Source organism: Ranitomeya variabilis, chromosome 5 (assembly GCF_051348905.1).
Source record: "Ranitomeya variabilis isolate aRanVar5 chromosome 5, aRanVar5.hap1, whole genome shotgun sequence".
Classification (NCBI taxonomy): Eukaryota; Metazoa; Chordata; class Amphibia; order Anura; family Dendrobatidae; genus Ranitomeya; species Ranitomeya variabilis.
The window spans coordinates 530,947,687-531,236,044 of record NC_135236.1 but is presented as its reverse complement, the minus strand read 5'-3'; the positions used below and the strand labels follow the sequence as shown (position 1 = coordinate 531,236,044).

The window sequence follows — 288,358 nt, the reverse complement described above, 5'->3', positions numbered from 1 at the left end:
ACCGGCAATTGCCATGAGCACAGTTGAAAAGTATTTTTTATAATTGTAGAAAAGGGATCCACTTTTTGCAGGCTTGGTAATCCGAATGTGCTTTCCATCCACTGCGCCAATACAGTTTGGAAAAGAACACACTTGCTCAAATTTCTGTGCGTTGGCCTCCCAGATTTCACTTGTAGGGACGGGTAAAAATTCCTCCCGGAGATTATCCCACAAAGCGCGGCATGTCTCAGCAATAATTCCGGAAAGAGTGGAGACTCCAATCCTGAATTGAAAATGAAGTGATCTCAAGGTCTCTCCGGTAGCCAGGAAACTGCCAAGAAGATAAAGAAATTACATTAAAGTACATTGCAATTTATAAAAGTACATTGACCATACCAAACCCAAAAAAAATTTAAAAAAATAAAAAAAAAAGGGAAGAACATATCACAGTCATTCAAACAGCTACGTACCGTAGAGTCACCAGCAGCCGTTCCTCTGCGGAAATAGCTCTCCGGAGCTGCGTGTCCTGCCTGCTAATGGATCCTTCCACCCGACGCAGAAGATAGCGGAAGCTGTCTTGAGACATCCTGGTATATTCGAAATATTTCTCCAGGTTGTCATTGAGTTCGCCAAACAAGCAATGGTAGGCTCAACGGCTCTCCCGGACTTCCACGATAGGGTGTATCCAAAAGCGGTGACGACTCCATCTCCGTTTTTCCCTTTCCCTTTGATGAAAACAGGCGACAGCATAGGCATTAGCCAAGGCAATTCCATCTCCATATCCATGTAGATACTGTCCATGGGACGCTCCATCATGAATACCAGCAAAATGGGAGGAATTCATCTCTGCCAGGGTATATATACACAATTACATTACACCAACCCTCTTCTAGCCATTGGTGGTCCTTATCTAGTGTGTAGACACTTTTTTTTGGGGGGGGGGGATGAAGAATGACTCACTGTAGGAAAACGCATGCGTCGAAAAACGCAGCGTTTTTTGGTCAAAACGCAACTGCGTTTCCAAAAAACGCAGTGTTTTTCGACGCATGCGTTGAACGCATGCGTCGAAAAACCATGCGTTTCTATTGCATTTTTGTTGCGTTGTGCGTTGCGGCGACGACGCTGCGGCGCACACCGCAAATGTGAACGTAGACTTAGCAGTGTGAGACATGTAACGAACACAGGACAGCAGAACTGAACTTTGTCTTATAACAAATACATTAGCTGCTGTTGCTCTCATAGCTCTGCGGTATTGTAACAACATTGCAACGCTGGCTACAGTTATACTCAATCACACACAGCTCTGCAGTAAGATCAGGAGCGTAGAAATCAGTCATTACAGATCACAGTTGTAATGCCACATTTATTTAAAATGACTCTGGAGGCAGATTCTCAGATAGATCTGTGTTCAGCCCAAAGATCATAACAGCTAATTTACATGTAAGGAAAACATGGATTTCTATGAAATAAGATCTCGAATAGCCGATATCAAGGTATCATTTTATTGAGCTTCCTGTGACCTGTGTACCATATAGATGGCTTAGGAGGGTTGATCCTACTGACAGATTCCCTTTGAACACCGTTGATTCAAAAATAAAGTTAAAATATTGACCTGTTATTGTGATGTGTTTTCAATTAATGTCAAAGGCAAACTCGAGATTCATTTTCAGTGCTGAAATGGTTACAACATAAGTGATTGGGGTTGGAGAAGTTGCACTGTCAGTAAATGGAAACAATACTGACACACCACAGCAATTTGAGAAGTGCTAATTACACTGATGTGGATTGTGTACTGCAGAGTACTTGGCTCAGAGGAAGGATGTGATGCAGGCATAAGGAACAGCACTACAGAGAGATCCAGGGAGCTGAATCACCTAGACACATCAATAATTCATATAATGCCAGCAGCAACAAAGGGAAAGAGGGACCAGAACTATAAGAACAGAATATCATAAAGCTTTTTAAAGGTCTTTTTCTATTAGTGTCAGACGTGTGACCGTTTTTTTTTTTCAGGGAAAAAGAGGGAACAGCAGAGTGGGGGAGCGATGGAACTTTTATAGAACTCTTGTAGAATTAAGCCACCATGACAGCCCCTGATGTTCACTTCTGAGAGGAAACCAAACAAATAAAACATATAACTCTTCTTTGTGGATCTTTGCGGGATGCAATAAAGTTTTGCTCTTGAATTTAGAGGAAACTTTTCTGAAATCTTGGTGTCTTCGTCAAACATTTATGTAATCAGAAGGAAGATTTTATAATTTTATGAAAATTGGTAACTAGATATGGTGGCCACAATCCAAACTGATGGCATCATTCTCAGTTAAGGTGGATGAATGGTAAGGTAATTCAGATGGATTCCAAATCATCAAAGGCAGCAAGGTATTACACTGCCTAAACTGACTGCCCACAGTTGCTGTTCCTGGGTAAACATTGAAGAGAATGTAAAGCTCACTAGAAAAGCAGCTCATCCGTCTACGTACCTATCCCTACTACTTCAGATTTTCCCATTCACATAAATGGGATGATCTACAATTTCTGGTACATCTGCTCAGGCAGTTCAGGCATAAACATTGAAAGAATTGCAGCAGTCACAGAAACAACATCTTGGCCTTATGAGTAAAGGTTTGTGTACACTGTGTGATGAGTAGCATTACTGTCAACTGGCAACATGTTTGACGGTCGGCAGTGGTTTATTGTCATGTTCTCACAAGGCTTCTCATGTGCACTGAATCTCTAATACATATAATTATTCTCGGCAGCGTGAGTTCTGTTAATAGTGGAGGATGTGCTGTCGAGAATGATGATCTTTTGTGCAGTTCAAAAGATTGCTCCTCCATTTTGCTACATTGTTGGGTGATCGGTAGTTTATACTACAAGATTATTGTGAAACTAGCATTCCTAGAAACATCTTGTTCACGCGCAGTGTAAATGCATCTCAACTCTGTCTAGTTTTGTATCTCTTGCCAATTACTTAAGGTACCTTCACACTAAGCGACGCTGCAGCGATACAGACAACGATGCCGATCGCTGCAGCGTCGCTGTTTAGTCGTTGTGTGGTCGCTGGAGAGCTGTCACACAGACGGCTCTCCAGCGATCAACGATGCCGAAGTCCCCTGGTAACCAGGGTAAACATCGGGTTACTAAGCGCAGGGCCACGCTTAGTAATCCGATGTTTACCCTGGTTACCATTGTAAAAGTAAAAAAAAAACCCAGATACTCACATTCCGGTGCCCGGCGTCCGCTTCCCTGCACTCCTCCTGCATCCTGTGTCAGCGCCGAACATCTCCGGCATCTCCCACAGAGCAGAGCGGTGACATCACCGCTCTGCTTTACGGCCGGCCCTGCGCTTAGTAACCCATGTTTACCCTGGTTACCAGTGAAGACATCGCTGGATCGGTGTCACACACACCGATTCAGCGATGTCAGCGGGAGATCCAGCGACTAAATAAAGTCCTGGACTTTCAGCAACGACCAGCGATCTCACAGCGGGATCCTGATTGCTGCTGCGTGTCAAACACAACGATATCGCTATCCAGGACGCTGCAACGTCACGGATCGCTATCGTTATCGTTGTAAAGTCGCTTAGTGTGAAGGTACCTTAAAACAGGTTGTCCGGGACGTTTACATTGGTGGCCTATTCTTATTCAAATCAATAGGGATAGATGTGCAATATCCAGGTACGGTCACTAAGAAGTTGACAAAGCTGTCTTGTTCCACTCTGGAACTGATCACATCTAGTCACCTCCAGCACTGAGAATAGCAGATTGCTGACTGCTGAGCTGAGTATCGTCCATCACTGATCAGATATTGATTACCTATCCTAAGGATAGGCCATCAATATTAAAGTCCCACACAAGCCCTGGGAGAGATATTTTGAAGACATAATATCAATTTCTCCCAAGATAGCCACCTTAAGGTGCTTTGTTCAGGACTCAAAGTTGTGCTTTTATTGTGTTTTTATGGAGGGAATGCTGTATCTCTCCCAGATACAAGTTGTTGCTTTCAATATGTGGGTAGTCCCTCTGTGAGAGGGATGCCGGAGACTCCTAAAGGCTGTGTTACTCTTGGTTAGGCTTTGTTCTGGATGTATAAAATCAACACATTTCAATGTCAAAGAGACTCCCTCCTCAGCATACTACATCCTACTCTGGAGTGAGTCAGTTTGACTCTGAAATGCATTGATTTCATAGATCCCAATTTGGAATATTTTTGTTTTCGGGAGTAGACTATACTGGAGAGTAAAAAACCATTAGGAGTATCCAGCATCTCTGTCCGTGAGGAACTCACATCCACAAGCTGTAGTACCATGCACAGCGGCTCATACAAATTAGGCAACGTGCCAGTATGAACAGTGAGGCACAGTGCCATGGACCCTGAAGTGTGCTGATCACTGGAGGCTCTCTGACATTTTTTGGAGCTCCATATGATCTATTGTGTCCTAAAGTCTTTTGATTTTGAAATGCAAATCTGAGTCCCTGAGTCTGTATAAATCAAAGGGATTTGGTTTGGGGTTTGCAAAACTTACCATGATAATACCATTGCTGTGGAAGATCAATTGATATTCAGTTACGCAGTCTATTATAGATTTTCATGAGACTGCCCAAAAAAGAAATTAACTCCAGAATTTTTTCAATTCAGTTTGCAGTAAAAAATGATTATATGGAGAAATTTTTTTTTTTTTTATATGAAATAAAGTTTAAAATAGAAATACCATAAACCTTTTTAACATCTGTAAAATCATAGCAAATCTCCTAATTTCACACTACAGGGCTGAAGATTACCAATTGTGAGGCCTGTGGTTGTGTGGTCTCCTAATAGACCTTATATGCTTAAATGAGCGACAAAAAAACTCGTAAATGTTATGGGCCCTAACATATGCCAATCTACAAAAAAAAGAAAGAATACAAAGCCCCAAAAATTGCAAAATGCGTAATCGTAATTTTATTTTTTATTTCATAAATCAATAGTGCAGATAAGAATAATCAACTTTGCAACATTTTAGAGGAATCTGCTTCTTTCTCTACCAGAATTGATCAGTCATTTCCAAAATTCTCAATTCTGAGGTAAAATCTGTATTCAGTGAAGACAGAGTTTCCCATTACTAAGATAGGAGACGGCAAAGCCATCTGGTTTGTTTAGCCAGACCACAAATAAAACTGAATAAATCCTTAACAATAATGATGACAAAATCTATAGATATGCGCAAGAAATAACTTAGAATAATCTAGAGCACTCATGGTCATTCATGTAGAAGCCCTGGATGTTACCTCACACAGTCTATCAGTATGTGCAGCTACTAGTTTTCATTCCACATACATTATACACTTTGACATAGTAGGATATCATATTGTATAGCCAATGTAGTATACATTTCTATAGATTTATAGCAGTGTAATATCTCTCTCTTTTACGGTTTATTCGAATTTACAGTATGTAATATGGATTAGGGTCAAGATAAAGATCTGAATCAATCATGGCACTGAATACACAGCTCTCGCCAGGAGCCATATTATGTGTATGTAAATAAGGTTGTCTTATAGTCTGGGATACTCACATTCACCCTAATCATTAACACTGAGTTTACAAGCCAGAAATAGGAACATGCAACGCTAGTAACCACAAATCCTGATCTATCATGCAAAGGCAGACGGTAGACATGTGGATTTAACTGGAACTGGATTAATTACATCACTGAAACAGCAAATGAGAAAAACCACAAACAAGTCTGTTCCCGCTCCATTACCACCATAATGACAACTGTTTTCTCATGAATACTGTCAACATGTTATTAGCTAAATTAGGTCTTTCCGTGTAACTGGGTATAATTATCATCAAAACTACAGACACTGGAAAATGGAAAAATATAGTATTCTCATTGGTTTCTCGGTACGTAGCTGCAAAAAAAAATGGTATACTCAATGTATGCAGATCGACTGCCGATGTGTCAGTATTGAAGACAGATAAGGATACTCAGATGGAAGCCATAGGTTAGAACCAGGTGCTTGGGGATGGATAGCAAATCCAGGCACAGAAGAAGACAGAACAAGACAAGTCCAAGCCAGAGGTAGACTTGACCAGAAAATTAGAAAGTGCCAAATCCAAGGGGCAAGGAAAAAGGAAAGCCTACTGATCCTTAGTTAAGGGTCAGGGATCCATTGCCTGTTAAATTGCTTTCCACCATGGCCAGTTGTTTTTCTTGCTTTTGATCTACTGTATGGCTCCCAATAGATATAACTTTTTACTTTTCCATGAGGTCATTTTTTTGGACCCAGTTATAGTTTTGGCAGTTTTTTTTTTTTTGGAAGCACAATGGCTCAGTAGCACTGTTGTTTTGCAGCACTGCAGTCCTGGGTTCAAATCCCACCAAGGACAACATCTGTAAGAAGTTTGTCTGTTCTCCCCGTGTTTGCGTGGGTTTCCTCCAGTTCCTCCGTTTTCCTCCCACATTCGAAAGACATACTGATAAGGAATGTAGATTGTGAGCGCCATCGAGGACAGCGATGATTATGCCTGTAAAGTGCTGCAGAATATGATATTGCTACATAAGCAATGCATACAAATAAAAGGTTTTAATGGCACAATGGCAGAAAAAAATATTTATAGAGAGGTAAAGTAAAACCAAACCAGCAATTTCACCAATGTTTCAGTTTTGATGGTATTTATAGGGTGATAATGACATGTTCACTTCTATTCTATAATATATTAATTATTCTGCAGGCCAGTACAGTCATGGCAATTCCAACTTTACAGTTGCAATAATACTGAATGAGGAGTCATATAAGTACTACATGACTTGCTTATGGCAAAACACACAGCTGAACTACTGAAATGCCGCACACATAGACCTGACAGACAAATTAATTAACTCCTAGAAACCAATATTGAATATGAAGCCTCATCATACAGTATAAAATTATCACAATGAGTTGAGAGTATCCATCAAGAAACAACTATGACCTATTTAGACTACTTGCAATAACCTACGCTAACCAAAGTCATTTGCATATACATACATTACTGAAAAACACTTTTAAATATATAACTTACAAAAAAATATTTAAAAAAATGCCACTTATAGTGTGGCATTCATGACAAGTACAATAGCAATAATGCATCAACTAAATATATAAAAAGTCATGAGGGTGAGCAGGTAGGACCACCAAAATGAATGTATCACAAACAGAGGAAAATCAAAAGTGACAGTGTAGAACCACATGAGTAAGAGAAAAATTATTAATGAAAGCCAAATAAAAAATCTAACCTTTATATAAGTCATATTAAAAAGAAGCTATAATTATTTCAGTGTAGAAGGTATAAAACCACAACAAAAGTACAGGAGGAATACAGGGACCCCTAGAGTGCAGATTCTTACCATTTCAGGGCCCTAATCTGTTTCCTCCCACTTGAACACGGCCTTTGGCACCCTGTCCGAATATACTATGTAATGACACCTCGTCATCTGGCCCTGCTCTAGTCCCTAGTTGGTCCTATGTAATAACAGACACCGCTGTTAGAAGTTGACAGTAAAATTCAGAAGCCAAAATTATCGATGTCTCGTAGGCTACAGATAGTGTATAATGATTTTCAGAAAGTATGCACTTATCACAATTCCTGCTGATCAAGGAGAAAGTGCAAAATAGGTACCGTATATAAGGGAAAAAGGTTCATACATGCCCCATGCAAAACCGTATATAAGAACCCAGCCCCTCAGTACCCTTGTATATTCATCCCAGTCTCCCAGGGGTATTTTTGGGTTCCTGCCCTGATGCATTTCCCCTCGCTCTGATTTGACGGTTTATTAGGGGAGAAAACAAAGACCTTTTTCCGATACATTGAATAGAGAGAAATAGGGGCCCTACCACCCTGCTCCTTAGAGGAACCTCACCTGGTCCTGGCATAGGCTGTGCCCCAACCAGGACTTTGTCTGCTTGCACACCCGCTCTGCACATCGCATCTGGGTTTCATTGGTTACCTTGCCTTGGTATGCTCAGTTTGTTTGGTCTATGTGCAGGTGTGTCATCTTTTTTCAGTGCCATGAAGGCTTTGGGATTGTGATTACTTCACACTATTTACAGCCTTCCAGCCTATATACATCAGTTTTTACTGATTGTGAGGTGTGCCCACCCCTCAGGACTTAGTGTACTTCGCTACTTTTCTGCTTGGGTGTGTCTATGCGGACACTTTGTGTACTAATAGGGCTCTGTTACCTGTTGTGAATTCCGTTCTCGGGCTCCCTCCTGTGGTCGTGAATGGTACTTTGGTGAGTTCTGTCCTTGGACACCCTCTGGTGGCTTTGAGTGGAACTGCTGATCTTTGAGGTTGGCTTTCTCAGCTGCCCTCGCTTATTGCTTCTGCTTGCTTCCCTATTTAACTCTGCCCAGGTCGTTAGCTCATGCCAGCTGTCAATGTCTCAGTACTGGTTCAGATCTCTCTTGGATTTCTCAGATGACCTGTCTACTCCAGCAGAAGCTAAGTCCCTGCTAGTTCATTTGATGTTTATTGGTTTTTGAATATATTTCTCAGTACCTGCTATGTTTCTAGTCCAGCTTGCTATTATGATATTTCCTTGCTAGCTGGAAGCTCTGGGGGTGCAGAGCTGCACCTCCACACCGTGAGTCGGTGTGGAGGTCTTTTTGCACACTCTGCGTGGTTTTTGTAGTTTTTTAATACTGACCGCATAGTTCCCTTTCCTATCCTCTGTCTATCTAGAGAAGATTCGGCCTCCTTTGCTAAAATCTGTTTCATTCCTGTGTTTGTTACTTCCCTCTTAACTCACAGTTAATATTTGTGGGGGGCTACCTATACTTTGGGAAACTTCTCTGAGGCAAGGTAGGCTGCTATTTCTATCTTTAGGGGTAGTTAGCTCTTAGGCTGTGAAGAGGCGTCTAGGGAGAGTTAGGCACGCTCCACGGCTATTTCTAGTGTTTGTGATAGGATTAGGGATTGCGGTCAGTAGAGTTTCCACCACCTCAGAGCTTGTCCCAGGTTTTCGGTTTTAACCACCAGGTCATTTCGGGTGCTCCTAACCACCAGGTCCATAACAGTACAGCTGGCCCGTAAAGTGTTAATGCATCTCAAAAGAGGGATAAGAGAAGTTCTGAGTCAATTTTTTTTTCTTTGCAGCTTGTTTTGTCTTTCTTTTCCCCTTAACCTTTGGGTGGTTCAGGACTCAGGTGTAGATATGGATATTCAAGGTTTGTCCTCTTGTGTGGATCAACTCACTGCAAGGGTACAATGTATTCAAGATTATGTAGTTCAGAATCCGATTTTGGAGCCTAGAATTCCAATTCCTGATTTGTTTTCTGGGGATAGATCTAAATTTTTGAATTTCAAAAATAATTGCAGACTGTTTCTTGCTCTGAAACCCCGCTCCTCTGGCGACCCCATTCAGCAAGTAAAGATTATTATTTCTTTGTTGCGTGGCGACCCGCAAGACTGGGCATTCTCCCTTCAGCCAGGAAATCCTGCATTGCTTAATGTAGATGCATTTTTTCTAGCGCTTGGATTGCTTTATGATGAACCAAATTCTGTGGATCAGGCAGAAAAGATCTTGCTGACTCTATGTCAGGGTCAGGATGAAGCTGAAGTATATTGCCAGAAGTTTAGAAAGTGGTCTGTGCTTACACAATGGAATGAGTGTGCCCTGGCAGCAATTTTCAGAAAGGGTCTTTCTGAAGCCCTTAAAGATGTTATGGTGGGGTTCCCCACACCTGCTGGTCTGAATGAATCAATGTCTTTGGCCATTCAGATAGATCGGCGTTTGCGCGAGTGCAAAGTTGTGCACCATTTGGCGGTGTCCTCTGAGCAGCGGCCTGAGCCTATGCAATGTGATAGGACTTTGACCAGAGCTGAACGGCAAGAACATGGACGTCAGAAGGGGCTGTGTTTTTACTGTGGTGACTCCTCTCATGCTATCTCTGATTGTCCTAAGCGCACTAAGAGGTGCGCTAGATCTGTCACCATTAGTACTGGGCAGCCTAAATTTCTTTTTTTGTGGTTTTTCCTTGGAGCCTTTGCAGAGTCCTATTCCCTTAAGGGGGATTGATGCTACGCCATTGGCCAAGAATAAACCTCAGTACTGGACTCAGCTGACCATGTACATGGCTCCCACACATCAGGAAAATATTCGCTTTTTGGTGTTGCATAATTTGCATGATGTTGTCGTGTTGGGTTTGCCATTGTTACAGGTTCATAATCCAGTACTGGATTGGAAATCAATGTCTGTGTCTAGTTGGTGTTGTCAAGGGATACATAGTGATGTTCCTTTGATGTCAATTTCTTCTTCCACTCCTTCTGAAGTCCCTGAGTTTTTGTCGGATTACCAGGATGTATTTGATGAGCCCAAGTCCAGTGCCCTACCTCCTCATAGGGACTGTGATTGCGCTATTAATTTGATTCCTGGTAGTAAGTTCCCTAAGGGTCGACTGTTCAATTTATCTGTGCCAGAACATGCCGCTATGCGGAGTTATGTAAAGGAGTCCTTGGAGAAAGGGCATATTCGCCCGTCTTCGTCACCGTTGGGAGCAGGGTTCTTTTTTGTGGCCAAGAAGGATGGCTCTCTGAGACCCTGTATAGATTACCGCCTTCTCAATAAAATCACGGTCAAATTTCAGTACCCTTTGCCTCTGTTGTCTGATTTGTTTGCTCGGATTAAGGGGGCTAGTTGGTTTACCAAGATTGACCTTCGAGGGGCGTATAATCTTGTGCGTATTAAACAGGGCGATGAATGGAAAACAGCATTTAATACGCCCGAGGGCCATTTTGAGTACCTGGTGATGCCATTCGGGCTTTCTAATGCTCCATCTGTGTTTCAGTCCTTTATGCACGACATCTTCCGGAAGTATCTGGATAGGTTCATGATTGTATATTAGGATGATATTTTGTTTTTTTCGGATGATTGGGAGTCTCATGTGAGGCAGGTCAGGATGGTATTCCAGGTCCTTCGTGCTAATGCGTTGTTTGTGTAGGGGTAATAATCGGGCTAGTTCTGCTACTTTGGTTTCGCCTTTTTTTTGTAATTCTGGTTTTCATCCTCATTTTTCTTCAGGGCAGGTTGAGCCTTCTGACTGTCCTGGTGTGGCTTCTGTGGTGGACAGGTTGCAGCAAATTTGGACTCACGTGGTGACAATTTGACGTTGTCTCAGGAGAAGGCGCAACGTTTTGCTAACCGCCGTCGCTGTGTTGGTCCCCGACTTCGTGTTGGGGATTTGGTTTGGTTGTCTTCTCGTTATGTTCCTATGAAGGTTTCTTCTCCTAAGTTCAAGCCTCGTTTCATTGGTCCTTATAAGATTTCTGAAATTATCAATCCTGTGTCGTTTCGTTTGGCCCTTCCAGCTTCTTTTGCCATCCATAATGTGTTCCATAGGTCGTTGTTGCGGAGATATGTGGCGCCTATGGTTCCTTCCGTTGATCCTCCTGCTCCGGTGTTGGTTGAGGGGGAGTTGGAGTATGTGGTGGAGAAAATTTTGGATTCTCGTATTTCGAGACGGAAGCTTCAGTACCTGGTTAAATGGAAGGGCTATGGTCAGGAGGATAATTCCTGGGTTGTTGCCTCCGATGTCCATGCTGCCGATTTGGTTCGTGCCTTTCATTTGGCTCGTCCTGATCGGCCTGGGGGCCCTGGTGAGGGTTCGGTGACCCCTCCTCAAGGGGGGGGTACTGTTGTGAATTCCGTTCTCGGGCTCCCTCCTGTGGTCGTGAATGGTACTTTGGTGAGTTCTGTCCTTGGACACCCTCTGGTGGCTTTGAGTGGAACTGCTGATGTTTGAGGTTGGCTTTCTCAGCTGCCCTCGCTTATTGCTTCTGCTTGCTTTCCTATTTAACTCTGCCCAGGTCGTTAGTTCATGCCAGCTGTCAATGTCTCAGTACTGGTTCAGATCTCTCTTGGATTTCTCAGATGACCTGTCTACTCCAGCAGAAGCTAAGTCCCTGCTAGTTCATTTGATGTTTATTGGTTTTTGAATATATTTCTCAGTACCTGCTATGTTTCTAGTCCAGCTTGCTATTATGATATTTCCTTGCTAGCTGGAAGCTCTGGGGGTGCAGAGCTGCACCTCCACACCGTGAGTCGGTGTGGAGGTCTTTTTGCACACTCTGCGTGGTTTTTGTAGTTTTTTAATACTGACCGCATAGTTCCCTTTCCTATCCTCTGTCTATCTAGAGAAGATTCGGCCTCCTTTGCTAAAATCTGTTTCATTCCTGTGTTTGTTACTTCCCTCTTAACTCACAGTTAATATTTGTGGGGGGCTACCTTTACTTTGGGAAATTTCTCTGAGGCAAGGTAGGCTGCTATTTCTATCTTTAGGGGTAGTTAGCTCTTAGGCTGTGAAGAGGCATCTAGGGAGAGTTAGGCACGCTCCACGGCTATTTCTAGTGTTTGTGATAGGATTAGGGATTGCGGTCAGTAGAGTTTCCACCACCTCAGAGCTTGTCCCAGGTTTTCGGTTTTAAACACCAGGTCATTTCGGGTGCTCCTAACCACCAGGTCCATAACAGTTACCTCAAGTTTGTTATAGTACATTTTGACATCATTATTATACACTTGTGTGAGGGGCAGAGCTGTCTATGTAGGCATGGGGGTATTAACCACCTTTGTCCATGAGAGTATTTAGCATTTATTGTTCAGTCCTGTGTGTGGGTTGTAGCCTTATTATGGGCCTTTTGTATAAAGTATATGTTTTTAAATGTTTTTAACTGTCTGTATTTTTGCTACTTGTATATGGTGTCTTAATAAAGTTGTGTCTTTACTAGTGCCTTATCCATTTGTGTGGTGATCCCCTTCTATGAGACCGTTTCTGTTTTTTTGCTTTATATTATTGGTTCGTATGTAGGTCTCGGTGTGATCCCACTGACCGTGGTGCCCCCTCATAGCTTTTTTAATATTGCACTTTATTTGCAATTTTAACGAACTTGGAATTTTTTTCCCGTTTTCTAGTACACGACATGGTAAAACCAATGGTATCATTCAAAAGTACAACTCGTCCCACAAAAAATAAGCCTTCACATGGCCATATTGATGGAAAACTAAAAAAGTTATGGCTCTGGGAAGGAGGGGAATGAAAAATGAAAATGCAAAACCGAAAAAAGCTCCCGAGGTTAAGGGGTTAAAAACAATAGAACAATCTATTTTCCTGGTTATAATTCTTTCCCCCAAAAAAGACCGAAGAGATAGAAGTAGTGTAGAAGTAATGGCTGAAAACAGTAACAGGTCTTTTATAAAAGGGAACCATAGCGTTATTTCTATAGACACTAGGCTTGCTATCGTTTAGTTAACCCCTTTATTGCATCTGATATTATTGCAATATTATGATATTCATGCTACTTCTTTACTTTAATAAGTATTGCATATATTATGAGCAAAGTGCAAGAGTGTTTGCTGTGAGCAGCAACAGTCTTTTTAAAATGGAATCATTGCATTTGTCTTATAGACACTGAGTCTGTTATAATTTAAGTGCCCCTATTCTTGACTCAACTCTATACTATGTATTTTACTTTATCCTGTTTATTATGCTTTGGTCAGATATACTTTATGTCCCTTTTTTAGAGGCATTCACTAAACACTTATCCTTTTAAATGTACTTTGTTTATGGCAAAACCCCTTTAAGAAATATTCTCTACGGTTGTTACTTTTATATATACTGTATATACACTGACAAGCAAAAAAGGTAAAAAAAAGTTTTGAACTTTTGACTTTTAGGGTATGTTCACACGTTCCTGATTTCCCTCCTTTTTTTTCAGGACTAAAAACCGCAGCTCTTGGCAGAAAACGCAGGTGCGGTTTTTGGTGCGTTTTGGTGCGGTTTTTGGTGCGTTTTTTGATGCGGTTTTTAGTGCGGTTTTTTATGCAGTTTTCTTTGCAGATTGTCTGTGTTTGACACAAATAAAGCTTTAACTGCAGTGGGGGGAAAAAAAAAATGATGTCATTTCCTTGTCCAACCCTTTTCTTCTTCCATCCTCCATTTTGGGACTAAACACCAAAATGAGTGGACGTGTTTTGAATGACAGCGCTCCGCAGAGTGCTGAGCGTAGGCCAGATCACAGCCCGCGGATCCAGCTCTATCCAGCTATTTAAGTCTACGTTCACATTTGCGGTCTGCGCCGCAGCGTCGGGCGCCGCAGCGTCGCCGCATGCGTCATGCGCCCCTATATTTAACATGGGGGCGCATGGACATGCGTCGCACTTGCGTTTTGCGCCGCATGCGTCACTGCAGCGCACGCATCCGGGCACAGAGGACGCAGCAAGTTGCATTTTTGCTGCGTCCAAAATCAATCAAAAAAAGGACGCATGCGGTGCAAAACGCAGCGTTGTGCATGCGTTTTGCTGCGTTTTTGTTTGCGTTGTGTGTTGCGGCGCCGACGCTGCGGCGCACAATGCAAATGTGAACATAGCCTAAGTGCCACGTATTTCAGTGCCACGTATTTCAGTGCCACGTATCACGTATTTCAGTGCCACGTATCACGTATTTCAGTGCCACGTATTTCAGTGCCACGTATTTCAGTGCCACGTATCACGTATTTCAGTGCCACGTATTTCAGTGCCACGTATTTAATTGCCACGTATTTCAGTGCCACGTATTTCAGTGCCACGTATTTCAGTGCCACGTATTTCAGTGCCACGTATCACGTATTTCAGTGCCACGTATTTAATTGCCACGTATTTCAGTGCCACGTATTTCAGTGCCACGTATCACGTATTTCAGTGCCACGTATTTCATTGCCACGTATTTCATTGCCACGTATTTCAGTGCCACGTATTTCAGTGCCACGTATTTCAGTGCCACGTATTTCAGTGCCACATATCACGTATTTCAGTGCCACGTATTTAATTGCCACGTATTTCAGTGGCACGTATTTCAGTGCCACGTATTTCAGTGCCACGTATCACGTATTTCAGTGCCACGTATTTAATTGCCACGTATTTCAGTGCCACGTATCACGTATTTAAGTGCCACATATTTAAGTGCCACGTATCACGTATTTTTGCTATTGTAAGGTGGCATTAATCCCGGTCAATAATGGAGAGGCGTCAATAAGACGCCTATCCATTATTAATCCTATTAAACGGTTACTATAATATATGTGGACCCCCTAAAAAAAAATACATAGGGTCCCCCTATATTTTTAGGCCAGAAAGGCTAGGCAGACAGCCGTGGGCCAATATTTGAGGCCCACAGCTGTCTGCGCAGCCTTTCTGGCACTAAAATATAGGGGGCCCAGAAAAAAAAAGTGTTGGGGTCCCCCTATATTTTTAGTCCAGAAAGGCTAGGCAGACAGCCGTGGGCCAATATTTGAGGCCCGGGAAGGGGTTAAAATACCCATGGCTGTTCCCAGGCTCTGAATATTAACCCACAGCTGTCTGTGCAGCCTTTCTGGCACTAAAATATAGGGGGCCCAGAAAAAAAAAAGTGTTGGGGTCCCCCTATATTTTTTTAGGCCAGAAAGGCTAGGCAGACAGCCGTGGGCTTATATTCATAGCCTAGGAAAGGGGCCATGGATATTTGCCCCCCCCTGGCTACAAATATAAGCCCGCAGCCGCCCCGGAAAAGGCGCATCAAAAAGATGCGCCAATTCCGGCACTTAGCCCCTCTCTTCCCACTCCCGTGTAGCGGTGGGATATGGGGTAATGAGGGGTTAATGCCACCTTGCTATTGTAAGGTGGCATTAAGCCCGGTTAATAATGGAGAGGCGTCAATAAGACGCCTATCCATTATTAAGCCAATGAAAGGGTTAAAAAAAAACCCACAAAGACTAGAAAAAAATATTTTAATGAAATAAAGACACCCACTTTTTGACCAAATTTTATTAAACGCTCAATCCGTCCAGAAGACCCTCGACCTGAAAAAGAGGCAAAATAAAAAAACAAATTCATACTCCCTGGCCCTGTCCGCAGAAATCCATCGAGGGTCCCACGAAGATCTTCCATGGAGAACAGACACATCCAGAGATATGTCTGCTCTCCACGGCTGCAGCAACACACTGACAGGAGCCATAGTTCCTGTCGGTGTGTCACTGCGCATGCGCGAGCGAGTTTACCGGCGGTCATTGACCTCGGCACTCTCGCTTAACGGCAGTGCTGCGTGGGAAAGTTCAACGCAGCTGTACTGCCGTTAACCGAGACGCCGGAGCCATTGAACTCCGGAACAGTACGCGATACACTGCCAGGAGCTTTGCTCCTGGCAGTGTATCGCCGGAGAGCAGCCGATCGGCGTGGGACACTCGTTTTATGGATTCTGCGGACAGGGAGTATGGATTTGATTTTTTATTTTGGGATTTTTCCCTGGAGGATCGAGGGCTTCGCGTACAAGTGTGCTGTTGGTGAGTATATACTCTATGTTATGTGTTGTATGTACTGTACTGTGTGTCATGTATGTGTATTGTGTGTAGGTGTTTTGTGTAACTTTACAATTGTGCTAAGTCGCCGGACACAGGGACAACTCTCCCATCCTATACCGGATGGGAGTAGTAGTCCCATACGGCGACTTAGCACAATGGAGACACTATCGTCGCATGGGGACACACACGCATACACACACACGCATACACACACACATACACACACACACACACACACACATACACACACACACATACATACCAAATCAATCAGATGCCCGACATCGATCCCCATGCGACGGTATGCCTCCATGACAGTCTCTTCGGGAAAGACACTCCGCCCACGCACTTCCACCCACGCACTTCCTCCCGCTTCCCCGCACTTCCTGCTGCAGCGGTTCTGCACCACAAACCGCAATAAAACCCGCAGATATATTTTTGATCTGCGGGTTTTACTGCGGGTTTGACCTCACAATGGAGGTCTATGGGTGCAGAACCGCTGCTGTGTCGGACAAAGAAGTGACATGCTCCTTCTTTTTTCCCGCAGCTATTCAGCGCGGCTTTTTTTTTTAAATTCAGGATCATGTGCACAGCGGTTCCTGTTTTCCATAGGGTACATTGTACTGTACCCTGCATGGAAAAAAGCTGCGGAACCACCGCTGCGGTTCCGCAGTAAAAAACACACTGTGTGAACATGGCCTTAGGCTCCATATCTCACCATCCACTACTGCATCGAATGTGAGACTACCATCATTTTATAGTCAATCATCTTGGCTATCTCACAAATACATTTGTCTTCCAACTATTTTGCAAGTCTTTTGAGAAACGAGCTGACGACTTATATACCCGATTTACCTCATCAGACATCGCCACGCTCGGCTCACTGACGCCATTGCACAACTCAGGGACAGTTCTGATTGGAGGGAGAGAGCAGTTATTTAGGCCTGTGAGTGCACAGTTTAAATAATCAAAGTCCTCTAGTGTTGCTACTGATGCTGAAGCATCATACTAACAGTCCTTCAAAGGGTTAATCCTGTGCTTTGATGTTTGCATCAGATACATTCTACATTTGGCCTATGGACAGTTGCAGGAGCAGGGAGAGTGTTAGAATACAGCCTCTAGCCAGGGCTTAGAGCTTTGCAGTCCATTGCTAAATATACAGCTGCCGCACCTGACCACATTCTTTTTTTGAGGGGTGAAAAAATTGACTATTTTGTCATCCATACAGTTTAAAATGCTTAGTGTTACATTATAGTGGTACATAAAGCTAAAAAGAAATTCAAAAAGTTTTTCTGCATTCAATTAGTCATCCATAGAGTTTAACATTGTTAGTGTTACTTTACAATGGTATATAAAACTACCAAAAAACGTTCAAAATTGTTTTCAGGATCGAATTAGTCATCCATAGAGTTTAACGTGGTTAGAGTTACATTTCGGTAGCATATAACATTTTTAAAAAAAGGTTAACTTTTTTTGTGTATTCAATTAGTCATCCGTAGACTTTAACCCCTTAGTGACAGAGCCAATTTGGTACTTAATGACCGAGCCAATTTTTACAATTCTGACCAGTGTCACTTTATGAGGTTATAACTCTGGAACGCTTTATCGGATCCTGCTGATTCTGAGATTGTTTTTTCGTGACATGTTGTACTTCAAGTTAGTGGTAACATTTCTTCGATATTACTTGCGATTATTTATGAAAAAAATGGAAATATGGCGAAAATTTTTAAAATTTTGCAATTTTCAAACTTTGTATTTTTATGCCCTTAAATCAGAGAGATATGTCACAAAAAATAGTTAATAAATAACATTTCTCACATGTCTACTTTACATCAGCACAATTTTGGAAACAATTTTTTTTTTTGTTAGGGAGTTATAAGGGTTAAAAGTTGACCAGCAATTTCTCATTTTTACAACACCATGTTTTTTTTAGGGACCACATCACCTTTGAAGTGATTTTGAGGGGTCTATATGATAGAAAATAACCAAGTGTGACACCATTCTAAAAACTGCACCCCTCAAGCTGCTCAAAACCACATTCAAGAAGTTTATTAACCCTTTACGTACTTCACAGGAACTAAAACAATGTGGAAGAAAAAAATTAACATTTTACTTTTTTTTGCAAACATTTTACTTCAGAACCATTTTTTTTAATTTTCACAAGTGTAAAAACAGAAATTTAACCACAAATTTTGTTGTGCAATTTTTCCTGAGTACGCCGATACCCCATATGTGGAGGTAAACCACTGTTTGGGCGCACCGCAGAGCTTGGAAGTGAAGGAGCACCGTTTGACTGTTTCAATGCAGAATTGGCTGGAATTGAGATCGGACGCCATGTCGCGTTTGGAGAGCCCCTAATGTGCCTAAACAGTGGAAACCCCCCACAAGTGACACCATTTTGGAAACTAGACCCCCCAAGGAACTTATCTAGATGTGTGGTGAGCACTTTGAACCCCCAAGTGCTTCACAGAAGTTTATAACGTAGAGCCGTGAAAATAAAAAATCGCATTTGTTTTCACAAAAATGATTTTTTCGCCCACAAATTCTTATTTTCACAAGGGTAACAGGAGAAATTAGACCACAAAAGTTGTTGTGCAATTTCTCCTGAGTACGTCGATACCCCATATGTGGAGGTAAACCACTGTTTGGGCGCACCGCAGAGCTTGGAAGTGAAGGAGCACCGTTTGACTTTTTCAATGCAGAATTGGCTGGAATTGAGATCGGATGCCATGTCGCGTTTGGAGAGTCCCTGATGTGCCTAAACAGTGGAAACCCCCCACAAGTGATACCATTTTGGAAACTAGACCCCCCAAGGAACTTATCTAGATGTGTGGTGAGCACTTTGAACCCTCAAGTGCTTCACAGAAGTTTATAACGTAGAGCCGTGAAAATAAAAAATCTCATTTTTTCTACAAAAATGATCTTTTTGCCCCCAAATTTTTATTTTCACAAGGGTAACAGGAGAAATTAGACCACAAAAGTTGTTGTGCAATTTCTCCTGAGTACGTCGATACCCCATATATGGGGGTAAACCACTGTTTGGGCGCACCGCAGAGCTTGGAAGAGAAGGAGTGTCGTTTTACTTTTTCAAAGTAGAATTGGCTGGAATTGAGATCGGACGCCATGTCACGTTTGGAGAGCCGCTGATGTGCCTAAACAGTAGAGACCCCCCACATATGACACCATTTTGGAAACTAGACCCCTTAAGGAACTTATCTAGATGTGTGGTGAGCACTTTAAACCCCCAGGTGCTTCACAGAAGTTTATAACGTAGAGCCGTGAAAATAAAAAAATCGCATTTTTTCTACAAAAATGATCTTTTTGCCTCCAAATTTTTATTTTACCAAGGGTAACAGGAGAAAATGGACCTCAGAAGCTGTTGTACAATTTGTCTTGAGTACGCCGACACCCCATATGTGGGGGTAAACCACTGTTTGGGCGCATGGCTGAGCTCGGAAGCAAAGGAGCGCCATTTGACTTTTCAATGCAAAATTGACTGGAATTGAGATCGGACGCCATGTCGCGTTTGGAGAGCCCCTGATGTGCCTAAACAGCAGAAACCCCCCAAAAGTGACCCCATTTTGGAAACTAGACCCCCCATGGAACTTATCTAGATGTGTAGTGAGAACTTTGAATGCCCAAGTGCATCACAGAAGTTTATAATGCAGAGTCGTGAAAATAAAAAATATATATTTTTTAACAATAAAGATTTTTTAGCCCCCAAGTTTTTATTTTCACAAGGGTAACAAGAGAAATTGGACCCCAAAAGTTGTTGTCCAATTTGTCCTGAGTATGCTGGTACCCCATATGTGGGGGTAAACCACTGTTTGGGCGCATGGCAGAGCTCGGAAGGGAAGGAGTGCCATTTTGGAATGCAGACTTTGATAGAATTGTCTGCGGGCGTTATGTTGCCTTTGCAGACCCCTAATGTACCTAAACAGTAGAAACCCCCAACAAGTGACCCCATTTTGGAAAATAGACCCCCCAAGGAACTTATCTAGATATGTGGTGAGAACTTTGAATGCCCAAGTGCTTCACAGAAGTTTATAATGCAGAGTAGTGAAAATAAAAAATATTTTTTTTCCCACAAAAAAGATTTTTTTAGCCCCCAAATTTTTATTTTCACAAGGGTAACAAGAGAAATTGGACCCCAAAAGTTGTTGTCCAATTTGTCCTGAGTATGCTGGTACCCCATATGTGGGGGTAAACCACTGTTTGGGCGCACGGCAGAGCTCGGAAGGGAAGGAGCGCCATTTTGCAATGCAGACTTTGATAGAATTGTCTGCGGGCGTTATGTTGCGTTTGCAGACCCCTAATGTACCTAAACAGTAGAAACCCCCACAAGTGACCAAATTTTGGAAACTAGACCCCCTAAGGAACTTATCTAGATATGTGGTGAGAACTTTGAAAGCTCAAGTGCTTCACAGAAATTTATAATGCAGAGTAGTGAAAATAAAAAAATATATTTTTTTACAACAAAAAAGATTTTTAGCCCCCAAGTTTTTATTTTCACAAGGGTAACAGGAGAAATTGGACCCCAAAAGTTGTTGTCCAATTTATCCCGAGTACGCTGATGCCCCATATGTGGGGGTAAACCACTGTTTGGGCGCACGGCAGAGCTCAGAAGGGAGGGAGTACCATTTGACTTTTTTAGCGCAAAATTGGCTGTCGTGTTTGGAGACCCCCTGATGTACCTAAACAGTGGAAACCCCCCAATTCTAACTCCAACCCTAACCCCAACACAGCCCTAACCCTAATCTCAACCCGATCCATAATCCTAATCACAACCCTAACGATAATCACAACCCTAACCCCAAAACAGCCCTAATCTCAACCCTAACCATAACCCTAATCAAAACCCTAAATCCAACACACCCCTAACCCTAATCCCAACCCTAACCCTAATCCCAACCCTAATCCCAAACGTAACACTAATCCCAACCCTAATCCAAACCCTAACCCTAATCCCAACTCTAACCCTAACTTTAGCCCCAACCCTAACTTTAGCCCCAACCCTAACCATAACTTTAGCCCCCGTCGTCACAAAAAAAGTTCAATGTAACCTTTTTTTTGTACGTCGCGTCCGCCATTTCCGCGGATGCGTGGCCGTAACTCTGCCCCCTCCTCCCCAGGACATAGACTGGGCAGCGGATGCGTTGAAAAACTGCATCCGCTGCCCACGTTGTGCACAATTTTCACAACGTGCGTCGGTACATCGGGCCGACGCATTGCGACCGCCCCGTACCGATGCAAGTGTGAAAGAAGCCTTAGGCTACTTTCAGACATAGCGCATTTTTGAGCGCTATTTTGCGGGCGCTTTTCAAAAATGCGCAATGTCATTTTCGTCTGCCGGCAAAGTGAATGAGAAATTCACTTTGCCGTTCAGACACACCGCAAAAAAACGCTGCGCTTTTGTCTGCAAACACGCCGGCGTAAAAAGAATTGACATGTCAATTCTTTACGCAGCGGCGTGTCTGCGTATCCCCCTAGGGCCCCATATTACCTTCCACACACAGCGCCTTTGTCCTGGGTGTCGGCGTCTTTGTACGGAGGGGTTGACACCCAGGACCGGACGTGACGTCGGACAGGAAGAGGGAAGCCCCCGCCCCCCAGTGAAGCAGCATGGAGTCCTTCTGTGTGTGTGTGTGTGCGTGTGTGTGCGTGTGTGTGCGTGTGTGTGTCCCCATGCGACGCTAGTGCCACCATTGTGCTAAGTCGACGTATGGGACTACTACTCCCATCCGGTATTAGGATGGGAGAGTTGTCCCTGTGTCCGGCGACTTAGCACAATTGTAAAGTTACACAAAACACTTACACACAATACACATACATGACACACAGTACATACAACATATAACACAGAGTATATACTCACCAACAGCACACTTGTAGGCGAAGCCCTCGATCCTCCAGGAAAAAATCCAAAAATAATAAACCAAATTCATACTCCCTGTCCGCAGAATCCATAAAACGAGTGTCCCACGCCGATCGGCTGCTCTCCGGCGATACACTGCCAGGAGCGAAGCTCCTAGCAGTGTATCGCGTACTGTTCCGGAGTTCAATGACTCCGGCGTCTCGGTTAACAGCAGTACAGCTGCGTTGAACTTTCCCATGCAGCACTGCCGTTAAGCGAGAGTGCCGGGGTCAATGACCGCCGGTAAACTCGCTCGCGCATGCGCAGTGACACACCGACAGGAACTATGGCTCCTGTCAGTGTGTTGCTGCAGCCGTGGAGAGCAGACATATCTCTGGATGTGTCTGTTCTCCATGGAAAATCTTGATACGTGGCACTTAAATATGTGGCAATTAAATACGTGACACGTGGCACTTATACGTGATACGTGTCACTTAAATACGTGGCACTGAAATACGTGATACGTGGCACTTTGATACGTGGCACGTGTCACTTAAATACGTGGCACGTGGCACTGAAATATGTGGCACGTGGCACTTTGATACGTGGCACGTGTCTCTTAAATACGTGGCACTGAAAGATGTGGCACGTGGCACTTTGATACGTGGCACGTGGCACTTTGATACGTGGCACGTGGCACTTTGATACGTGGCACGTGGCACTTTGATACGTGGCACGTGGCACTTTGATACGTGGCACTGAAATATGTGGCACGTGGCACTTTGATACGTGGCACGTGTCACTTAATTACGTGGCACGTGGCACTGAAATATGTGGGACACGTCGCACAAAAAAGTTACATGTAGTTTTTTTTGTGTCGACGGTCTGCCGAAGCACGACGCATCCGTCGCACGACGGATGCGACATGTGGCAATCCGTCGCAATGCGTCGCTAATGCAAGCCAATGGAGAAAAAACGCATCCTGCAAGCACTTTTGCAGGATGCGTTTTTTCTCCAACGACGCATTGCGACGGAAGCCAAAAAACGCTAGTGTGAAAGTAGCCTAACCCTAACCCTAGCCCTAACCCTATCCCTAAATTTAGCCCCAACCCTAACCCTAACTCTAACCCTAACCCTAACCCTAACTCTAACCCTAACCCTAACCCTAACCCTAATTTTAGCCCCAACTTGTCTTCTCCTGCCGGCCGGCAGATGGCAGCAGATGGCGGGCGCACTGCGCATGCACCCGCCATGATGAAAAAGCCGGCTGGCAGGAGAAGACAGAAGAGGACCCAGGGACCCCGGGTGAGTATGATAGGGTCCCCGAATCCCCCTATTTCTCTGTCCTCTGATGTGCGATCACATCAGAGGACAGAGAAATAACTGATCGCTTTTTTTTTTTTTTTTTTTTTTTTTTTTGCGGTCGCCGGTAAACTGTTAATTACCGGCGATCGCAAAGCAGGGGTCGGTGCAAATCGACCCCGATCATGTTCTTTGGGGTCTCGGCTACCCCCGGCAGCCGAGACCCCAAAGAACATCCGGGTGCCGGGCGGCGGGCGCACTGCGCGTGCGCCCGCCATTTTTTCCCGGAAAAAAGATGGCGGCGCCCATGGGGAGACACGAGGAGCACCGGGGGAGGTAGGTAAGTATTGGGGGGCTATTGGGGGCCATCGGGGACCACATTTCTCTGTCCTCCGATGTACGATCACATCGGAGGACAGAGAAATTAAACGGCAAATCGCGTTTTTTTTTTTTTGTTGCGACCGCCGGTAAACGGTTAATTACCGGCGATCGCAACTCGGGGGTCGGTAAAAACCCCCCGAATCATGTTCTCTGGGGTCTCGGCTACCCTCGGCAACCGAGACCCCAGAGAAAATCCGACTCTGGGGGGCGCTATTCACTTTTTCCACAGCGCCGTTAATTAACGGCGCTGTGGTTTAAGTACCCTTAGCGGCCGCCGTTAAAAGGCGTATCGGCGGTCGTTAAGGGGTTAACGCACTGCTTAGTGTTACATTAGGGTAGTATATAAAACTCTAAAAGCGTTCAACATTTTTTTCTGGATTAAATTAGTCATCCATAGAGTTTATCGTGGTTAGTGATACATTATAGTGGTATAAAAAACTCCAAAAAGCATTCACATTTTTTTTCTGGATTAAATTAGTCTTCTATAGAGTTTAAAAGGAACCTGTCAGCAGGATTGTGCATGGTAACCTACAAACAGTGTCATGTCAGCGCTGTTATACTGATTAAAATGATACCTTGGTTGATGAAATCCGTCTTGTGGTTGCTTAATCTTTATTTTCACTTTTTGAGGTAATGATATGCTTGTGCTCCGGGGCAGGCCTGTGGGAGGTCTTCATGTGGTGCTCTGATTAGGTATTCATCAGTGTGGCTTCTGACAGGTCACTGATCCCTCAGTGACCTGCACCTAGTTTATATAATTAATATTTTATATACCGTATATACTCGAGTATAAGCCGACCCGAGTATAAGCTGAATTTTGCCACAAAAAACTGGGAAAACTTAATGACTCGAGTATAAGCCTAGGGTGGAAAATGCAGCAGCTACTGGTAAATTTCAAAAATAAAAATAGATACCAATAAAAGTAAAATTAATTGAGACATCAGTAGGTTAAGTGTTTTTGAATATCCATATTGAATCTGGAGCCCCATATAATGCTCAATACAGTTCATGATGGGCCCCATAAGATGCTCCATACAAAATACGCTCCATATAATGCTCCATACAGTTTATGATGGGCCCCATCAGATGCTCCATATTAAAATATGCCCCATATAATGCTGCAGAAATGCTGATTATGGCCCCATAAGATGCTCCATAGACACATTTGCCCCATATAATGCTGCACAAATGCTGATTATGGCCCCATAAGATGCTCCATACAGATATTTCCCCTATATAATGCTGCACATGGCCCCATAAGATGCTCCATAGAGATATTTGCCCCATATAATGCTGCACATGGCCCCATACAGATATTTGCCCCATATAACGCTGCACATGGCCCCATAAGATGCCTCAGACAGACATTTGCCCCACATGCTGTTGCTGCGATTACAAAAATAAAAAATTACATACTCACCTCTCAGGCCCCCGGCACTTGCTATATTCACCTGCTCCCCATTCCATCACTAACCGCCGCTGTGTCTTCACCGTCCTCTGCACTGACGTTCAGGCAGAGGGCGGCACGCACTAGTCGCGTCACCGCGCCCTCTGACCTGAGCGTCACTGCAGAGGACGCGGAAGACGCAGCGGCGCAGGTGAAACGGGGTGCAGGTGAATATCGCGCACTGAGTTATACTCACCTGCTCCTGGCGCGGTCCCTGCACGTCTGTTCCCTGGCGCCGGCAGCTTCTTCCTGTATTGAGCGGTCACATGGTACCGCTCATTACAGTAATGAATATGGACTTGACTCCACCCAGCGGTCACATGATACCGCTAATTACAGTAATGAATATGCGGCTCCACCCCTATGGGAGTGGAGTCGGGTCCATATTCATTACTGTAATGAGCGGTACCATGTGACTGCTCACTACAGGAAGAAGCTGCCGGTGCCGGGAAACCAGGGACATGCAGGGACCGCGCCAGGAGCAGGTGAGTATTATTAGACAGCTCCGCTCCCTGCCGACCCCTGGGTATGACTCGAGTATAAACCGAGAGGGTTACTTTCAGCCCAAAAAAGTGGGCTGAAAATCTCGTCTTATACTCGAGTATATATGGTATATATATATATATATATATATATATATATATTGAAAAAACAAAATCACCTGCAGCAGGCAGACGCAGGCACCAGCGCCTGCACTGCAGCCTGAACACATGTGTAATGTGCAGTTAATTTTTTTATGGTATATATTAATTCATTAAAAAAAATTAGTCTGAAAATGGCGCCGGCCGTGCCTGCGCAGTAGTCTCTATTGGCGATCGAATATCGCTACTGCACGGCACCATCTTGGAGGCCGGCCGTAAAGCAGAGCACAGCGGTGACGTCACCGCTGTTACTGCCGGCGCCGCTGACACATTCAGTGCAGGGAAGCCGCCGGCGGGGGACGTGACAGACATCAGAAGGTGAGTATGTAGTGTTTTTTTTTTTACTTTTACAATGGTAACCAGGGTAAATATCGGGTTACTAAGCGCGGCCCTGCACTTAGTAACCCGATGTTTACCCTGGTTACCCGGGCGTTGCAGGGGGACTTCGGCATCGTTGAAGACAGTTTCAACGATGCCGAAGTCGTTCCCCTGATCGTTGGTCGCTGGAGAGAGCTGTCTGTGTGACAGCTCCCCAGTGACCTAAACAGCGACGCTGCAGCGATCGGCTCGTTGTCTATATCGCTGCAGCGTCGCTGAGTGTGACGGTACCCTAAGAATAACACAGATAAATTAGTGAATAATTGTTGTGTATCCATATAAACCTAGAAACATGACACACAACTGATTTCTCAAAAAAAAGAAAAAAGTTTTATTTATCACATAATATTAAGATCAAATAAAATGCATCAAGGGAAAAAAAGTTCATTAAAATAGTGCAGTCTTGTGGGGGCTATTATAATATAGTGTATATATACAGTGGGGAAAAAAGTATTTAGTCAGCCACCAATTGTGCAAGTTCTCCCACTTAAAAAGATGAGAGAGGCCTGTAATTGACATCATAGGTAAACCACAACTATGAGAGTCAAAATGAGAAAACAAATCCAGAAAATCACCTTGTCTGATTTGGCAAAATTTATTTTGCAAATTATGGTGGAAAATAAGTACCGTATATACTCGAGTATAAGCCGAGATTTTCAGCCCATTTTTTTAGGCTGAAAGTGCCCCTCTTGGCTTATACTCGAGTCATTATCCCAGGGGGTCGGCGGGGGAGGGGGGGCATTAGCGGCTGTCACATCATACTCACTTGCTCCCAACCACAACAGCTAGAAACATGACCAGCCAAAAGAGTGTATCCACACAAGAGATATATATAAATAGCCTTTATTAAGGTGAAAGTGGCACAAAAAAAGTATATAAATATTTAATATCAATTAAAAAGATGTAGTACGCAAATTTATGACAGGAACATTTATAAAAGAATCTTAATATAAAAATATCATAATTGGTATTGGTGACCCCAATATAGAAAATGCCAACTAGGTGCCAAACATAGTGAAAGCAAAAGATAAAAATAGGAATTAATAAGATGCCTGGAGTAAAAAATATAATTAATATATGTGAGACTAGTGCTAGAATAATCAATAAAAAACTCGTCAATAGTGTTGAGCGATACCGTCCGATACTTGAAAGTATCGGTATCGGAAAGTATCGGCCGATACCGGCAAAGTATCGGATCCAATCCAATACCGATACCCGATACCAATACAAGTCAATGGGACTCAAGTATCGGACGGTATCCCTGATGGTTCCCAGGGTCTGAAGGAGAGGAAACTCTCCTTCAGGCCCTGGGATCCATATTAATGTGTAAAAGAAAGAATTAAAATAAAAAATATTGCTATACTCACCTCTCCGACGCAGCCTGGACCTCACCGAGGGAACCGGCAGCGTTCTTTGCTTTTTAAAATGCGCGCGTGTCCAGCCTCCCGTGACGTCACGGCTTGTGATTGGTCGCGTCGCCCATGTGACCGCGACGCGACCAATCAGAAGCCAGAACGTAATTTTAAAATCCTGAAGGACCTGAAATTACGTCACGGCTTGCTGTGATTGGTCGCGTCGCGGCCACATGGGCGGCACGCGACCAATCACAAGCCGGGACTTCACGTAAGGAAGTAAACGCGCGAATTTTAAGCAAAGAACGCTGCCGGTTCCCTCGGTGAGGTCCAGGCTGCGTCGGAGAGGTGAGTATAGCAATATTTTTTTATTTTAATTCTCTCTTTTACACATTATTACATTAATGTTGTTTCGATACCGATACCCGATACCACAAAAGTATCGGATCTCGGTATCGGAATTCCGATACCCGCAAGTATCGGCCGATACCCGATACTTGCGGTATCGGAATGCTCAACACTACTCCTCAACCAATGCAAGGATTAGTGCAGGAAGAAATTAATTAATCTAGGTGTGGAGCCGCAATATACAAATCAGACCTGTGGGCCCAGTGAGAAATAACTATAAAGTGCAGAGTGCAAAGTGGCAGAAACCCATAAAGGGAGGCACTTCTGTCTGCAGTATACCTTTTAGGGGTCACCAAGTCCCGTCAGCCACGCACCCTGACGCGCGCTTCGGAATACCTTCCTTTGTCAGGAAGGCGCCAGAGACCATCGCATCGGAGAAGCAGGGACTAAGTAAGCAGGGGGTGAGTATGATGGGGGAGGGTGAGCATAGCGATTTTCCCTGTTCCACCACTGGGCTCTGTCTTCCGCGTCCTCTGGCTGTGACGTTGAGGTCAGAGGGAGTGACGACTTGGTTAGTGTGCGCCCTCTGCCTGAACAGTCACTGCAGAAAGAAGGAAGACACAGTGGCGCGCGGAGGTGGAACGGGGACAGGTGAATATCGCAAGTGCCGTGGGCCTGAGCGATGAGAGATGAGTAAGTAATTTTTTTTTAACGCCGCAGCAACAGCATATGAGGCATAATATGCTATGGAGCATCTTATGGGGCCATCAACCTTTGTGCAGCATTATATGGGGCATAATCTATGGAGCATCTTATGGGGCCATCAACCTTTGTGCAGCATTATATGGGGCATAATATTCTATGGAGCATCTTATGGGGCCATCAACCTTTGTGCAGCATTATATGGGGCATAATATTCTATGGAGCATCTTATGGGGCCATCAACCTTTGTGCAGCATTATATGAGCCATAATATTCTATGGAGCACCTTATGGGGCCATCATGAACTTTATGGAGCATTATATGGGGCGTATTTTGTATGGAGCATCGTATGGGGCCCATCATGAATTTATGGAGCATTATATGGGGTGTATTTTGTATGGAGCATCTTATGGGGCCCATCATGAACTGTACTGAGCATTATATGGGGCTCCTGATTCAATATGGATCTTCAAAAACACTTAACCTACTGATGTCTCAATCAATTTTACTTTTATTGGTATCTATTTTTATTTTTGAAAATTACCAGTAGCTGCTGCATTTCCCACCCTAGGCTTATACTCGAGTCAATAAGTTTTCCTAGTTTTTTTGTGGCAAAATAAGGGGTCACGGCTTATACTCGGGTCAGCTTATACTCGAGTATATACGGTATTTGGTCACCTAAAAACATGCAAGATTTTTTGGCTCTCGCAGACCTGTAACTTCTTTAAGAGACTCCTCTGTCCTCCACTCATTACCTGTAGTAATGGCACCTGTTTGAACTTATCTGTATAAAAGGCACCTGTCCACAACCTCAAACAGTCACACTCCAAACTCCACTATGGTGAAGACCAAAGAGATGTGGAAGGACACCAGAAACAAAATTGTAGCCCTGCACCAGGCTGACAAGACTGAATCTGCAATACTCAAGCAGCTTGGTATGATGAAATCAACTGTGGGAGCAATAATAAGAAAATGGAAGACATACAATACCATTGATAATCTCCCTCGATCTGGGGCTCCACGAAAGATCTCACCTCATGGAGTCAAAATGATCACAAGAACGGTGTAAGGACTGAGACTGCATATCTGTTTTTGTCTGTTCTTGCCCTTAGTTCTGTTGGATTCTGCCCTTACCCAAGATGGAGTGGCTGGCTTCATGGGGGCCATTTTGTTTCCTGTCTGATACTCCTTGTTTCCTGTCTGCTGCATATATAAAGGAACTCTGCACACTATGCCTTGCTTGTGTATCTTGTATCTCACTTGCTGCCAAGCTCAAGGACTTGCAACCTGCTTGTTTCTTCTACTCCTCGGGATACCCTGCTTGCTTCTGGATCTACGTACCTCCGGAAAGACTCTGTTACTCTTCACCTGCTCTGCACCCACCTCTGCTATGGTCTGCCCCTCTGCTAGGAGCCAGCCCAGGCTCTGACCTCTGGATACTGCATTGCTGGACTGGTACTTGCACCCTCGGTCTGTACTTCTAATATCTGCATATTCTTGAGACTGTTTACTTGCTTATCTGTAAAGCTGCAGTTTGCATCAGTAATCTGAAGTTTATCTTCCTACAATATATATATATCTTGAACTGTGATATACCGTGTTTGTCATCATTCTGACTCACGTCATCGGTCTCCATAGAACATTAGCATAATCTTATTACAAACGGTGAGCAAAAATCCCAGAACCACACAGGGGGACCTGGTGAATGACCTGCATAGTGCTGGGACCACTGTAACAAAGGCTACCATCAGTAACACACTACGCCGCAAGGGACTCAGATCCTGCAGTGCCAGACGTGTCCCCCTGCTTAAGCCAGTACATGTCTGGGCCCGTCTGAAGTTTGTTAGAGAGCATTTGGATTATCCAGAAGAGTATTGGGAGAATGTCATATGGTCTGATGAAACCAAAGTAGAACTGTTTGGTAAAAACAAAACTCATCATGTTTGGAGGAGACAGAATGCTGAGTTGCATCCAAAGAACATCCCATACCTACTGTGAAGCATGGGGGTGGTAACATCATGCTTTGGGGCTGTTTCACTGCAAAGAGACCAGGACGACTGATCCGGGTACATGAAAGAATGAATGGTGCCATGTATCATGAGATTTAGAGTGCAAACCTCCTTCCATCAGCAAGGGCATTGAAGATGAAACGTGGATGGGTCTTTCAGCATGATAATGATCCCAAGCACACCACCATGGCAACGAAGGAGTGGCTTCATAAGATGCATATAAAGGTCCTGGAATGGCCTAGCCAGTTTCCAGATCTCAACTCCATAGAAAACCTTTGAAGGGAGATGAAAGTCCGTGTTGCCCAGTGAAAGGCCCAAAACTTCACTGCTCTAGAGGAGATCTGCATGGAGGAATCGGCCAACATACCACCAACCGTGTGTGCCAACCTTGTGAAGACCTACAGAAAACATTTGACCTCAGTCATTGTCAACAAAAGATATATAACAAAATATTGAGATGAACTTTTGTTAATGACCAAATACTTATTTTCCACCATAATTTGCAAAATAAATCTTGCCAAATCAGACTAGGTGATTTTCTGGATTTGTTTTCTCATTTTGACTCTCATAGTTGTGAGATTTACAGGGTCCTCTCATCTTTTTAAGTGGGAGAACTTGCACAGTTAGTGGCTGACTAAATACTTATTCCCCACTGTATAGTCATAAAGAGCAATCACGTAAATAGACTGTATGCAACATCAGATGAAAAAGGTGTTAAAATAGACTATATACTGACATGGAACAAAAAGAGATCCTATGTCATGTAGGCAATGCAATTATTACATCCAGGTAGTGATTTCAGCCAATACAGTCTGTTAAAAAGTGTTTGCCCCTTTCCTGACTTCCTGTTTGTCACACTTAAATTTTTCAGTTCACAAAACAAATGTAAATATTAAACAAAAATAACACAAGTAACAAATTGCAGATTTTAAATGAAGGTGTTTATTATTAAGAGAAAAAGAAATCCAAACCTACAGAGATCTGTATGAAAAAGTGACCCAACCCCCCTTAAAACATAAATTAACTGTGTTTACTACATCTTTGGGAAGCTGAGTTCAAATGCCTTAGCCACACCCAGGCTTGATTACTGCTATGCCTGTTCTCAATCAAGAAATCACTTAAATAGGACCTTCCTGACAAAGTGAAGTAGACTTAAAGAACCTCTAAAGCTATACATCATGCGGCGATTGAAAGACATTCTGGAGCAAATGAGAAACAAACTAATTGATTTTGAAATACATTGATCATTTTTATGTTTTATTGCTGATGTGGCGCCCCTAGGGGTATTTGCCACAAAAATAGTTATTGACACCAAATACAAATACTAGAATAGCAAGACTGCACTACCATCTCCGGCCAGAAGGGGGAGCTCCAGAGACTCCCCTTGATCTATTCTGGTCTGAGAAAAAGACTGACAGTTGGGTTAAGGAGCTGAAAGTGAGAGGTCGTATAACTGAACTCCTAACAGCCCTATGATGGATTATAGGCCCGTAATACCCATAGTAGGAAAAGAGGAATAGAGAAAAAGGACATTGCGAGAACCGGGTAGCAATAACCTCTACCCAGAATAGGCGTAGAGACGGATACCGGATCCGTGGCTATATTCATTACATATAATACAGCAACCGGAAGGAAGTGAGGTGATATCAGCTTCACCAGGGCAAGACGCAGCAACAGACACAGAGTTCAGCAGCAGGTCCTCTCAGCTGTGATGACCCCGATCCTGGATTGATGGCTATTGTCCAAATGAAAGACTGAGGCGCTGAAACATTTAACCAGTTTACTTCAACAAAAAGGGATTTGTGACCAACACTGTTGCACTGTGGCACACACGGTTGGTGGTATGTTGGCCGATTCCTCCATGCAGATCTCCTCTAGAGCAGTGAAGTTTTGGGCCTTTCACTGGGCAACACGGACTTTCATCTCCCTTCAAAGGTTTTCTATGGAGTTGAGATCTGGAGACTGGCTAGGCCATTCCAGGACCTTTATATGCATCTTATGAAGCCACTCCTTCATTGCCATGGTGGTGTGCTTGGGATCATTATCATGCTGAAAGACCCATCCACGTTTCATCTTCAATGCCCTTGCTGATGGAAGGAGGTTTGCACTCTAAATCTCATGATACATGGCACCATTCATTCTTTCATGTACCCGGATCAGTCGTCCTGGTCTCTTTGCAGTGAAACAGCCCCAAAGCATGATGTTACCACCCCCATGCTTCACAGTAGGTATGGGATGTTCTTTGGATGCAACTCAGCATTCTGTCTCCTCCAAACATGACGAGTTTTGTTTTTACCAAACAGTTCTACTTTGGTTTCATCAGACCATATGACATTCTCCCAATACTCTTCTGGATAATCCAAATGCTCTCTAACAAACTTCAGACGGGCCCGGACATGTACTGGCTTAAGCAGGGGGACACGTCAGGCACTGCAGGATCTGAGTCCCTTGCGGCGTAGTGTGTTACTGATGGTAGCCTTTGTTACAGTGGTCCCAGCACTATGCAGGTCATTCACCAGGTCCCCCTGTGTGGTTCTGGGATTTTTGCTCACCGTTTGTAATAAGATTATGCTAATGTTCTATGGAGACCGATGACGTGAGTCAGAATGATGACAAACACGGTATATCACAGTTCAAGATATATATATATTGTAGGAAGATGAACTTCAGATGACTGATGCAAACTGCAGCTTTACAGATAAGCAAGTAAACAGTCTCAAGAATATGCAGATATTAGAAGTACAGACCGAGGGTGCAAGTACCAGTCCAGCAATGCAGTATCCAGAGGTCAGAGCCTGGGCTGGCTCCTAGCAGAGGGGCAGACCATAGCAGAGGTGGGTGCAGAGCAGGTGAAGAGTAACAGAGTCTTTCCGGAGGTACGTAGATCCAGAAGCAAGCAGGGTATCCCGAGGAGTAGAAGAAACAAGCAGGTTGCAAGTCCTTGAGCTTGGCAGCAAGTGAGATACAAGATACACAAGCAAGGCATAGTGTGCAGAGTTCCTTTATATATGCAGCAGACAGGAAACAAGGAGTATCAGACAGGAAACAAGATGGCCCCCATGAAGCCAGCCACTCCATCTTGGGTAAGGGCAGAATCCAACAGAACTAAGGGCAAGAACAGACAAAAACAGATATGCAGTCTCAGTCCTTACACTGTTCTTGTGATCATTTTGACTCCACGAGGTGAGATCTTTCGTGGAGCCCCAGATCGAGGGAGATTATCAATGGTATTGTATGTCTTCCATTTTCTTATTATTGCTCCCACAGTTGATTTCATCATACCAAGCTGCTTGAGTATTGCAGATTCAGTCTTGTCAGCCTGGTGCAGGGCTACAATTTTGTTTCTGGTGTCCTTCCACATCTCTTTGGTCTTCACCATAGTGGAGTTTGGAGTATGACTGTTTGAGGTTGTGGACAGGTGCCTTTTATACAGATAAGTTCAAACAGGTGCCATTACTACAGGTAATGAGTGGAGGACAGAGGAGTCTCTTAAAGAAGTTACAGGTCTGCGAGAGCCAAAAAATCTTAGATGTTTTTAGGTGACCAAATACCGTATATACTCGAGTATAAGCTGACCCGAGTATAAGCCGTGACCCCTTATTTTGCCACAAAAAAACTAGGAAAACTTATTGACTCGAGTATAAGCCTAGGGTGGGAAATGCAGCAGCTACTGGTAATTTTCAAAAATAAAAATAGATACCAATAAAAGTAAAATTGATTGAGACATCAGTAGGTTAAGTGTTTTTGAAGATCCATATTGAATCAGGAGCCCCATATAATGCTCAGTACAGTTCATGATGGGCCCCATAAGATGCTCCATACAAAATACACCCCATATAATGCTCCATAAATTCATGATGGGCCCCATACGATGCTCCATACAAAATACGCCCCATATAATGCTCCATAAAGTTCATGATGGCCCCATAAGATGCTCCATAGATTATGCCCCATATAATGCTGCACAAAGGTTGATGGCCCCATAAGATGCTCCATAGCATATTATGCCTCATATGCTGTTGCTGCGGCGTTAAAAAAAAATTACTTACTCACCTCTCATCGCTCAGGCCCACGGCACTTGCGATATTCACCTGTCCCCGTTCCACCTCCGCGCGCCACTGTGTCTTCCTTCTTTCTGCAGTGACTGTTCAGGCAGAGGGCGCACACTAACCAAGTCGTCACTCCCTCTGACCTCAACGTCACAGCCAGAGGACGCGGAAGACAGAGCCCAGTGGTGGAACAGGGACAGCAGCTGGTTGGTATTCTCAGGCTGATAAGGGGCCATAGATATTGCCCCCAGCACAAAAATAGCAGCCCGCAGCTGCTCAGAAAAGGCACATCTATTAGGTGCGCCAATTTTTGCACTTTGCCCATCTCTTCCCACCTGCCCTGTAGCAGTGGCAAGTGGTGTTCATATTTGGGGGGGTTGATGTCACCTTTGTATTGTCTGGTGACATCAAGCCTATGGGTTAGTAATGGAGACTTTTTCTCACTGTGCTAACGGTGATCTCACCAAGGTCACCGTAGTTTAGGTACCTAGCTGGGAATGCAGCCTCAGTGACCGACGGTAATCTCAATGATGTCACTGCTAGTCACTAAGGCTGCGTTCGCAGTAGCTCTTTCCCCAGTGGTTCTCAGCCTGGACGGTCGCATCTTGACACCGTCCAGGTTGAAAACTGTTTATTCCGAGACATAGAATAACGGAGTGGGACAGAACGATGGACAGGTGAGTGATATGGTTGTTTTTATTTTTGTTTTTTTATTACAAGAGACCATTGGCTTCAGTGGAATTGATTGTTAGGAGAGTATAGCTGTGTTTGTTATTTTTAAATAAAAAAGGAAAAATGTGGAGGTTTTTTTCAAATAAAAGACTTTATTCTTGCTATATGTTTCATTACAATCTGACTTTAGGATTAGCAATGGAGAGGTGTCTTTTAGACGCCTCTCCATTTCTAACCAGTGGGCTTGATGTCACCAGACAATACAAACGTGACATCAACCCCACAAATATGAATCCCACTTGCCACCACCACAGGCAAAGTTGGAAGTTCAGGTTGGTGTACTGGAGGTCTTGCTACCCGTCAAGCTTTTTGTGCAGTCCTCACTTCGCACTGATCTTCTTAACGAAGTGCATGACTTTGTGTTGGACGAACATCCTGGTTCCTCTGCCACTTGGAGAGCTACTTACTGGTCCTTTTGGTTGCAGAGTGCTCAAAAGGATGTTGATGAGTAGACCTGGCATAAACTTTGTACTTACGGACATAAAGCCTTTCACCAGACCCCGGCAGGGTTTCTTTTACCTAATGAGGTTCTGTCCCAACCTTGGACTCATTTGACCATGGATCTCATCATGGATTTGCCTAATTCTGATGGCAATACTGTAGTATAGGTGGGGGTGGACCATGACAGTAAGATGGTTCACCTGGATTCTCTACTAAAATTGACTACGTCTAAGAGATTAGCTATATTGTTTATCTCTGAAGTTGTTAAGTTGCATTGTGTTTCTAAAAACACTATTTCTGATAGAGGTGTTCAGTTTATGGCTAGCGTTAGGCATAGCTTTTGCTTCAGATTAGGAATTAAGCGTTAGTTCTCCTCAGGTAATCATCATGAGACTTATGGTCAGACAGAGAGAATGAACCAAAAATTAGAACAATATTTAAGATATTTTGACTCATCTAATCAAGCAGATTGGGTGGATTTTCTTCCTCTGGCCAAGTTTGCTCTCAAATAGCTCACCTCTGCTGCTACCAGAACCTTGCCTTTTTTGTTGTCGGGGTTTTCATCCAGTTTTTGGAAATTTTTCTGATTTGCAGTCTGCAGTTCCAGAGGGAAAAAGATATTCTTCTTGTTTGATTAAAGTCTTGAAAGAAGTTGAAAAAGGTCTTTTGATAACATGCAATCGGACAAAGAAAACTGCGACTAGGGTCCCTGTCTTTAAAGGTGAGAGATTTTGTTTGGCTACCTTAAAAAATGTTCATCTTAAAGTTCCATTAAGGAAGTTTGCTCCTAAATTTGTTGGTCTGTGTAAGGTAATTAAGATTATTTATCCTGTGACGGTCAAGCTCCAACTCCCTGTGGTGTGGAGGATTAATAATTCCTTCCATTTCTCTCTTCTTAAAAAGTTTGAGGTGACGCCAAGTCCTCACTAACATCATTGAAGTTAACTTGGAGGAGGACAAGGCATATGAGGTGAATGAGTTTTGGGCTTCTGACATGTCAGGTGTCGACTGTAATATCTTGTTAAATGGAAGAGTTTTAGTCCAGAGAATAATTCCTGGGTGGATGCAGAAGATTTGCATGCAGATCATCTAGTGAGGGATTTCTGTCAGCGGTATCATTGGTTGGGAATTTCATTGGGTTCAGTGGCCCCTCGTAGAAAAGTACAGTCATGTGTCTAGGTTTTAACCCTTGAGCCTGTGCTTTGTGGTCAGCTTTTCTGTGCACCGAACCAAAGCAGATACACCTTTTTTCCTATTGTTTAGTTTCTGTTATCCTTGCTTCAGTCTTTTTAGGATAACAGGTGTTTTAATTTACTAATTTGTCTACTCTATCACCTTTCGCGTGCGACTTTATATACTTTCCCTGGTGGGGTCAGGATCTCTATTCTGTACAGCAGGGGTATGGAACATCCATCCCGTGGTCCGTATACGGCCCGCGATATCATCTGGTGCAGCCTGCAGCCACTTTGCCCATTTTTTGTCCGCAGGCCCTTTAATTCTTCAGAGGTGCACACGGACGGCCGCTATGTGGCCCAGCACCGCCCCCATCACTCATTCAACTTATCGGCAACATAGATGCAGATACAGTTAAAAGCAGTGATGGAGGGGAGAGCATCAGATGCTCCCTCCCCATCACTCCACCTCTGCTTGTGACTCAGCTGGCGAACGATGATGTCACTTCATCATACTCCATGCTGTACCAGCAGTGGAGCAGATGAGACTGGAGCAAAGCCTAGAGCAGTGCGGGGAACAAGGAGGAGGAGTGAGTATTGTGTGAGTGTGTGTATGCATTATTGTGTGTCTGCACTATACTGTGTGTTGGGGATCTGCACTATACTGTGTGTTGGGGGAGCTGCACTGTACTGTGTGTTGGGGACCTGCACTATACTGTGTGTGGGGGGAGCTGCACTATACTGCGTATTGGGGGAACTGCGCCTGCACTATACTGTGTGTTGGGGGGAGCTGCACTGTACTGTGTGTTGGGGGAGCTGCACTATACTGTGTGTTGGGGAGCTGCACTATACTGTGTGTTGGGGGAGCTGCACTATATTGTGTGATGGTGGAGCTGCACTATACTGTGCATTCGGGAGCTGCACCTGCACTATACTGTGTGTTGGGAGGAGCTACACTATACTGTGTTGGGGAGAGCTGAACTATACTGTGTGTTGGGGGAGCTGCACTATACTGTGTGAGGGAAGCTGCACTATACTGTGTATTGGGGGATCTGCGCCTGCACTATACTGTGTGTGTGTGGGGAGCTGCACTAAAGAGTGTGTGAGGGGGAGGTGCACTATACTGTGTGTGGGGGAGCTGCACTATACTGTGTGTGGGAGAGCTGCACTATACTGTGTGTGGGGGGAGCTGCACTGTACTACTGTGTGTGAGGGGAGCTGCACTGTACTTAAACTGTAAAGCACTGCGGAATATGTTGGCGCTATATAAATAAAGATTATTATTATTATTATTATTATTATTATTACTACTGTGTATTGGGGAGCTGCGCCTGCTTTATACTGTGTGTGGTGAGCTGCACTATACTCTGTGGTGGGAGCTGCACTATACTGAGTGTTGGGGGAGCTGCAATTTATTTAAATCAATATAGTTTGTTAATTTTTAAGTTAAGATTTTTATACAGCCCCTGAACATTGTTATAAAATTCCAAATGGCCCTTGGCAAAAAAAAAAAGGTTCCCCACCCCTGCTGTACAGGAACCGACAGAGTCAGTAGCAGTTTTTAGTGTGTTACCTATTTCCCAAGTTGCTACACTTTCATAGAATAGGCTAATTATATATTGATGGTGGGTCCACATCTGTATTCAGTGTGGGAGGATTTCTTATTCAGGAAACATATGTGCACATATACGTTACCATTTTTATTTTCAGAGGCGCGGTGCTTAGTGTAGCAAACTGCAATGACCGAGACCCGGTGTTAGGACGTTGACATGAAGGTTTGACAAGATAAAGAAGAAAAATGCTTGAAATCAGAGGAGTCATCGGTGGTGTTACTGGATGCAAATATTTGTTCTGTATAGCAGTATGCTTACATGGAGCGATCAGCCGCACTAAATGACCACCAATCAGTAAACCTATACCAATCGGCAGTCATTTACTGTGGTGTGTCTGTTTAAGTAGGCAATTAAAGGGGTGGTCCAAAACAAAATTTTATTTAATATCATAATGTAATCATTTTTCTAATATAATTTAATTTAAAAGTCCCTCTCCTTCCCTATCTACACTATCTAACGGCTTTATTTTTTTTCTACTACTTTCTCTTTGATGCTCCATTTGAGAATCCCAGTGCATGCTGGGATACTCAAATGACATGTCAGTGACCACTGCACCCTTTTCTGCTCTCTCTAAAATGGGGCATCATCAGTGATGTCCATTTCAGAGGCTGGGCTAGGGCTGAGTTTGTCCCTGCTCTACTTAGGCTGTGTCCATAGTCAATTCCGATGTATGCTATTGCTCAGTAGATTCCTTGCACTTTGCAGTATTCCACCCAGTGCACAGTGAACATGCGCTCTCTCACTGGCTCTAGTTAGAAGTGACGTCAATTTTGTGGTGGTCTCTGCTTGATCATTCTCTCCTTACAATGTGCACTGACTGTGCGCTCTGTTGCCAGCTCATCAATTCTGATCATAGCAAGTGAGAGAGCGCATTATCATCTGAGAAGAAGAGTGCACAGTAACAGGAATATACTGACCATTTGTTGGAAGTGACAACCGACGCATGCTTAGTACAACAAGGACTAGTCCAGCCCCTGAAATGAAGGTCACCAATGACATATCTTTTTAGACAGAGGGAAGAGCTGTGGCAGTCACTGCAATCTCTGCCCCTGATGACTCTTCGTTTCAGTATCCCAGCATGCACTGGGGATTCTCAAACAAAACGTCATCAAAGAGAAAGTAGTAAAAAAAAAAAGTATATTAAAGTATATTAGGAAAAAGATTAGATAATGACTTTATATAGTGTTTAGGATGAAAATATAATTTAGTTTTGGACCTTCCCTTTAAACAATATGCATTAATTGATCCGTCCCATATTATATAGGACCTTCTGTTATAGCGCTGTCCCTTATTATGCAGCATTACCTCCTGTCATATATAGCACCATCCACATGATATGGCATCCTCTTATTACATTGTATCCTCTATTATGTATAATGCTATGTTATTTATAGTCCTGTACATAAGGGGAAAAATTTGTCTGGCATGAGTTGCACGCTGCTGTCTTGTTGTCTTACATCTGCAGATGTGCACATGTGTGTTAATCACATGACCTATCACATGATTTCTTAAAGTGGATCATGTGACATGTTACTTGAAATATCGGGTCCTGGGGGGCCTTACTCTTTCTAAACTGCCCAGGGCTCTGACTACTCTTAATCCGTCGCTGTGAACTGCTCATATGTACAAAAATATTTGTCAGTATTATTGTTGGAGAAATATCATTGGATTTTTCCTTCTTGGTATTAACAGATTTATAAAATTAGTTTGGATTTACAGCTCTGGCAAACATTAAGAGACCACCACATCAAAACCCTGTCATGGGCAGCCCAATCTCCAGACCTGAACCCCATTGAAAACCTCTGGAATGTAATCAAGAGCAGGGGTGTCAAACTGCATTCCTCGAGGGCCTCAAACCATGCGTGTTTTCAAGATTTCCTTCTCATTGCACAAGGTGCTGGAATCATTCTGTGCAGGTGATTAAATGATCAACTGTGCAATACAAGGAAATCCTGAAAACATGACCTGTTTGCAGCCCTTGAGGAATGCAGTTTGACACCCCTGATCAAGAGGATGATGGATAGTCACAAGCCATCAAACAAAGAAGAACTGATTACATTTTTGCTCCAGAAGCAGTGTGAAGGACTGGTGGAAAGCATGCAAAAAAGGCATGAAAGCTGTGATTAAAATCATGGTTATTCCACAAAATATTGATTTCTGAACTCTTCCTGAGTTAAAACATTAGTATTGTTGTTTCTAAATGATTATGAACTTGTTTTCTTTGCATTATTTGAGGTTTGAAAGCCCTGTTTCTTTTATTTTGGACCATTTCTCCTTTTCAGAAAAAAAGCTAAATATATTGCTTGAAAATTCGGAGACATGTTGTCAGTAGTTTATAGAATAAAAGAACAGTTTACATTTTACTCAAAAATATACCTATAAAGGGAAAAATGAGACACACTGAACATTTTGCAGTGGTCTCTTAATTTGTGCAGAGCTGTATTTGAATGCTGTTGGCAATTTGTTTCTCTGCAGATAACTTTACTAGCTTGATTTCTTTTTTAGATTTCCTACTAGATTTCCTGGTGGTTAGAGAACTACAAATTGCAGGGACTCTAAGCGAGGCTTCTGAGGGGAGCAGGGGCTGCACTTTAAGTGCAGGGCTGCAGATAAGTGCATAGTTAAAAACAATATCATAGTTTAACATAAGAGCATATTTTGGTGTTTTCCTACTAGTTTTTCAATTGTCTTTCTGCTTTTATCTGTACTGTTTATCCCCATTTGGTATGTGCTCTATGGACGATGCTACCAGGTGTGCATTTTGTGAGATGTATGTGTAAGGAGGAAGACCGGGCTGCGAGTACTTTTGCGATGCCGGGTCCGGAACTGTCGAGGCTGCGTCCAATGTTTCAGGGGGGAAGGAATGAGGAACCGGACAGGACCCATGACCTGTGAGAGGGGGAGTGGTAAGACGAGGCAGAGAACAGGAAGTGCGTGAAAAAGGCAGAGTGTCATGATCTCTGCAGGCAGAGATCATAGCAAGCCTATAGAGGGACAAGCTCTCGGAAGATGGAACTATACTGACCATGAACTAAGCCTGCCGCGCAACTAGAAATAGCCAGGTAGCATTTCCTATTTATAGCTAGATGCCCAGCTCTGGCCTAAGACCTAAATAGCTAGCAGAGGGAAATATAAGACCTGGCTCACCTCTAGAGAAATATTCCAAAGAAGACAGTAGCCCCCCACATATAATGACGGTGAGTTCAGATGAAACAACAAACGCAGCAGGAAAATAGTCTTAGCAAATTTGAGGTCCGCTTACTAGATAGCAGAAGACAGATAGTATACTTTCATGGTCAGCAGAAAAACACTAACAAAACACCATCCAGAGATTACCTTAAACTCTGGCATTAACTCATAACGCCAGAGTAGCAATCCCTGATCAACGAGAGCTTTCCAGACACAGTAACAAAACTTCAGCTGTGAACTGGAACAAATAGGCAAAACAAAACATGGACCAAAGTCCAACTTATCTAGCAGTTGTCTAGAAGCAGGAACAAGCACTGAGAGGCATCAGATAACATTGTTGACCGGCAAGAAACCACCAGAGAAATGAGCTTAAATAGCGACACCCACTACTGATGGAACCAGGTGAAACAGGAAAGAGGATGACAAGTCCAATTCCACAAGCGGCCACCGGGGGAGCCCAGAATCCAAATTCACAACAGTACCCCCCCCTCAAGGAGGGGGCACCGAACCCTCACCAGATCCACCAGGGCGACCAGGATGAGCCCTATGGAAGGCACGAACAAGATCAGAAGCATGAACATCAGATGCATTGACCCAAGAATTATCCTCCTGGCCGTAACCCTTCCAGTTGACCAGATACTGGAGTCTCCGTCTGGAAACACGAGAGTCCAAAATCTTCTCCACAACGTACTCCAACTCACCCTCAACCAACACCGGAGCAGGAGGCTCAACTGAAGGTACAACAGGTACCTCATACCTGCGCAATAACGACCGATGAAAAACGTTATGAATGGAAAAGGACGCAGGGAGGTCCAAACGGAAAGAAACAGGATTAAGAATCTCCAATATTCTATAAGGGCCGATGAACCGAGGTTTAAACTTAGGAGAAGAGACCCTCATAGGGACAAAACGAGAAGACAACCACACCAAATCTCCAACACAAAGCCGAGAACCAACACGACGATGACGGTTGGCAAAACGCTGAGTCTTCTCCTGGGACAACTTCAAATTGTCCATAACCTGCCCCCAGATGTGATGCAATCTCTCCACCACCGCATCCACTCCAGGACAATCCGAGGATTCCACCTGACCGGAGGAAAATCGAGGGTGAAACCCCGAATTACAGAAAAACGGGGACACCAAGGTGGAAGAGCTGGCCCGATTATTGAGGGCGAACTCTGCCAATGGCAAAAAAGCAACCCAATCATCCTGGTCAGCAGAGACAAAACACCTCAGATATGTCTCCAGGGTCTGATTAGTCCGCTCGGTCTGGCCATTAGTCTGAGGGTGAAAAGCAGATGAAAAAGACAAATCTATGCCCATCCTAGCACAGAATGCCCGCCAAAATCTAGACACAAATTGGGTACCTCTGTCAGAAACAATATTCTCAGGAATACCGTGCAATCGGACAACATTCTGAAAAAACAGAGGAACCAACTCAGAAGAAGAAGGCAACTTGGGCAGAGGAACCAAATGGACCATTTTAGAGAAACGGTCACAGACCACCCAGATGACAGACATCTTCTGGGAAACAGGCAGATCTGAAATAAAATCCATCGAGATGTGTGTCCAAGGCCTCTTAGGAATAGGCAAGGGCAACAGCAGTCCGCTAGCCCGAGAACTACAAGACTTGGCCCGAGCACAAACGTCACATGACTGCACAAAGACTCGCACATCTCGTGACAGGGAAGGCCACCAGAAGGATCTTGCCACCAAATCCCTGGTACCAAAAATTCCGGGATGACCTGCCAATGCAGAAGAATGTACCTCAGAGATGACTCTGCTGGTCCAATCATCCGGAACAAACAGTCTATCAGGCGGACAACGATCCGGTCTATCCGCCTGAAACTCTTGCAAGGACCGCCGCAGATCAGGAGAAACGGCCGACAAAATTACTCCCTCCCTAAGGATACCTGTGGGTTCAGAATTACCAGGAGAGTCCGGGTCAAAACTCCTAGAAAGGGCATCTGCCTTAACATTCTTAGAACCCGGTAGGTATGACACCACAAAATTAAAGCGAGAAAAAAATAAAGACCAGCGCGCCTGTCTAGGATTCAGGCGTCTGGCAGTCTCAAGATAAATTAAATTTTTGTGGTCAGTCAATACCACCACCTGATGCCTAGCCCCCTCGAGCCAATGGCGCCACTCCTCAAACGCCCACTTCATGGCCAAAAGCTCCCGATTCCCAACATCATAATTCCGCTCTGCGGGCGAAAATTTGCGAGAAAAGAAGGCACAAGGCCTAATGACGGAGCAGTCGGAACCTTTCTGCGACAACACTGCCCCAGCTCCGATCTCCGAAGCGTCAACCTCAACCTGAAAAGGCAGATTCACATCAGGCTGACGCAACACAGGGGCAGAGGCAAAACGGCGCTTAAGCTCCTGAAAGGCCTCTACAGCATGAGGGGACCAATTAGCAACATCAGCGCCTTGTCTGGTCAAATCAGTCAGTGGTTTAACGACATCCGAAAAACCAGCAATAAATCGGCGGTAAAAGTTGGCAAAGCCCAAAAATCTCTGAAGACCCTTAAGAGAGGAGGGCTGAGTCCAGTCACAAATAGCTTGCACCTTGACGGGATCCATCTCAATGGAAGAGGGAGAAAAAATATACCCCAAAAAGGAAATTTTCTGGACCCCAAAAACGCACTTAGACCCCTTCACACATAAAGAATTAGACCGCAGAACCTGAAAAACTCTCCTGACCTGCTGGACATGAGAGTCCCAGTCATCAGAAAAAATCAGAATATCATCCAGATATATTATCATAAATTTATCCAGAAAATCGCGGAAAATATCATGCATAAAAGACTGGAAAACTGAAGGGGCATTAGAAAGACCAAAAGGCATGACCAAATACTCAAAGTGGCCCTCGGGCGTATTAAATGCGGTCTTCCACTCATCCCCCTGTCTGATCCGCACCAAATTATACGCCCCACGAAGATCAATTTTAGAGAACCACTTAGCACCCTCTATACGAGCAAACAAATCAGTAAGCAATGGCAATGGGTATTGATACTTAACAGTGATCTTATTCAGAAGCCGATAATCAATACATGGTCTCAAAGAGCCGTCTTTTTTTGAGACAAAGAAAAACCCAGCTCCCAAGGGAGAAGAAGATGGACGAATATGTCCCTTTTCCAAAGACTCCTTTATATATTCCCGCATAGCAGCATGTTCCGGCACAGACAGATTAAACAAACGACCCTTTGGATATTTACAACCCGGTATCAAATCTATGGCACAATCGCACTCACGGTGCGGAGGTAACGACCCAAGCTTGGGTTCGTCAAAGACGTCTTGATAATCAGAGAGGAACTCCGGGACTTCAGAGGGAATGGACGACGAAATAGAAACCAAAGGTAAGTCCCCATGAATACCCTTACATCCCCAGCTCAACACAGACATTGCTCTCCAGTCCAAGACTGGGTTGTGAGACTGCAACCATGGCAATCCCAGTACCAAATCGTCATGTAAATTATACAGCACCAGGAAACGAATAATCTCCTGGTGATCCGGATTGATACACATGGTTACTTGTGTCCAGTATTGTGGTTTATTATTAGCCAATGGGGTGGAGTCAATCCCCTTCAGAGGAATAAGAGTCTCCAAAGGCTCTAAATCAAAACCACAACGATTGGCAAAGGACCAATCCATAAGACTCAGAGCGGCGCCAGAGTCAACATAGGCGTCCGTGGCAATGGATGACAAAGAGCAAATCAGGGTTACAGACAAAATAAACTTAGACTGAATGGTGCCAATGGAAACAGACTTATCAAGCTTCTTTGTACGCCTAGAGCATGCTGATATAACATGAGTAGAATCCCCACAATAGAAACACAATCCATTCTTCCGTCTAAAATTCTGTCGCTCGCTCCTGGACAGAATTCTATCACACTGCATACTTTCTGGCGTCTTTTCCATAGACACCGCCAGATGGTGCACCGGTTTGCGCTCCCGCAGACGCCTATCAATCTGAATAGCCATTGTCATGGACTCATTCAGACCTGCAGGCACAGGGAACCCCACCATAACATCCTTAACGGCATCAGAGAGACCTTCTCTGAAAGTTGCCGCCAAGGCGCACTCATTCCACTGAGTAAGCACAGACCATTTACGGAATTTTTGGCAGAAAACTTCAGCTTCGTCTTGCCCCTGAGATAGTGCCATCAAAGTTTTTTCTGCCTGAAGTTCCAAATGAGGTTCCTCATAAAGCAAGCCCAAGGCCAGAAAAAACGCATCCACATCGCGTAACGCAGGATCCCCTGCTGGCAATGAGAAGGCCCAATCTTGAGGGTCACCCCTGAGCAAGGAAATCACAATCCTAACCTGCTGAGCAGGGTCTCCAGCTGAACGAGACTTCAGGGACAAATAAAGCTTACAATTATTTCGGAAATTCTGGAAGCTAGCTCTATTCCCTGTGAAGAACTCCGGCAAAGGAATTCTCGGCTCAGATACCGGAGCATGTACCACAAAATCTTGTAAATTTTGTACTTTCGTGATGAGATTATTCAAACCCGCAGTTACACTCTGGAGATCCATTATTGTCAGGTGCACACAGAGCCATACAGAGATTAGGAGGAGAGAGAGAAAAAAGACTGCAGCAAGGCAGACTGGAGGAGAAAAAAAAAAAAAAAAAATTCCAGCAGACTTCTTATAACTCTCCTTTCTCAACCTGGGTCTTTAACACTTTATGGGCCGGTCAAACTGTCATGATCTCTGCAGGCAGAGATCATAGCAAGCCTATAGAGGGACAAGCTCTCGGAAGATGGAACTATACTGACCATGAACTAAGCCTGCCGCGCAACTAGAAATAGCCAGGTAGCATTTCCTATTTATAGCTAGATGCCCAGCTCTGGCCTAAGACCTAAATAGCTAGCAGAGGGAAATATAAGACCTGGCTCACCTCTAGAGAAATATTCCAAAGAAGACAGTAGCCCCCCACATATAATGACGGTGAGTTCAGATGAAACAACAAACGCAGCAGGAAAATAGTCTTAGCAAATTTGAGGTCCGCTTACTAGATAGCAGAAGACAGATAGTATACTTTCATGGTCAGCAGAAAAACACTAACAAAACACCATCCAGAGATTACCTTAAACTCTGGCATTAACTCATAACGCCAGAGTAGCAATCCCTGATCAACGAGAGCTTTCCAGACACAGTAACAAAACTTCAGCTGTGAACTGGAACAAATAGGCAAAACAAAACATGGACCAAAGTCCAACTTATCTAGCAGTTGTCTAGAAGCAGGAACAAGCACTGAGAGGCATCAGATAACATTGTTGACCGGCAAGAAACCACCAGAGAAATGAGCTTAAATAGCGACACCCACTACTGATGGAACCAGGTGAAACAGGAAAGAGGATGACAAGTCCAATTCCACAAGCGGCCACCGGGGGAGCCCAGAATCCAAATTCACAACAGCAGAGTTTTCCCACCGACAGAGAGAGAAGCAGCAGGGGTGGACTGCGCTCCGCAGCGTGAGAGACAGAGCAGAGTCATGCCTCAGCAGAGCTTGCATGAGGGCTCCCGAGAGTTAGTGACCGGGCAGAGTGTCGGGCGCTCCGCTTAGCAGTGCGCGGTGCTCGCATTGACAAGTGGGTGTCAGGTTAATGGATTAGGGGCTCAGTGGGCAAAACCAGAAACTGCCTATTGCCGCCAGAAGCTTGTTCGTGCGTAGGCAGGTGACGCCTGAAGACACTGTGCCAGCCATTACTGGGACTACCACCCCCACAGGACTACATGTGTCTGAGCAGGTACGGACTTTGGCTGAAATTCAGTCCTGGCATTTCAAATCACACAGGGCCATTTTGTCCCCATCCCCAAGCACCAGATGGGATATATTACTAATATTACCCTGGATGGAGGAAAGAAAGATTTTCTACAAGACCAATATTTCTAATGATACCCGTAGCCTGCTGGGGTAAGTGACAAAGTCAGCAACTTTGCGCTCCATCACAACTCTTAACAGTATGGGTATCTGTTAACAACATAGCAGACAAGGCTGCCCATGATCAGACAGGCCCTTTTGGCATTTGCCAGAATTGCCAAATGGCCAGTCCGGCCCTGTGTCTGAGGAACATAGGAGTCACAATAAGCTTCATACTAAGACTATTGTGTTATATTACATTATATTACAGTATATTTCCTTTGTTAACTACCTGTTGTCTTCCTGCGAGGAGTTTTCCCTATTGTTATAATTAAATTGCATTATTGTTAACCCTTGCTCTGCCTTCCCTGTGTTACTGCATCCTGGGACCTGCTTACATATGCATGCCTTGAACAGCCATTTGAGGGTGAATATATCTGCACTGAATGTCAGTGAGTTATATGTTTGGAAGCCAAGGAAATGGAACTAAATATGCAGCTTGCAACATTAAGGAGCATTGCAAACCTGGAGAGGAGTTTAGAGCTCACTGAGCATAAGCTGGTTGGGGCCAGTGATATGGAGGAGGGTGGAGGTGGGGAAGATCAGATCCCAGAAGTAGGCAGCTGGGTAACAGTTAGAAGAAGTGGTAGGGGGAAAGTGTCATGGAACCTAGTGCTGATCTGGCACAACCTAGTAAATATGACTGTTTGGCTGATATTAATAATGCAAGCCCAGGACTAGGATCAATACAGCAGGACTGCAGCAGGACATTGCACCGAGCAACCAGGAAAGCGACTGATGTAAGAAGGAGGGAAATAAGAGTGCAGCAAAGGCCAGACAGATGTTGGTGGTAGGGGACTCTATAATTAGGCGGACAGACAGGGTCATCTGTTGTCGATACTGTGAATGCCGAACAGTGTGTTGTCTGACAAGTGCTTGGGGTCTGCATATTGTAGATCAGATAGACAGATTGCTGAGTGGGGCTGGGGAAAACCCAGTGGTAATGGTACACATTGGTACCAATGACAAAGTTAGAGGGAGGTGGAAGGTCCTTAAAAATTATCACAGGGAACTAGGCAAGAAGATAAAGTCCAGGCCCTCCAAGGAAGAGTTTTCAGAAATACTGCCGGTGCCACAAGCAATACTAGAAAGACAGCGGGAGCTAAGGGAGATAAATAAGTGGCTTAGAAATTGGTGCAGGAAAAAAGGGTTTGGGTTAATGGAGAACTGGGCATAATTCTCTGTCGGCTACAGGCTCTAAGGTAGGAATGGGCTGCACCTGAATTGGGAGGGTGCAGCTGTGCAGGGGGAAAAATGGTCAAATGTATGGAGGAGCTTTTATACTAGGATCTGAGGGGATAGAGGGTAGTTGTGCTAATAATGGGATAGAGTAGATAGAGAGTGAGACAGTAGGGGTTAATGAGGATTTAGGGGAGCTGGGATATGCAAGGAAAGTACAGAGGTGAGTAGGAGTAACAAATATGCTAATAGTATTAAATGTCTGCTGGCAAATGCAAGAAGTCTTGCAATCAAAATGAATGAATTGGAGACTGTTATGTCGGCCACAGAATACGATGTGGTGGGCATTACGGAATCCTGACTTGACGAAAAGCCATCACTGGGTGACAAACGTAGAGGGTTACACTATATTCAGAAAGGAAAGACAAAAAAAGTGGACGGGTGTGTATTTTCATTAAATCCAACTTAAGACCTGTGCTTAACCCCTTCATGACCTTGGGATTTTTCGTTTTTCACTCCCCTCCTTCCCAGAACCATAACTTTTTTATTTTTCCATCAATTTGGCCATGTGAGGGCTTATTTTTTGCGGGACTAGTTGTACTTTTGAACGACATCATTGGTTTTACCATGTTGTGTACTAGAAAACGGGAAAAAAATTCCAAGTGCGGTGAAATTGCAAAAAAAGGGCAAACCCACACTTGTTTTTTGCTTGGCTTTTTTGCTAGGTTCACTAAATTCTAAAACTGACCTGCCATTATGATTATCCAGGTCACTACGAGTTCATAGACTCCTAACATGACTAGGTTATTTTTTACCTAAGTGGTGGAAAAAAATTCCAAACTTTGCTTAAAAAAAAAAAAAAAATTGCGCCATTTTCCGATACTCGTAGCGTCTCCATTTTTCATAATCTGGGGTCGGTTGAGGGCTTATTTTTTGCCCCGAGCTGGCATTTTTAATGATTCCAATTCGGTGCAGATATGTTCTTTTGATCGCCCGTTATTGCATTTTAATGCAATGTCGCGGCGACCAAAAAAACGTAATTCTGGCGTTTCGATTTTTTTTCTCGTTACGCCCTTTAGCGATCAGGTTAATGCTTTTTTTTATTGATAGATCGGGCGATTCTGAACGTGGCAATACCAAATATGTGTAGGTTTGATTTTTTTTTTTATTGATTTATTTTGATTGGGGCGAAAGGGGGGTGATTTAAACTTTTATATTTTTTTTATTTTTTTCACATTTTTTTTTACTTTTTTTTTTAAACTTTTGCCATGCTTCAATAGCCTCCATGGGAGGCTAGAAGCAGGCACAGCACGATCGCCTCTGCTACATAGCAGCGATCTGCTGTTCGCTGCTATGTAGTAGAAAATCAGGTGTGCTGTGAGCGCCGACCACAGGGTGGCGCTCACAGCTACCGGCGATCAGTAACCATAGAGGTCTCAAGGACCTCTATGGTTACAATGGAGAAGCATCGCCGACCTCCGATCATGTGACGGGGGTCGGCGATGCGCTCATATCCGGCCGCCCGGCCGGATGCGGTAGTTAAATGCCGCTGTCTGCGTTTGACAGCGGCATTTAACTAGTTAATAGCGGCGGGTGAAACGCGATTTCACCCGCCGCTATTGCGGGCACATGTCAGCTGTTCAAAACAGCTGACATGTCCTGGCTTTGATGCGGGCTCACCACGGAGCCCTGCATCAAAGCAGGGGAGCTGACCTCGGATGTACTATCCCGTCTGAGGTCAGTAAGGGGTTAATGATGACATTGAAGGGAGCTGTGACAACATAGAGTCAGTGAGGATAAAAGTACATGGGGATGGCAATAATGGAAAGCTGCTAATTGGAGCTTGCTACAAGCCTACTAATATAGCTGAACAGATAGAGGATGAAATGTTGCAACAAATTAAAAAGGCAGCACATAATAATAGGATCCTTAGTATTTTAACTATCTAGACATTTAATGGAACATAGAATTTTCTGGTTTCGTTGAAAGCTGCAAGTTCTTATCTGCAGTTCAAGCCAATTACCTCTCTCAGTTGGTAGATGAACCAACAAGGGGCGATAATCTGCTGGATCTGGTTTTGTCCAATAGACCAGATATAATTTCAGATCTACAGGACAGGGAGCATTTGGGATGCAGTGACCATAATATGGTAAATTTCAATGTAATATTCAATAAAACATTCAAACGCAAAAAAGCATGTAACTATAGGAAAGCTGATTTCTACAAATTAAGGGAAGAGCTTAATCTTGTAGACTGGGACCATGTCATGGTAACTGGGCATACCGAACATAAATGGGGCATGTTTAAGAATATACTACTAGAATCCTGTAGAAAACTTGCACCCTAAGGTAATAAAATGTCCAGGAATAAAAAGAAACAATTATGGATAAATAAGACAGCACAAAGCTTAATAAGACAAAAACAAAGGGAATTTAAAATCTTGAAGGCCGAGAATACAGGAATAAAATTTCAGGAGTATAAAGATCTAAGTAAGAAATTTTAAAAAGAAATCAAGCTAACAAAGTTATCAAACACAAATCATCAGGGACATTAAAATAAATCCTTAAAAAATGTAGAAATACATCAATGGCAAAAAAAACGCATGGTGTCGACCTCTTAAAAGATTAAGATAATTATAGAGGACAAAGATAGGGCTGAGATATTAAGCAGGCACTTTACATCCGTGTAATTAACTGACTGTTCCATGGATCATTCAACAAGGCAAAAATCAAAATTCAAAACCTGAAATACAGTGGCGGAAATAAGTTTTTTGATCCCTTGCTGATTTTCTAAGTTTGCCCACTGACAAAGACATGAACAGTCTATAATTTTAAGGCTAAGTTAATTCTAACATTGAGAGATAGAATATCAAAAATAAAATCCATAAAATCACATTGTATAAATTATATAAAATTATTTGCATTTTGCAGTGAGAAATAAGTATTTGATCCCTCTGGCAAACAAGACTTAATACTTGGTGGCAAAACCCTTGTTGGCATACACAGCAGTCAGATGTTTTTTGTAGTTGATGATGAGGTTTGCGCAAGAATTTTGGTCCACTACTCTTTGCAGATCATCTCTAAATCATTAAGATTTTGAGGCTGTCGCTTGGCAACGCAGAGCTTCAACTCACTCCATAAGTTTTCTATTGGATTAAGGTCTGGAGACTGGTTAGGCTACTCTATAACCTTAATGTGCTTCTTTTTGAGCCACTCCTTTGTTGCCTTGGCTGTATGTTTTGGTTCTTTGTCTTGCTGGAAAACCCAGCCATGACCCATTTTTAATTTCTTGGCAGAGTGAAGGAGGTTGTCACTCATGATTTTACAGGACATGGCTCCATCCATTCTCGCATTGATGCGGTGACGTAGTCCTGTGTCCTTAGCAGAGAAACATTCCCAAAACAATGTTCCCATCTCCATGCTTGACAGTGAGGATGGTGTTTTTTGGGTCATAGGCAGCAGCTCTCTTCCTCCAAACACGGCGAGTTGATTTAATGCCAAAGACCTCAATTTTTGTCTCATCTGACCAAGTCCGACCAAGATGGCTCTGTAAACTGTTGGCCTCTGTTTGCACAGCATGCATTTTGTAGCACTGGGCAGCCCGCCTGTATGTGTGTTAGTAATAGGCTGTAAACCAGATGCTCTGCATTGCCTGTGTGAACAACACCACATACAAACTATTATCACTTATCTTTTTGTGCACTAATGCCAAACAGCCAACACTGGATTGAAAGTGGTTGTTTCATCGGTATTTTTTGCACCTGTGTGTTTGCCATCATTAATCGGGTCCGCTGCACCCTGCTGGTGCATTTGGTTGGAGGCTTCAGCAGGTAAACATCTCTGCATTTTTCTCTGTGACTTTTAACAAGTTGATTAGGAGCATCTAACTGGTCTGTAGGAGCCAGAACTCTTAAAGGTTGGTAGGGGTTCAAATACTTATTTCTCTCTGCAAAATGCAAATAAATGTATATAATTTATGCAGTATTATTTTCTGGATTTTATTTTTGATATTCTATCTCAATGTTAAAATTAACCTGCCCTTAAAATTATAGACTGTTCATGTCTTTGCCAGTGGGCGAACTTACAAAATCAGCAAAGGATCAAATACTTATTTCCCCTACTGTAACTAGTTTAACAGAAGGAGAAGTGTTATGACCCCAGTGGACAGGGTCTCAGAGGAACGTGTAAGTCTGCAAGATACAAAAATCCAGCTCATAGGGCTGTGGTAACTGGGTTGACCAAATAGCTACTCCTAACGCCAACACTAGAAGTAGCCGGGGATCATGCCTACGGTGATCGCTAGATGACTCGCGCCAGCCGGAGAATCTAACTACCCCTAGGAGAAGAAAACAAAGACCTCTCTTGCCTCCAGAGAAAGGGACCCCAAAGCAAGATACAAGCCCCCCACAAATAATAACGGTGAGGTAAGAGGAAATGACAAACACAGAAATGAACCAGGTTCAGCAAAGAGAGGCCAGCTTACTAATAGCAGAATATAGCAAGATAACTTATCTGGTCAACAAAAACCCTATAAAAATCCACGCTGGAGATTCAAGAACCCCCGAACCGTCTAACGGTCCGGGGGGAGAACACCAGCCCCCTAGAGCTTCCAGCAAAGGTCAGGATACAGATAGGAACAAGCTGGACAAAAATACCAAACAAAACAAAAGCAAAAAGCAAAGAAGCAGACTTAGCTTGAAAAACAGGAACCAGGATCAGAGGACAAGAGCACAACAGATTAGCTCTGATTTCAACGATGCCAGGCATTGAACTGAAGGTCCAGGGAGCTTATATAGCAACGCCCCTGAACTAACGGCCCAGGTGAGGATATAGGAAAAGACAGACGCTCCAGAGTCAAATCACTAATGACCACTAGAGGGAGCAAAAAGCAAAATCACAACAGTACCCCCCCCTTAGTGAGGGGTCACCGAACCCTCACCACGACCACCAGGGCGATCAGGATGAGCGGCATGAAAGGCACAAACTAAATCGGCCGCATGAACATCAGAGGCGACCACCCAGGAATTATCTTCCTGACCATAGCCCTTCCACTTGACCAGGTACTGAAGCCTCCGCCTGGAGAGACGAGAATCCAAGATCTTCTCCACCATGTACTCCAACTCGCCCTCAACCAACACCGGAGCAGGAGGCTCAGCAGAAGGAACCACAGGCACAACGTACCGCCGCAACAAGGACCTATGAAACACGTTGTGGATAGCTAACGACACAGGTAGATCCAGGCGAAAGGATACAGGATTAAGAATTTCCAATATCTTGTAAGGACCAATAAAACGAGGTTTAAATTTGGGAGAGGAAACCTTCATAGGAACAAAGCGGGAAGAAAGCCACACCAAATCCCCAACACGTAGTCGGGGACCCACACCGCGGCGGCGGTTGGCAAAGCGCTGAGCCCTCTCCTGTGACAACTTCAAGTTGTCCACCACAAGATTCCAGATCCGCTGCAACCTATCCACCACAGAATCCACCCCAGGGCAGTCAGAAGGTTCCACATGACCCGAAGAAAAACGAGGGTGGAAACCAGAGTTGCAGAAAAACGGCGAAACCAAGGTGGCGGAACTAGCCCGATTATTAAGGGCAAACTCAGCTAACGGCAAGAAGGTCACCCAATCGTCCTGATCAGCAGAGACAAAACACCTCAAATAAGCCTCCAAAGTCTGATTAGTTCGCTCCGTCTGTCCATTAGTCTGAGGATGGAAAGCAGACGAAAACGACAAGTCAATGCCCATCCTACTACAAAAGGATCGCCAGAATCTGGAAACGAACTGGGATCCTCTGTCTGACACAATATTCTCAGGGATGCCGTGCAAACGAACCACGTTCTGGAAAAATACAGGAACCAGATCGGAAGAGGAAGGCAGTTTAGGCAAAGGAACCAAATGGACCATCTTGGAGAAGCGATCACATATCACCCAGATAACAGACATGCCCTGAGACACCGGAAGATCAGAAATGAAATCCATGGAGATATGTGTCCAAGGTCTCTTAGGGACAGGCAAGGGCAAGAGCAACCCGCTGGCACGAGAACAGCAAGGCTTAGCTCGAGCACAAGTCCCACAGGACTGTACAAATGACCGCACATCCCTAGACAAGGAAGGCCACCAAAAGGATCTGGCCACCAGATCTCTGGTGCCAAAAATTCCTGGGTGACCTGCCAACACCGAGGAATGAACCTCAGAAATGCTGGTCCACTTATCAGGCACAAACAGTCTGTCAGGTGGACAAGAATCAGGCCTATCAGCCTGAAATCTCTGCAACACACGTCGCAGATCAGGAGAAATAGCTGACAAGATAATACCATCCTTAAGAATACCAACAGGTTCAGCGACTCCAGGAGCATCAGGCACAAAGCTCCTGGAAAGAGCATCGGCCTTCACATTCTTTGAACCTGGTAAATACGAGACAACAAAGTCAAAACGGGAGAAAAACAATGACCAGCGGGCCTGTCTAAGATTCAGGCGTTTAGCAGACTCGAGATACATCAGATTTTTGTGATCAGTCAAGACCACCACACGATGCTTAGCACCCTCGAGCCAATGACGCCACTCCTCAAATGCCCATTTCATGGCCAACAACTCCCGATTGCCCACATCATAATTTCGCTCCGCAGGCGAAAACTTCCTAGAGAAAAAGGCGCAAGGTCTCATAACAGAGCAACCAGGGCCTCTCTGCGACAAAACGGCCCCTGCTCCAATCTCTGAAGCATCCACCTCAACTTGAAAGGGAAGCGAGACATCAGGCTGGCACAAAACAGGCGCCGAAGTAAACCGACGTTTCAACTCCTGGAAAGCCTCCACGGCAGCAGGAGCCCAATTAACCACATCGGAGCCCTTCTTGGTCATATCCGTCAAAGGTTTCACAATGCTAGAAAAGTTAGCGATAAAACGACGGTAGAAGTTAGCGAAACCCAAGAACTTCTGAAGACTCTTAACTGACGAGGGCTGAGTCCAATCAAGAATAGCTCGGACCTTGACTGGGTCCATCTCCACAGCAGAAGGGGAAAAAATGAACCCCAAAAAGGGAACCTTCTGTACACCAAAAAGACACTTTGAGCCCTTGACAAACAAAGAATTTTCACGCAAAATTTTAAAGACCATCCTGACCTGCTCCACATGCGAGTCCCAATTATCAGAAAAAAACAGAATATCATCCAGATAAACGATCAGAAATTTATCCAGATAGTTCCGGAAAATGTCATGCATAAAGGACTGAAAAACTGAAGGGGCATTAGAGAGCCCAAAAGGCATCACCAAGTACTCAAAATGACCTTCGGGCGTATTGAATGCGGTTTTCCATTCATCCCCTTGCTTAATGCGCACAAGGTTGTACGCACCACGAAGGTCTATCTTGGTAAACCACTTGGCACCTTTAATCCGGGCAAACAAGTCAGACAACAGCGGCAAAGGATACTGAAATTTGACAGTGATCTTATTTAAAAGCCGATAGTCAATACAAGGCCTCAAAGATCCGTCCTTTTTAGCCACAAAAAAGAATCCCGCACCAAGAGGGGAAGAAGACGGACGGATGTGTCCTTTCTCCAGAGACTCCTTGATATATGAACGCATAGCGGTATGTTCAGGTATCGACAGATTAAACAGTCTTCCCTTAGGAAATTTACTGCCTGGAATCAAATCTATTGCACAGTCACATTCCCTATGAGGAGGCAATGCACTGGACCTGGACTCGCTAAAGACATCCTGATAATCAGACAAGTACTCCGGAACTTCCGAAGGCGTAGAAGAAGCAATAGACACAGGCAGGGAATCCTCATGAATACCACGACAGCCCCAACTAGACACTGACATAGCCTTCCAGTCAAGGACTGGATTATGGGTCTGTAACCATGGCAGCCCCAAAACAACCAAATCATGCATTTTATGTAGAACGAGAAAACGTATCACCTCGCGGTGTTCAGGAGTCATGCACATGGTAACCTGTGTCCAATACTGCGGCTTATTTTCTGCCAATGGCGTAGCATCAATACCCCTAAGAGGGATAGGATTTTCTAATGGTTCAAGAATAAAACCACAGCGCTTAGCAAATGAGAGATCCATAAGACTCAGGGCAGCACCTGAATCTACAAACGCCATGACAGGATAAGATGACAGTGAGCAAATCAAAGTTACAGACAGAATAAACTTAGGATGCAAATTACCAACGGTGACAGGACTAACAACCTTAGATATACGTTTAGAGCATGCTGAGATAACATGTGTAGAATCACCACAGTAGTAGCACAAGCCATTCCGGCGTCTATGAATTTTCCTCTCATTTCTAGTCAGGATTCTATCACATTGCATCAAATCAGGTGTCCGTTCAGACAACACCATGAGGGAATTTGCGGTTTTTCTATCACATTGCATCACATCAGGTGTCTGTTCAGACAACAACATGAGGGAATTTGCGGTTTTGCGCTCCCGCAACCGCCGGTCAATTTGAATAGCCAGGGACATGGTATCATTCAGACCTGTGGGAATGGGAAAACCCACCATAACATTCTTAATGGCCTCAGAAAGGCCATTTCTAAAATTAGCGGCCAGTGCACACTCGTTCCAATGTGTCAGCACGGACCATTTCCGAAATTTTTGGCAATACACCTCAGCCTCGTCCTGGCCCTGAGACATAGCCAGCAAGGCTTTCTCTGCCTGAATCTCAAGATTGGGTTCCTCATAAAGTAAACCGAGCGCCAGAAAAAACGCATCAATATCAGCCAATGCTGGATCTCCTGGCGCCAACGAAAAAGCCCAATCCTGAGGGTCACCCCGTAAGAATGAAATAACAATTTTTACTTGTTGAGCAGAGTCTCCAGACGAACAAGGTTTCAGGGACAAAAATAATTTACAATTATTCCTGAAATTCCTAAACTTAAATCGGTCTCCTGAAAACAGTTCAGGAATCGGAATCTTGGGTTCAGACCTAGGATTTCTGGTAACATAATCTTGTATACCCTGCACACGAGCGGCAAGCTGGTCCACACTTGTAATCAAGGTCTGGACATTCATGTCTGCAGCAAGCTTAAGCCACTCTGAGGTAAAGGGGAAAAGAAAAAAAAAAATGAGAGAGGGAAAAAAAAAACTCAAAATTTTCTTTCTTATAACCCCACTTCTGCAATGCATTAAACATTTAATACTGGCCTGGCATACTGTTATGACCCCAGTGGACAGGGTCTCAGAGGAACGTGTAAGTCTGCAAGATACAAAAATCCAGCTCATAGGGCTGTGGTAACTGGGTTGACCAAATAGCTACTCCTAACGCCAACACTAGAAGTAGCCGGGGATCATGCCTACGGTGATCGCTAGATGACTCGCGCCAGCCGGAGAATCTAACTACCCCTAGGAGAAGAAAACAAAGACCTCTCTTGCCTCCTGAGAAAGGGACCCCAAAGCAAGATACAAGCCCCCCACAAATAATAACGGTGAGGTAAGAGGAAATGACAAACACAGAAATGAACCAGGTTCAGCAAAGAGAGGCCAGCTTACTAATAGCAGAATATAGCAAGATAACTTATCTGGTCAACAAAAACCCTATAAAAATCCACGCTGGAGATTCAAGAACCCCCGAACCGTCTAACGGTCCGGGGGGAGAACACCAGCCCCCTAGAGCTTCCAGCAAAGGTCAGGATACAGATAGGAACAAGCTGGACAAAAATACCAAACAAAACAAAAGCAAAAAGCAAAGAAGCAGACTTAGCTTGAAAAACAGGAACCAGGATCAGAGGACAAGAGCACAACAGATTAGCTCTGATTTCAACGATGCCAGGCATTGAACTGAAGGTCCAGGGAGCTTATATAGCAACGCCCCTGAACTAACGGCCCAGGTGAGGATATAGGAAAAGACAGACGCTCCAGAGTCAAATCACTAATGACCACTAGAGGGAGCAAAAAGCAAAATCACAACAGAGAAGTACACCTGCATCTGAGAAAATTAAACACTGACATATCACTCAGCATAGATAGCATTCATCCACGGATATTGGGGGAATTGAGCTCAGTAACTGACAGACTGATGTATCTGATATTCTTAGACTCTCTTGTAACAGGTAAAAAAAAAAGTGTTTCTAGCTTACCACTGTGCAATATATCCCTCTGGCAGTGCAAGGAAAAATAGCTGTGTCGGCAGTATGGAGGAGCAAATAGGAGAAGGTATCTAGCAGTGGGAAATATTTTAAATCAATCAACAAATTCAGTAAAAAATGCATCTATAGCGCTGCACTCTGCCAGAGGCTGTTGGGTGGCGTGCTCAGTAAGGCTACTTTCACATTAGCGTTTGAATCTGCAGCGTTTAATCCGCAAACGGAAGGACACGAAAAACGCATGAAAACGCGTGTAAACGCAGCGTTTTTAAAACGCTTACGGTTACCGCATGCGTCATTAAAACGCAGCGTTTACATGCTTTTGCTTGCGTTTTCTATGCGTTTGCGTTTTTTGTGCGCATGGCGCAAAATTTCACCAGAGAAAAATTCTAGATGCAAGAACCAGCCAATGGGACTACAGAGGGCGTGTATTATGTGAAATCTATATATAGACCCTAGGACAGCTGAAATCTTCAGATTTTGCTCCTGTGTCCTGTGAGAAGATGGATCTTCACATGGATAGCTATTACTTTAAACTGGATCTGAGCATCAAGATTTTTCTGGCATGTGCGTTTGCTTGGGAGCAACACCGAAACCGGGAAAGACAGAGAAGGACAAGGCGTAGGCGGTTTTGGCAACACCCCATTGTAGAACTGCGGGAGAGCCGTGGTACATATCACACCCTGTATGGCGAGCTCAATGAGAACCCAGAAAAATTCCCAGAATATACCAGGATGTCACAAGACTCTTTCCGGGATTTGCTTGATCGTGTCCAAGGAGCCATCCGGAGACAGGACACACAGCTCCGTAGAGCCATTCCACCAGCGGAACGTCTCCTGGTTACCTTAAGGTACGTAATAATTCTAAACAAAAGCTAACCAAAATTTTTTGCAGGTCTGATGTTTTTTTGCCTATTTTGTAAATTATTTATTCTTACTACAGATTTCTTGCAACTGGAGAGAGCTTGTCATCCCTTCATTTCCAGTACCGCCTTGGGATTTCCACGCTCTCCGGAATTGTTTTTGAAACCTGCCGGGCTTTATGGACCATTCTCCGTGAGGAATTTATACCCATACCCACGGAGGACATGTGGAAAGAAATTGCTGACAAATTTTGGACTGTTTGTGATTTTCCCAACTGTTTGGGTGCGGTGGATGGGAAGCACATCCGGATTACCAAACCAGCCAGAACGGGATCACAGTTCTTCAACTACAAAAAATATTTTTCTGTAGTTCTTATGGCAATAGCCGATGCGGACTGTCGCTTCATTGCTGTGGACATTGGTGCTTTTGGCCGTGGCAACGATTCACAGACTTTTAAAACCTCTGATATGGGCCGACGTGTTTATGGCAAAAATTTTAATTTCCCACAGCCACGACCACTCCCCTACACTCAAGGCCCACCGCTGCCATTTGTAATGGTTGGGGATGAGGCCTTTCAGATGAGTGAAAATCTCCTGAAGCCCTATTCAAGTCGGGACTTGAACCGCACAAAACGGATCTACAACTACAGACTAACCAGGGCACGCAGAACAGTAGAGTGTGCCTTTGGGATTATGGTGTCCAAATGGCGCATTCTAGCAACTGCAATAAATCTAAAAATGGAGACAGTGGATGAGGTAGTTAAAGCCTGTGTGGTTCTCCACAATTTCATTCTGGCTAAGGAGCGACACACCATAGAACTTGATGAACCTGTTGCCAACCCTTTGCCTGATTACCGTCATCATCCGCTGCGGTCAACAGTTGAAGTAGGCCACATGCGGGACCAATTTGCAGCGTTTTTTGATTCTGACATTGGACGTGTGCCATGGCAGGACAATATGGTGTAAAATGTACTGCTGGTTTCGGGTCTGCAAATTTATGTTTGGAATGTTAATGTTTTTTCAAATAAAATAATTGTGTTTTACTTTCTTCACCATGTCTCCTATCTATTTCCTTAACAAACCACTTTGGGTTTTTGGGCTTAGGTTGTTGACGTGAGTCCTGTCTTGGTTCACCATTAGCTTTTTGCCGCAGACTGTATAGACGATGTCCGTTATTGTCGCAGTATTTGTCCAGTACTTAACATCAGTATTTGTAAGCCTAAACCAGGAGCGGTAGTTAAATGCTTTTAGTGGTGCATATCTGTTTAATGTACTTTTCCTCACATAGTTCCACTCCAGGTTTAGGCTTACAAATAGTGCTGTAAAATACAGAGCGAATACTGACAGTGTGATGGCAGCCTACACCAGAGATCTATAGTCATCAAGTCACGTGTCTGAACTAATGAATTCATGATGCTATTTGCTCTTGAATTCATTTTTCCTGACACTTGTCCGGGTGAGTATAGATATGCCATGTACATTGTTCCTTCACTTTGTGTGAAATATATGTATATGTACCAATAAGATAAAATGGAGGTAATACAATGCATTTCGAAAATCAGCAGGTCAGGGGTCATAAATAATGTTTCGGATAAGAAAGGACCTGTTGAGTATAGTTGTGCTGTGTATTACCACCATTTTGTCTTCTGTGTGCGACCAAAAGTCACGGAGTAAACAGAAAGAACTGTTTTTGGAGAAAATACAAGTGTTATTTTTGGGGGCAACCTCATATCTCTCAACCAAACACACCAAGCTTCAGTGTTCTGCTAAGTAGGTACTGGAGGTTGGAGGTGGCCCCCAAAAATGTGTTTGACGCATAATTTGTTATTGGCGCAGGCTGTGTGGTGACGGTGGCGAAATACACAATTAACCAAACCTTATTGGGGCAAAAAACACAGGTTTATTAAACACACACAAACCAAAAAATTAACTGCGCCTGCTTGGGGTTGAGTGCCGATATTGTGGGGTGTTGAGTAGTGAGGTCTGGCTTATTACTGTAGCCGACATAGGGGTGGCAGGAGAAGGCGCTATGAAACTACTGGGGTCAGGATATTCAGGGATAGGGCTAGACACATGAGAGGGTTGAGACACACTGGAAGGGTGAGACAAACCAGACATTACAGACACATTGGGAGGTGAGGGGGGAGGGATAGCTATGGTTTTTTGTTTTTTTTTGCCTTTCCCCTTTCTTGTTTTGCGCGGGCACGTTGTCGTGGTGGCAGGGAACGCCAGGGCAGGGTCCGTCAACGGCAGTCTGGTGGTGGTGGTGCCAGGAAACGCCAGGGCAGGGTCCGGCAATGGCAGTCTGGTAGTGGTGGTGCCAGAGAACGCCAGGGCAGTGTCCGGCAATGGCAGTCTTGTAGTGGTGGTGCCAGAGAACGCCAGGGCAGGGTCCGGCAACGGCAGTCTGGTAGTGGTGGTGCCAGAGAACGCCAGGGCAGGGTCCGGCAACGGCAGTCTGGTAGTGGTGGTGCCAGAGAACGCCAGGGCAGGGTCCGGCAACGGCAGTCTGGTAGTGGTGGTGCCAGAGAACGCCAGGGCAGTGTCCGGCAATGGCAGTCTGGTAGTGGTGGTGCCAGGAAACACCAGGGCAGGGTCCGGCGGCGGCAGTCTGGTAGTGGTGGTGCCAGGAAACACCAGGGCAGGGTCCGGCGGCGGCAGCATGCTGGTGGCAGTGGAGGAGGGCCAAGCAGGAGCAGCAGTTGTCATGGTGGTGGCGGTGGGCTGACCCACTGCACTGGGCATGGTGGTGGTGCTATAATACGGTCCGGAAGTGTTTGGAATGGAGGTGGCCGTGCAGTGGTATGCAGCAGATGTCGGCATTGATGTAAAGCGTGACAGTGTGGGCACTGTTGGAAATGCCCCCACTGTCTGCTGAAAATACCGACTCTGCTGCATAGCCTGCACGTAAGCAGCATTGCAGGCCTGCATAATAGTAATCTGGAGCTCAGGACTAAGGTGTTCCGACATGCCCTGTTCTATCTGATTAAAAAAATGATGTGCTGGCCTCTGGAGGTCGGCTTTCACTTGGGCAAGGGCTGTGGTTACCTCCTGGATACATGTGCTCATATGACGAATGGCAGTATCCAGTCGGTCACCCATCGCCTTGAGTCCCTCATGGAAGACCGAGCTCAAGTGCAAAAACTCGGGCATGAGTGACCTGTCCGCGGCCCTCTGCCGCTGCCGGGAGGAGCCCATAAAAAATTGGCTAGAGGCAGAGGACTGGGGAAGGGGAACATCTGATGGACCAGCTTCCTGGTCTCCAGGTTGTGTGGCAGGCCCACTTGCTGCAGCGCTGGAGGATGGCTGGGACGGGTCCGTGGCTGACTGATGAAGGACCGCTCCAGAACCTGGGCCAACAGTGGAGCTCCAAGTGCTGCGGAAAAAAAAAAAAAAAATATTACAAAACATTTACAAAAAGATAACTGAACAGTTAGATACACATTCAGATAGGGAAAGGTCACACTACTATTTGTAGTGAATTTTACATCAGAATTTTCAAGCCAGGAGTTCAACAGTAGGAATAAAAGTTTCATAAAACAACATGCTATACTTCTGCATGCATCGACCAGTCCTTGGGGATTACAAAAACTGATGTAAACTATGAAGAGACGATGGAGGCAATACAAGCCATATCTCTATACAAGGTATTGGTAAGCCAAAACCTGGAGAGGAACTATGTGAGGGAAAGTATTCAAAGAACACGTACCCCACTGCTGCATCTATCAATCAATCAAGGTTTCGGATTACAAATACTGATGGGAAATACGAATTGACGACAGAGGACATACAAGCCACCTGTATACTCACCAGGACAAGTGTCAGGAAAAATGAATTGATGAGCCATTGGCATCCTGAATTCATTATTTCTGACACCTAACTTGCTGAGTATAGATCTGTTGTGCAGGCTGCCATCACACTCTCAGTATTTGATCAGTATTTCAAATCAGTATTGGTATGCCAAAACCTGGAGAGGAACTATGTGAGGGAAAGTATTCAAAGAACACGTACCCCACTGCTGCATCTATCAATCAATCAAGGTTTCGGATTACAAATACTGATGGGAAATAATGACCAACAACAAATTGCATTATACACCATTTTTTTTTCTTTTTTAACCAATATACTTACGTTCTTCGTGCAAGGACTGGTCTCAAAAACGCAAGGATGCGGTGGTACTTGTATTTGCGTATCCTTGCTGCAGAACCACTTGGAAGCCGGCTCTCTTGGCGCAGGTCCTTGTTGAAGCGGTCCTTCATCGATCTCCAACGTGTTTTCACTTTTGACACTGTTGGCAAAACAAAACATAATAGTTAGGACAATGGTCTTTTGACCATGGTCACACAACTGTATGTGCTGTGAAAAAGTAATGACTTTCTGACATCATACACAGTTGTGTGAGCATGGCCAAGGTATTGACTACATCACACTGCATTGCGATACTTACCAAATGCAGAACGGACCCGAGCCGGGGCATTGGCCCAGCCATCCCACAACGCTGCGGCCACCTCATTCCAAAGCCTCCGGATCGTCACATTGTTGGCGTGCAGTGGATCCCTGGTGTCCCACAATGCGACTCGCTCGTGAACCAGGGAGATGAGGTGTTCATTCTCAATTAGGTCCTCATCCTCCTCTGGAACCTAACAACAAAAAGGACATTAATATTGGAGGCATTCACATACGGAAGACAGAAAACAGAATCAGAGGAATGGCATGAATATTGAAATAAAAAAAAACACTGGTGCTGAAGCCAAAGGGAAAGAAAGAGAGAAGTAGAAAGAAATGAAGATTCCAGAATTATAAAGTGAGGATACAATACACATTCAGCCAGCTATACTTACACGATGCCGCCGTGTTGCCCGGCCGTGACTACGCTGCTCCTGCCCAGTCTCCTGCTCAGTGTCTTCCGCTGTAGAAGAAGTGGTCTGAAAAAGGGAAAATATACATTGTCATATGTGTAGATGTGACAGTGAATACTTACCAATCTGAGGAGGTGAATACTCACTTCGCTGACATGTTCCCCTTGTGCAGGCCCAGGCGTTTCCTCATCAGAAGCAGAAGACATTCTGATGTGTGCAGAAAGAAAGGAATGACAGAAATTAGGGCACATAGACACAGATTATAGAAAAGAAATGCTTTGGATAGGATATACTCACATAGTTCTGAGGCTTGTTTGCTGATCCAAGGGGCTGTGGGGCGTCTCGTCTGCAAGGCAGTCTGCTGACTAGTGACCTGCAAATGTCCACTTCCTCCCTTTATCACCTTCTATGTGGGGGGTGGCTTATCAGTGTCTAGACATGTTTTTCTCAATTGAGACGCATGCGTCGGCAAACGCAAGCAAACGCATGTACTGGAAAACGCATGCGTTTACATAGACTACAATGCGTTTTTTGGGCGCAAACCTTGCGCAATCAGCCGCATGCGTTTCCAGGCGGCAAATTGACGCCTCTAAAAATTACTACATGTTGCATTTCCGCGCCAAGACGCAGACGGCTAGACGACGCATGCGTCGTCAAACGCGGCAAAACGCGAACATAGAAAAACGCATGCGTCGATAATGTTAAAGATAGGAATACACAACGCATGCAGATATTTGCGGAAGAAACGCTGCGGACACAACCGCAAATGTGAAAGCGGCCTAAGAGAGCCTATGTATGCAAGTAACAAAAGACTAACCGTCACTTACAAACAGAAAACAGGTGTGTACAGGTGCTTACTAAGAGTAGCTCTCATGGGTATATCAGGTGTGACAGACAGTCATCCTGGATCAGGCTGTAGGTCATTGCGATGAGCTCTGCAAGCACCTTCTTGATTTTTGTATCTCTGTTATGGAGTGATATCCTTCTCCCTCTAGGACCTAACAGTTACCTCCACCTTCTGCTGCTAATTATCACACCCTTGCTGACGGTTTAAATATCTTCTGTATCTTCAACAAGGTACTGATGTGAGCTCAATTTGCATCTGTCCGGTTGAATGTACAAGCAGTCGGCTAGTGCCTTCCTGGCGTATAGCAAATGTGCTAATATTCAAAAAGGGGGCAATAATTGAATGTGGAAATTATAGGCCAGTAAGCTTAACCTCTATTGTGGGTAAAATCCTGGAGGGTATTCTAAGGGATGCTATGCTGGAGTATCTGAAGAGGAATAACCTCATGACCCAATATCAGCATGGGTTTACTAGGGACTGTTCCTGTCAGACTAATCTGATCAATTTCTTTGAAGAGGTAAGTTCCGGACTGGACCAAGGGAACCCAGTGGACGTAGTGTATATGGACTTTTCAAAAGCTTTTGATACGGTGCCACACAAAAGGTTGATACATAAAATGAGAATAATGGGGATAGGGGAAAATATGTGTAAGTGGGTTAAGAGCTGGCTCAGGGATAGGAAACAAAGGGTGGTTATTAACCCCTTACTGACCTCGGACGGGATAGTACGTCCGAGGTCAGCTCCCCTGCTTTGATGCAGGGCTCCGCGGTGAGCCCGCATCAAAGCCGGGACATGTCAGCTGTTTTGAACAGCTGACATGTGCCCGCAATAGCGGCGGGTGAAATCGCGATTCACCCGCTGCTATTAACTAGTTAAATGCCGCTGTCAAATGCAGACAGCGGCATTTAACTACCGCATCCGGCCGGGCGGCCGGATATGAGCGCATCGCCGACCCCCGTCACATGATCAGAGGTCGGCGATGCTTCTCTATTGTAACCATAGAGGTCCTTGAGACCTCTATGGTTACTGATCGCCGGTAGCTGTGAGCGCCACCCTGTGGTCGGCGCTCACAGCACACCTGATTTTCTACTACATAGCAGCGAACAGCAGATCGCTGCTATGTAGCAGAGGTGATCGTGCTGTGCCTGCTTCTAGCCTCCCATGGAGGCTATTGAAGCATGGCAAAAGTAAAAAAAAAAGTAAAAAAAAAATGTGAAAAAAATAAAAAAAATATAAAAGTTTAAATCACCCCCCTTTCGCCCCAATCAAAATAAATCAATAAAAAAAAATCAAACCTACACATATTTGGTATCGCCACGTTCAGAATCGCCCGATCTATCAATAAAAAAAAGCATTAACCTGATCACTAAACGGCGTAACGAGAAAAAAATCGAAACGCCAGAATTACGTTTTTTTTGGACCCCGTGACATTGCATTAAAATGCAATAACGAGCGATCAAAAGAACGTATCTGCACCCAATTGGAATCATTAAAAATGCCAGCTCAGCACGCAAAAAATAAGCCCTCAACCGACCCCAGATCATGAAAAATGGAGACGCTACGAGTATCGGAAAATGGTGCAATTTTTTTTTTCTTTAGCAAAGTTTGGAATTTTTTTTCACCACTTAGGTAAAAAATAACCTAGTTATGTTAGGTGTCTATGAACTCGTAGTGACCTGGAGAAGTGTGGGTTTGCACTTGGAATTTTTTTCCCGTTTTCTAGTACACGACATGATAAAACTTATGATGTCGTTCAAAAGTACAACTCGTCCCACAAAAAATAAGCCCTCACATGGCCAAATTGACGGAAAAATAAAAAAGTTATGGCTCTGGGAAGGAGGGGAGTGAAAAACGAACACAGAAAAACGAAAAATCCCAAGGTCATGAAGGGGTTAATGGAGCACACTCGGACTGGGTCGTGGTTAGCAGTTGGGTACCACAGGGGTCAGTATTGGGCCCTCTTCTTTTTAACATTTATTAATTACCTTGTAGGGGGCATACAAAGTAGAATTTAAATATTTGCAGATGACACTAAACTCTGCAGGGTAATCAATACAGAGGAGGACAATTTTATATTACAGGATGATTTATGTAAACTAGAAGCTTGGGCTGGTAAATGGCAAATGAGCTTTAATGGGGATAAATGTAAGGTCATGCACTTGGGTAGAAGTAAAAAATGTATAACTATGTGCTTAATTCTAAAACTCTGGGCGAAGCCGTTAATGGAAAAGACCTGTGTGTATGGGTGGATTACAAACTCAAATTTAGTGGCCAGTGTCAGGCAGCTACTACAAAGGCAAATAAAATAATGGGATGCATTAAAAGAGGCATAGATGCTCATGAGGATAACATAATTTTACCTCTATACAAGTCACTAGTTCGACCACACTTAGAATACTGTGCTCAGTTCTGGTCTCCGGTATATAAGAAAGACAGCTGAACTACAGCGGGTGCAGAGAAGAGCGACCAAGGTTATTAGATGACTGGGGGTCTGCAATACCAAGATAGATTATTACACTTGGGGCTATTTAGTTTGGAAAAATGAAGGCTAAGGGGTGATCTTATTGTAATGTATAAACTTATGAGGGGACAGTACAAAGACCTTTCTGATGATCTTTTTAATCATAGACCTGAGACAGGGACAAGGGGGCATCCTCTACGTCTGGAGGAAAAAAGGTTTAAGCATAATAACAGGTGCAGATTCTTTACTGTAAGAGCAGTAAGACTATGAAACTCTCTGCCGTATGATGTTGTAATGAGTGATTCATTACTTAAATTTAAGAGGGGACTGGATGCCTTTCTTGAAAAGTATAATTTAACAGGTTATATATACTAGATTCCTTGATAGGGTGTTGATCCAGGGAACTAGTCTGATTGCCGTATGTGGAGTCGGGAAGAAATTTTTTTCCCCATTGTGGAGCTTATTCTTTGCCACATGGGTTTTTTTGCCTTCCTCTGGATCAACATGTTAGGGCATGTTAGGCTATGGGTTGAACTAGATGGACTCATAGTCTTCCTTCAACCTTAATAAGTATGTTACTATGTTACTGGTGTACTCTTGGAGGATTGCTGGCGTGATATCTCGGTGATTTTCTCAAGCTAAATGTATACCCTCATTTGTTCACCTTCCCTGTCTTTAGTTGCAGTGGAAGCTGACTAGGTTCACCTCGTCCCCTCCCAATCCTACAGCTAGGGTCAGGTAGGGATTAGGTTCCTGCTCAGCGATAGGTGCAGAACCTATTTAGGGACATCAGGCGAGACAGGGTATTGTTATATCTGCCTAGGGGTCTCAACTCCCCTCTTCTCTAGTGTTTGGGCTTCCTCTCCCTCTTCCCATTGTTGTGCACCTTGCTTCTCCCTAACCCAGCATAACAGTAGCTACCTCCATATATAACTAACAAAAAAAGTAGCACGGTGTAGCGCTATAGCATGTAAACATGAAATGTATAAAATTTGAATTCCTTTACTGTTCTAGAAAATAGGAAAAACTGAGAATACTTAGGGCATAGATTGACAAATTCATGTGTACCAGCAGCCACGATAAGGCGATTCTCTCTAATCTGATCAACAAGCAGACACAGAGACAACTTGAAACAATTTTATGTAAGGAAGATACCCATACTATGTCCTCTAATACTCTATGCACAGTCGTCACATCCATGGCCTTTAATTAACAACATTCCAACTGAACAGTTTTTGAGACTCTGCAGAAACTGTTCTGAGGATTCCACTTTTTTAACAGGCATGTGAACTCACCCTCAGACTTCGTCAAAGAGGATATAGCGTAAGAACTGTCACGAAACCACTCACTCACGAGTGTGCCAGGGGATATGGATATCACCCCGCCGTCACCAATCCGTGACAGAGCTTGCACAGTTGCAGCTCTCTGATGCCCCCTTTACCCTCAGGTAAGTCAGGGAACTGCACCTAGGATAAGTAGTTGCCAGAGAGGCTGCCCTGTCACATGCTGGTTATCGGGGCACTCTGCAGTGAGGACGGTATATAACACCAGCCTCAGGCCAGAAATACATATATAAACCTCAGGTTCGTCACTGCCAGGATCCCCCAATAACACCAGAACACTATGCTGCCACCTGTTCCTCGTTAGATATAAGCCCAGTCCGTTAACAAGCCTATATCGGGTCAGAAACCAACCCCAGGTAGCGTGAATTTACATGGAGTATGTGTCAGATCACTCAGAGCAAGAAGAACGAAGCTAGCAGATTTATAAGTTTACTCCAGAAAAAATCGGCAGTGTTTACAAAAGATACAAAAGATATTACAAAAAAGACAAAATACAAAAGATAGTACAAAAAAGACAAAATACAAATATGGACAAACAGTTATGAAATAAAAGGGATAAAAAGATGAAACTTACTAAATCTCAGTCACAGGTATGACGTGTCGATAAAGGGGAGGAGAGTTCCCAAGGACATGATTCAGTACCTCAGCATGGTGTCTAGCTGTCTCTCCAGCTCTCAATAATGGCCAAAAAAGGACATTCCTGTTTTAAGCTTTGGCCATAAATTTAGGAACTCCCACTTTGCTGACCTCACAGATGGGCTATTTTCCGGGAGGCACACATCTCTTTGAAAGTTATGAAAAACTCCTTTTCTTCATATCTTTGGCCTGGAAGCTCACAGGCCAACGACATTGGCATTATTTTTTCTCTGAAGTTTTACGGTTCTTTAGAGTCCAAACACGGTATGTCTGTGATTTGCTGGTGGGGAGCCCCAAGTTCTCCGATCCCAGAAATCTAATTTTCATGTTTCTAGGATTAATGTGTGTTATTGAATTTGACTTTGAGTGTTATGCCTAGCAGACAAAGGGATTTTTGGCGGGAAAACACATTCAGCTCTTGCTAGCTTGCAGGCCATAAAACTGACCATTTGCTGGAAAGGCAGGGGGAGTGGAAATTCATAGGGGGAGAAAGAAGGTGCTGCAGCAGCAAGAGTCATATCTTCCTGACAAGAATCATTAGGAAAGCATTTAAAAGGTTTTTTTTTAACCAAGGCAGCGAATTTCCAAAAACCAAGAGGCGAGAGTCATATCACAGTATAATGAGAATTGGTTTTGTTAAATGAAGTCCTTAGAACGTATTGGCCCATTTTGTCCACCGACTCTGTTCAGAGAGAATATATATCGGAAAGGCCCTCTATTATGTATAGGAGCACCAGGGCAACAAAATTCAAAACACCTTATCCCTAGAGCTAACCATAGCCCCAACCTAGCTCTAACCCCAACCCTAACCCTAATGGAAAAAATACATTTTTTATTTTATTATTTTTACCTAACTAAGGGGGGGGTGATAAAGGGGGGGATTGATTTACTTTTTTTTTTTTATTTTGATCACTGTGATAGGTCTATCACAGTGACCAAAATGAACCAATAAGAAAAATATCATATTGTTGCTGGGTGCCGGTCGGCAGATCTCGGCAGGCGCACTGTGCATGCACCCACCATTTTCTTCCCGGAAGAAGACGCCAACGGCTGGGGGACAGGCCAGGGGGATGCAGGAGGTGCCGGAGAGGGGGCTCAGGGGACCCCATTTTCCTCTCCTCTGATGTGCTAGATCATATCAGAGCAGAGATAAATAAAGGGGCAAACAGACTTTTTTTTCTGCGGTTGCATCACCCTGAATCATGTTCTCCATGGTCTCAGCTGCCCAGAGATTTTCCGATCCTGGGGGGCGTTATAACCTTATTTCTCAGCGCCTTTAAAAAGCAGCGCTGAGGAATAAGTACCCTTAACTGCCGCCGTTAAAAGGCGCATCAGCGGTCGTTAAGGGGTTAATTGTTTTTATGTCAATTTGCAGGTTCTCAAGACGGTTTCCAATATTTGATTCTTTCACATTAGCCACATCCAGACCTGTGAAGGAGAAGTTATCTATCACCTGGGTTATATAAAAAAAAATGTTTAGTCTATTTATTACATTTGAATTGCTGATTTGGCCCACATGAAGTAATGTTTTAGATTTTTATGTTAACACATTTTTTGCAGCTGTTTTGTCTGTTTTTATTTTAGGAGGATGTTGTCTTTTCCCATTTGCGGGACTTAGATATTACTACAAACACTTGGAAACGGTGCGGAGGTATTGTGCACGTAAGCATGGATGGTATTTGTGCTTGTATACATGCTCTGTTCTCACTCTCACATCTGCTTTTGTCTTCTCTGTCTATTTACCTTCTGAACACTGTAGACTGTATTACTGTGGTTTAAGTCTTGTAATCACTCACCTGGTTGCTTTTTCTATTCCCTTGCTGGTGGATTGTAAATAGTTTGGCACCTAGTAGAAAAGGATTTTTCATGCATATACTGGAATGTGGTATTTATTTGATACACTTTCACCTTATCCCATCACTGGTTTATAGGAGTATAACCTCCCCCCTTCTTCTGTTTTTATTGTTTTCACTCTGGAGTAACATTTATTATCTTCTTCACTTTTTGGGGTCCTCTCACACTTGGTTTTTGTTCACCTACACTTTTTAACATAAATTGACACATTTTTTTCAGTTTTTTATAACCTGAATAACTTACACTTACATTTATCACAAGACAGATTAATAAGCAACATATAATACAGAAAAATAAAAAATTCTTAATCAAGAAATATATTACGTACACACATCGTATATACATGTATATCTTCTGTGTTTACTCCTCTTTTCTATTACTTGCTTTCATCACTTTCCGTCATACACCCCCTTGTCATATATATATATATATAAATATATATATATATATATATATATATATATATATATATATATATATATATATATACACCGTATTTTTCGCTTTGTAAGACGCTCCGGATTATAAGACGCACCCCAAATTTTGAGGAGAAAAATAGGAAAAAACTTTTTTTAATAAATTGAGGGGGCTTCTTATAATCCATGCGTCTTATTGCTTACCAGGGGTTGTGGCTGCGGTGGATCAGGGTCCCAGGGTCGTTGCTGGAGGCAGGAGTGGAGCATTGCTGCAGGCTGGGATGATGGGGTCTGCAGGGGGGCTTCGGTGCTGCATGGGGGCTGCTGTGCTGCAGGCTGGGATGAGGGGTGCTGCAGGGGGCTCTGGTGCTGCAGGGGGCTCTGGTGCTGCAGGGGGCTCTGGTGCTGCAGGGGGCTGTGGTGCTGCAGGGGGCTGTGGTGCTGCAGGGGGCTGTGGTGCTGCAGGGGGCTCTGGTGCTGCAGGGGGCTCTGGTGCTGCAGGGCTGTCTCCAGGGCTGTCTCCGGTGCTGCGGGGGGCTCTGGCAACATTTTGTGAAAGACCAGAGCCCCCAGCAGTTCGTCCATGCGTTCCTGTATGACTGACTCCGGGAAAATGGCCGCCGGAATCTCGAGAGATGAGATCTCAGTGCTGAAATCTCATCTCCCGAGATTCCGGCGGCCATTTTCCAGGAGTTAGTCATACTAGAACGCATGGACGAACTGCTGGGGGCTCTGGTCTTTCACAAAATGTCGCCAGAGCCCCCCGCAGCACCGGAGCCTCCAGCATCACCCGGGGCAGCAGCGGACAACCCCGGCAGTGGCGGCGGGTGACAGCGGCGGCGGGCGACAGCGGCGGCGGGCGGTAGCAGCGGCGGACACCCCCTCATCCCAGCCTGTAATGGTAAGCGGTATATCCGCTTTGTTAGACGCACCCACATTTCCCCCCCAAATTTGGGGGAAATAAAGTGCGTCTTACAAAGCGTAAAATACGGTATATATATATATATATATATATATATATATATATATATATATATACACAGTACAGACCAAAAGTTTGGACACACCTTCTCATTTGAAGATTTTTCTGTATTTTCATGACTATGAAAATTGTACATTCACACTGAAGGCATCAAAACTATGATTTAACACATGTGGAATTATATACTTAACAAAAAAGTGTGAAACAACTGAAATTATGTCTTTTATTCTAGGTTCTTCAAAGTAGCCACCTTTTGCTTTGATGACTGCTTTGAACACTCTTGGCATTCTCTTGATGAGCTTCAAGAGGTAGTCACCGGGAATGGTTTTCTCTTCACAGGTGTGCCCTGTCAGGTTTAATAAGTGGGATTTCTTGCCTTATAAATGGGGTTGGGACCATCAGTTGTGTTGTGCAGAAGTCTGGTGGATACACAGCTGATAGTCCTACTGAATAGACTGTTAGAATTTGCAAGTAAATAGAGTTTCTCACTGACAACTTTCTTCCATGGTATAAAAAGCAGAAACGTGCCTTCAGGAGTAAATCATCTTCATGCATGACAATGAACCATCTCATGCTGCAAAGAATACCTCTGAGTCATTGGCTGCAATGGGCATAAAAGGAGATAAACTCATCGTGTGGCCACCATCTTCCCCTGACCTTGCCCCTATAGAGAACCTTTGGAGTACCATCAAGCAAAAGATCTATGAGGGTGGGAGGCAGTTCACATCAAAACAGCAGCTCTGGGAGGCTATTCTGACTTCATGCAAAGAAATACAAGCAGAAACTCTCCAAAAACTCACAACTAGTGTTGAGCATTCCGATACCGCAAGTATCGGGTATCAGCCGATACTTGCAGTATCGGAATTCCGATACCGAGATCCGATACTTTTGTGGTATCGGGAATCGGAATCGGAAGTTCTCAGTGTATGGTTCCCATTGTCTGAAGGAGAGGAAACACTCCTTCAGGCCCTGGGATCCATATCCATGTACAAAATAAAGAATTAAAATAAAAAATAGGGATATACTCACCCTCTGACGCGCCCTGGTAGTAACCGGCAGCCTGCTTTGCTTAAAATGAGCGCGTTCAGCACCTTCCATGACGCCACGGCTTGTGATTGGTCGCGTGGCGGTCACATGAGCGGCACGCGACCAATCAGAAGCCGTGACGTCATGGAAGGCCCTAAACGTGCTCATTTTAAGCAAAGAAGGCTGCCGGTTAACAGCGGTGAGGTGCAGGGGCCTCCGGAGAGGTGAGTATATCAATATTTTTAATTTTAATTCTTTATTTTACACATTAATATGGATCCCAGGGCCTGAAGGAGAGTTTCCTCTCCTTCAGACCCTGGGAACCATCAGGATACCTTCCGATACTTGGTGTCCCATTGACTTGTATTGGTATCGGGTATCGGTATCGGCGATATCCGATACTTTTCGGGTATCGGCCGATACTATCCGATACCGATACTTTCAAGTATCGGACGGTATCGCTCAACACTACTCACAACAGTTCAATGGATGCAAGAATTGTGAAGGTGATATCAAAGAAGGGGTCCTATGTTAACATGTAATTTGGCCTGTTAGGATGTTTTGGAGTTAAATAGCTTTTTTGTTCAGTGAATGTGACCTCCTATGGCTGCAAATTCCACAAATGAGCATTTTAAGTTCTTTAAAACATGTCAAATGTTTAGAAATTCTACTGTGCCTAATAATTTGGAACAGTGCATTTTACGTTTTTATTCATTTTGGAGATTATACTGTTATCATTGGGAGGTTTCTTCAATAAAATTCAATGTATACTCTAACGGGTGATGACTTTTATTAGACTGACTGTCATTTGCATCAACCATTAACCCCTTAAGCCCCGAGGGTGGTTTGCACGTTTATGACCGGGCCAATTTTTACAATTCTGACCACTGTCCCTTTATGAGGTTATAACTCTGGAACGCTTCAACAGATATTAGCGATTCTGACACTGTTTTCTCGTGACATATTGTATTTCATGATATTGGTAAAATTTCTTCGATATAACTTGCGTTTATTTGTGAAAAAAACAAATTTGGCAAAAATTTTGAAAATTTCGCAATTTTCCAACTTTGAATTTTTATGCCCTTAAATCACAGAGATATGTCATGCAAAATACTTAATAAGTAACATTTCCTACATATCTACTTTACATCAGCACAATTTTGGAACCAAAATTTTTTTTTGTTAGGGAGTTATAAGGGTTAAAAGTTGACCAGAAATTTCTCATTTTTACAACACCATTTTTTTAAGGGACCACATCTCATTTGAAGTCATTTTGAGGGGTCTATATGATAGAAAATATCCAAGTGTGACACCATTCTAAAAACTGCACCCCTCAAGGTGCTCAAAACCACATTCAAGAAGTTTATTAACCCTTCAGGTGTTTCACAAGAATTTTTGGAATGTTTAAATAAAAATGAACATTTAACTTTTTTTCACACAAAATTTATTTCAGCTCCAATTTGTTTTATTTTACCAAGGGTAACAGGAGAAAATGGACCCCAAAAGTTGTTGTACAATTTGTTCTGAGTACGCTGATACCCCATATGTGGGGGTAAACCACTGTTTGGGCGCATGGCAGAGCTCGGAAAGAAAGGAGCGCCATTTTACTTTACAATGCAAAATTGACTGGAATTGAGATGGGACGCCATGTTGCGTTTGGAGAGCCCCTGATGTGCGTAAACATTGAAACCCCCCACAAGTGACACCATTTTGGAAAGTAGACCCCCTAAGGAACTTATCTAGATGTGTGGTGAGCACTTTGACCCACCAAGTGCTTCACAGAAGTTTATAACGCAGAGCTGTGAAAATAAAAATTCTTTTTTTTTCACAAAAATGATTTTTTAGCCCCCAGTTTTGTATTTTCACAAGAGTAACAGGATAAATTGGACCCCAATAGTTGTCCAATTTGTCCTGAGTACGCTGATACCCCATATGTGGGGGGAACTACTGTTTGGGCACATGGCAGAACTCGGAAGGGAAGGAGCGCCATTTGGAATGCAGACTTAGATGGATTGGTCTGCAGGCGTCACGCTGCATTTGCAGAGCCCCTGATGTACTCAAACAGTAGAAACCCCCAACAAGTGACCCCATATTGCAAACTAGACCTCCCAAGGAACTTATCTAGATGTGTTGTGAGAACTTTGAACCCCCAAGTGTTTCACTACAGTTTATAACGCAGAGCCGTAAAAATAAAAATAAAAATTTTTTTCACAAAAATTATTTTTTAGCCCCCAGTTTTGTATTTTCCCAAAGGTAACAGGAGAAATTGGACTCCAAAAGTTGTTGTCCAATTTGTCCTGAGTATGTTGATACCCCGTATGTGGGGGGAACCACTGTTTGGGTGCATAGCAGAGCTCAGAAGGGAAGGAGCACCATTTGGAATGCAGACTTAGATGGATTGGTCTGCAGGTGTCACGTTGCATTTGCAGAGCCCCTGATGTACCCAAACAGTACAAACCCCCCACAAGTGACCCCATATTGGAAACTAGACCTCCCAAGGAACTTATCTAGATGTGTTGTGAGAACTTTGAACCCCCAAGTGTTTCACTACAGTTTATAACGCAGAGCCGTGAAAATAAAAATTATTTTTTTTCACAAAAATAATTTTTTAGCCCCCAGTTTTGTATTTTCACAAGGGTAACAGGATAAATTGGACCCTAAAAGTTGTTGTCCAATTTGTCCTGAGTACGCTGATACCCCGTATGTGGGGGGGAACCACTGTTTGGGTGCATGGCAGAGCTCGGAAGGGAAGGAGCGCCATTTGGAATACAGACTTAGATGGATTGGTCTGCAGGCGTCACGTTGCATTTGCAGAGCCCTTGATGTACCCAAACAGTAGAAACCCCCACAAGTGACCCCATATTGGAAACTAGACCTCCCAAGGAACTTATCTAGATGTGTTGTGAGAACTTTGAACCCCCAAGTGTTTCACTACAGTTTACAACGCAGAGCTGTGAAAATAAAAAAATCCTTTTTTTTCCCACAAAAATGATATTTAGCCCAAATTTTTATTTTCACAAGGATAACAAGAGAACTTGGACCCTAAAAGTTGTTGTCCCTTTTGTCCCGAGTACACTGATACCCCATATGTTGGGGTAAACCCCTGTTTGGGCGCACGGGAGAGCTCGGAAGGGAAGGAGAACTGTTTTACTTTTTGGCTGGAATTGAGATCGGACGCCATGTCGCGTTTGGAGAGCCCCTGATGTGCCTGAACTTTTTTACTTTGTCCCAGGGGGGGACATCACAGATCGCTGATCTGACAGTTTGCACAGCACTCTGTCAGATCAGCGATCTGACTTACAGCGCTGCAGGCTTACCAGCGACTGCTCTGGACCCGGAAGTAGTCCCTGCAGGACCCGGATGCAGCCCCGCGGCCGTTTTGGATCTGGGGCCTGCAGGGATAGGAGGTAAGAGACGCTCGGAGAAACACGATCACATCCCTGCGCGATGCTTCCCTATACCGCCGGAACACTGCGATCATGTTTGATCGCAGTGTGCCGGGGGTTAATGTGCCAGGGGCGGTCCGTGACCGCTCCTGGCACATAGTGCCGGATGTCAGCTGCGATAGTCAGCTGACACCCGGCCGCGATCGGCCGCGCTCCCCCCTTGAGCGCGGCCGATCGCATATGACGTACTATCCCGTCGGTGGGAATTAAGGCCCACCCCACCTCGACGGGATAGTACATCATATGGGATTAAGGGGTTAAGGAAAATCCGAGAAAAATGTCATTTGCATAATAATTTGGAACATAGTGTAGTTAAGACGGAAGTAACACAGGTGCAAGAATACCGATGAGGCAACCGCTCACAACCTACCAATTCATGGAGGGGGCAGTTGCTTGGTATATTAATGCGCAATAAAGACTTGTATGCGGAGCTGTTCACACTATGGCAATGCACAGCATCCAGGTTAACAGCCTAGTAGTTACACCCTTCTATTAGATTAGTCCGGATGCCCAGCGCTATCAAAATGCATCCCATGTGAACAAGGTTTTCTGTTGGTTTCATGTCTGGGGAATGGCCACTCCAGGACCTTGAAATGCTTCTTATGGAGCTGCTCCTTAGTTGCCTTGGCTGTGGGTTTAGGGTCACTGTCATACTGGAAGTCCCAGCCATGACCCATTTTCAATGCTCTTATTGAGGGAAGGAGCTTGTTGGCCACAATCTTGTGATACATGACCCCTTCTATCTTCCCTTCAATACGATGTAGTCATCCTGTCCTCTTTAGAGAATAGCACCCCCAAAGTATGATGTTTCACCCACGATGCTTCGTGGTTGGGACGATGTTCTTGGGGTTGTATTAATCCTTCATTCTCCAAATACGGCGAGTGGGGTTGATACCAAAAACTTCTATTTTGGCCTCTTGGTCATTGGCGAAATTTAAATAGGTCTGGATATATGCTGGTGTGAGCAGGAGGACCTTGCCCAGCAGGATTTTAATCCATGCCGGCGTAGTGTGTTACGAATGGTAATGTTTGAGACTATGGTCCCAGCTCTCTTCAGGTCATTGACCAGATCCTCCCGATAAGTTCTGGTCTACTTACTGACCTTTCTCAGAATCATACTTACCCCAAGAGGCGAGATCTTGCATGGAGCACCATACCAAGGAAGATTAACAGTCATCTTGTGTTTCTTCCACTTTCTAATAATTGTGCTAACAGTTGTTGCCTTCTCACCAAGCTGCTTGCCCATGGTCCTATAGCTCATCCCAGCTTTATGCAGGTGTACAATTTTGTCCCTGGTGTCCTTAGACACCTCTTTGGTCCTGACCATGGTGGAGAGGTTGGAGTTTGATTGATTGAGTGTATGGACAGATGTCTTTTATACAGGTAACGAGTTAAAGCAGGAGCAATTAATACAGGTAAGGAGTGCAGAGTAGGAGGGCTTCAAAAACTAACAGGTCTGTGAGAGCCTGAATTCTTCCTGGTTGGTAGGTGACCAAATACTTATTTCATGCAATAAAAATGCAACAAAATGCAATTTAATTATTTAAAATCGTAAAATGTAATTTTCTGGATTTTACTTTTAGATTCTGTCTCTCACAGTTGAAGTGTACCTATGATAAAACTACATCCCTCTCCATTCTTTGTAGGTGGGAAAAGTGGCAAAATCGGCAGTGTATCAAATACTTATTTTTTCCCACTGTATGGGATGAGCATGTCAACTGCTCTCCCTTTGGTTCTTCTTGGCTTCCTACAAAACCTTCCCTCAGGAGCCACCCATCCACTGGTTGCGCCCTCATTGCTGGATTGCAAGGGCATTGATCCATGAGCATGTCACATGTAATGAAGTTGTTTTAACGGTCGGTTATGCAGCGCCCCAGAGTCCTGGCCGTTGCAGTAACGTCGCTCTGCCGCTAAGGGGAGTGATGTTGCGTCTGATTGCACTAAGGGAGTTCACCTGACCAGGTATCACACACTACACTTCACACTCTGGCCACCAGGGGGGGTGGTTCTATCTAGTAGGCCACTCCTCACACTCTGGTAAAACTGGGGGTTGGACAGGAAGACAGAGAGAGAAGTAACTGGGAAGAGCTAGAGAGAGGACCTGTCAGGGATGGGATCCTGGCAGACTCCTAAGAGAACAACGCAACAAGTGAGCAACGGGAATACAGCAAAGAGGCAATAGGACCAGAAGTAGTCGTGCTGAAAGATCGAGGCAACATCCTTCTGAGGCGCAAACAGTAAAGTAAGAGACTTTAAGCATTACTTCAAACCACGGCAGGACAGCCAATTATAGGTTGGCTGTCTCACTTAAACACCTAAGCAGACAACGGAGGCAGCTGTGGGAGAGGGGCGACTCTAGAGTCCCGGAAGAACTCCAGGCCTACCCCGTCATACGGGTGCGTCCTGCCATATCATCTGGGGGACGGAGAGAGAACGAACATCAGAGGCAGACAGAATCAGTTGTGAGGACTATCCCGGGGTGCTCAGCAGGGAAGGACTACAACACATAGGCGTTAGCAGGTAGATGCTGATTCTCACCTGTCAAGGGAACTCCTAATGTGCCTTTGGACCGGCCAGTCTCAGACAACACGGTTAACAGTGCTCTGGATTGGCTAACTCGAAGCCTTCAGTAAAGAGGTAAAGAGACTGCAACCTTATTTACTGCGACCTGCACCGCACCACCACAACATCATCACCACCCATACCTCTCATTGGGCGCCCCTCAGCAGGGTCACGGACCGGGTCTAGCCACCGTGACAACCCCAGGACAGAGACTCAGAGGCCCGGTACCGGGTACCCCTCGGCCCTGCGGCGGTGGGGGCGCTACAACTTGGCGTCACGAACAGGATCTACTTAAGCCTGAGGAATCAGGTCATGTGTGCCTTGGAACTGTGATTTATTGTGCTTGGACTGTGACATATTGCAAAGACTGTGCATTGTTATTGCGCCAAGAGTTCCCGCCATAATTCGCCATTGCCGCGCACGGAGGGAGGAGCCTTAGCTTCGTGGGCGGAACCGGTCAAAAAGAAGCGCGGAACGAGAAAGCGCGGTAAAGTGCCAACCCCGGAAGAGGAACTCCGACCTCCAGCAGGTTAGTGGGAGGAAGGGACAGCCATGTGTCATGATTCTCAATGGCGAGAGAACATAGCCCAGCATATATGAGAACTAGCTCTTGGAAGATGGAAACTATACTGACCATGAACTAAACCTGCCGCACAACTAGAAGTGGCCGGGTAGCATGCCTACGTTTTTTTATCCCTAGATGCCCAGCGCCAGCCGGAGAACTACCTAATCCTAGCAGAGGAAAAGACAGTCCTGGCTCACCTCTAGAGAAATTTTCCCAAAAGGCAGACAGAGGCCCCCACATATATTGGCGGTGATTTTAGATGAAATGACAAACGTAGTATGAAAATAGGTTTAGCAAAAATCGAGGTCCGCTTACTAGATAGCAAGAAGACAGAAAGGGCACTTTCATGGTCAGCAGAAAACCCTATCAAAACACCATCCAGAAATTACTTTAAGACTCTAGCATTAACTCATAACACCAGATTGCCAATTTCCGCTCACAAGAGCTTTCCAGACACAGTAACGAAACAGCAGCTGTGAACAGGAACAAAATGCAAAAACACACAAGGACAAAAGTCCAACTTAGCTGGGAGTTGTCTAGTAGCAGGAACATGCACAGAAAGGCTTCTGATTACATTGTTGACCGGCATGAAACTGACAGAGGAGCAAGGTTATATAGCGACTCCCACATCCTGATAGGAGCAGGTGAACAGAGGGGATGATGCACACAAGTACAATTCCACAAGTGGCCACCGGGGGAGCCCAGAATCCAATTTCACAACAGTACCCCCCCCTCAAGGAGGGGGCACCGAACCCTCACCAGAACCACCAGGGCGATCAGGATGAGCCCTATGAAAGGCACGGACAAGATCGGAGGCATGAACATCAGAGGCAGTGACCCAAGAATTATCCTCCTGACCGTATCCCTTCCATTTGACCAGATACTGGAGTTTCCGTCTGGAAACACGAGAGTCCAAGATCTTTTCCACAATGTACTCCAACTCACCCTCAACCAACACCGGAGCAGGAGGCTCAACGGAAGGCACAGCCGGTACCTCATACCTGCGCAACAATGACCGATGAAAAACATTATGAATCGAAAAGGATGCATGGAGGTCCAAACGGAAGGACACAGGGTTAAGAATCTCCAATATCTTGTACGGGCCGATGAACCGAGGCTTAAACTTAGGAGAAGAAACCCTCATAGGGACAAAACGAGAAGACAACCACACCAAGTCCCCAACACAAAGCCGAGGACCAACACGACGACGGCGGTTGGCAAAAAGCTGAGTCTTCTCCTGGGACAACTTCAAATTGTCCACCACCTGCCCCCAAATCTGATGCAACCTCTCCACCACAGCATCCACTCCAGGACAATCCGAAGATTCCACTTGACCGGAGGAAAATCGAGGATGAAACCCCGAATTACAGAAAAACGGGGACACCAAGGTGGCAGAGCTGGCCCGATTATTGAGGGCGAACTCCGCCAAAGGCAAAAAAGCAACCCAATCATCCTGATCCGCAGACACAAAACACCTCAAATATGTCTCCAAGGTCTGATTAGTCCGCTCGGTCTGGCCATTAGTCTGAGGATGGAAAGCAGACGAAAAAGACAAATCTATGCCCATCCTAGCACAGAATGCCCGCCAAAATCTAGACACGAATTGGGTCCCTCTGTCAGAAACGATATTCTCCGGAATACCATGCAAACGAACAACATTTTGAAAAAACAGAGGAACCAACTCGGAAGAAGAAGGCAACTTAGGCAAGGGAACCAGATGGACCATCTTAGAGAAACGGTCACACACCACCCAGATGACAGACATCTTATGAGAAACAGGCAGATCCGAAATAAAATCCATCGAGATGTGCGTCCAAGGCCTCTTCGGGATAGGCAAGGGTAACAACAATCCACTAGCCCGAGAACAACAAGGCTTGGCCCGAGCACAAACGTCACAAGACTGCACAAAGCCTCGCACATCTCGTGACAGGGAAGGCCACCAGAAGGACCTTGCCACCAAATCCCTGGTACCAAAGATTCCAGGATGACCTGCCAACGCAGAAGAATGAACCTCAGAGATGACTCTACTGGTCCAATCATCAGGAACAAACAGTCTACCAGGTGGGCAACGATCAGGTCTATCCGCCTGAAACTCCTGCAAGGCCCGCCGCAGGTCTGGAGAAACGGCAGACAATATCACTCCATCTTTAAGGATACCTGTGGGCTCAGAATTACCAGGGGAGTCAGGCTCAAAACTCCTAGAAAGGGCATCCGCCTTAACATTCTTAGAACCCGGTAGGTAAGACACCACAAAATTAAACCGAGAGAAAAACAACGACCAGCGCGCCTGTCTAGGATTCAGGCGCCTGGCAGACTCAAGGTAAATTAAATTTTTGTGGTCAGTCAATACCACCACCTGATGTCTGGCCCCCTCAAGCCAGTGACGCCACTCCTCAAAAGCCCACTTCATGGCCAAAAGCTCCCGATTCCCAATATCATAATTCCGCTCGGCGGGCGAAAATTTACGGGAAAAAAAAGCACAAGGTCTCATCACGGAGCAGTCGGAACTTCTCTGCGACAACACCGCCCCAGCTCCGATTTCAGAAGCGTCGACCTCAACCTGAAAAGGAAGAGCAACATCAGGCTGACGCAACACTGGGGCGGAAGAAAAGCGGCGCTTGAGCTCCCGAAAGGCCTCCACAGCATCAGGGGACCAATCAGCAACATCAGCACCCTTCTTAGTCAAATCAGTCAATGGTTTTACAACATCAGAAAAACCAGCAATAAATCGACGATAAAAGTTAGCAAAGCCCAAAAATTTCTGAAGACTCTTAAGAGAAGAGGGTTGCGTCCAATCACCAATAGCCTGAACCTTGACAGGATCCATCTCGATGGAAGAGGGGGAAAAAATGTATCCCAAGAAGGAAATCTTTTGAACCCCAAAAACACACTTAGAACCCTTCACACACAAGGAATTAGACCGCAAAACCTGAAAAACCCTCCTGACCTGCTGGACATGAGAGTCCCAGTCATCCGAAAAAATCAGAATATCATCCAGATACACAATCATAAATTTGTCCAAATAATCGCGGAAAATGTCATGCATAAAGGACTGGAAGACTGAAGGGGCATTTGAAAGACCAAAAGGCATCACCAAATACTCAAAATGGCCCTCGGGCGTATTAAATGCGGTTTTCCACTCATCCCCCTGCTTGATTCGCACCAAATTATACGCCCCACGGAGATCAATCTTAGAGAACCACTTGGCCCCCTTTATACGAGCAAACAAATCAGTAAGCAGTGGTAACGGATATTGATATTTAACCGTGATTTTATTCAAAAGTCGATAATCAATACACGGCCTCAAAGAGCCGTCTTTCTTAGACACAAAGAAAAAACCGGCTCCTAAGGGAGATGACGAAGGACGAATATGTCCCTTTTCCAAGGACTCCTTTATATATTCTCGCATAGCCGCGTGTTCAGGCACAGACAGATTAAATAAACGACCCTTAGGGTATTTACTACCCGGGATCAAGTCTATGGCACAATCGCACTCCCGGTGCGGAGGTAGTGAACCAACCTTGGGTTCTTCAAAAACGTCACGAAAGTCAGACAAGAATTCAGGAATCTCAGAGGGAATAGATGATGAAATGGAAACCAAAGGTACGTCCCCATGAGTTCCTTTACATCCCCAGCTTAACACAGACATAGCTCTCCAGTCGAGGACTGGGTTATGAGATTGCAGCCATGGCAATCCCAGCACCAAAACATCATGTAGATTATACAGCACCAGAAAGCGAATAACCTCCTGGTGATCCGGATTAACACGCATAGTCACTTGTGTCCAGTATTGTGGTTTATTACTACCCAATGGGGTGGAGTCAATCCCTTTCAGAGGTATCGGAGCCTCCAATGGCTCCAAATCATACCCACAGCGTTTGGCAAAGGACCAATCCATAAGACTCAAAGCAGTGCCAGAGTCGACATAGGCGTCCGCGGTAATAGATGACAAAGAACAAATCAGGGTCACAGATAGAATAAACTTAGACTGTAAAGTGCTAATTGAAACAGACTTGTCAGGCTTCTTAGTACGCTTAAAGCATGCTGATATAACATGAGTTGAATCACCACAATAGAAGCACAACCCATTTTTTCGTCTAAAATTCTGCCGCTCGCTTCTGGACAGAATTCTATCACATTGCATATTTTCTGGCGTTTTCTCAGTAGACACCGCCAAATGGTGCACAGGTTTGCGCTCCCGCAGACGCCTATCGATCTGAATAGCCATCGTCATGGACTCATTCAGACTCGCAGGCACAGGGAACCCCACCATAACATCCTTAATGGCATCAGAGAGACCTTCTCTGAAAATCGCCGCCAGGGCGCACTCATTCCACTGAGTAAGCACAGACCATTTGCGGAATTTTTGGCAGTATATTTCAGCTTCATCTTGCCCCTGAGACAAGGACATCAAGGCCTTTTCCGCCTGAAGCTCTAAATGAGGTTCCTCATAAAGCAACCCCAAGGCCAGAAAAAACGCATCCACATTGAGCAACGCAGGATCCCCTGGTGCCAATGCAAAAGCCCAGTCTTGAGGGTCGCCCCGGAGCAAGGAAATTACAATCCTGACCTGCTGTGCAGGGTCTCCGGCAGAGCGAGACTTCAGGGACAAAAACAATTTGCAATTATTTTTAAAATTTTGAAAGTGAGATCTATTCCCCGAGAAGAATTCAGGCAAAGGAATTCTAGGCTCAGACATAGGTGCATGAACAACAAAATCTTGCAAATTTTGTACCTTTGTGGCGAGATTATTCAAACCTGTAGCTACACTCTGAAGATCCATTTGAAACAGGTGAACACAGAGCCATTCAAGGATAAGAAGGAGAGAAAGAGAGGAAGGCTGCAGTATAGGCAGACTAGCAAGTGATTCAATTAAGAGCACACTCAGAACTAGAGGAAAAAAAAAAAAATGTAGCAGACTTCTTTTTTCTCTCCTTTCTCAGCCAGTAATTTAACCCTTTTTTTTTTTTGGCCGGTCAAACTGTCATGATTCTCAATGGCGAGAGAACATAGCCCAGCATATATGAGAACTAGCTCTTGGAAGATGGAAACTATACTGACCATGAACTAAACCTGCCGCACAACTAGAAGTGGCCGGGTAGCATGCCTACGTTTTTTTATCCCTAGATGCCCAGCGCCAGCCGGAGAACTACCTAATCCTAGCAGAGGAAAAGACAGTCCTGGCTCACCTCTAGAGAAATTTTCCCAAAAGGCAGACAGAGGCCCCCACATATATTGGCGGTGATTTTAGATGAAATGACAAACGTAGTATGAAAATAGGTTTAGCAAAAATCGAGGTCCGCTTACTAGATAGCAAGAAGACAGAAAGGGCACTTTCATGGTCAGCAGAAAACCCTATCAAAACACCATCCAGAAATTACTTTAAGACTCTAGCATTAACTCATAACACCAGAGTGGCAATTTCCGCTCACAAGAGCTTTCCAGACACAGTAACGAAACAGCAGCTGTGAACAGGAACAAAATGCAAAAACACACAAGGACAAAAGTCCAACTTAGCTGGGAGTTGTCTAGTAGCAGGAACATGCACAGAAAGGCTTCTGATTACATTGTTGACCGGCATGAAACTGACAGAGGAGCAAGGTTATATAGCGACTCCCACATCCTGATAGGAGCAGGTGAACAGAGGGGATGATGCACACAAGTACAATTCCACAAGTGGCCACCGGGGGAGCCCAGAATCCAATTTCACAACAGCCATGTCTGAGTCAGGGGAAGCGGAGGCGGCGGTCACAGCCGTGAACGCAGAGGCAGCTCCGGTCCCCGTAGCGGACGTAGCCGCGGCCCTAATACCACCACCGGTGGCCGCGGAGCCGGCTGCCCCCATCAGCCAGTCGGACACTGCCGCTACCACAAAGGCCATAATGCCCTTCTCTATGCCATACCTGCCCGGAGCGGCCTGGCTCCCGCGATACTCCGGGGAGTCGCACACATTAACTGATTTTAAAGAGGGAATCTGCAGCCTGCTTGAGTTCTATCCCCTGACGGAGCCTCAGAAGGTTCATATGATAATCGGCCAACTCTTCGGGGCGGCTCTAAGAGAAGTGAAGTCCTGGCCCGCCGCGGATAAGGGAACTGCACAGCAGGTTTTTGCAAAGCTTAAAGCCACCTTCGATACCCGCACTGCTACAGAAATTAAACTGACTTTCTATGGATGCAAACAGAGACCGCAGGATAGCTTACGGGACTATGCCCTTAATCTCCAGGAGGCGCTGCGGGCCATTAAGCAGAGTGACCCCGACAGCATGCAGGATGAAGATAAACTCCTGAAGGAGCGGTTCATTGAGGGGCTCCTGTGTAGTCACCAATGGGGCCAATTGCACTTCCTGGCCATGCAAAATCCAGACTTGACTTTTGCGCAATTCAAGGATAAAGCTATCCAGGCGTTGCAGGAGTGACAGCCCAGCAGTGCAGCGCCTCCCAGGCGTCCCGCTCTCACATACCACCAGGAGGTGGCGTCGGATGCCCCAGTCGCAGCCGAGGCCGATGCCCAGAGCCTAGAGGACGACTCCCCTGCAGGACTCCACCTCCAGATGCAAGAGCTGACCAAGAGCGTTGCTGCCCTGGCCCGGACGGTGCAGTCCCTACAGGAGGCCCCCAAGGAGAAGATCCAGCTGGCCTCCAGACCAGAGGATGTCCCTTGGATGCGACAGAGGAGGACTCCGCCGACCAGAGGCCGGGACGACGATCGCTTCCATCGGGACGGACGACCCATCTGCCGCCGCTGTCATCAGGTGGGCCACCTTGCAAGGTACGGTCCTTTAAACGAGCAACCCCTGGGGCAAAGGGCCAACCCCCAGGAGTAGGACGGTCAGGCCCGCAGCATTGGAGAGCCAAATACATTGGAGGGCGACCAGTTCTTCCTGTAGTGGTTGACGGTATCCCCATGAACGCTTTGCTGGACACCGGTTCTCAGGTGACGACTATGCCTTACTTGCTTTATAAACGGTATTGGGAGGACACCGATATTACTCATGGCCCCGATGACGATTTCACCATAATAGCCAGTAATGGTCAGCCGTTGCCACAAGTGGGGTATAAAGAGGTCACCATCAAGGTGGGGCGGGTGGAATTGAAAGCCCAAGGGATTATGATTGTTGATATTGATCGCCGAGAATGTAATCCCATGATGACTATCGGTACTAATGTTATAGAAAATTGTCTTGCAGAAGTTATTGTTTTGTTGCAACAGGTAGCAGAAACCGCTGGCCACAGTGAACAACGCGCCCTGCAAAAAGAAATCAGAGCTCTGATGCAGAGACAGCAGGTAGAGCTGACTGGTGGTGAGATTGGTCGTGTCACTGTGAGTGATTCAAACCCCATCGCGATACCCCCCAGGAGTGAGATGTTAATATGGTGTCGGGCAGTCATAGGCCTCAGGGGTAAGGACTAGCAGTCCTTGGTAGAACCCGTATATTCAGACAATAGACCTACTATCCTGACAGCCCGGGGGGTGGTCGACGTCCGCCAGGGGAGGGTGCCCGTATGTGTCCTCAATTGTGGGGAGGAAGAGGTTCACCTCACCAAGTATGCCACGCTCGCCAAACTGTTCGCTGTCAATAATAGTGTGATACAGACACCTGAACCCTTGGTCCCGTCAAATGTGGCGGAGGACAACGGTTCTGCAGGGCACTCGAAAGATTGGTGTCGGGAATTGCATGTGGGCACTGACTCTACCCCATCCCATCAGAAACAGGGGGCCTACAGGGTGGTTCACGAGTACGAGCAGATACCCCCAGCTCATTACCAGTGTGCCAAGGACATGTTGCGAGAAATTAAGGAGGCTGGGGTGGTGAGAGACAGTTGTAGCCCCTGGGCAGCTCCATTAGTCCTTGTTAAAAAGAAGGATGGTACAATGAGGATGTGTGTTGATTACAGGCAGTTGAATCGCATTACACATAAGGACGCATACCCACTGCCCAGGATAGAGGAGTCTCTGGCTGCCTTAAAATCTGCTAACTACTTCTCTACCTTAGATCTCACCAGTGGGTACTGGCAGGTTCCCGTGGCCTTCATGACACCGATGGGTCTCTGCGAATTTAACTACATGCCCTTCGGATTGTGCAATGCCCCGGGGACGTTCCAGAGGATGATGGAGTGCTGCCTGGGGCACAAGAACTTTGAAACCGTCCTGCTGTATTTGGATGATGTCATTGTCTTCTCTAAGACCTACGAAGACCATCTGAAGCACCTGGCTGAGGTGTTTGAAGCCCTGTCCAACTTTGGCTTAAAGGTGAAACCGTCCAAATGTCATCTGCTGAAACCAAAAGTGCAGTACCTGGGCCATGTGGTGAGCGCTGAAGGAGTGGCCCCAGACCCCGACAAGATCACGGTGATCCAGGACTGGCCAAAGCCAGCAACCTCCACGAAGTCCGGCAGTTCCTCGGGCTGGTAGGCTATTACCGGAGGTTCATTAAGGACTTCACCAAGAAGGCCGCGCCCTTGCAAAACCTGTTGGTGGGCCAATCAAAGAAGACCAAGGGGAGGAACACCCCATTTGATTGGAATGAGGGGCTGGAGGGATCCTTCACTTGCTTAAAGTCAGCACTGACGGGAGAAGAGGTACTGGCCTACCCCGAATACGACCAGCCGTTTGTGCTGTACACGGATGCCAGCAATGTAGGATTGGGAGCCGTGCTGTCCCAGGTCCAGAAAGGCAAGGAGAGGGTAATCGCTTACGCCAGCAGGAAACTTTGTCCCACGGAAAGGAACCCTGACAACTACAGTTCCTTTAAGCTGGAATTCCTTGCCATCGTCTGGGCCGTGACAGAGAGGTTCAAACACTACCTGGCCTCAGCGAAATTCACCGTCTTCACGGATAACAATCCGCTAACGCATCTGGATACCGCCAAACTCGGGGCCTTGGAACAGCGGTGGATGGCCCGGCTGTCCAACTACGACTTCCCCATCAAGTACCGGGCAGGACGCAAGAATGCAAATGCCGATGCCTTGTCTCGAATGCCCAATTTGCCAGAAATGGGGGAAGACCCGGAGGCACTTGAAGAGGTGGAGCTGCCTGCATTCCATCGCCCCAAAGCCACTCAGAACTCCCATCATGTGAAGAACAGGCACAAGAACCAACCGGATGCCACGCTGAATCCCCTGCCCCATCACGGATGGGCAGAAACCCAGGATGGTGACCCCGCGGTCCGTCGGGTGAAAGAGCTCTTGACGCAGGCAGGGTTGCATCCCGGCCCAGATGATCCACAGGAGACCCAACAGCTGTGGAAGGGGAGAAGCAAACTGTTTATCCATGATGGCAAGCTGTGCCGGAGAAGCATCGACCCACGTACTCACGAATTGGTATGGCAGATGGTAGTGCCAAGGCGAGATGCGCCCATGGTTCTGGGAGCTTACCACGATGGAGCCGGACACTTCGGATGGAAGAAGCTGGAGAGGCTACTCCGAGGGAGGTTCTATTGGATTGGCATGAAGAGAGCCATTGAGAAGTGGTGTTGAGAGTGCGGTCCATGTAGCCTACGCAGGAGGGACCGTGGCAGCCAACGGGCTCCCTTGCAGCCTATCATCACCAGGCGGCCGCTCGAACTGGTCGCGCTGGACCATGTGAAGCTGACACCTAGCCGGTCAGGCTATGTCTACGCTCTTACCATCGTGGATCACTACTCCAGATTTTTGGTGGTTGTGCCTGTCAAGGATCTAACGGCCAGGATGGCCGCCAAGGCTTTCCAGCTGTACTTTTGTAGGCCCCATGGTTACCCGGAGAAGGTACTGACCGATCAGGGACCAGCATTCGAAGCTGAAGTGTTCCAAGAGTTCTGCCAACAGTACGGGTGTAAGAATATCAGAACCACACCGTACCATCCCCAAACCAATGGGATGTGCGAAAAGATGAACCAGGTGGTGATCGACTTACTAAAGACCTTGCCCGTAGAGGAACGGAGCCTGTGGCCAACGAAGTTGCCTGACTTGGTGGACATATATAATCACATCCCAGTAAATTCCACCAACTGCACTCCAGCGTACCTGATGCGAGGAAGGTCTAGCAAGTTACCCGTTGATCTGGACATGGGGGTCCTAACCCCCGAAGATACCTCGCCGGATGCCGATTGGGATACCGAGAGGCGGCAAAGGTACCACAAGGTACAGGAGTGCGTGGAAAGAAGCCTTGCTCAGGCCAGGCAAAGACAGGAAAGGGACTACAACCAGCATGCCCCTGCAATTCCCTTGCCACCTGGTGAGCACGTACTCAAACGAAAGAGGAGGCTACACAAACTTGACGACCAATGGGAAGCGGAACCGTATACTGTCCTGCCATCCGATTTCGACAACACGAAGGTTTGCCTCATCAGCAAGGATGGAGGGGAGACCTCGACGGTGATATCCAGGGACCACCTTAAAGCCTGCCCTGATAAGCTGAAAGCGAGGGAAATGGATCCAGGAACCTCCCCACCTGTAGAAAAGGAGAAGATGATCCACACTGTCCTTGGTGATTTTCCCCAGTCCTGGACTCAGATAAATCAGGCCATCGTGGTACCTGTTCTAACGTTCCACCAGCCGAACCCACCAGAACCAATGGTGGTACCGGATCATCCGGCCCCGCAACCTCAACAAGCCCTACCTGAAGATGCCGTGCCGACCGTTGAACTGGCAAATCCTCCCTCTGCTATCGGCGAACCTGCCGTACCCACTGTTGGTAGCAGCAGCCCTGAGAGCTCCAGCCTGCCAGTGCTACCCAGACTCACTAGAAGTGTAGCTAGAAGGCAGTGCACTACACCAGCGGTAGCAAGCATAGTGGGCCCTGTTAGGCCAGTAGCAACCCCTACGCTGCGAAGGTCGACACGCAGCACCAAGAATCAAACTCCCCTCCGCTACAAAACTTGGAGGTATTAGTGAGGGCTGCTATTTAGTTGAAAATGTTTGTGTGCATATCTTTTGTTACAGGTTTTAAAATGGACAAACGGAGTAATGGACAGTGAATTGCTCCAAAAACTTCTAAAGGGGACCCCTTTGTTTACCCGGGGTTCCCGCTGTTTCCACGACTGAACTGAGAGTCATAAACTGTGCATGACCTAACTTTCGCAAAGTTCAAGAGTCCTCACCTCCCATGAAGGGAAGCACTGTTATGTTTAATTGTTTATGATATTTCAAAATTTTGTGTGTTTTCTGTTAACATGTATTGTTGTTCTTATTTTCCCAGTCCGGGAGTACTGGATTTAACCGGGGGGAGTGCAGCGCCCCAGAGTCCTGGTCGTTGCAGTAACTTCGCTCTGCCACTAAGGGGAGTGATGTTGCGTCTGATTGCACTAAGGGAGTTCACCTGACCAGGTATCACACACTACACTTCACACTCCGGCCACCAGGGGGGGTGGTTCTATCTAGTAGGTCACTCCTCACACTCTGGTAAAACTGGGGGTTGGACAGGAAGACAGAGAGAGAAGTAACTGGGAAGAGCTAGAGAGAGGACCTGTCAGGGATGGGATCCTGGCAGACTCCTAAGAGAACAACGCAACAAGTGAGCAACGGGAATACAGCAAAGAGGCAATAGGACCAGAAGGAGTCGTGCTGAAAGATCGAGGCAACATCCTTCTGAGGCGCAAACAGGCGGTGGCCGGAACGCCGAGAAAGTAAGAGACTTTAAGCATTACTTCAAACCACGGCAGGACAGCCAATTATAGGTTGGCTGTCTCACTTAAACACCTAAGCAGACAACGGAGGCAGCTGTGGGAGAGGGGCGACTCTAGAGTCCCGGAAGAACTCCAGGCCTACCCCGTCATACGGGTGCGTCCTGCCATATCATCTGGGGGACGGAGAAAGAACGAACATCAGAGGCAGACAGAATCAGTTGTGAGGACTATCCCGGGGTGCTCAGCAGGGAAGGACTACAACACATAGGCGCTAGCAGGTAGACGCTGATTCTCACCTGTCAAGGGAACTCCTAATGTGCCTTTGGACCGGCCGGTCTCAAGACAGACCGGTTAACAGTGCTCTGGATTGGCTAACTCAAAGCCTTCAGTAAAAAGGTAAAGAGACTGCAACCTGGTGTCCTCGTTATTTACTGCGACCTGCACCGCACCACCACAACATCATCACCACCCACACCTCTCATTGGGCGCCCCTCAGCAGGGTCACGGACCGGGTCTAGCCACCGTGACAACCCCAGGACAGAGACTCAGAGGCCCGGTACCGGGTACCCCTCGGCCCTGCGGCGGTGGGGGCGCTACAGGTAACACAGCAAGACTTGAGGCATTTGCAACTAAAACTCACATCAAATATATATTTGTAACCCTATTTTTTTGTTTTCTAATGATGTTCATTGATCAGTGTAGTGTGCTCCCGGATGTAGATTGAATATTTTATTCCTGCTTTCATCTTTGCATTCACAGCTTGCAAGTAATTTAATAATACAATATAAATAGGGCGGCGTAATCTCTTCCATGAATTTTAGATTGGAACAGAGCAGTAGGTAAACATCCGTTCAGTACATCTTCTGCTTATATATAAGAAGAATGAAAAGGGCAGAAAGGTGAAAGCAATGAAGAAAATGACGCCAGTGTTTCCTGTCTTTTGCATTTACCATCTCTTGGTCTTTCCAAACACCAGCTGAAAGCTGCCACCGTCCACAATAGTTGTGGGTCTCTGCTAGCAGATGCTGCCACTGTTTCAGCCTGCAGGCCCTGCAGATAGCCCCAGGCACATATTTTAATTTGACATCAAACTTCAGCCTGTAGAAAAAAGATGACAAGATTTCATTGTCCCTGGAACTACAAGCAGTCACTAAAGCTTCAATATACAGTTCCCCTAGGTCAAATAATCTCACTAAAATGTGTTGTCTTTATCACAGTCTTTGGGACAAAGCTCTAAATCTTTTGTAATGATAATTTGTGTAGCAAGGGAAGGACTTTGGAATAATAATAAGATCTGATGGTGGAATGTTCTTGTCACTGCAGTTTAGCACAAGATTTCAGCAGACAGAGAATACATTTTAATGAACACATGCATTCAGGAAACAGCTCCAGTAGGCCTGAAATCTCAATTCCCTGAACTGAGATAATGATTATTATCTGCCCGTCTATCCATCCATAGAAGAAATAAAAGAGTCATGCACTATCCAAATATCAATGCTTATCTTTAAAAAAAAAAACAAAAAAATTCAAAGCCTGTTATTGCAAAACATTAGGAATTAAAAAAGGGGGGGGGGACACACAAAAAGTTAATGATAGAATTATTACAAAAATCACATCATTTAAGAAGAGGAAAAAGATTTGAAAAAAGGGGAATATCAAACTATTGTACATTAGTGATGAGCGAATATGCTCATTACTCGAGATTTCCCGAGCACGCTCGGGTGTCCTCCGAGTATTTTTTAGTGCTCGGAGATTTCGTTTTCATCGCCTCAGCTGAATGATTTACATCTGTTAGCCAGCATGAGTACATGTGGGGGTTGCCTGGTTTCTAGGGAATCCCCACATGTAATCAAGCTGGCTAAGAGATGTAAATCATTCAGCTGAGGTGAGGAAAACTAAATCTCCGAGCACTAAAAAATACTCGGAGGTCACCCGCGCGTGCTCGGGAAATCTCAAGTAACGAGTATATTCGCTCATCACTATTGTACATCAAACCCTTTAAAAAAATAGATTTACTTTTTGCTGGTATAAAATGCACCTAATAAACCCTGGTTACAGTGAAAAATGGGGGTTGTGACTGATTCAATATCATTCTGAAGATGAATATTTCAATCATTATAGCAGTATTAGGCCGGTTTCACACGTCAGTGATTCCGGTACGTGAGGTGACAGTTTCCTCACGTACCGGAGACACTGACACACGTAGACCCATAAAAATCAATGCATCTGTGCAGATGTCATTGATTTTTTGCGGACCGTGTCTCCGTGTGCCAAACACGGAGACATGTCAGTGTTCGTGGGAGCGCACGTTTTACACGGACCCAATAGAGTCAATGGGTCCGCGTAAAACTCGGACCTCACACGGACATTCTCCGTCTGGGGTCCGTGTGCGTGCAGGAGACAGCGCTACAGTAAGCGCTGTCCCCCCCACATGGTGCTGAAGCCGGTATTCATATCTTCCCTGTAGCAGCGTTTGCTATAGAGAAAATATGAAGAATAGTGTTAAAAATAAAGATCCATGTGTCCGCCGCCCCCCCACCCCCTGTGCGCCCCCCCCGCTGGTCAGAAAATACTTACCCGCTCCCTCGCTCCTTCCTGGTCTGGCCGCGCCTCCTACTGTATGCGGTCACGTGGGGCCGATCATTTACAATCATGAATAGTCGGCTCCGCCCCTATGGGAGGTGGAGCCACATATTCATGACTGTAAATGATCGGGCCCATGTGACCGCATGCAGGAGAAGCCGCGGCCAGACCAGGAAGCAGCGAGGGAGCGGGTAAGTATTTTCTGACCAGCGGGGGGGGCGCACAGGGGGTGGGGGGGCGGCGGACACATAGATCTTTATTTTAAACACTATTCTTCATATTTTCTCTACAGCAAACGTTGCTGCAGGGAAGATATGAATCGCAGCTTCAGCACCATGCAGAGTGGGTACCACACGCTCCGTGTGGTACCCACTCGCCATACGGGCGGCACACGTGTGCCGCACGTATGGCCTCCGTGAGTTCCCAGGCACACGGACACGGATAACTCCGGTACCGATTTATTCCGGTACCGGAATTATCTGGACGTGTGGGACAGCCCTTAAAGTTCCCGACATATAAAACGTAGTGCTGATCCCACAGCGATATAAATCTTCTATATATGCAAATTTACCAAATAGATAAATAGATTGATAACTTTTACATAGCATCTCAGCCAGTGACAGACACTGGGATCAGAAATGAAAATTCATCGGTGTACCTGGGCGCAATGAGTATGGTGCAGTTTTTGGTTTGTTTCTAATGTACTAAACTGCGCTGAATGTGGAAGATTTCTTGAAGGGAGACAAACCTGGTAATCTGGCAAAGAAACAGCCATTTTATTTTATTAATATATACAGTATATATATATATATATATATATATATATATATATATATATATATATATATTTTTATCAAAATAAAATGAAAAGTCATGTTGAGCAAAAATATATGTTTCACATCATGTTTCAATAAGCTTAAACCCATTACTAACATAGGACCTAGTGGTGCGTCCTATGCTGGCTCCCTGACTTCAGCCATCATCTTTCCCAGCTGACGATGGCTGAAATATTCAGCCATCATCAGACTCTATTAACTGCAGGTGGAGCGGGGCTGTTAACATATTAAATACTGCTGTCAATCTCTGACAGTAGATTTAACATAACCTGATTGCGGGGCACCGATGGGTTGCCATGACAGCCAGGGGTCTGCTGAAGACCCCTGTGTCTGTCATGATGGTACTACTGTGAAATCCAGCCCATGGCTGTGTTCCCAGGAGACCGGGATTTTTGCTATATACAGCAATACCACAGCACAGAACAAGCGATCAGAGAATGGCAGCTTCAAATCCCCTACGGGAACTATCAGCGAAAAGTAAGGAAAAAATGTTTAAAAAAACATAAATAAAACATATATAAAAGTTAAAATCACTGCCCTTTTACTCCATTAATAATTAACAAATAAAACACATTTAGTATCACTGCATTCGTAAACGACTGATCTATCTATAAATTAATCTGACTGGTAAACAAAATAACAAGAAAATAAATCAAAACGCCAGAAATGCAATCATCACAAAAAAAATGTAATTAGGCCAGTCTCACACGTCCAGATAATTCCGGTACCGGAAAAATCGGTACCGGAGTTATCCGTGTCCGTGTGTCCGTGAGCTCACATGACACATCAGTGTGGCACACGTGCGGCAGCCGTGTGCCGACTGAGTACCACACGGACCGTGCAGGAGACAGCGCTACAGTAAGCGCTGTCCCCCCTGCGTGTGGTGCTGAAGCCGCCATTCATTCCTTCTCCCTAGCAGCGTTCGCTGGAGAGATGGAATGAAAAATCATGTTTTTTTATTTTTTTTGTTTTTAAAATAAAGTTCCCGGTCACCTCCCACTTCCCACCCCCTGTGCGCCCGCCCGCTGGCATTAAAATACTCACCCAGCTCCCGCGATGCTTCCTCTCAGCGCCGCAGCTTGTCCTGTATGAGCGGTCACGTGGTACCTCTCATTACAGTGATGAATATGCGGCTCCACCCCTATGGGAGGAAGCATCGCGGGAGCTGGGTGAGAATATTAATGCCAGCGGGCGGGCGCACAGGGGGTGGGAGGCGGGAGGTGACCGGGAAATTTATTTTAAAAACAAAAAAAATAAAAAAAAAACATGATTTTTCATTCCTTCTCTTCTGCTGGGGAGAAGGAATGAATGGCGGCTTCAGCACCACACGCTGGGGACAGCGCTTAACTCTAGCGCTGTCTGCTGCACTGTCCGTGTGGTCCTCAGTCGGCACACAGGCGGCACACGGACAGCATCCGTGTGCGGTACGTGTTTACAATGGACCCATTGACTTTAATGGGTCCGTGTGATCCGTGCGCTCTCACGAACACTGACATGTCTCCGTGTTTTTCAAACGGACACACGGTCCGTGAAAACACGCTGACATGGGCAGAGACACATTTATTTTAATGTGTCTATGTGAGTCAGTGTCCCCGGTACGTGAGAAAACTGTCACCAAACACGTACCGGAGCCACTGACGTGTGAAACAGGCCTAAGAGGGAGTAAAAACATTGCATCTGCCCCAAAGTGATATCAAGTGAAGCATCTACTGGGGAAGTAAAAAACAAGCCCTCACAAATGTTACGGCTCTCGGAAAATGGTGACACAACAAGCATTTTTTTTTTTACATAGTTACATAGTTACATAGTTATTAAGGTTGAAGGAAGACTTTAAGTCCATCTAGTTCAACCCATAGCTTAACATGCCCTAACATGTTGATCCAGGGGAAGGCAAAAAAAAAACCCATGTGGCAAACAGTAAGCTCCACCATGGGGAAAAAAATTCCTTCCCGACCCCACATACGGCAATCAGACTAGTTCCCTGGATCAACGCCTTATCAAGGAATCTAATATATATAGCCTGTAACATTATACTTTTCCAGAAACGTATCCAGTCCCCTCTTAAATTTAAGTAATGAATCACTCATTACAACATCATACGGCAGAGAGTTCCATAGTCTCACTGCTCTTGCAGTAAAGAATCCGCGTCTGTTATTATGCTTAAACCTTCTTACCTCCAGACGTAGAGGATGCCCCCTTGTCCCTGTCACCGGTCTATGATTAAAAAGATCATCAGAAAGGTCTTCGTACTGTCCCCTCATATATTTATACATTAACATAAGATCACCCCTTAGCCTTCGTTTTTCCAAACTAAATAGCCCCAAGTGTAATAACCTATCTTGGTATTGCAGACCCCCCAGTCCTCTAATAACCTTGGTTTACAAATTTCTGAATTGCTTTTCACGACTTAAATAACAACTATACATGTTTGGTATCTGCATAATTGTACTGATCTGGAGAATAATACTTCCAGGTCATTTTTACTGTTTTATGAACACTGTAAATGAAAAACCTAAAAAAAAATTCTGAATTACGCTTTTTTGCTATTTTGCCACACTTGGAATTCTTTTTTGGAATGGATGGTGGTCATTCAAAAGTACTATTTGTCCCACAAAAAAGTCCTCACATTGCTATGTTCAATGGTAACATAAAAAAGTCATGGCTCTTGGAATAAATGAAAACGTAAAAAGCGGAAAATTGTCTAGTCGGGAAGGGGTTAAGCTGTCTATATGGGCATGTAGGTCATAGAAAGATGAATAAAATGATACTTTGATATCTCGATCCGATGTCTTATTCCACAGAAATGAAAGTTTTTCGTATATGTAAATTAGGCCGGTTTCACATTAGCGTTTGGAGGAGCTGCGGAGGGCTGCGGACTTCCTCCGTGAAACCCCGCCCTCGGCCGCACCTCCGCCGCTAGCTCCACTTACTTCTGCATATGGCCGGCATACGGCCTGCTTACCTACCTTTAACATTAGGTACGCAGGTCGTGCTTCTGTATGCGGATGCTTCCACATGCGTCGTTCTGACGATGCGGCGACCAGCGTAGGACACAGCTTGTAGCAATTTCTTTTTTTTCCGCATCGTCAAAACGACGCATGCGGAAGCATCCGCATACAGCCGCACGACCTGCGTACCTAATGTTAAAGATAGGTAAGCAGGCCGCATGCCGGCCGCATGCAGAAGTAGGCGGAGCTAGCGGCGGAGGTGCTGCCCAGGGCGGGGATTCACGGAGGAAGTCCGCAGCCCTCCGCAGCTCCTCAAAACGCGAGTGTGAAACTAGCCTTAGCTGTTCAGGGCTATGGGCCAGACACTAATCTGCATGAAATATCATGGTAACATTTTAGCAAATAGATCAATGGCTGCACTCAACTGTACTAAAGGAAGGAAATGTGCGATATATGAAATGTGAATAGCATAATGGCTTGTGAAATCTATGAAAAAACACATGAGATGCTTAGCACAAGATTTGGCCAAAAAATGTGAGCCCATCCACCAAACGTCAAGGTAATCTCAGATCGGATGGGTCCCTGACCCGACTGCCTAGTGTGAACACTTACCTATGGCTAATAACATGGTAAACCCTGCATTTAAAGGAAGGTCGGAACCAATTGTGTTTGGATGTAATTAAAATCATAGCATGGTGAAGGGCGGGGCGTTCAAGTCAGAAAAAATAGTACATAGTAAATATAGGTAAACTGACTGAACAGCAATCTAGTCTGAACAGGTGCATAACCAAAAAAGACTTACATAGCAAATAGATCGATGGCTGCACTCAACTGTACTAAAGCAAGGAAATGTGCGATATATGAAATGTGAATAGCATAATGGCTTGTGAAATCTATGAAAAAACACATGAGATGCTTAGCACAAGATTTGGCCAAAAAATGTGAGCCCATCCACCAAACGTCAAGGTAATCTCAGATCAGATGGGTAACTGACCTGTCTGCCTAGTGTGAACACTTACCTATGGCTAATAACATGGTAAAGCCTGCATTTATAGGAAGGTCGTAACCAACTGTGTTTGGATGTAATTAAAGAAATTCAAGGGAAAAGAAAGCGGTCACTGGGGAGCGCTGTGAGGGTCACAGTTAAAATTGAAAGCAAAGGGTCCACCGCAGCTCCAGCCGTTAACCTTCTAGGAGGATACAAAATGCAGTAAAAAAGAGTAATAACGGTCCTAGGAGCGCTGGAAATGAGACCAAAACAAGGATTTTAGTGTTGAACCACTAGCAATGCACTAATGTGGGATCGGCCATGAGGTCGGCCATTTTTCAGCCAATGAAGGAGGACGCAGAGTGTGGGCAGCGTGATGACATAGGTCTCGGTCCCCACCATCTTAGAGAAGGGCATGACAGTGATTGGCTTGCTTTCTGCGGCATCACAGGGGGTATAAAGGGGCGTGCACGCCGACCGCCATCTTACTTCTGCCGATCTTAGCATAGGGAGAGGTTGCTGCAGCTTCATCAGAAGAAGGGATATAGTTAGGGAGGGAAGATTAACCCCCAAACCGCTTGTGCTGTAGCGATTTCCACTGTCCAACACCACACCTTTTTTTTGCAGGGACAGTGGAGGGTATATTTTTGTGCATCAGCTCTGTAGCTTATTAGGCTGCCTTATAAGGCTCCCTGATAGCTGCATTGCTGTTTGCACGCTGCTGTGCAAACCAACTGCTTTTTTAAAAGCAAAAATCCTGTTGCTTCTTTCTGCAGTTATCTTGTTTATTTGTCTACACTTTTGTGTGCAGCAGTCCTTTGTGTTGCTGCCATACTTGTCCTGAGATCATTGTAGGGAGATTGAAATTGTACTACAGTCCTTGTATTTTTTCATATATCTTCCAGCCACTTTCTGCCACTTACGTTGTGTTGTGTTATACACTGGGCCTGAGTTTTGGTGCAGTCTCCCCCCCAAAAAAGGGAGATTCAAATTGTCACAAAGTGGTTATACGTCAGTTCTGTTAGTTTGTCGTATATCAGCCAGCCACGTTCTGCCACTTACATTGTGTTGTGTTATACACTGGGCACGAGTTTTGGTGCAGTCTCCCTCCCAAAAAAGGAGATTCAAATTGTCACAAAGTGGATATACGTCAGTTCTGTTAGTTTGTCGTATATCAGCCAGCCACTTTCTGCCACTTACATTGTGTTGTGTTATACACTGGGCCTGAGTTTTGGTGCAGTCTCCCCCCCAAAAAAAGGAGATTCAAATTGTCACAAAGTGGATATACGTCAGTTCTGTTAGTTTGTCGTATATCGGCCAGCCACGTTCTGCCACTTACATTGTGTTGTGTTATACACTGGGCCCGAGATTTGGCGCAGTCTCCCCCCAAAAAAGGGAGATTCAAATTTTCACAAAGTGGATATACGTCAGTTCTGTTAGTTTGTCGTATATCAGCCAGCCACTTTCTGCCACTTACATTGTGTTGTGTTATACACTGGGCCTGAGTTTTGGTGCAGTCTCCCCCCCAAAAAAAGGAGATTCAAATTGTCACAAAGTGGATATACGTCAGTTCTGTTAGTTTGTCGTATATCAGCCAGCCACATTCTGCCACTTACATTGTGTTGTGTTATACACTGGGCACGAGTTTTGGTGCAGTCTCCCTCCCAAAAAAGGAGATTCAAATTGTCACAAAGTGGATATACGTCAGTTCTGTTAGTTTGTCGTATATCAGCCAGCCACGTTCTGCCACTTACATTGTGTTGTGTTATACACTGGGCCTGAGTTTTGGTGCAGTCTCCCCCCAAAAAAGGGAGATTCAAATTGTCACAAAGTGGATATACGTTAGTTCTGTTAGTTTGTCGTATAGCAGCCAGCCACGTTCTGCCACTTACATTGTGTTGTGTTATACACTGGGCCTGAGTTTTGGTGCAGTCTCCCCCCAAAAAAAGGAGATTCAAATTGTCACAAAGTGGATATACGTCAGTTCTGTTAGTTTGTCGTATATCGGCCAGCCACGTTCTGCCACTTACATTGTGTTGTGTTATACACTGGGCCCGAGATTTGGCGCAGTCTCCCCCCAAAAAAGGGAGATTCAAATTTTCACAAAGTGGATATACGTCAGTTCTGTTAGTTTGTCGTATATCAGCCAGCCACTTTCTGCCACTTACATTGTGTTGTGTTATACACTGGGCCTGAGTTTTGGTGCAGTCTCCCCCCCAAAAAAAGGAGATTCAAATTGTCACAAAGTGGATATACGTCAGTTCTGTTAGTTTGTCGTATATCAGCCAGCCACATTCTGCCACTTACATTGTGTTGTGTTATACACTGGGCCTGAGTTTTGGTGCAGTCTCCCCCCCAAAAAAGGGAGATTCAAATTGTTACAAAGTGGATATACGTCAGTTCTGTTAGTTTGTTGTATATCAGCCAGCCACGTTCTGCCACTTACATTGTGTTGTGTTATACACTGGGCCTGAGTTTTGGTGCAGTCTCCCCCCCAAAAAAGGGAGATTCAAATTGTTACAAAGTGGATATACGTCAGTTCTGTTAGTTTGTTGTATATCAGCCAGCCATGTTCTGCCACTTACATTGTGTTGTGTTATACACTGGGCCTGAGTTTTGGTGCAGTCTCCCCCCAAAAAAGGGAGATTCAAATTGTCACAAAGTGGATATACGTCAGTTCTGGTAGTTTGCCGTATATCAGCCAGCCACTTTCTGCCACTTACATTGTCTTGTTTTATGCACAGGGCCTGAGTTTTGGTTCAGTCTGCCAAAAAAAATGGGAGATTTAAATTCTCAACAAGTTTATATACACTTTCTACCTTGTTTTACAGTACCATATAACGGTTGTAATTTTGATTAGATTTTCCAAAAAATGAGGAAGTCTGGTGGAAGAGCCCGTGGGCGGTGGTTGCCAGCTGGTACTGATGGTGGTGGTGGTGCATCTGGTGGTAGTGGCAAAAGCACAATAGCACCTAAGGCTGGAGGTGTTGAGCCAGCGTCATCATCTGGCTACACAAAATGTTGATGATCTAACCTTCATTAAAATGAACCAATCATGGATTTCAAATTATTTTGCCCCACCTTCCCCTGCTGACACGTAGCTTGCCTGAAAAATGTCTTGCTTTTGGCCTCCTCTTACTGACTCCTCCAATTCCTCTATTTGCAGCTGCTGAATGTCCACCATAGGCCATTTTTATACCTCCCTAAATGGGCTGACTCCCCCCACAGGGCCGTGGTCACCACCTGGCGCAAGCACCCGTGCGAGTGCCGTTTGCCTGGACAGGTGGGTGGGCCCACTCTTGGGCGACGGCACTGGCACAGGGTCCCTCATAGTACAATGAGGTGTCTCTGACGGTGGTGGTGCACAACCAACGTCAAACACACCATCGTAATATGAGGGGCCCTGTCCGAGTACCCCCGCCCACGAGAAAGTGTTCCCCCCAGCTCGAACAGTGCTCTACTACTTGCAATACTTACCTCTCCCTGCTCCGCCACTGTGTATTCTGTGCTGTTAAATCCTTCAAGGGCACTGCGAATACAAATTTGTTGAAATGATAGATGATAGTTAAAATATACAGGGGCCCTGACCAGTTAATACTTTGCGCCTACTACCACTGTCTGCTACTCAGCAGAGGAGCCCACCCCTGTACCTAGCTATGCCACCTGTTTATTTATGAACAATTTTTTGGCAGACATTTAGCCAACTTTATTATTATGGCCTACTAACTGTGTCTGCTGCTCATTACAGTTGTCCTCCGCTGAACAAAGCAATGCCGCCAGTTTAGTCCTGTTACCAATTTTGAACTGCATTTAGCCTACTTACTTATTTGGGCCTACTCACTGTGTCAGCCTCTCCTTACAGTTGTCCTCCGCTGAACAAAGCAATGCCGCCTGTTTAGTCCTGTTACCAATTTTGAACTGCATTTAGCCCACTTTATTATTTGGGCCTACTAACTGTGTCTGCCACTCCTTACAGTTGTCCTCCGCTGAATAAAGCAATGCCACCTGTTTAGTCCTGTTACCAATTTTGAACTGCATTTAGCCTACTTAATTATTTGGGCCTACTATCTGTGTCTGCCACTCCTTACAGTTGTCCTCCGCTGAACAAAGCAATGCCGCCTGTTTAGTCCTGTTACCAATTTTGAACTGCATTTAGCCCACTTTATTATTTGGGCCTACTAACTGTGTCTGCCACTCCTTACAGTTGTCCTCCGCTGAACAAAGCAATGCCGCCAGTTTAGTCCTGTTACCAATTTTGAACTGCATTTAGCCTACTTAATTATTTGGGCCTACAAACTGTGTCTGCCGCTCATTACAGTTGTCCTCCGCTGAATACAGCAATGCCGCCTGGTTAGTCCTGTTACCCAATTTGAACTGCATTTAGCCCACTTTATTATTTGGGCCTACTAACTGTGTCTGCCCCTCATTACAGTTGTCCTCCACTGAACAAAGCAATGCCGCCTGTTTAGTCCTGTTACCAATTTTGAACTGTATTTAGCCTACTTAATTATTTGGGCCTACTAACTGTGTCTGCCACTCCTTACAGTTGTCCTCCACTGAACAAAGCAATGCCGCCTGTTTAGTCCTGTTACCAATTTTGAACTGCATTTAGCCCACTTTATTATTTGGTCCTACTAACTGTCTGCCACTCCTTACAGTTGTCCTCCGCTGAACAAAGCAATGCCGCCTGTTTAGTCCTGTTACCAATTTTGAACTGAATTTAGCCTACTTAATTATTTGGGCCTACTAACTGTGTCTGCCGCTCATTACAGTTGTCCTCCACTGAACAAAGCAATGCCGCCTGTTTAGTCCTGTTACCAATTTTGAACTGCATTTAGCCTACTTAATTATTTGGGCCTACTAACTGTGTCTGCCCCTCATTACAGTTGTCCTCCACTGAACAAAGCAATGCCGCCAGTTTAGTCCTGTTACCAATTTTTAACTGCCTTTAGCCTACTTACTTATTTGGGCCTACTCACTGTGTCAGCCTCTCCTTACAGTTGTCCTCCGCTGAACAAAGCAATGCCACCAGTTTAGTCCTGTTACCAATTTTGAACTGTATTTAGCCTACTTAATTATTTGGGCCTACTGTGTCTGCCACTCCTTACAGTTGTCCTCCGCTGAACAAAGCAATGCCGCCTGTTTAGTCCTGTTACTAATTTTGAACTGCATTTAGCCCACTTTATTATTTGGGCCTACTAACTGTCTGCCACTCCTTACAGTTGTCCTCCGCTGAACAACGCAATGCCGCCTGTTTAGTCCTGTTACCAATTTTGAACTGCATTTAGCCTATTTTATTGTTTGGACCTATATCTGTGTTTCCTCCTCATCCTGCCCATTGCCCGGCCACTGCTAGATGAGTCTGCTGGTACATTGACCCAGACCTCTACATTCCCCTTGCACTCTACACAGCCAGAATCTGACCCTGCTGAAAGTCAGGTTCCCCTTCCTGCATACTATACCACCTTACACGGGGACAAAGAGGAAGGTGCAGATGAAAGTGCAGATTCCTTTATCAGGTGGGGGGGCATACTCATTGGTGACGTCAATGGCACAGGGCCCTTCATATTACGCAAAAGTGTCTCTGCCGGTGGGACGCGCCACCCGCCGTCAAACACACCGCCGTACTATGAGGGGCCCTGTGCCAGTGCCAATGCCAAAGAGTGCCCCCCCTGCTTGCTCCAGATCACAGCACTTGCAAAGTTGAAATACTTACCTCTCCCTGCTCCACCGCCGTGACGTATTCCGCGTTTCCTGGGCCCACGAAAATCTTGAGCCAGCCCTACCCCCCCACAACTTTAGCCAAATGACCCCCAGTTTTCAATGCCTAACTATTATTATAAAGTAAATTAAGATTGACAAGCTTCAGAAATAAGAATTTATGTTTTTGGCATTAAAATGGGCACTGTAGGTGTTTTCCTGTCCTCCACTCACTGCCGACTTTGATTCCCCATTGACTTGCATTGGGTTTCGTGTTTCAGTTGGCCCCCGACTTTACGCAATAATCGGCCGATTTCACCCGACCCGACTTTTGACAAAGTCGGGTTTCGCGAAACCCGACTCGATCCGAAAAAAGTAAAAGTCGCTCAACTCTAGTCATTAGGCCGAGGTCAGATGAGCATATGGCGTCCAATGCGAGAGCATCAGATAAGATATGCTAATGACCCCCAGCTCCTGCTCTGCTGCGAGCGGGAGCCGAGTGTCATGCGTCTGTGCTCCGAGCCTCTCACAGAGAGTGGATCAGAGCACACCTGCGGAGGAGGCAGAGAAATTAATTTCTCCATCTCCTCCATTGCCGGGATCAGCGTATAACGCACATCACTCGGATGTCTGTTTTCTGATTTGGGGTCTAAATGAATTTAGAGGTCTGATCTAGGTTTTGAATGAGTTAAAGGGAATCTGTTTTGCTATCTCATCTGAGAGCAGCATGATGTAGGAAAAGAGACTCTGGTTTACTGAGTGCAGCTGTTCTGACAGGAATGCAGTAGAGCTGAGAAGGCTAACCCTGTCCCCCAACAGGCTATGTGTGTACATAGTCTGTAGACAGTAAGCTGCTTATCAAAAGAGGGAGTGGAGTCTGACTGCTGTAGCTCAGACAATGATAACCACCAGGTGATAAAACCTTTAGTGCAAGTAAACAACTGCACACAACCTGACATGTAACACATTGTTGAAATATGTGTTTTAACCCCTACCTCATGCTGTTCTCAGATTGCATAGCAAAAACCTCCTGATAGATTCCCTTTAAGAATCTGATCTAGGGTTTGTATGAGTTTATGGTCTCAATTAAGAGAGTTGTTCATGCTTTTCTTTATTTTCTATAAAAAAGGTTGCATGGAGTAAAAAAAAATTAAATACTTCCCTAACACTCCCCATACCACTGCTCAGGTTCTCCTCCTTTCTCCTTGCCTCTTGTTGCTCAATGAGACAGGACAAGGGCACGTGGGTGCAGCAGTGGATGGAATTGGATGGCCAGTGAATGGCTGCAGTAGTCACACAACGGTTGTCTTTCTCTTTGTCAACATGCTACAAGGTCAGTGGTCCCATGACCCATATCAGTACAAAATGTATAGTTTAGAAAAAAAACTGAAAGCATCTGCTGCTTCTGGCTGCTGCCAATAGCTACCCTCTATACTATTTTTAACATATACTATCTTTATATCAGGAAGACAAAAGAAAGACACTGCGGCCACAGCAATGACGCTCCTCGTTGCTATAAAGCTGACATTTCCTTTAACCCCTTAACGACCGCCGATACGCCTTTTAACGGCGGCAGTTAAGGGTACTTAAACCACAGCGCCGTTAATTAATGGCGAAGTGGAAAAAGTGAATAGCGCCCCCCCAGAGTCGGATTTTCTCTGGGGTCTCGGTTACCGGGGGTAGCCGAGACCCCAGAGAACATGATTCGGGGTTTTTTTACCGACCCCCGGGTTGCGATCGCCGGTAATTAACCGTTTACCGGCAGTCGCAAAAAAAACCCAAAACACGATTTTCCATTAATTTCTCTGTCCTCCAATGTGATCGCACATCAGAGGACAGAGAAATGACGTCCCCGATCGCCCCCGATGCTCACCTGTCTTCCCCGGTGCTCATCGTGGCTCCCGATGGGCGCAGCCATCTTTTTCCGGCCAAAAAATGGCGGGCACATGCGCAGTACGCCCGCCGGCCAGCACCCGGAAGATCTTTGGGGTCTCGGCTGCCGGGGGTAGCCGAGACCCCAAAGAACATGATCGGGATTGGTTTTTACCGACCCCTGTTTTGCGATCGCCGGTAATTAACTGTTTACCGGCGACCGCAAAAAAAAAAAAAGAAAAAAAAAAGCGATGTGTAATTCTCTGTCCTCTGATGTGATCGCACATCAGAGGACAGAGAAATAGGGGGAATCGGGGACCCTGTTATACTTATCGGTATCCCTGGGTCCTCCTGTGTCCCCTCCTGGCCGCAAGAAAATGGTAAGAAAATGGTAAGAAAATGGCGGGCGCATGCGCAGTGCGCCCGCCATGATCTGCCGGCCAGCAGCTAGAGGAGTTGGGGCTAAATTTAGGGTTAGGGTTAGGGTTGAGGCTAAAGTTAGGGTTAGGGTTGGGGCTAAATTTAGGGTTAGGGTTAGGGTTGGGGCTATAGTTAGAGTTAGGGTTGGGGCTAAATTTAGGGTTAGGGTTGGGGCTAAATTTAAGGTTAGGGTTGGGGCTAAAGTTAGGGCTAGGGTTGGGGCTAAATTTAGGGTTAGGGTTAGAGTTGGGGCTAAAGTTAGGGTTAGGGTTGGGGCTAAAGTTAGGGCTAGGGTTGGGGCTAAAGTTAGGACTAGGGTTCCGGCTAAAGTTAGGGTTAGAGATGGGATTAGGGTTAGGGTTTGGATTAGGTTTGGCATTAGGGTTACGTTTGAGATTAGGGTTAGGTTTGGGATTAGGGTTAAGGTTAGGGTTGGGATTAGGGTTAGGGGTGTATTGGGATTAGGGACAGGTTTGAGGATAGAGTTGAGATTAGGATTAGGGGTGTGTTGGATTTAGGGATTAGATTAGGGTTATGGTTGTTTTGGGGTTAGGGTTGTGATTATCATTAGGGTTGTGATTAGGATTATGGATTGGGTTGGGATTAGGGTTAGGGGTGTGTTGGGTTTAGGGTTGGAGTTAGAATTGGGGGGTTTCCACTGTTTAAGTACATCAGGGGGTCTCCAAACACGACAGCCAATTTTGCGCTCAAAAAGTCAAATGGTTACCCCCCACATATGGGGCATCAGCGTACTCAGGATAAATTGGACAATAACTTTTGGGGTCCAATTTCTCCTGTTACCTTTGTGAAAATAAAAACTTGGGGGCTAAAAAATCTTTTTTGTGGAAAAAAAAATATTTTTTATTTTCATGACTCTGCATTATAAACTTCTGTGAAGCACTTGGGAATTCAAAGTTCTCACCACACATCTAGATAAGTTCCTTGGGGGGTCTAGTTTCCAAAACGGTGTCACTTGTGGGGGTTTCTAATGTTTAGGTACATCGGGGCTCTGCAAACGCAACATTACGCCCGCAGACCATTCTATCAAAGTCTGCATTCCAAAATGGCGCCCCTTCCCTTCCGAGCTCTGCCATGCACCCAAACAGTGGTCCCCCCACACATGGGGTATCAGTGTACTCAGGACAAATTGGACAACTTTTGGGGTCCAATTTCTCTTGTTACCCTTGTGAAAATAAAAACTTGGGGGCTAAAAAATCTTTTTTTGTGGAAAAAAAAATATTTTTTATTTTCAAGACTCTGCATTATAAACTTCTGTGAAGCACTTGGGCATTCAAAGTTCTCACCACACATCTAGATAAGTTCCTTGGGGGTCTAGTTTCCAAAATGGGGTCACTTGTGGGGGTTTCTACTGTTTAGGTACATCAGGGGCTCTGCAAACGCAACATAACGCACGCAGACCATTCTATCAAAGTCTGCATTCCAAAATGGCGCTACTTCCCTTCCGAGCTCTGCTATGCGCTCAAACAGTGGTTTACCCCCACATATGGAGTATCAGCCTACTCAGCATAAATTGCACAATAAATTTTGGGGTCCAATTTCTCCTGTTACCCTTGTGAAAGTAAAAATTTGGGGGTGAAAAATCATTTTTGTGGAAAAAATATGATTTTTTTTATTTTCATGGCTCTACATTATAAACTTCTGTGAAGCAGTTGGGGGTTCATAGTGCTCACCACACATCTAGATAAGCTCTTTGAGGGGTCTAGTTTCCAAAATGGGGTCACTTGTGTGGGGTTTCTACTGTTTAGGTACATCAGGAGCTCTGCAAATGCAACATGACGCCCGCAGAATATCCCATCAAAGTCTGCATTCCAAGCGGCACTCCTTCCCTTCCGAGCCCCGATGGGTGCCCAAACAGTGCCCCCCCACATATAGGGGAATCAGCGTACTCAGGACAAACTGGTCAACAAATTTTGGGGTCCAATGTCTCCTGTTACCCTTGAGAAAATAAAAAATTGCAGGCTAAAAAATCATTTTTGAGGAAAAAAAAAAAGGATTTTTTATTTTCACGGCTCTATGTTATAAATTTCTGTGAAGCACTTGGGGGTTTAAAGTGCTCACCACACATCTAGATAAGTTCCTTATGGGGTCTAGTTTCCAAAATGGTGTTACTTGTGGGGGGTTTCCACTGTTTAGGCACATCAGGGGCTCTCCAAACGCGACATGGCGTCCGATCTCAATTCCAGCCAATTCTACATTAAAAACGTAAAACGGCACTCCTTCTCTTGCAAGCTCTGCAGTGCACCCAAACAGTGGTTTACCCCCACATATGGGGTATCAACGGGCATACTCAGGACAAATTGGACAACTATTTGGGTCCAATTTATCCTGTTACCCTTGTGAAAATAAAAATTTGGGGGCAAAAAGATCATTTTTGTAGAAAAAATGCAATTTTTTATTTTCGCGGCTCTACGTTATAAACTTCTGTGAAACACCTGGGGGTTTAAAGTGCTCACCACACATCTAGTTAAGTTCCTTAGGGAATCTAGTTTCCAAAATGGTGTCACTTGTGGGGGGTTTCCACTGATTAGGCACATCAGGGGCTCTCTAAATGCGACATGGCGTCCGATCTCAATTCCAGCCAATTCTACATTGAAAAAGTAAAACGGCACTCCTCTTCCAAGCTCTGCGGTGCGCCCACACAGTGGTTTACCCCCATATGTGGGGTATCGACGTACTCAAGAGAAATTGCACAACTTTTTTTTCTCCTGTTACCCTTGTGAAAATAAGAATTTGTGGGTGAAAATATCATTTTTGTGTAAACAAATGCGTTTTTTTATTTTCACGGCTCTACTGTATAAACTTCTGTGAAGCACTTGGGGTCTCAAAGTGCTCACCACACATTTAGTTAAGTTCCTTAAGGGGTCTAGTTTCCAAAATGGTGTCACTCGTGGAGCGTTTCCACTGTTTAGGCACGTCAGGGGCTCTCTAAACGTGACATGGCATCCGATCTCAATTTCAGCCAATTCTGCATTGAAAAAGTCAAACGGCGCTCCTTCTCTTCCAAGCTCTGCGGTGCGCCCAAACAGTAGTTTATTCCCACATATGGGGTATCGGCGTATTCAGGAGAAATTGCACAACAAAATTTTTGGTTAAATTTCTGTTTTTACACTTGTGAAAATAAAAAACAATGGTTCTGAAGTAAAATGTTTGCAAAAAACGTTAAATGTTCATTTTTTCCTTCCACATTGTTTCAGTTCCTATGAAGCACGTAAAGGGTTAATAAACTTCTTGAATGTGGTTTTGAGCACCTTGAGGGGTGCAGTTTTTAGAATGATGTCACACTTGGTTATTTTCTATCATATAGACCCCTCAAAATGACTTCAAATGTGATGTGGTCCCTAAAAAAAATGGTGAAATGAGAAATTGCTGGTCAACTTTTAACCCTTATAACCCCCTAACAAAAAAAAAAATTGTTTCCAAAATTGTGCTGATGTAAAGTAGTTATGTGGGAAATGTTATTTATTAACTATTTTTTGTGACATATCTCTCTGATTTAAGGGCATAAAAATACAAAGTTTGAAAATTGCAAAATTTTAAATTTTTTTGCCATATTTCCGTTTTTTTCATAAATAATCGCAAGTAATATCGAAGAAATGTTACCACTATCATGAAGTACAATATGTCACGAAAAAACAATCTCAGAATCAGCAGGATCTGTTAAAGCGTTCCAGAGTTATAACCTCATAAAGTGACAGTGGTCAGAATTGTAAAAATTGGCTCGGTCATTAAGTACCAAATTGGTTCTGTCACTAAGGGGTTAATGGGACAGTGAAATAAATTTATTTTGAAGCATGCATGGTTTTAAAACAATACACCAACAAGCAAAAGGGTAACAATGTTTTGAACTTTTGACTTTGAGGCTCCATATCTCATCATCTACTACAGCTTCGGATGTGAGACTACCATCATTTTCTAGATAATCATTTCAGCTATCTCATACATAAATTTGACTTGCAACAATTTAGCACATAATTAGTTTTGCAGATTTTTATCATGTCACTGCATTGTTGTTGTTTTGCTCCTAAACATCTGAATTTTTATTATCTTAATATTTGTAAATCCACCTTTGGCTTTCCGCACTGCCTGAATCCTTCTCGGCATTCATTCGATCTGATTCAGGCATGTCTGGTCCGCAATTCGATCCCAGGTCTCTTCTGGGGGCCAATCCAGCATATTTACTTCTTTGTAATTGAAGCATTTCTTCTCCAATCTTGACCAATGCTTCGTGTGTTGTCCTGTTGGAACACTATGTCATCCTTTTCATACCCATAGTCCTAGAGTGTATGAAGTAACTCGTCTTGTAGGATACTCAGACATAGCTCAGCACTCAGACCACTATCCATCCTGGTCAAGTATCTGGAACGGGTACCGGGTCCGGTACTTAAAGGAGATGTGTCACAGCGGCGGCGACCCGGTGCGTGGCCCTGGGCGCCCAAGTAAAAGGGACGGTCTTTAAAGGGGTTTGTAAAGTAATAAAAGTTTGTGATGCCACCTGTGGTGCTCTGTCAGGGGTGACCGACGCTGCTTAAAGGGAAAGGGGTCCTCTGGGGGCAATAGTACTGCAGCAAAGATGGTATCGCTTCCCACAGGTGAAGCTAGGTACCCAGGGCTCCCGCTGTGTTTGGCAAGGATGGTGTGGTGCCGAAAATAAATGGAGGACACGGGGTTGCAGTCTCTTTACCTGGTTTACTGATGTAGACAGTCACAGTCCAGGGTACCAGCAACAGGTGTTGGTGTGGTCCGATTGGCCTGGAGGCAATGATGGATCCCTCTCCCATGTGAGATTTGTAAGCCTTCCTTCTCACGCTCTTATGCGAGGTCCTTGTTGCCTGTGGCTCCCTTACAAGGTCCTCTCTCTCCTGTCCTGGGACAGTACCCGTATGGTGGGAAATGCGAGCCTTTTTACAGGGTCTCTATCACGACCCAAGCTCTGTGTACTGCTGCACCTTCAGGTGTGGGTGCGGACAGACTACATAAAGTCTTCTGCCCTCCGGTTCTGTGGGGGGCGTTAAGTACTACACAGCCTCGGGCTCCCAGTGCCCTGTTCCTGCGCTCAGAGGCGGACCAATCACAGTTCCCCTCCGAACTCCTTTATTCTCCTTTGCTTCTCCCCTCTGACACTTGCTATCAATGCAACCAGTCTGCTTCTCTTCTCCCTCTCTCCTGGAGCTGCAATATGATATGTGGCTGCACGGCCCCAGATCAGCTCTCACTCCCCTGGTCTCCGTGGACCAACTGCCTGACTCCTCCTCCAGACCAGATTATATCTATATCTGGGGGAAGCTAACCTGAAACTGGGTTCAGAGCTCCCCCTTCTGGCCTGGAATCAGAATGTGTTGCATGTAGGTGTACTACCTGTTAAAGGGATCTTTCTAGCTTCCAGGCATGACATCACCCTCCCCGAAAGGAAGGCAACATCACTGTAACAACCGGTCACCTGGGGTGTTACACTCCCCTGTTAAATCGAGTACTCCCGGACTGGGCAAAGAAAACAAACAATACAGGTTAGATTGTGCAAAACATTTTGGATATGCATATCAACAGGTTTAACAGGTAAAAACTTTTGTTTACCTTTATGGGAGGTTCTTGGCTTGAAACGTTACATAATATATAATTTTACAAGAAGTGCAAACAAGTGAAAAGTGCAAACATTTTAATATCAGGGTGTCCTTGTGCACCAACAACAGCAATGAAGCGGGGGACCCTTCATAAACTCCCAACGTAGGCTTTGGGCGGGCTACAAGGCATATCATCCAGACCTGGTCTTCGGCTATGCCAGACGGTTTCTCTTCGGTCTTAGAAAGCAATCAGGGTTCCACACACGTGACCGGTGCGTGGTAAAACCAATAAGGGGCACCTAAAGAGGTGCCAACTAAGTACAGGGGAAAGTTCTAATTACCCTACTGTCGTTTTAACTTCAATAAACGATAATAAATGCAATCAAAAAATTTTAAGCCAGGTAACTCTGTATCTCCATTTACTTCTTTCTTTTTCCAAGGTAGATCCTGGTATCCACTGCTTCCTGACTGGGGAAGTTCTTTTGCAAATGTCACAACTGGTGACTCAACTGAAAACAGTCCAGCAACTGGGGTTTGTGTAGCCTGGGTATGCACCCTACTCTCAATGGCTACACCGGTATTGGCACACTCTTCTGTGCACCTTTTTACATGTAGGGCATAGTATCCCCTTTCACCATTGTGCTGGGTAAAGGTTGCTTTATCTCCTGGGTATACGCCACAGTCAAAGGTGTCCCTTTAAGAGGTGTGACTCCACATCTCTGCGGTTGACAAACAGTTCTGTAGTTTCTCCATGTTCTCTAATAAACCCCCATCCTCTATCCAGGTTAAAGGTGACCACAGTTCCTTCTCTTATTGCTGCTCTATCTGCGGTTTTAGTTTTGCGGGACCGGGCTTTAGCTAACATATTACGTTCCTCCATAGCTTCCCATTTAGCTCTTTATCCTCTGCGAGAAGTTTTAAGATCTGCTGCCGGCAGTACTCCTCATTTTCCACTATCTCTACATGATTAGCTTCTGCTTGGGCCTCTTCTAGGAACTCCATAAGGTCTGACTTAGGGTGCCTCCAGGATATGGCTTCCTCTTGCCTGCATGCTCTCAGTGGCAAGGGTTCAGGTACCAGCGGGTCTGAGAGTATATACCCCAGGTTTGTCATGCGGTCCAGGTGAGGTTTGTAACTACCTGGCCAAGCGTTAGGGTTGGCGGGGGTTCTAAGGGTCCCACCAGGGTTTCCTCAGCTAGCGGGGCAGTTTGTATACCTGTCTCTCCATTGCCGGTGTCCTTCTCCACCTCCGCTGGGGTCAGTGCCTGTTGCTGCTATGTCATCATCTCCTCAAGTAGCGTCTCTTTTTCCAGCACCGCTGGGGCTTTGTGCACTGGTGGTGAGGCCTGGTGCTGTGCTGTCATCATCCTTGTCAGCAGGGACTCCTTCCATGCGGTCACCGCTGCCATCTGGGTCCGCAGGAGTTGTCGGGCCAGCTCCTCCATTTCTGCGCTGAGGAGCTCCGGATCCAACGCTGTCATCTGGTCTGGGGTTTCTTGTGGCTGCCCGGGGACATTCTCTCTGTCGGTAGGTCCCAGCGGCTCTCCACTGCCGTCCGCCATCGCTTTCACCGGTGTGATGCAGCGATGTCCTTGCTGTGCAGTGAGTAGGCAGTGACCCATAGAAGGTTCAAATAAAGTCTTGTTTATTTTATAGCATACTCACAAACCGAAAAATAAGCAAAAAAGTCATTCGGTATGCAGCCGGGAAAAGTAACGACAGTCCACAATCCGTTGCAGTGAACGTATTACACCACCGAGTACGCTGGGGTGTCAGGCTTTTCAGGCACTGCCTGGCCCGTGTTGCTCCACACGGAAAGAGCTCCTCATAAGACTCCTGCTAGGTTTGTCTCCCAGACCAATACTGACACACCCAAACTCTCTTGCAGGGTTTTTTTTTCTTTCCTCCAGATTCTATGGCCATGGGCCACTATAAGATCTGGGCTGGAGGAAACGGACCGGCCCCACTACCTTCCTGCAGTCCGTTTCAAAAACAAAAGTCCATACCGGGTTTTCTTGAATAATTTCTGGGTCAAATAACTTGATCCAGTTCACACTCACTTTTATTCTTCCCTGTGTCTCACAGGCAAACCTGCTGTGAGCACAGGGCACTCCAGCGGATCTAATATGCTTCTAAGCACATCCTGGGGGATACATAGCGACCCTCGCATATGACACCGGTCACTGCCTTACATACCCCCCCTCTGTTCAGAGTTGTGGGGTTGAACATTTGTCAGCATACATGGTGCCCGTGATAGGGCATCCGCATTTCCCTGTGATTTCCCAGCCCGATGTTCCACAGAGAAGCTAAAGTTTTGTAGGGACAAGAACCATCTGGTGACTCGGGCATTCCTCTCTTTTGCATTTCTCATCCAGACAAGGGGTGATTGGTCCGTTACCAACCGAAACTGTCGCCCGAGCAAATAGTAGCGTAGGGACTCCAAGGCCCATTTAATCGCCAAGCACTCCTTCTCCACTACGCTATAATTTTTCTCTGCCAGGGTCAGTTTCCTGCTTAAATAGGTGACTGGATACTCACCCCCGTTCACCTCTTGCGACAGCACCGCTCCTAAGCCTACCTCTGAGGCATCGGTTTGCACAATAAAGGTTTTCTTGAAGTCGGGGCTGATGAGGACCAGCTGTCCACACAACGCCGACTTCAGAGACTGGAAAGCTTCCTCTGCTTGAGGATTCCACTTGACCATCACCGTTTTCTTCCCTTTTAACAGGTCCGTTAGGGAAGCCGATTTACCAGCAAAATTGGGTATAAATCAACAGTAATACCCAATGATGCCAAGGAATGCCCTCACTTGTTTGGTACTTAAGGGCTTGGGCCAGTTTTGAATGGCCTCAATTTTGTTCACTTGAGGTTTGATAACCCCTCGGCCGATCACGTACCCTAAGTACCGGGCTTCCGTGAGACCTATCGCGCATTTCTTTGGGTTTGCTGTTAACCCTGCGACTCTAAGAGACTCCAGCACTGCTTGTACCTGGGACAGGTGGGTATCCCAGTCGGTACTAAAGATGACTATGTCATCCAAATAGGCCGACGCGTAATCTCTATGTGGCGCTAACACAATGTCCATCAGCCTTTGGAATGTGGCCGTAGCCCCATGTAAGCCAAAAGGTAAGACAACGTATTGATAGAGACCCTCTGGGGTTATAAAAGCAGTCTTTTCTTTCGCTGACTCTGTTAAGGGAACCTGCCAGTAACCTTTCGTGAGATCCAGCGTGGTGAAGTACTGGGCCTTCCCCAGTCTCTCAATTAGCTCGTCCACCTGTGGCATGGGATACAGGTCAAATTTTGACACTTCATTTAACTTCCTAAAGTCATTACAGAAGCGTAATGACCCATCAGGTTTTGGTATTAGTACAATGGGGCTAGCCCACTCACTTCGGGACTCCTCAATGACTCCCAACTGAAGCATTTGCTTTACCTCGGCCGCGATGGCTTGCTTTCGGGCTTCTGGCACTCGGTACGGTTTCATCCGCACCTTTACCCGGGGCTCAGTGACAATGTCATGCTGAATCACTGAGGTTCGCCCCGGCAGCTCTGAGAATATATCCATATTCTGCGGTACCAAAGCTCGAGCCTCCGGCCGCTGCTGTTTTGTGAGGGCATCATTGACTCTTAGCTCACACCCGGCTGTGTCCTTGGCCAGTGCCAGAGGGACCTCTGATTGTATGACGGTAGTTGCTTCTGTGACCAAACATTCTCGGTCCTTCCAGGCCTTTAGCAGGTTTACATGGTAAAGCTGCTCGGGTTTTCTTTTCCCGGGTTGGTACACTTTGTAATTCACTTCCCCCACCTTTCCCCGTATCTCATAAGGCCCTTGCCACTTGGCCATGAGTTTACTCTCTGGGGTGGCTACTAGTACCAACACCCGGTCTCCTTCTTTAAAGGTCCTGACGTAGCCCTTTTATTATATGTACGGCTCTGAGTGGCCTGGGCATCCAACAGATGCTCCTTTACTATGGGTTGCACGACCGCAATCCGATCCTGCATACTTGCCACATACTCGATAACACTTTTATGTGGAGTGGGCTCCTGTTCCCACGTCTCTTTGGCTACATCCAGCAGTCCCCTCGGGTGTCTGCCATACAATAGCTCAAATGGGGAGAACCCCGTGGACGCCTGCGGTACCTCGCGTATGGCGAACATTAAATATGGCAATAACATATCCCAATCCTTCCCATCCTTGGCGACCACCTTTTTGAGCATGGCCTTGAGGGTCTTATTAAACCTCTCGACCAACCCATCGGTTTGTGGATGGTACACTGACGTACGTAACTGTTTAATTTGGAGCAATTTACATAGCTCCCTAGTCACTTTAGACATAAAAGGGGTTCCCTGATCTGTAAGGATCTCCTTGGGAAGCCACAGGTGACAAAACATGGCAAACAGTTCATGGGCTATTAGTTTAGCCGAAGTGTGCCGGAGCGGTATCGCCTCTGGATACCGGGTGGCGTAGTCTACAACTACTAATATGTGCTGGTGGCCCTGGGTGGATTTTACTATTGGTCCTACCAGATCCATCGCTATCCGCTCAAAAGGTACCTCTATGATGGGCAGATGCACTAATGGGCTCCAGTAGTTCGTGGTGGGTGAGGTTAGTTGACACTCAGGACATGTGTCACAGTACTTTGTAACCTCAGCATAGACACCAGGCCAAAAAAACCTCTGTAATATGCGCTCTAACGTCTTTTTGGCCCCCAAGTGCCCCCCCAACATGTGAGTGTGAGCCATGTCGAGCACCGCCCGACGATAGGGTTGGGGCACTACCAGTTGTTCCACCACCTCATCCTGGATTTTATCAACCCTGTACAGTAACTCCTGGTTGATCATCATCCGGGGAAACTCCTTTTCTGCACCAGGTTGTTGGGCCACCCCATTCACCTCGATTACTCTTTCCCTTGCCCGGGTCAGAGTGGGATCCTGGAGCTGGGCAGTCCCGAACTTACCAGGAGACACCTCCAGCTCAGGAATTGGTGGATTCTCCTCCACCTCTCCTGCCAATACCTCTAGGGGAAACCTATCGGGATTACACACTGTCCCTATGGTGGCGACCCCTACGGCAGGTATCCCTGACTCGGGATCTTCAGGTTCTGCACCTGGAATGCTTTTTACCCTGAGAGGGTTAACTCTGTTCTCCCAGAGGGATCAGAACAGGGGCAAGTCTCTACCGATCACAGTCCCATACGGAAGAGTCTTTACCACGCCCACCACATGTTTTATCTCTCCATATGGGGTGGAGAAAGTGACCTCCGCAGTCGGGTACTCTCGGAGGTCCCCATGTATGCACACTACCCCCACCTTTCATCCATTAGGACTGTCCCCAGCAACCAGGGACCCGTGTACCAGGGTCACCAAGCTCCCTGAGTCCAAGAGAGCATCCGTCTGGTACCCGTTAACGAGTACTCTACACAGCTGAGGTTCGGTACCGGCAGGGTCTGTAGTGGCAATGCAGACTGGCTGGGCATACATAGACACCCGACGGGTATACCCGCAGTCCATGGGTTCTGTTGTTAGGGGGCAATTAGCAACCACATGTCCAGGTTCTTGGCATCGCCAGCACGTAATGACTGTGGCCCAAGGTAACCTTGGGGCCAGTTTAGGGGACACAGGTCTGTGGTCACTTTCCTTCCGAGACAACCCCTCAGCACGGACTCGGTCCGGTTTTGTCCCAGTGGAGGGTCGTGGACTTTTCTCAGACTCCTGAGCTGGTGGAGCCTTACGTGACAGCCGAAGCGGAGCAGTGTCCCGTATAAAGTTCTGGGTGGCCTTATATTGCTCTATCAGACCTACAACTTGGTCTAGGGTACCCGGGTCCCCTTGACCCACACAATGCTGTATGGCTGCTGGCAGAGCCCTCACCAGTCGGTCGACCACCACCCTCTCCACTATCTGACTTGTGGTTAAAGTCTCAGGTTGGAGCCACCGTTTCACAAGCTGCAGTAAGTCAAAAATCTGAGACCGGGCAGGCTGGGCTTCCACAAAAGTCCAAGAAAACACCCGTTGAGCTCTCACATAAGTAATAACCCCCAGTCGGGCAAGGATCTCACCTTTTAGCTTGGAATAGTCCTGGGCATCCTCCCGACTGAGGTCAAAGTAGGCCTTTAGCGCATCACCCCTCAGGAACGGAGCCACAACTTCAGCCCACTGTGCTGCTGGCAGATTCTCCCGCTCTGCCGTGCACTCATAGACGGTGAGGAAAGCTTCCACGTCATCTTCCTGACTCAATTTCCTCAAAGCGGAGCGGACCTTGTCTCAGGCATCGCGACGTTCCGGGGTCGGTGCTGGAGGTGCCTAACGCAGGGCTGTAATTTGCTGCAGCAACAGGTTATTAGTTTGTTGCTGTTGTTGCTGTGTGAGGACCAGCTGCCTCAGGATCTCCTCCATTTTGTCTGTAGGCCTGAATTGTAATGTAGCAGGCTTAATAACAGACATGCAAATGGTGTTGGGGTATGCCTTAATTCACACTGCCCGCATTCTCCACCAAATGTGATGCAGCGATGTCCTTGCTGTGCAGTGAGTAGGCAGTGACCCATAGAAAGTTCAAATAAAGTCTTGTTTATTTTATAGCATACTCACAAACCGAAAAATAAGCAAACAAGTCATTCGGTATGCAGCCGGGAAAAGTAACGACAGTCCACAATCCGTTGCAGTGAACGTATTACACCACCAAGTACGCTGGGGTGTCAGGTTTTTCAGGCACTGCCTGGCCCGTGTTGCTCCACACGGAAAGAGCTCCTCATAAGACTCCTGCTAGGTCTGTCTCCCAGACCAATACTGACACACCCAAACTCTCTTGCAGGGTTTTTTTTTTCTTTCCTCCAGATTCTATGGCCATGGGCCACTATAAGATCTGGGCTGGAGGAAACGGACCGGCCCCACTACCTTCCTGCAGTCCGTTTCAAAAACAAAAGCCCATACCGGGTTTTCCTGAATAATTTCTGGGTCAAATAACTTGATCCAGTTCACACTCACCTTTATTCTTCTCTGTGTCTCACAGGCAAACCTGCTGTGAGCACAGGGCACTCCAGCGGATCTAGTATGCTTCTAAGCACATCCTGGGGGATACATAGCGACCCTCGCATATGACACCGGTCACTGCCTTACACCGGGTAGTGTGCAGCCATGCTGCAGCCACCCTTTCCCGCGTCTTCTTCCTTCTCTTCCTTTTGTGGGTGCTCTCTGCTCTACTTTCCCACCAGCTATCTCCGGGGGCAGATCTGTCCTCTTGACAGACATGTTTTGATTGCATCAAAGTCCCTGTAGTGGGCGGGTCCAGCTTTCACGCCCATCCACGGGCTCCACCCGTGACAGCTAGTGTTGAGCGATACCGTCCGATACTTGAAAGTATCGGTATCGGAAAGTATCGGCCGATACCGGCAAAGTATCGGATCTAATCCGATACCGATACCCGATACCAATACAAGTCAATGGGACTCAAGTATCGGACGGTATCCCTGATGGTTCCCAGGGTCTGAAGGAGAGGAAACTCTCCTTCAGGCCCTGGGATCCATATTAATGTGTAAAATAATTAAAATAAAAAATATTGCTATACTCACCTCTCCGACGCAGCCTGGACCTCACCGAGGGAACCGGCAGCGTTCTTTGCTTAAAATGCGCGCGTTTACTGCCTTCCGTGACGTCACGGCTTGTGATTAGTCGCGTGCCGCCCATGTGGCCGCGACCAATCACAGCAAGCCGTGACATAATTTTCAGGTCCTGAATGCCTAATTCTAGGCATTCAGGATTTTAAAATTACGTTACGGCTTGTGATTGGTCGCGTCGCGGTCACATGGGCGACGCGACCAATCACAAGCCGTGACGTCACGGGAGGCAGGAAACGTGCGCATTTTAAAATTACGTCACGGCTTGTGATTGGTTGCGTGCCGCCCATGTGACCGCGACGCGACCAATCACAGCAAGCCGTGACGTAATTTCAGGTCCTGAATGCCTAATTCTGCATTCAGGACCTGAAAATTACGTCACGGCTTGCTGTGATTGGTCGCGTCGCGGCCACATGGGCAGCACGCGACCAATCACAAGCCGTGCCGTCACGGAAGGCAGTAAACGCGCGCATTTTAAGCAAAGAAGGCTGCCGGTTCCCTCGGTAAGGTGCAGGCTGCGTCGGAGAGGTGAATATATCCCTATTTTTTATTTTAATTCTTTATTTTACACATTAATGTTGTTTCAATACCGATACCCGATACCACAAAAGTATCGGATCTCGGTATCGGAATTCCGATACCCGCAAGTATCGGCCGATACCCGATACTTGCGGTATCGGAATGCTCAACACTAGTGACAGCTCTGTTGTGAATTAGACTTTTTTGGCTCCCTCTAGTGGTTACTAGTGATATGACTCTGGGATTTCCTTCCCTCTGTTTGCACCCAGCTGGGTCGTTACTTCAGGGGTGTTGCTATATAAACCTCCTGGAACCTTAGTCCAGTGCCTGGCATCGGTGTTATCAGACACATTCTGTTTGCTCCTGTTTGCTGGTCCTGGTTCGTGCTAAATTAAGCTAAGTCTTGCTTCTTTGTTTTTTGGGTTATTTGTTTGCTATCATTTTTGTCCAGCTTGTACTAAATGTGATTCTGACTTCGCTGGAAGCTCTAGGGGGCTGATGTTCTCCCCCCGGGCCGTTAGACGGTTCGGGGGTTCTTGAATTTCCAGTGTGGATATTTTTGATAGGATTTTTTGCTGACCATATAAGTTATCTTTCTATATTCTGCTATTAGCTAGTGGGCCTCTCTTTGCTAAATTCCTAGCTCATTCTTATGTTTGTCTTTTCCTCTTACCTCACCGTTATTATTTGTGGGGGGCTTCTATCCAACTTTTTGGGGTATTTCCTCTGGAGGCAAGAAAGGTCTTTCTTTTCCCTTCTAGGGGTAGTTAGCTCTCCGGCTGGCGCGAGACGTCTAGGATCAACGTAGGAACGTTCCCCGGCTGCTGGTATTTGTGGTGCTAGGATTAGTTATATGGTCAGCCCAGTTACCACTGCCCTATGAGCTGGTTTTCTGTATTTACTGACTTAGCATTATTCCTGAGACCCTCTGCCATTGGGGTCATAACAGTATGCCAGGCCAATATTGAATGTTTAAAGCATTACAGAAGTGGGATAATAAGAAAGGAAATTCTGAGGTTTTTTTTTCCTTCCTTCTCTTCCTCCCCTTTACCTTTGAGTGGCGTGTGCTTGCTGCAGACATGAATGTGCAGACCTTGATTACAAGTGTTGACCAGCTGGCAGCTCGTGTGCAGGGTATACAAGATTTTGTTACCAGTAGTCCTATGTCTGAACCTAAAATACCTATTCCGGAATTGTTTTCTGGAGATCGATTTAGGTATTTCAAGAATAATTGTAAATTGTTTCTTTCTCTGAGACCCCGTTCATCTGGAGATTCTGCTCAGCAAGTTAAAATTGTTATTTCTTTTTTACGGGGCGACCCTCAGGATTGGGCTTTCTCGCTAGCGCCAGGAGATCCGGCATTGGCGAATATTGATGCGTTTTTTCTGGCGCTCGGATTGCTTTACGAGGAACCCAATCTTGAAATTCAGGCAGAAAAAGCCTTGCTGGCTATTTCTCAGGGTCAGGATGAAGCTGAAGTGTATTGCCAAAAATTTCGGAAATGGTCCGTGCTTACTCAGTGGAATGAGTGTGCTCTGGCCGCAAATTTCAGAAATGGCCTTTCTGAAGCCATTAAGAATGTGATGGTGGGTTTCCCCATTCCTACAAGTCTGAATGATTCTATGGCGCTTGCTATTCAAATTGACCGGCGTTTGCGGGAGCGCAAAACCGCTAATCCTCTGGTGGTGTTGTCTGAACAAACACCTGATTTAATGCAATGTGATAGAATTCAGACTAGAAATGAACGGAAAAATCATAGACGTCAGAATGGGTTGTGTTTTTACTGTGGTGATTCTACACATGTTATATCAGCATGCTCTAAACGCCTAACAAGGGTTGTTAGTCCTGTCGCCATTGGTAATTTGCAACCTAAATTTATTTTGTCTGTGACTTTAATTTGCTCTTTGTCTTCTTACCCTGTTATGGCGTTTGTGGATTCAGGTGCCGCCCTGAGTCTTATGGATCTGTCATTTGCCAAGCGCTGTGGTTTTGTTCTTGAACCGTTAGTAAATCCTATTCCTCTTAGAGGTATTGATGCTACGCCATTGGCGGAAAATAAACCGCAGTTTTGGACGCAGGTGACCATGTGCATGACTCCTGAACATCGGGAGGTGATTCGTTTTCTTGTTCTGCATAAAATGCATGATTTGGTCGTTTTGGGTCTGCCATGGTTACAGACCCACAATCCAGTCCTGGATTGGAAGGCAATGTCTGTGTCAAGTTGGGGCTGTCGGGGAATTCATGCTGATTCCCCGCCGGTGTCTATTGCTTCCTCTACTCCTTCGGAAGTTCCTGAGTATTTGTCTGATTATCAGGATGTATTCAGTGAGTCCAGATCCAGTGCTCTGCCTCCTCATAGGGACTGTGACTGCGCCATAGATTTGATTCCAGGTAGTAAATTTCCTAAGGGAAGATTATTTAATCTGTCAGTACCTGAGCATGCCGCAATGCGTTCATATATCAAGGAGTCTCTGGAGAAGGGGCATATCCGTCCATCCTCTTCCCCTCTTGGTGCGGGATTCTTTTTTGTGGCTAAGAAGGACGGATCTTTGAGACCTTGTATTGACTATCGGCTACTGAATAAAATCACTGTAAAATTTCAGTATCCTTTGCCTCTCTTGTCGGACTTGTTTGCCCGGATTAAGGGTGCCAAGTGGTTCACCAAGATAGATCTTCGTGGTGCATACAACCTTGTGCGCATTAAGCAAGGTGATGAATGGAAGACTGCATTTAATACGCCCGAAGGTCATTTTGAGTACTTGTTGATGCCTTTTGGGCTTTCTAATGCTCCCTCAGTATTTCAGTCCTTTATGCATGATATTTTCCGGAAGTATCTGGATAAATTTATGATTGTTTATCTGGACGATATTCTGGTTTTCTCTGAAGATTGGGACTCACATGTGGAGCAGGTCAGGATGATGTTTCAGGTTTTGCGTGAGAATGCCTTGTTTGTTAAAGGCTCAAAGTGTCTCTTTGGAGTACAGAAAGTTCCCTTTTTGGGGTTTATTTTTTCCCCTTCTGCTGTGGAGATGGACCCAGTCAAGATCCGAGCTATTCATGAGTGGACTCAGCCCACGTCAGTTAAGAGTATTCAGAAGTTCTTGGGTTTTGCTAACTTCTACCGTCGTTTTATCGCTAATTTTTCTAGCGTTGTTAAACCTTTGACGGATATGACCAAGAAAGGTTCTGATGTTGCTAACTGGGCTCCTGCAGCCGTGGAGGCGTTCCAGGAGTTGAAGCGCCGGTTTACTTCGGCGCCTGTTTTGTGCCAGCCTGATGTCTCACTTCCCTTTCAGGTCGAGGTGGATGCTTCTGACATTGGGGCAGGGGCCGTTTTGTCACAGAGAGGCCCTGGTTGCTTGGTAATGAGACCATGTGCTTTCTTCTCTAGGAAGTTTTCACCTGCTGAGCGGAATTATGATGTGGGCAATGGGGAATTACTGGCCATGAAGTGGGCATTTGAGGAGTGGCGTCATTGGCTCGAGGGTGCTAAGCATCGTGTGGTGGTCTTGACTGATCACAAAAATTTGATGTATCTCGAGTCTGCTAAACGCTTGAATCCTAGACAGGCCCACTGGTCATTGTTTTTCTCCCGTTTTGACTTTGTGGTCTCGTATTTACCAGGTTCAAAGAATGTGAAAGCTGATGCTCTTTCAAGGAGCTTTGTGCCTGACTCTCCTGGAGTCACAGAACCTGTTGGTATTCTTAAAGAAGGAGTTATTTTGTCAGCCATTTCTCCTGATTTGCGACGTGTGTTGCAGAGATTTCAAGCTGGTAGACCTGACTCTTGTCCACCTGACAGACTGTTTGTTCCTGATAAGTGGACCAGCAGAGTCATTTCCGAGGTTCATTCCTCGGTGTTGGCAGGTCATCCGGGAATTTTTGGCACCAGAGATCTGGTGGCTAGGTCATTTTGGTGGCCTTCCTTGTCACGGGATGTACGGTCATTTGTGCAGTCCTGTGGGACTTGTGCTCGAGCTAAGCCTTGCTGTTCCCGTGCCAGCGGGTTGCTCTTGCCCTTGCCTGTCCCGAAGAGGCCTTGGACACATATTTCCATGGATTTCATCTCTGATCTCCCGGTGTCTCGGGGTATGTCTGTCATCTGGGTGGTATGTGATCGCTTTTCAAAAATGGTCCATTTGGTGCCTTTGCCTAAGCTGCCTTCCTCTTCCGATCTGGTTCCTGTGTTCCTTCAGAATGTGGTTCGTTTACACGGCATTCCTGAGAATATTGTGTCTGACAGAGGATCCCAGTTTGTTTCCAGGTTCTGGCGATCCTTTTGTGCTAGGATGGGCATTGATTTATCGTTCTCGTCTGCCTTTCATCCTCAGACTAATGGACAAACTGAGCGAACTAATCAGACTCTGGAAGCTTACTTGAGGTGTTTTGTTTTGGCAGATCAGGATGATTGGGTGACCTTCTTGCCGTTGGCTGAGTTTGCCCTAAATAATCGGGCTAGTTCCGCTACTTTGGTTTCGCCATTTTTCTGCAACTCTGGTTTCCATCCTCGTTTTTCCTCGGGACATGTGGAGCCTTCTGACTGTCCTGGAGTAGATTCTGTGGTGGATAGGTTGCAGCAGATCTGGAATCATGTGGTGGACAACTTGAAGTTGTCACAGGAGAAGGCTCAGCGTTTTGCCAACCGCCGCCGCGGTGTGGGTCACCGACTTCGTGTTGGGGATTTGGTGTGGCTGTCTTCTCGATTTGTTCCTATGAAGGTCTCCTCTCCTAAATTTAAGCCTCGCTTCATCGGTCCTTACAAGATATTGGAAATCCTTAATCCTGTGTCCTTTCGCTTGGATCTTCCGGTTTTGTTTGCCATTCACAACGTGTTCCATAGGTCTTTGTTACGACGCTACGTTGTGCCTGTGGTTCCTTCTGCTGAGCCTCCTGCTCCGGTGTTGGTTGAGGGCGAGTTGGAGTACGTGGTGGAGAAGATCTTGGATTCTCGTCTCCCCAGGCAGAGGCTTCAGTATTTGGTCAAGTGGAAGGGTTATAGTCAGGAGGATAATTCCTGGGTGGTTGCCTCTGATGTGCATGCGGCCGATTTGGTTCGTGCCTTTCACGCTGCTCATCCTGATCGCCCTGGTGGTCTTGGTGAGGGTTCGGTGACCCCTCCTTAAGGGGGGGCACTGTTGTGAATTAGACTTTTTTGGCTCCCTCTAGTGGTTACTAGTGATATGACTCTGGGATTTCCTTCCCTCTGTTTGCACCCAGCTGGGTCGTTACTTCAGGGGTGTTGCTATATAAACCTCCTGGAACCTTAGTCCAGTGCCTGGCATCAGTGTTATCAGACACATTCTGTTTGCTCCTGTTTGCTGGTCCTGGTTCGTGCTAAATTAAGCTAAGTCTTGCTTCTTTGTTTTTTGGGTTATTTGTTTGCTATCATTTTTGTCCAGCTTGTACTAAATGTGATTCTGACCTCGCTGGAAGCTCTAGGGGGCTGGTGTTCTCCCCCCGGGCCGTTAGACGGTTCGGGGGTTCTTGAATTTCCAGTGTGGATATTTTTGATAGGATTTTTTGCTGACCATATAAGTTATCTTTCTATATTCTGCTATTAGCTAGTGGGCCTCTCTTTGCTAAATTCCTAGCTCATTCTTATGTTTGTCTTTTCCTCTTACCTCACCGTTATTATTTGTGGGGGGCTTCTATCCAACTTTTTGGGGTATTTCCTCTGGAGGCAAGAAAGGTCTTTCTTTTCCCTTCTAGGGGTAGTTAGCTCTCCGGCTGGCGCGAGACGTCTAGGATCAACGTAGGAACGTTCCCCGGCTGCTGGTATTTGTGGTGCTAGGATTAGTTATATGGTCAGCCCAGTTACCACTGCCCTATGAGCTGGTTTTCTGTATTTACTGACTTAGCATTATTCCTGAGACCCTCTGCCATTGGGGTCATAACACAGCTCATCCTCTCCATCCTTTATCCGCCTCATGGTGTAACAATGGCGGCCATTAATCAATTCAATACAGTCCATGGCGCAAAGGATCCGATTTCTCGAGTCGGTTCATCCTGTTTATGACGCCAAGTTGTAACGCCCGCCAGGGCCGTGTGGTACTCGGTACCGGTCCGGTACTTGAAAGGGATGTGTCACGGCGGCAGTGACCTGGTCCATGGCCCTGGGCGCCTAAGTGAAAGGGATAGTCTTTAAAGGGGTTTGTAAAGTAATAAAAGTTTGTGATGTCACCTTGGGTACTCAGTCAGGGGTGACCGATGCTGTTTACAGGAGTCCTCTGGGGGTGGTAGTACTGCAGCAAAGATGGTATCGCTTCCCACAGGTGAAGCTAGGTCCCCAAGCCTCCCGGTGTGTTTGGCAAGGATGGTGTGGTGCCCAAAATAAATGGAGGACACGGGGTTGCAGTCTCTTTACCTGGTCTAGACCGCAATTCGATCCTAGGTCTCTTCTGGGGGCCAATCCAGCATATTTACTTCTTTGTAATTGAAGCATTTCTTCTCCAATCTTGACCAATGCTTCGTGTGTTGTCCTGTTGGAACACTATGTCATCCTTTTCATACCCATAGTCCTAGAGTGTATGAAGTAACTCGTCTTGTAGGATACTCAGATATAGCTCAGCACTGAGACCGCAATCCATCCTGGTCAATTATCTGGAGCGCCCGCCATTGCCATGGGGTACTCGGTACCGGGTCCGGTACTTAAAGGAGATGTGTCACAGTGGCGGTGACCCGGTCCGTGGCCCTGGGCGCCCAAGTAAAAGGGACGGTCTTTAAAGGGGTTTGTAAAGTAATAAAAGTTTGTGATGCCACCTGTGGTGCTCTGTCAGGGGTGACCAACGCTGCTTAAAGGGAAAGGGGTCCTCTGGGGGTAATAGTACTGCAGCAAAGATGGTATCGCTTCCCACAGGTGAAGCTAGGTACCCAGGGCTCCCGCTGTGGTTGGCAAGGATGGTGTGGTGCCGAATAAATGGAGGACACGGGGTTGCAGTCTCTTTACCTGGTTTACTGATGTAGACAGTCACAGTCCAGGGTACCAGCAAAGGGTGTTGGTGTGGTCCGATCGGCCTGGAGGCAATGATGGATCCCTCTCCCTGGTGAGGTTTGTAAGCCTTCCCTCTCACGCTCTTATGCAAGGTCCTTGTTGCCTGTGGCCCCCTTACAAGGTCCTCTCTCTCCTGTCCTGGGACAGTACCCGTATGGTGGGAAATGCGAGCCTTTTTACAGGGTCTCTATCACGACCCGGGTTCTGTGTACTGCTGCACCTTCAGGTGTGGGTGCGGACAGAGTACATAAAGTCTTCTGCCCTCCGGTTCTGTGGGGGGGCGTGAAGTACTACACAGCCTCGGGCTCCCAGTGCCCTGTTCCTGCGCTCAGAGGGGGACCAATCACAGTTCCCCTCCGAATTCCTTTATTCTCCTTTACTTCTCCCCTCTGACACTTGCTATCAATGCAACCAGTCTGCTTCTCTTCTCCCTCTCTCCTGGAGCTGCAATATGATATGTGGCTGCACGGCCCCAAATCAGCTCTCACTCCCCTGGTCTCCCTGGACCAACTGCCTGACTCCTCCTCCAGACCAGATTATATCTATATCTGGGGGAAGCTAACCTGAAACTGGGTTCAGAGCTCCCCCTTCTGGCCTGGAATCAGAATGTGTTGCATGTAGTTGTACTACCTCTTAAAGGGATCTTTCTAGCTTCCAGGCATGACATCACCCTCCCCGAAAGGAAGGCAACATCACTGTAACAACCGGTTTCTTGGGGTGTTACATATCAAATGCCTTTGGTTGTGAAACAACCCCATATCATCAGGCTTTCTCCATCAAACTTAACAGTACCTTCAATTTCTCAATGAATTAGCCCCTTTTTCCCTTGTTTCTTCCAGACCCATATGCACCCATCAGAACCTAGTCTACTGACTTTCGTCTCATCGCTCCAAATCAGCTGTTTTATATCACCTACTGTCCACTTTTCATACTTTTTTGCAAACTCGAGTCGACACTTCTTATGACATTATTGAGGCTTTGTCACCTTTTTTCAGGCCACCATTCCAGACTTGTGTAACATACACCACATGGTGCGTCCATGGATGTTTGTGATCTCACTATACGAAACAAAAGAGCCACCTCCTCTGGTGCATTTGTCACGCCGGACCCTGTGATGAGCCAACTTTTTTACTTCTTTATTTTGCCTGGATGGACGGACTTCATTTCATACTCTTACAACTAACATGACACTCACATGATGCAGTTTGGTAATTTTCGTGACCGAGAGACTGCTATCGATGAGCTGGACAATGTTTCTCTTTTTTGGCAAATCTTAATGGCTGCTTCACTTGGGATTCAAATTAATAATACAGCGAGCTATTAGGGAATGTGAGAACAGGTTGTAATTTGTAGTTTAAAGGAATTAAAAGATTTTTCTACCACAGTGAGCAAAACAGTAACAATGCAGTGGCAGGACAAGAATCTGCAGAACTAATCATATGCTAAATAATTACAAGTAAAATTTATGTATGAGATAGCCAAGACGATTGTCTATAAAAGGATGATAGTCTCACGTTCGGACCAATAGTGGATGGTGAGATATGGAGCCTCAAAAAGTCAAATGTTCAAAACATGGTTACACTTTTGCTCGTCAATGTAAATGGTAGCATACTCAACTTCCAGCTTAACATTCAATGACACATTCTAATAGTCACCTGACCGCTGCAGCCAATCACATGCCTGTGACTTCTAAATGGAGCAGACACTTTATAATGGTGCTGACACCATGTTCTCTGATGCTAGTGACCAGAATAGAGTAAGGTAGCTACAAAATACTGGGAACAGACAACAGGAGGAGGTCTAAGAGGGAGAACCAACATAAACAGCAGACACAGGGACAGCAAAAAAAAAAGACAGATGGAAACTTGTAGCTATGGGACCCTTTGAAGACCCTCTATCATTGCTTAAACCCTTAATGACTAGAGGTATTTTTGTTTTTGCTCCCCTTCTTCCCAGAGTCATAACTTTTTTATTTTTTAGTCAAAATGGCCATTTGAGGGCTTGTTTTTTGTGGCATGAGTTGTACTTTTGAACAAAGCCATTGGTTTTAACATATCATGCATTGGAAAATGGGGAAAAAGTTCCAAGTGCTGTGAAACTGAAAAAAAGTGCAATCCCACAGTTGTTTGTTTTACCATGTTCACTAAAGGATAAAACTGACCTGCCATTATGATTCTCATTATGAGTTCATAGACACCAAACATGCCTAAGTTCTTTTTTAAGTGGTGAAAAAAAAATTCCAAACTTTTTCCGTAGCGTCTCCATTTTTCGTGATCTCGGGTTGGGTGAGGGCACATTTTGCAGAGCTGACGTTTTTAATATACCATTTTGGTGCAGATATGATCTTTTGATCGCCCGTTATTGCATTTTAATGCAACAAACAAAAACTAAAGAAAAAGGGAGTGTGTATAGGAAATGGCTAGGATCACAATGAATATATAATAAATAAATGAAGCAAAACGTATTATTATAATTATACAAGCAGAGTACAAACATATTGCTTGTATAATTATAACAAAACATTTTGCTTCTTTATATTATATACCGTATTTTACGCTTTGTAAGACGCACTTTATTTCCCCCAAATTTGGGGGGGAAATGTGGGTGCGTCTAACAAAGCGGATATACCGCTTACCATTACAGGCTGGGATGAGGGGGTGTCCGCCGCTGCTACCGCCCGCCGCTGCTGTCGCCCGCCGCCGCTGTCACCCGCCGCCACTGCCGGGGTTGTCCGCTGCTGCCCCGGGTGATGCTGGAGGCTCCGGTGCTGCGGGGGGCTCTGGCGACATTTTGTGAAAGACCAGAGCCGGGCCCCCCGGCAGTTCGTCCATGCGTTCTAGTATGACTAACTTCTGGAAAATGGCCGCCGGAATCTCGGGAGATGAGATTTCAGCACTGAGATCTCATCTCTCGAGATTCCGGCGGCCATTTTCCCGGAGTCAGTCATACAGGAACGCATGGACGAAGTGCTGGGGGCTCTGGTCTTTCACAAAATGTTGCCAGAGCCCCCCGCAGCACCGGAGACAGCCCTGGAGACAGCCCTGCAGCACCACAGCCCCCTGCAGCACCAGAGCCCCCTGCAGCACCAGAGCCCCCTGCAGCACCAGAGCCCCCTGCAGCACCAGAGCCCCCTGCAGCACCCCTCATCCCAGCCTGCAGCACAGCAGCCCCCATGCAGCACCGAAGCCCCCCTGCAGACCCCATCATCCCAGCCTGCAGCAATGCTCCACTCCTGCCTCCAGCAACGACCCTGGGACCCTGATCCACCGCAGCCACAACCCCTGGTAAGCAATAAGACGCATGGATTATAAGAAGCCCCCTCAATTTATTAAAAAAAGTTTTTTCCTATTTTTCTCCTCAAAATTTGGGGTGCGTCTTATAATCCGGAGCGTCTTACAAAGCGAAAAATACGGTATTCATGGTGATCCTAGCCATTTCCTATACACACTCCCATTTTCTTTTGTTTTTTTGAGTTCTTATTCTAGTGTGGGGCTAGTGATCCCGAGTAAAAAATTGTTGTGCCCTCAGTATTTTTTCATTTTGCATTTTAGTGCAATGTTGCGGTGACCAAAAAAATGTAGTTCTGGCGTTTTGACTTTTTTCTTGTTACGCCGTTTAACAGTCGGGTTAATTCTTTTTTTAGGTTGATAAATCGGGCGACACCAAATATGTGTATGCTTGATTTTTTTTATTATTTTATTTTGAATGGGGTGAAAGAGTGGTGATTTGAACTTTTATATATTTTTTTAATATTTTTAAAACCATTTTTTTAACTTTTTGCATGCTTCAATAGTCTCCATGGGAGACTAGAGCTGCACTTGCCCGATCAGCTCTGCTACAAATAGGCGATGATCAGATCACTGGGCGGCGCTCATAGCAATCTGGCTATGACAACCATAGAGGTCTGCTGGAGACCTTTGGTTATCATGCCAACCGATCGGTGACTTGCGATCACGTGATGGGGTCACCGATGGGCGGAGTTAAATGCCGCTGTCAGAGATTGGCAGCGTCATCTATCTAGTTGACAGCCGGGGGTGGATCATGATTCCACCTGCAGCTGTTGCGGGCACGTCAGCTGTATAGATCAGCTGATATGTGCTCGGAAAGGTGCAGGCTCAGCGCCGGAGCCTGCACCATACAGGGGGAGTCCGACATCGGCGTACTATTACGCCCATTGTCGGAAAGGGGTTAATGACCTATGACATACTATTGTTTCATGTGAACTATTCAGTTTTGACAGGTCAAATAGTTGTAACAGTACAGGTATTGCCTGGGTCAGAGATAACCCCTTACATGCTTTGATCAAACCTGTCCACAGCTTGGAAATAGTTGATAGACAGAAGCAAAAAGAGGCACAATTTGCTGGTTAACCCCTTAAAAACCGCCGATACGCCTTTTAACGGCGGCCGCTAAGGGTACTTAAACCACAGCGCCGTTAATTAACGGCGCTGTGGAAAAAGTGAATAGCGCCCCCCAGAGTCGGATTTTCTCTGGGGTCTCGGTTGCCGAGGGTAGCCGAGACCCCAGAGAACATGATTCGGGGGTTTTTTACCGACCCCCGAGTTGCGATCGCCGGTAATTAACCGTTTACCGGCGGTCGCAACAAAAAAAAACAAAACGCGATGTGCCGTTTAATTTCTCTGTCCTCCGATGTGATCGCACATCGGAGGACAGAGAAATAGGGTCCCCGATGGCCCCCAATAGCCCCCCGATACTTACCTACCTCCCCCGGTGCTCCTCGTGGGTCCCCCTGGGCGCCGCCATCTTTTTTCCGGGAAGAAATGGCGGGCGCACGCGCAGTACGCCCGCCGCCCGGCACCCGGAAGATCTTTGGGGTCTCGGCTGCCGGGGGTAGCCGAGACCCCAAAGAACATGATCGGGGTCGGTTTGCACCGACCCCTGTTTTGCGATCGCCGGTAATTAACAGTTTACCGGCGACCGCAAAAAAAAAAAAAAAGCGATCTGTATTTCTCTGTCCTCTGATGTGATCACACATCAGAGGACAGAGAAATAGGGGGATTCGGGGACCCTATGATACTCACCCGGTGTCCCTGGGTCCTCTTCTGTCTTCTCCTGCCAGCCGGCTTTTTCCTTATGGCGGGCGCATGCGCAGTGCGCCCGCCATCTGCTGCCATCTGCTGGCCGGCAGAAGAAGACGAGTTGGGGCTAAAATTAGGGTTAGGGTTAGGGTTAGAGTTAGGGTTAGAGTTAGGGTTAGGGCTAGGGTTAGGGCTAGAGTTAGGGTTAGGGCTAGGGTTGGGGCTAAATTTAGGGTTAGGGTTAGGGCTAGGGTTAGGGTTAGGCTACTTTCTTTCACACTAGCGTTTTTTGGCTTCCGTCGCAATGCGTCGGAGAAAAAACGCATCCTGCAAAAGTGCTTGCAGGATGCGTTTTTTCTCCATTGGCTTGCATTAGCGACGCATTGCGACGGATTGCCACATGTCGCATCCGTCGTGCGATGGATGCGTCGTGCTTTGGCGGACCGTCGGCACAAAAAAAGCTACATGTAACTTTTTTGTGCGACGTGTCCGCCATTTCCGACCGCGCATGCGCGGCCGGAACTCCGCCCCCGCCTCCCCTCACAATGGGGCAGCGGATGCGTTGAAAAAACAGCATCCGCTGCACCCGTTGTGCGGCGCTTACAACGCTAGCGTCGGTACGTCGGCCCGGCACACTGCGATGGGCCGAGTACGACGCTAGTGTGAAAGTAGCCTTAGGCTTCTATCACACTTGCGTCGGTACGGGGCGGTCGCAATGCGTCGGCCCGACGTACCGACGCACGTTGTGAAAATTGTGCACAACGTGGGCAGCGTATGCAGTTTTTCAACGCATCCGCTGCCCAGTCTATGTCCTGGGGAGGAGGGGGCAGAGTTACGGCCACGCATGCGCGGAAATGGCGGACGCGACGTACAAAAAAAAGGTTACATTGAACTTTTTTTGTGACGACGGGGCTAAAGTTATGGTTAGGGTTGGGGCTAAAGTTAGGGTTAGGGTTGGGGCTAAGGTTAGGGTTAGAGTTGGGATTAGGGTTTGGATTAGGGTTACGTTTGGGATTAGGGTTAGGGGTGTGTTGGATTTAGGGTTTTGATTAGGGTTATGGTTAGGGTTGAGATTAGGGCTGTTTTGGGGTTAGGGTTGTGATTATCGTTAGGGTTGTGATTAGGATTATGGATCGGGTTAAGATTAGGGTTAGGGGTGTGTTGGAGTTAGGGTTGGAGTTATAATTTGGGGGTTTCCACTGTTTAGGTACATCAGGGGGGTCTCCAAACACGACAGCCAATTTTGCGCTAAAAAAGTCAAATGGTGCTCCCTCCCTTCTGAGCTCTGCCATGCGCCCAAACAGTGGTTTACCCCCACATATGGGGCATCAGCGTACTCGGGATAAATTGGACAACAACTTTTGGGGTCCAATTTCTCCTGTTACCCTTGTGAAAATAAAAACTTGGGGGCTAAAAATCTTTTTTGTGGGAAAAAAAAATATTTTTTTATTTTCACTACTATGCATTATAAACTTCTGTGAAGCACTTGAGCATTCAAAGTTCTCACCACATATCTAGATAAGTTCCTTAGGGGGTCTAGTTTCCAAAATTTGGTCACTTGTGGGGGGTTTCTACTGTTTAGGTACATCAGGGGCTCTGCAAACGCAACATAACACCCACAGACAATTCTATCAAAGTCTGAATTCCAAAATGGCGCTCCTCTTCCGAGCTCTGCCGTGCGCCCAAATAGTGGTTTACCCCCACATATTGGGTACCAGCATACTCAGGACAAATTGGACAACAACTTTTGGGGTCCAATTTCTCCTGTTACCCTTGTGAAAATAAAAACTTGGGGGCTAAAAATCTTTTTTGTGGGAAAAAAAAATATTTTTTTATTTTCACTACTATGCATTATAAACTTCTGTGAAGCACTTGAGCATTCAAAGTTCTCACCACATATCTAGATAAGTTCCTTAGGGGGTCTAGTTTCCAAAATTTGGTCACTTGTGGGGGGTTTCTACTGTTTAGGTACATCAGGGGCTCTGCAAACGCAACATAACACCCACAGACAATTCTATCAAAGTCTGAATTCCAAAATGGCGCTCCTTCTCTTCCGAGCTCTGCCGTGCGCCCAAACAGTGGTTTACCCCCACATATTGGGTACCAGCATACTCAGGACAAATTGGACAACAACTTTTGGAGTCCAGTTTCTCTTGTTAGCCTTGTGAAAATAAAAATTTGGGGGCTAAAAAAATCTTTTTTGTGGGAAAAAAAATATTTTTTATTTTCACGACTCTGCATTATAAACTTCTGTGATGCACTTGGGCATTCAAAGTTCTCACTACACATCTAGATAAGTTCCATGGGGGGTCTAGTTTCCAAAATGGGGTCACTTTTGGGGGGTTTCTACTGTTTAGGCACATCAGGGGCTCTCCAAACGCGACATGGCGTCCGATCTCAATTCCAGTCAATTTTGCATTGAAAAGTCAAATGGCGCTCCTTTGCTTCCGAGCTCAGCCATGCACCCAAACAGTGGTTTACCCCCACATACGGGGTGTCGGCGTACTCAAGACAAATTGTACAACAACTTCTGGTGTCCATTTTCTCCTGTTACCCTTGGTAAAATAAAAATTTGGAGGCAAAAAGATCATTTTTGTAGAAAAAATGCGATTTTTTTATTTTCACGGCTCTACGTTATAAACTTCTGTGAAGCACCTGGGGGTTTAAAGTGCTCACCACACATCTAGATAAGTTCCTTAAGGGGTCTAGTTTCCAAAATGGTGTCATTTGTGGGGGGTCTCCACTGTTTAGGCACATCAGCGGCTCTCCAAACGTGACATGGCGTCCGATCTCAATTCCAGCCAATTCTACATTGAAAAAGTAAAACGACACTCCTTCTCTTCCAAGCTCTGCGGTGCGCCCAAACAGTGGTTTACCCCCACATATGGGGTATTGACGTACTCAGGAGAAATTGCACAACAACTTTTGTGGTCTAATTTCTCCTGTTACCCTTGTGAAAATAAAAATTTGGGGGCAAAAAGATCATTTTTGTAGAAAAAATGCGATTTTTTATTTTCACGGCTTTACGTTATAAACTTCTGTGAAGCACTTGGGGGTTCAAAGTGCTCACCGAATATCTAGATAAGTTCCTTAAGGGGTCTAGTTTCCAAAATGGTATCACTTGTTGGGGGTTTCCACTGTTTAGGCACATCAGGGGCTCTCCAAACGCGACATGGCATCCGATCTCAATTCCAGCCAATTCTGCATTGAAAAAGTCAAACGGTGCTCCTTCACTTCCAAGCTCTGCGGTGCGCCCAAACAGTGGTTTACCCCCACATATGGGGTATTGACGTACTCAGGAGAAATTGCACAACAACTTTTGTGGTCTAATTTCTCCTGTTACCCTTGTGAAAATAAGAATTTGTGGGCAAAAAAATCATTTTTGTGAAAACAAATGCGATTTTTTATTTTCACGGCTCTACGTTATAAACTTCTGTGAAGCACTTGGGGGTTCAAAGTGCTCACCACACATCTAGATAAGTTCCTTAAGGGGTCTAGTTTCCAAAATGGTATCACTTGTGGGGGGTTTCCACTGTTTAGGCACATTAGGGGCTCCCGAAACGCGACATGGCGTCTGATCTCAATTCCAGCCAATTCTGCATTGAAACAGTCAAACGGTGCTCCTTCACTTCCAAGCTCTGCGGTGCGCCCAAACAGTGGTTTACCTCCACATATGGGGTATCGGCGTACTCAGGAAAAATTGCACAACAAAATTTGTGGTTAAATTTCTGTTTTTACACTTGTGAAAATTAAAAAAAATGGTTCTGAAGTAAAATGTTTGCAAAAAAAAGTTAAATGTTCATTTTTTTCTTCCACATTGTTTCAGTTCCTGTGAAGTACGTAAAGGGTTAATAAACTTCTTGAATGTGGTTTTGAGCAGCTTGAGGGGTGCAGTTTTTAGAATGGTGTCACACTTGGTTATTTTCTATCATATAGACCCCTCAAAATGACTTCAAATGAGATGTGGTCCCTAAAAAAAATGGTGTTGTAAAAATGAGAAATTGCTGGTCAACTTTTAACCCTTATAACTCCCTAACAAAAAAAAAAATTGTTTCCAAAATTGTGCTAATGTAAAGTAGACATGTGGGAAATGTTATTTATTAACTATTTTTTGTGACATATCTCTCTGATTTAAGGGCATAAAAATACAAAGTTTGAAAATTGCAAAATTTTAAATTTTTTTGCCATATTTCCATTTTTTTCATAAATAATCGCAAGTAATATCGAAGAAATGTTACCACTAACTTGAAGTACAATATGTCACGAAAAAACAATCTCAGAATCAGTGGGATCCGATAAAGCGTTCCAGAGTTATAACCTCTTAAAGTGACACTGGTCAGAATTGTAAAAATTGGCTCGGTCATTAAGTACCAAATTGGCTCTGTCACTAAGGGGTTAAACCTAATGTTTACATTTCAAATGCTATCACTCGGATTTATGATTGTGGCTCCAGAATTATTCCATGGTGAATACAAGTATTTACCGTACTAAAAAAAAAAATTGAGAGTGCCAACAAGTACTCTTCACAAGTGTAACGTATATAATTTAATGGTGGAACAACCTCTGTATGAGGAACCAAAATAAGGCAGGTAACCTCTCGGTAATCCTTACCTACTTTGAAAAGTATTCAGTTCTCAGTAGTTCTCCCAAACAAGGAATACTGTCCCTCTACTATCATCTAGGATTAGCTACTCTGTAGATTATTGATTAATTATAGAAAGTTTTAAACCAACCAAAATCACCTATCTGTGAACAGCAACGGACCTCATCAGCACTATGTTCTGGTTGGTTCTGCATAGCTCATGTAAGACTCAGAATGTAGAATTTTTCTGCTCCATGCAATTACACTACCATCTAGTGGCTAAAATTATTATACATGTGCAATTCCCAATAACTGTTGTGTGCAATATGCAAAATAATTTTTTACATTTTCTTATAGCTGTTCACAATTATTGGAGGTGATAGTATATAATCCATTCCAACTAAACCACTGTAAATTATCCTTTACACTTTAAAAATGCAATGAATTTTAAGCTACTGGACGATTATCAAATATACAATATCTATGTGAAAAGTACTCAAGTAAAAAAGACAAAGTAAATGCCCACTTATTTGAACCCTCCAACAAATAATTAAAGCCCTTTATGCATTTATGCTATCAAGAAAGAGAAATGAGGAGTTGTTTGCTGCCCGCTCTATTACCTTTATGTAAGGATATGGACAATAAAGTAGAGAATTTTCCTCATCTTCTCTCTCAGTAGTAGTGGCATTTATGAAGGTGGGCTGGTGACCTTCACCTGAGATAAACATTCTCTATAGCAGTACAGCTCATGTGAGGAACTCTCTAAAGCCCTTTGTGTAGCATTCTTTTAATAACAAGTGCAACTCCTCCTCACTTGCTAGCTAGCTATGGTGCAAGTTTTCCCTGCTGCTGCACTGCTCTTCTCTGTCCCATTTGGAGAGCCTCTGATGGGTCAAAACAGTTGAAACCCCCCACAAGTGACCCCATTTTGTAAACTAGACCCCTCAAGAAATGTATTTAGATGTGTGGTGAGCACCTTGAACCCCCAGGTGCTTCTGAGTAGCCTTACAGGGCCTGTGGTACACGGTGCCGGGTCTGGTCACAATTAAAGGGGTGGTCACGGTGGCAGCGATGGTGGAGGACACAGGATTGCAGTCTTTACCTGGTTTACTGAAGTTGTAGTCAGCCTCAGTCCAGGGTACCGGCAACAGGTGTCGATGGAGTTCAGGCAGCCCAAAAACAAGTGGGAATCCCTTTGACAGGTCAGTTTGGGAGCCTTCCACTTTGCACTGGTTTCTGGTCCCGTGCTACCTGTGGTTGTCTGACAAGGTGCCCTTTCTCTCCTGTCCTGGGACAGTACCTGCACGGTAGGCAACTTGAGACGTTCTCTTGGGGACTCTGTACACGATGACTCCGGGCTCTAACTGCTGCTGTACCTCAGGTGTTAAGTGGGCAAGTCACTGTTAGCTTCTTGCCCTCCAGTTCTGCCTGTAGTTCCCCACGACCTCGGGCTCCCGGTGCCCGGTTTCTGCTCTCTAGCTTTGAGGAGGCCCAATCGCAGCCCTCCTCTAGCTCCTGATCCATCTCTTGTCTGCACCAGACTGTCAACTGTCTGCACCAGAATAACTCCTCCTTCAGACCAGGATGTATATCAAGGGAAGCTCCTCTTAAACTGGGTTTAGAGCTCCCCTTCTGGCCTTGAGTTAGAAAGTGTGGCAAGTAAAATTACTTGCTAAAGGGATCCCTCCAGGCATGGCATTACCCTCCCCGAGAGGAAGATAATACCACTGTGGTACCTGAACTCCTGGGGTGCCACACTTCACAGAAGTTTATAACATTGAGCTGTGCAAAATAAAACAAATCACATTTGCCAACAAAAATGTTATTTTGGCCCCAAATTTAGCATTTTCATAAGGGTAACAGGAGAAATTGCACAATACAATTTGTTTTGCAATTTCTTCTGAGTACACTGATACCCTACATGTGGGAGAATATTACTTTTGAGGCGCAGTGCAAAGCTCAGAAGTGAAGAGGTACCATACTGGAGTTCAGATTTGGCTGGAATGAGGGTGCCATGTCACATTGGCAGAGCCCCTGAGGGGCCAGAACAGCAGAAACCCCGTATATGTGAACTTATTTTACAAACTACACTCCCAAATGAATTAATCTAGGGGTGCAGTGATCATATTGACACCACATATGCCTCACAGAATTTTATACCACTGAGCGGTGAAGAAAGAATAAAATTACATTTTTACCACTAAAATGTTGTTTTAGCCTCAAGTTCAAGGGCTAATAGGATTTTTTTTTTACAACAAACTGAGGTACATTTTTCCTTGAGTGCGCCAATACCCTACAAGAAATATTTTTCAGGCAAGGAGTGTCAGATTTTACTGTTATGGTTTGCAGGTGCCATGACCCACTGGGAGAACCCATGAGGTGCCAGAGCAGCAGAACAACCCATAAGTGTCCCCATTTTATAAACTACACCTCTCAATGAATTCATGTAGGGGTGTACTGATCATATTGACACCATGGGTGTGTCACAGAATTTTATACCATTGGGCAGTGAAGAAAAAAATAACTATTTTTTTACCACCAAAATTTTGTTTTAGCCCCAGATTTTACATTTTCACACAAGAAGTGGGTAAAAACTACACCAATATCTACTGAACGTAGCAATACCCCATATGTGGCTATACAGTACTACTTAGCCACATGCGAGACTCGGGAGGGACGGAGCGCTATTTGACTCCTGGAGCGCAAATTTTGCTAGAACAGTTTGTGGACTCCAAATACAGAGCCCCTAATTGCTAAAAGAGCAGAATCCCCCCTCAAGTGACCCCATTTTGGAAACTATAACCCTTTGGTAATTTATCTTCAGGCGTAGTGCCGATATTGACTCCTTCGGTATTTTCCAGAAACAAGCAACAATGGATGATGCTGAGTGAAAATTGAAAACTACCATTGTATTGACCAGTACGCTAAAGTCACAAGTACGTTAATCCCAGCCCGTACTTCTGGAGGCATGCACCTGTAAGTTAGGTGGGCTCTCATCGCTTCAGAAATGCCAAACATGGATGCAATATGTGGTTTAGGTACGCTGTGGGGCTCAGAAGGAAGGGGGGCATTTGCATTTGGGAGCACAGATCACGATGATGTAATAATTCGTCCCTGGTCAAATAGGTCCAGGGCACAGGGACTTATTATTACGTCTAATATCAGAAAGGGGTTAACACCGTAACAAGGCTCTACTTGACCAAGACAGTATGTCATTACCATTCACTCAAATCACCTATGTGAGTCACATTTGTCATAGCAACATAATATAATAGCTTTAATGAACTGTAGTTTATTAAAAGGCATATCCAACTAGCATAATGCAACCTCACAATAGTACATTACTAGAGGGGGAGAAACATGAGTGGGTCCTTAACCCCTTCATGACCGGAGGTATTTTCGGTTTGCCATTTTCGTTTTTTGCTCCTCTTCTTCCCAGAGCCATAACGTTTTTATTAGGAAAAAAATTCCAAGTGCGATGAAATTCCAAAAAAAGTGTAATCCCACAGTTGTTTATTGTTTTGCCTTTTCACTATGTTCACTAAATGCTAAAACTGACCTGCCATTATGATTCTCCAGGTCATTACAAGTTCATAGACACCAAACATGTCTAGGATTCTTTTTATATAAGTGGTGAAAAAAAAAAATCAAAACTTTGTTAAAAAAAAAAAATAATTGTGCCATTTTCCAATACCTGTAGCGTCTCCATTTTTCGTGATCTGGGGTCAGGGGAGGGCTTATTTTTGCACGCTGACCTGATGTTTTTAATGATACCATTTTGGTGCAGATATGATCTTTTGATCATTATTGCATTTTAATGTAATGTCGCGGCAACCTAAAAAACAATTCTGGCGTTTTGACTTTTTTCTCGCGATGACATTTAGCGATCATGTTAATTCTTTTTCTTTAATTGATAGATCGGGCAATTCTGAACGCGGCTATACCAAATATGTGTATGTTTGAATATTTTTTTATTGCTTTTGTTTTGAATGGGGCGAAAGGGGGGTGTTTTGAACTTTTATATTTTTGTTATTTTTAAAAACATTTTTTTTCACTTTTGGAATGTTTCAAGTCTCCATGGGAGACTAGAAGCTGTCATAACTCGATCGTCTCTGCTACATACAGGCGATGATCAGATAGCCTGTACGTAGCAGAATACCTCACTTGCTATGAGCACTGGCCACCAGGCGGCGCTCATAGCAAACTGGCTGTGACGACCATAGAGATCTGCAAAAGACCTCTGGTTGTCATGCCAACCCATTGGTGACCTGTGATCACCATTGGGTGGATTTCCGGCATGATTGCCGGAACTGCATGTTAAATGCCACTGTCAGTGCTTGACAGAGGCATTTAATGGGTTTAAAGCCGCGGATGGATTTCAAATCCACACGCAGATGTTCCAGGCACATGTCAGCTGTTCAAAACAGCTGACATGTGCCGGGAAAGATGTGGGTGTGGGTACAGGGGAACCTCAGCAAACAACAGAGCCATTACTGAAAATAAATCTCTATACTAAGACCAAGACTGATATTACCGCCATATAGCGACCGTATAGTGGTAGATACCTGTCGTCCATAACTTACAAGTGATTACAGTACAGTTATGGATGGTGACTTACTGCTGATGTTCTTTCTGATGCTGTTCACTTTTCCCATCTTTCCCAGACTGAAATAATGACTTCTTCCTGCCACAAGTTGTCTGCAGAGCTTACAACAGAGACACATTAGACTTCTCACATTTCCAGCACTGTCTCCATCTATTCCTAACTTCATACCACCCAACTTTTGAAGATGGCAAAGAGGAACAAAGTTTGCGGCGCGCAACACGCGCCGTGGCTAATTTTAGGCCACGCCTCTGACCACACCCATTCATAATTAGTCACACCCATATCCACATCCCAACCACACCCATTTAGCACTGCTGCTGATCACACTGTTTCATATACAATAATTCTAAACAAAAAAATATGGCCACAGAGTGCTCCATACCGTATAATGGCCACACGATGCTCCATACTGTATAATGACTGCACATGATGCTCCATACTGTACATTGGCTGCACATGATGCTCCATACTGTATAATGGCCACACATGATACTCCATACTGTATAATGACCGCACATGATGCTCCATACTGTATAATGACCGCACATGATGCTCCATACTGTATAATGGCCACACACCCATTTAGCACTGCTGATCACACTGTTTCATATACAATAATTCTAAACAAAAAAATATGGCCACAGAGTGCTCCATACCGTATAATGGCCACACGATGCTCCATACTGTATAATGACTGCACATGATGCTCCATACTGTACATTGGCCACACATGATACTCCATACTGTATAATGACCGCACATGATGCTCCATACTGTATAATGACCGCACATGATGCACCATACTGTATAATGACAGCACATGATGCTCCATACTGTATAATGGCCGCACATGATACTTCGTACCATATAATGGCCACACATAGCAACTCCTACACACGCGGCTGCGCTCCGTACACTTTGCACACACGGCTCCGCTACGTACACACGCGCTCCGCTCCATACACCTCGTACACATCCAGCTCCGCTCCATACACCTCGCACACACACAGCTCCGCTCCATACACCTTGCACACACATTGCTCCGCTCCATACACCTCGCACACACACATGGCTCCACTCCATACACCTCGTACACATACAGCTCTGCTACATCCACCTTGTACACACATTGCTCCGCTCCATACACCTCGCACACACGGCTCCGCTCCATACACCTCGTATACACACGGCTCCACTCCATACACTTCGCACACACATGGCTCTGCTACATCCACCTCGTACACACATTGCTCCGCTCCATACACCTCACACACATGGCTCCGCTCCATACACCTCGTATACACACGGCTCCACTCCATACACTTTGCACACACACATGGCTCCGCTCCATACACCTCGTACACACACGGCTCCGCTCCATACACCTCGCACACACACGGCTCCGCTCCATACACCTCGTACACACACGGCTCCGCTCCATACACCTTGTACACACACGGCTCCGCTCCATACACCTCGCACACACACGGCTCCGCTCCATACACCTCGCACACACACGGCTCCGCTCCATACACCTCGCACACACACAGCTCCGCTCCGTACACCTCATACACACACGGCTCCGCTCCATACACCTCGCACACACACGGCTCTGCTAAATCCACCTCGTACACACATTTCTCTGCTCCATACACCTCGCACACACACACGGCTCCGCTCCAAACACCTCGTACACACACGGCTCCGCTCCATACACCTCGTACACACACGGCTCCGCTCCATACACCTCGTACACACACGGCTCTGCTACATCCACCTCATACACACATTGCTCCGCTCCATACACCTCGCACACACACGGCTCTGCTAAATCCACCTCGTACACACATTTCTCTGCTCCATACACCTCGCACACACACACGGCTCCGCTCCAAACACCTCATACACACACGGCTCCGCTCCATACACCTCGTACACACACGGCTCCGCTCCATACACCTCGTACACACACGGCTCTGCTACATCCACCTCATACACACATTGCTCCGCTCCATACACCTCGCACACACACGGCTCCACTCCATACACCTCGTACACACACGGCTCCGCTCCATAAACCTTGCACACACACACGGCTCCGCTCCATACACCTCGCTCACACACACGGCTCTGCTACATCCACACTGTACACCTGACCCCACACAAGGCATCATCGACTACTCACTGATCTGCATCTGTCGCTCTGCAATAACACAGCAGTGAGCACTAGCAGCCGAGGCAAACAGGGAGGCTGTGAGTGTGTCCATCCCTCCCTGCTCAGCCCCACTCATTCCACGTACCTCAAAGGAGCTATGCTCAAACTAGAAGTGTCCCCTCTCTCTCCCTCTCTGAACAGTGACGCTGGGAGACTCAGGAACATACGAAGGGGAAGGGGCGTGGCCTAACAAAAGGGGGTGTGACGGAGTTTCTCCTGCTGTGTCCGGGATGAGAGCGTCCTGCGCTGGACAGCGGGGCAAAGCATGAAATCCTGGACACTCCCGCACAATGAGGGATGGTTGGGAGCTATGCCCAACTTGCACAAACTACTCAACCCAATGCTGAGCCGTTGCTGCTATATGTGTCCTATTACTGCACTTGCTGTTTGGCACAATATCTGTGCTCCTCTTAATGCACCACATAGTAATATCCACCAATGTGACCCTTGCATAGTAATAATGCCTCTTTTATGCCCTATAGATAGTAAAATTGCCAATGTCCCTAGAAAATATTAATGCCTTGTGTAAATGCCCTAGAAAATAGTATCCACATTTTGCCCGAAAAAGTAATAATGATCCCTAGGCACCTTTGACAGCCAAAATACCCTGAGTGCCCCTATAACAATAATGCTTAAGTGCCCACTTAACATCTAATAATTAGTGATGAGAGAAAATATTCGTTACTGTAGATTTCCCAAGCATGCTCGGGTGACCTCCAAGTATTTTTTAGTGCTTGGAGATTTACTTTTCCTCACCTCAGCCGAATGATTTACAACTCTTAGCCAGATTGATTACATGTGGGGATTCCCTAACAACCAGGCAACCCCCACATGTACTTATGCTGGCTAACAGATGTAAATCATTCAGCTGCGGCAATAAAAACTAAATCTCCGAGCACTAAAAAATACTCGGAGGTCACGAGAAATCTCGAGTAACGAGTATATTCGCTCATCACTACTAATAATGTGCCTTGATACCCCAAATGTACAGCTGCTCTACACCTCTACACATAGTAGGATGTCCCCACAGCCCTTTATACAGTATAATGGGATATCATCTATATATACAATGTGATGGGTTACAGCTCCTGGATATGCATATGATAGGCCAATGGTTTCCCTGAACACAGTGTGATGGGCCCACAGTGACCATATAGATAGAATAATGGACCCAAAGGTACCCATGAACATGGAGGTTCCTGTGAAATGTTGTGTTTGTTCCTAACACGCTTGTCAGTTCTCAAGTCCCAGTACTTGCATTTCAGCCTGCTGCACCCGCCAGCGCTCACCTCAACGGCAGTCGAACCAGCTGCACCCACCAGCGCTCACCTCAACGGCAGCCGAGCCAGCTGCACCAGCTAGTGCTCACCTCAACGGCAGCCGAGCTAGCTGTGCAGCGCCCCAGAGTCCTGGTTGTTGCAGTAATGTCGCTCTTCCACCAGGGGGAGTGATATTACGTCTGATGGTACTAAAGGAGTTCACCTTGCCAGGTATCACAAGTCACACACCACACTTCACACTCCAGTCCACCAGGGGGAGCCTTGCTACTATCTATTAGGGCACTCCTCACACACGGGTAAAACTGGTGGGATGGATAGGAAGTTAATCAGAAGCTGCCTGGGTTTGACCCAGAGAGGACCTGTCAGGCAGACAGGGGGAGAAGGAGTAACATCTGAGCTGCAGACAGAGGGTCCCTGTCAGGAGTGGGATCCTGGCAGAGGCCTAGTAAGAGATAGAATGCTACGGAGCTGCGCCTGCACCCCATGCAGCAGCATCCTAAGAAAGGACACGAAGCGAAGTGTATTGTGGAGAGTGAGAAACGAAGTCACAGCACAAGGAGATAATACCGGGAGGAGACCTGCCCCAAGATCGTCAGCCTCCTTCTGAGACGCATAGCCGGTGGCCGGAACACCGAGGGAGTAATTGGCTCTACGCATTACTTTGAACTACGGCAGGACAGTTAATTCCAAGTTGGCTGCCCAACCTTAATACCTAATGAAGACAACGGAGGCAAATTTTGGGAGAGGGGCGTCTCTAGGGTCCCTATAAATAAGCTCCAGGCCTACCCCGTCATACTGGTTGTCCTATCCATACCATCTGGGGGACAGAGAGAGAGAACATCAGAAACATCTACGAAAGTTGTGAGGACTATCCCGTGGTGCTCAGCAGGGAGGTACTACAACACACAGGCGCTAGTAGGAAGGCTACTGATTTCCACCTGGTTAAGGGAATTCTGGATATGCCTTCGGACCGGCCGGACTCTGCCTGCCCTGTGAACGGTACTCTGGACTGAGGACGCCGAAGTCTTCAGTAAAAGGTAAAGAGACTGCAACCTTTGTGTCCTCGTTATTCATTGCGCCTTACAATGTCCACCATCACCACCTACACATCAGGGAAGCCCTGGGGACATACTTCACCTGTGGGAAGGTATACCATCTAGCTGCCATTCCATCACCCCAGCGGACCCCTAAGCAGCGTCAGTCACCCTGACCGAATACCACAGGTGGCGTCACGAACACCAGACAAACTTCCCCTTTTATTGGACGTCCCTCAGAAGGGCCACGGACCGGGTCGGGCCACCGTGACATCCCCAGAAGAGAGAGAGGGATAGACCCGGTGCCGAGTACCCCAATGCCCTTAACGTGGGGGCGATCCAGCTGCACCAGCCAGTGCTCACCTCAACGGCAGTCGAGGCGGATGCACCAGCCAGCACTCACCTCAATGGCAGCTGAGCCAGCGGCACCCACCAGCGCTCACCTCAATGGTGCACCTCCATTTCCTGTCATCTTCTCTATCTGACTGCATGTGTTGGACATGCCCCTGGGCCATTCCAGCTATCTGCTCCTAGGGGTCTGCCGCCATCTACCCAAGGTCAGTCCTGGAGTAGCACCTGGATCACCTCACTTTTCTCTCCACGGACCGCGGTGTCGTTAGCTGCTTCCTGTCCGTGGTCAGATGAATGAGGCTCCAGGTCTTCCTTGAGCTTTGGCACAGTGGCTCCACCACCCAGTCCATTACAGTTGATTTCTTTTGGCCTTTTTTTAGTGCTCAGGCAGGTTCCAGCCATGATCTGCCTGAAAAAAGCGTAGTGTTCATATTGCTGCTTATGTTTTTTTATGTTGTTATTTTTATGTACATGTTCATATTTATGGCATTTTTTTGTATGTAGAGTAATGAAATCACTGACTATTGTCAATAGCACTTTGTTCTTTATTATACTTACTTATTTAATTTGCTGGTGGATACTACAATGGTTATGCAAATTGTGTTTATTGCATCTTGTATTTAAATCCATGGGTTTGTACATGCTGATCATGACCCAGAAGAAGCCGAAATTGTTGTCGAAACCCAGGGAAGGGATAACTGATCGCCGTTGGCATGAGGTGGCTCCATATCAGGATCCAAAGCAATTTGCACTCCTGAGGATTTCTTCAGGGTTATCACCTGTAGCAACATAGCACAGTCTGCTGGGATTTCTACATCAAGTTTCATCCCCTGAACTTTAAATTGGTGGATTGGAAGACTAAGGGTATGGCTCCATGGTCCGGAGGGGCGGCGGTATCGCCGCTCGGCGCTAAGCCCCGCCCCCTTTCTGGGACGCGATCATGCCGGATGTGTACAGTACACATCCGGGATCATCGCACCCCTCGCCATAGGGCCCTGTGATATGCCTTGCGGGGACGCTGCGTCCCCGCAAGGTGTACGGACATGCTGCGATCTGAAAAGACGCGCAGCATGTCCGGAGTCGCAGGGCCGCCGCGTGCGGGTTTCCACGCATAGTGGAGACGGGATTTCATAAAATCCCCTCCACTATGCTGGAACATCTGGACGCTGCTTGTTTGACGCTGCAGCGTCAAACAAGCAGCGTTTACTTACCGTGGAAACATACCCTTACTGCTTTATTTCATCTGAAGTTGCGCCACTGAACTGTGATATGGATTGATGTGGCAACAGAAAATCGATATAATATCTTAGGTTTTCCCTAACAGAATATTTGAAATGCCCAAAATGTTACGGAGGTTGTTACTTCAAGCTTTATTCCAAGCACAATCTGTGTTTTAATGCTCAGACAGATAAACTACTGACTACTATCATTTCCTGGTTTTGCTTTTCCTGGGTTTTGTGGTGTACTCAGATTATGCATTATAAAAACCAACATTATATTTAGCTAAGAGACTAACAAACCACAAACATTTTAGCTGAACACCTTCATTTTCCTTCACTATTAATGACTGGGTAAGATTTTTTTAGGGTATTCGATTGTTTAAGATCTACAACAATTTCATAAACATTTTAGAAATCGGATACCAAAATGTCTATCTTTATAGACCGCAGCATGCCTATTTATCTGACTGAGCGTCTCCGCAAGATAAATGAAAGTCTATGTATAGGATGCGGTGATTCCGCATGGTTCAATGAACACATGCGGAATCACTGGACATACAAAGCCGGCAGCACTTTGGGCAGAGCTGCATCAAAAGCGCTGCCATCACGGACCGTGGAGACATATCCGTAGAGATACTGTTTTATGAACATTTTTATAATTTGAAAAAAAAAACCTCTTTCTCACCCTTCCAACAACCACAGGGTGAGATTGCCCCATATCCAGCAGATCATGGCTGTGTGTTACAACAAGGACCTGCCTCTAACAAGCTGCGCCGTGACGTGATTACGGGTCGCCAGGGATCTGATTGTCTTTATGAAGCTCCTTTTAAACCCTGCCTATGGCCGGGCTTCAAAAGAGGCTGCTATATGCAGCGATGTTTGTGCTATATACAACAATGCCACAACAACACAACAATCAGGTATTATTTGATAGCAGCTTCAAGTCCCCTAAGGGAACTAACAAAAACAGTAAAAAAAAGTTTTTAAAAAAATATGAAAAAAAACCCCTAAAGTTCCAATCACCCCCTTCTTCCCCCAATTAACCCCTTAACCTCCTGGGCCATTTTTCATCGTGTTTTCGTTTTTTGCCCCCTTTCTTCCCAGAGCTATAACTTTTTTATTTTTTGGTCAATATGGCCATCTGAGGGCTTATTTTTTGCGGGACAAGTTGTACGTTTGAATGACACCATTGGTTTTAACATTTTGTGTACTGGAAAATGGGAAAAAAATTCTAAGTGTGGTGAAAATTAAAAAAAAAGTGCAATATCACAGTTTTTTTGTATGTTTTTTACCATGTTCATTAAATGCTAAAATTATGAGTTCACAGACAACAAACATGTCTAGGTTCTTTTTTAAGTGGTGAAAAAAAGCCATTTTCTGAGACCTGTAGCATCTCCGTTTTTTGTGATCTCAGGTTAGTTGAGGGCTTAGGGCTTATTTTTGCATGCCGAGCTGATGTTTTATTGATACTATTGTGGTGTAGATACGATCTTTTGATCGCCCGCTATTGCATTTTATTGCAATGTAGTGGTAAAAAAAAACCACGTAATTCTGGTGTTTTGACTTTTTTTTCTCATTACGCCGTTTAGTGATCAGTTTAATTCTTTTTTTGTATTGATAGATCGGGCAATTCTCGAGCTGGGACCCAGGATCTCTCCTCTGGTCCATATCCCTTCCAGTGGATTACAGACCCTATGAGAATCCACAACCCTTTGAACCTCATATTCCAAGCCACCGTTGATCAAAACCAGAGGAGGTGAGCATGAGGGAAACAATGCTAAACTCCTTCAATAGGGATTTATGGAACACATTAGGGATGCAAAGGGATGGAGGAAGTTTTAACCTGAATGCCACAGGGTTGACCACCTCCAGGATCTCATATGGACCAATAAACTTTGGACCCAACTTTGCTGACAGTACTTTAAGTTTAATGTTCCTGGATGACAATCAATCCCCTTCCCCAATCTTAAAAACAGGACCCACCGAACTTCTCTCGGCCTTCCGTTTTTGGTAGATCTGAGAGGTCCAAATATTCTTTTGAACCTCCCTTGAGAAATCCTAAAGTCTCTGCACAGCAACCTCCACCACAGGACATTCAGAACTAATCCTAGAAAATTAACCAAAATGTGGAAGAAAACCATAACTACAAAAAAAAAAATGGCGAGGTTCCAATAGACTTCTTTACTCAACTGTTAAAGGCAAACACAGCGAGATGTAAAACAGAAGACCATTCCTCCTGCCGAGCTGCAACGAAGCACCTTAAAATTTGCTCCAAAGATTGATTTGTCTTCTCAGTCTGACAGTTGTTTTCAAGATGGCAAGTAGATGAAACTGACAAGTCAATCCTGAGCTTACTACAGAAAGCTCTCCAGAATTTAGAGACAAATTGTACTCTCCTATCAGACAGAATGTTAAGAGGGATCCCATGTAACCTTACAAAATGAGAAATAAACAACCTGGAGAGTGTCACTGAATTAGGTAATCCTGACAAAGGAACAAAATAAGCTTGTTTGCTGAATCGGTCAACTACCACCCCGATAGAATTTTTTTTCCACTGGACAGATGCAAATCCGTGATGAAATCCATGGATAAATGAGTCCATGGTCTTTCTGGAATTGACAATAGAGCCAATTCCTCAGCCAGCCAGCTATGACTGACCTTAGCATGCATGCAGACTTCAAATGAATACTAAATCTTTAACATCATTATACATGGACAACCATCAAAAAAGTCTAGCAATGGCTTTCCTTGTAGCAGTTACCCATGGATGATCACTCTAGACGGAATCCTGAAATTCCTGGAACACACGCAATCTTAGGTAAACAGGCACAAATAATTTTGACCCCAAAGTAGTAGAAGGAGCCAACGCTGGACTTTACTGATCTCTTCTTCCAATTCTGAGGTTACCATAGAAACCACAATACCTTGAAGAATGATGGAGGTTCTGGAGGAAAAACTGAATCAAGACTACAAGATAATGCATCATCTTTCACACTCTTAGACCCCAACCTGAATGTAATAGAAAAATTAAACCAAGAGAACAAGAGAAAAAACAAGGACCATCTGGTCTGTCTATGAGTTTAGCTGTTTAGCTGATTCAATGTAAACTAGATTCTTGTGATCGGTGACCACAGTAACTGAATGAACCATCCCCTCCAAAAAATGCCTCAATTCCTCAAAGACCAATTTAACAGCAAGTAACACATGACTCACAACATCATAATTTCTTTCCGCAGACAAAAATTGTTTAGAAAAAAGCATATGGGCGCAGGTCAGAGTTTTGGGCCCCTGTGATAAAACAGCCCCTACTCCGTCCTCCAAAACATCCCCCTCTACAATGAACAATTCTTAGAGATCGGTTTGGAATAGAATGGGAGCAGACTTGAAATACTCTTTTAATATTTCAAAAGCACTGATTGAACCTGGTGACTAAACCTTGAGATTAGTCCCCATATGTGTAAGGTCAGTAAGAGATTTAACAACCTGAGAAAAACCCTTGATAAATTTCCTACAATAGTTGCCGAATCCCAGAAAATGCTGCAAAGCCTTAAGATAACGGCATTGAACTCAATCAATTATGGCCTGTACCTTGCCAGGGTCCAGCTTAAACTCTTTTTCTGACAAGATAAACCCCAAGAATGACATTTCCTGAACAGAAAAAAAAGACATTTCTCGAATTTAGAAAACTTCTGTAAACTTTAGATAACATATTATTTTATGGCAGTCAGTTCAGGGCAAGACAAATTGTAAAGAGCTTTAGGTAAATTGGCATTAGGGACAAGATTAATAGTACAATCATGTGCATTGGGGAGGTAGTATCTCTGCCTCTTTTTCCAAGCACACATCTCCAAAGTCCTTGAGGTACCCCAGCAGCCCCTTCAGACTAGCAAAGCATATTTATACAGTTTTAGACATTTCTTGCAACAATTGGGGCTCTATTTAACAATGTCCTTCTGACAGCATTCAATAACAGGATTGTGAATCTGCAATCATGGATGCCCCAGTGCCAACCCAACAGGTACATTTTCCCAAATAAAACAGGAGATTCAGAGTGATGTGTTCGTGTTCCCACTTGGAGCATGAAATCCACCATTAGTCTCTTGACCAAATCTCAGGCTTAAGGTGTTTTGTCAAGGGCAAATATTTCAATTGGTCTTTCTAAACTATCTGTCCCTAACCCTAAAAGTTTCAAAAAAAGTCCTGAATCAATAAAGTTAGAAGCAGACCCACAGTCAATGAACACCAATGTTAATAACATCTGGTTCTTGAAGGACAACAACGTATATATATTAATACTTTATCAGAGGAAGAAAAAGACACCTGGGAGTCGGGGTGACCTCCTCGGCCGCTGTCACCCAGACTCAGACGTTCTCGTTTGCTAGCCTGAGGAGAAGTTGGGCACTTCTTGAGAAAAAGTTCAGAGAGACCAGAGTACAGACTTCAATATCTTGTCTACGTCTTTTCTACACAACACAAAGACTGGTAACAACTGTAGCATCCAATGGCTCCACCTCCAGTAAATGGCCCTGCCCCAGGGAAGTATAAAGAGCAGCCAGCTGTTCACCATGTCTCTCATGGATTCTGTGGTCCATTCGCATGGGGTTTTGAAAAGGCCTTTGTGGAACTGACATGAGAGCTGCATCGTTACAAAGAACTTTAGTGGTCCACTGCCAGAACTTAGTATAGTAGTCCTCAGCTGTGCGACCCGCCTGTGTCAGGTTCATGATCTTAGCCTAAGTGAACTGGATTCTGTTGGGTTTGTGAGAGATCAGACCTAAAGTGTCAAAAAAGGCATCCACAGAAGACCGTTCTGGGGCTTGTGGGGACAAGGAAAATGCAGTAGAAATATTATTACCTCCCACTGGAATTCATCCCCTGATGACTGGTGGTGTAGGGTAAAAAACAAACTACAACCCTCCCTGAATGCCCTAAGCTGATCTTGATCTCTAGAAAATGTATCAGGGAGGCCATTACAGGTTCTGGAGAGACCAACTGTACATCAGAGGGTACTGACGTCACAGCCATTGCTGGCAGTGGACAGTTACAGGAGATATTCATAAAATTATTTATCTAACCCTACAACTGATATTGTGAAGACTCCAGACGCTGGCATTCTTTAGACTGATCCTGAGTCATCTGCATCAAATTCGCCACCTGGCCACTAATCATGTGAACAGGATTCATACTGGCAAAAAAGAAAAATGTATAGGCCAGATGTAATGTGACAATGAGACACTTCTTATGGACAACCCATGAGTCGGGACGGTTAAGAAGTCCGAGGTCAAAAGCTAGGGGAGTGTTAGGAGTCGAGTTCCCGCCGCTGCACAGGGGGAATCTTGAGCCATGTCTGCTGCGGTCTCCCATTCCACATCGACTGCAGTGGAGTCTGCTCAGCGAAGACGTCGGTCCCAGCATCTCGCTCAGTCTGATACTGCTGCCTTTCCAGGCTCTGCTGTTGTAGCCTGCACTGGTCAGCAGCGAGCAGGCTTTTCTGGGACGAAGTCCTGCCTTGCACACATTGAGCATGCCCAAGGTAAGACCTCTCATTGGAGGTCAGGGGTCACATGCTCAGGTACTGCAGCAGCTATCATTGGTCCTCTAGGAAGGTCCTGAAGTTGCTCAGGTACTGTAGCATCTTCCATTGGTTCCCTAGGAAGGTCCTAAAGCTGCTGCAGCTATAAAAGGTTTGCACGGCCACACGGCCATGCGCTAGTATCACCTCATGTCATGAGCTTGTTATTTGTGGTCGCACCTGTATGTGTGTATTCACGGACCCTGCTGAAATAAGCCCCTAGATTACCGGCACCTCCGGTGAGGAGTTTGCATGTATGTGTTCAGGGACCCGGCTGAAATAAGCCCCTAGAATACCGGCACCTATGGTGAGGAGTGTTTGTGTGCTTTTCTGGTGCGTGACCACTGACTGCCATCAGCTCAGCAGTTAGCTGTGTTCCCCTGTGACGCTAACAGGGCACAGCATCTTAGTTCTAGCAACTCTGTGGAGTTAACAGGGTTCCCTTATACCGCCATATAGCGCCGCCATTTGCCAGCAGCAGGTTCCTCTCCTGCACGGTGAACCTCGGGTTGCGAAAACACCTATTTATGTATATATATATATATATATATATATATATATATATATATATATATATATATTAGATTGTGGCCCGGTTCTAATGCATCGGGTATTCTAGAATATGCACGTCCCCGTAGTATATGGACAATGATGATTCCAGAATTCCAGATTCCAGAATGATGATTCCAGAATGACATCTACGTCGATACTGTGCCCGTCGCTGATTGGTCGAGGCCTGGCGGCCTGTCTGTCTGTCTGTCTGTCCTGGAAATCCCGCGTCTCTGATTAGTCGAGGCCTGGCGGCCTCGACCAATCAGAGACGCGGGATTTCCATTATGACATCATCGTCGCCATGCTGTGCCGTGACGTGCTGTGCCCGTCTCTGATTGGTCGAGGCCTGGCGGCCTCGACCAATCAGAGACACGGGATTTCCAGGACAGACAGACAGACAGACAGACAGACGGAAAAACCCTTAGACAATTATATATATAGATATAAGATATATACTCGGTGCGTTCCGCAAACCCTAACAGGGAGTACGTCATAAACAGAAGGAGGAGACAAGGATGTAGTCAGGTAACAAACTGAGGTAAAAATACCAGGAGAATAACGGATCAGAGCAAAGGGGTTAAACAGACGAGGTTCAGAATGAGGTCCAAGGTCAGGCAACAAAAGATTCACAAAAATAACACAAGGCACAGAGAGACAAACTACACAAATACTGAATGTACATCTGGGACTAACAGCCCAGTTAAGTAGCTTGGCACAATGAACACCTGGAGGAAGTCAGCACCTTCCACTCTCAGATTGGACAGCTGAGCTGTCAATCAAAACCCCAACAGCTCAGGACGCCCCTGCAACAGACTGAACAAATGAGCTGTCAATCAAAATACTGAAAGCTTCAGCAAACCCCTGTACCAGATTGGACGGCTGAGCCGTCAGTAACTGCATCTCACACACACTGAGGTGTGGAATCGTGACAATATCTTATCAGAGAAATTTGGTTCTTTCTCCTCCTGAACTGATCATTCATTTTCAATGTTCTCAATTCACGGGTAAAATGTCTCCAGTAAATACAGATTTTCCCACTACTGAGATAGGATAGGACAGTTGGAGCTCATAAAGTTCTATTGATAACTGTAACTGTTATCTCTGGAAACCTTACAGTAGCATGTCTGTGTCTGCCTCCAGCTCCTAACCCTCTCCAGTGAACCTTATAAGCACCAAAGGTCATCTCCTATCTCAGTAATATGAAAATCTGTCTTCACTGAATAAATTGAGAGTGAAAGATCAGTCCAGGGGGTGAAACAAACAGATTTGTCTGAAAAGATATAATAAAGTTGCATATTTATATGTGTACTATTGATTTAAGAAGTAAAAATTAAAACGACAGATACCAGATACTCTTTATCTATCTTTGCTTAGAAGAAAACTTTGAACATAGTCTATGACTTTTTTAATGCACATCTTCATGCTTATTTCTACAGACACACCTTATAACGATTTGTTCCATTCGATATATTGTCAACATAATAGAAGAATGTCTCTTTATCTTTGGCTCTACTTAGAAGCATTAGTGATCCCAAAGGCACAAGCATGATTGCTAGAGGCACAATGAAAGCAACCATGCCTGACACTTCACTGGTCCATGCTCCCAAATGTCACTGTAATACGCGCTTGCAAATGCACTTGCTGGCACAAGCTGCAGATATCCTGGCTGGATTCTCTGTTTTACTCTCAGTAACAGAACCTGACACTGCTCAGTAAGTTGCACATGCTGTCTAAACAGAGCTGTCTGTTATCTCATGGCCTTCAGAGGGAATGCTGGGTGTTATCATACAGCACAGATCTAATCATGTGATCATTGTAACTTAGGATGCCCCATTATATTTGTCACATCCGATTACTTTCTTAGGAAAACATTTTCAATTACTAAACAAAAAATATGTGGATGGCTTTTCTGCTCTGACATAACACCTTTGAAAGTTAGAAAAAAAGGTAAGCATACTGCAGTGCATGTGCAGCACCATGGCAATTTTTGTTTTACGCTAAGCCATTTATACAATTTATACAATTAGGTACAGAATTATTTGGACAGTGACCAAGTCTTCCTGATTTGGGCTCTGCTTGCCTGCCACGGGGTTACCATGACAGTGTGGGGCCAGAAAACTGCAGCATCTGATTGCTCCTACTCTGGCGCTGACAAGTAGCACTTCTCCTTCATTTTAATGGTGTTAATGATGTTTACATGTTGTTTGACAGGTTGGTGTACCGCGGTGCACAGTAGCACCCCTCTTCCCTGGGTAGGGGAGGAGAACAGACGGAGGGCTGATTCAGGAGATAAGGCAAGGGTGGAGGCCCTGGCATCTTCACCTTCAGAAGTATCCCAGGGAATAGGGCGAGCTAGGGCGCCCCCTAGTGATAGGGTCAGGGAAGGATGTTTTGCACCTTGTGGTGAACCTTCTGTATTTGCTTTCATGAAGTCTTCTTCGTATGGTAGACTTAGATACTAAAACACCTACTTCCTGGAAGGTGTTCTTCACTTGGGTGGATGTTGTGAAGGGATTTTTCTTCACCATGGAAAGGGTTCTGTAATCATCCATCGCTGTTTTCTTGCTTGGACGTCCAGGCCTTTTTGAGTTTCCAAACTCACCAGTGCGCTATATTTTTTAAAATTACATTTCTGCCTTTTTAGCCTAATGATGGTCTGTTTCTCTTCCATAGAGAGTTCTATTAACCACGTGTTGTGGGTTCACAGCAACAGCTTCCAAAAAGGGAAAAGCCCATGCAGCCCATTAAATATTTTAGATTTTTGAGATAATTATCCAATTACTTCTGATCCCTTTAAAAAAGGCAACAATTTATTAAATAGCTGTAATTCCTAAATCCTTACGCCAGTTAGGATGTGAATACCCTCAAATTGAAGCTGAGAGTCTGCCCTTTAAGCCTATATCAATTATATAACAGTATCTTGAATATGTTTTGGTAAACAGCTAAAATGCCAAACCTTATCACTGTCCAAATATTTCTGGACCCAACTGTATGTGTTCACACAGAAATATTGCTTTGAGTGAAGCCCATTAGAGTTCCCACACGGAATGGAACATTTCATAGCTCCCTCAAGTAGCATGGTGCCCATTGATGACCCATATAAATTCAAGGAGGCGGAGGGCACCACTAAGTATAAGAAATTGGGGCTCACCATGGACAGTAAAGCACTAAGAGATAACCAAACAAAAGAGAAAAGGTCATGTCCATATAAGTGGGAGCTCCACAACCATATATCAAAAAATTAAAGAAAATCAAAAAAGGTAAGGCTTTTATTGATAAACAACACAGCAAATGACAATGCACACAGACAACACAATTAAAAACATTTAAAAGTGCAAAATGCAACACAGAAAAACACTGCAGTCATCTCCTAGTATAGGGAGGATGACAAACCACATCCCTACCCTCTCCAAAACTAATAAATATAAGATGCAATAACTTGGACTGGAAATGATAAAGCCAAGAGCACTTGATGATAAAGAATATAAACAATCAATTAATGTTAAACTCTGAAAACATCACATGAGAAAAACAGAGGCACATGTGTACAGGGCCCCTTTGTATCACAGTACCACATTACCCACTGAGTGTGCCAAAGCAAAGAAGGTATCAGCAGACATCTAATGGACAAAGATAAGCACAATGGTGGTCCGTGCCTGGGTAAAGGTCCGTACCTAGGTAAAGGTGTGCATACGCCTAAAATGCCAAACCTTGTCACTGTCCAAATATTCCTGGACCCAACTGTATGTGTTCACACAGAAATATTGCTTTGAGTGAAGCCCATTAGAGTTCCCACACGGAATGGAACATTTCATAGCTCCCACAAGTAGCATGGTGCCCATTGATGACCCCACACACATTATAATGCCCCCCACAGTACTATGCACTTATACACATATTATGCTCTCTTCAGACCACTACATCCCAAGACTGAACCAACCAGGCCACATTATATACCCAGGACCAGCCAACTCTTCACTATTCATTAGACCCTCCTGGGCTGATGTCTCACATAGCCTGTCTAGCTTCATCCAACTTTGGCTCCTTATCACATGTCTTAGCCTCAGCATGCCTGTCCAGGCTGACAATGTACTCACTCCATTCATTCCAGAGGCAGTCCACACCGCATTTCACCCTCTTCTATATCACTAAATTGAAGTGAAGAAGTAGAATTGCTCTTGAGCAAACTAAATATTGATAAAGACCCCAGCCCAGCAGTATTCATCCAAGAGTGTTGAGGTAGTTGAGCTTAGTAACGGATTCACTGCTGTATTTCATCTTCTTAGAGTGTGTTGTTAACAGTCAGTTCCTCAGGTTAGAAGAATGGCTGATGTGAAACCAAAAGTAAAGAACCAAAAAAAAGGTGGGCAAGTGCAATTATAATTCCATAAGCTTGATATTTAAGTGCAAAATATTTAAAAGGTATTATAAGACATGACCTTCAAAAGTATGTTACGGAGAACAGATAGCCAGAATTCATTCATTCATGCAGTCATGCATTTAAGCCGCAGTAATACTATTGTTGCATATACAGTGAATGGAAATTTACTAATGATAAGAGAACATAAGGACTTGGGTATTCAGGTTATAAGTAAATCAAGGCTAAGTTTCCATATATCTGTATCCAACTCAGTTTTCTTGTGCCTCAACTGTAACTGATTTCAAAACAGCATTAGGTCTACATCAGACTGTTTCATCAATTTCCACTGCAAAACTGGTGAGCCGAATAAAACATGCAATAGGTAGTGTTCAAGGACCTGGCTCTCCATGAAAGGTCTGGTGCAACTGCTGTTGTGGGTGAATGTGAATGATTCTTTAACTGCGGTATACGTTCTTGTATCACTTTGCCTCTGGCATTTTACGGCCACATTGGAGGGAAGGAAAAGCTGGATGGTTGAATATGTGGATGCTAGATTTAAATAAATGTTACATTATTTAGTAGGTCTACCTGAGTTGACGGCACAAGTTGCTCAGTTGCTGTTGAGCTCACTGATTGGCTGCAGCCCTGCGGACTTGACATCAGTGCTACAAACAATAATAGACACCAGCAACAGTGGCGGACAGTCAGCACTTGACCTGGGAAGGATATATAAAGCAAGTTTTTTTCTGAAAAACAAAGTGAGCCTGGGGACAAGGCTTTTGCGAAACTTGAGAAAAACAGTCACTTATTATAATATGTATAAAATAATTGTCTGTTTACTATGATTCAAGTTTATATCCTCAGATATCAGTTGGATCACATGAGAATCAAATAGTTGTAGAGCATCCAACTTTGGGTTCTGGCAGTGGGAGATCAGTGGCACAATTTTAGCCTTTTTCAGATTGTTTATTTTGTTTATACAGTGGGTACAGAAAGTGTTGAGACCCCTTTACATTTTTCACGCTTTGTTTCATTGCAGCCATTTGGTAAATTCAAAAAAAGTGTTTTTTTTTTCACATTAACCCTTTAATCCCCAAGGATGGTTTGCACGTTAATCACCGGGCCAATTTTTACAATTCTGACCACTTTCCCTTTATGAGGTTATAACTCTGGAAGGCTTCAACGGATCCTGATGATTCTGACAACATTTTCTCGAGACATATTGCACGTCATGAGAGGGATAAAATTTCTTTGATATTACTTGCGTTTATTTGTGAAAAAAACAGAAATTTGGCGAAAATTTACAAAATTTCACAATTTTCCAACTTTGAATTTTTATGCCCTTAAATGACAGAGATATGTCACACAAAATACTTAATAAGTAACATTTCCCACATGTCTACTTTACATCAGCACAATTTTGGAGCCAACATTTGTTTTGTTAGGGAGTTATAAGGGTTAAAAGTTGACCAGCGATTTCTCATTTTTACAACACCATTTTTTTTAGGGACCACATCACATTTGAAGTCACTTTGAGAGGTCTATAAGATAGAAAATAACCAAGTGTGACACCATTCTACAAACTGCACCCCTCAAGGTGCTCAAAACCACATTCAAGAAGTTTATTAACCCCTCAGGTGATTCACAGGAATTTTTGGAATGTTTAAAAAAAAATGAACATTTAACTTTTTTTCACAAAAAATTTACTTCAGCTCCAATTTGTTTTATTTTACCAAGGGTAACAGGAGAAATTGAACCCCAAAAGTTGTTGTACAATTTGTCCTGAGTATGCTGATACCCCATATGTGGGGGTAAAACACTGTTTGGGCGCATGGCAGAGCTCGGAAGGGAAGGAGCGCCGTTTGACTTTTCAATGCAAAATTGACTGGAATTGAGATGGGACGCCATGTTGAGTTTGGAGAGCCCCAGATGTGCCTAAACATTGAAACCCTCCACAAGTGAAACCATTTTGGAAAGTAGACCCCCTAAGGAACTTATCTAGATGTGTGGTGAGCACTTTGACCCACCAAGTACTTCACAGAAGTTTATAATGTAGAGCCATAAAAATAATAAATCATATTTTATCACAAAAATGAAATTTTGGCCCCCAATTTTTTATTTTCCCAAGGGTACCAGAAGAAATTGGACCCCAAAAGTTGTTGTGCAATTTGTCCTGAGTACGCCGATACCTCATATGTGGGGGTAAACAAACTGTTTGTGCGCATGGCAGAGCTCGGAAGGGAAGGAGCGCCATTTGACTTTTCAATGCAAAATTGACTGGAATTGAGATGGGATGCCATGTCGTGTTTGGAGAGCCCCCGATGTGCCTAAAACATTGAAACCCCCCACAAGTGACACCAGTTTGGAAAGTAGACCCCCTAAGGAACTTATCTAGATGTGTTCTGAGAACTGTGAACCCCCAAGTGTTTCACTACAGTTTATAACGCAGAGCCGTGAAAATAAAAAATCTTTTTTTTTCAACAAAAATTATTTTTAGCCCCCAGTTTTGTATTTTCTCAAGGGTAACAGGAGAAATTGGACCGCAAAAGTTGTTGTCCAATTTGTCGTGAGTACGCTGATACTCCATATGTGGGGGGGAACCACCGTTTGGGCGCGTGGCAGAGCTCGGAAGGGAAGGAGCGCCGTTTGGAATGCAGACTTAGATGGATTGGTCTGCAGGCGTCACATTGCATTTGCAGAGCCCCTGATGTACCTAAACAGTAGAAACCCCCCACAAGTGACCCCATATTGAAAACTAGACTCCCCAAGGAACTTATCTAAATGTGTTGTGATAACTTTGAACCCCCAAGTGTTTCACTGCAGTTTATAACACAGAACCGTGAAAAGAAAAAAATCTTTTTTTCCACTAATTATTTTTTAGCCCCCAGTTTTGTATTTTCCCAAGGGTAACAAGAGAAATTGGCCCCAAAAGTTGTTGTCCAATTTATCCTGAGTACGCTGATACCCCATATCTTGGGGTAAACCCCTGTTTGGGCGCACGGGAGAGCTCGGAAGGGAAGGAGCACTGTTTTACTTTGTCAACGCAGAATTAGCTGGAATTGAGATCGGACACCATGTCGCGTTTGGAGAGCCCCTGATGTGCCTAAGCAGTGGAAACCCCCGAATTCTAACTGAAACCCTAACACAAACACACCCTTAACCCTAATCCTAACCATAACCCTAACCACACCCTTAACCCGAACATGCCCCTAGCCCTAATCCCAACCACACCCCTAACCCCAACACACCCCTAAACCCCAACACACCCTTAACCCTATTCCCAACCGTAACCACACCCCTAACTCCAACACACCCCTAACCCTAAACCCAACCATAACCCTAACCCTAATCCCAACCCTAATTCCAACGTAAATGTAATCCAAACCCTAACTTTAGTCCCAACCCTAACCCTAACTTTAGCCCCAACCCTAACCCTAACTTTAGCCCCAACCCTAACTTTAGGCCAACCCTAACCCTAACTTTAGCCCCAACCCTAACTTTAGCCCCAACCCTAACCCTAACTTTAGCCCCAACCCTAACTTTAGCCCCAACCCTAACCCTAGTCCCAACTCTAACTTTAGCCCTAACCCTAACTTTAGCCCCAACACTAACCCTAACTTTAGCCCCAACCTTAACCCTAACTGTAGCCCCAACCCTAACTGTAGCCCTAACCCTAACTTTAGCCCCAACCCTAACTTTAGCCCCAGCCCTAACCCTAACTTTAGCCCCAACCCTAACTTTAGCCCCAACCCTAACCCTAATGGGAAAATGGAAATAAATACATTTTTTAAAATTTTATTATTTTTCCATAACTAAGGGGGTAATGAAGAGGGTTTGATTTACTTTTATAGCGGGTTTTTTAGCGGATTTTTATGATTGGCAGCCGTCACACACTAAAAGACGCTTTTTATTGCAAAAAATAGTTTTTGCGTCTCCACATTGAGAGCTATAATTTTTCCATATTTTGGTCCACAGAGTCATGTGAGGTCTTGTTTTTTGCAGGACGAGTTGACGTTTTTATTGGTACCATTTTCGGGCACGTGACATTTTTTGATCGCTCTTTATTCCGATTTTTTTGAGGCAAAATGACCAAAAACCAGCTATTCATGAATTTCTTTTGGGGGGGGGGGGCATTTATACCGTTCCAAAATTGATCCTGGATGAAAACCTCTGCCAGAGTGCTCTGGACCTCAGTCTTAGCCGAAGGTTCACCTTCCAACAAGACAATGACCCTAAGCACACAGCTAAAATAACAAAGGAGTGGCTTCAGACCAACTTTGTGACCATTCTTAACTGGCCCAGCCAGAGCCCTGACCTAAACAAAATTGAGCATTTCTGGAGAGACCTGAAAATGGCTGTCCACTAACATTCACCATCCAACCTGACGGAACTGTAAAGGATCTGCAAGGAAGAATAGCAGAGGAACCTCAAATCCAGGTGTGAAAAACTTGATTCATCATTCCCAAGAAGACTCATGGCTGTATTAGCTCAAAAGGGTGCTTCTACACAATACTGAGCAAAGGATCTGAATACTTATGACCATGTGATATTTCGGTTTTTCTTTTTTACTAAATGTCTACATTTCTGTTGTTTTTCAGTCAAGACGGGGTGCAGAGTGTACATTAATGAGAAAAAAATGAACTTTTTTGAATTTACCAAATGGCTGCAATGAAACAAAGAGTGAAAAATTTAAAGTGGTCTGAATACTTTCCGTACCCACTGTATAGTGTTATACAGGCAGGTGTCGGAACAGTGGGGACACATGTCCTACTCTGCCCTTATCTATTTTTACATCTGCTGATACATAGTGAGGTGAACTACAAGAGTTTGGGTACACCTTGTTGTGGTGGGATGTCTTTTATGTGTAATCAAAACAATGTTAAAGCATCACTCTAGCGTTTTTTTTCAGCTGTAAATTTACACCCCATACTTCCGGTCATATATTCACCCTCCGTTGTCTTCATCATTTTTCGGCACCGCTCTGGTCCCACAACTACATCTTGTGAGCGCAGCTTATGAGTGGCTGGTAGTTAGAAGCTACAGGTGCATCTCACACAATTAGAATATCATCAAAAAGTTAATTTATTTCAGTTCTACAATAACAAAAAGTGAAGCTCATACATTATATACAGTCATTACAAACAGAGTGATCTATTTCAAGTGTGTATTTTTGTTAAAGTTGATGATTATGGCTTACAGCCAATGAAAACCCAAAAGTCATTATCTCAGTAAACTGGAATACTTTATAACACCAGCTTGAAAAAATGATTTTAACATCCTAAATGTTGGCCTACTGAAATGTAGGTTCAGTAAATGCACTCAATACTTGGTCGGGGCTTCTTTTGCATTAATGCGGCGTAGCATGGAGGCGACCAGTCTGTGGCACTGCTGAGGTGTTATGGAAGCCCAGGTTGCTTTGATAGCAGCATTCAGCTCGTCTGCATTGTTAGTCTGGTGTCTCTCATCTTCCCTTCACAGTACCCCATAGATTCTCTATAGGGTTAAGGTTAGGTGAGTTTGCAGGCCAATCAACCACAGTGAAACTGTTGTTTTTAAACCAGGTATTGGTACTTTTGGCAATGCCGACAGTAATTGATGCAAAAGGAGCCCCGACCAAGTATTGAGTACACCAACATTAACAGAAATAAACACTTGAAATAGATCACTCTGTTTGTAATGACTATATATATGATTTTTACTTTTTGTATTGAAGAACTGAAATAAATTAACTTTTTGATGATATTCTAATTTTGTGAGATGCACCTGTACATCACAAGCTCTCAATGCAAGTGAGTATGAGATAGGGGACAGGGGAATTACATTTAGGTGTCATTCACACACTCAGTATTTGGTCAGTATTTTACCACATACTGATGTACTGTATGTGTAAGCCAAAACCAGGAGTGGGTGATAAATACAGAAGCGGTGACGTGTTTCTATTCTACTTTTCCTCTGATTGTTCATCTCCTGGTTTTGGATTACAAGCACTGAGTTAAAAAAAACTGACCAAATACTGAACGTGTGAACTTGGCCTTCAAGCACCATTCTAGCGGTGCAATAAAAAACCGCTAGAGTGGTGGTTTAATGAAGTAACATGTTATTTACATGTACTATTGCTATTTATTTATTTACTACAGGGTATTTGCTCATTTTGTTTTTATCTTAGGTTTTTCATTATTTAACTAGTAAAAACAAAACTACATTTTTGCAATTAAGAAACTGCCGAGTAGGAAATCAACTTCTGCAGTCCTTCATAAAGAAACATTCAAAAGGAAAGTATTAACCCCTTTCTGACCTTGGATGGGATAGTACGTTCAATGTCAGAACCCCCACTTTGATGCGGGCTCCGGCGGTGAGCCCGCATCAAAGCCGGGACATGTCAGCTGTTTTGAACAGCTGACATGTGCCCGCAATAGCGACGGGTGGAATCGCGATCCACACGCCGCTATTAACTAGTTAAATGACGCTGTCAAACGCTGACAACGGCATTTAACCGGCGCTTCCGGCCATCGGGCTGGAAATGAGCGCATCGCCGACCCTCGTCACATGATCGGGGGTCAGCGATGCGTCGGCATTGTAACCAGAAGTGTCCTTAAGACCTCTATGGTTGCTGATGCTGGCTTGCTAGCAAGTCTGTAATTCAGCTACATAGGAGCGATCTGAGCATCGCCTCTATGTAGCTGAGCCGATCGAGTTGTGCCAGCTTCTAGCCTCCCATGGAGGCTATTGAAGCATGGCAAAAGTAAAAAAAAAAAAAAAAGGTAAAAAAAAATGTGAAAATTAAAAAAATATAAAAGTTTAAATCACCCCCCTTTCGCCCCATTCAAAATAAAACAATAAAAAAAAAAATCAAACCTACACATATTTGGTATCGCCGCGTTCAGAATCGCCCGATCTATCAATAAATTAAAGGATTATTCTGATCACTAAAGGGTGTAGCGAGAAAAAAATTTGAAATGCCAGAATTACTTTTTTTTGGTCGCCGTGACATTGCATTAAAATGCAATAACGGGCGATCAAAAGAACGTATCTGCACCAAAATTGTATAATTACAAATGTCAGCTCGGCACGCAAAAAATAAGCCCTCAACGACCCCAGATCACGCAAAATGGAGATGCTACGGGTATCGGAAAATGGTGCAATTTATTTTTTTAGCAAAGTTTGAATTTTTTTTCCACCACTTAGATAAAAGAGAACCTAGACATGTTTGGTGTCTATGAACTTGTAATGACCTGGAGAATCAAAGTGGCAGGTCAGTTTTCGCATTTAGTGAACCTAGTAAAAAAGCCAAACAAAAAACAAGTGTGGGATTGCACTTTGTTTGCAATTTCACCGCACTTGGAATTTGTTTCCCGGTTACTAGTACACGACATGGTAAAAACAATGATGTCGTTCAAAAGTACAACTCGTCCCGCAAAAAATAAGCCCTCACATGGCCATATTGATGGAAAAATAAAAAAGTTATGGCTCTGGGATGGAGGGGAGCGAAAAACGAACACAGAAAAATGGAAAATCCCAAAGTCATGAAGGGGTTAAAGGGACAGTGTCAGAATCAAAGCGCTGAGAGATGAGAGGAGTACTTAATTTTCATAAGGGGCCACATGACAGACCATGACAGTTGTGGAAGGTCAAACGTAATTCTGCTCATTATTTTCTATTATTTTGTATCACTTACTGTAATATTGTGCAGAATTAAGCATGCTAACTCACTGTACTGGAAATACGTTTTGCGATACGGTTAATTGTAACCTGTATTCATACCTGTAGTAGCTAGACAAAAACATAGAATTTATAGCTATTTATGAAAAAGAGTAAATCATACAGTTCCTATTATTCAGCTCTTCTATTATGATCAACAGCTCCCCCACACAGTATGATTCCCCAACACACACTGTAGGATGGACCCTACAACACACAGGATGGACACCACAGTCCCCCTATACACAGGATGATGGACCTGAGCGCCCCCCCCCTTTACACAGGATGAACCCCACAGACACACACGGCCAAGGGTTCAGTGCAGCATTGATTTTCAGCTGCGCTCCCACAATATCATCGCCGAGTCATGTCTGCAGTACGTGTGGCGGCCACAGACGGAAGACAGTGGTGAGGAGGCCCCCTGACACTATATGACCGCTGATGCAGTGTCCATGCCGAGGTGGACAGCCGCTGATTAACTCACGAGCGGTCAGAGGCTCTGTATCTTTGCATATATACTTCAGCTGTGCTCAGTGTCGTTGTTGGAGCTCATGATTTGCTTCTGCCTGCAGCCACCGCTAGGTATTGTACTACAGGATGGAGCCAGCAATGACGTTATATGAGCGTGGCCACAAGATACGACAATGCTTAGTGTCATGGGCGGACATACCGCCGGTTCAACAGGTGCAACTGCTCCGGGGCCCGGAGGCTCCAGGGGGCCCCTGCAGGTGTGGCCGGCGTTGGGGGCACGCAGCTGCCTAGGGCCCCCGGGGGCACTAAACTAGAGGCACATCACGCAGCCGCTATGGGGCCCCTGTGAGGCAGGAGAGCCCGCATGCTGCCAGTGCCGACTCCCCCGCCGCATTGAACTATACCGGCAGCTGCCGGTACAGTTCAATGCAATGATAGAGGAGAGAGTGTCAGCTGACGCTTTCTCCCATCATTCCTCGCTCTGCCTCTGACACTGCAGGTGCGCGATGACGTCATTGCGCACTCACAGTGTGCCAAGCAGTGCAGCGGCAGCCGCCGAGACAGGAGTGGCGTGGGCACGAGGAGAGGAGTGTTTTCTTTTTACTATAACAGTGAGTACTGGACTTTGAGGCCATTTTCTGGGGGGGAGATGCAGGATGTGTTATATTCTACATGGCTGTGCTATATGCTATGTGGGCTGTGTTATAACTACGTGGCTGTGCTATATACTACATGGCTGTGCTATATACTACGTGGCTGTGCTATGTACTACATGGGCTGTTATATACTATGCGGGTTGTGCTATATACTACGTGGCTGTGTTATATGCTACGTGGGCTGTGCTATATACTACGTGGCTGTTATATACTACGTGGCTGTGCTGTATACTACGTGGTTGTGTCATATACTATGTGGGCTATGTTATATGCAACGTGGCTGTGTTATATGCTACGTGGCTGTTATATACTGCGTGGCTGTTATATGCTACATGGGCTGTTATATGCTACGTGGCTGTGTTATATACTAGGTGGGCTGTGTTATATACTATTGGGGGTATATTATATTCTATGGGGCAGGCTGTGTTATATACTATGGGTGGTACATTATAAGTTATATTCTATGGGGTAGGCTGTGTTATATACTATGGGGATACATTATATTCTATGGGGGAGGCTGTGTTATATACTATGGGGGGCTGCATTATATTCTATGGGGGACTACATTATATATTTTGTGGGGTGGGCTGTATTATATTTTATGAGGGTACATTATATTCTATGGGGGGCTGTATTAGATTTTATGAGGGAGGACTGCATCATACTCTTTGATGGGGCTACATTATATTTTATGGGGAGGTGGGCTGTATTATATTCTATTTGGGGCTACATTATATTCTATGGGGGCTGTATTATATTTATATTCTATGAGGGGTGATTGCATCATACTGTAAGAGGGGGCTACATTATACTATATGAGGGGGGCTGCATTATATTTTATGGGGGTTACATTATACTCTGTGGGGTGGTTGCATTATGCTCTATGGGGTGGCTGCATTATACTATATGTGGGCTGCATTATACTGTATCAAGGACTATGGGGAATACATTATACTATATGAAGAACTATGTGGTGCATTATCCTATGGAAAGTGAATTGTACTACATTGATGACTGGTGGTGCATTATACTATATGGAGCACTATGAGAAGTGTATTATACTATGTGGAGGGCTGAGCAGTGTATTTTAATATATGGATGACTATGAGGAGTGTATTATACTATGTGGAGGACTATGGAAAGTGTATAATACTATATGGAGGACTGAGGAGTGTATTATACTATATGGAGGACTATGGTGCATATTATATTATATGGAGGACTATGGGGTGTGCATTTTACAATATGGAGGAATGTGGTGCACATTATAATATATAGAGGACTATGGGGTGTATTATACCAAACAAGCAAAATGCTGCATATTCATCGAGTGATTGTTTATGCCGGAACCGAAATCATTGTTCTCAGCAGCACATCGCCTGTGTAAACTGTAGATTTGCTACTGATAACATGATACTGTATGGTGATCTGTTAGTGATCTATTAGTGATCGTTCTGTCCCCATCATTCTTTCTCGTTTGGTGTAAAGAGGCCGGGAAACAAGCGTTGAACGACTTCAATATTGTCAATCATGCTTTTTTAACGGCCTGAACTCAGCGCATGTAAATACAACAGAAATGATTCTGTGTGATGTGCAATACGTTAGCATTTAGGGCCCAATTTTAAACTTTGCCTAGGGCCCCACTTTGCCTAAAACCAGCCCTGCTGGCAGGGCTGCTAATATTGACGGCAATCTGGCCAGTTTATCCAACCCCGAGGCTTCGGGAGTCCCCTGGCCAGATTGCCCTCATGTGCTTCGGGCAGGGAGCAATCCCTGCAGCTCCGCTGCCTGCAGGAGAAAATGGCAGCGGAGCTGCAGGGAATGGATCTGTCCTGCTTCTTGCCCACGCTTCCCGTCTCACACAGCAGTGGCTGAATGGCATCATTATTTAGCGCCGCGGCTGTGCGAGACAGGAAGCTGCCGGCGATGGTGGGGCTTCAGGATGCCATGTACAGAGGTGTGTGTGTGTATGCAGAGAGGTGAATGGTGCTGTGTGTGTGTAGGTGGAGGAGAGGGCAATGATGGGGAAGAAGGCAATGATTGGGTTGACAGAGAGAGCAATGATGAGGGTGATGGGGCGGAAGGTAATGATAGGGGTGGTGGGGGAGGAGGAAATGATGGAGGTGGTGAATGGGCAATAATGGGGTGGTGGGGAGAAACAATAATGGAGGTGGTGAAGAGGGCAATCATGGGGGTGGGGAGAGGGCAATCATGGGATGGGGTGTGGGGGATTGGGATGATAGGAAAGGGGATTTATAATGGATTTAGGGATGGGGAGGTGGAGGAAGACGTTATTATCGATCACTATGTCTAGCACAGTCCCTTAGTATATAGTGTACGCACTTATGTATAGCACAGTCCCTTAGTATGTATATATATATATATATATATATAATATATATATATATATATATATAGCTTTGTCGCCTTAAAGGGATGGGGGCCCAGACACATTTCCTGCACAGGGGCCCCAAGCTGTCTGTCCGCCCCTGCTTAGTATGTAATTTAATGGGGTGTGACGGTGAACAGAGCCAAGGGCACTGAAGAGCATTAAATTGCTTATGAAATAAATCATGTTTTTATACCAACTAAACCGCTAAAATCGATACTACAGGGGCTGAGACCCTACATACCCGCAGAAATGGTTTAGGGATGACACACTTCCTTACAATGACATCTATAAGTTTATACCCACACCTTTCCTCACACACCATCGCCCTTCCTCACACATCACTTTTCCACAGACATTGCCTTTCCTGGCACATCAGTTTTCCTCAGACATCACCTTCCCCATTCCTCACACATCACCTTTCAAATGACAACCGTGCAAAAAAAACCCCGCCTACAAAACCAACATGTTTTCTGCGCATGCTCCACACCGCCGCCATTAGATGGCGCTAGAACTTGTGCTTGCCTCTGTTCCACACCGCAGATCCTTTCCTTCCGCTCCCGGAAATTGTTTGTGTTTCTAACCCGGAACCTTAAATGATTGACGTGTCTGCCAGCCAATGGCAATAGGCGTATGTCAGTCAGGTGGTTTGTCTGTATGTGGGTGGAGCAGCTGTGAGCTTGTCGGTTGTTCCTGTAATGGCGGAACGCGGGGACTCCGATGTCGAGCGCTATAATAACGACATTAGGTAAATGGCCGGCCTGTGAGAGACATTTGTCTGCTGTCTGTGGGGAGTCACTCGTGTGTGGCCCGTAGTGGGGGGCGAGGACTATAGCCGTCCTGTAGCTCGTTGTGCACATGTGTCTGTGGTCCAGGCTGTGTGTCTGTACATTGCAATCGCACACAGTGTGCCATAGACGTGTGTATGTGTGTGTATATACCTATGTGTACGCACCCACTTTATCTCACTCCACAACATTGCAGTTGAAAAAACATGTAGGAAAAGTTGTGGGATTCTGCAAATCACAGGATGAGCAGACATTAGTGATCTAAAAAATGGGAACACTTTCATAACCTCTAGATTTATTATATTTCAAGTATGAGCGTTACGTGCAGAAATAGAAAGGCACTCCTTGGCTGCTATCTGTGAGGTTATTAATGGTTGTCTGAGGGATATTCTGCCTTTCTGAATGCATTTGGGCATGCAAATCATCAAGATCCGCTGCTGGCAGCTCTGTTTGCAAGCTCCAACCAATGACGCTCCAGAAGTGTTCACTAGGAGACAAGTCTGGAGATGCTGCAGGCCGTGGTAGCACGTTAAAGGGGTTGTCCACTACTAGGACTAACCCTTCTCATTCCCCACGCTTGGCCCCAATAAAATAAAAAAATAAAAACTTCTCGCCACCTGTGCCGGCGCCGTTCCTGTGGTGTCTGCCGCAGGCTCATGATCCTGGTGCTCCCGTGCAGTTGTATGACACATGGTGGCCGGCGCCTAATCAGCGCTGGCGGCGCTCTCTCCACCTTCTGACAAATTGAGCATGAAGAGAAAGTCCGGTCTTCCTCTTCATGTTCATTTCGACAGAAGGCGGGGACAGTGTCGCCAGGCTGACTGAGCACCGGGCACCTCGTGTCATACAACTGGGGACCGCGAGTGCCTACACTGCAGTCGGCACGGGTGGGGAGTATAGCTTTTTTATTTTGTCGGGGGCCAAGCGTGGGGAATGAGAAGGGGTTTTCCTAGTAGTGGACAGTCCCTTTAAGGCAACACAGACTAGTCATAGTAGCATGAGTAAAATGCGGCCTGGTGTTGGGAAAAAATGGCCGAGACATTGGTTCTATGACCAAATTAATGTAACGCTTAGCTGTTAGAGTACCGGGAATGAAGACTAAAGGGGTCCAGCTCTACCCCTCTAGGGATTACGATATGGGATGGTTTAATATACTACCGTACATTACACCATCCCATATCATAATCCCGGTAGTAGGACCGGTGTGATGTTACCTACCTTTGGAAGGCCTCTTCATGCCATTGTCTCCACACTAATCTCTGGCTATGATTGTATCCAAGATAAAAGTGGGACTGTTTGCTGGAACAGGCTGACCTCCATTCAAGCCTCCGTTGCCCTTTTGCTCTGCACCATTATAGCCTTTTGAGAGCAATGGAGTGAGGTCAAAGGAACTGCAGCTGAACTTTTGGCTTGTAGCCCAATGTTGGGGAAATGCCTTCCAAGTTGGTGTAGACCATGTTTGATACCTTCGGCTTGGTATGTGATGTCTTTCGTAGTGCAGAATGGGTAATTCGTGGACAAAGTGGTAAGACTATTTCTCAAAAAAAAAAGTCCCAAGAGCCATGTTGCTCTTTACACTGTGAGCCGCCTGTGTGGCCCAAACCTGATGCCATGGTTGGCAGCACGACTAGACTTGTATCCCATTGAGCATAGCGGCGATGTTATTTGTAGGCAATTGCAAAGGGAGCTGCTAACAGGGGATCTTGATGATATGTGTCCCCTAGAGCATTAAGGGTTGCAGAACATTCCGATTTCATGCCAAGCTGTGTAAGTGCGTTTATTTATGCACATGGGTATGTAAACTGAATGACAATATTGTAAGCAGGGTTTTTTCCGGGTGGAAAGGGAGATTTGCTCACTGGGCTGGGTTGTGTAAGCACAACCACTTAATGCACCTATAGCACAGGCTGCTGCAGACCCAAAGGATGAAGAACAATTAAGGGTGGAACCATTTGGGTTAATTCCTGTGCTGCCTGGACAGGGAGAATGTTGACAGAGGGAGTCAAAGACCCGAAGGTTATATGCGGTTTATTTGTCAACACGTTTTGAAGTCGAACACTTCTTAACGAAGATATCTGGACTTTGGGGAAAAAAATGTGCCTAAGCACTAACAGGCAGGTAGTTACGAACTGCCTGCGTGCAGTGCCCGACGACGTTCTCCATCGACTCCTGTCAGCAATTCAGCTGCTCTCAGTCATCAGAGAAGCAATTCATCTTCCAAGCTGCTCTGCTAACAGGGCAGTACTGCTGGCGCCATGTTTGACAGCCGGCTCGCCCAGTTAGGCCGGTTTCACACATCCTTTTTTTCCCAGTAACGGAAAAAAACGGTATCGGAGATGTCTGTCTGTGTGTGTAATACTTGCGGCACATATGTGGCAACCGAGTGCAGCATCAGCACCACACGCATCGGTGCCTGAGGAGCATCGGTACAGTTAGTGTTGTTACCCGGCACCGGATGCTGAAGATGGCTCTCATCATTCTCCCCTTCTCTTCCGGCGAACAGGAGAGAGTGATGAGTTATATTCAACTGATAACAGAGACAGCAGGCGGCGGCTGATGGAAGTATTCATCACCCTCCACCTGCGCTATAAATAAAAAAAATAAAAAAAACGGCGTTGGTTCCGCTGTATTTTCTATAACCAGCAAGGGAAAACTCACATCTGGGGTCTGCAACCCTCAACCATCAGTGTTAGCAAGGCTGGTTATCAACAATAGAGGAGTCCTCACTAGTGTTGAGCATTCCGATACCTCAAGTATCGGGTATCGGCCGATACTTGCGGTATCGGAATTCCGATACCGAGTTCCGATGCTTTTGTGGTATCTGGAATCGGTATCGGAACCATATTCATGTGTAAACTAAAGAATTAAAATAAAAAATATGGATATACTCACCTCTCCGGCGGCCCCTGGACCTTACCGCTGTAACCGGGAGCCTCCGTTCCTAAGAATGAGCCCGTGAAGGACCTTCGATGACGTCGCGGCTCCTGATTGGTCACGTGAGCGGTCACATGACCAATCAGAAGCCGCGACGTCATCGAAGGCCCTTCACGCGCTCATTCTTAGGAACGGAGGCTCCCGGTTACAGCGGTAAGATCCAGGGGCCACCGGAGAGGTGAGTATATCCATATTTTTTATTTTAATTCTTTATTTTACACATGAATATGGAGCCCAGGGCCTGAAGGAGAGTTTCCTCTCCTCCAGACCCTGGGAACCATTCCGATACTTTGCGTCCCATTGAAATGCATTGGTATCGGGTATCGGCGATATCCGATATTTTTCGGGTATCGGCCGATACTATCCGATACCGATACTTTCAAGTATCGGACGGTATCACTCAACACTAGTCCTCACTGTTTTTTTTTTTGTTTTTTTTTAATTAAATAAATCATTTTTTAAAATTGCTTTCGGTCCCCCTCATTTATGACAACCAGCTTTGTTGAACCTGACAGCTGGGGGCTGGTATTCTCACGCTGGTAAGGGGCCATGAATATTGACTCCCCCAGCCTAAAAATGGCAGCCCACAGCCGCCCAGAAAAGACACAACTATTAGATGCTCCAATTCTTGCGCTTTTCCCGGCTCTTCCCATTTTCCCTGTAGCGGTGGCAAGTGGGTTTCATATTTGTGGGATTGATGTCACCTTTGTATTGTCAGGTGACATCAAGCCCATTGATTACTAATGGAGAGATGTCTATATGACACCTATCCATTACTAAGCCTATAGTTATATGCTTATTAAATGCACAGACAGAATAAAGTCCTGTATTTGAAATAAAACTCACTTTTCCATTTTTATTTAAAAATAACAAACAGGTGAGTATAATGCCCATTCCATTGAATCCTTCGTCTCCTCTAATAAAACCAAAAATAAAAAAGCAACAAAATCCCATGCCGAAATCCATGTCTGGAGGATAAATAGTTTCCAAACTGGACAGTGCCAAGATGCGACCGTCCAGTCTGAGAAACACTGGTGAATGAGCTGCTGTGGGCGCAGCATCAGTGACCAGTAGTGACATCATCGAGGTTGCCACCGGTCAGTGAGGCTGCGTTCCCAGCCGGGCTGAATTTTGTTGACCTCAGCACTGCGGGAAAAAGTCACTGAATTCATCGCAGTTCAGCTCAGTGAGATCACCGCAGATCACGGTGGTTCGCAGCCTGGACTGTTGCATCTTGGCACCGTCCAGGCTGAAAACTATTTATCCCCCTGACATGGATTACGGCGTGGGGCAGAACGACGGACAAGTGAGGAATGTTGTTGTTTTTTATTTTTGTTTCATTACAGGAGACAAGGGATTCAATACTATAGGTATTCGAGCACGCTGAAAACACTATCCAAGCACCCTCACTCATCACAAGGTATAATCAGAAGCTGACTAGAAGCCCCCTTGGCAGTGAGCACAATGACATTCCCCATTATTAATTTGATATTCTTTCTGTATATACACAGGGCTTCAAGTTACCTTATATACTCGAGTATAAGCCGAGAATTTCAGCCCATTTTTTTAGTTTGAAATTACCCTTCTCGGCTTATACTCAAGTCATTCCCAGGGGTTAGCACGGGAGGGGGAGTGGCAGCTGTCTAATAATACTCAACTGCTCCTGGCGCGGTCCCTGCACGTCCCTGGTTCTCCGGGCGCTGACAGCTTCTTCCTGTATTGAGCGGTCACATGGTACCGCTCATTACAATAATGAATATGGACCCCACTCCACTCCCATAGGGGTGGAGCCGCATATTCATTACTGTAATGAATGGTACCATGTGACCGCTCAATACAGGAAGAAGCTGTCAGCGCCCGGAGAACCAGGGACGTGCAGGGACCGCACCAGGAGCAGGTGAGTATGACTGGAGCAGTGCGCGATATTCACCTGTCCCTCGTTCCACTGTCGGCGCCGCTCCGTCTTCCGCGTCCTCTGCAGTGACGCGCAGGTCAGATGACGCGATTAGTGTGCGCGCCGTCCTCTGCCTGGGCGTCAGTGCCGAGGACGCGGAAGACACAGCAGCGCCCAGCTGTGGAACGCGGACAGGTGACTATAGCAAGTGCTGGGGGCCTGAGCGACGAGAGGTGAGTATGTAATTTTTTTCTTTTTAATCGCAGCAACAGCGTATTGGGCATAATAGTCTATGGAGCATCTTATGGGGCCATAATCAGCATTTGTGCAGCATTATACGGGGCAAATATTTCTATGGAGCATCTTATGGGGCCATGTGCAGCATTATATGGGGGCAAATATCTCTATGGAGCATCTTATGGGGCCATAATCAGCATTTGTGCAGCATTATATGGGGCAAATGTGTCTATGGAGCATCTTATGGGGCCATAATCAGCATTTGTGCAGCATTATATGGGGCATATTTTAATATGGAGCATCTTATGGGGCCCATCATAAATTTTATGGAGCATTATATGGGGCGTATTTTGTATGGAGCATCTTATGGGGCCCATCATGAACTGTATGGAGCATTATATGGGGCTCCTAATTCAATATGGATATTCAAAAAACACATAACCTACTGATGTCTCAATTAATTTTACTTTTATTGGTATCAATTTTTATTTTTAACATTTACCTGTAGCTGCTGCATTTTCCACCCTAGGCTTATACTCGAGTCATTAAGTTTTCCCAGTTTTTCTCCTACGCCTCATTGGGGGACACAGGACCATGGGTGTTATGCTGCTGCCACTAGGAGGACACTAAGTAAACACAGAAAGAATATCCTTTTGTGGCAAGATTAGTGGTCTCGGTTTATATTCGGGTTGGCTTATACTCGAGTATATACGGTAGAAAAAAACATTGGGATAACTTTGGCTTCTAAATTTAAAAATGTAGGAGCCAAATGATTATATCTATATTTTTGCTACTTATAGTTTACACTGGCATGTGGACTGACCAGCGGCACAATGGACTGTGAACTAAATGTTTGTCTGCCCAGCAGGACCTCGGGGTTACAAAAGAAATCAATAACTTGGGACCTTCTTAAAAATGTCTGTGTGTATATTTGGTAGGTTTTGAACGTGGAACTTTTGATGATAAATTTATAATCTTTGTTTACCTTAATACTTTTTCAGAATGGTGCAGCAACAGCCTGCGTTGCGATTTCGTGGCCCCACACCGCCGCCTGCTGCTGTTTTGAGGGGCCCTCCTCCTCTTTTACGCCCTCCACCTCCTTTTGGCATGATGCGAGGGCCTCCACCGCCTCCACGCCCCCCGTTTGGAAGACCTCCTTTCGATCCAAATATGCCACCAATCCCACCACCAAGTGGTATTCCTCCTCCGATGGGTCCTCCACATCTTCAGGTAATAACAGTACAAGTGCTGCTGCACTTCAGGATGATGGCATAACATTTTTAAGACTGAATTTCCATTTTATTATCTGTTGTGGTTATACAGTTAGGGTCATGCACCGTGAGTTCTCCCACATCAGTGTCTGTTCACAGTGGGCATTGAAACAAATTAACACAAGCGTATATCCTCTGTAGAGAATGTTAGAAAACGTTCAGATCAGTGTTGCCATTGATGTTCCCATACACTCAGCGCTAGAGTTAAATAGAAGTTGTCAGAACCACTGAGCATTTATCTTGTTGCATTGAAAATAAATACCTATTATTTTTTTTCTCCTCCTTTACTCAGCGACCTCCCTTTATGCCCCCACATATTGGAAGTATGCCACCTCCTGGAATGCTTTTTCCACCTGGCATGCCACCGGTGTCTTCACCTGCCACCATCGCTAATCCCAGTCCAAACAATGCTCCAACACAAGCACCAACTTTGCCTCCAAATGAGGAGATCTGGGTGGAGAACAAGACTCCAGATGGAAAGGTTAGTGGACCCCTTATAACAATTATTTCCCCTGTGAGGGAAGCACCATGATTCACTTTCTCCTGTAAGAGTAATTTCTAAATTCAAATTACATTACTGTTACATGACACAATTCTTGCCTTAGTATTAGGTGAGAAAATTGGAACATATGTCTATCTTAACACCCACACGTTAAGTGGTGGAAACAAAAATGGTTTGTGTCACCATTTTCAAAGATCTGTACAGTTCTTATTCTGTATGGCAAGCTGATGGCATTTGGGGGTAGATGCAACATTTTCATTGCTTCTTATTGTATTTTTATTTTTTTTACATGTTTAATAAGGATTAAAAGGGGGTTATTTAAATTGCCTTTTTTTAATATAATTTTTTACTTTTTTTAGTCCCCTGAGGGAAGTTTAAACCTACGATTCTGATCACTTATACTATGTGCTGCACACTACAGTATATTGATATATAATGGGGAATTACTATCTCCTGTGGTAGATGGTAACAATGGGGGCTTTTGCCATTTAAATGCTCCTGTCAGAGACTGACATTAGTATCTAAGTGGATAAAGCAGTAGGTGGAGCATAGTTCTGACCTCTGCTGTTGGACGCAGATGGCAGAAATTTAAGCTCCTGAACCCGCTCCTTGACTGAGTAAATAGCTTTCAATCTCAAGAAAACCCTTCTATCTCTGGGATACCTTACTAATCATTGGGGTCTGATGCCTGGGACTCTGTAGAATCCAGTTTTGGGATCACTGAAGGTCCCATCTGTTATACCACCAGCAGTTAGTGAAATATCTGCTACCCCATGTATAAGGGATAACTTTGTCGTGAAATCCCCCTTTAAAATAAAACACACTGTGGGTACTTACAGGAATCTGTCAGCAGGCTTTTGCTATGTAATCTGAAGACAGCATGAGGTAGGGGTTAAAGCGCAGATTTCAGTGATGTCTGTGGTTTTATTTGCTTGTAATGATTGTTTTTGCAGCAGGAACTTGTCATTGCTGGGGCATAACAGCCCCTGATGCTAGTCCAACAGGCCCCGTCCTGTGATAGGCACCTCACTGTCTATAGACATTGTATATACAGAGCCTGGAGTGGGCAGAGTTAGCTTTCTCAGCCCTGCTGCATTACTAAATCGAAACACTCTGTGTCTGAACGGCTGCACCCAGTAATCTAAGTGATACATCGTTGGATTCAGTGTCTCTTTGCCTATATCAGGCTGTTCTCAGATGAGGTGGCAAAAACCTGCTGACAGATTCCCTTTAAGAAAAATATAGTATATATACTGTCACTTTAAAGCGGTTCTGCGGAGAGGTAAAATGTATTGCTATCGACATAACATTACAGACAGTGGCTTGCATACATGGTATTTTCAATCCTCAATTTCCTGCAGCTGCACTCCTCATCTGCGTTCTTTCAGAGCGTGGAGGGAAGCCATGACTTAGGCTACGTTCACATTTGCGTTGTGCGCCGCAGCGTCGGCGACGCCAAGCACAACGCAGGAACAACGCATGCACAACGCTGCGTTTTGCGACGCATGCGTTCTATTTTTGAATGCAAAAAAAATGCATCATGCTGCGTCCTCTGCGCCATGACGCTTGCGCCAAAAAGGACGCATGCTTCCCACAACGCAACGCATGTCCATGCGCCCCCATGTTAAATATAGGGGCGCATGACGCATGCGGTGACGCTGCGGCGCACAACGCAAATGTGAACGTAGCCTTAGACAGCTAAGGCTGCTTTCACACTAGCGTCGGCCCGACGTGCCGACACGCGTTGTGAAAGTGATGCCCGACGTGGGCAGCGGAAGCAGTTTTACAACGCTTCCGCTGCCCCATTGTAAGGTACGGGGAGGCGGGGGCGGAGTTTCGGCCGCGCATGCACGGCCGAAAATGGCGGCCACGACGCGCAAAAAAAGTTTCATGTAACTTTTTTTGTGCCGACGGTCCGCCAAAACACGACACAACTGTCGCACGACGGTAGCGACGTGTGTGCATACGTCGCAATGCGTCGCTAATGTAAATCTATGGGGAAAAAACACATCTTGCAGACAAGTTTGCAGGATGCATTTTTTTCTCCTAAACGACGCATTGCGACATATGCAAAACAATGCTAGTGTGAAAGTAGCCTAAGCTGTGATTAAGACAGCATAGGTCACAGGACAGGTCACCCAGGCTTGTCACACAGGATATCGGGCTTGATCAGTGATCTGGCTTGCATAGCAAGCAATGAGCAAGGCGGTAGCAAGCCATGCCCCCTTATCTGTGATGTAGCATCTCGAAAGAAAGGTGGGGGGTACATTCAGCCTCTACATCTGTCACTGAGTAGCTCTGAATACTGTGACAATTGAAAATACTCTGTCTGTGAGCTGTCTAGTTTTTGAAATGACGTCGCTATGAATACATTTTTGTCTTCCCGGATAATCCCTTTAAGTTCAGTGTACAGTACAATTTTGTTTCTTACTACTTTTATTATAACACAAGGCATATGTGCATGTTTTAAGGGGATCCTTATAATGGTGAGGGTCCGAGTCACTGGTCACCAATCAGTTAGCTGATAGAAGGATGCAATGTGCTCTCGTGAACCATACTCCCATTTGGTGTTCACTAGGCACAGCTACATAAGTCAGCTGTGCCTGATACTACGGCTGTCTCAAAGTAAATGTGACTGAGCTGCTGGACCAGACACAACCTCTACTAAAAGTGTGGATCTGTGCTTTGCTGATGAATTTATTCAGTTAATTGGTGAGCCTGCTGAAAATTGGCATAGATCATCAATATAAAAGTCTCCGTAAGCATTTTCATCTATTCATGTTTCTTTAGGCTTATTTCTACAATGCTCGTACCCGTGAATCTGCATGGAGTAAGCCCGATGGTGTAAAAGTTATCCAGCAATCTGAGCTGACTCCACTTATGGCAGCTCCAGTCCAGACTCAAGCTCAAGTGCAGTCTCAAGCTCAAGTAGTCCAGGCACAAGTGGTTCCGGGGCAAGCAGCGCAAGTTCAGGGACCAGGCCAAGTGCAGGCACAGGTCACTCATGCCCAGGCTGTCTCGGGTGCCTCTCCAACTACAAGCAGTCCAGCATTAATGGTCTCTTCATCTGCAGCTTCATCTAGTCAGTCTTCTACAACAAGCACTAGCACATCCCCTTCTCTGTCACAAGTTGTGCCTAGTAAGTATGATTTCAGAGGACTTTTTTCCACTGCCACATGTTGGATCTAGAATAATTCTTATAAGGTTCTCTATTATTTTTGTGATAAGAGACGGGATGTAAGAAGAGGAGGAGGAGGGTGCAGAGGAAAAATTTGTGGGGAATTATGAATGGACTTAGTCTTCCTTTAAAAAACCCATTAGAGTTTGTTCAGCATATGATCTATAGCTAGTTCTTAGTAAATGTATACTGTTTTTTCTTCCATTTAGGTTCATCTGCTCCTGAACAACAAACTCACAGTATTTCTGTGACAACCACACCTGCAGTCAGTGTTGCCATTTCTATGCCCACAGTCTCTTCAATACAGACTCTTTCTCAGCAGCTGTCCCAGTCATTGCCGCCCACTATTCCTCACGCTTTGCCACAACCCACCGCAGCAATTCCAGCTTTTCCTCCTGTTATGGTACCCCCATTTCGTGTTCCCCTTCCTGGCATGCCCATACCACTACCAGGTAATGTATCAGTAATTGTATTTCTGTCTGTGTACATCAAGTCTAGTGTTTACAGGCCCTTACCCAGAAAAGGTGATGGCGAAGGCAATACCTGGAAGGGAGCGGAGTGCGATAGTAAGGCTGTTAGCCTGCAGAATAACCCCATATGTGCAGGTTAATGGGGTTTGTCCGTCTAGATTTCCTGGGCGTCAAATATTTGCATGTTACCAAAAAAACACATTTAAAATGAGGTTTTAAAGGTCTTGTTTGTTAGGAGTAAATCCACAGTTCAAAACTGACTGGCGCCTTGGATTTTAAAGTTTTTTCTTAAGAATGCAAAGGTGGAAATGTGAGTAAAAAACAACAACAACAACCTTTTAATAAAGTTTAAGATCATGATTTTAATGTGGAGGCTAAAAATAATAATATTCATGTATATGAGAGAAATAAGGTAAGGAAGAGGCCTAAGGCTAATACGGTGCTGATTCTAGCCCTCTTCTGTCTACCTCTAGCCCTCTTCTCTGATCTACCTCTCCCCACCTTACCGCAGGGGTTGGCACCCTAGTTACAATATGCGTAATGGCACACCCACTCCTCATCTTCTGGCCCTGCTATAATCCCTAGCACTTTATAGGGCCTTTTTTTAGGTTTTTGTTTATTTTTCAATTGATGAGGCTCTTCAGTATCTGTTTTTGTCAAAGGGTGAAATATGAGTCAAATCTGCAGCATTTCTGCTACAAAATTCTGCAGCACATGGGAATGTATCCTAAAAGTAAGGTAAAGGGGATTTTTAGAGTAGTTTTTGTGTAACCTCACATGTATTGTGAAGTAGTTTGGAGGTTAAAGGGAATCTGTCGGTAGGATCAACCCAACTAAGCCGTCTATATGGGAATGTAGGAAAGTTGAATAAAATGTTGCCTTAATATGTGCAATCCCATGTCTTGTTCAAGAGAAATCCACATTTTTCTTAATATTTAAATGAGCTGTTAAGAGCTATAGTACAGATATAAGCCTCTCTGAGAATCTGCCTCCACAGCTTATTTTAACCACTTCATTCCAAATCCTGTAACTCCGCCCACCTGACACAAACTCCGCCTATTCATCAATTTAATTGGCTGGCTGCAAGTCGGCGGTGTTTCGGCCATTGGTGGGCAGGGTGTCGACGACATTCACGTCATTTTAAATGTGTTCATATTGTTAGCACATCTACTATATAATTGTCTAAGGGTCACTTCCGTCTTTCTGTCCTTCTGTCTGTCTGTCTGTCACGGATATTCATTGGTCGCGGCCTCTGTCATGGAAATCCAAGTCGCTGATTGGTCGCGGCAAAACAGCCACGACCAATCAGCGACGGGCAAAGTCCGGCGGAAAAATGGCCACTCCTTCCTCCCCGCAGTCAGTGCCCGCTCCATACTCCCCTCCAGTCAGCGCTCACACAGGCTTAATGGCTGCATTACACCGTGTTATGCCGCGGTGTAACGCACTCCCTTAACGCTGCTATTAACCCTGTGTGACCAACTTTTTACTATTGAGGCTGCCTATGCAGCCTCAATAGTAAAAAGATCTAATGTTAAAAATAATAATAAAAAAAAAATCGTTATACACTCACCGTCCGTCGGCCCCCGCATCCAGAACCGGCCTTTACCGCTCCTCGCGACGCTCCGGTGACCGGTCCATGCATTGCGGTCTCGCGAGATGATGACGTGGCGGTCTCATGAGACCATTACGTCATCATCTCGCGAGACCGCAATGCACCGCGCGCCCAATCAGCGACATTGGCGCGGGATTTAAATCCCGCTTCGCATATTGGTCGCGCCCAGCCGGTGCGCGCAACCAATCAGTGACATTGGCGCGGGCTTTAAATCCCACTTCACTGATAGGTTGCGGCCAGCCGACATTGCCGCGGGATTTAAATCCCACTTCCTTCATTGGTCGCGCCCAGCCGGCGCGACCAATCAGCGACATTGCCGCGGGACTTTTTACTATTGAGGCTGCCTATGCAGCATCAATAGTAAACAGATGTAATGTTAAAAATAATAATAAACAAAAAACCTGCTATTCTTACCTTCCGTAGTCCGACGATGCGCTCGCGCCGGCTGCCATCTGCCGTTCCCAGAGATGCATTGCGAAACTACCCAGAAGACTTAGCGGTCTCGCGAGACTGCTAAGTCATCCGGGTAATTTCGTAATGCATCCTGGGAACGGAAGATGGCGGTAGCCGCGCTTCTCTGCACAGCTTCGCTGGATCTCAGGGGGTGAGTATATAACTATTTGTTATTTTAATTATTTTTTTTTTTAACAGGGATATGGTGCCCACACTGCTAAATACTGCGTGGGCTGTGTTATACACCGCGTGGCTGCTATATACTACATGGGCAGTGTTATATACTCCATAGGCTGTGTGATATGCTGTGTGGGCTGTGCTATATACTACGTTGCCTGTGTTATATACTGCGTGGCTGCTATATACTGCGTGGGCTGTGTTATATAGTATGTGGGCAGTGTTATATACTGCGTGGGCTGTGTTATATAGTGCGTGGGCTGTGTTATATAGTGCGTGGGCTGTGTTATATAGTGCGTGGGCTGTGTTATATAGTGCGTGGGCTGTGTTATATAGTGCGTGGGCTGTGTTATATAGTGCGTGGGCTGTGTTATATAGTGCGTGGGCTGTGTTATATAGTGCGTGGGCTGTGTTATATAGTGCGTGGGCTGTGTTATATAGTGCGTGGGCTGTGTTATATAGTGCGTGGGCTGTGTTATATAGTGCGTGGGCTGTGTTATATAGTGCGTGGGCTGTTATATAGTGCGTGGGCTGTGTTATATAGTGCGTGGGCTGTGTTATATAGTGCGTGGGCTGTGTTATATAGTGCGTGGGCTGTGTTATATAGTGCGTGGGCTGTGTTATATAGTGCGTGGGCTGTGTTATATAGTGCGTGGGCTGTGTTATATAGTGCGTGGGCTGTGTTATATAGTGCGTGGGCTGTGTGATATAGTGCGTGGGCTGTGTGATATAGTGCGTGGGCTGTGTGATATAGTGCGTGGGCTGTGTGATATACTGCGTCGCCTGTGTGATATACTGCGTGGGCTGTGATATATACTGCGTCGCCTGTGTTATATACTGTGTGGGCTGTTATATAGTACGTGGGCTGTGTGATATACTGCGTGGCCTGTGTTATATACTGAGTGGCTGCTATATACCGCGTGGGCTGTGTTATATACTGTTTGGGCTGTGTTATATACTGCGTGGCCACTGTTATATACTGCGTGGCCTGTATTAACGCATCGGGTATTCTACAATATGTATGTATATAGCAGCCACATAGTATATAGCACAGGCCACGTAATATTTGCTATATACTACGTGGCCTGTGCTATATACTATGTGGCTGCTACATACATACATACATACATACATACATACATACATACATACATACATACATACATACATACATACATACATACATACATACATATTCTAGAATACCCGATGCGTTAGAATCGGGCCACCATCTAGTATTTAATAGGGATCCATTTTAGGATCCAAAAGAGCCGGCTCTTCTTGGTGAGTCGAGCCAAGAGAGCCGGACTGCCCATCACTAAATTATCGACTCTCCAACGAGCTTTGTCACATGACTTTGGATAAAAGCCAATACCAAAATCTCAATTTGCAGACAGTGTTTCGGGGTGCTGCCCCTCGTCATTGCAAAGTGTGAGATCTAGTTTGGCTGTGTGAGAGTCGTCTGACCGGTTTCTAAGGGGTAATGTTCCTCCGTATGGAGAGAGACATGTCAAGCCTGACATGCCGAGGTGAGGGGACTTTTAAGCCGTAATGCTCCTCTGAGAAATATGCAAATTGTCTCTTCAGAGAAGTAGAGGACTAGAACTCGTGTCACCTATAGGAAGTAGCAATCCTAAAAGTCAATGTCAACTTTCTAATGAGCCTTGTCACATGACTTAGGATGAATGCCAAAGCCAATAGCTGGTTCTACGAGTGAACCGGCGCACCACACAATTCTGGGATCGCACCTCTCACTGCACCATACATGTACGGTGAATGTCGTGAAGTGGTTAACCCCTTCACGACATGCGTCGTACTAGTACTGCACATGTCGTGTCTCCCCCTTTGATGTGAGCTCCGACGCTGAGCCCACATCACAGTCGTGACATGTCAGCTGTTTTTCACAGCTGACATGTGCGCGCAATAGCGACAGGTGGAATCGCGATCCACCCGCCGCTATTAAATAGTTAAATGCCGCTGTCAAACGCTGACAGCGACATTTAACTACCGCTTCCGGCCATCGGGTCGATAAATGCGCGCATCGCCGACCCCCGTCATGTGTGGTCTCCTTGAGACCTCTATGGTTGATGCCGGCTTGCTGTGAGCGCCACCCTGTGTAATTCAGCTGCATAGGAGTGATCATCAGATCGCTTCTATGTAGCTGAGCCGATCCAGTTGTGCCAGATTCTAGCCTCCCATGGCTAGAGGCTATTGAAGCATGGCAAAAGTAAAAAAAAAAAAATGTTTAAAATATAAAAGTTTAAATCACCCCCCTTGCACCCCATTCAAAAAAAAATCAAACATAAAAACTCCAGAATTACCTTTTTTTTTTTAGTCGCCGCGACATTGCAGTAAAATGCAATAATGGGCGATCAAAAGAACGTATCTGCACAAAAGTGGTATCATTAAAAAGTCAGCTCGGCGCGCAAAAAGTTAGCCCTCACCCGACCCGAGATCCTGAAAAATGGAAACGCTACAGGTATCGGAAAATGGCGCAATTTTTTTTTTTTTTTTTTTAGCAAAGTTTGGAAATTTTTTTCACCACTTAGATAAAAGAGAACCTAGATATGTTTGGCGCCTATGAACTCATAATGAACTGGAGAATCATAATATCAGGTCAGTTTTAGCATTTAGAGAAGGTAGAAAAAAAGCCAAACAAAAATCAAGTGTGGGATTGCACTTTTTTTGGAATTTCACCACACTTGGAATTTTTTTCCCGTTTTCTAGTACAAGACATGGTAAAACCAATGGTGTCGTTCAAAAGTACAACTCGTCCCGCAAAAAATAAGCCCTCACATGGCCATATTGACGGAAAATTAAAAAAGTTACGGCTCTGGGAATGAGGGGAGTGACAAACGAAAACGCAAAGACGAAAAAGGGCTGTGTCTTGAAGGGGTTAAATTAAAGGGAATGTTACCAGTGAGAGAGATGTAGATCATGAGAGCAGACTGCCAGTCATTACATGTCTCACACTGGTAACGCCCCTTTTCATTTAAATAAGCTCTGGAGACAGATTGTCATACAGATCAGGGTGGATAAAAATCAATGTTTTTTTAAAAAAAATCAAAAAAATCGGATTTTTTTTATTTAAATCGGATTTTTTTGATTTAAATCGGATTTTTTTCAATAAACTGCTTTTTGAGGAAAATATTTTACCATCCAAAGGTTCTTCCATCATGAGATAAAGCTGAGTTGTTTAACTCAGTAGAATAAAGGCTGTATATGTGTAACATTCACAATGCCATGCTCTTCCAGAGGTTTCTGTAGGATGCTGACTATCCAGTTTGGGCATGTCAACTGAATGGAAAAAGAAACTAAACCAAAAGTGAAACCAAGCTAGAAGTGTGGAATTAAAGGGGCAGTATGAACAAAATGTGGAGGCTATTAATAGTTTATACAATTAAGACATGCTGCTTTTAAACACCTACCTATTGCCATATAGTAAAACAAAAATGATTTTTACTTACTTTGGGGTCCCCCCCTCACCCTGGCGTTAGATCGTTGCCCCTAGTTTCGTCCGTGTAACTATGGGCGCACATGCGCACTGCTCTCACTTCTCATTTTAATCGTGATTTATATTAAAAAAAACCTTTTGATTTAAATCAGTGATTTAAATCATGATTAAAATCATGATTTAAATCGATCCGATTTAAATAGAAAAAAATCTTTTGATTTAAATCGTGATTTAAATCATGATTTAAATCGGCGTGATTTAAATCAATCCACCCTGATACAGATGTGTGTCCGCCTCGTAGATCTTAACAGCTCATTTTATATATATATATATATATATATACTAGCTATTGAACCCGTTCTACGCCCGGGTGGCGAGCATTTATATTGGTATATGGTCTCCATCCTGGTATGTGCTACTCCATCCTGCATCCCCATCCTGTCATGTGCTCCCATCCTGCGCCCCCATCAGTGCGGGCGGCTGTGCTGAGTGCGGGCAGCTGTGCTGAGTGCGGGCGGCTGTATGTGGCTGTGCTGTGCGTGGGCGGCTGGGCGTGGCTGTGCTGGGTGCGGGCGGCTGGGCGTGGCTGTGCTGGGTGCAGGTGGCTGTGTTGGGTGCGGGCGGCTGTGCGTGGCGGTACTGAGTGCGGGCGGCTGTGCGTGGCTGTGCTGGGTGCGGGCGGCTGTGCGTGGCTGTGCTGGGTGCGGTGGCTGTGCTGGGTGCGGTGGCTGTGCTGGGTGCGGTGGCTGTGCTGGGTGCGGTGGCTGTGCTGCTCCATCCTGCGCCCCCATCCTGTCATGTGCTGCTCCACCCTATCATGTGCTGCTCCATCCTGCACCCCATCAGTGCGGGCGGCTGTGCTAAGTGCGGGCGGCTGTATGTGGCTGTGCTATGCGTGGGCGGCTGTGCGTGGCGGTGCTGAGTGCGGGCAGCTGTGAGTGGCGGTGCTGAGTGCAGGCGGCTGTGCGTGGCTGTGGGCGGCTGTGCGTGGCTGTGCTGAGTGCAGGCGGCTGTGCTGGGTGCGGGCAGCTGTGCGTGGCTGTGCTGGGTGCGGCGGCTGTGCGTGGCGGTGCTGGGTGCGGGCGGCTGTGCGTGGCTATGCTGGGTGCGGCGGCTGTATGTGGCTGTGCTGTGCATGGGCGGCTGTGCGTGGCGGTGCTGAGTGCGGGCGGCTGTGCGTGGCGGTGCTGAGTGCGGGCGGCTGTGCTGGGTGCGGGCGGCTGTGCGTGGCTGTGCTGGGTGGGCGTGGCTGTGCTGGGTGCGGTGGCTATGCTGGGTGCGGCGGCTGTGCGTGGCTATGCTGGGTGCGGCGGCTGTGCGTGGCTATGCTGTGCGTGGGCGGCTGTGCGTGGCGGTGCTGAGTGCGGGCGGCTGTGCGTGGCGGTGCTGAGTGCGGGCGGCTGTGCGTGGCGGTGCTGAGTGCGGGCGGCTGTGCGTGGCGGTGCCGAGTGCGGGCGGCTGTGCGTGGCGGTGCCGAGTGCGGGCGGCTGTGCGTGGCGGTGCTGAGTGCGGGCGGCTGTGCGTGGCTATGCTGAGTGCAGGCGGCTGTGCGTGGCTGTGCTGAGTGCAGGCGGCTGTGCGTGGCCGTGCTGGGTGGGCGTGGCCGTGCTGGGTGCGGTGGCTGTGCTGGGTGCGGCAGCTGTGCGTGGCTGTGCTGGGTGCGGTGGCTCAGGCTGTGCTGGGTGCGGGCGGCTGTGCTGGGTGCGGTGGCTGTGCTGGGTGCGGTGGCTGTGCTGCTCCATCCTGCGCCCCCATCCTGTCATGTGCTGCTCCACCCCATCATGTGCTGCTCCATCCTGCGCCCCCATCAGTGCGGGCGGCTGTGCTAAGTGCAGGCGGCTGTGCTGAGTGCGGGCGGCTGTATGTGGCTGTGCTGTGCGTGGGTGGCTTTGCGTGGCGGAGCTGAGCGCGGGCGGCTGTGCGTGGCGGTGCTGAGTGCAGGCGGCTGTGCGTGGCTGTGCTGGGTGCGGCGGCTGTGCGTGGCTGTGCTGGGTGCGGCGGCTGTGCGTGGCTGTGCTGGGTGCGGCGGCTGTGCGTGGCTGTGCTGGGTGCGGTGGCTCAGGCTGTGTGGTGGCTCAGGCTGTGCTGGGTGCGGCGGCTGTGCGTGGCTGTGGGCGGCCGTGCTGGGTGCGGTGGCTCAGGCCGTGCTGGGTGCGGTGGCTCAGGCCGTGCTGGGTGCGGTGGCTCAGGCCGTGCTGGGTGCGGTGGCTCAGGCCGTGCTGGGTGCGGTGGCTCAGGCCGTGCTGGGTGCGGTGGCTCAGGCCGTGCTGGGTGCGGTGGCTCAGGCCGTGCTGGGTGCGGTGGCTCAGGCCGTGCTGGGTGCGGTGGCTCAGGCCGTGCTGGGTGCGGTGGCTCAGGCCGTGCTGGGTGCGGTGGCTCAGGCCGTGCTGGGTGCGGTGGCTCAGGCCGTGCTGGGTGCGGTGGCTCAGGCCGTGCTGGGTGCGGTGGCTCAGGCCGTGCTGGGTGCGGTGGCTCAGGCCGTGCTGGGTGCGGTGGCTCAGGCCGTGCTGGGTGCGGTGGCTCAGGCCGTGCTGGGTGCGGTGGCTCAGGCCGTGCTGGGTGCGGTGGCTCAGGCCGTGCTGGGTGCGGTGGCTCAGGCCGTGCTGGGTGCGGTGGCTCAGGCCCTGCTGGGTGCGGTGGCTCAGGCCCTGCTGGGTGCGGTGGCTCAGGCCCTGCTGGGTGCGGTGGCTCAGGCCCTGCTGGGTGCGGTGGCTCAGGCCCTGCTGGGTGCGGTGGCTCAGGCCGTGCTGGGTGCGGTGGCTCAGGCCGTGCTGGGTGCGGTGGCTCAGGCCGTGCTGGGTGCGGTGGCTCAGGCCGTGCTGGCTGCGGTGGCTCAGGCCGTGCTGGGTGCGGTGGCTCAGGCCGTGCTGGCTGCGGTGGCTCAGGCCGTGCTGGGTGCGGTGGCTCAGGCCGTGCTGGCTGCGGTGGCTCAGGCCGTGCTGGGTGCGGTGGCTCAGGCCGTGCTGGGTGCGGTGGCTCAGGCGGTGCTGGGTGCGGTGGCTCAGGCGGTGCTGGCTGCGGTGGCTCAGGCCGTGCTGGGTGCGGTGGCTCAGGCCGTGCTGGGTGCGGTGGCTCAGGCGGTGCTGGCTGCGGTGGCTCAGGCTGTGCTGGGTGCGGTGGCTCAGGCCGTGCTGGCTGCGGTGGCTCAGGCCGTGCTGGCTGCGGTGGCTCAGGCGGTGCTGGCTGCGGTGGCTCAGGCGGTGCTGGCTGCGGTGGCTCAGGATGTGCTGGGTGCGGTGACTCAGGCCGTGCTGGGTGCGGTGGCTCAGGCCGTGCTGGGTGCGGTGGCTCAGGATGTGCTGGGTGCGGTGACTCAGGCCGTGCTGGGTGCGGTGGCTCAGGCCGTGCTGGGTGCGGTGGCTCAGGCCGTGCTGGCTGCGGTGGCTCAGGCCGTGCTGGCTGCGGTGGCTCAGGCGGTGCTGGCTGCGGTGGCTCAGGCGGTGCTGGCTGCGGTGGCTCAGGATGTGCTGGGTGCGGTGACTCAGGCCGTGCTGGGTGCGGTGGCTCAGGCGGTGCTGGCTGCGGTGGCTCAGGCGGTGCTGGCTGCGGTGGCTCAGGCGGTGCTGGCTGCGGTGGCTCAGGCGGTGCTGGCTGCGGTGGCTCAGGCCGTGCTGGGTGCGGTGGCTCAGGCTGTGCTGGGTGCGGTGGCTCAGGCTGTGCGCGGCGGTGCTGGGGGCCTGAGCAGGCGGGGACACCGGCGCGCTGTGGGGGTCAGGTGCCGGAGTCGCCGCTAGCTCAGGCCCCCGGCACTTGCTATAGTTACCTGGCCCTGATCCAGCGCTGCGCGCCGGTCTGTCTTCCGGGTCCTCTGCCTGTGACTGTTCAGTCAGAGGGCGGCGCGCATTAAGCGCGTCATCGCGCCCTCTGAACTGTGAACGTCACAGGCAGAGGATGTGGACCGGAGGACGGAGGGGCAGCGCGCAACGGAGGAACGGGACAGGTAAATATATCATACTTACCCTCCTGGCGGTCCCTGCTTCTCCGTTGGAGATCGCGGTGAGCGTTCAGTGTTTACGCATACCGCGATCTCCTGGGAGCGTCGCTCTGTGGGGCCTAGACTGCGCCGGCGCTTGCGCAGTCTATAGAGGCTTCGGACAGAGTGACGCTCCCAGCGTTATATTATAGATATATATATATATATATATATATATATATATATATATATATATATATATATATATATATATATATATATATATATATATATATATATATATATAGATTGCAGATATTACTGTACTATTCAACATTCTATGACCTGTATGCCCATTTAAATGTCTTAGAAGGGTAGTTCTACTGACATATTCACCTTAAAGGGAACCTGTCACCAAGAGATACGGCCATCACCTTTCAGGGTTGATATACAGCATTGTATAATACTGTATATCTGTCCTCTGATCGGACTTGTAAGAGAAGAAATATAACTTTTATTATACTCATCTGCAGGGCATTCTGGTCCGATGGCTGTCACTCTTCTAGGTCCAGCGCCTCCCTTCTTCTTGCGAATACCGCCCTCCTGCTTGCTTCGTGTGGATGACCCGTCTCCTCGGCACCGCTCTCCTGCGCAGTCGTACTTCTTTACCCTGTTGAGGGCAGAGCAATGTACTGCAGTGCGCACGTGCTGGGAAAGGTCAAGGAGCCCCGGTGCTCTACAGTACTTTGCGATGCCCTCGACAGGGCCGAGAAACACGCCTGCCCAGGAGCGCTGTGCCGAGGAGACTGTGTGGATGATGAAGGCACGCACCATCCACACGAAACAAGCAGGAGGACAGGGATCATAAGAAGATGGGAGGCACCGGACCAAGATCAGTGACGCCCATCGGACCGGACCGCCCCAGGTGAGTATAATAAGTTCTTTTTCTTCTCTTTCAGGTCGGTTGGGGGCAGATATACAACATTATAGAATGCTGTATATCAGCCCTGAAAGGTGATGGCCGCATCTCTTATCGGCCAAACCTGGTGACAGGTTCACTTTATCTTCATTTCAGATGTATAGGGTGTGAAGCATTTGGCAGCAAAGTTCCTGACTGACTCTAGCTGTGGGGTAGCAGTATTCAGTGTAAAAGGTAAAAAAAAAATGAGAAGGTTATTGGTCATGAAAGTGACTTTCGATAATGTACAGGGGTAAAACAGTCTATGAATAAATTGGATGTAAGGACTTGGGTGAGTCCTCTATAAATTGTACAGGGCAATAGAAGTGGTTCTGCAGCTTACAGCAGGTGTTTTTTGGGGGGACATTGGTGGTACCATGTCAAGCTAAAAGAAAAAAAAATACTATGGGGAAGGTTAGAATAATGTACGGGGTGTGCCCGAAACAGAGAAAAATGTAAGTATATCTTTCCTAGCAATTTAACATTTTTGGGAAAATCATTTGTAATGCTTAAAAAATGACTGCAGATGGCAGCGTTGTAGGGTGTGCAGTGTACCCATAGACTGTTTATTATATACACGGTTTATCTCCACGGGGAGTTATTTAGGCATGACAGACTTTTCAGACCTGTTACATTTTTTTTTCAATGGGTATCTATTCACTACTCTAAGACATCAAACCACTATTCTAGTGATCTCTTGTGTTTGGATCCCCAAAAGATCTAAGGAAATGATTTATTTCAATACCCCTGTAAGTACTCTAAGATCTGTGTTAATGACTACATACACACTTTTCACATTCAGTGTATGTGTTCCTCTGCGTGTCTCCAAGTTAGCAGTCGTGCCTCAGAGGTCATTTATCTAGATGGGTTCTGATAATTGAGGACCTTGATCCGTAATGTGAATGTGAGCGCCTGCAGAATATTGGTGTCCTTCCATTTGACACATGACCCTGTAGCCTTTGCTCCTCTGTCCATTACCACCTATTGTATATATATGTGCGTGCTGTGAACTTCTGGAATAGATTTCTAAATCCTACAGTGGTAGGGATTGGTAGTCATTTACACTCACAGCTGTAAAGTAGGGTTAGGGCATCTCACAGAATGTACCTTCACAACTGTCATAATAGAAAAGTTACAGAGTTCAGTCATTTTCAGGTTTGGTTATTGATGTAATGTGCGCGGTGTCCAGCCCCATGCTAGCGGACAGTGATAGTCATGTTCAAATCTGTTTGCATATCCATTTTACAGGTGTAGCAATGATGCAAATAGTAAGCTGCCCGTATGTAAAGACAGTGGCTACTACCAAAACCGGTAACTTTTTCCTAATGTTTTTAGTTTGTGGTTGTTTGGCATGGTAGTGAATGCACGTGTACATAATCCCCCTTATTTGTCCATACAGCATTTTCGCGATCCCTCCCCTACCCCCCCCCCCCCAGCACATCAGTATAGTGACTTAGATTTTAGTTTACCTGACTTGAAGCAATATTAAAGGCATAACGCACATGTTTGTTATTCCAACATTGCTAAAAGTTCTTTTCTATATCTCAGTGTTGTGGTCTTTTCCTGCATGTATGTGTGTTTGTGCATTATTCGCTTAAGGATAACTCCACTTCCTGAAAGGAATTACAATTTCACCATATCAAAGCTAACCCCCTTCATGTGGTAAGATTGATCCCATGAAACACAAATGCTATGTATGTTTATAGAGTATTCTAGTCTGTTTCCTTTAGGAAGTGGGTTTATCTATAGAAGAAAAACTGTTCATTGTATAGTTGTTGTTTTTTTTGTTTGTCTGTTCTTGTTTTTTTTAAATGCAGTGACATTGCCACTGAAATATAAAAATAAATGCACATTTTAGTGTTCTGGCACATTCCCACTTTAATTTTATTTGATATCAGAATTGAGCATATGCCATGGGTCCAAGTGTCTTCCTCAGTGACGCCTACAGATACCTGATATCAGTTCCCAAATTCTTATTAACATGTGTGGTTGGTTAAGCAAGTCCTAGGCAATGTGATCTGCCTACACAAGGTTGGTTTGTGGTCTGTTATCATGGACACACAGAATTATTCTTAATTATTACACCTCCTGACACAAAGTGGAAATACTACCTAGTATATACACTGCTCAAAAAAATAAAGAGAACACTAAAATCCCACATCCTAGATATCACTGAATGAAATATTCCAGTTGTAAATCTTTATTCATTACATAGTGGAATGTGTTGAGAACAATAAAACGTAAAAATTGTCAACGTAAATCACAACTAATATCCCACGGAAGTCTGGAGTTGGAATGATGCTCAAAATCAAAGTGGAAAATGAAGTTACAGGCTGATCCAACTTCAGTGGAAATGCCTCAAGACAAGGAAATGATGCTCAGTAGTGTGTGTGGCCTCCACGTGTATGTATGACTTCCCTACAACGCCTGGGCATGCTCCTGGTGAGGCGGCGGATGGTCTCCTGAGGGATCTCCTCCCAGACCTGGACTAAAGCATCCGCCAACTCCTGGACAGTCTGTGGTGCAATGTGACGTTGGTGGATGGTGCGAGACATGATGTCCCAGATGTGTTCAATCGGATTCAGGTCTGGGAAACGGGCAGGCCAGTCCATAGCTTCAATGCCTTCATCTTGCAGGAACTGCTGACACACTTCAGCCACATGAGGTCTGGCATAGTCCTGCATTAGGAGGAACCCAGGGCCAACTACACCAGCATATGGTCTCACAAGGGGTCTGAGGATCTCATCTCGGTACCTAATGGCATTTAGGCTAACTCTGGCGAGCACATGGAGGGCTATGCGGCCCTCCTAAGAAATGCCACCCCACACCATTACTGACTCGCTGCCAAATCGGTCATGCTGAAGGATGTTGCAGGCAGCAGATCGCTCTCCACGGCATCTCCAGACTGTCACGTCTGTCACATGTGCTCAGTGTGAACCTGCTTTCATCTGTGAAGAGCACAGGGTGCCAGTGGTGAATTTGCCAAATCTAGTGTTCTGTGGCAAATGCCAAGCGTCCTGCACGGTTTTGGACTTTGAGCACAACCCCCATCTGTGGACGTCGGGCACTTGGAACATCCTCATGGAGTCGGTTTCTAACCGTTTGTGCAGACACATGCACATTTGTGGCCTGCTGGAGGTCATTTTGCAGGGCTCTGGCAGTGCTCCTCCTATTCCTCCTTGCACAAAGGCTGAGGAAGCAGTCCTGATGCTGGGTTGCTGCCCTCCTACGGCCCCCTCCACGTGTACTGGCCTGTCTCCTGGTAGCGCCTCCAGCCTCTGAACACTACGCTGACAGACACCGCAAACCACCTTGCCACAGCTCGCATTGATGTGCCATCCTGGATGAGCTGCACTACCTGAGCCACTTGTGTGGGTTGTAGAGTCCGTCTCATGTTACCACGAGTGTGAAAGCACAACCAACATTCAAAAGTGACCAAAACATCAGCCAGAAAGCATTGGTATTGAGATGTGGTCTGTGGTCCCCACCTGCAGAACCACTCCTTTATTGAGTGTGTCTTGATAATTGCCAATAATTTCCATCTGTTGTCTATTCCATTTGCACAACAGCATGTAAAATTGATTGTCAAGCAGTGTTGCTTCCTAAGTGGACAGTTTGATTTACTTGGACTTATATTTTGTTGTTTAAGTGTTCCCTTTATTTTTTTAAGCAGTGTACTTAATGTGCTGCCTTGACCCTGTCTAAACTGCACATCAATACTTAAAACCTATGTAATTTCGAAGTACCGTATATAAATGTATATAAGACGAACAGAGTATAAGCCGAGGCACGTAATTTTGCCTCGAAAAACTGGGAAAACTTATTGACTTGAGTATATGCCGGGTATGCATTGTCCCCTAATCCAGATTCTGGTAGGCATGGCTCCTTATTCCCATCCTTGTATGTATGGCTCATTATTCCCATCCTTGTATACATGGCTCCTTATTCCCATCCTTGTATGTATGGCTCCCATGAGAAAAGCATAAAAAAGAAAAAAACATCCTACTTACCTTCCCTGCGTGCCCTCTCAGCATCTCGTTCCGGTGCCAGCAGCTCCTGCGGCCGAGCGATCATGTGTCCCCGCTCATTAAGGTAATAAATATTCACCTCTTCCACTCCCATAGGCGTGGAGAGGTGAATATTCATTACCTTAATGAGCGTGCACCCGTGAGAGCCTGGAAGCTGGCGGCTGTGGCTGTAACTGTGTGCGTGCTATAAGAGAAATGAATAGTCATTGCCAGTGCAGTGAATATTCATTTCTCTTTAGCAGCGGGTACAGGCTTTAGCCGCAGCCTCCAGTGACCAGATGCTCCACCACTCCTCCTCCTCCGACGTAAACTGGGACAATGACTCGTGTAAAAGCCGAGGGGGGGGGCATTTTCAGCACAGAAAATGTGCTGAAAAACTCTGCTTATATACGAGTATATACGGTACTTGGCACACGTACATGTTGAAAGCACTTGATAAACCAAAAATATGTTTTATGATCTTGATGCTAGTTAACATTTTAAATCAAAGGAATGTTATTTGAGAATTACCTTTTGTTTAAATCAGATTTTTATGTTAAATGTATATTTTCAATTTTTTTTCCTTCTTTAAATAATTTTACATATCACTGTTTATTTTTCAAAATTCAGAAATCTTTCAGTTTTCACACTCCCTACAAGACCTTATATTCTATTTTTATTAGCAACATGGACATAAGCAGCAGTAAAATGTCTCTGACCCTATTGATTGGTATAGAAGGCTTTCTGCTCATGCTCTGATCTAGGCAAAAGCTGTATTGCATGGGAAGGGGAGGAGGTGAGCTGTGCCAATCCCCATAGTGAATCCTGTGTTATGTACTGTTTATAGAGGTGTTGGCTTTCATTATCCTACCTGTGATGATGAGACTGCTGGAAAGTCTTCTGTACAGAACAGGAAGTGTAAGTACAGTGTTGGCATAAAAACATGGTTTATACAATAGGTAATTTTCTGATGACACCTTCTCTGTAAGGGGAACATGTCATGTCCCCAAACTCTACTAACCTATAGGTTAATAGTATTACCATGTTGTACAGCTGCCTTACTGAAAGCCCAACTACTGAGATTCTATTTATTCCTCCCAGGAGTTGCTGGCTTTCAGTCAGAGGCATGCCCAGAGCAGCTACATCTGTAAGCATGCCCCCGCGCTTTTTATTCACAATCCTGTGGTGACTGTGGCATTTCTGGCATGCCACTGACTGAAAGCTGGAGGCTCCCAGGAGGAATCAAGTAAATTTTCTCCCAGTAACCACACTTTCAGCAAGACAGCATAGCAATGTGATGAATGTGCAGACTAGACCTTTATCTGTAGGTTTATAGTGTTTGAGGGCATGGCCGGTTCCCTTTTAAACACTTTTCCACCAAACTTAAATGTGACTGTGCTTTTCCCATGAATAGTCACCAAACCTGCTACCACTGCTTTTCTCTAAGATCAGCAGTCTTCTTTCTTTGACTCCAAAATGGCTACTCTGTGCTGTGTAATGGACACATAAATTGTCAATGTCTCTGCATTCTCTGTGTATGTACAAAGACCTAACCCCTTCAGTAACAAAAACCGTATGTTAAAGATTTGCTTTCTACCACACTCTTTTGTGCCTAAACTTGTGCCAATGTCTGTAGGTGTCTTGCCAGGTATTGCTTCTTCGCTTGTTCCAATGATTCATCCACAAGTGGCTCTAGCTGCATCTCCTGCCACCTTAGCAGGAGCCACGATATTATCTGAGTGGTCTGAATATAAAACTATTGACGGCAAAACGTACTACTATAATAACCGCACTTTGGAATCCACGTGGGACAAACCTCAGGAACTGAAAGAAAAAGGTGGGTGAAGCTATACTTGCCAAAGCAGCCCTGCAGGCAGCATATATTTCTGCTTAGTTTAAGAAATTAGTAGATTATCCTGTGCTAAACTTCACTGAAAACTAAGGAGTTTCATAGGTTGTCCAGGATTTATATGTTGCTGAACTATGTCTTTGGTCATCAATGCCGGATCGTTGCGGGTCTGCACTACACTCAGCACTGCACTGCTGCAGCTGGATGTACACAGTGTACAGAGCTGGGATTATTTGGACTCGTACACATGCGCACATTTCTATTTGCTTGTTTGATGGGAATTGTGTGTAACTGTAATTATTATATTATTATACTCAATGGTCGCCGTCTTTTCCTAATTTCAGCGGCAATAAGTCACCCCTTCTGTAACCTGCCGGCTCATGGTGTGAAGGAGAGGTCACTTTCTCAGTGTAAGGCCATGTTCACACGTTGAGTATATGGTCAGTATTTTACATAAACCAGGAGTGAAGCAGTCAGAACAAACGTATTAATAGAAACATGTCACCACTTCTGCATTTATCACCCGCTCCTGGTTTTGGCTTCAAATACTGACGTGAAATACTGACCAAATACTGAACGTGTGGCCTAAGTCTGAGATTCAGAATCCGTCTGTGCAGCTTAGTTGGGAGTCTCATAGAAATGCAGTCACATGACGCTAGAGCGCTGCTCAAGATGGCGACCATTATACTTAGACAATCCCTATCAAATGAGCAAGTAAAAAACAATCACTGGTGTGGCACTAAGATTCTCCACAAAGTGTATTTCCACTCTTATTTTGCTATACACAGCTGTGACACATGCGGCTGCAGAGCCGAACCGCTGATCAGCCGGAGCGCTCCAGGTATCCGGTTCCCTCTGCAGCTTATTCGGTAAGCGCTATAGCTTGCCGAACAAGCCCTGATCAAATTCGCTAATCTCTAAACATAAACTGCATACATACTGTCCAGCCATACATCACTACATTCCTGCCCAACTCAGGTTAGTCTTGTTGAGATTGTAGTTTTGCAAAAAAAAAAAATTTGAGCCATTGAAGTGAATTTCGAGCTATTCAAATGGAGACTTGTCACCTCTGATTGATTGAGGTCATGAAAGAATTGAGTCATCCATGTCCCAAATATTTCTGTAGACAAAGAAGTGGAAAAACTTAAGGAGCCTGTTAAGATGGAACCAGCCGTAGAAGAGCCGCAGCCAATGGAGGCTGAGGAAGAAGTGCCAAAGGAAGCGCCTCCCAAGGAAATAAAGGAGGTAAAAGCCTACAACCAAGTTACTTGGTACTGTGCTTTTTTGATTACTTTTTGGTGGGGTTTGGGCCTATTGTGATTGAGTTCCTGGCATGCAAGTAGTGCAGTGTGCATATTAGTAGTACTCTGTCATGTTTGTGTCCGGTCACAAAGTCAGCTCCACTTTACAACTTCAAAAAGCCTATAGTACGGCAGTCCCGCATTACTAGTGGGGATTTGCACAATTCTGAATACCATAAAATAATTCCATCAGTCATACTTGGAAGAACACTTCCACTTATAGTAATGGATCTCTAACACCGTTCACCCCAAATTACTATTGTAGCAACAGATAATATTGTGATGTCTAAATCTGAAGCAAATGTAAATTTTATCAAATCATTCTTCATAATGTTCTGGTCTGTACAAGGCCAAATCGGCGAGTTTTACTTGAAAGGGGTTTTCCCAAAACGCTGTGTCGGCAGTATTGGTACAGGACTGGTGGTGGTTACCACCATACAAATAGTGATGGCATATTTGAGCAATACACCATTACCTTATAGCATAAGGTCATCAAGTATGCTTGGCTGTTGGGAAGCAGTATAATAATTAGTAACTATGGCAAATGCTGGCCCATCTGTCCATTTAAGGAAAAAATAATAATTTGGACCCTGTGGGATTTCTAATGTGAATATTGTGTTTCTTAAAGGGGTTCTTTGACTTAATGTAAAATGTTTAGAAATGTTTTATATGCAATAATGTGCTGTTTAGGCCAGGTTTCATAGATCTGTGTTTATTATTATTCTTTATTAATATAGCGCCATTTATTCCATGGCGCTTTACATGTGAGGGGTATATATAATAAAAACAAGTCCTGTAATCTTAATCAATACGAGTCACTGACTGGTACAGTAGGAGAAAGGACCCTGCCCGCGAGGGCTCACAATCTACAGGGATGGGTGAGGATACAGTAGGTGAGGGTAGAGCTGGTCGTGCAGCGGTTTGGTGGTTACTGCAGATTGTAGGCTTGTCGAATGAGCCATGTATGCATGAATCTGCTTTCGATTCTGCCAAGTTCGGGTCAGGAGAACTACAGCCAGACTGTATACCGCAGTCCGTACTCGAACAGTGGTACATGGATGTATGAAACTGAGTTTAGTAACATCTTTGAATTCGGCACTATTTTCTACGCCATTCAAATCACATCCCATTGATTGGCTAGTCTGCTGTTTTGTACACCCAACGGTCCCATCCAAATTACGGCTGCTGATGGACGGGCACGTCACTGCACATGCCATTCCAACTCCTCTGATGCAAAGTATTTCAGTGGAGCAGACTTTACAGGAAACTCCACTTGTAATGTCATAGAGCACATAGAACCTGTAATAGCAGCGACCAGAGCTGTGCTCCAATCAATGCTGTTAACCCATTAAATGACGCCGTCCGTCACTGAAGACTGCAGCATTTAAACTGCATGATCCTGCTTGGCTTTAAAGGGAACCTGTCACCCCCAAAATCGATGGTGAGGTAAGCTCACCGCCATAAGGGGCTTATCTACAGCATTCTGTAATGCTGTAGATAAGCCGCCGATGTTACCTGAAAGAGGAGAAAAAGACATTAGATTATACTCACCAAGGGGCGGTCCCGCTCCGATGGGCGTCTCAGGTCCGGTACAGAGCCTCCTATCTTCATTCCATGACTGGTCTTCATGCCGCGGCTCCTGCGCAAAGCGTACTTTGTCTGTCCTGTTGAGGGCAGAGCAAAGTACTGCAGTGCGCAGGCACCGGAAAGGTCAGAGAGGCCCGGCGCCTGCGCACTGCAGTACTTTGCTCTGCCCTCAACAGGGAAGACAAAGTACGCCAGCCCCGGAGCCGCAGCGTGAAGACCAGAAGAGGACGTCATGGAATGAAGATAGGAGGCGCCGGAGCGGACCGGAGACACCCATCGGACCGGACCGCAGCGGGACCGCCCCTGGGTGAGTATAATCTAACCTCTTTTTCCAGGTCACCACCTGACAGCACACTGGAGGACGTCCTTCTTAGCCATGATGGGACAGGAAACCCGAGAGGTTAAAAGGACCCTCCCCCTACCACCCTTCAGTGTTTTTCCTGTCCCATTATGGATAGGAACGGCGAGAGGAAGCTACCGTTCTGTGCGGGGGGATGTGGATCGGGGGGGCTTTGCCTCACCCTTCCCTCCATGAGGCACCCGCTGGCTGACACCCGCCCGAGGGTCCCTCTGCCTACCAGTGTAGCGCTGCTCCTGGTATGAGGATCGCTTCCCCCTGCCGGGGGCTCTCGATCCTTCCGTCACGCCCCCTGGTGCATGCGATCCTGCCGGTGGCCTCTGCAGATGTCGGCGTCTCCATGCGGCCGGCATGGGGGAAGGAAATTCCCGCTGCACCATCCTCTTTCCGGCCGCGCGTCACTTCCGGTTTGCGGCTGAGGGGGGCGGGCGGCGTCTCCGAAACAGGAAGCGGTAGTGAGCGCAGGAGCGCGGTACAGATGAAGAGATGAGCAGAAATATAAGGTATGTGCAGTAAGCGTTCTCCGGTGCATCATGGAGGACGCAGCTAGAGAAGGGCAGGAGTCCACAGCGCCAGTAAGTAGAGCAGGGCCGGTATTATGGATACTTAAAAAAAAAAAAAAAAAAAAAAACCCGGAGCATGTGCTAGAGTTTGTTATTTTTCTATAGGCGGCCCCTTTACCAGAAAAATCGTTAAAGAAGCTGGGCAAAAGCAGGAAATGTCCTATTTGTGCAGCCAAGCTGAAAGATACCTGGCAGAAACCCCTATGTGAAGCATGCACCTGCAAAATCATAGGAGAGGAGCAGGCTTCTCTTATGTCAAATATGAGAGCCATGATAAGAGAGGAGGTCCAGGCTTCTGTATCAGGTCTGGTACTACCTCAAGCCTCACCTTCAGAGAGACCGAGCAAAAGGCAGAGGATTGATTACTCTTCGGAAGACTCGTTATCTGTTGTATCGGATATAGAGGAAGAAGAGGAGAGCAGAGACCCTCCAGAGAGAGGGAGAAAATACTTATTCTCAGCAGCAGACACAGGAGAACTGTTGGAGGCTGTGCGGCATACTATGCAGATAGAGGATCCACAACCATCTTGTTCGGTTCAAGATGAAATGTTTGGTGGCCTGCGCTCACAGACTGCGAAGGTGTTTCCAGTAAATTCCCATATCAGATCCATGATTCTGGATGAATGGGAAGAGGCGGAGAAGAGATTGACTATCCCTAAAGATTTCCGACTCCGCTTGCCGTTTGACCCGGAGGAAGTTAAGGAATGGGTCGATATTCCTAAAATAGACATTCCATTGGCTAAAGTGTCTAAAAGAACCTCAATCCCCTTTGAGGACTCTTCCAATTTAAAAGAGCCCATGGACAGAAAGGCAGATGGACTTTTGAAACGGGCCTGGGAGACTTCTTCGGCGGTTATCGGAGCTAATATCGCAGCAACATCAGTGGCTCGCTCCATGGACCTGTGGCTAAATGATCTTCAGGATCAATTAATAGCCAAAACTCCTAGAGATACTATCCTAAAATCTCTGCCTCTGTTAAAATTGGCAACCGCCTTTTTGGCAGACGCATCTGCGGAAACGGTTAGATTTGCGGCTAGAGGTCAATCCCTCTCTAATGCGGCCCGAAGAGCTATTTGGCTCAAAAGCTGGTCGGGTGATATGCACTCCAAAAATAAATTATGTTCCATACCCTTCTCTGGGGGCAGGGTCTTCGGACCGGTCCTCGACGATATCTTAGAGAAAGCCTCAGATGTAAAAAAGGGGTTCCCCGAAGAAAAGCCTAAAAAATTCCAGCCCTTTCGGAGACCCCGCTATAATCAGAAACAGGATTACAGGGGTAAAGGGAAGCAAGGTAGATGGAGCTACCAAAAAGGGGGAGACAGTAGACCCAAAACCAAAGACTCGAGTTACTCAGGTCAGAGGTCTAGCTACCATAGAAAATGACGCCATCAGAGTAGGGGGTCGGCTAGCCGGATTCCTAGAAGGTTGGAGGGAAATAACAACGAGTCCTTGGGTGTTACAGGTGGTGTCCCAAGGGTACAAAATCGAATTTTCCTCCCTTCCGCCCGAAAGATTTCTAGTGTCCAGCACACATCTAAAATCGTCATCCCCCATGTGGTCGGATATACAGGACCTCTTAAAAATGGCGGCAATTGTTCCGGTCCCCTCCCAAGAAGAGTACAGAGGTCATTACTCAAATCTCTTCTCAATAACAAAACCATCGGGAGAGTCGAGAACGATAATAAATCTGAAGCACCTAAACAACTGGGTGGTATACAAAAGATTCAAAATGGAGTCAATTCGATCTACCATTCCTCTGTTGGGAAGGGGTATGGTGATGTGCACTCTAGACCGAAAGAGTGCATATTACCATGTTCCCATTTACTTAAACCATCAAAAGTTCCTGAGGTTCGCGGTAAACATGGAGGGGAAGATCTATCATTTTCAATTTCGCTGTCTCCCCTTCGGCCTGGCGTCGGCTCCCAGGGTTTTTACGAAACTTATGGTAGAGGTAGTCGCATATCTGAGAAATCAGGATTTGATGGTAATCCCTTATCTGGACGACTTTTTGGTAGCGGCAGAGTCAGTAAGCCAGCTCAGAATCAACTGTCAGTTCCTCATCTCCACTCTAGAGAGTCTCGGTTGGATCATAAATTGGAAGAAGTCAGATTTAATACCGAAATCCAGAATAAAATTCCTAGGAGTCATGCTCGACTCAGAAACAAGGATGTCCTACCTTCCGGAAGACAGGCTAAAGGGAATAGTGAAAAAGGTCCATCATTTCTCCCGAGGCCGAAATACGATCAGAGACGGGATGATAATCCTGGGATTAATGACGGCCTGCATCCCTTGCGTGAGATGGAGCCAGTTTCATTCCCGGAAGCTTCAGCAGGGAGTGCTGAGGAGCTGGAACAGAAGGCAAAATTCTTTAAATCAAAGACTGAATCTTTCTTTTCAGATCAAGAGGTCTCTGGTGTGGTGGACTCTCTCCAAAAATCTCCGGCTAGGAGTACCATGGCTTCAAACCCCGAGTGTGTCAGTCACGACAGACGCAAGTCAGGAAGGTTGGGGAGGTCATGTCCTGGGAAGATATTTCCAAGGTCGTTGGGAAAGAAAGGACAGCAAGAAATCATCAAACCACAGAGAGTTGCATGCGGTTTGGAAGGTCTTAACGGCGGCACAACATTTGCTGAAGAACAAGCATGTAAAAATCTTCTCGGACAATACGACGACCGTAGCCTTCCTTCGACATCAGGGGGGCCCAAGACATCTGGCATTACAAGATCTGGCGGAACAGATCTTCAAGTGGGCAGAAAAGTCGGTGCGGTCAATCTCGGCTGTACATCTGGAGGGATCCAAGAACCAGTTGGCGGATTTCCTGAGCAGGAAAAGTGTATCCCCTACAGAGTGGGAACTAAACGCCGAAGTATTCAGGGATCTTTGTCATCGTTGGGGGAAGCCGACTGTGGATCTATTTGCTACAAAGCAAAACGCAAAAGTCAAAACCTTTTACTCCCTAAACCCCTGGGAGAGCCCAGCGGCGATCGATGCCCTGTCACAACCCTGGAACGTCGGTCTCCTGTATGCGTTTCCACCTCTGGCCTTGATTCCAAGAACACTCAGGAAAATCTGCGAGGATGGGGCCAAAGTCATCCTCATAGCTCCTCACTGGCCGAAACGAAGTTGGTTTCCAATGTTAAGAAGATTATCAGTGGAAGAACCCCGCCGGCTACCAGAGAGAAAGGATCTTCTTCTACAAGGTCCAGTTCTACACCAGAACCCAGGAGCGCTTCAGTTGGCAGCTTGGATCCTGAACGGAAGGTCTTGAGGGCAAAAGGTCTTTCAGATGACGTCATTTCTACCCTTCAAGCCAGCAGAAAGCCGGTGACATCTGCCATCTACACAAAAATATGGAAAACATTCTGTGGATTCTGTGGGAAGATGACAGTTGATACTGACCATCCAGATATCCCAAAAATTCTTGACTTCTTGCAGTCAGGATTTCAAAAAGGCCTTAGACCAAGTACATTAAGAGTACAGATAGCGGCCCTAAGTGTATTTTTTGATTTTTCGTTATCTACCCACCCCTGGATTAGTCGATTCTCTAGAGCAGTCCAGAGGCTAAGGCCATTCATTAGGAAATCAGTCCCGCCGTGGGATCTTAATTTGGTCCTGAATTTTCTGTGTGATCAGTCCTGGGATATAACGGGAGACATAGACATTAACAAACTCTCTCTTAAAACCGCGTTTTTAGTTGCGATCACATCGGCAAAAAGATTGGGGGAACTACAGGCTCTTTCGGTACAGAACCCGTATTTACAGATCTTTGATGATAAAATAGTACTAAGGCTTGATCCGGCCTTTCTCCCTAAGGTCGTTTCTGATACTAATATGAATCAGGAGATTGTTTTACCGTCTTTTTGCCAATTCCCTAAAAATCAAAAAGAAAGATTTTTTCATAACCTTGATGTAAGAGAATCAGTACTCAGGTACCTTGATCTATCTAGACCCTGGAGACAGGACAATAACTTGTTCGTTCAGTTCAGGGGTTCAAATAAGGGGAAAAAAGCGTCTAAAGCGACTATCGCACGGTGGATAAAGTCTACAATTGATTTAGCCTACAAAGCTAAAGGTCTAAATTCCCCGGTTAATCTTAAAGCCCACTCATCTAGGGCCATGGCCACATCATGGGCGGAGAAAGGGGGGGCTACGGCAGACCAGATCTGTAGAGCTGCATCATGGTCTAATCTTAGTACCTTTTCTAAACACTATAAACTAGATGTAGTTTCGCCTCAGTTGGCCTTTGGTAGAAAGGTACTTCAAGCAGTGGTCCCACCCTAAATACCATTCTCCTTTGGTATTTCTCCAGTGTGCTGTCAGGTGGTGACCTGGAAAACAGTAATTAGACTTACTGGTAATTGTATTTCCAGGAATCCATCCTGACAGCACTGTTAGTTCCCTCCCTATTGTTTGATCTTTATACTTATGTGATGTAACATTTGTATGATTGATTATTTTGTTGTAATAAAACTTGTGTTTGCATCCATCCAGATGTGTTACTTTGGAAAAACACTGAAGGGTGGTAGGGGGAGGGTCCTTTTAACCTCTCGGGTTTCCTGTCCCATCATGGCTAAGAAGGACGTCCTCCAGTGTGCTGTCAGGATGGATTCCTGGAAATACAATTACCAGTAAGTCTAATTACTGTTTTCTCCTCTTTCAGGTAACATCGGGGGCTTATCTACAGCATTACAGAATGCTGTAGATAAGCCCCTGATGACGGTGAGCTTAACTCACCATCGATTTTGGGGGTGACCGGTTCCCTTTAAAAAAAAGACATTGTATTACAGACACTTAAAAATAGACCGTTTTTTTTGTTTGTTTGTTTCACCGCATCCATAAAAGACCGAATTATAAAAAATGAAATTAATTAAATTTGAATATGAAGTGCCATGTTCTTTGCAGCAGAAGATGACTTTCAGTGATACCGTTATCAAATTTATTTTTTTAATGCATTTTTGGCGTATTGTTATTCTTTTAGTGGTGTTTATCAAATGAGTTGTGATACGGGTCTTCTTTTCTACTTCAGTTTTTATATAAAACATCATTTTGAGTGGCCAAATATTTTTCCGTTATTTTTTCATACTTTGGGATATACAGTATACATACATACACACACACACACACACACACGCAATAATACTGTATGGGACCAACCGGGAGACCAAAAATAAATAATATATATTTTATTTATTTTCGGTCTCCCGGTCAGTCCCATACAGTATTATTGCACGAAGAAAAAAAAAATCTCCTGGGCTTCTCTGTGCAATGTGTACAGAAGGACTTGCTGCAAGTAGTGGTGAGCTGACTCTCTGATTTTTCTGCACCATGTGCACAGCTAAATCTGCTGCAGATCTGCACCAAATCTGCATCGTGTGCACACAGCCTAATGGTCCCCATCATGTAGTAATGTCCCCGTCCTGGTCGCTATCATGTATTCGTGTCCCCGTCATCTAGTAGTGTGCCCATCTTGTACTTGTAACGATGTCCCACATTCTGTCGCAGTGACTTCATGTGCAGCTGTGATGGAGATGCCGACGGCAGCTGCTGGCCTCTGATTGGCTGTCACCGGTATTTCAGTGCAGACAGTCGGTCTCTGCACCGCAATACATTTCAATAGAATGTGCATCCGAGGAAGCACATTCATTTGATAGAAGCGCTGACCTCGGCGGCCCCTGGACTGGGCTGCGATCGTCTCAGGTGATCAGGGGCTGCATTTGGGCCACTTGCTTGAGAGCCCTGTTGTAAGGGGTTGGATTAAACACTAAAATTGTGTTTCTTGTGAGGGGGTTGTCACCGCATGCCACAGAAAGAATGCAACAAAATTTCCCTCCTGTAGCTTTTTTGATGTACATTGGCTTGCAAAATTATTCAATCCCCACCCTCATGATCCTTTTTTTTTTTATCTCTTACGCCTCATTGGGGGACACAGGACCATGGGTGTTATGCTGCTGCCACTAGGAGGACACTAAGTAAACACAGAATAGCTCCTCCGCTGCAGTATACCCCCTCCTGCTGGCTCTCAGCTCCTCCCCTGCAGTATACACCCTCCTGCTGGCTCTCAGTGAACCAGTTCTTGCTTAGTGTCTGTAGGAGGCACTTGGGTCTGTTTCAGACCCCACAGTTTTTATTTTAATTTTTAATTTTTTGCTCTATTTTTTCCTTTAACGGAGCGAAAGGGGGCGACAGATCCTTTCTAGGCTCCGATCTCCCCCGAACCATCAACAGGCAAGTACGTGGAGCGTCCCTCCCATATCCTTTCCTGCAACATTGGATGCCAGCCCTGAGCTCATCTTGCGGGCGACGGTTCCTTCGCATTCCGATCTCCCCCCTCCATAGCAGGCGACCACATGGAGTAGCCCTCCATCTACCTCTCCTGGAGCCAGGTGCACAGCCGGACATATTGTGATTGGCGTCCGTGCAGCCCCCCTCTGCATCACCACTGATATAGCGGATGACGCATGGCGGCAGAAGCTCTCCACCCCCTCCCTGACTATGGTGACGGTGGATTGAGCACCGGCCCACCGCATCTACTGTGAGTACACTGTGGGGGCCGAGGCGCTTGGGGGGGTCCTGGTCCCAGGGGTATGGGAGGTCCACACCTTAAAGCCCGGGTCCTTGGGTGGTCTGCAGTGCTGCAATTCCTTCAGAGAGTATGGCTTAAGAATGGTGCTAATAGCGGTCGCGGTGCTGCAGGCCGCAACCGCAGGTTTAAAATTCAGCCCCCGGCTTTTCTCTTTCATACAGGCCGGAGTTTTGGCCACGCCCACCGGCAGTTACCGCCGCCCACTCTTTCTGGCGCTTCTCGTTCCCTGAGATACACTCTCACTTCCTGATCTCGGCGGCCATCTTGGTACACCCACAAGGCTGATGCTGCAGCGCTGCTCCAGCCTTTTCAATCACAGTCTTCAGGATTAGCGATTCCTGTGCATAACTCCTGTGGCATCACGCTGCGGACCTCCCCTGGGGACTCAAGACACAGGACCATGGGTAAGCTCCAGAAACATAGCTTAAACCTTCTCCTGCTAGTAAGCGCTTTCCTCCAGGCTTTACTATGTCTCAACCAAAGCCTCACAAAAAGTCTAGGAAAACCCACACTGTATTCTTCGCTGCATGTACCTCTTGTAAGGTATCATTACCCCGGGGTCACAATACTGCATTATGCACAGCTTGTGAACCGGTGACAGCTCAGGAACCACCTGTTGCTGATACTGAACCCAGTGAGCCTAGTCCCCCTGAGTGGGCTACCTCCCTTTCCCGGTCTATGGTATCCCTGGCAAAAGCGTTAGACTCGTTCCGAGACCCTTCCTCTAACCAGGGAACCAATACGGACGACGCTTCCGATGTTCAGAACCCCTCGTACTCCAGGGGTTGTACCTTTCCAAGGAGTTCTCACTCTTCCAGGAAAAGGACTCGTGCCATATCCCCAGACCATCACCGGTTTTCGGGTTCTGAAAGCTCCATTTCTCGCTCCCCTTCCATTGGGGCTAGTAGAGAACCTGTTTCAGAGGACGATTCTGACACGTCCCTAGATCAGGAATTTCATCACGATCAGGAGACTCTCGACTCTCTAATTGAGTCAGTGAATAAGGCTTTGAGACTTGAGAAGGAACCCTTAGGCTAGGTTCACATTGCGTTAATGGGTGTCCGCTAGCGGAATCCGTTACATGGCGAAATTGTCGCTATTAACGCCATGTAACGGGTCCGTTAGCGCACCCATTGACAGCAATGTGCTAACGGGTTGCCAACGCATCGCTAGCGCATGCCATTTTCGGCACGCGCTAGCGATGTGCCGTTATTTTCTGACGGACCTCGGACGCTGCTTGCAGCATCCGAGGTGCGCCCAAGGTCCGTTCCTCGCTAGTGCAGATCGGGGATCTGTGCTAGCGAGATCGGCAAACGCGATCCCTATAGATACATTGCGTTAGCGCAGTCCGCTAGCGCTATGCGCTTAACGGATTGCCCTAACGCAATGTGAACCTAGCCTTATCTAAAACGGATCATGCCGTGACCTTTAAGAGGACCAAGTGAGCTCACAGAGTGTTCGCCACTCATCTCGAGTTTAAGGAAATTGTTGAATCTCACAGGATCCGTCCAGATAAACGATTCACAGGGCAGAAGCCCATGGAGTCGAAATATCCCTTTGCCCAGGATCTAAGAAAAGATTCGTCACAATCTCCCCCAGTATATCCTCCGGTATCGCGACTGGCTACGAAATCTGTTTTATCCTCCTCGGAGGGCGCCTCTATTAAAAATCCAACCGATCGTCAGATCGACAATATGGCGCGTTCAGCCTTTGAAGCCTCAGCGGCCGCACTCTTCCATCTTTTGCCACTACGTGAGTGGCTAAGGCTATGACCCACTGGGCTGAGGTCTTGTCTTCAGCAGTACTAGATACCAATCTTTCTCCCGAGATAGCAGACCTCGCTACTCAGATAGCCAGAGCTGGAGATTTTGTAGTCACCGCATCCCTGGATGCCGCTGACAGTGCTTCTCAAGCAGCAGCAAATGCCATCACCATCCGGAGGTCCTTATGGCTCAAGGACTGGCGTGTGGATTCTACTTCCAAAAAGTCATTGACTTCTCTCCCATATCAGAGCGGTCGCCTTTTTGGCGAAAAGCTCGACCAGTTAATTTCTGACGCCACTGGAGGGAAGAGTAAATTTCTTCCACAACATCTCGGCCCTTTTGGAACCGGCAACCACAGGCTCGGTCCCGATTTTTTTCGTTACAACTCAAACTGGCCCTCTACTTCCACATCTCCCAGTTCCGGCCGGGCACAAGGTGGAGACAGAGGTTCACAGGCCTCTTTTAAGCCTTCCCCTTCATGAAGAGGCAGGCCAAGGCAGACGGGATCCAGAGGCGCCAGAACGGGCAGACCTTCCACACAATGGCTCCCTGCGGTATCCGGGGGACACCCTCAAAGTAGGCGGCCGCCTGCTTTCCTTCAGTGCCGCGTGGCTCTCGGTCGTTCACAACGAGTGGGTCCGCGATCTAATGTCCTCTGGATACAAGATAGATCTCTTCTCATCCTCCAAACCATTTTTTCCTGTCTTTTCCTCCCCGGGCAAAAGCATCAGAGTTCTTCAAAGCTATAAGCTCTCTGAGAAAAGACGGAGTTATTGTTCCGGTCCCTCAAAGCGAAAGGTTTCAAGGTTTTTATTCGAACCTCTTCATTGTTCCAAAGAAGGACGGTACAGTACGGCCCATGCTGGACCTAAAACTGCTGAACAAGTTCCTCAGGGTGCGTCGGTTCTGGATGGAATCGCTTCGTTCTGTCATCGCCTCCATGGGAAAAGGCGAGTTCCTGGCATCTATAGACATCCAGGACGCATACCTCCACATTCCTATTTTACCTTCTCACCAAAGGTTTCTTCGCTTCGCAGTTCAGGAAGATCACTTCCAATTCGTTGCTCTGCCCTTCGGCCTCGCCACCATTCCCAGGGTATTCACCAAGGTCATGGCGTCTGCCGTGGCCATACTCCACACCCGAGGAGTGGTGGTGCTACCGTATCTAGACGATATCCTCATCAAAGGCCCCTCTTTCCGCTCCTGCAAGGAAGCCGTGGCCATCACAATAGATACCCTTTCTCGCGTGGGTTGGAAGATAAACTTCAAAAAATCTTCCCCATTACCGGCTCAGCTAATTTCCTTTCTAGGAATGATACTAGACTTGTCCCGGGGGTTGGTTCTTTTTCCCCCGGAAAAGATCTCAGTCTTAGAGCGGGAAGCTCAGAAGCTCTCTCAGCCTCTCTCTCACTCTCTGCGCTTCAGTATGAGAGTCCTCGGCTGGATGGTAGCATCTATGGAGGCGGTTCCATTTGCCCAACTACACCTCCATCCCCTACAGCATGCCCTCCTGGCTGTTTGTCAGGTGGTGGACATTGAAATCCTCCCTGAATCAAGGGAAGTCTTTTCTTCCAGTACACTGGCTGGTTGTGACGACAGACGCCAGTCTTCTAGGCTGGGGAGCGGTGTTCCTTCATCACACTGCTCAAGGCCGCTGGTCCCCCCAGGAATCACGCCTTCCAATGAACATCTTGGAAATCCGGGCCATCAGGCTGGCACTTCTCCAGTTCCATCCCTTCCTAGCAGGCCGACCAATCAGGATTCAGTCCCACAATGCCACTGCAGTGGCATACATCAACCGCCAAGGGGGAACCCACAGCAGGGAGGCCATGACAGAGGTAGGCCACATCCTCCGATGGGCCGAGGAAAAGCGCTCAATGATCTCTGCGGTTCACATCCCGGGAGTGGACAATTGGGAGGCAGACTTCCTCAGTCGGCAATGCCTCGACTCCGGGGAGTGGTCTCTCCATCCGGAGATCTTCCACCAGATCTGCTGTCAATGGGGAACCCCGGACGTGGATCTGATGGCCTCACGGCTGAATTCCAAGGTTCCCGACTTCATGGCTCGGTCCCACGATCCGGCAGCCATTGGGGCAGACGCTCTTGTACTCCCGTGGCATCATTTTCGGCTTCCGTACATATTTCCCCCGCTTCCTCTCCTGCCGAGAGTCATCAAGAAAATCAGAGCGGCGAGGGTATCGGTAATCCTGATTGCGCCAGATTGGCCGCGCCGGACGTGGTACGCGGAACTAGTTCAACTAGTTGCCGACGTTCCCTGGCGATTACCGAATCGCGCAGATCTGCTATCTCAAGGCCTCTTTTACCACCAGAACTCAGAGGCCCTGTGTTTGACGGCATGGCCATTGAGTCCTGGGTCCTAACCCAGGCAGGTTTCTCCAGAAGTTATAGCTACCATGATCAGCGCTAGAAGGCCTACGTCTATGCGTATCTATCATCGCACTTGGAAGACTTTCTTTTCATAGTGGAGCGACCGAGGACGTTCTCCTCTACATTTTTCCATCCCTTCCATTCTAGAGTTCTTACAAACGGGTTTGGACTTTGGTCTCGCCCTTGGTACTCTCAAGGGGCAAATCTCAGCCCTGTCTGTTCTCTTCCAACGCAGGATTGCCAACAGATTACAGGTCAAGACGTTTATTCAGGGAGTCTCCCATTGGGCGCCCCCCTATAGGATGCCGTTGGAACCATGGGATCTTAATCTGGTCCTCGGAGTTTTGCAACAGGCTCTTTTCGAACCTCTACAGGAGGTTTCCCTCTCTCTTCTTTCATGGAAAGTTGCTTTTCTAGTTGCGGTCACCTCTATTAGACGAGTCTCCGAGCTGGCGGCTCTGTCCTCTCAAGTTCCGTTCCTGAATTTTCATCAGGATAAGGTGGTTTTGAGGACATCCCCCTCTTTTCTACCGAAAGTCGTATCCTCTTTTCATCTCAATGAGGAGATTGTCTTACCGTCACTCTGTCCGGCACCAGTCCATCGCATCAAGAAGGCCCTTGACACACTGGATTTAGTGAGCGCTCTTAGGAGATACATCTCGCGGACAGCGTCTTCCGCAGGTCAGATGCCCTATTCATGCTCCCAGAAGGACGAGGAAAGGGGTTTCCCGCTTCGAAGGCGACAATAGCCAAATGGACCCGTTTGGCTATTCAAGAGTCCTACCGGGTCAGAGGTCTTCCTGTCCCAGCAGGGATTAAGGCTCACTCCACTCGATCAGTGGGTGCGTCTTGGGCCATCCGGCACCAAGCTTCGGCAGCAAAAGTTTGTAAGGCTGCGACCTGGTCCAGCCTGCATACCTTTACAAAACATTACCATATTCACTCTCAGGCCTCGGCAGATGCGACCGTCTGCAGACAAATTTTGCAGGCGGCTGTGCCGCATCTGTAACTTGTGGGTACAAGCAGCAGTTGCAGATAATTGTTTCCCACCCAGGGACTGCTTTAGGACGTCCCATGGTCCTGTGTCCCCCAATGAGGCGTAGGAGAAAAGGAGATTTTTGTGTACTCACCGTAAAATCCTTTTCTCCGAGCCAATCATTGGGGAACACAGCACCCACCCTGTTAGCCTATTGGCTTTGTTTGTTTTTTTTAAGTTAACTTGGTTTTGACAAAGTTCATCCTTGTTAAATATTTTCACTGAGAGCCAGCAGGAGGGTGTTTACTGCAGGGGAGGAGCTATTCTTTCTGTGTTTACTTAGTGTCCTCCTAGTGGCAGCAGCAGAACACCCATGGTCCTGTGTCCCCCAATGATTGGCTCGGAGAAAAGGATTTTACGATGAGAACACAAAAATCTCCTTTTTTATGTTTTGCTATCTCACAAGCTGGAATTTCACTGTTTTTTGTTTTCTTTTGAGGGTTTGTATCCGTAGGCATGTTCTTTACATGAACAACTGTGAAAATGTGGTTTTCTGTTTGTTGTGAAGCAAACAACAAATATAACAATTTAACTGAAAATTTTAGTTATGTACACTGTTCACCTCCACCACCACCCTCCATGGTCACTGCTTTGTAGAGCCTCCTTTTGCGGCAATTACAGCTTCATGTCGCCTTGGATTAGTCTCTATGAGCTTTCCACATCTTGCCACTGAGATTTTTGGCCATTCCTCAAGGCAAAACTGCTCCAGTTCCTTCAAGTTAGATGGTTTCCTCTGCTGATCAGCAATATTCAAATCTGACCACAGATTTTCAATTGGATTAAGGCCTGGGCTTTAACTAGACCACTCCAAAACATTTACACATTTTCTCATAAACCACTTGAATGTTGCTTTATCAGCATTCTTTAGGTCATTGACTTGTTGGAAGATGAACCTCTGTCCCAGTCTTAAATCACTGACTGACTGAAACAGATTTTGCTCAAGAATATCCTGTATTTCGCATCATCCATCGTCCCCCTGACTCAGGCCATTTTCCCCTGTCCCTTGCTAGTGTAAAACATTCCCACTGCATGAGGCTCCCACCACCATGTTTCACTGTGGGCATAGTGTTCTTGGGCTGATGATCTCTTGGGGAAACTTTCACATGTCTTTTGGCAAACTCAAAATGAGCCTTACAATTTTTGTGTAGGTAAACGGTTTTTTTCTGCCCATTCTTCCATAAAGGCTACCTCTATGGAGCTATGGGTGATTATCATAGATTGCGATTTTTTTTTTTTTTAATAATGCAACCCTGACTCTTACTTTTCAACAACTTTGTCCCTGACTTGTTTGGAGATCTCCTTGGTCTTCATGGTGTTTGGTTAGTGCTGCTGGTGTTGCAGCCTCTGTGGCCTTTCAGAAAAGTACCGACAGATCATGTGACACTTAGATTGCACACAGGTAGACTTCCTTTCACTAAGAATCTGACTTACCAAGGTAATTGCTTTCACCAGGGACTTCATAGCAAAAAGAGTGAATACATATGTAGAAGCCAATTTTTAGTTACCGTATTTGATCCCATAAATTTAATTTATGCCTGATATTTTTCTCACTTCACTTCATCAACTTAGACTATTTAACGCAAATCGGATTACAAAGATATTTAAACACGGATTGTATTCTAACAAAATAGGTAAAAATACAATACTGTGTACTTTCAAAGCCACTGTAATAATGTTGGCTTTTACCAAGGGTAGACCATCAATTCTAAAACCCTGGATAGCCTTTATATGCAGGCTGTCATTGATAATGTGATTTCGAAGTGTGTTCATGTATTTGCATGCCTTCTGACTGCATTAAACATGTCATTCGATCTTTTTATTTTTGTGTTTTACGAGTATGCTTTATGAGATTTTACTCCAAAATGTGATCCATCGTGTCCTTTATTCACTCAACTTCAGGAATGCATTTTAAAGCTATAGCATTCTCTTTTTGTAGTATATTGTGGTGTGCTGAAACCTAACGCCTAACTTAAAGGGGTTGTCCACTACTAGGACAACACCTTCTCATTCTCCATGGTTGGCCCTAGAAAATAAAAAAAGCTTATACTCCCCTTCCGTGTTGGTACCGATCCAGCAGTGTTGGCACCCGTTCTGGCGTTTACGTGCGGTTGTTCTACACCCAATCACCGCTGACAGTACTGTCTCCTCGTTCGGACAAACGCGTCATCAGGAGGAAGTGGGAGCTGCGCCTGACCGCTCACTTCCTCCTGATTGCGTGCATGTCCAAAGGAGAAGACCGCGAGTGCTGACACCGCACGGGAGGGGAGTATAAGCTTTTTTTTTTATCGGGACCAAACATGGGTAATGAGAAGGGGTTGTCTTAGTAGTGGACAACCTCTTTAAGACACATGTTACCCACTGTTTAGATGATTATAGGATCCTTTGTAGTTTTCTGTTTGTTTTTTATTTCTTTATTTTTTTGCATTATATTATTAACACAATATTATATTGTCAGGAGCCAAAAGAAGAAGAAATGACTGAGGAGGAGAAAGCTGCCCAAAAAGCCCGGCCAGTGGCTACAACACCAATTCCTGGCACTCCATGGTACTTATGCCCCAAAGCCTGTTTTCTTGCCAATGTTTGCAGGGACATTTGTGTTAGTCCTGGATTTTACATCTGCACAGGCAAGGGCTTTCATTTTGTTACATTATTTGCTTGTGTTTGGTAAGACGCTTGTTTTATAATTTCCTCACATATATGAAGCTCTTGTAATACTGCTACAAACATGTTTTAATATATAACCTTCTCTTGGCATAATAGTAGTGATGAGCGAGTATACTCGTTGCTTGGGTGGTCTCCGAGTATTTGTTAGTGCTCGGAGATTGTTTTCATCACCTCAGCTGCTGGACAGCCTGATTACATGTGGGAATTCCCTAACAAACAGGCAATCCTCACATGTATTCAGCCTGTCTAGTAGCTGTAAATCATGCGGCTGCGGTGACTAAAATGAAATTTCGGGGCACTAACAAATACTCGGAGACCACCCGAGCAACGAGTATACTCGCTCATCACTACATATTAGTATTTACTGGACTTGTGATTTGGTTATTAAGGTTTTAATAAAAATAAAAAGTACTGCCTTTTTTTGCCTACCAAGAATCCTGCCTGTAGTGTACAAACACTGCTTCCCTGTCATTGCTGTGTGAGATGGATAAAGGGATCAGTATTGTGGGCTGTCTTTCCACACCTGATTTGTCCAGAAACCATTCTCCCATTTTCCCTTATTTAAAAGGCTGCTCAGTTTCCCATGCTTTGTAAAGTGATGGCTTTATTCAGCTGAGTGTTGCTTCTTCCACTCTCTACTGTTTTGGCTGGGATCGCTCAGTGAGATCCCCTATAATGAGCACAAATGGACAAACCACACCTAGAGAACTTCTCCAAACCAGAAAACTGTACAAAGTGCAAGATAATATATGGTGGGGGTCAACCAAATGAATTACAGCCCACACTGCTACACATGAAAGGCTAGAAGCTGAGTCCAGTAAACACTTGTTGTTGTTGCCTACTTATTTATATAGCCTAGTGACTGCCGTCTCCAGTAGCCGGATCATATTGTTAAAGGTTGTCTGCCTACGCAATGTAGGAATGTTGGCAAACTTCTTATTTACCCATGGGACATTCAGTCAATAGCTACTCTGCCATAATATCAGAGCTGTATGTGGCAGGCAAAGTGAAATATCATTTGTTGCAGTTTTGTACTTTGCACACGTTTTGTTTCTCATGCTAACTTTCTCTCAGAATATGAATGGCAGAAGAGACAGTAATACATTTTGCTTTTTATTATCTGTTTAGTGAAGGCTATGTATTGGCTGCAAAACAAGATATTAATTTTAAATACTCATTAGGTTGTACAAACGGATTTTATATCATAACTTATCATAGGGATCAATAGGGAAACTGCAGCCACCCATATATGTGAAGGGGAAGCAGCGTCACGTAAGGACTGTAGCTCTACTTCCTCTTCCCTGTTTTTCCTCTGTACCCCTTGGGGGCTGCTGCAAAGCATTTGGGGGCTTTTTGCAGTCCTCTGCAGTCAGTTGGCCTGGAGAGTACCTGTGCAGGCCAAACTTAGAAATGGGCACAGTGCCAAACCAGTACTGGGGCTTTTTAATTTCGGGTTTTGAGATTTCCAGAGCAGATTAAAAGGGTGAGGTCACATCCTTATGGGATGAATTTTCATTTAAGAAAAATAAGACTAGAGACTTCCCATACATTAATTCCCCACCATTTTTAAGATTTCTACAACTTGTGAATGGAAACCCGGACTGATAATTCCCAGCTGATGTGCTCTTCATATTATCACATCAATATTATGGCAGTCATTCGTAGCCTCTGCATGTATGCTGAGCCATATGATCATTTGTATAACGTGAATATGTATTAGTGTTTTCCAATCCTACAACTGTGGCATTACCTATAAATGCCCCTCCGTGCATCTGGGGTTATGCTGCTTAAATAGTATGGTGTCTTAGGTATGGGTTACTCCTGGGTGATGACTGTTAAACCAGTTGATTTGCTGCCATTGATCCTTTATTATTATTTACATGTTACTTTTCTGTCTTTAGGTGTGTGGTGTGGACCGGTGACGAACGCGTCTTCTTCTACAATCCCACTACACGCCTCTCTATGTGGGACCGGCCGGAAGATCTCATTGGAAGAGCTGATGTTGACAAAATCATTCAGGAGCCTCCACATAAGAGAGGGTTAGAAGATGACAAGAAATATTGTGAGTTGATAGCCAGTAATTACTTAAATCCTAAATATTTACTTCTTCATGTATGTATTATTTTTATACTGTAAGTGTGGTAATCATAATATCCAGGTTTCTTCTGCAGAAAATGTTAGGAGTGCTCCCTGCGTGCTTGGTTAAAGGGATAGTCCGAAAGTAACACTTATTTAATCATCAATGTCTGTTGCATGTAATCTAAATGCTTTCTGTTATACTTTAAAAATTCCCTACCGTTCCCTCTGTGTTTTTTAACCAACTTCCTGTTTTGTTGACGCTGCGTTTGAGAATCCCCAGTGCATGCTGGGATACTCACACAAGGCGTCATCAGTGTTATCCGGCTGTCGTAGTCCCTGCTCTTCTGAGCATGTTTCGGTTGTCAATGCCAACGGATGCTGAGTAGATTCTTATCACTGTAAAAGATTCTTTTTAATGCACAATAACAGTGTTCTCCTTGGAATGCTCTGAGAAGGCAAGAGAGCTCACTGTTGATGCATAATATAAGGAGAGAACTCTGTGAGCAGCAAGAACAGAGACCACCACTGCCCCTGAAATAGACGTCCCTTCTTGGGACGGGATTGGACTCTCCTGTTCCTGCTCGCTGGGTCGTCTCCTTACAGTGTGCACGAACCGTGTGCTCTTTTTGGCTTGTCACGTCTCGGGAAAAAACAGAAATTCTGTGTCGGCAAATGACCATTAAAATGACCATTTTAAGATATACATGGGTCACTACAGCATACAACGACACAGCCTTGAAATGCAATTTTAAGCAGGTGCACAAGTCTTTTGTATATAAAATTCAAAAAAATATATATATTTTATGTTCATAATTTTTGATTTTCACAGTCAAAGATGATCATGAATCAGCAGACGATGCCAATGATGATGAGCCCATAAAAGCAAAGAAGAGGAAGTGAGTTGGCAATCTGTAATGTATGCCTTCATGACGGCTCTATGTATTAATCGCTAGCAGGCAACTTTTGACAATTAAATGTAATCCATTTAATCTAGAAATAATTTCAGATTTACCGTCTGTCCACACATTGGGTGACATGCTATATTTCAGTCTTGTGTGTTTTCTACTCTAGATATTACCATATGATTTTACATATTGTTGGGTATATCCTAGACAATTGAAACCTTAATGTAGTTGTTGTATTGTAATTAAAAAACTCACCTAAAAGTGCGATTATGATACATGCTAAAAAAGAAAGGTGAAAGGTATTTAAAATGTGCTACTGTGGTAATGCTAGCCGTCAGCAAGTATCTTTGCATCTTATCCATGTGGTCTGAAATTCATGGCTTCCAAAAATGAATTACAGATTTACCAACCAACTGTGGATTTTATTGGTTCTAAAATTGGTACTTCAGTGACAAAAGCCACTAGATCTACTTGACAAGTAGCAAGTCGGTCTGCACCATATAGCTATACATTTACACTTGTTTCCCCTCTTCTTTTCTTATATAGGAAAGATGAAACTGAGTCCGACAAAGAGACAGCTATGGACGCTGAAATTAAAGCTGCCCGTGAGCGAGCCATCGTTCCACTGGATGCTCGAATGAAACAGTTTAGAGATATGTTGCTGGAGAGAGGGGTTAGAAAATCATCTTTTGAGATGTATATAAATCTTTTCTGATTTTTGCACACGAGTCAGTAAATCTTCAGTAACAGGGTTTATCTCCATGGTAATCAGTTGCTTTCTTGTGCTTAAAGGGTTATTCTCATCTTCTTACTCTAAGATACACGATCACATTTTGGGACCCTGGTTCTTGGATACATCCTCATTTGATCCTCAGTCTGTGATGGGGTTGGGTATTAAGTTCTGGTACACACCTAAAACCTGAGAATTTCTGTTTCACCATGCTGTCTTTTGCAACTATGCCACAAAGCAGAACTCTATTTAGATGAATGTGTTTAGTTGCACTCAGTGGCACAGTAGGTGACCTATAGCGCTCCTATTTGAACTGTGGTCCCATTATTGTGTGTCCATGGAAGTCCCAGTTCAGACCTATACCAATCATGAAATGATGGAATATCCCATAATTTTATAAGATGGGAATATCCTTTTAAATCTGGAAATGTCAGCTGTGTCATTTTTTTTGTCTTAAAATATTGTAGAAATATCTGTAGTGATGAGCGAGTATATTCGTTGCTCGGGTGATCTCCGAATATTTTTAACTGCTCGGAGAATTAGTGTTCATCGCCTCAGCTGCATGATTTACGGCTGCTAGACAGGCTGAATACATATGAGGAAAGTCTGTTTGTTAGGGAATCCACACATGTATTCAGCCTGTCCAGAAGCCGTAAATCATGCAGCTAAGGCTACGTTCACATTTGCGTTGTTGGGCGCAGCGTTGTCGACGCATACCGACGCATGCGTCATGCGCCCCTATCTTTAACATGGGGGGCGCATGGACATGCGCCGGTATGCGTTGTACTGCGTTTTACGACGCATGCGTCATATAGACGCACAAGACAGGGCGCAGGGGACGCTACTTGTAGCGTTTTCCCTGCGCCGAAATTCCCGATCTGTAGGATCTTATGACAACGCATGCGTCGCAAAACGCTGCGTTGTGTACATGCGTTGTTGGTCGCGTCGCCGACGCTGCGCCCAACAACGCAAATGTGAACGTAGCCAAAGGCGACAAAAACTAAATCTCTGAGCACATCCAAATACTCGGAGACCACACGAGCAACAATGCTACTCGCTCATCACTAAATTTATGTGTATACACCATAACTGGTCTAAATTCTGTGCACTTAGACTGTCATGTTATAGCCTGCGATACATTTTAAACTAAAAATAAATGACCGCATAGATGTTTTTGTTTTACATGCAGTACAGACCAAAAGTTTGGACACACCTTCTCATTTAAAGATTTTTCTGTATTTTCATAACTATGAAAATTGTACATTCACACTGAAGGCATCAAAACTATGAATTAACACATGTGGAATTATATACTTAATTTCAGTTGTTTCACACTTTTTTTGTTATGTCTTATATTCTAAATTCTTCAAAGTAGCCACCTTTTGCTTTGATGACTGCTTTGCACACTCTTGGCATTCTCTTGATGAGCTTCAAGAGGTAGTCACCGGGAATGGTTTTCACTTCACAGATGTGCTCTGTCAGGTTTAATAAGTGGGATTTCTTGCCTTATAAATGGGGTTGGGACCATCAGTTGTGTTGTGCAGAAGTCTGGTGGATACACAGCTGATAGTCCTACTGAATACACTGTTCGAATTTGTATTATGGCAAAAAAAAGCAGCTAAGTAAAGAAAAGTCCATTTATAGTCCATAAATGAGAGTGGACCAAGCGTTCCAGAAGTTCAGAGATGAAGGGTAGATAAGAGCCAGGTCTGTAGTTGGCGGTGCAGTTCTGGTCAAGGGATTTTTTTTTTGTTTTTTAGTAATTTTTTTTATAATAGGGAATATGGTGATGTGTTTGAGTGAAGGAGGAAAGATACCAGACGAAAGAGAGGTTAAATATTTTAGAACACCTTTACAATGTGTCTTTTCATGACTGTTGTAACTTAAGACCAAATTTATTTACAATGGTAAACTTTGCATCAATGTGTGTATGCGATTGGCTGGAAGACCCTACATTCACTGCTGTAAACAAATGCAGAAACAACATGTCCTTTCTGGCTGCTTAGGCCATGTGCACACTTTGCGGTGTGCTCTGCGGGTTTATCCCGCAGCGGAATTGATAAATCTGCAGGGCAAAACCGCTGCGGTTATCCCTGCAGATTTATCGCGGTTTGTTCCGCTGTTTCCGCTGCGGGATTACTCCTGTACTATTGATGCTGCATATGCAGCAATATGCAGCATCAATAGTAATGATAAAAATAATAAAAATTGGTTATACTCACCCTCTGACGTCCCGATCTCCTCGGCGCTGCACTCGGCGGTCCGATTCCAAAGCTGCTGTGCCGAGAAGGACCTTCGTGACGTCACGGTCATGTGACCGCGGCGTCATCACGGTCATGTGACCGCGACGTCACCGCAGGTCCTGCTCGCACAGCAAACCGAAGACCGGACGGCCGCGGGCAGCGCTGAGAGGTGAGTATAACATGATTTTTTATTTTAATTCTTTTTTTTTTTACACTATTCATGCTTCCCAGGGCCTGGAGGAGAGTCTCCTCTCCTCCACCCCGGGTAGCAACCGCGCATTATCCGCTTACTTCCCGCAAAGTGGGCACAGCCCCATGCGGGAAGTAAGCGGTTCAATGCATTTCTATGGGTGCAGAATCGCTGCGATTCTGCACAAAGAAGTGACATGCTGCGGGTTTTAAACCGCTGCGTTTCTGCGCGGTTTTTCCCGCAGCATGTGCACTGCGGTTTCCATAGGGTTTACATGTTAATGGCAGCATCAAAATCGCTGCGGATCCGCGGTAAAAACCGCGAAGTGTGAACATGGCCTCAGGCTTCTTTCACACTTCAGTTGTTTGGTGTCAGTCTGCTCCGACATAGTGACAGATCCGTCACAATTGTTGAGAAAACAGTTCTAACGGATCCGTTTTTTTGACGGATCCATTACTTGGGGGTTGTCTGGGAAAAGTATTTACTTTTTTGAGCATGCGCAATTGAAAAAGCGGATTGGGGCGACGGATCCGCCGAAATGACGGTCACGACGGATCCGTCGCCCATAGGCGGCCATTCTATGGAATGGCGGACGCGATGGATCCGTCGCGAACCGCCATTTCGGCGCAGACAAAAACGTTATAATGTCCGTCTATGTGTAGATGACGTCCGCCCAATTTCGACGGATCCGTCACATGGCGGATGGAATGGACGACCATCCGTCACAATCCGTCGCTAATGCAAGTCTATGGGAAAATAGCGGATCCGCCCAAAAAAAATGGAGGATCCGCTATTTGACGAAAATGGCGGTTTCAAACTGACGCCAAACAACTGAAGTGTGAAAGTAGCCTAAGGGTAAGTTCACACAGGACTTTTTTGCTGCATATTTTTGCTGTGTATTTTTATGCTAATTTAGGTGCGTTTTTTTGGTGCGTTTTTTGGGTAAGTTCACACAGGACTTTTTTGCTGCGTATTTTTGCTGCGTATTTTATGCCAATTTTCAGCTGCTTACAGGTGCGTTTTTTGTGCGGTTTTGGTGTGTTTTTTTTGTCTATTTGTGCATGATAATAAAGTTGAGTGACCCCAGTGGAGCTCAGCATCGCCTTCATCCCAGTGGGGGAACAATTTACGGCGAATTACATGCCATGCATCGGCCTTTTTTTGACGATCACTGTAGTTTGGGCAAGCTACATCCCAAGTTACAGGCATTGCTTCCACCTTGGAAAAATAAATGAAAAAGTAATTACCAAATGCAAGATGAAATGAAGCCAACATTCATGACAAGGAAGATACAAACATACACATGCAGAACACATGAACATGTACATAACAGCACATGAGCATCGCAAAGTGTACCATTGCAAACAATCGGATAGATAGATATATCACAAATTAAAAAAAATATTACCTCCATGATTAGTTGGGAAACATTAATGCTCATCCTCCTATACCAAGACATGGCTAACACCTCACTACCAGGAACTCCCTCACAATAGATCACAATCAGGACACCTCACAATGGCTCTTCACACCTCACAATGGCTCTTCACACCTCACTAACCACACCCCTAAGCTCTTGGCTGTGAGATCACTTCCTGCTGGCCATGATTTTTCTGCACAAAAAACGCAGCAAATAATGCTACATGCGTTTTTGCAGCGTTTTTTCCATCACCCATTCAAGTCAATGGGTGAAAAAACGCTGCAAAAACGCTGAGGGTATGTTTCCACGTTAAGGCTACGCGGCGGTATCGCCGCTGCGGCGAAGCCGCTCGGAGCTAAGCCCCGCCCCCTTAATGGGACGCGATGGTGCCGGATGTGTACAGTACACATCCGGGATCATCGCACCCCTCGCCATAGGGCCCTGTGATATGCCTTGCGGGGACGCTGCGTCCCCGCAAGGTGTACGGACATGCTGCGTTCTGAAAAGACGCGCCGCATGTCCGGAGTCGCAGGGCCGCCGCGTGCGGGTTTCCACGCATAGTGGAGACGGGATTTCATAAAATCCCCTCCACTATGCTGGAACATCTGGACGCTGCTTGTTTGACGCTGCAGCGTCAAACAAGCAGCATTTACTGACCGTGGAAACATACCCTGAAAGAAGTGACATGCCCTATGTCCAAAAACGCAGCAAAGCAGAAAATACTGATCAAACAAAAACCCAATGTGTGTGCATGAGATTTCTGAAATCTCATAGGCTTTGCTGGTACTGTAAAAAGCAGCTGAAAATTAGCATAAAAAAACGCAGCAAAAATACGCAGCAAAAAAGTCCTGTGTGAACGTACCCTTAGATGAACAAGAATGTATTGTCAAGAATCATATAGTTTGCTGAAAAATGGAAGGGATGAAGTTTAGCCCCTTCCCCATAGACCAGGGAATGATAGGAAAGTTGCGTCGAGCCCATGGTATCACTATCCTGCACTATCTAGACCTTCAGCAATAGAATAGAGTAGTTAGTAATTCACCTGACCTCTATTGCATGAGCCTGTTGTGATTTTTATTTTTATTTTTTAAAGTCCCCAAAAAAGTTGTTGCTTTTGATTTTTTTCTTTCTTTATTTTTATGTGGTATGGGATTTTATCATCCCATGCACTTTCATGATCAGCATGCCCTAACTCGGTTTTCATATTTCCACCATAGATTTTTACCTTTTGCAGTGAATGAAATCCATGCTAAAAAAAACTAATCTGCACATAATAGTTATTTTTTTTTAATGTTTGCTTAAAAAAAAATCAATATCCCTCTCCCCTATTTTATCCCTACAATGAGTAAATATTTATGTAAATGACAAAGTTTGAGTTCAGTTGGCACTATTTGTAATTTTAATGTGTGAGATCATCTCCTCCAGCAAAGTTTAGTAAAGTCTAGTTAGGAAACTGTATGCCATGTAAAATGTTAATGATAGTTCTTCTATAGTAAGCATATTCATAAGACTAAGTGGTATTGAATAATTGGTTTTACATTTAGACCGTGTTTGGCATATGTTTGTAGTGCAAATGTTCCTTTACATCTTCCAGGAGAAAGTGACCCGCAATGAATAGACTCGCTTCACTTGCTTTTTGGGCATTGAAAGGGTTATGTGTCTCCAACTTTCGTAGGGCACATTATACATCTTCAAGGGTTGCTTTTGAAGTGCCTTCTAAATGTCACTCAGTAGTGGCTATTTTAATGAGTTATTAGCTCTGTTGCCTCTGAATAATTATGACAAAGTGTTTTGGAGCCAATTAGTGTTGAGAATGTGCTAACCTAACCCCCTGCCAGTCATCATTTATTAGTGATGAAAACCCCATCATGGCTTTTAGCTCTGTCCTGCTTTCAACAGATGTACGATACATTTACACACAAACCTTCTTAGTGAGGCTCCTAATATTTCACCACTGGGTTAAGCAAATGATATTCTCTGGTTCTCTTGTGTTTCTTTATTTTATGAAGGTATCGGCATTCTCCACATGGGAAAAGGAGCTCCACAAGATTGTATTTGACCCTCGTTATTTACTCCTTAATCCCAAAGAAAGGAAACAGGTAATGATACTTCACCTAAGGTACAACATATTTTGTTGCGACATAACAGAAGGTTGTATTGTAGCTTGAAAAACCTTCATTTTATTACTAATGTTTGGACAGCATAGTAAAATATCCTATCCAAAAAGACTTGTCGTTCAGCTTGATAGATTTGTATCTAAAGGACTTTTCCAATGAACAAGGTACATTTTTATTAATAGATCTTGAAATAAGAAGTTTCACAATTAGATGTGTTAAAAATTCTCCCTGTATTGAGATAATGTTATAAATGTGCCCCTGCTATGTAACCATATAATGGCTGTGTCTGACCATGCAGGGACATGGTCTGATCATAGCACAGCTATTGGCCAGGTGAGGAAGCAAAAGTCACTTATGATAAGTGAGCAGCAGCAGCTCACATCAGCGGATTTCCCTGCCTGTGCTAACACAGGAGTGAGTGTTTTTGCCACATCTCCAGCCCTCTAAGCTCATCATAAATCATGCCAGTAACGTGCTGACTGAGCTTATGTATCACTGACTTGATTTATGATGAAATCACTGGACTAATGACGTGACAAACACTCACTCCTGTTATAAAACCAGGAAAGGTTTCCTTTAGGTAGCACACCTGTGAGCCCCTGATGCTTTATCTGTACACTGGCTTATCATAAGTGATTTATGCTTTCTCCCCTTGCCATGACCTGTGGTATGTATCATTACACAATATGTATCAGGCAGACCTTTTATAAGCTTATCTCTGCACAAGAAATTTTTTCTCTCTCTCGCTTCATTGGGGGACACAGGAGACCATGGGTGTATGCAGCTGTCACTAGGAGGTTGACACTATGCAGGAAAAAAAAAAAAAGGTTAGCTCCTCCCCAGCAGTATATACCCACCAACTGGCAGAAAGCTAATCCGTTTTAGCTTAGTGTCAGTAGGAGATGGACACAGGGCTCTCAGCCCCGTTTCTACCTTTAGGTTTTGTTGTGTTTTACTAAAGGGAACCTGTCACCCCCAAAATCGAAGGTGAGCTAAGCCCACCAGCATCAGGGGCTTATCTACAGCATTCTGTAATGCTGTACATAATCCCCCAATGTATCCTGAAAGATAAGAAAACCGGTTAGATTATACTCACCCAGGGGCAGTCCTGTTCTGGTCTGATGGGCGTCGTGCTGTGGTCCGGGGCCTCCCATCTTCTTACGATGACGTCCTCTTATATTCACGCTTCAGCGCAGGCGTTCTTTGTCTGCCCTGTTGAGTACTGCATTACGCAGGCGCCGGGCCTCTCTGACCTTTCCCGGCACCAGAATGCTGTAGATAAGCCCTGATGCTGATGGGCTTAGCTCACCTTTGATTTTGGGGGTGACAGGTTCCCTTTAATTATCTCAATTTTTCAGATACAGCTTGTGATACGGGCGACAGTGTGTAATTGGTCACTTCGCTCTCCCCCTAGAGCTTTCTATCCAATTGTTTTACTTTTTATCATTACAAGATTTTATTAAATGATATGTACTTTGTTCGCGGGACAACCCATTTAAGCAATCATATTTTTTTGCTTTTGTTACCCATATTCTGCTAACTGCGGTTTTTGCTTTTTGTTTTTATGCCTGCAGGTGTTTGATCAGTATGTTAAAACAAGGGCAGAGGAAGAAAGGAGGGAAAAGAAAAACAAGATTATGCAATCAAAGGAAGACTTCAAGAAAATTATGGAGGAGGGAAAGATTAACCCAAGGTTTGCCTGAATTTAGTAGATATATGCGTCTTATGGCGTATGTTGCAATGCGTCGTTTTGGAGAAAAAAACGCATCCTGCAAAGTTGCCCGCAGGATGCGTTTTTTTCTCCATAGACTTGCATTAGCGACGCATTGTGACGGATTGCCACACGTCGCATCCGTTGTGCGACGGATGCGTCATGTTTTGGCGGACCGTCGGCACAAAAAAAAGTCCCATGTTCCTTTTTTCGTGTGGCGCGTCCGCCATTTTCGACCGCGCATACGCGGCCGGAACTCCTCCCCGGACTGCAGAATGGGCAGCGGATGCATCGTAAAACTGCATCCGCTGCCCACGTCTTGCAGTTACTTCACAGCGTCCGTCGACCCGACGCATTGCGATGGGCCCGTACCGACGGATGTGTGAAAGTAGCCTTAGGGGAAAAAAAAGTTGTCTCTTCCTCAGCAGGTTGCACCAAGCTAGTCTATTTTCTTTTAGCTTGGTGTTAGTAGGAGGCAGACACAGGACTGGGATCAAGACGTGATTCTCCCATAATTTTTTTTTTTTTTTTATTTTTGTTTTCTTCCCTTCCTTTTTAGATTGGGAGACATAGTAGAATGGCTTCTCTGTCACCCCACATAGACACCGAGTGCACAGTGCTGAAAAAGTCACACTATATCCCCTCTGGTCTGGACAGCAGGATACAGTTACCTAACCTGACCGCTTGATTTCCCACCACAGCAAGGCTTGTTGTATGGAGTGTAGACAAATCTCAAGGTCCCAGCTAAGATGGTACCAGGGACCCCAGATGAGTTTCCAAAGGCTTCTAAGAAGATGTACATCCTGAGCCCACATCTTCAGGACAGCTAAATGTATTTTCATGCTCGGCATGCATCGCAGCCCCCTTTGCTCCTTAGGGAATCTTAGTCAGTGGGTGCTTCCTAGTCCCATCCATCCATGCATGCTGGTTGGCTCTTTGCAGCTCTGACAGGCTTCTGCACTAATCTAGCCCCTGGTTTTATGCGGCCTAAGCAGGCTCAGCAAGCCTAGCCATACCACCTCGCATCTTCCATTCAATCGCTCGCGTGGGTCTTTGTGTGCGCCTTAGTTCCTCTTCCTTCTCACTGTTGTACTGCGCTATCTTCTCTTTTGACTGCAGAGGAATAGCTCCTTCCTGGTCTGTCCAGCTGACGACGTGCTAGCACCTCCAGTCAGGCATTCAGCCTATCTTCAGGACTGGGTAGGCTCTGCTGTTCTCAAACAGAAACTGCTCCTCTTGGTAGCTTTTTCTTCCTCATGGTACTTCTAGTTCTCTTTCCTTGTTCTTTCTTTTACTATGTCTAATCTCAGAGAACCGCGCACACCAACCGGTCAAGCCTCCCCTAGTTGTGCACTTTGCATTTGCCTCTTGCAAGTGAAAATGTCCCTCTAGTCAACTTGCAGATACCTGCACTGATTGCCGCCGCACATCTCACAGGAGCATGTGCTCTTACCTCTTTCCCAGTCTGTCGCTGACTTAGGCTACTTTCACACTAGCGTTGTTTTGCATACGTCGCAATGCGTCGTTTAGGAGAAAAAACGCATCCTGCAAAGTTGTCCGCAGGATGCGTTTTTTCCCCATAGATTTACATTAGCGACGCATTGCGACGTATGGCCACACGTCGCAACCGTCATGCAACAGTTGCGTCGTGTTTTGGCGGACTGTCGGCGCAAAAAAAGTTACATGTAATGTTTTTTTGCTCGTCGTATCCGCCATTTTCGACCGCGCATGCGCGGCCGAAACTCTGCCCCCTCCTCCCCGGACCTTACAATGGGGCAGCAGAAGCGTCGTAAGACTGCTTCCGCTGCCCACGTCGGGCATCACATTCACAACGCGCGTCGGCACGTCGGGCCGACACATAGCGACGGCCCCGTGCCGACGCTAGTGTGAAAGAAGCCTTAAACTGGAATCAAATGAATGTATAGCATCTGATGCGAGAGCATTGGTTGCGATATGCTAATGACCCTCTGCTGTGCGCGTGAGCCCAAGTGTCTGTGCTCTGCTCCTCTTGCATGACAGAATCACAGCATCGGTGCGCAGGAGATGGAGGCCTGGCAAGTGGACTTGTCATCAAAAAAGTCCCTTACCAGCCTGCCCGTTCAGGGATCACGCCTTTTCGGTTCCAAGCTGGACCAAATTATTAAGGACGCCACCAGGGGCTCAAGTTCCCTTCTACCTCAGTCCAAACCTCGCCGGCCTCCTCTTAGGCGACAAATTCGGTCCTTTCGGCCCTTTTGTCATTTTGCGGCGTCAGATTCCTTTTCACAACAGCAGAGGCCACAGGCACGTCAAAAGAAGGTATCCTTTAGACCCACTCCTTCCTGGTGTTCTCGTTATTCCCAAGGTAGATCATCCAGGTCTAGACCTGGAAGATCCACCTCGGCATGACTCGCGACGAGACCCCAGCCACCTCCCAAGCTTGGCGGCCGTCTTCTTTTCTTCAGACGTTTGGATCGCCTCAGTGGAGGACGCTTGGGTCTGGGAGGTTGTATCTTCAGGATACAAAATAGAGTTCTCTTCTCGGCCCTGGGATCGATTCTCTGAATCCCGTCCTCCAAGAGACCCCGCCCTGATTCCGGGTTTCTTTGCGTCCATCGCTTCCCTCCTGGATTCAGGGGTAATCGTCCCCGTTCCAGCAAGAGAACATTTCACAGGTTTCTATTCGAACCTGTTTGTGGTGCTGAAAAAAGACGGCAAGGTTCATCCCATTCTGGATCTCAAGTTACTGAACGTGAGGGTTCGTCTGAGACACTTCTGGATGGAATCCCTTCGTTCAGTAATCTCTTCCATGGAGGCACAGGAATTTCTGTGCTCCGTAGACATCCAGGAATCCTACCTCCATGTCCCTATATTCCCGGGACATCACAGATTCCTTCGCTTTGCAGTACGTCAGGAGCATTTCCAGTTTGTCGCCCTGCCGTTCAGTCTCACAACCGATTCCAGGGTTTTCACAAAGATCATGGCAGCGCTGATAGCCATTTTGAGAATCGGGGGGCCTGGTACTCTTTCCGTACCTCGACGACATTCTCATCAAAGCTCCATCTTTTTCTCAGGCTCAGGAAAGCCTGTCCATCGTTCTCGACACCCTTTCCCATTTCTGATGGCTTGTCAACAGGAAGAAGTCCTGCCTTGTTCCTTCTCAGCGCCTCGTATTTCTAGGCATGCTCTTCAACACTCGTCAGACAAGAGTCTTCCTTCCCGAAGAGAAGAGAATCGTTTTCCGTGGGGAAGTTCGCTTGCTCCAGAGCCCTCGGCTTCCCTCCTTCCGATTGGCCATGAAGGTTCTGGGGAGGATGGTTGCTTATGGTTGCAAAGTTGTAGTCCATGAGCCAAGAACCAAATTTGACGATATCGGTACCAAGCGGAGTGACTAATTCTCTTTGGTATTTTTAGGTAGATGCATGTCTGTAGTTTATTTTTTGATATGATAGCCCTTACATATACGTAGCTTATTAACCCCTTCAGCCCTAGGCCTATTTGTACCCAAGTGCCTAAGCCAATCTGACCTGTGCCACTTCATGGGCTAATAACTTTGGAACGCTTTCACCTATCCAAGCCATTCTGAGATTGTTTTCTCGTGACATATTGTACTTCACGTCAGTGCTAAATGGGAGTCAATATATTTTACCTTTCTATATAAAAAAATGCTAAATATTCGGAAATTTTGGAAAAATCGGCAATTTTTTAACTTTGAAATTCTCTGCTTTTTACAAAAATACTGATACCCCCCATAATAGTTATTAATTTACACTCCCCACATGTTTACTTCATATTGGCATCATTTTGAAAATGAAACCTTATTGTTTTACGACGTAATAGGGCTTATAGTTTTATGCGCAATTTTTCACATTTACAGCAAAACCCACTTTTCAAAGGACCAAGTCACTTCTGAAGTCACTTTAAGGGGCTTACATAACAGAAACCACCCATAAATTACCCCATTTTGCAAACTACACCCCTCAAGCTGTTCAAAACTCATTTTTAAAAACTGTTAACCCTTTAGGTGTTCCACAGGAATTTTAGCATGAGCCAAGAACCAAATATGACGATATCGGTACCACCCGGAGTGACTAGATGTAGTATTTGTAACAAAATTTAATCCAAGTTATGTAAATACACACTGAACATGTCATGTGCATATATATATATATATATATATATATATATATATATATATATATATATATATATATATATATATATATATATATGTTACTCCATAATATCTTCAACATCGGACTCTGAATCTGACTGTTGTTCTACTGGCTCGTCTTCAGTACCCTTGTTCTGGCATGTCTGTAATCTGCACATGTCTGTGCACTTCAGGCCATTGCTGAGGCAAGTACACTGAGGAAGTTCACATGACCGCACACACTTGCAGGACAGTAGCTGTATAATAGCTTCTGGTGCTGGTGCCCCTTGCATCCACTTGACAACAAGCTTTCCGTCGTTATCTATCATCCAACCGCAGTCTGTTGGGTTTGCAACCCATGGCTGGCTCTGCAGACTTCTCCTCCAGATCGCAGCCTGGTAGTTTGCACGCAGTGCATGCATGAAAAGGCAGTCCTGGCAAGGAGGGAGTTGACTTGACTCTACCACTCCACGTCTGGCACAGAACAGCTGATAACGGAGCCTGTTTACCTCAGTTGTTTGGGTAGTTGGCAGGTACATGTGGCAGGTGATTTCCTGTAACTTCTCAAAAAGTTCGGTAGACACTTCCCATGAACGACCAACTTCCTGAAAGGCATCCTGGTATGTCTTGTTCATCTTCAACTGCTTGAGTGTCGTCATCTTCCCACGGCCAGCGAATGCACTGACGGTGTCACAGCCTGTAAATGCATGCATACCAATCAATGAATCACATACGCTGCCTCCCAATGTTCGGCTCAGAGTGGTGATATCCAGGAATCTTGTCCGGTTCTGTGTACCGCATTTCTGGAACAGGTGGGATGGGATTTTGTGGCACATGCCCAGACACAGGACCATGACATCAGTATCCTCCGAAGTGATGATGACCGACTTGTAACCAGATTCTGCTGCATGAAGAGCATGGAGAAGGAGGCGTGTGTCTGCTTCTTCTTGATTTGACTTAAGGTCAGCAGCCTCTTCCCACTGTTCTTTGGTGATCTTAAAGCAGAGCTGCTCACATGTGACATACAGCTCCTTCTCCTCAAGCTTCTCCCTGTGGTGTTTCGCCTTCCATTCTTCTACCAGAAACTTTATGAGACTTGCCTTGTTGGAGGAACTACTTAGAAGCTTTTTCCACTGCTGGATGTTGTGCCCATGTTGAATGTTCTTGAAATGGATCCCTGTGCCTTCATATCTGTTGACTCTTTCTGTATCTTTGATGGATGTCTCCTTGTAGACGTCAAAGACAATATCAATGCGCTTGCTCTTAGCACCCTCATGGATAGCGCGACTCATTGCTGTGCCTGCTAGCTGGCCAAATGTTGCATTGTTTCCCTTCAGTTTCTGAACCAGGCTCATCCCATCAATGATGGTTGCAGAGGGCTCGGGGATCACTTCTGCAGGACGAGCATTCCTCTCCAACTCCCTTGCGAGGGCAGCCTTGTTGGTCTTGCGGATAGACCCATCACCATTGGCAAGTGCCCATGGCAATGGACCCAGGGGATGAGTCAAGACATCACTCATTTGTAGCTTTCTGTTCTCAGCTACAAGTATCATCTGGCCAAATAGGTTTCTGTCAGCCTTCAAAATTACCTCCTTGCCAAGACCTTGTCTGCGTGTCTTCATTTGGATGTTAGAGAACGTTTTAAGTTTGTTCTTCGTCATCTTGTCATGAAACAATGTAGTTGGCTTATCGGTACCCAAACGCTCATCCTTGAATGTTTGATATGCATCCTCTCCTATACTGTATGCCCCTTGAAGGTCTTTGGCTACATCTGGTGGTGCTACAGTCGCTGTTGACAAACTGATAAGTTCACCATTATGCTCTTTGTTGAAGGGGTTCACCCAACCTGTCTCCAGCAGTTGAACGAAAGATTGGACATCGGCTTCATCTCTTCTAATCCTAGACACCTGTAGGTCTGAATGGCTGAAGTCAGTATATTGTTGGCCTACCAGGGCCCTCAGCTGCCTCAAGTACATACTGCGGTACTCTGATGTCAGGTAGAACCTGGAAACAGCTCCAACTTTGAGGCTGAAGCCTTTTGTGCCCCCTGGTGTCTGGGTGTCTTTGTTGATTGTCTCTTCAATGGTCTGGTCCACAGGAATTCGTCCAAAAGGATTCTTGCTACCGATCTGGACCGAAAAGCCACCTTGCATGAAGTATTCATGGACCTCTGGGTGTTCTATGGGCAGCCGAGACATTGTGGCATAGTAATAGGTTAGGTATCGGGCATAGTTGACCTTGTCATAGGCAAAACACCATGGTATCATCTGTCGGATTGCTCCTAGGTGAAGCATCCAGTTGCCTTCTCTTGAAGCTCGAACCAGGGCCAGCATGGTCTCGACCATGTATGTGTCAGTGTGTACGTGTATGTGTCAGTGTGTGTGCGTGTGTTGGGGCACCTCAGGGTGTCTTCAAATGTGACATAGCCCCCTAGATTTCTTCCAGTAAAATTTGCACTCCAAAAGTCATTTGGCGCTCCTTCCCTTCCGAGGCCTGCCGTTCCCCAATACTGCAGTGTACGACAACATATCGGGTGTTGTTGTGTTCGGGAGAGATTGGTGAACAAATAGTGGGGTGCATTTTTTGCTGGTACACCTCTTAAAAATAAAAAAATGAGCCTAAAATGACACCTTCATGTAAAAAATGCACTTTTTCCATTTTCTCAACCAAGTGTTTCCAACTACTGTGAAACACTGGTTGGGTCAAAGTGGTCACTATACCCCCTAAAAGATTCCTTGGGGGTGTAGTTTCCAAAATAGGGTCACTTTTTGGTGTTTCCACTGTGGGGGTACCTCAGGCAGCCTTCAAATGTGACATGGCCCCCTAGATTTCTTCCAGTGAATCCGCCACCCAAAAACCACATAGCGCTCCTTCCGTGTTGAGCTGTGCTGTGTGCCCATACTTTAGTTTACGAGTACATGTGGGGTGTTTCTATAAACTGCAGAATTAGGGTAACCAAGTTTGGGTTTGCCGTTAACCCTTGCTAGGTTGCAGGTAAAATTGGATTACAATGTAATATCTGGAAAAAAAATGAAATTTTGAAATTTCGCCTTCATTCTGCTAAAATTCCTGTGGAACACCTAAAGGGTTAACAGTTTTTAAAAATGAGTTTTGAACAGCTTGAGGGGTGTAGTTTGCAAAATGGGGTAATTTATGGGTGGTTTCTGTTATGTAAGCCCCTTAAAGTGACTTCAGAAGTGACTTGGTCCTTTGAAAAGTGGGTTTTGCTGTAAATGTGAAAAATTGCGCATAAAACTATAAGCCCTATTACGTCGTAAAACAATAAGGTTTCATTTTCAAAATGATGCCAATATGAAGTAAACATGTGGGGAGTGTAAATTAATAACTATTATGGGGGGTATCAGTATTTTTGTAAAAAGCAGAGAATTTCAAAGTTAAAAAATTGCCGATTTTTCCAAAATTTCCGAATATTTAGCATTTTTTTATATAGAAAGGTAAAATATATTGACTCCCATTTAGCACTGACGTGAAGTACAATATGTCACGAGAAAACAATCTCAGAATGGCTTGGATAGGTGAAAGCGTTCCAAAGTTATTAGCCCATGAAGTGGCACAGGTCAGATTGGCTTAGGCACTTGGGTACAAATAGGCCTAGGGCTGAAGGGGTTAATAAGCTACGTATATGTAAGGGCTATCATATCAAAAAATAAACTACAGACATGCATCTACCTAAAAATACCAAAGAAAATTAGTCACTCCGGGTGGTACCGATATCTGGCCCGGCTCATGGACTATTGGAAGCAATTCCCTTCGCCCAATTTCACTCAAGACCTCTTCAGCAGGCAATTCTTTCACAGTGGGACAAGTCTGTCCCTTCTCTGGATCGCCCGATTTCGGCTTTCGCCCCAGGTCAAACAATCCCTCATTTGGTGGCTGACGTCACCTCATCTCCCAGGGCAGGTCCTTCCTTCCAGTTCACTGGCAGGTGGTAACGACGGACGCCAGCCTTCTCGGCTGGGGTGCGGTGTTTCGTCACCTGACTATTCAGGTTCGTTGGACGGCACAGGAGTCCTCTCTGCCTATCATTGTCCTCGAGATACGAGCCATCTTTCTGTCCCTCCTTCACTGGGAAAGTATTCTCAGGGGTCTGCCAATTCGAATCCAGACGGACAATGCCACAGCAGTGGCATATGTCAACCACCAGGGGGGACTGAGTTCCTTGTCCGAGGTATCCAAGATCCTCCTTTGGGCAGAGGCAACGGGTCCGGTCATATCCGCGGTGCATATTCCCGGTGTGGACAATTGGGCCGCCGATTTTCTCAGCCACGAGGGCCTCTCGTCGGGGGAATGGTCCTTGCATCAGGAGGTCTTCCATCAGATTTGCCTTCGATGGGGGACTCCGGATGTGGACCTCACGGTGTCCCGAATCAACAGGAAGGTCCCTCGGTTCGTCTCCAGTTCCCGCGATCCTCTCGCAGTGGGCGTCGATGCTCTGGTCATTTTTTGGTCGCAGTTCGTGCTCCTTATCTATTTCCACCCCTTCCCCTGCTTCCTAAGCTGCTAAAAAAGATCAAGGAGGAAGGGATGCTGGTCATTCTGATCGCACCGGATTGGCCCAGAAGATCTTGGTTTGCGGAGATCATCAATCTTCTCGCGGACGCTCCCTGGCGGCTTCCAGACAGGCCCGATCTGCCACCCGAATTCTCGGTCACTCAGTTTGACGGCTTGGCTGTTGAGACCGCGGTTCTAAAAGCATCTGGATTTTCAGATCGGGTGATTCACACCATGATTCAGGCTAGGAATCCTTCGTCCTCCAGGATCTACTATCGAACCTGGAAGGCCTATTTTCTCTGGTGTGAGGCCAATCACTTTTCACCTATGTCTTTACTCTGTCGCCTCATTGGGGGACAAAGGACCATGGGTGTTATGCTGCTGTCCACTAGGAGGCGTCACTATGCATAATCTGAAAAAGATTAACTGTGGCTCCTCCTGTGCAGTATACACCCCTGGACGGCATCAGCCCTCTCCAGTTTTTGCTTAGTGTCGCATAGGAGGCACACCTAAAAGATTTTTACTCCGTTTTTTCCGACGGGATTACAGATGAAGAAAAGAGGGTCTCCTGTGAGACTCCCGGCATGGCTCCTTCCTCGGCCCCCTATTATGGGGTGCCCAGTTGAAGTAGAGATGGCTATTCCCCATGTTGCTCCTTCCCCAGTCCCTCGGGTGCTGGTTCGAAGTCGAGACCCCCCCCTCCTTTCCCAATTCCTTTTGGTTTCTGGGTTGAGGTCGAGGCGAGGATAAAGGCCCCTGAAGGTGACAACAGCACCCTCACTATCCCCCTCTGGGGGTATTAGGTTGAGACACCTCAGGTAGGGCCTGTACAGGCAGCATTCTACAGCTCCCAGCTATGGGCCAGCACACTGCGCCTGCATCCAGGGACCCCAGCCCAGCTGCGGGCTCCTGTTGGGGCCGGGGGGAGTGCTGGCAAGCATGGCACATACAGACACAGGGCTCCCTGCGCCCCTGTCTCTGCGGCAGCACCAGCTCTATACTGCCTCAGGGAGACCCCTACCGGGCTCCCCCTTCCGCTTATAGCCCCACCGCCATCCTGCCTTTAAATCCGGAGGGGGTCCGGTTCACATCCGACCCCCTCCCGGACTTTCGCGCCGGCCTGGAGCCCTTCTGGGCCTCAGGCATCTAATTTAGGCCCCGGCTTCGGCCTAGCTGAAGCTGCCGCCTCCTCTCCGCCCCCCTGCCCGCCCCCCGGATGACAAATATGACACTCTACAGTGTCATACAGGGGGTGGATCGAGACAGAAAGGGCGCGTTTTTACACATCCTTGCCGCCTTTTTCCAGCTCTCCGCCTCCTTCTCCTCCTTTCCTCTCTGTCTCAGCAGCCATTTTCAGCTGCAGATTAACCCTGCATCTCCCGGTCTGCAGGACCAGGCAGCCAGTCTCCGGGGGGGCACAGGACTGTGGATCTTCGGCCCTGGACCTAGGGGCACACTGGTGGGGTAAGATCACAGCTGGGTTTTTTACTCAGCTGTGAATCCATATTACCTATAAGGCTCCCCTATAGGTTTCTCTACCCCTGTAAGGTCCTCTGCTGGCAGCACTTCTGCACTCTGTGCACTATGCCGGGCTCAAGGTCCAAGAGAACCAGGCAGAACTGCTATTATGCATTCTGCACAGCCTGCGGGACCGCTCTCCCCAGTAGTAGCTCGTACCCGCATTGTCAGAACTGTATACAAACTAATGTGTCAGAGCCCCAAGAAGCCCCTGCCAATGCCTCGGTGTCTAATGCCACGCCGGAATGGGCTACTCAGATATCGCAATCTATGACGCAGTCTATAGATAACCTAACCTCCACATTGCTTCAGGCTCTGCAGGGTCATGCCTCGGCTATGACCGTTACCCAGTAAAGGGAGAGCTTGACTCAGGAACAAGATGACCCTGGCACATCCACGTATAGGTCAGGATGCAAGCGGACCCATAGATCAAGTCCATCTGCGTCATCCCATAGCACACCTTCAAGGACTGCGAGCTCAGCGTCTCAATCACAACCGATACTGTCAGTCGCATGGGCTGGTTAATCAACCTACAAAAGTCATCACCAACCCCGAGTCAGTCCCTGACCTTCCTGGGAATGTTATTGAACACCTCCAGGGGTCTAGTGCTCCTTCCCAAGGACAAGGCACTGGCTCTCCGACTAGCAGTTCGCACCCTCCTCCGCAAACCCCCTCGATCTCTCCGGTTTGCCATGAGAGTCCTCGGCAAGATGGCAGCAGCAATAGAAGCTGTCCCATTTGCTCAGTTTCACCTCAGACCTCTCCAACTAGCCATTCTCAAGTCCTGGGACAGGAATCCCTTTTCTCTCGACAGGGAGTTCCAGCTAACGTCGTCAACCAGGAAGTCCCTGCACTGGTGGCTCAAGCCAACCTCGCTAGCAAAGGGGAAATCCTTTCTCACAGGTCAATGGAAGGTTCTGACCACCGACGCGAGCCTGACGGGTTGGGGTGCGGTGCACCTACACCACAGGGCACAGGGCAAGTGGTCCCCAGTGGAAGCGACCATGCCCATCAACATCCTGGAAATTCGTGCCATCCTTCTGGCATTGAGGGCCTTCCATCACTTACTGGCAGCCTCTCACATCAGAATACAGTCGGACAATGCCACGGCTGTGGCATATGTGAATCACCAAGGGGGGACCCGCAGTACCCAGGCGATGCGAGAAGTGTCACACATCCTCCGCTGGGCGGAGGACACAGGGTCGGTTCTTTCGGCGGTCCACATTCCGGGTGTGGACAACTGGGAAGCAGACTTCCTCAGCCGACAAGGAATAGACTCGGGAGAGTGGTCTCTCCATCCCGAAATTTTTCAACAGATCTGTCTCCGCTGGGGGACACCGGATGTGGACCTAATGGCATCCCACTTCAATGCCAAGGTCTCCAACTTCATGGCCAGAACACATGATCCGCGGTCGCTCGGAGCAGACGCTCTGGTTCAGGACTGGACCCAGTTCCAGCTTCTGTATATTTTTCCACCTCTCCCCCTGATATCCAGAGTGGTGAGGAAGATCAAACAAGAGGGAGTTCCAACCATCCTAATTGCACCGGACTGGCCCAGACGCACATGGTACGCCGACATCGTACAACTCACAGCAGACGCCCCCTGGCGTCTTCCCGACCGCCACGATCTTCTATCACATGGCCCGTTCTACCACCAGAACTCAGGGGCTCTCAATTTGACGGCGTGGCCCTTGAGACCTGGGTTCTAACCCAGGCAGGGCTCTCGACGGACGTCATTGGAACCATGATCAGAGCACGGAAACCAGCGTCTGCCAAGATTTATTACCGTACCTGGAAAGCTTTCTTTACCTGGTGCGAATCTCGTGGCCAGATCCCACTCCCTTATTCCCTACCCAAAGTACTTGGTTTTCTCCAATCGGGTCTGGAGGCCAGGCTGTCATTGGGCTCGCTTAAGAGCCAGGTGTCAGCCCTCTCAGTGCTTTTTCAAAGGCGCATTGCTACCAAGCCGCAAGTAAGGACTTTCCTTCAGGGGGTTTCCCGATTGGTTCCCCCCTACAGACGAGCACTAGAAACGTGGGACCTCAACCTGGTCCTGACAGCATTGCAGGAACCACCCTTTGAACCCCTTAAGGAGGTCCCGCTCCGCCTTTCCCAGAAGGTGGTTTTCCTGGTGGCAATCACCTCACTACGCAGGGTGTCTGAACTGACAGCACTCTCCTGCAGACGGCCCTTCCTGGCTTTTCACCAGGACAAGGTAGTTTTTCGTACGGTCCCATCCTTCCTTCCGAAGGTTGTGTCCGACTTCCACCTCAATGAGGAAATTTCACTACCATCCCTTTGTCCGGTTCATAGAGTGGAGAAGGCTCTGCATATGCTTGACCTTGTCAGGGCATTGCGTATATACGTGTCTAGGACTGCGTTCTTCCGGAGGTCGGATTCTCTTTTCCTCCTTCCGGAAGGCGGCCATAAGGGTCTGCCAGCTTCCAAAGCTACCCTTGCCAGGTGGATCAAATCCACCATACAAGAGGCCTACCGCCTTAAGAATTCTCCTCTTCCAGCCGGTATTACGGCACACTCTACACGGGCGGTAGGGGCCTCCTGGGCCATTCGGCACCAGGCTTCGGCACAACAAGTGTATAAGGCGGCCACTTGGACTAGCTTACACACGTTTACTAAACACTACAGGGTTCATACCCAGTCCTCAGCGGACGCGAGCCTGGGTAGATGTGTCCTGCAGGCGGCGGTGCCCTAAGTATAGGGGCCTGTCTGCACAATATTCGTCCATTGCTTCCCACCCAGGGACTGCTTTAGGACGTTTCATGGTCCTGTGTCCCCCAATGAGGCGACAGAGTAAAGGAGATTTTTGTGTACTCACCGTAAAATCTCTTTCTCTTAGCCTCTAATTGGGGGACACAGCTCCCACCCTGTTGCCCTTTCCGGGCTGTTGTAACTGTTTAGTTCTCATATTGTTTTCTTGAGCTCGTACATAGTTGCCTTCTTACGGGCATAATTATGTTGTTCATGTTACATAGTTGCCTTCTTACAGGCATAATTATGTTATTCATGTTACGTTCCTCCTGCTTTTGCACAAAACTGGAGAGGGCTGATGCCGTCCAGGGGTGTATACTGCACAGGAGGAGCCACAGTTAATCTTTTTCAGATTATGCATAGTGTCGCCTCCTAGTGGACAGCAGCATAACACCCATGGTCCTGTGTCCCCCAATTAGAGGCTAAGAGAGAGAGATTTTACGGTGAGTACACAAAAATCTTTTTCTCTTCCTTCTATTTTGGCCTTCCTCTAGGCAGGACTGGATGCGGGTCTTGCCCTTAGTTCCCTAAAGGGCCAGGTTTCAGCGCTTTCCATCCTCTTCCTGAAGATGTTATTATCCCGACCACAGGTCAAGACCTTCCTTCAAGGAGTAGCACATGCTGCTCCTCCGTACAGGGCTCCTGTGGATTCTTGGGATCTTAATCTTGTTCTAGAGGTCCTAAGGGGTTCCCCTTTTGAGCCTCTCAGGGAGGTTTCCCTGTCATTTCTTTCTTGGAAGGTGGCCTTTCTTGTGGCTATCACCTCTATCCGGCACGTTTCAGAGTTGGCAGCCCTTTCTTGTCGACCTCCTTTCTTGGTTATTCACCAGGACAAGGTGGTCCTGAGGCCTCCGCCGCCTTTTCTTTCAAAGGTGGTATCCAACTTCCACCTCAATGAGGACATCGTCCTACCTTCCTTTTGCCCAGCTCCAACTCATCCTCTGGAACGTTCTTTGAACAAGCTAGACCTCGTCAGGGCAGTGAGGGTCTACCTGGCTAGAACGGCCTCTTCGGAAGACTGACTCGCTTTTCGTCATTCCTGATGGCATGCGTAAAGGCTTGCCGGCTTCCAAGGCGCCTATTGCTTGCTGGATCATATCGGCAATTTTGGAGGCTTACAGGGTCAAGAACAGAGTGCCCCCTCCTGGGGTTAAGGCTCACTCTACCCTGGAAGTCGGCGCCTCCTGGTCGGTGCACCACAGGGTTTCCACCCTACAGCTTTGCAAAGCGGCAACCTGGTCTTCCATCCACACGTTTGCCAAATTTTACAAGGTACATACCTACGCTTCGGCGGACGCCAGCCCAGGCAGAAGGATCTTGCAGGTGGCAGTGGTGAGTCCTCTGACCTGATGGAAGTCTGTTTTTTCCCTCCCCAGGGAGTGCTTTGGGACGTTCCATGGTTCCTGTGTCCCCCAATGAGGCGATAGAGAAAACAGGATTTTTGGTTGCTTACCTTAAAATCTGTTTCTCGGAGCCTTCTTTGGGGGGACACAGCGCCCTCCCATGTTGATCAGTTCTTCTGTGTTCTTTCATTAGTTTTCTGTGTTCTATCATTACAGTTTATATATCTGTGGTTGTGTTCTTTCAACTTTGTTGTTTCTCCTACTGCTTTCTCACTAACTGAAGGGGCGTAGTCCACAGCACGATCTAAGAGTGAAGGGAAGGCGCCGAGAGCAGGCCGCGCTGAAGCCAGGAGGAGTGGGCGGAGCCAAGCGCGTGATTCAGGGGAACAAAGACTGCGCCTGCCGCAGTCTGTGCTGAGGCCGGGAGGAGTGGGCGGGGCTATGCGCCGGAAAGAAGAGGGAAAGACGGGCGGGAGAAAAGCCCGCCCGAAGTAGAAGACGGGGTGCGGAGTCATAACGCCGCACTAGGCACCGATAGAAGCCGGGGCCTAAATTAGAAACCGGAGGCCGCCGGGAAGGGAAACAGCGGCGCGGTGGCCCTACAAGGCTCGCCTACCGAAGAAGACAACGGGGGTGGGATACAGCGCCGGACTAGGCCCTGACAGAAGCAGCTGCTGCTGGTGAAATGCACGGAGGGGAGAAGCGGCGCGGAGGAGCCTGTACAAAAGGAACATCCTTTCCTAAAAAACCTCCCCACTCTTAGAAGTATATGCTAGCTAGGGAAAATACTCACCTTTCTTCATCTGTATACTTACCTCCTCATCCAAGGAGTGTAAGAGACGTCCTGAAGAGAACTTGTTGAAGGACATCCTTATCTCTTCAAACCGACAGGCTCAGGTGGGCGAGTGGGTGGGAGATGGAGGCAGGACTGGGTCCGGATCACCTGAACACGCTTCTGTGTTAGGGGTCTTGGTCCTGCCGGCCAGACATATGAGGATTCTGGGTGGCAGTACACGCCGAACTCAGTCTCTTAGCGGGAATACAAGAGTGACCGTTCACCCTGTATCCCTCCGCGGTACCTGAAAAGGAACAACGCACATTGAGGTAGATATGGGTCTAATGAAAGACCCGTGTCCACCTACTGACACTAAGCTAAACTGAATATCAGAATGCCTGTAAGTGGGGTGTATACTGCAGAGGAGGAGCTAACTTTTTTTGTGCATGGTGTCAGCCTCCTAGTGGCAGCAGCATACACCCATGGTTCCTGTGTCCCCCTAATGAAGGTTCTGAGAAACAGATTTTACGGTAAGCAACCAAAAATCCTGTTTTGAGGTATTAAGATAATTGATGACTTTAACCCCTTCATGACCATGGGATTTTTCGTTTTTCCGTATTCGTTTTTCGCTCCCCTCCTTCCCAGAGCCATAACTTTTTTATTTTTCCGTCAATTTGGCCATGTGAGGGCTTATTTTTTGCGGGACGAGTTGTACTTTTGAGCGACATCATTGGTTTTACCATGTCGTGTACTAGAAAACGGGAAAAAATTCCAAGTGCGGTGAAATTGCAAAAAAAAGTGCAATCCCACACTTGTTTTTTGCTTGGCTTTTTTGCTAGATTCACTAAATGCTAAAACTGACCTGCCATTATGATTCTCCAGGTCATTACGAGTTCATAGACACCTAACATGACTAGGTTATTTTTTACCTAAGTGGTGAAAAAAAATTCCAAACTTTGCTAAAAAAAAAATAAAAATTTTTTCCGATACTCGTAGCGTCTCCATTTTTCATGATCTGGGGTCAGTTGAGGGCTTATTTTTTGCGTGCCGAGCTGGCGTTTTTAATGATACCATTTCGGTGCAGATACGTTCTTTTGATTGCCCGTTATTGCATTTTAATGCAATGTCACGGCGACCAAAAAACGTAATTCTGGCGTTTCGGACTTTTTTCTCATTACGCCGTTTAGCGATCAGGTTAATGCTTTTTTTTTTTATTGATAGATTGGGGCGATTCTGAACGCGGCTATACCAAATATGTGTAGGTTTGATTTTTTTTTTTATTGATTTATTTTGATTGGGGCGAAAGGGGGGTGATTTAAACTTTTATGTTTTTTTTTATTTTTTCACATTTTTTTTAACTTTTTTACTTTTGCCATGCTTCAATAGCCTCCATGGGAGGCTAGAAGCTGGCACAACTCGATCGCCTCTGCTACATAACAGTGATCATCAGATCGCTGCTATGCAGCAGAAAATCAGGTGTGCTGTGAGCGCCGACCACAGGGTAGCGCTCACAGCTACCGGCGATCAGTAACCATAGAGGTCTCAAGGACCTCTATGGTTACAATACTGAAGCATCGCCGACCCCCGATCATGTGACGGGGGTCGGCGATGACGTCATTTCCGGCCGCCCGGCCGGATGCGGTAGTTAAATGCCGCTGTCTGCGTTTGACAGGTGCATTTAACTAGTTAATAGCGGCGCATGAATCGCAATTTCACCTGCCGCTATTGCGGGCACATGTCAGCTGTTCAAAACAGCTGACATGTCCCGGCTATGATGCGGGCTCACCGCGGAGCCCTGCATCAAAGCAGGGGACCTGACGTCGGATGCACTATCCCGTCCGACGTCAGGAAGGGGTTAAAAAAAAAATGTAATTTGCAACTAAAATGCTTGTTACATATTTGTAGAGTTGTCCGCTTAGGACAACTGATTAGCTAAAAATATAGGTACCGTATGTACTTGAGTATAAGCCGGGACCCCTAATTTTGCCACAGAAAACTGGGAAAAATTATTGACTCGAGTATAAGCCTAGGGTGGGAAATGCAGCAGCTACTGGTAAATTTCAAAAATAAAAATAGATACCATTAAATTAAAATTGATTGAGACATCAGTAGGTTAAGTTTTTTTTGAATATTTATATTGAATCAGGAGCCCCATATAATGGTCCATACAGTTCATGATGGGTCCCATAAGATGCCCCATACAAAATACGCCCATATAATGCTCCATAAAGTTCATGATGGGCCCCATAATATGCTCCATATTAAAATATGCCCCATATAATGCTGCAGAAAAGGTTAATGATGGCCCCTTAAGATGCTCTATAGAATATTATGCCCCATATAATGCTGCATAAAGGTTGATGGCCCCATAAGATGCTCAATAGATTATGCTCAATAGATTATGCCCCATATGCTGCTGCACAAAGGTTGATGGCCCCACAAGATGCTCCATAGATTATGCCCCATATGCTGCTGCACAAAGGTTGATTGCTCCATAGATTATGCCCCATATAATACTGCATAAAGGTTTATGGCCCCATAAGTTCTCCATAGATTATACCCCATACAATCCTGCATAAAGGTTGATGACCACATAAGATGCTCCATATATTATGCCCCATACATTCCTGCATAAAGTTTGATGGCCCCAAAAAATGCTCCATAGATTATTCCCCATATGCTGTGCGATGAAAAAAAAAGACATACTCACCTCTCATTGCTCAGGCCACCAGCTTTTGTGATCTTCACCTGTCCCCGTTCCACCGCCGTGCGCCGGTCCGTCTTCCGGCTCTCTGACTGTTCAGGCAGAGGGCGGCATGCACTAACTACGTCATCGCGCCCTCTGACCTGAACGTCACAGCCAGAGGACACGAGAAAACTGAGCCCGGCGGTGGAACGGGGACAGGTGAATATCGCAAGGCTCACCCTCCCGGCGCGGTCCATGCTTCTCCGTCGTCCCGGCAGCTTGTTCCTGTGTTCAGCGGTCACTGATACCGCTCATTAAAGTAATGAATATGCGCTCCACCCCTATGGGAGTGGAGTCGCGTCCATATTCATTACTTTAATAAGCGGTACCACGTGACCGCTGAGTACATGAAGAGCAGCAGGGGGAGCCGGAGAAGCAGGGAAATGCAGATGCGCGCCGGGAGCAGGTGAGTATGATGTGACAGCTGCCGTTTCCCTCTCCCGCCGACCCCTGGGACAATGACTCGAGTATAGGCCGAGACGGGCACTTTCAGCCTAAAAAAAAATGGGCTGAAAATATCGGCTTATACTCGAGTATATATGGTAAGGGTTTACAGTGGGCTGAAACTGATCCAGCAGATGACATTGGCATTGTAGATTGAAACAAAAAAATGGTTACAAACACACCCAAAATGTATATTTACATCTAAAGTTTAGTAATGTTAATTTGCAATTTGGTGATCAAAAAAAATGTATATGGCTTTTATTAATGACCACATACACCTTTTAACATTAAGAAATAAGTGATTAGTGCCCCCAGAAAGTTCCGGCTAAGCAGATGTAAGCATTGCATTACAGCTGATACCCTGCTGCATAGATTGTTGCTTTCTTGCATTGTGCGGCCATTTTCTCCTGCTTCCTATATGCAGCTTTTAAATATGGCGCTAAAGCAACATCTGAGTAAAAATGTAATTTTTCATTTTGATATCCCAATGTTATAAATATCTGTGAAGCACCTGTGCATTCAAAAAATGTTTAATTCTCTTGGGTGTAGTTTTCAGCATAAGGTCTGCAATTAGGAAACCGGCCGCTTCTGTCTGTCCAAGGGCTGCGATTCGAATCCTCAAAACGGTATTCACAATCTCAATATAAAAGAACTTGTAAGCACTCCTTATGTTCTGTCTAACAGCAGTGGTCAGTGTCCAAGTAAAAAAAAAAACAGTGGTCAGTAAATTGCTAAATAGTACTTGTAAACACAATCTGCCAATAACCATTTAGGAGGTTGGGAATAACCCATCAAGTATAATTTTATGAAGGGGCCATATATGAAACCAGGTAACCATTGGTGGTTACCTAAATTTTTTTCTAGTGAACAGTTTGTCCTGCTCTGGTATGCATACATCATAAAAAAAACATGTACACTTTCTTCATAAACACTCAGATTCTCTCATTTTTATATAGGACTACTTTTAGTGAATTCGCTACTAAACATGCCAAAGATCTTCGCTTCAAATCTATTGAAAAAATGAAAGACCGTGAAATCCTTTTCAACGAATACATGGTTGCTGCAAGAAAAAAAGAGAAGGAAGACTCCAAAAATAAAGGGGAAAAGGTAAACTGTAACTGAATAATGCTTCTGGTTGCCTGATTTAAAGGATTTGTCTAGTTCTTTGATTGTTTTCAATGGGTTTAGTTTGTATTGTGGAGAAAGGCATTTGTTTCAGCTTAAAGGAGACACATCCAGTGCACAGTACGGTGTTTTTTGGAAGGGAAGGTTGAAAACTGTAGATCACATATTTAAAAGGTCGCTTTGGTTGGGAAGTACAAAATCTTCCCTATTGAATAAGTGCACTACATCCTATTTATATAGTACTATTTAACTAGGAGACAAAAACCCCAAAATCAAGGAAATTTGCCATGTAGACTGCAATTTGCATTCTTTTTTTTTGGGTGTAGTACAGTCTACTGTTTTGCAGCCTTGTGATAGTCTGTATTAAGATCACTAATTTTTCTACTGGGTTACCTATTTTTCCTTTTACGTTTGTGCGACTCGGGAAGTGAAAATATAATTACTCTGTCGCCTCATTGGGGGACACAGGACCATGGGTGTTATGCTGCTGTCCACTAGGAGGCGACACTATGCATAATCTGAAAAAGATTAACTGTGGCTCCTCCTCTGCAGTATACACCCCTGGACGGCATCAGCCTTCTCCAGTTTTTGCTTAGTGTCGCATAGGAGGCACACCTAAAATTTTTCTTTACAGATGAAGAAAAGTGGGTCTCCTGCGAGACTCCCGGCATGGCTCCTTCCTCGGCCCCCTATCACGGGGTGCCCGGTTGAAGTGGAGATGGCTATTCCCCATGTCGCTCCTTCCCCAGTCCCCTCGGGTGCTGGTTCGAAGTCGAGACCCCCTCCCCCAATTCCTTTTGGTTTCTGGGTTGAGGTCGAGGCGAGGATAAAGCCCCCTGATGGTCACACAGCACCCTCCCTAATCCCCCTCTGCGGGCATTAGGTTGAGACGCCTCAGGTAGGGCCTGTACAGGCCGCACTCTGCAGCTCCCGGCAATGGGCCAGCACACTGCGCCTGCATCCAGGGACCCCAGTCCTGCTGCGGGCTCCTGTCGGGGCCGGGGGGAGTGCAGGCAGGCATGGCACAATACAGACGCAGGGCTCCCTGCGCCCCTGTCTCTGCGGCAGCACCAGCTCTATACTGCCTCAGGGGGACCCCACACCGGGGCCCCCTTCCGCTTATAGCCCCACCGCCATCCTGCCTTTAAATCCGGGGGGCTAGGTTCAGATCCGACCCCCTCCCGGACTTTCGCACCGGCCTGGAGCCCTTCTGGGCATCAGGCATCTAATTTAGGCTCAGGCCTAGCTGAAGCCGCCGCCGCCTCTCCCCCCGCCCACCCCCCGGATGACAAATATGACACTCTACAGTGTCATAGAGGGGGTGGATCGAGACAGAAAGGGCGCGTTTTTCCACAGTTCTGCCGCCTTTTTTCCAGCTCTCCGCCCCCTTCTCCCCCTTCCTCTCCTTCTCAGTGGCCATTTTCTGCTGCAGATTAACCCTGCATCTCCCGGTCTGCAGGACCAGGCAGCCAGTCTCCGGGGGGCACAGGACTGTGGATCTTCGGCGCTGGACCTAGGGGCACACTGGTGGGGTAAGATCACAGCTGGGTTTTTTACTCAGCTGTGAATCCATATTCCCTATAAGGCTCCCCTATAGGCTTCTCTGCATCACTATAGGGTCCTCTACATAGCTAGCCCTTCTGCACTCTGTGCACTATGCCGGGCTCAAGGTCCAAGAGAACCAGGCAGAACTGCTATTATGCATTCTGCATAGCCTGCGGGACCGCTCTCCCCAGTGGCAGCACGTACCCGCATTGCCAGAACTGTATACAGACTGTGTCAGAAGAAGCCCCTGCCACTGCTTCAGTGTCTAATGCCACGCTGGAATGGGCTACTCAGATGTCGCAATCTATGACGCATTCTATAGATATCCTAACCTCCACATTGCTTCAGGCTCTGCAGGGTCATTCCTCGGCTATGACCGTTACCCAGCAAAGGGAGAGCTTGACTCGGGAACAAGATGACCCTGGCACATCCACGTCTAGGTCAGGACGCAAGCGGACTCACAGATCAAGTCCATCTGCGTCATCCCATAGCACACGGTCATCCCCCTCTAGGGAGAGACACCGTAGCTCCAGGTCATCTAGACCGTCCCATTCCAGGGACAGACAATGCAGATCTCCGCAATCCCTGACCAGAGAAGGCCTCCTCCCCAGCTCACCCAGCAGGGGACGCCTCAGTGATACACAGGATTTGGAAGGCATCTGCGACTCTAACTCAGACAGGGAAACGGAGGGGTCCCTGATCCAAATCCCCCCTAGCAATACAGTGCTAGTTGAAGACATAATCTCTTCCATCCATCAGGTGCTGGACATTTCTGATCCGCCACCAGAGGCCCGAGAACATAAGATTTCCTTTGAAGGACCTCTGAAGCCGCCTGAGGTTTTCTCTCACCACCCAGAGTTTAAGGCGATCCTTAAAAAGCAGCTCTCACAGCCTGAGAAAAAATTCGCTAATCGCAAATACCTGGAGGCGGGGTACCCCTTCCCGCAGAAGGACACCAAGGAATGGACAGATCCACCCGAAGTGGACCCCCCAATCTCTAGGCTAGCAGCACAGACCCTCCTTTTCACTGCCAGATAGCTCAACCCTCAGGGACGCAGCAGACCGGCAGGTAGAACGCATGGCTCATTCAATTTTAGAGGCAGCAGGGGCATCTCTGGCTCCCGCGTTCGCCTCAGTTTGGGCTGCCAAGGCCATTCTGGCCTGGGCAAAAAATTTACAAGCTCTCTAAGCATCCGCTCCTGAGCTGTCGTACCAAGCGGTTCAAAAAGCAGTTGTAGCAGATTACATGCTTCATGCAGCTCTGGATTCAGCAAGGGGAGTAGCGGGGATAGCATCAAACGCCATCACAATTCGGCGTATCCTCTGGCTGCGGGAATGAAAAGCGGACGCAGCCTTAAAGAAGTCCTTCTCGCACCTCCCCTACCTCAGTGGGAGACTTTTCGGTGAACAGTTGGACACGATGATATCCAACGCTACCGAGGGTAAGCGTACTTCTCTTCCCCAACTCAGACCTAAACGCACTTACAAGAAGCGTAACCAAACCCGATTCTGATGCTTTCGGCACTCCTCGGGCTGGTCCGTCTCGCTTCCAGCACAAAATCGTAGCCGTTCCCATGCAGGGACAACTCACGATCGACGCAAAGGTCGGACAAGACCTGGCAGTCAAAAACAGGCTAGCCTAAGCCCAGAGGAGGAAAATCTCAGACTTTCTCCTCATCATGACTCACGGACTCCGGAATACACCACACCCGTAGGCGGCCAACTTTTGCTCTTTCATCAAGTCTGGCTGCCTATTACAGAAGACAGGTGGGTCAGAGAACTAGTGTCTTCCGGATACAAGATAGAGTTCACCTCCAACCCACCGGACCAATTCTTCCTCTCTGTCCCCCCAAAACCACCAGCCAAGGCTCGTGCCTACCACCAAGCGGTCTCCTCGCTTTTTCAAGCAGGAGTCATAGTACCGGTCCCCACGACCGACCGCTTCCAAGGGTTCTACTCCAATCTGTTCGTAGTTCCCAAGAAAGGAGGCAGCGTACGGCTGATACTAGACCTAAAACAGCTCAACAAATATGTACGGGTCCGTCACTTCCGCATGGAGTCCCTTCGGTCCATCATTGCGTCCATGGAGAAGGGAGAATATCTCGCCTCCATAGACATACAAGACGCATACCTGCATATACCTATTGCACCTGCCCATCAGAGGATTGTCAGGTTCGCAATAGGCCAGGACCACTACCAATTCGTGGCTCTCCCGTTCGGACTCGCCACGGCTCCCAGAGTGTTCACCAAAGTCATGGCAGCCACCATGGACGTCCTGCACTCCAGAGGAATAGTAGTCGTTCCATACCTGGACGATCTACTCATCAAGGCTCCCACCTTCAAGGACTGCGAGCTCAGCGTCTCAATCACAACCGATACTCTGTCGCATGGGCTGGTTAATCCAACCTACAAAAGTCATCACCAACCCAGAGTCAGTCCCTGACCTTCCTGGGAATGCTATTCAACACCTCCAGTGGTCTAGTGCTCCTTCCCAAGGACAAGGCACTGGCTCTCCGCCTAGGAGTTCGCACCCTCCTCCGCAAACCCCCTCGATCTCTCCGGTTTGCCATGAGTCCTCGGCAAGATGGGGGCAGCAATAGAAGCGGTCCCATTTGCCCAGTTTCACCTCATGCCTCTCCAACTAGCCATTCTCAAGTCCTGGGACAGGAATCCCTTTTCTCTCGACAGGGAGTTCCAGCTAATGTCGTCATCCAGGAGGTCTCTGCACTGGTGGCTCAAGCCAACCTCGCTAGCAAAGGGGAAATCCTTTCTCACAGATCATTGGAAGGTTCTGACCACCGATGCGAGCCTGACTGGTTGGGGTGCAGTGCACCTACACCACAGGGCAAGTGGTCCCCAGTGGAAGTGACCATACCCGTCAACATCCTGGAAGTTCGTGCCATCCTCCTGGCATTGAGGGCCTTCCATCACTTACTGGCAGCCTCTCACATTAGAATACAGTCGGACAATGCCACGGCCGTGGTATATGTGAATCACCAAGGGGGGAACCGCAGTACCCTGGCGATGCGAGAAGTGTCATATATCCTCCACTGGGCGGAAGACACAGGGTTGGTTCTCTCGGCGGTCCACATTCCGGGTGTGAACAACTGGGAAGCAGACTTCCTCAGCTGACAAGGAATAGACTCGGGAGAGTGGTCTCTCCATCCCGAAATTTTTCGCCAGATCTGTCACCGCTGGGGGACCCCGGATGTGGACCTAATGGCATCCCACTTCAATGCCAAGGTCTCCAACTTCATGGCCAGAACACACGATCCGCGGTCACTCGGAGCAGACGCTCTGATTTAGGACTGGACCCAGTTCCAGCTTCTGTACATTTTTCCACTTCTCCCCCTGATACCCAGGGTGGTGAGGAAGATCAAGCAAGAGGGAGTTCCAATCATCCTAATCGCACCAGACTGGCCCAGACGTACATGGTACGCCGACATCGTACAACTTACAGCAGACGCCCCCTGGCGTCTCCCCGATCGCCACAATCTTCTATCACAAGGCCCGTTCTACCACCAGAACTCAGGGGCTCTCAATTTGATGGCGTGGCCCTTGAGACCTGGGTTCTAACCCAGGCAGGGCTCTCGCCGGACGTCATTGGAACCATGATCAGGGCACAGAGGTCAGTACCGATTTATTACCGTACCTGGAAAGCTTTCTTTACTTGGTGCAACTCTCGTGGCCAGACCCCATTCCCTTATTCCCTCCCCAAATTACTTGGTTTTCTTCAATAGGGTCTGGAGGCCAGGCTGTCCCTGGGCTCGCTTAAGAGCCAGGTGTCAGCCCTCTCAGTGCTTTTTCAAAGGCGCATTGCTACCAAGCCACAAGTAAGGACATTCCTTCAGGGGGTTTCCCGATTGGTTCCCCCCTACAGACGACCACTAGAAACGTGGGATCTCAACCTGGTCCTGACAGCATTGCAGGGACCACCCTTCGAACCTCTTAAGGAGGTCCCGCTCCGCCTTCTATTCCAGAAGGTGGTTTTCCTGGTGGCAATCACCTCGCTACGCAGGGTGTCTGAACTGACAGCACTCTCCTGCAGACGGCCCTTTCTGGCTTTTCACCAGGACAAGGTAGTCCTCCGTACGGTCCCATCCTTCCTTCCGAAGGTTGTGTCCACCTTCCACCTCAATGAGGAAATTTCTCTGCCTTCCCTTTGTCCGGTCCCGGTTCATAGTGTGTAGAAGGCTCTGCATACGCTTGACCTTGTCAGGGCATTGCGTATATATGTGTCTAGGACTGCTTCCTTCCGGAGGTCTGATTCTCTTTTCCTTCTTCCAGAAGGCGGCTGCAAGGGTCTGCTGGCTTCCAAAGCTACCCTTGCCAGGTGGATCAAATCCACCATACAAGAGGCCTGCCGCCTTAAGAATTCTCCTCTTCCAGCCGGTATCCCGGCACACTCTACATGGGCAGTGGGGGCCTCCTGGGCCATTCGGCACCAGGCTTCGGCACAACAGGTGTGTAAGGCGGCCACTTGGACTAGCCTACACATGTTTACTAAACACTACAGAGTTCATACCCAGTCCTCAGCGGACGCGAGCCTGGGTAAACGGGTTCTGCAGGCGGCGGTGCCCCAAGTTTAGGAGCCTGTCTGCACAATATTTGTCCATTGCTTCCCACCCAGGGACTGCTTTGGGACGTCCCATGGTCCTGTGTCCCCCAATGAGGCGACAGAGTAAAGGAGATTTTTGTGTACTCACCGTAAAATCATTCTCTTAGCCTCTAATTGGGGGACGCAGCTCCCACCCTGTTGCCCTTTACGGGCCGTTGTAACTGTTGAGTTCTCATATTGTTCCTTGAGCTCGTACATAGTGGCCTTCTTATAGGCATGTCTGTTATTCATGTTACGTTCCTCCTAATGCTTTTGCACAAAACTGGAGAAGGCTGGTGCCGTCCAGGGGTGTATACTGCAGAGGAGGAGCCACGGTTAATCTTTTTCAGATTATGCATAGTGTCGCCTCCTAGTGGACAGCAGCATAACACCCATGGTCCTGTGTCCCCCAATTAGAGGCTAAGAGAAAGAGATTTTACAGTGACTACACAAAAATCTCCTTTTTTCTAAGTGATCTGTCTATGGTCATGCTGTAGTTTTAATAGCCTCCAGCCTTAATATACTTTTAATGAAGCTGTTAAATTCCTTGTGGAAATCCAGCCGGTGTAGGGAGTCTTACAGGCAATGTGTCTTGGAGAGATTTTACGCATCTTCTAAGCCTTAGTTCGACCTGTTAAAGGGGTTGTCCACTACTAGCAAAACCCATTCTTAAACTAAATGTTCGGCCCCGATAAAATAATAAAGCTTATACTCTCCTCTCGTGCCGGCGCCTTTTCCACGGTACCGGAATCGTGGTCCCGGGGCTGTGATGTGGTGGAATGACACGTGATGACTGGAGCTCAATCAGCACTGGGCACTGGCGTCACTGTCTCCACCTTTGGACAAATTGAACATATAGAGGAAGTCCGGCATGAGCTGCACCCGAGACTTCCTCTTCATGTTCAGTTCATACGAAGGCGGAGACAGTGACAACACACATAATCACAGCCCTGGGGAGAGCGAGTGCCGGGAATGGCGCCGGCACGGGAGGTGTATATAAGCTTTATTATTTTATCAGGGTCGAACACTTAGTTTAAGAAGGGGTTGTCCTAGTAGTATCTAGCGCATGTCGTGTCTCTCCCCTTGATGTGGGCTCCGGTGATGAGCCCACATCTATTGACACATGTCAGTTGATTTCAACAGCTAAGGCTAGTTTCACACTAGCGTCGGGAACAACCCGTCGCTGTGCGTCCGGCCGACGTTCCCGACGCTAGGGTGGTCTCCGCCGCACAACGGGGGCAGCGGATGCATTTTTCCCACGCATCCGCTGCCCCATTGTGAGGTGCGGGGAGGTGGGGGCGGAGTTCCGGCCACGCATGCGCGGTCGGGAAAAGTGGACCGTCAGGAGCAAAAAACGTTTTTTTCTCCCGACGGTCCGCTACCACACGCCCAAGCGTCGCAAAACGGACGCGACGTTTGGCAATGCGTCGCAAATGCGTCGCTAATGTTAGTCTATGACGAAAAAACGTATCCAGCAAGAACTTTTGCTGGATGCGTATTTTCGGCAAAACGACGCATTTGCGACGTATTGCAGTTAACGCTAGTGTGAAACTAGCCTAACATGTGCCCCTAATAGCTGTGGGTGGAGTCGCGATCCACCCGTGGCTGTTAACCTGTTAAATGCTGTCACTCTGACAGCGGCATTTAATGTGATTGCGCCGGAAGCGCGTCCCTATTCTCTCCCATTGGCGTTCGTGTCACATGACAGCATGTCACCGATGGGTTGGCATGAAAACCCGGGATCTGCGGCAGACCCCTGTGGTTGTCAGTGCCGAATTATTATTAGTGCCACCAAGCGGTCAGCGCTCATAGCAAGTGAGCATTTCTGCTACACATAGGCGGTCTAATCATCGCCTGTGTGTAGCAGAGGCAATCGGATTATTGCAGCATCTAGTCTCCCATGGAGACTATTGAAGCAAGTAAAAATTAAAGAAAAAATGTTTTTAAAAACAATAAATAAAAATAAAAAAAGTTGAAATCACCCCCCCATTCAAAATAAAACAATTTAAAAATATATATTTTGGTATCGCCTCGTTCAGAATTGTTATCTGGGGCTGGGTTAAGGCTTATTTTTTTGCGTGCCAGGCTGACGTTTTTATTGATACCATTTTGGTGTAGATATGATCTTTTGATCGCCCATTATTGCATTTTAATGCAATGTCGCGGTGACCAAAAAAACATAATTCTGGCACTTTTTACATTTTTTTTTTTCCGCTACGCAGTTTACCGATTGGATTAATTCTTTTCATATCTTTATAGATCAAGCGATTCAGAACACTGCGATACCAAATGTGTATTAATTGTTTTATTTTGAATGGGGGTGATTTGAACTTTTTAGATTTTTTTGTTTTTGTTTTGTAATATTTTTTAAAAACTTTTTTTCTTTTTTTTTTAACTTTTCACTTTCTTTAATAGTCTCCATGGGAGACTAGAAGCTGCAGTCTTCGTATTGCCTCTGCTACACAAAGGTAATGATCAGATTGACTGACTGTGTGTAGCAGAAATGCTCACTTGCTATGAGCTCTGACCGTTGGGCGGCGCTCATAGCAATCCGGCAATTACAACCACACAGATCTGCTGCAGACGCCAGGTTGTCATGCCAACACATCAGCATCCCTCGGTTATGTGACATGGGCGGGATAAGTGACACACTCTCGTGTTATTACATTAAATGCCACTGTCAGAGATTGACAGCATCATTTACCGGCAGAGGCGTAGCTAGGGTTTCAACTTAGGGGGGGGCGAAACATCTGAGTGGGCCCCTAACCAGCTAACCCTGATTACAGCTACGGTTGCGCACTCTAGTTGTGAATATAGGGGAACCTCAGAATATGACCCTACTGTTATTGAAAATAAATCTATATACAAAAACGAACATTGACTTTACCGCCATATTGTGACCATATGCAACTTTGATGGTCACAATACTCTTGAGTGCCCCTATAACAATAATGCTTAAGTGCCCACTTAACATTTAATAATGTCCCCTAAGTTCCCCCATGTACTGCTCCATTATACACAGTATGGTGAGCTTAAAGCTTCCCTATACACAGTCTAAGGCCCCCACAGCTCCCCTATACACAGTATGATGATTCTATAACTCCCCTATACACCGTATGATGTTCCCACTGCTCCCCTATTTACACAGTATGATGTTCCCACTGCTCCCCTATAGATAATATGAGCCCAATGCTCCCCTATACACAGTATAATGCTGACAGAACTCCACTATAGAAAGTATAATGCCCCCCAGAGCTCCCCTATATACAGTGTAATGGGCCAACAGCTCCCATATGCACAATATGCCTTCACAGTTTCCTATACACCGTATGATGGGCCGGCAGCTCCCTTCAAACAATATGATGTCCCCCACAGTTCCACTGTACACAGTATGATGGGCCCACAGCTTCCTTATACACAGTATGATGGGCCCACAGCTCCCTTATACACAGTATCATGGGCTCGCAGCTCCCTTATACACAGTATAATGGGCCCGCAGCTCCCTTATACACAGTATGATGGGCTTGTAGCTTCCTTATACACAGTATGATGTGTGCACAGCTTCCTTATACACAGTATGATGGGCCCGCAGCTCCCTTATACACTGTCTGATGGGCCTGCAGCTCCCTTATACACAGAATGATTGGCCCGCAGCTCTCTTATACACAGTATGATTGGCCCGCAGCTCCCGTATACACAGTATGATGGATCCGCAGCTCCCTTATACACAGTATGATGAACCTGCAGCTCCCTTATACACAGAATGATTGGCCCGCAGCTCCCTTATACACAGTATGATTGGCCCGCAGCTCCCGTATACAGTATGATGGATCCGCAGCTCCCTTATACACAGTATGATGAACCCGCAGCTCCCGTATACACAGTATGATGGACCCGCAGCTCCCTTATACACAGTATGATGGACCCGCAGCTCCCTTATACATATTGGCCTGCAGCTCCCGTATACACAGTATGATGGACCCGCAGCTCCCGTATACACAGTATGATGGACCCACAGCTCCCTTATACATAGTATGATTGGCCTGCAGCTCCCTTATACACAGTATGATGGGTCCGCAGCTCCCGTATACACAGTATGATGGACCCGCAGCTCCCTTATACACAGTATGATTGGCCTGCAGCTCCCATATACACAGTATGATGGACCCCCAGCTCCCTTATACACAGTATGATGGGCCCGCAGCTCCCTGTCATGATTTGGATGCCCCGGTCATTTACTCATCCTCCGGCGTATTCACTATTTTACCCTTCGCCATGACAGCACCCACTGGAGAGATAGGGATCCGCCCCAAGGAACAGGAAACCTACAGAGACATAAAAGGGGGGCGGTCCCCCTCTCCTCCTCAGTTTAGGTTTCCTGTTCCCAGGGGACAGGATCTCTGAAGTCTACAGAAGATCTTACCTGGGCTAGGAGCATCCGCCTGTGCGGTCTCTGCGGGAACGGCAGGGGATGCAGTCCAGATGCAGCGTCGGGGGAGATTCCGTTAGACGGCTCCCCCCTCGTCTGGCCGGCATGTGGGATGGCTGAGTCCGGGGGAGACGACGCCGATTCCACGGAACAACGCTGCAGAGGTGCGGCCTTGAGAGGCTCCAGACGCGGACCACAGGTAAAGGGTCCGGGATCTGCGGCACAGCTGCAGCGGCAGCCGGTACACCGCTCCATAGCGCAGGCCGGGATAATGGCGGCCGCACATGCGCAGGAGCGGTGTAAGAATCCCCAGAATGACCCGGAGGTAGAGGACACTTCCGGGTTACTCACACAGCGGTGGGGAAAAGCGCGGTTTCGCGCATGCGCAGTGCACTGCAGAAAAAAAAAAAAAAAAAAAAAAAGTTACTGACCGGATCTGGCCTATAAAAGAGGGGAAGTTGCAAACGCACAGGCGATGCAACATGTCGTCCCCAGGCAAGACTGTGGACCCAGCAGGTGAGCCAGCCAGCAGAAAGTCCTCAGATGCCAGCCACAGGAGTGAGACCAAGGATTCAAGATCCAGAAAGTCGCAGCCTCCTATTTCGGTACCGTACAGCTTCACTGGGTGAGTGTGATTTCCCCTCTGCCTATAAAGCTGACACCCTTTTCCACAAATGTCTTCTTCTCCCAGGCCAAAAGGAGACAGAAATCTAAGCACAAGCAATGTGCGTTATGTGACGAGCCTCTCCCAGATTCCCACCCCAAAAAACTCTGCAATCAGTGTATGGCGGAAACAATGCAGAGTCCATCTATGTCGGTCACAGATATACGGGCCATAATTAGAGAGGAACTACAGGCCATCTCACAAGCCAGTACCCCCCCTAAAAGATCCGGGAAAGAAAAGGCTGTATCTAGCTCTGAGTCCGAGGAGGAAGGCGTTATCCACTCAGACTCCTCGCAGGCGTCATCCTCTTCCTCAACACATTCCGACATTGAGGGTGGAGCTTGTTTTCCCCTTGATGGGGTGGACAACCTAGTAAAGTCCATCAGGAATACTATAGGTTGTGAGGATACAAAAGACGACCAAACTGCACAAGACATCATGTTTGCAGGGTTGGCGGAGAGGAAGAGAAGAGCATTCCCAGTAATTCCTGCGGTTAAGGCACTGATAAAGAGGGAGTGGGAGAAACAGGACCAGAGAGGTTTTCTCCCGTCAGCCTCCAAAAGGAAATACCCCTTTAATGATGAGGAGTTAATTTCATGGACTAAGATCCCTAAGGTGGACGCTGCAGTCGCCTCCACCTCAAAACAGTCAGCTCTACCAGTCGAGGATGCGGGCCTACTTTCTGATCCTCTAGATCGGAAGGCAGAATCGTCACTGAAGCGATCATGGGAGGCTTCCACGGGCATTTTTAAGCCATCAATTGCCAGCACATGCACAGCTAGATCCATGCTTGTCTGGATTGATCAGCTGGATCAACAGATCGAACAGGGGGTCTCCAGACAAAAATTGCGGGATGCGATACCACTAATTAGAGGTGCAGCAGCATTCATGGCCGATGCTTCAGCTGACTCTCTTCGCCTTGCAGCAAGATCAGCCGGTCTAATTAATAATGCCAGACGTGCGTTATGGATGAAGAGCTGGAAGGGGGATACGCAGTCAAAGGCTAAGATCTGCGCTATTCCGTGTGAGGGTGAGTTTTTGTTTGGGAAAGCATTAGACGAGATCCTCAAAAAAGCAAAAGAGAGGAAAAAAGCCTTCCCTGACCCCTCAATTCCTTTCTATAGGAAGACCTTTAGGAAGAGGCCGTTCGGGAAAAGAACACAAAATGAAAGACCGTCACGATGGGCCACAAGAGAGGGAAAACAGGGTGGCACTATGTTCAAAGGCCCCCCCTTCCGTAGAGACAACAAATTCTGAAACACCAGACACCCCAGTAGGGGGCAGGTTAAAATTTTTCTTTCCCCAATGGCGAAAAATCACGTCAAGTTCCTGGGTGCTAAATATTATTAAGGAAGGAATGAAAATAGAATTCCTCCAAATTCCCCATGATTCCTTTATTTTAACAGCCCTTTCCTCACCAGTGCAACAGAAGGCCCTTGAACTGGAAATTAGAAGTCTTATAGTTAAAAATGTTTTAGTTCGGGTGCCAAAGGGACAAGAGGGTAAAGGGTTCTACTCTCCGTTATTTTTAATCCCTAAACCCGATGGTTCTTTTCGAACAATTATAAATCTTAAAAAACTCAATACATTTATTAAAAATTATACGTTTAAAATGGAGTCTATTAGATCGGCCATTAAGCTCCTTTTTCCAAATTGTAGAATGGGCGGCATTGATTTAAAAGATGCCTACTACCATCTCCCTATCCATAGTAGATATCAAAAATACTTAAGAGTGGCAGTAACTCTTGAGGGGGAGATTCATCATTTCCAGTATACAGCCATGCCCTTCGGTCTCTCCACGGCACCCAGGATCTTCACGAAGGTAATGTTAGAAGTAATGGCCTACCTTCGCCAGAGAGACACATTAATCATTCCCTACTTAGATGATTTTTTAGTTGTAGGGAATTCGTCCCTTCAGTGTGCGGAACGATTAGCTGACACTGTCTCGTCCTTAGAAAGCCTGGGCTGGATCGTCAACTATAAAAAATCCAGACTCCTCCCACTTTCTCTTCAAACATTTTTGGGATTTAATCTAGATTCCATAAAGCAAAAATGTCTACTTCCCCAAGAAAAAATATCTCTTATAGAGGGTAAAGTTATGGCGGCCATTCACAAACCTCAAATGTCCCTGAGAGCAGGAATGTCCTTGCTAGGATCCCTCTCCTCCTGTACTCCAGCCGTTCAGTGGGCACAACTTCATACCCGAACATTACAACATCAGATACTTCGGGAACAGAGGAAATTTCTGGGGCACCTTGAATCAAAAATAACTTTATCCGAGAAAGTCTTATCCTCCTTAGAATGGTGGCTAAATAAAGACAACCTAGCGGGGGGTGTCCCTTGGGTAATATCACCATCCCACACGATAACTACGGACGCTAGTCCCCACGGGTGGGGCGCACACATGGGAGATAGATTCTGCCAGGGAACCTGGGATAAGAATGAGGATTTATATTCATCAAACCTAAAAGAATTGAATGCGGTAAACTATGCACTGCGTCAATTTCTCCCACAGCTACGAGGAAGCCACGTCCGAATCTGTTCAGACAACACTACGACAGTGGCGTATTTAAACAAACAAGGCGGCACAAGATCAGACGCTCTAATGTCTTCCGCAAACAGTACCTTAATCCTGGCCGAAAAGCATCTGTTGTCCCTCTCGGCAGTCCACATCAAAGGAGAGGACAATCAACAAGCGGACTTCCTAAGTCGACACACTCTTCATCAAGGAGAATGGTGTCTCAATCCTCACATTTTCCACAAGATAACATTGTTATGGGGCAAACCCCAAATAGACCTGTTCGCTACAAAACAAAACAAACAAGTCCACAAATTCGCATCTCGGTCCCGTGCAGATCACCCGGACATTCTAGATGCTCTTCAAACACCATGGCAATTCAAGCTGGCGTATGCTTTCCCTCCGATAATTCTGCTTCCACAAGTAATACGGAAAATCAGGGAAGAGCAGGCCAGGATAATACTAATAGCGCCATTCTGGCCCAAGAGACCATGGTTCTCGTGCCTGCGGTCGATGTCGGTGACGGATCCTTGGGTCCTTCCCTCAATCCCAAACCTTCTCTCCCAGGGACCTTTCTTCCACCCTCAGGTGGACAGCCTCCACCTGACGGCCTGGAATTTGAAAGGCAGATATTAAATTCCAGGGGGTTTTCAAAGGGCCTAATTGATACACTCCTGCTTAGCAGGAAACCATCTACAACAAAAATTTACACCAAAGTATGGAAGAAGTTTCTTCAGTTCCATACTAGTTCAAACCCCTCTGAAGTCCCAATAAAATCTATACTAGAATTTCTACAGAAAGGGAAAGAGTTAGGTCTGTCAGTTAACACACTAAAGGTCCAGGTGTCCGCTCTGGGTGCCCTCTATGGCCATAATATTGCTGGTAATAAATGGGTATCCCGCTTCATCACGGCCTGTGAACGAGTTACTCCTGTCCACATACCTAGAGTAGCTCCGTGGGATCTAAATCTAGTCTTAGACTCTCTAACAGAATCTCCGTTTGAGCCTATAGACACAGCATCTTTAAAACACTTGTCGTTAAAGACAGCCTTCTTAGTAGCCTTAACATCGGCTAGAAGAGTCAGCGACATTCAGGCCTTGTCGATAGATCAACCTTACCTTCTCACATTTCATGACAGACTAATCTTAAAACCGGACCCCCTATACCTTCCTAAGGTAGCAGGGAAGTTCCACAGGTCACAGGAGATACATCTTCCTACTTTCTTTAAAGACCCCTCTACTCCTGAAGAACAAAAATTCCATACTTTAGACGTCAGGAGAGTAGTTTTGCAATATATTGAGAAAACTAGTAGTTGGAGGCAGAGTAGGGCTCTCTTCATATCCTTCCAGGGCAAAAAGAAAGGATATGGAGTCACAAGAGCAACATTATCCAGGTGGATAAGAGACGCTATCCGGTTGGCCTATTCCATGAAAAATGAAGAACCTCCGGAGGGCATCAAAGCACATTCCACCAGAGCCATGGCTTCTTCCTGGGCCGAAAAAGGGAACGTGCCAATCGAAGATATATACACATCCGAGTAAGGCTGCAACTTGGTTGGCTCCTTCCACTTTCTATAATCACTACAGGCTTGACCTGTCTTCTGACTCTGACCTACACTTTGGCAGGACTATCCTCAGCACGGTGGTCCCCCCCTAGGTGTTGGTCTCTGGAAATCTCTCCAGTGGGTGCTGTCATGGCGAAGGGTAAATAGCCGGATTACTTACGGTAATGCTCTTTTAATGAGTCCATGACAGCACCCAGTCACATCCCTCCCTAATAAAAGCCAATGTAATTACTTCTATGAAGTTTATATTCTGATGATACATTGTGATGATTGACTAACACTGGCGGTCCTCCGGGTACTCTGAAATTAAACTGAGGAGGAGAGGGGGACCGCCCCCCTTTTATGTCTCTGTAGGTTTCCTGTTCCTTGGGGCGGATCCCTATCTCTCCAGTGGGTGCTGTCATGGACTCATTAAAAGAGCATTACCGTAAGTAATCCGGCTATTTGTGGCACTGCTGCAGTGCCGCTGCTCAAACTTGTGAGCACAGCTTCTGACTGGCCAGAAGTTAGAAGCTATGTCACAAGCGCTCAATGTAAGACTATGAGGCTATGTGCACTTGTTGCGGATTTGTGCGGATTTACCGCGGATTTCCTGTGTTTTTTGTGCAGATTTCACCTGCGGTTCACCACCTGCGGATTCCTATACAGGAGCAGGTGTAAAACGCTGCGGAATCCGCAATTAGAATTGACATGCTGCAGAAAATAAAACGCAGCGTTTCTGTGCGGTATTTTCCGCATCATGGGCACTGTGGATTTGGTTTTCCATAGGTTTAAATGGTACTGTAAACCAGATGGAAAACTGCTGCAGAGCCGCAGCGGCTAATCCGCAACGTGTGCACATAGCCTGAGAGTGAGAAAGAGGCCAGAACGAGGCTCCCACAGACTCACATTGATTAGTGACCTCTGCGCTGCTCCAGGAAACACTGGAGCCTCGGACAGGACACAAACTGCAGGAGACGGAGCTGAGCGGAGACTAAAACAGATGAAAACGCCGGAAGGTGAGTATCAGACAGAGGGAAGGGGACGCGGATTTTCAGCACCGCTCCAGCAATGAAATAAAAGATAATGCTGGAGTGGTGCTGTAAATGTGATGCAGCTCTTGGTTACTGTATGGGGGCTCCTTATACTAATACTCATAAAAGACCCAGGTGGTACGTATCAAAAGCCCCCTACCCCCATCTCCAGCCTCCCCAGACAGCAAATATTACATGATGGAGCACATATAATATCATAACAAAACATTATAATAGTCAGCCCCCAGTGACCTGTCCCCCTCCCCCACTTCAGCCCCAATACCCCCATCGTCTCACATCCACCCCTCAGTGCCCTGTCCCACCTCACCCACCTTCTCCCCTCACAACCCCCAAATGGTCTTACATTCACCCCCCAGTACAGTCTCCCCTCCCCCACAATACCCCATCATCTCACATTCACCCCCCAGTACCCTGTCCCCCCTCACCCACTTTCAGCGCCCACAATACCCCAACGGTCTAACACTGACATACCTGAATTTAATAAACCTAATAAGTTCCATCCCCAGCACTTACTGATAAAGTTTGCACTGCAGGCAGGACCAGGAAGTGTCTAGGTGAAATGCAGGGTGTGGGCACTAGGACCCAGCGTGCCTGAGCCAATCCCAGCGTGCACAGAGTGAAGAAAACTGCAGCCAGGAAAAGCTTCATCATCCGGTCAGACGGGCAGCAGCATTCACTGCAGGAGGGAGACTCTACAGCCGGCCACTGTGCTAATAGCCAGTTTGCAGCTTGTCAGATGGGAACAGACATTATACTGCTCTGCTCCTATGCTGTGTTCTACCTTGGCACAGAAGTGGCCCTGCCCTGGCTCCCGGTGGGCCCCTTCATGTGACAGGGCCCGGGGCGATGGCCCCCTCTGCCCCCCCAGTAGCTACGCTACTGTTTACCGGGTTAACAGCCACAGGTGGATCGCAATTCCACCCGTGGCTGTTCAAAGCAGCTGACGTGTCGGGAAATATGTGGGCTCAGTGCCGGAGCCCACATCAAAGGGAGAGACACGACATGCATGTCATGAAGGAGTTTGAAAAAAAAAAAAGGCCCCTTGCCTCTTTCTGGCAGTTATACATTTTTTTTTTCTGTTTTTCATTTCAATATATAGTAAAATGTGTCGCGCAAAGCGACAAATCTTCTCGCAAAAAAAACCAAAACACTTTCTCATACATCTGGTGGAGATGTGGCTCTTGGAAAAGGGGGAGTCCAAGTGAAAAAACAAGAATTTACCCAACCATGAAGGAGTTCTGCTTGTACATCTTTAGGCTGTAAAGCAAATTAACATTATAGATACCACCAAGGTATTAAAAGGAAAAAAAGACCAAAATAACAGATGAAGTAAATCGCTTGCTTTTACTGACCCCCCTTTTTTTCTTTTTTTTTTTGAGGGCTGGAGCTTCTTCAGTTTTTTTTAGAGAACTATTGTTATTTAGAGAACTTACTGTCATTTTGTCTCTGAACTTGGCACATTTTCAAGTAGATGCTGCTGCTTTTCTGAGCCAAAGGTCACACATGAAAAATGAATGTGCTTAAATGTCACCTACGCAAGAAGTCATCAGTGAGAAGCACATATCACCCTGGAGATAGTAAAATCAGCGAGCACATCCCCAGTCTCTGACATACCCATGGCAGGGAGACTTTCTAGGATCGTTATACTTATTTACACCATGAGCTGATGCTGTTTTGGCTCAGATGGGCTGTTTGTGTGTTGTCCCCCCACACTTCCCTCCTCTCACATATTTCTTTGTCTATACTCTGGACAATTAATGTGTTTTTATAAATGTGCTTCTGTTTATATTTTCACCACTACCACTTGTGTAGCAGGTTTCAGTTTATTTTTATTTGCAAAGCAGTCGAGACTACACACTAAACCTGTCAACAGTGAACAGTTTTTACTGTTATTTCTGCTTGTCCCTAGACAAGTTGTTTTAGGTTTATTTTTTTGTATATCTGCCATACGATTACTGAGATATGGGCCGCCTTATTTGGTGCTAAAAGGCTGTTCTCTAGTTTTACCTGTGAGCACTGCCACCTTGTAAAAGACAAAAAAAATCTAAATATATCTAGATCTGTGTGGTTCATTTTAGAAAAAAAAAAGGGAGCGCAAAGGGAGTAAAATTACAGCAACAAGTGTCCACTTTAGACCAGTCCTCTTAAAGGGAACCTGTCACCCCCAAAATGGAAGGTGAGCTAAGGCCACTTGCATCAGGGGCTTATCTACAGCATTCTGTAATGCTGTAGATAAGCCCCCGATGTAACCTGAAAGATTAGAAAAAGGTTAGATTATACTCACCCAGGGGCAGCCCGGTTCTGTTCTGGTCCGATGGGCGTCGCGGTCCGGGGCCTCCCATCTTCTTACGATGACGTCCTCTTCTTGTCTTCAAGCTGCAACTCCGGCGCAGGCATACATTGTTTGTCCTGTTGAGGGCAGAGCACAGTACTGCAGTGCGCAGGCGCTGGGAAAGGTCAGAGAGGCCCAGCACCTTGTACAAAAAGGAAAATCGTACAAAAAACAAAGGCATTGAATGTTCCTAGAGATCTAGTGGGAAATATAGTTCATAACTTTAAAGATAGAGGAACAATGGCTACACTACCTGTGCGTGCAGAAAGAGGTGGCTACATTACCTGGATGTGGAAGAAAAAGGAAACTATCACCAGGTGCCATCACATTCTTGAAGAGGCAAATGGTAAAAAACCCCTCAATTGACGGCAACAGACTTGCACCAATATTAAACAGGCACTTGTGTCAGTTTGCATCTTGAGTAGTTATGAGCGAATATACTTGTTACTCGAGATTTCTCGTGACCTCCGAGTATTTTTTTAGCGCTTGGAGATTTGGTTTTCTTGCCGCAGCTGAATGATTTACATCTGTTAGCCAGCATAACTACATGTGGGGATTGCTTGGTTGCTAGGGAATCCCCACATGTAATCAAGCTGGCTAATAGCTGTAAATAATTCAGCTCCTTGTCTGTCTCGTGTTTGTCACCACCCCCTGTGTTGTACCATCTGCAGTGGTGAGGCTAGCTCCCTTGCCAGCCAGTGCACTAGCCAGGGCAGTGCAAGATGACAGCAAGGGACGAGGTTCCTGACAGCGGCAGGGGAAGGACCCGCTTAGAGCGTTAGGGGGAGCGTTAAGGGAGTGCAGGGACAGGCTCAGGTTGGAGCTCAGGAGGTGTCCATCCCTCATTTCCTATCGGTAGGCCCTTCCTCTCCTCATTTCCTATCGGTAGGCCCTTCCTCTCCTCATTTCCATTGCGGTGTGTGTCAATACATTCCATGACAGTGGTAGTATGTGACAGCATAAATTTGTATAACTTTATGTAGCACAATATACTATTGTCAATGTGCCCTACCTTCATAGTAGCATAGGTGTCTGGGTATGTATAAGATGTAAATAAGGTTACATTTGTTGGTTTGACTCTCCAGGACATCACAACACATTAGCAAAGTAAGAATAGGGCATGTTACATGAAAAGTGATCATGTTTCCCCTACTTAATGTTGCGTTTGCCTGCTCCATTTTCATTTCCATCTTTGATTTTAGGTGAAGTTGGACTTCTTTGATCTCTTAGCCAATCACCACTTGGATGCACAGTCTCGCTGGAGCAAAGTCAAAGACAAAATAGAGAGTGATTCACGGTACAAGGCTGTAGAAAGCTCATCAGCAAGAGAAGATCTTTTCAAGCAGTATATTGAGAAGATAGTAAAAGTAAGAATGTGTTTGAAAGCTCATCCAGACCTAGCTGCTGTCCTTTACTATTTAGCATGTAAAGAGTTTGCTCACTTCTTAAACAAAAAAACTAAAACATTTTATATATGGGCCCATGGCAGTAGTAAAATTAAAACTCTCTAGACTCCCCGTGCCACTATGTATTGGTGCCAGTATCCCTCACCAGTTTCCTGACTTCCGCTCCCGGCAGGGGCGTGAAGTGACTGCTGCCGAGGTCACGTTCTCTTGGTGCTGGAATAAACCACCTCCTAGCCCTTCTTCTGGTACAGACACAATGTAACCACTGCATCGGTCACCAGACACCCCTGCCAGAAGGGGAAGGTGTGAGACTGATGGAAAATACCGGCTACAGTGTATAGGACAGCGGCAGGGGTTTATTATACTTTGTTATGCCCTCATTAGCAGAAGTGATTTGTCCATTTGAGTTTATTCATTAAAATATATTCTCAGCCTTTTAAAAGGCAGCATTTCCTGCTGTAATTCATCAGGGAGGCTTTCCATTTTTTGATTAGTTATTTTTATTGATAAAACTGTGGATGTGTTATGGCTGTGTAATACATTGTTCCCATTTCCATGTAGAGCCTTCATTTGAGGTTCACAATTGCTATTATTTTAACACATCAACTTTTGTCACACTGCTTCATAACATTTAACGATAGTTTAAGTAAGTAGGTGTGTTGTGACCCACAAGTTTACTACGACAGTTCACTGAAATCCAAGCCTTTTGGATTTCAGCACAGCCAGGTTTGCTGTAATTTTATTGCAACTTAAGCAGTGCAACATTGTCACAAAGCCACAAGCAGCAGACATTCTCAAGAGCAGAGGTATTTTCTATTATTTACTGCTTGTTGCCTAGCTTACCGGCCACCTCTGCAGTTTGTCAACATTGGCCAGTCTTCTAGGCAAGAAAGCGTGTACAAGCTTTTCCTTATAGAGCTTGCTAGTGCTGCTGTGAACCTAGCCAGTTTGCTGTAACTGGCCAGCTTCGTTGTCCCGTATGTTTCTGCGATGCTGCAGGAGCAAAGCTACCACAATTTATAGCAACAGTTTGGGCCAGCAGCACAACCATGCAGCCAGTCCAAGCTGTTGGTCATCAGGACCGCTCCCCTGGCAAGCAGTAAGCCAGGAGGAGGCAGGGGAGCAGTGTGCTCCTGAACAATAGGATCATGAGACAACTGTTTTAATGTCTGCTATCCTTGACACTAGTGTGAACAGTTATTTCCAAATACATACAGAAAATCTGTTCTACGCACAAACTGGAAGATGTTTGTCGCAACAGCTCATTATATATATATATATATATATATATATATATATATATATATATATATATATACATACATACATACATACATACATACATACATACATACATACATACATACATACTATATTGCGAGCGCTTGTAAATTAAAAATGGGTGCTCTAGTACATAGTTATGGTAATGTTAGGACGTGCACTTACCTAAAATTAAAAGTACAAACGTTTACTCCAGAACTTAGATGCTGAAAAAGAGAAGGAACTGGAAAGACAAGCTCGTATCGAGGCCAGCTTGCGTGAACGAGAGCGGGAGGTTCAGAAGGCGCGATCTGAACAAACCAAGGAGATTGATAGAGAGCGTGAGCAGCACAAGAGAGAGGAGGCAATCCAGAATTTTAAAGCTCTTCTGTCTGATATGGTAATAATTACCCTTCTCTGTGTTTCAACCACCTTTTTCCGTGAATGATCTCTTGGAGTAGTAATTTGTACAGTTATTGATTATTTCTGTGGCCGTTCTTCCAGGCACAAGAGCAGCGTAAATATGTGCAAAGATTAATCAGATCTGCAGCATTTAATTACGTGAAACACAGAAGAGAAATGTCTAATGTATCTCTTAATATTTACAGCTTTTTCTTAACCAGATCACTAAGCAGTTTCTACGTAGAAGTGGAATGTGACGTATTGGTGTGCTTACTTACAGGTCCGATCATCTGATGTTTCATGGTCTGATACTAGAAGAACACTTAGAAAAGATCACCGATGGGAGTCTGGCTCCCTACTGGAAAGGGAAGAAAAGGAAAAGCTTTTTAATGAACACATTGATGCTCTTACAAAAAAGAAGCGTGAACATTTTAGACAGCTGCTAGATGAAACGTATACTGTAAGTCACATCTTTAGCTATTTAAAGCATGATCTCCAGTAAGAATAAAATCAACCATGCTCTGGATTTATTTATTGTTCCTCTGACTAAACCTGCTTCCATAAGTCAGCCAAGCAAATTACATGATATGCCCAAAATGATGCCTAGTTTTACTTTTCCAATGGCCCTCCAAATGCCAGAATTAAATGTGTTTTTTTGGCTAGACAGGTACATTTTATTTTATTATTTTTTTGTTTAAAGTTTGTGCATTTGTCATTTTTCTTTTAAAGCGTAATTCCTAAAAAATCAACTTGTTCCTTAGCCATAGAATAGGGGATGCCTTGCTGATCGAAGGTGGTCCAACCATTTGGACCCCCATTGTTCCTGAGACCTGAGCAGCCCCAAACTGAATTTATTTTACTCACTTGTATATAGTGCCATTAATTCCACAGCACTTTACAGACTTCATCACTGTCCCCATCTGGGTTCACAATTTAAATTCCTTATCAGTATGTCTTTTGGAGTGTCGAAGGAAGCCAGAGAACCCAGAGTAAAACCATGCAAACGCAAGATGAATACGCAAACTTTTTGCCGATGTTGACCTTGGTGGGATTTGAACACCAGCGCTGCAAAGCAACAGTGCTAACCACTAAGTCACTGCACTGCCCTGGAGCAGAGGTGTGCATTCTCTGCCTCTGTGCCATACATGATCTATGAGACTGCAGAGAATAACGGAGTGCTGTACTTGACAGTCCCATAGACAATTAAGAGGCTGAACATCTGCTACTACACTCCATTCAGGGTTGCAGAGTCCCAATTTTGGGATGGCTTGAGGTTCCAGCGGTTGGACTCCAAATTAACCCCTATCTTGTAGATGGGGGGGGGGGGGAATTAACTTTTTTTTTTTTTTTTTTTTGTGGGAGGGCAAATAACCTTTTAAAATGCTTGTAATATATTGTCTTTTAGTTTTTCACATAACAAGAATGTCTCTTTTCAGATTACATTAACATCCACATGGAAGGAAGTAAAGAAAGCAATTAAAGATGATCCTCGCTTCATTAAGTTTTCTTCTAGTGACAGGGTAAGAAATGTTCTTCCACTGTTTGTTATGATTTTGATACAGCATGTTTTTTTTGTGGGGTTTTTTGTCAGCCTAATACATGTTAGCACATCCTTATTGTGTTTTCGTAACCCATTGAGTGTGAAACTGTTTTCAGTAGGAATTAGTGATGAGCGACCGTGCTCTGATAAGGTCTTTTCCGAGCATAATCGGGTGTTAACCAAGTGTTTTCAGCGTGCTCAAAAAATATGTTCAAGTCCCCATGGCTGAATGCCTTGTGGCTGTTAGACAGCCGCAACACATGCAGTGATAGCCTAACAAACAGGCAAATCCCTGCATGTGTTGCGGCTGTCAAACAGCTGCAAGACATTCAGCCACGTGGACTTGGAACATATTTTTCGAGCTTGTCAAAAACATTCGGTTGGCTGCACCTAAGCATGCCTCGGTATAGACCTAACGAGCACGTTCCCTCATCACTAGTAGGAATCTATTAGCTCTTGATGTTGGATTAATCCAACTCAATCATACACAGTAGTCTGCTCCTTGTCAATTCCGATCTGAGAAACATTTTTTAATTTTGACCACAGCTTTAACCTGTGTGGTTAAATCCTGATGGCTAATATGCTCTAACCACAGCAGAGAAGTCAAGATTTATACTACAAAGTTGCTTTAAGTTTTATTGAGATATTTGTGGACATTTATAACAGTAGTAATAGAGTTAAAACTTGAAAGCAGTGGATAAGAGAAAAATTAGAAGCCTTCGTGATATCATTTTTTCTTTGCGTATATTTTGTTTTTCATTTAATGACCTTTTTTTTCTCCTTTTATATTGGCAGAAAAGACAACGAGAATTTGAAGAATATATCAGAGATAAACACATTACTGCCAAAGCTGACTTCAGGACTCTGTTAAAAGAGACAAAATTTATTACATACAGGTTTGTGAAATGTACAATATGAAATAATCCTCCTCATTGCTCTAGTATCTGTTACACTTAATTCGGGAGTATCAGGGAAACCTGTTGCACAATGAATACATCCTGTAGCTGCAGGCCCTTCCATATGGATGCATGGAGTACACTACCTACCAAAAAGCTTAGCACCTACTGTTACACCAACTTAAACATTACCAATGACTCCTAAATCTTGCAAAAATGCTTCTCGTGAGAAAAAGTTTTTTACCTGCAATCCCAACTGCATATTCACGCTTATAATTTTACTGTGATTGGGTATCATTTGTTTTAATTTGTAGGTACAATGACATTTGTCCTAATATTTTTACTTGCAGATCGAAAAAGTTAGTTCAAGAATCCGACCAGCACCTGAAGGATGTAGAAAAGATTCTGCAAAATGACAAACGCTATCTAGTACTTGACTGCATTCCTGACGAACGACGGAAGCTTATTGTATCCTATGTCGATGACCTTGACCGACGTGGTCCCCCTCCCCCACCAACTGCCTCAGAGCCTGCACGAAGATCCACAAAATAGTGGGACATTTCAGAGACTGGTAAAATATCCATTCATACCAAGTGCATGAGCCACCTGCAAGGTTTATGAGATCACAAATCCAACTACAAGTCCGCAAGAAGAGAAACCAACTCAGAGGAGCAGCAGTAGTAGCTTTTCAGCTAAAAATCAAAAAATGGTTATCTGCAACACTCTAGCAATGTAACCTAATGTCATTGTGTCACAGCTGTCATATTTGCTTGACTGGCATTCCCTAGTCTGTCTTGTTATCTACAAATATCTTCTTAATTCAGGTTCATGGAAAAGAAATTGTGGTGTGAGGACACCAGTCACACTGTATCTTATTGCATCATGTTTGAATAGTAAGACAAAATGTTTTTGGAATTCTCTTCAGACCTTCCCTCCCTGATAAAAAAACAAAATGGTAATACATTGCTACAGTCCCAACAAAGGAGCTATTCAGTCTTTGCATAGGTTTTATTTTTGTATATTTTTTTTCCTTTCTCCTGAAATGTCAGTAAGATCACAATTTAGAATGTGGCCTTTGTGTTGCTATCAACCAGATATGATAGTAACTTTTGCTGTAAAAATAAATGAAAAAAAGGTGTATGTCTTTTTTTTCCTCTTAAACTTTTGGTTTGAACTTCATTTCATTTAGCGTAGATGATTACCGGTCAAGGTAATTTTTGTGAAAGCTTATGCTCCTGAAAAATTGTTTCTGAAGTTTACTTTTGTTGGGTTTGTTCGGTTAATGTATTTGAAGTACAATAAACCTTTTTTATATATATGATTTGTAAATATGTATGTTTATTAATGTTTTTTAGGTTATACTTGATGGTGTGTGGTAGAGGTTGGCAACCTGTTGTGAAACTACAGATTCTAAGGGGTAATTTTGATAGGAATATACCTTTTTCTTCCTACTTCTAACTTTGTTGTATTGAAGACAATATTAAGACAGCAGGTGATGGTAGAACATTCTGGAACGAAAACTTTGGCATTCTGTACAACAACGCCGCTGTCGTAGCATACATCACTCATGGAGGGACTTGGAGTCACCTATCCATGGAGGAGGTCTCATAGATTCCTGACTGGGAAGAACTAAATATTCTGGCAATTTCATTGGTCAACATGCCAGGATTAGACAATGAGTCTAATTTTCTAAGTCGCGGAGACTAACTTTGGGACAGAGATCTCTGCTCCCAACCGTGATTGACCAAATCTGTCTACAGTGGGGCACTCCAAACATCAACTTCATGGCATCCAAACGTAACTGTGAAGTTCCTCGGTTTGTGTCAAGATCCATGGTCCCAATTTTCCCTCCCTTATTTGTTTCCTTTTCTTCTACCTCTGCTACCAAAGTTACTCAAGAAGATCAAGTTGAAAGGAATTCCCATCATCCACGCACCTCCTGACTGGCCCAGAAAGACTATGGTAAGCGGAAGTGGTCAACCTCCTTGTAGACGTCCCGATGAGACTTCTGGCTTGACTGGACCTACTTTCCCAGGGTCCTCTCTTCCACCTGAATTCATGGTAGCTTAATTTAATGACTTGGCTGTTGAAGGCACAGTTTTAAAATCCTCAGGCTTCTCTGATCAGGTCATGCGGACCATGCTTAAAGCGCAAATGCCATCCTTGCATGTACAATCGTACCTTGAAGGCCGCCTTGCATTGGTGCAACTCGCGAGATCTCCCCTTGCCTTCCTGCGGTCAAGTCTCTTTTCAAGCTTGGACCTCAGTTCCCTCAATGGCCTGGTCTCGGCCCTATAAATTGTTAGAAAAATCTGTCTTTCAGGACTTTTCTTCAGTGTTGCCTATTCTGTTCCTCCTTACTGGCCTCCATTGGACCACTTGGACCTTAATTTGGTGCTTAATGCCCTACAGGGTCCTTTTTCTTTCTTTTTTTTAATAACTAATCTGTACCATATATCCGCTCTGGCTTCCTGGATGGTCGTTTTCCTAATAGTGATCACTTCTATCAGGCAAGAATCAGAACTGGCAGATCTGTATGGTCACTCTCTGTTCCTTATTCTCAAACTGGACAAGGTGAATTGTGTCAGTTACCCTCTTTCCTAAATTTGTTTCTTCTTTTGTCTTATTGAGGGACTGAACTATGGGATAGTCTGCTGACACTAATTCAATTAAAATTGTCTCCTCCTCAGCAGACTATACCTCGCCTACTGTAGCAGGTTTCCTCAGTTTAGTGTAGTAGTGTCAGTTGGAGGCAAGCTCTCTCAGACCTGTCTTGGGTTAGGCACTAACCACTTTGTTACCGAGAGACATTCATCTGAAAAGCAAAAGTGTAATTGTGCACTCTTTCACCCATACAGCGACAGAGTACAGGCTGTAATTGCTCAGTCCGTATCCTCGCCTCTGTGTGGCCGAACCAACATTCCTTGTCACAGTTGGTGCAGGTACTGGGGTGAAAGTCTGTAAGCCTAATTAGCCCTTGCCGCTGCCCCACAAAGCTGCTTGCATAGAGCAGAAGATAAGGGGATCCAGAGCTACAGGATAGGTAAGTATATCCCTGTTGTAAGGGGCAGATGCAGTTGATGGGGATCCATCTCGTCCAGCTAGTCCCTCGTCCTTAGTAGGTAAGGGTTAGACTAGCGGTGAGCAAGAGAGGGCCATCGCAGTAGTGGCGTCTGCATTGTGGTAACTAGCAGGCGTGTGTTCCTGGCTTGTGGCATGGCCATGGGATCTCTGCCAGTTTGCAGGCAGGAGATTTACCTCAACTGAGAGGAGCCAGAAGACTGCAGCATTTGATTTTTCCTACTCTTGCATGGGATAGAAGCACTTCATCCTTGTCTTAAATAGTGATGAGCGAGTATACTCGTTGCTCGGGTTTTCCCAAGCACGCTTCGGTGGTCTCTGAGTATTTGTAACTGCTCGGAGATTTAGTTTTCATCGCTGCAGCTGAATGATTTACAGTTACTGGCCAGCTTGAATACATGTGGGGATTCCCTAGCAACCAGGCAACCCCCACATGTACTCAGGCTGGCTAGTGGCTGTAAATCATTCAGCTGCGGCGATGAAAACTAAATCTCCGAACACTAACAAATACTCGGAGACCACCTGAGCGTGCTCGGGGAAAACCTGAGCAACGAGTATACTCGCTCATCACTAGTCTTAAACTGTGTAAATTTATTTTGGCAGTTCATGAGTTAATCTGCTCAGTTGAGAGCTCCTGGAGAGTTTAAGCTCTCAGCTGTGCACTGTTTGCAACTACCATCTCCTATGGGTCCTGGCTAGCTTTCATTGTCGATGATAGCTTTTGCTGCATGGCTGGAGTTTGCTGTTGGTGGATTTATCTGTCACTGTTGCTAGGCTGTGTGTGTGAGATTCCCTTTCTTCTTTTACTTTGGTTTAACCCCATCCTCCACTCCCCAGTGCACATTTGTGTGTATGTTTGGTATGTCTCCTACGCCTCATTGGGGGACACAGGAACATGGGTGTTATGCTGCTGCCACTAGGAGGACACTAAGTAAACACAGAAATAATAGCTCCTCCCCTGCAGTATACACCCTCCTGCTGGCTCAGTGAACCAGTTCTTGCTTAGTGTCTGTAGGAGGCACTTGGGTCTGCTTTCAGACCTCTTTTTATTACTCCTTCGCCTCATTGGGGGACACAGGACCATGGGTGTTATGCTGCTGTCCACTAGGAGGCGACACTATGCTCCTCCTCTGCAGTATACACCCCTGGACGGCATCAGCCTTCTCCAGTTTTTGCTTAGTGTCGCATAGGAGGCACACCTAAGATTTTTCTCTTTTACTCTGTTTTTTTCCGACAGATTACAGATGAAGAAAAGTGGGTCTCCTGCGAGACTCCCCGACATGGCTCCTTCCTCGGCCCCCTATTACGGGGTGCCCGGTTGAAGTAGAGATTGCTATTCCCCATGTTGCTCCTTCCCCAGTCCCTCGGGTGCTGGTTCGAAGTCGAGACCCCCCCTCCTTCCCCAATTACTTTTGGTTTTGGGTTGAGGTCGAGGCGAGGATAAAGGCCCCTGAAAGTGACAACAGCACCCTCCCTAATCCCCCTCTGGGGGTATTGGGTTGAGACGCCTCAGGTAGGGCCTGTACAGGCAGCATTCTACAGCTCCCAGCAATGGGCCAGCACACTGCGCCTGCATCCAGGGACCCCAGCCCAGCTGCGGGCTCCTGTTGGGGCCGGGGGGAGTGCAGGCAGGCATGGCACAGACAGACACAGGGCTCCCTGCGCCCCTGTCTCTGCGGCAGCACCAGCTCTATACTGCCTCAGGGGGACCCCTCACCGGGCCCCCTTCCGCTTACAGCCCCACCGCTATCCTGCCTTGAAATCCGGGGGGGGGTCCGGTTCAGATCCGACCCCCTCCCAGACTTTTGCACCGGCCTGGAGCCCTTCTGGGCATCAGGCATTTAATTTAGGCCCCGGCTTCGGCCTAGCTGAAGCCACCGCCTCTTCACCCCCCCCGGCCCGCCCCCCGGATGGCAAATATGACACTCAACGGTGTCATAGAGGGGGCGGATCGAGACAGAAAAGGCGCGTTTTTACATATCTTTGCCGCCTTTTTTCTCAGCACGCCGCCCCCTTCTCCCCCTGCCTCTTCTCCTCGGCGGCCATTTCTACTGCAGCAAGGATTAACCCTGCATCTCCCGGTCTGCAGGACCAGGCCAGCCAGTCTCCGGGGGGCACAGGACTGTGGATCTTCGGCGCTGGACCTAGGGGCAAACTGGTGGGGTAAGATCACAGCTGGGTTGTTTTACTCGGCTGTGAATCCATATTCCCTATAAGGCTCCCCTATAGGGTTCTCTGCATAGCTACCCCTGTAACGTCCTCTACAATACAGCCCTTCTGCACTCTGTGCACTATGCCGGGCTCAAGGTCCAAGAGAACCAGGCAGGACTGCTATTATGCATTCTGCACAGCCTGCAGGACCGCTCTCCCTAGTGGCAGTATCTACCCACACTGCCAGGACTGCACTCAGACTACTGTGTCAGAGCCTCAAGAGGCCCCTAACAATGCTTCGGTGTCTAATGCCACGCCGGAATGGGTCACTCAGATGTCGCAATCTATGACGCAGTCTATAGATAACCTAACCTCCACATTGCTTCAGGCTCTGCAGTGTCATGCCTCGGCTATGACCGTTACCCAGCAAAGGGAGAGCTTGGCTCAGGGACAGGACGACCCTGGCACATCCACGTCTAAGTCAGGACGCAAGCGGACCCACAGTCCATCTATATCATCCCATAGCACTCGGTCATCCCCTTCTAGTGAGAGACACCGTAGTTCCAGGTCAGCTAGACCGTCCCGTCCCCTTCCAGGGACAGACAACGCAGATCTCTGCACTCTGCAATCCCCAACCAGAGAAGGCCTCCTCCCCAGCTCACCCAGCAGGGGACGCCTCAGTGATACACAGGATTCGGAAGGCATCTGCAACTCTGACACAGGGAAACGGAGGGGTCCCTGATCCCAATCCCCCCTAGCAATACTGCGCTAGTTGAGGACTTAATCTCTTCCATCCATCGGGTGCTGGACATTTCTGATCTGCCACCAGAGGCCCCAGAACACAAGATTTCCTTTGAAGGACCTCTGAAGCCGCCTAAGGTTTTCTCTAACCACCCAGAGTTTAAGGCGATCCTTAAAAAGCAGTTCTCACAGCCTGAGAAAAAATTTGCTAATCGCAAATATCTGGAGGCGAGGTACCCCTTCCCGCAGAAGGATACCAAGGAGTGGACAGACCCACCCGAAGTGGACCCCCCAGTCTCTAGACTAGCAGTACAGACCCTCCTTTCACTGCCAGATAGCTCAACCCTCAGGGACGCAGCAGACCGACAGGTAGAACGCATGGCTCGTTCAATTTTCGAGGCCGCAGGGGCATCCCTGACTCCCGCGTTCGCTTCAGTTTGAGCTGCCAAGGCCATTCTGGCCTGGGCCAAAAAATTTACAAGCTCTCTAAGCATTCGCTCCTGAGCTGTCGGACCAAGCGGTTCAAATAGCAGTCGTAGCAGATTACATGCTTCATGCAGCTCTGGATTCAGCAAGGGGTGTAGCGGGGATAGCATCAAACGCCATCACAATTCGGCGTATCCTCTGGCTGTGGGACTGGAAAGCCGACGCAGCCTCAAAGAAGTCCCTCACGCGCCTCCCCTACCTCAGTGGGCGTCTTTTCGGTGAACAGTTGGACACAATGATATCCAACGCCACCGGGGGTAAGAGTACCTCTAATCACTAACTGAAACCTAAACGCACTTACAAGAAGCGTAACCAAACTCGATTCCGATCCTTTTGGAATTCTTCGGGCTGGTCCGTCTCGCATCCAGCACAAAATCGTAGCCGTTCCCATGCAGGGACAACTCACGATCAACGCAAAGGTCGGACAAGACCTGGCAGTCAAAAGCAGCCCAGTCTAAACCCAGAGGAGGAAAATCTCAGACTTTCTCCTCATGATGACTCACTGACCCCGGAAGACACCCGTAGGCGGCCGACTTTTGCTCTTTCATCAAGTCTGGCTGCCTATTACAGAAGACAGGTGGGTCAGGGAACTAGTGTCTTCCGGATACAAGATAGAGTTCACCTCCAACCCACAGGACCGATTCTTCCTCTGTCCCCCCAAAACCACCAGCCAAGGCTCGTGCCTTCCGGAAAGCGGTCTCGCTTTTTCAAGCAGGAGTCCTAGTACCGGTCCCCATGGCCAAGCGCTTCTGAGGGTTCTACTCCAATCTATTCGTAGTTCCCAAGAAAGGCAGCGTGCGGCCCATACTGGACCTAAAACAACTCAACAAATACATACGGGTCCGTCACTTCCGCATGGAGTCCCTTCGGTCCATCATTGCGTCCATGGAGAAGTGAGAATATCTCGCCTCCATAGACATACAAGATGCATACCTCCATATACCGATTGCACCTGTTCATCAGAGATTTCTCAGGATCGCAATTGACCCAGGACCACTACCAGTTCGTGGCTCTCCCGTTCGGACTCGCCACGGCTCCCAGAGTGTTTACCAAAGTCATGGCAGCCACCATGGACGTCCTGCACTCCAGAGGCATAGTAGTCGTTCCATACTTGGACGATCTACTCATCAAGGCTCCCACCTTCAAGTACTGCGAGCTCAGCGTCTCAATCACAATCGACACTGTCGCATGGGTTGGTTAGTCAACCTACAAAAGTCATCACCAACCCCGAGTCAGTCTCTGACCTCCCTGGGAATTCTATACAACACCTCCAGGGGTCTAGTGCTCCTTCCCAAGGACAAGGCACTGGCTCTCCGTCTAGGAGTTCGCACCCTCCTCCGCAAACCCCTGCGATCTCTCCAATTTGCCATGAGAGTCCTCGGCAGGATGGGGGCAGCAATAGAAGCCATCCCATATGCCCAGTTTCGTCTCAGGCCTCTCCAACTAGCCATCCTCAAGTCCTGGGACAAGAACCCTTTCTCGACAGGGAGTTCCAGCTAATGTCGTCAACCAAGAGGTCCCTGCACTGGTGGCTAAAGCCAACCTCGCTAGCAAAGGGGAAATCCTTTCTCACAGGACATTGGAAAGTTTTGACCACCGATGCGAGCCTGACGGGTTGGGGTGCAGTGCACCTACACCACAGGGCAAGTGGTCCCCAGTGGAAGCGACCATGCCCATCAACATCCTGAAAATTCGTGCCATCCTCCTGGCATTGAGGGCCTTTCATCACTTACTGGCAGCCTCTCACATCAGAATACAGTTGGACAATGCCACGGCTGTGGCATATGTGAATCATCAAGGGGGGACCCGCAGTACCCAGGCGATGCGAGAAGTGTCACATATCCTTCACTGGGCGGAGGACATAGGGTCGGTTCTCTCGGCAGTCCACATTCCAGGTGTGGACAACTGGGAAGCAAACTTCCTCAGCCAACAAGAAATAGACTCGGGAGAGTGGTCTCACCATCCCGAAATTTTTCGCCAGATCTGCCATCGCTGGGGGACCCCGGATGTGGACCTAATGGCATCCCACTTCAATGCCAAGGTCTCCAACTTCATGGCCAGAACACACGATCTGCGGTCGCTCGGAGCAGATGCTCTGCTTCAGGACTGGACCCAGTTCCAGCTTCTGTACATTTTTCCACCTCTCCCCCTGATATCCAGAGTGGTGAGGAAGATCAAACAAGAGGGAGTTCCAACAATCCTAATTGCACCGGACTGGCCCAGACGTACATGGTACGCCGACATCGTACAACTTACAGCAGACGCCCCCTGGCGTGTCCCCGACCGCCACGATCTTCTATCACAAGGCCCGTTCTACCACCAGAACTCAGGGGCTCTCAATTTGACGGCGTGGCCCTTGAGACCTGGGTTCTAACCCAGGCAGGGCTCTCGCCGGACGTCATTGGAACCATGATCAGGGCACGGAAGCCAGCCTTTGCCAAGATTTATTACAGTACCTGGAAAGCTTTCTTTTACCTGGTGCGAATCTCGTGGCCAGACCCCACTCCCTTATTCCCTACCCAAAGTACTTGGTTTTCTCCAGTCGGGTCTGGAGGCCAGGCTGTCATTGGGCTCGCTTAAGAGCCAGATGTCAGCCCTCTCAGTGCTTTTTCAAAGGCGCATTGCTACCAAGCCGCAAGTAAGGACTTTTCTTCAGGGGGTTTCCCGATTGGTTCCCCCCTACAGACGACCAATAGAAACGTGAGACCTCAACCTGGTCCTGACAGCATTGCAGGAACCACCCTTCGAACCCCTTAAGGAAGTCCCGCTCCTCCTCTCCCAGAAGGTGGTTTTCCTGGTGGCAATCACCTCACTATGCAGGGTGTCTGAACTGACAGCACTCTCCTGCAGATGGCCCTTCATGGCCTTTCACCAGGACAAGGTAGTTCTTCGTACGGTCCCATCCTTCCTTCCGAAGGTTGTGTCCAACTTCCAACTCAATGAGGAAATTTCACTACCATCCCTTTGTCCGGTCCCGGTTCATGGAGTGGAGAAGGCTCTGCATATGCTTGACCTCGTCAGGGCATTGTGTATATACGTGTCTAGGACTGCGTCCTTCCGGAGGTCTGATTCTCTCTTCCTCCTTCCGGAAGGCGGCCACAAGGGTCTGCCAGCTTCCAAAGCTACCCTTGCCAGGTGCATCAAATCCACCATACAAGAGGCCTACCGCCTTAAGAATTCTCTTCCAGCCGGTATTACGGCACACTACACGGGCGGTAGGGGCCTCCTGGGCCATTCGGCACCAGGCTGCGGCACAACAAGTGTGTAAGGCAGCCACTTGGACTAGCCTACACACGTTTACTAAACACTACAGGGTTCATACCCAGTCCTCAGCGGACTCGAGCCTGGGTAGATGTGTTCTGCAGGCGCCGGTGCCCTAAGTATAGGGGCCTGTCTGCACAATATTCGTCCATTGCGTCCCACCCAGGGACTGCTTTAGGACGTCCCATGGTCCTGTGTCCCCAATGAGGCGACAGTGTAAAGGAGATTTGTGTACTCACCGTAAAATCTCTCTTAGCCTCTAATTGGGGGACACAGCTCCCACCCTGTTGCCCTTTCCGTGCCGTTGTAACTGTTGAGTTCTCATATTGTTTTCTTGAGCTCGTACATAGTTGCCTTCTTTCAGGCATAATTGTTATTCATGTTAAGTTCCTCCTACTGCTTTTGCACAAAACTGGAGAAGGCTGATGCCGTCCAGGGGTGTATACTGCAGAGGAAGAGCCACAGTTAATCTTTTTCAGATTATGCATAGTGTCGCCTCCTAGTGGACAGCAGCATAACACCCATGGTCCTGTGTCCCCCAATTAGAGGCTAAGAGAAAGAGATTTTACGGTGAGTACACAAAAATCTCCTTTTTAGCTTTTTACTTCATTCTATTTTTCCTTAACGGAGCGAATGGGGGCGACGGTTCCTTTCTAGGTTCCGATCTCCCCGGAGCCATCAACAGGCAAGTACGTGGAGCGTCCCTCCCGTATCCTTTCCTGCAACGTTGGATGCCAGCCCTGAGCTCATATTACGGGCGACGGTTCCTTCGTGTTCCGATCTCCCCCCTCCATAGCAGGCGACCACATGGAGTAGCCCTCCATCTACCTCTCCTGGAGCCAGGTACATAGCCGGACATATTATGAATGGCGTCCGTGCAGCCCCCCTCTGCATCACCACTGATATAGCGGATGACACGCATGGCGGCAGAAGCTCTCCACCCCCTCTCTGACTATGGCGACGGTGGATTGAGCATCGGCCCACCGCATCTACCGTGAGTACACTGCAGGGGCCGAGGCGCTGGGGGGAGTCCAGGTCCAAGGGGTATGGGAGGTCCGCACCTTAAGCCTGTGTGCGCGGGTGGTTCGTAGTGCGGCAACCCCACGAAGGAGTGCAGCTAATGTTGGCGCTAATAGCGGTCGCGGCACTGCAGGCCGTAACCGCAGAAGAAAGAAGAAAAAAAATAAATTTTCCCTCAATACAGGCCGGAGTTTTGGCCACGCCCATCGGCAGTTAACCCCGCCCATTTTTCCTGGTGCTTCTCGTTCCCTGTGATGAGCTCCCACTTCCTGGTCTCGGCGGCCATCTTGGGACACCCACAGCCCTGATGCTGCAGCACTGCTCCAGCGTTTCCTATCACAGCCCTCAGGACTAGCGTTTTTCTCTGTCTACACTGCGGACCTGCCCTGGGGACTCGACACAGGACCTGGGTAAGCTGTAGACACACAGCTTAACCCTTCCCCTGCTAGTAAGCGCTTTCCTCCAGGCTTTACTATGTCTCAACCAAAGCCTCACAAAAAGTCTGGGAAAACCCACACTGTATTTTTCGCTGCATGTACCTCTTGTAAGGTATCCTCACCCCGGGGTCACAATACTGCATTGTGCACAGCTTGTGAACCGGTGACTGCTCAGGAGCCACCTGTTGCTGATACTGAACCCAGTGAGCCTAGTCCCCCTGAGTGGGCTACCTCCCTTTCCCGGTCTATGGCATCCCTGGCAAAAGCGTTAGACTCGTTCTGAGACCCTCTAACCAGGGCACCAATACGAACGACGCTTCCGATGGTCAGAACCCCTCGTACTCCAGGGGTCGTACCTTGCCAAGGAGTTCTCACTCTTCCAGGAAAAGGACTCATGCCATATCCCCAGACCATCACCGGTTTTCGGGTTCTGAAAGCTCCATTTCTCGCTCCCCTTCCATTGGGGCTAGTAGAGAACCTGTTTCAGAGGACGATTCTGACACGTCCCTAGATCAGGAATTTCATCACGATCAGGAGACTCTCGACTCTCTAATTGAGTCAGTGAATAAGGCTTCGAGACTTGAGGAGGAACCCTTATCTAAAACGGATCATGCCGTGTCCTTTAAAGGGACTCTGTCACCTGAATTTGGAGGGAACAATTTTCAGCCATAGGGGCGGGGTTTTCGGGTGTTTGATTCACCCTTTCCTTACCTGCTGGCTGCAATATTGGATTGAAGTTCATTCTCTGTCCTCCATTGTACACGCCTGTGTAAGGCAAGATTGCCTTGTTCAGGCATGTACTACGGAGGACAGAGAATGAACTTCAATCCAATATTGCAGCCAGCATGCAGCCAGCCGGTAAGGAAAGGGTGAATCAAACACCCGAAAACCCCGCCCCTATGGCTGAAAATTGTTCCCTCCAAATTCAGGTGACGGAGTCCCTTTAAGAGGACCAAGCGAGCTCAGAGTGTTCGCCACTTATCCCGAGTTTAAGCAAATTGTTGAATCACAGGATAAACAATTCACAGGGCAGAAGCCCATGGAGTCCAAATATCCCTTTGCCCAGGATCTAAGAAAATATTGGTCACAATCTCCCCCAGTAGATCCTCCGGTATTGCGACTGGCTGCGAAATCTGTTTTATCCTCGGAGGGCGCCTCTATTAAAAATCCAACCGATCGTCAAATCAACAATATTTCGCGTTCAGCCTTTGAAGCCTCAGCGGTCGCACTCTTTCCATCTTTTGCCGCTACGTGGGTGGCTAAGGCTATGACCCACTGGGCTGAGGTCTTGTCTTCAGCAGTACTGGATACCAATCTTCCCCCTGAGATAGCAGACCTCGCTATTCAGATAGCCAGAGCTGGAGATTTTGTAGTGACCACGTCCCTGGATGCCGCTGACTGCGCTTCTCAAGCAGCAGCAAATGCCATCACCATCCTGAGGTCCTTATGGCTCAGGGACTGGCGTGCGGATTCTACTTCCAAAAAGTCATTGACTTCTCTCCCATATCAGAGCGGTCGCCTTTTTGGCGAAACGCTTGACCAGTTAATTTCTGACGCCACTGGAGGGAAGAGTAAATTTCTTCCACAACAGAGACCCTCTCGGCCCTTTCGGAACCTGCAACCACAGGCTCGGTCCCGATTTTTTTTTTTTTTTTTTTTTTTTTTTTTTTAACGTTACAACTCAAATTGGTCCTCCACTTCCACATCTCCTGGTTCTGGCCGGGCACAACGTGGAGACAGAGGTTCACAGGCCTCTTTAAGCCTTCCCTTTCATGGAGAGGAGGCAGGCCAAGGCAGCCGGGATCCAGAGGTGCCAGAACGGGCAGACCTTCCACACCAATGACTCCCTGCGGTTTCCGGGGGACACCCTCAAAGTAGGCGGCCACCTGCTTTCCTTCAGTGCCGCGTGGCTCTCGGTCGTTCACGACGAGTGGGTCCGCAATCTAGTGTCCTCCGGATACAAGATAGATTTCTTATCTCGTCCTCCAAACCGTTTTTTCCTGTCTTCTCCCAGTGCAAAAGCATCAGAGTTCTTCACAGCTATAAGCTCTCTGAGAAAAGACGGAGTTATTATTCCGGTCCCTCAAAGCGAAAGGTTTCAAGGTTTTTATTCAAACCTCTTCATTGTTCCAAAGAAGGATGGTACAGTACGGCCCATACTGGACCTAAAACTGCTGAACAAGTTCGTCAGGGTACGACAGTTCCAGATGGAATCGCTTCGTTCTGTTATCGCCTCCATGGAAAAAGACGAGTTCCTGGCGTCTATAGACATCCAGGATGCATACCTCCACATTCCTATTTTACCTTCTCACCAAAGGTTTCTTCGCTTCGCAGTTCAGGAAGATCACTTCCAATTTGTTGTTCTGCCCTTCGGCCTCGCCACTGCTCCCAGGGTATTCACCAAGGTCATGGCGGCTGCCGTGGCCATACTCCACACCCGAGGAGTGGTGGCGCTCCCGTATTTAGACGATATCCTCATCAAGGGCCCCTCTTTCCGCTCCTGCAAGGAAGCCGTGGCCATCACAATAGATACCCTTTCTCACCTTGGATGGAAGATACACTTCTAAAAATCTTCCCCAGTGCCAGCTCAGCGAATTTCCTTTCTAGGAATGATACTCGACTCGTCCCGGGGGTTTGTTGTTCTTCCCCCGGAAAAGATCTGTCTTACAGCGAGAAGCTCAGAAGCTCTCTCAACCTCGCTCTCACTCTCTGGCTTCAGTATGAGAGTCCTCGGCAGGATGGTAGCAGCTATGGAGGCGGTTCCATTTGCCCAACTACACCTCCGTCCTCTATAGCATGCCGTCCTGGCTGTTTGGGACAGGAACCCGTTCTCCCTAGACCATTGGTTGCTCCTTTCCCAGTCAGTCAGACAGTCTCTCAGGTGGTGGATATTGAAGTCCTCCCTGAATCAAGGGAAGTCTTTTTTTCCAGTACACTGGCTGGTTGTGACGACAGACACCAGTCTTCTAGGCTGGGGAGCGGTGTTCCTTCATCACACTGCTCAGGGCCGCTGGTCCCCCAGGAATCACGCCTTCCAATCAACATCTTGGAAATCCGGGCGATCAGGCTGGCACCTCTCCAGTTCCATCCCTTCCTAGCAGGTCGCTCAATCAGGATTCAGTCCGACAACGCTACTGCAGTGGCAAACATCAACCGCCAAGGGGGAACCCCGCAGCAGGGCGGCCATGACAGAGGTAGGCCACATCCTCTGATGGACTGAGGAAAACCGCTCAATGATCTCTGTGATTCACATCCCGGGAGTGGACAATTGGGAGGCAGACTTCCTCAGTCGGCAATCCCTCGACTCCGGGGAGTGGTCTCTCCATCCGGAGATCTTCCACCAGATCTGCTGTCGTTGGGGAACCCCGGACGTGGATCTGATGGCCTCACAGCTGAATTCCAAGGTTCCCGACTTCATGGCACGGTCCCACGATCCGGCAGCCATCGGGGCAGACGCTCTTGTACTCCCGTGGCATCATTTTTGGCTTCCGTACATATTTCCCCTGCTTCCTCTCCAGCCGAGAGTCATCAAGAAAATCAGAGCGGAGAGGGTATCGGTAATCCTGATTGCGCCAGATTGGCCGCGCCGGGCGTGGTACGCGGAACTAGTTCAACTAGTTTCCGACGTTCCCTGGCGATTACCGATTCGCGCAGATCTGCTATCTCAAGGCCTCTTTTACCACCAGAACTCAGAGGCCCTGTGTTTGACGGCATGGCCATTGAGTCCTGGGTCCTAACCCAGGCAGGTTTCTCTCCAGAAGTCATAGCTACCATGATCAGCGCTAGAAAGCCTACGTCTATGCATATCTATCATCGCACTAGGAAGACTTTCTTGTTGTAGCGACCAAGGACGTTCTCCTCTACATTTTTCCATCCCTTCCATTCTCGAGTTCTTACAAACGGGTTTGGACTTGGGTCTCGCCCTTAGTTCTCTCAAGGGGCAGATCTCAGCCCTGTCTGTTCTCTTCCAACGCAGGATTGCCTACAGATTACAGGTCAAGACGTTTATTCAGGGAGTCTCCCATCAGGCGCCCCCCTATAGGATGCCGTTGGAACCATGGGATCTTAATCTGGTCCTCGGAGTCTTGCAACAGGCTCCTTTCGAACCTCTACAGGAGGTTTCCCTGTCTCTTCTTTCATGGAAAGTTGCTTTTCTAGTTGCGGTCACCTCTATAAGACGAGTCTCCGAGCTGACTGCTCTGTCCTCTCAGGTTCCGTTCCTGAATTTTCATCAGGATAAGGTGGTTTTGAGGACATCCCCCTCTTTTCTACCAAAAGTTGCATCCTCTTTTCATCTCAATGAGGAGATTGTCTTACCGTCACTCTGTCCGGCACCAGTCCATCGCATCGAGAAGGCCCTTCACACACTGGATTTAGTGAGAGCTCTTAGGAGATACATCTCGCGGACAGCGTCTTTCCGCAGGTCAGATGCCCTATTCGTGCTCCCAGAAGGACCGAGGAAAGGGTTTCCCGCTTCCAAGGCGACAATAGCCAAATGGATCCCTTCAGCTATTCAAGAGTCCTACTGAGTCAGAGGTCTTTCTGTCCCAGCAGGGATTAAGGCTCACTCCACTCGATCAGTGGGTGCGTCTTGGGCCATCCGGCACCAAGCTTCGGCAGCACAAGTTTGTAAGTCTGCGACTTGGTCCAGCCTTCATACCTTTACAAAACATTACCACATTCACTCTCAAGCCTCGGCAGATGCGACTGTCGGCAGGCGAATTCTGCAGGCAGCTGTGCCGCATCTGTAACTTGTGAGTGCAAGTAGCAATTGCAGTTAATTGTTTCCCACCCAGGGACTGCTTTAGGACGTCCCATAGTCCTGTGTCCACCAATGAGGCGTTGGTGGAGAAAAGGAGATTTTTGTGTACTCACCGTAAAATCCTTTTCTCCGAGCCAATCATTGGGGGACACAGCACCCACCCTGTTAGCCTATTGGCTTTGCTTTTTGTTGAGTTAACTTGGTTTTTGACACAGTTCATCCTTGTTAGATATTAAGCTCCTACTGCTTTGTTACCGAACTGGTTCACTGAGAGCCAGCAGGGGGGTGTATACTGCAGGGGAGGAGCTATTCTTTCTGTGTTTACTTAGTGTCCTCCTAGTGGCAGCAGCATAACACCCATGGTCCTGTGTCCCCCAATGATTGGCTCGGAGAAAAGGATTTTACAGTGAGTACACCAAAATCTCCTTTTTTTCGTTACCCCTGTTCGTATTTCCTTGTTAAGCTGGTTGGTAAACTACGGTCTACTACTACTCACTTCTTCCCTGGGTAGGGGAAGGGTACAGACTGAGGGTGGATTCAGGAGCTAAGGCAAGGTATATGGCCCTGGCGTATTCACCATCTGAAGTAATCCAGGGAACAGGGTGAGCTAGGGTACTCCTAATCCCGGGACACCCGACAACAGAGAGAAAATAGGTTAAGATAGAAAAACTATTTGGTAGAAAAGTAAAGAAACCTTGTTACTAATAGTTACATCAACTTGTAAGACAAGGAGGTCATGGGTAGAGGGGCCTAACGCATATCACTGCACACCCCGCCTTTGTCAGGAGCTGTCTGATTACTAGTAATAGGTAAAACATGAAATTGAATCATTGAAGTACAATTACGGCGCTGGGAAAACTGTATAGCGCCCCCAGA

General features: G+C 46.2%; 2 protein-coding genes and 1 long non-coding RNA gene across 6 annotated transcripts; 1 reads left to right on the top strand and 2 right to left on the bottom strand.

The window, feature by feature from the left end:
- Nucleotides 1-33,759: 33,759 nt before the first annotated feature.
- LOC143775088 (uncharacterized) lies at nt 33,760-64,239 on the bottom strand. Its single transcript, XM_077262927.1, has 3 exons — nt 64,112-64,239; nt 62,455-63,356; nt 33,760-33,830 (listed from the first exon to the last, which is right to left on the bottom strand). Exons 1-3 carry the CDS (start codon nt 64,237-64,239, stop codon nt 33,760-33,762), a joined length of 1,101 nt encoding a protein of 366 aa, XP_077119042.1.
- A 29,055-nt stretch (nt 64,240-93,294) lies between these two features.
- Nucleotides 93,295-171,065, bottom strand: LOC143773809 (uncharacterized). The gene is made up of 3 exons (XR_013215375.1): nt 170,966-171,065; nt 160,032-160,159; nt 93,295-93,678 (listed from the first exon to the last, which is right to left on the bottom strand). It is a non-coding gene; the product is annotated as an uncharacterized LOC143773809 (long non-coding RNA).
- A 193-nt stretch (nt 171,066-171,258) lies between these two features.
- On the top strand, nt 171,259-272,861 carry TCERG1 (transcription elongation regulator 1). Of its 4 annotated transcripts, none has more exons than XM_077265828.1 (21): nt 171,259-171,405; nt 177,512-177,740; nt 178,074-178,262; nt 181,074-181,422; nt 181,671-181,913; nt 193,747-193,809; nt 198,142-198,342; nt 199,481-199,599; nt 216,389-216,477; nt 218,499-218,659; nt 219,506-219,572; nt 220,128-220,254; nt 226,174-226,263; nt 227,856-227,974; nt 247,188-247,338; nt 267,242-267,406; nt 268,923-269,105; nt 269,388-269,567; nt 270,544-270,627; nt 271,443-271,543; nt 271,894-272,861. In XM_077265828.1, exons 1-21 carry the CDS (start codon nt 171,356-171,358, stop codon nt 272,093-272,095), a joined length of 3,162 nt encoding a protein of 1,053 aa, XP_077121943.1. In that variant the 5' UTR covers nt 171,259-171,355; the 3' UTR covers nt 272,096-272,861. The 4 variants fall into 4 exon arrangements, with proteins under 4 accessions (XP_077121943.1, XP_077121941.1, XP_077121944.1 ...); XM_077265826.1 differs by having other exon boundaries at nt 216,389-216,597; XM_077265829.1 differs by lacking the exon at nt 193,747-193,809.
- The last annotated feature ends 15,497 nt before the right edge of the window (nt 272,862-288,358 follow it).

Coding starts and splice junctions, on each gene's coding strand:
- TCERG1 (XM_077265826.1), top strand. CDS start 171,356: ATGGCGGAACGCGGGGACTCCGATGTCGAGCGCTATAATAACGACATT. Junction 218,660..219,505: donor AGAAGATGACAAGAAATATT/GTGAGTTGATAG, acceptor TGATTTTCACAG/TCAAAGATGATCATGAATCA. Junction 227,975..247,187: donor GAGGGAAAGATTAACCCAAG/GTTTGCCTGAAT, acceptor ATTTTTATATAG/GACTACTTTTAGTGAATTCG.
- LOC143775088 (XM_077262927.1), bottom strand. CDS start 64,239: ATGAAGGACCGCTTCAACAAGGACCTGCGCCAAGAGAGCCGGCTTCCA. Junction 63,357..64,111: donor CCAGTCCTTGCACGAAGAAC/GTAAGTATATTG, acceptor TTTTTTCCGCAG/CACTTGGAGCTCCACTGTTG. Junction 33,831..62,454: donor CCCTGCCCTGGCGTTCTCTG/GCACCACCACTA, acceptor TCTTGCCCTTAG/TTCTGTTGGATTCTGCCCTT.